Below are 269,849 nucleotides of genomic sequence, written 5' to 3'. Positions count from 1 at the left end.
TCCAGAAATGGAGGGCACACTTGTGATCTAGACCTTGAGGCAAGAAGACAACACAACTCTGACCTGGATCTTGAGGCCAGATGACCCACGCCTTTAATCCAGACCTTGAGGCTGGAAGGCACACTTTTAATCTGGGCCACACCTTCTGCTGGAAGGACAATGGAAGAAGGAAAGGGGTGTGTTCTGTTCTTCACCTGCTCACCTTCACCTTGTCAGCACAACCATTCTTCACTGTCCCTGGAGCCTACTTCTTCAGGATTCCAGCATATACAGAAGAGCAGCTGAGACACTCAGTCTCATGGGACTGAGTAGCTACTGGATTCTTGGGACTTTTATTCACAGCTAGCCATTGATAGCTAGCAGCCTGTAAGCTATTCCAATAAATTCATATATATGTATATATATATATATATATGCATCTACAGATCTATAGATGTATGTATGTATATGAGAGAGAGGAGAGAAATTCATTCTGTAAGTTCTATGACTCTAGAGAACCTTGACTAATACAAGGGGCCTCTTCTCTGAGTGGCCATTCCTTGACCATGTCCCTGTTCACCAGGCCCATCCCTTCCCAGTCTGTGTTCTCCATAGAACTTAGCCAACCTTGTATTTTTATTGTTTTTTTCTTTTTTTTTCTTTTCTTTTTTTTTTTTTTTTCGTTTTTCGAGACAGGGTTTCTCTGTGTAGCTTTGCGCCTTTCCTGGGACTCACTTGGTAGTCCAGGCTGGCCTCAAACTCACAGAGATCCGCCTGGCTCTGCCTCCCGAGTGCTGGGATTAAAGGCGTGCACCACCACCGCCCGGCTGTTATTGTTTTTTTCATTTGTCTTCCTCCACTAGACATTTAACTGTTAGGATAGATTTTTTTCCCCTCCTCGTTTACCTCTTTCTAATACCTAGTACTCAATAAATGTTAAATACATTAGAAGATGAACAAATGTATAAGTGAATATATGAAGGACCTGTGCCCCCATGCACAAAGACTACTGGGAGGGGTCATAAAGTCTTTGATACTGTCAAACTGGTGTCTCCACTTAAGGAAACCTGCTTCTTTATTGTTCGTTAGATTAAAAAGCACAGCCAAGAGCTGGGGGATTCGTCTCACAGCATCCTGTGTTCCAGAACAGCCCATTTCCCCCAGGCATTATGTTCTTTGGCCCAGTGTCTACACAAACTCCATATCTTCCCTTCTGTGTTCTCGTTCTCTATCTCTCTCCTTCCCTTCCTCCTCTCTCTTCCCCCCTCCTCTCCCTTCCCCTCCTTTCTCTACATCCTTTTCTCCCCTTTCTCTCCATCAGGCAATGTTCACTGACCCTTATCTCCCATCTCTAATTATTGGGCAAATTAATGGACAGTATGGGGTTAACCTAACATGAATAAAAGAAGCTGATTGAGACAATACTTATGTAGAAAAACAAGGAAATAAACTTCAGTAACATTTTTGAACATCAAATGTATGGTTGTTTTTATGTGTCCTATTTCAGCTCTTCATGCCAAATCTGTGAGACAATAGTGTTAGTTGCCATACTGTCTGCTTACTCTGTGCCAGCCCTCTGGATTTTGGGTGTGCCATCTAATGAGTCCAGTATGTAACGACCCTATGAGATCTGTACTGATTTATCTCTACTTGGAGATTATAAAAAATGAGACTCAAAGAGATTAAGTAGTGTTCTCAAGGTCATAAAGTATAACCACATATGGAAACAGAATCCAAATGCAGCAACGGGAGGTTTAAAAACATATATGTTACCTCTATTTTATTTTATTTTAATTATTTTTTTTTCTTGGTGGCCAAAGGAACCTTTAATTACAGCCCAGAGGAGGAGAGGCAGTATCCTGATGCCCGGAAGAGATATGGTATTGAAACACCACCCTGGAGTGTGTTCTGCCAATTCCCTGTGACCAGGGTGTCCCTGAGCTTCGAGGCCCCCATACGTGTTAGTAACACAGAAACGGTTGGTTCATGAGCCACATGTCTGCTTACTTCCCAGCTCTCTGGATGCTTATGCAGGCTTTTGCCCTGGCTAAGTCTTTGCTAAGCCTGCCTCCTTAGTGGTCCCGTTCCTTTACTAATGCCCCCTTCACTTGGGCTCCTACCAGAGGAACAGAATGACTGCTGATGGATCAAGTGGCCATTTTTTTTTTTTTTTTTTTTTTGGTTTTTCAAGACAGGGTTTCTCTGTGTAGCTTTGTGCCTTTTCCTGGAACTCACTTGGTAGCCCAGGCTGGCCTTGAACTCACAGAGACCCACCTGGCTCTGCCTCCCGAGTGCTGGGATTAAAGGCGTGCGCCACCACCGCCCTGCTCAAGTGGCCATTTTTAATGTTCCCCACCGAGGCCCCCTGTGAAGGAAGAGAAACCAGTGCACAGGTACAGGCCTATACAGACGCACACACACAGCCTGGCCAGGCACAGGCTCCCCGTGAAGCCGTGCACGTCTTTCCAGCCCAGGACAAAGACCTCACCCGGGTCACTCTGCTGGAGGCTGTAATGCTTCCCCAGAGCAGAGCCCAAGGCCAGCCAGGAGGAAGTGACCTCTTTTGGGAAGCCTGTGGCCACTTGGCTGGCTATGCTGAGTCCTCCTATAAGCTTCCTTCTGTTCTGAACCCTGTCGGGGTTACTATCCCCCTACGGGAACAGGAAGCTTCGGAATCAGTGGGTGCTCAGCGGACATCACCCACACCAGCTCCAGGAAGGAGGCTCTACGGCCCAGAGGGGGCCACCCTATCTTTAGTGGCTCAGGCCAGCATGAGGATGCTGGAAGGATCTTTGATGGCAGAAGCTCCAAGGAGGAGCCACAGTGACCTGAGACCCTTCCTTGGAATGACTTTGCTGAGTAAAGCAGCCCGCCCACAGCTTGGCAGGAGGGGAAACACAGACTGAAGGCTGGTTTTCTGCTTCCCTACTGAAGGTTGACTTGTTCCTTGGTAACCTGAGGCATCCTTCTCCCCTGTGATCCCTACTCCTGCTCTCCCTGAAGGCTACACAGGCAAGAAGGGATTCCCGAAACAAGTTGGCGACTAGAACCCTCTGACCTACAACCATACCACCTGGTCAGGAGGACTGGGGGTGCAGAAGGGTCAAAGTCGGACTTGAAGCCTAGGCTGTGGCCGGCCATTAACCCTGGTGCCCCAGGGCACCCTCAGTCTGGCCCTCTCCCTCCCTTCTCTTTCTCCGAGGTCTGTCTTTTCCTATTCCCCCTAAAATCCCACCGCAGACCTGCTGGGGCCCCTCAGACTGGAACTTTAAGAGAGATGTTCACAGGGTATTTCTGCCTACCTCATACATATAGCTTTTAGGAAATAATTTATATAGCTAAGATATATGGGAAAGTATTTATGTTATTTATATAGCTTCTCTATTTCTTGCGCACCATTATGTGGGGTTCACGTGTTTACCCAGAAGCCTCTGGGGAAACACAGCTGGGTCTGCCAGGGGCACTCGAGGAGCTGGATACCAGGTAGTTGAGGGTGGTCACAGCTCCTGTGTCTCATGGAAGTCTGTTCTGGAGCTCTGGAGCACACGTCCCTCCTGAGGTGACCCCGTGAGACTGAGCAGAATCTTCCTTGTGAAGTCTGCAGATTTTCTGTCTCTGGGCCCCAGGGGCATTTCTGCTCTGTCTGAAGGGTTTTTCTCCTAAAGGACAAAAAGGATGGGCACTTTCCATTTTTAGAAACACTTTTACAGCCACACGATGGTTTGGGCTCTTTCTACATCAGCTCCGTACTCTCTGCTTCCGGTGTACCGCTTTCCCGGCACAGGCTGGACCACCGCTTCCTAGGGATCCAGTTCAAGAGAGGTGGAAGCAGACAGTCAGGGCAAGGGGAGCAAACAGTTCTTTTCTCCCAGCTCAGACCTGCCCTGTCCCAGCTGAAGGCTACATTGTCTCACCTGGGGTCCTCAGGGAGGGAGACAGCCCCGAGGGTACCCATGTTTTCCCCGTATCCCGTTCTAACATGTCGGAGGCCCTCCGCTCTTGGGCATGGATTCTCGCTAGTTCTGAGCAAGTGACAGAAGGCTCCACACACAGCAGCAGGCTTCAGTTTGTGCAAGGCTTTGTCACTTTCTCACTTGAGCCCCCCCTGGTGCCTGGCCTCTTCCCTTTTCACAGCCAGGGGAAGTGAGGCTGGAATGGTTACCTGGTGCACAGAGGTCTGTCCCTTCTGCCAAGAGACAGACTCGGGGCTCTTTGTCGCCTGTGTCCTTTCTGCCCCCACGTTGCGGAGTTGGGGTGCATGATGTGAAATTCCTAAAGAGTCAATAAGGAAATCATGTTAAATATAAAACAAAACAAAACACTTAGTCTTGGCTGGGGAGATGGCTCAGTGAGTAAGAGCATTTGCTGTGCAGGCTTGAGGACCTGGTTACCTCTATTTTATAATCAATGGGGCCAGGAATAAAGAACATGTTTCAGTATCATATGACTACCCAGTCTGAACCATGTCTCAAGACAATTATCTGTGTATCTGCTTGTTTTCAAACATATCTCAAATTCAACAACTTCAGAACTGTACCAAGGCCAACTGCATCAGCGTTCAGAGTCTCTACCTACCCGTACCCTTCAGAGCCTCCATCCACCTAAGTCACCAACTTTCATTGATTTCTGTCCAATGGATCCCAAAGCCCACCTCCAGCTCCATCCAACTTAACCATCCTTCCCTCCTCCTCCACTGTAATAAGTTCTTAAGTGTCTCTCCTGCATCTGGACTAACCCACTGCTCACTATCCACACATCAGCCATGTAGAATGATCTTGAAATGGAAATTTCATTGTTTCACTTTCTTAATTCCCTCCCAGTCTTCCTCCGTGAAACCCGATAAAATTTCCTCTACATATTAAGATCCTTCCCATAGGGCTGGAGAAATGGTTCAGTGATTAAGAGCACAGGCTGCTCTTCCAGGGGACCTGGGTTCAATTCCCAGCATCCACAAGGCAGCTCACAACTGTCTGTAACTCCAGTTCCAGGGGATCTGACACCCTCACACAGACATACATGCAGGCAAAACACCAATGCACATAAAATAAAAATACATTAAAAAAAATACGTTCCTTCCCAACTTGAGGCTATTTATATTCTTTTATTACATTCCTTCTTTTTCTATTTTTTCTGTTACCCAACTCTCCCTTTAAAAAAAGACTTATAGAAATGCATATACCACAAATATACCTGTTTATGATATATGATTGATTGGCTTTAGTATACTCACAAAGAAGTGTGCCATACCACAGTCAATTTTGGACTATTTTTATCACCTCTAGCCAATACTTGGGCTAACTAGCTTTCACTTCCTATCTTCCCCTCCAGTCTTTGGTAGTCACTAATGTACTTCCTGTCTGGATTTGCCTGTGCTGGACTTCCTCTAACTGGAGTTACATCTTAGTGGTCTATTGTCATTGTCTCTTTTCATTTAGGATAATGCTTTCACGGGCCATCCAAATTGTCACGTATGACAGGACATTCCTTTTTCTTATTGCTATATATTATTCACCCAAATGAGTGTGACACGCTTTTGTTCATGCATTCATATGGAGATTTTTAGACTGTTTCCACTTCTTGAGTATTTTTAACAATGCTGTTAGCCTTTCCTCTACATGAAATGCAGGTCTACTTTAGATGATCCAGAAGAGTTGTTCTGACTTGCTTTAAAAGAATCACTCTTTGTGTCATTTTTTGAGAGTAGACTGGGTATAAGCAAAAGTAAAAACAAGGACTCTGGAGATTATTGTACCAATGAAGAGAAAGATCGCTATGAATTGAGCTAAGGAGCGAGGGAAGGTTGGGGAGGTGGTCAGTTTCTGGGTATATTTTGAAAGTAGAACCAACAGGACACATCAAAGGTAATTCCTAGCATTTTATCCCAAGTAACCAGAATGATGAAGGAGTTGCCATCACAAGACAGAGAAGGATTCCTTTGAAGTAAAGCTGGTCTGGGGAGGGGAGAGCTGGAACTGTTTGGACATGCTAAATCTAGAATAATCTCTTAGACAGCTGAGTGACAAGATGCCAAGTAGATAACTAGATCTATGTTACAGATGTCACTTAATTTTTCTTGAGAACATCAAACAGCTAGTTTTACTAGTGTATTTTTTTCTTTAATCCATTCAGTGAGTGATTAGTGAGTGCATGCTATGTATAAGGTGCCATTGTAGGCATCTCATAGAATAGCATGATATCTTTGCCCTGCACTGAGTTCCATGTGTTACCAGTCATCGGTTAAAGCTGTGTAGACTATGGAGGCTTATTTGCTGTGTCATTTGTGAGATAATGTGAGGTTAAGCACTCATCACACACTGCCCACCTCTGCCTCAGGTTCTTCAGCTTTAAAATGGAGGGTCATGCAAGATGGCAGCCGAAATCCTCCCACAGTCTTGAAAAATCCTTCAAATTGCTTATTGCAATGAAAACTGGATTTCCCGGATGATATCATTTCCTTGGCGCTTTGCTAGGTTCAGACAGATTCCTGTCTTCTCTTCATTTACTAAGCAATGAAAACAGAAAGTGTTCCATGTATCCCTGATTCTCTTTAAATAACAATGTTTTACACAAGTAATATTCAAGGCAAACAAAAATTTATATTCTGTGGTCACTGTTTTCCTTCCCTAGTCCTTCATAACCCCAGTAGCTGGAAATACAGTCATAACATGCAGTCTTTAAAATTGTGTTTCATTGATATATTCACTCATTTGTGTAATTGAGCATGTGTTCTGTGTTAAGTCTTAGGAACAAAAACCTGTTCTGAGGCTGGGCGGTGGTGGCGCACGCCTTTAATCCCAGCACTCGGGAGGCAGAGTCAGGCGGATCTCCATGAGTTCGAGGCCAGCCTGGGCTACCAAGTGAGTTCCAGGAGAGGCACAAAGCTACACAGAGAAACCCTGTCTTGAAAAACAAAAACAAAAACAAAAACAAAAAAAAAAAAAAAACCTGTTCTGTGAAAGACTCATTGATATTCATTAGTGCTGAGGTAAAACAGAAAGTCAACTTTAAATATGACAATGTAGAATATAGCAGAAGGGTGTTTAAAATCAAAGAGGAGATAGGCAAAGGGCCATTCTCACCTGGAGGGGAAAGGTAAGAAGGCACATGAGTCAGTTTGTGACTCAAGGGGGTCATCTGACAAGTAGAACATTGAGTCACTATCAAATGTGTTCCATTCCTGCCCTGTGAAGAAGTTGAAAACAAGTCAGACAGTGGTGGTGCACACCTTAACCCCAGCACTCGGGAGGCAGAGGCAGGCGGATCTCTGAATTCGAGGCCAGCCTGGGCTACAGAGTGAGATCCAGGACAACCAGAGATACACAGAGAAACCCTGTTTCAAACAAACAAACAAACAAACAAAAACACAGCAGCAGCAACAACAGAATGAGGAGGAGGAGAAGGAGGAGGAGGAGGAGGAGGAGGAGGAGGAGGAGGAGGAGGAGGAGGAGGAGGTGTGGTGGCTGCAAGGAGAAGACCCTCCTTCTGTCCTCAGGTATAACTGATGACACCAGGGACAGAAGAGGCCAGCAAGAGCACAGAGGCGAGAAGCACACGGACCAACAGCAAAAGGGAGAGCAACTCCATCCAGGACCCCACGGGGAAACTGCACTCGGTGAGCCTGATGACTTCACTGGGAAAGATTCACAGCATTAAAGGCAGCAGTGAAAAAGGAAGTCACACAAGCCAGCCCAGGTGTCCTTCAGACTCCTAGAAGAGTGCAAAGCTGATTTATTCTTTATTAAAAAAAAAGGAAAGGTTCTTTATTACAATATGTAAATTCACCTTCTTCATTTATCGGTTGAGTGTATGTCACTGCAATATGTGACTATTTTATATCTGAACACGGAGAAAATATTTTGTCTAATTCCCCAGCCTGTAGACTGGCATGTAAGTGAAAATACGTATTCTAAAGTTCGTACATAAAAGTTCATTTCTGTCCTGGGCCATTCTTTCTAGATTGTTCTTCAGGAATAAACAGTAATTATTCAGGGTCTAGTATTTGGTCCACTTTCTCTAACTAATGACAGGAATCAGAGGAAAAAATTCCAAGGCCCATGTTGAAGGATACATCTTAGCTTTTAATGGACATGTTTCTGAGTTCTCTTTGGAAGAGAGTACAGGTCCTCAGGTTAACTTAGTCACTGATTTCATTCGCCTTGATATTGCTTCACTTCAGAGATGAAGTCAGATGTTCCCACTAGCTCACTGTTGTAATCCTGGGTAGGTTAAATCAACTCTTGTTTCTACATTTTCTATCTCTTAAATGAGAGGTAGATGTGTCACATGCCTACTAATGGTAAACATTTTTACACTTCAGCATCTCAATGGATCTTGTGTTCTGTAACAGATATAAATTCTTCATGTTTGATAGTTGAAATGCTCAGATTTCTAAGATATAGACAAAAAAAGGAAGGCATGCAATGGTATTTTATTTATTTATTTTTCTTTCTTTCTTTTTAAAGATTTATCTATCTATCTATCTATCTATCTATCATCTACCTATTTATTTATTATGTATACAGCATGTATGACTGCAGGCCCTATGGTGGAGAACAGGAAATGGAATCTGAACTTTGGTAATTTGCAGGCTGTAAAGTGTAGCTAGAGTATTCCTGGTCCTGCCTGGCCCACGGTCAGGACAAATCTCTCTCACCTGCCAGTCCCACAGCCACTCAGACCCAACCAAGTAAACACACAGAGACTTATATTTCTTATAAACTGTATGGCCGTGGCAGGCTTCTTGCTATCTAGTTCTTCTATCTAAAATCAACCCATTTCTATTAATCTATACCTTGCCATATGGCTCATGGCTTACTGGTATCTTACATGTTGCTACTCATGGCGGTGGCTGGCAGCGTCTTCTCACTCTGCCTTCCTGTTCCCAGAATTCTCTTCTCTGCTTGTCCCGCCTATACTTCCTGCATGGTTACTGGCCAATCAGCATTTTATTTATACAGAGCGATATCCACAGCAGCAAAGCTAGCCTGAGTGTTCACCTTTGGCACAGAAGGAAGACACCTCAGCAAAATTATTCCTCTAAAACTTTATTTATTTTATGTATATGAGTATTTTGACTGCATGTATGCATGTGTATCATATGTGTACCTAGTGCCCACCGAGGTCACAAAAGGGCATCGGCTTCCTTGAGACTGGAGTTATAGGTGGTTGTAAGTGGGCCATGTAGGTGCTGGGAATTGAACCAGGGTCCTCTGGAAGAGCAGCTAGTGTTCTTACCTGCTGAGTCATCTCTCTAGTCCCCACACTATTCCTTTAATGAACAAAATCCATCCACTCTTAGAACCGTCAAGACTATGATGGCATCCTGGACCATCTCCTCATTTTATAAGGGAATCTAGTCCAAGCAACTGAGGGGTTTGATTAAAGTAGAAAAAAAAAAATCTCAAATCTCATTCCCAGTCTGTTCCACTTTCCAGCAACACCATGTTTCAGTTTGTTTTCATGGGAAAGACTCTGCTTCAACAAAAATGTGAGGAAAGGGAAACATGGCCTTTATACACCCGCTTCAAGTCCTTCTAATCTTTATATGTGGTTTTCAACCCCCAACATTTGTAAATGTGTACATTGGTTTGTTTGTGTGTGTGTGGTCACTTGCTTGACTGGGGGTTGATTGGAGACAGGAATATCATGTAACACAGTATAATAAACGGTCATGCATTTAGGAAAATAATTGACACACTGACCATGTCGAGACATTGTTTTGCTAAAGGCGTAAATATGTTGCATTCCATTTTATTCTCACAATGAAGACAGGTGTTATAAACTTCCCTCTTCGATTGAGGAGGGTAATTTGTTTCACCAAATGTCTACTAATTCTAATCTTATTTATATCTAAAATGCTTTCACAGCAATATCTGGATTGTGGTTTGATCATATACCCAACAGATCATAGCCAAGTTGGCATGAAGTTAACCATCAAAATATGAATGATGAAAGTCAGATGCTGTTCCAAGAATTTTGAAAGTGTATTGGTATTTGCCTTTCCCATGTGAATGGTCTCTTTGGGAAATACTTGGAAATTTTGAGTGTATTTGTGTAGTATTTCAGGGTCTTTTTTTTTTTTTCCAGAGGAAAGGCTGCTTTTTCCTCCAATCACATGCTAGTAATGGGTTTGTTACCTTTCGGCTCCCAATGTACCCACCAATACTTTCTGCATGATGATGCATGGAATTTCATAACTTATTTCCATAGTGAGAAAATACTGAGCTTTCTCAGCAGAGGATGCTAGAAGAATGATCTAAGAGGAAGGAGCCTTTTTTGCTCCAGGTGACTGTGCTGTTGCTCAGAAGCATATTCAGTTGAGTCTTACCACAGCTCAGCCAGATAACCATTACCCAAAGGCCTTTCAGTGCAAGCCTTGTGTCTTCTGGGCCTCTTGTCCATACCATACCAGTACATTTCTCTTCTCTGACATAAGGTCTGAACCCTGGCCTTCCGGAGATAATGCCTCCTTTACAGATCTATCTTTCCTTGGGAATTCCCTCACTGCTAGGGTAGTCTTGTATTTTATAGTTACTCTTTATGATAGCTTAATTGTTCTTCATATTGCACATCCCATTTTTATGTCTTTGCATGGTTTCTAATGTCCTGATCAGACCTAAACTGATAGAGAATAGGAGTGATCCCAAAAATCCTATGCTGTTGTTGTTTGAACGAGAACTCCACAGGCTTGGTCAAAGTTGGTAGAGCTGTTGGGTTAGAGAATTATGTGCCCTTTAGAAGATACAGTCTTGCTGGAAGAAACATGTCCGTAGGAGCAGTGTTGAGAATTTATAGTCTCTACTCCCTGTTCTTCTATCTGCTTCCTGTGTATGGATGAAATGTAACCAGCCAGCTTCCTGCTCATATTAGCATGCCTTCCTCACAATTAGGGACTCTAGCCTTCTGGAACCACAAACTAAATAAAATCTTTCTTCTTTAAGTTGCTTTTGGTCATGGTATTCTACAGGCTGCAGGAAAAATAGCTACCGTACTTGCCTACAAGTCATGATTTGGGCTTGGTTTGGCCATACCCCTGGACTTGCATGCAGTACTATGTATCTTGCTAGTGGAAAGTGGGATGTTAGTAACTTGTGGCATGTAATGACATCAAAGTAGTCAATTTGTAGTTGATTATGATAAAGTACAAGGTGAAACACATTGCTTGGAAACTCAGTTGTCTGTTGTGTTTGACCAGTATGACAGCAGCATAAATATAGAGACCATAATCAGGAATACAGTACAAAAGTGAAAAATTTTGATTCTTAACTCTCAGATTTCCTCTCTGCAAAAGTAGTTTTCTCCTATATCCTTTGCATACAAAAATACTTAGCTGTGCCTGGCCTGGGTCCCAGATAATTGCTTCCTGCTTACCTAGTAGTTGTGGACCAGCTCTGGCTGGACAGCAGAGAGTCTCACTGATAGTCATCCAGTGGGCTCTGCTGTACTTTCACCAGTGAGAGCTACTGCCCCACTTGCTTATCCTTCAGGAGTGCTCACCCATAGCCCTATGCAATCATCTCTTTCTCTGCTTAGATCACTGCTAATTCTGAACTTTTGTGTTTAAATCACTGTGCACTTTCTTGGGCCTGGTTGGACTTAGGCTGAAATGAAGTCTAGGTCTGACATTTGGCACAAGGAAATGGTTATAAAAACTATATAGCAGTAAGAGATGTGGCATTTAATATGTTAAATGAAAAAAAAGCAGAATATAATGTTTATATACATATTATGAAAGAGTATTAGAAGGGAATGCATAAAATATACAATTGAGCTAATATACAATATTGTAGGAAATTAATAATGACTCTTCTTTTATGTTCCAGATAATTTGTGCTTAAATACTTCTTTTAAAATGGTCTTAAGAAATATGCTAATATTTCAGTACCTTTGTTTCCTACTCTGACAAGGTGATTTGTTATAGCAATGGAATACTCAGATTAACATTCCTCCAGTCTCAGAAACAAACCATAAACTAACATATGTTTCTGAGAAAACTACTGAAAGGTATTATAAATAACAGTTACCGACCATTCAGGTTGTACAAAAACAGGGCACAACAGCTTCTGATCTTTCAAAGGTACCAACAGCCCTACCTTTAAAATGGTTAACTGACAAACCTGTGTGGATGGAACAATGGCCTTTGACATCAGAAAAATTACAGGCCTTAGAAGAGTTGGTACAGAAGTAGCTAAATGCTCAACATATTGAAGAATTGACCAGTCCTTGGAAATCTCCTATATTTGTCATTAAAAAGAAATCTGGAAAATGGAGAATAGTAACAGATGTAAGAGCTATTAATAAGGTGATTCAGCTAATGGGCTCTTTACAGCCTGGACTTCCCTTGCCTTTTCTATTACCTAAAGGATGGTCTATTTTAGTGATTGATTTAAAAGACTGCTTTTTTTACTTTACTTTTGCAAGATGGAGAAAAAATTGCCTTCACAGTCACTACTCATAATAATTCCCAGCTTGTTAAAAGATATCAGTGGGGCCCGGGTGGTGGTGGCACATGCCTTTAATCCCAGCACTTGGGAGGCAGAGCCATGCAGATCTCTGTGAGTTTGAGGCCAGCCTGGTCTACAGAGCGAGATCCAGGAAAGGCGCAAAGCTACACAGAGAAACCCTGTCTCGAAAAAACAAAAAAAAAAAAAAAAACAAAACAAAACACACACACACACACACACACACACACACACACACACACACACACACACACATTGGGCTGGAGAGATGGCTCAGAAGTTAAGAGCACTGACTGTTCTTCCAGAGGTCCTGAGTTTGATTCCCAGCACCCACATGGTGGCTCACAACCATCTATAATGAGATCTGGTGCCCTTTTCTGTATATATAATAAATAAATAAATCTTTAAAAAAAAGATGTTGGTGGAAAGTCCTTCCACATGGGATGTTAAACAGCTCTACCTTGTGTCAATATTTTGTACAATAGCCATTGGAAATAACTAATAATCAGTTTCCTCAATTATAATTTACCATTATGTAGATGATATCTTACTAGCTGATTCAGATGCAGACATCTTAGAGAAAATGTTTGAAGAAATAAAGAAAAATTTGCCTTGTTGGGGATTACAAATTGCTCCTAAAAAAATACAAAGAGGAGATTCTATTAATTACCTGGACATAAAACAGGTTCACAAAAATTCAACCACAGAAAGTACAAATCAGGAATGATCAATTATGAGCTCTTAATGATTTTCAAAAATTGCTGGGAGATATTTACTGACTATGGCCCACAATTGAATTGATAGTGCAAGAACTAAGTAATTTATTTCAAATCCTACAAGGTGATAAGGATTAAATCGTCCAAAAAAATTATCAGCTGAGGCTGAGAGAGAATTGGCTTTGGTAGAAAGAAATTACAGGATGTACATGTAGATTGCTTGGATCTGTAGCCTGATTGTATTCTGGTTATTTTACCTTCTAGATATCCCCCTACAGAAATTCTAATGCAGAGAGAAGATAATATCTTAGAATGGATATTTTTACCACACAAAGTAAAAAATTAAAGGCCTATATAGAAAAGGTTTCTGAATTGATTCTGAAAGGAAAATTAACACTCCATCAATCAGCAGGACTAAACTCAGCAGAAATTGTGGTACCTTTTACTAATGCTGAAATTTACTCATTATGAACAGAAAATGAACATTGGCAAAGAGCTTGCAGTAATTTTTTGGGAGAGATTAGTAACAAATATCTCCAAAGCAAGAGACTTCAATCTATAAAGAGAACTAATTGGATCCTTCCTCACATTGTATGGGGAACACCAGTTTCTGGAGCCCCTACATTCTATACTGATGCAAACAAATTAGGAAAGGCAGGTTATAAATCAGGAAATTTAAGTAAAGTGGCTCAAAGCCCTTATAATTCTGTCCAAAGTCAGAAATATATGCTGTTCTCATGATATTAGGTTTTCTGGAGCCTCTTAATATAGTTACTGACTCTCAATATGCAGATAAAGTTGTTTTACATATTGAAACTGCTGAATTTATTCCAGATGATTCAGAATTGACTTTCTTACTTATGCAATTACAAGAAATAATCAGAAACAGAAGTCATTCTTGTATATAACACATATCATATCCTATCCAGGTCTACCAGGCCCTCTAGCACAAGATAATGATGGAATTGATCAGCTATTGGTAGGAAATGTGCTAGAAGCTCAGAATTTCATAAGAAACACCATGTTAATATAAAGGGCCTGAAAAAATTTTTTCCATCACTTAGCAACAAGCCAAGGAAATTATAAGGAAATGTCCTACTTGTTCTTTGTATAACCAGACTCTACTACCTGCAAGAAGTAACCCAAAGAGTACTCAAAGAAATGAAAATTGGCAAATGGATGTGTTTCATTTTGCAGAGTTTGGAAAATTAAATATGTATACCATATTATAGATACATATTTAGGATTTCAATGGGCAACTGCTTTGAGCACTGAAAAGGCTCGTTCTGTAATTACACATTTATTAGAAGTTATGGCCATCATGGGGATACCTGTACAAACTAATACTGACAATGCTCCAGCATATGTCTCTAGTAAAATGAAACAGGTTTTTTTGCATATTACAGCACAAAACATATTACAGGTATACCACACAATCCTACAGGGAAAGCAATTATAGAAAGATCTAATTGTACTCTAAAAGATATGCTTAATAAGCAGAAAGAGATAATAAAGACCTCTAGAGATAGATTGCACAATGCCTTATTAATGTTACATTTTCTAAACGCTAATGAGAAAGGAATGACGCTGAGGAGAGACATTGGATACTAGAAAAAAATGTTGAATTATGTAAATGTTCTTATTGATAAAAAAAAAAAAGCCCAGAACCAGATATTGGGGTGAAAGCCGAGAGATCAGAGGACTAGGACAAACCACAGCCAACCTCACCTCCCCAACTCCTCAGCTTTCAGAGAGAGCTACTTCCTGTATACCCACACCTATATGCCTTTCCGTCCCTGCCCTTTTACTTACTCTCTCTGCCCAGCTACATCACTTCCTCTTTCTGCCCAGCTCTGTCACTTCCTGTCTGTCTATACAGACCTCCAGACATTTATAGTTAACTAGTGTTGGAATTAAAGGCCTGTGCCACCACCACACTTGGCTCTGTTCCCAGTGTGGCCTTGAACTCACAGAGATCCAGATGGATCTTTGCCTCCCGAAAGCTAGGATTAAAGGCATGTGCTACCATTGCCTGACATCTATGTTTAATATAGTGGCTGGCTTTTTCCTCTGATCCTCAGATAAGCTTTATTAGGAATGCACAAATTTAATTCACCACAGAATTAAATCAGCCTGTATACTTTAAAGATATGTGACCTTGGAATGGAAACTAGGATATGTGTTATATTGGGGAAGAGGTTTTACTTTTGTTTCCACAGGAGAAGAAAAACTACAGATACCGTCAAAATTGTTAAAGATTAGATTTTAACAGTAGAGAACTCTTGATTAGAAGAGGAGATAGTCCATCAAACAGAGTGACCATTCAATCTAAACTAACGTATAAGTCTAACAAATGCTTTTCCCTTGATCAGATATATTTTGCCAAAAAGGAAACTCCTCAAAGTTAGGGTTGCAACAGGGTTTTGTGTGGTGATATATTGTGTATTAAATAAAGCTTGTCTGAGGATTAGAGGACAAAGCCAGCCACTAGATTAAACATAGAGGCCAGGCAGTGGTGGCACACACCTTTAATCCTAGCACTCGGGAGACAGAGATCCTTCTGGATCCTTCTGGATCTCTGTGAGTTCAAAGCCACCCTGGACTACATGAGATTGATTCAGTCTAGGAGAGAAACAGAGCCAGGCAGTGATGCCACACACCTTTAATCCCAGCAGTAGGAAGGAAGTGATATGGCTGGGCGGAGAAAAGTATATAAGGTGTGAGGAGACAGGAACTAGAGCTCTTTTGGCTGAGGACTCAGAGGCTTCAGTCAGAGTGTTTGTGGAGATAGGATCTCACATTTCATTTGGCCTGAGGATTCAATAGTGGTGAGAAGTTTCTCTAGTGGCTTGTTCCTTTGTCTCTCTGATCTTTCAGCATTTACCACAGTATCTGGCTCCAGGTTTATATTATAATACCATTTAAGTTTTGTACAACAGTTTTGTTTTTGTCTTTCCAGGAGAATGAAGGCATCCAACTAAGGAATCTGAAGACCACTGGACAAATGAGACATCTAAAGAAAAAGGATGAATCATCCAGAGACAATATCTTAAGATAGCCAATTAGTATATCACATTTCCAACAGGATAAAATTTCATAAATCTTCCCAAATGTCTGTTTCTGCTGTTCTTTACAGACATATAAGGCAAGTGGTCTTTTTGTAGTCCCAGTTCAATTAAAATTCAAAGATGGCTTTGGAGTTGGAATGTGGCTCTCTCTTTCTCTGAACCCAAGCATGCTTGTTAAAGGAAAATCCAAAGTGTCTGTCTCATGTCCGAAAAGCCACCTGGTATGGGACAGAAGAAAAACCAAAATTAAGGGACTATTCTATTGCCACTAATCTCATAATTCTCTGGTTTTATTTTGACTCTTTAAACTTTTAAGGTATAAATATTATTTCAAAATTTACAAAATTAATATATATATTTTAAACCTTTTTGTCATGATAGTAATGATCATATAGAGTACTAATTAATTCTAGAAAAGTTGAGTGGAAGGGTATACTATGTGACACACTGCAGCTCCCAAGGTCACTACCACAAAAAAATATGTGATGGAGAAGTAGGAAAGATGGAGGAGTGAAATGCTTTTCTTTTCCTTTTTTGGGGGGGGACGGGGTGGAGAGGAGGCTACAAAGTGGAAGGTGGACATGGAATGCCTGGGAAATTAATGGGATTGGGGTTGCATGCTGTGAAATTCCAAAAAAAAAATCAATTAAAAATGATGTTAAAATTTTTATTTATTTATTTTATGTATATTAGTGTTATGTGACAAAACTTTTCCTGGGGAGGAGACACAATACACATGTCTACTCAACCCAGATAGGAATCCCACAACAGTTCAAAGTACGGATATCACCAAAGTCCAGCTTGGTAAACCAATGAGTTTTATTGGGATTACTTACAAGAACAGAAATGACTCAAAGACAGCTGCATCACCAGAGCCCACCCCAGCATGGGTGACAACTCGCAAAGCTGGGAACCTGGAGCACACTGCGCAGCCTACAGGCAGCTCAACAGGTTGGAGGGTGTCCTTTCCCCCGTGTCTCAGTTGTTTAAACCTCTTCCAGGCAGCTCAGCTGGTTTTTGCTTCTTCCAGGCATTGTTCTCTCAGAATCTTGGAAGCTTTTCTCCTCTGACAGTCTTTTTTGCTGCTCAGCTTCCTTCCGTTTGAAAGAGACTCTCAGCTTTTATTATTTACCCTGCAGGGAGGGGCCTAGTGAATCTGGTCAGTTTCAGGGACTTCCTGAAACTATTTTGAGTTGTTTACTTTCCTAGACAAGGAGCTTCCCTTCTGAATAGAATGTTTCAGTCTCAGAGAAAACTGTTACACAGCAATTAGAGTTTTGCCAGTATGTATATATGGGCTTCACATGCACACCTGATGCTTGAATAGGCTAGAAGAGGGCTTTGGAGCTCCTGCAACTGGAGTGACAAATGGTTGTGAGCTGCCATATGGGTGGTAGGAACTGAACCCAGGTTTTCTGCAAGAGCAGCAAATGTTCTAAATGGCTCCCCAACATCTCCTCCTCCTTCTGCTTTATGTTCAACAAAGATACTGTAGCATAGCACGCTCACCTAATCTGCTATTAACGACTTTAGACTCTTGCCAGTCTTTTTCTGTCAGCTTGTTTATTTTAAGGTAGTCTTACATACATAATTGCTAAGTCACACTTGGCAACGTTGGTAGATATACACTGGGTCAGGGACAATGTGTTTCTTTTTAATTTGTCCCCTACCTCTGTGGACATCTGTCTATCCCATCAAACAAGTTAGACACTTAGGGATTTCCTCCAACTCTCTTTTCACTCTCTGCCACCACTGATGCAGACATAAAATTAAAATAACTTTATCTCATAATTGCCTTTATCTCCTAATTATATTTCAAATTGACTTCTGACTTTTAATTCCTAAAATCGCCACATTAAGTCACAACCTTTTGAACCGTTTTTGGATGTGCTTTCTTATACACACTTGTTATCACTATCTTAGTGCACAGGAGAGAATATGAAATCGGAATTTGCTTCTCTTGGAAATTCACGGGAAAAAAAAGTTTTTAAGTTTGTCTCTGAGGGCTGAAGAGACACGAAGTTGACCAAGAATAGTCTACTGGAGAGGCAAAGAGGTCCTGAGGTACTGTTATGTGAATATGTGGGAAGAATGGGAGAAGCCTAAACAAAAGAGCACAAAACAAAAACAAAAACTCAGTGGGCTGAAGGCACACCAAGCCAAAGAAAATGAAGTGCAGAGGCGGTGTTGGGTTGGCTGCAAGACGCCCCCTAATTGGCTCTGTGTTTGAACACTTGGTCCACAGTTTGAGGCGCTGTTTGGGGAGGCTGTGGGGCCTTTCAGAAGTGGAGCCTGGCTGGAGGAAGTGGGTCCTCGTGGAGCTGGACTTAAGGCCCCCAGGTTTGGTTGTGGGTTGTGTGGGTCGACCTCCCTGTTTCCTGACTACAGCCCGCATGACACATCCAGCTGCTTCAGTCCCTGCTGCAAGGGCCATGCAAGCCTTCTGAACCCCGAGCCAGGAAAAATCTAAAATATGCAGGGTTTGAAGGCAAGATTAAGCATGTTTTGTTGTATATTAATACACAGAGTCCCCTGGAAGAATTTAAACAACAAGGAAGTGCAAGCAGATTAGGGGATGGGGAACGTCATGCTGTCTGTAGGGTGAACAAAAGCATATGCAGTCCAAGCAGGACGTATGGATACTGGTGCACCCTGGCAGCAGTGATGTGGCAAAGCAGCCATCCTGAAGACATATCCTCAGATAGATGTAATATTAAATTATGAAATCTGTTTTCCACAATGAAAACAATGCTAAGAAAATTATTGAAAAAATAAATTTAAATGTTGAAAGAATATTTAGAATGGTACTTAAGGAAGGGGTCATTACGGGAGTCTTCCCATGTCTGCTTCTATGATTGATGGGCACTGTTATAGTCACCAGAACAGGAAACACAGAAAGTAACTTAGGTTCAGGAGTGTGGAGGAGTCGAATGGAAACAATGTGCTGATTTGGGGGTCAGGCTAAGACACAGGTATAATTGAAATTCTCAGGTAAGTTAGTACCAGACGGAAAACAAGGGCAGAGAAGGGGTGTCAGCTGACGGTATGCAGTTGTGAGTCACCTCCAAGTGGTCTGATTTGAATTCATGGGCGGACATGAGAATGTCTCACTATGTAACAAGGGGAGGAGAGGTCTAGCTCAGGCCCTGAGGGTTGACAGCCTGCAAAGCCAGAAGAGGAGGAGTGCACCGAACCAGGGAGAAGCAGCCTCTGGGTGGAGCTGAAAGGAGGGCAGGGACGGTAGTGAAGAAAGGCGAGAGCTGTTTCCTTGTGTCTGTTCCTCCTTGAGATTGAGTTGAAAAGAAACCACAACGATGGCTATCGGCCTGTGAGTCTTAATTAGGGCTTCCGCTGCTGTGCTGAAACCCCGTGACCAAAGAGCAAGTTGAGGAGGAAAGGGTTTATTTGGCTTACACTTCCACAGCACGGCTCATCATCAAGGGAAGCCAGAACAGGAACTCAAACAGGGCAGGAACCTAGCTCCAGGAGCTGACACAGAGGCCATGGAGGGGTGCTGCTTGCTGGCCTGCTTTCTTTTTTTTCTTTCTTTTTTTAAAAATTTTTTTAATTTAATTTTTTTCATTTTACATACCAACCCCAGTTTCCCCTCCCTCCCCTTCTGCTCCCTCCCCACCTCCCCTCATCCCACCCCCTCATCCACTCATAAAGGGTAAGGCCTCCCTTGGGGGTAGTCAGCACAGGCTGGCATACCAAGTTGGGGCAGGACCAAGCCCCTCCCTCCTGGATCAAGGCTGAACAAGGCATCCCACTATAGGGCATGGGCTCTGAACCCAGGACCATCAGCCCAGGGATGGAACCACCTACAAAGAGCTGGACCCTCCCATTAAGAAAATGCTGCTGGGCGGTGGTGGCGCATGCCTTTAATCCCAGCACTTGGGAGGCAGAGCCAGGCAGATCTCTGTAAGCTCAAGGCCAGCCTGGGCTACAGAGTGAGTTCTAGGAAAGGCACAAAGCTACACAGAGGAACCCTGTCTTGAAAACCAAAAAAGAAAAAAAAAAAAGCCTTACAACCAGATCTTATAAAGGTATATTCTTAATTAAGGTTCCCTTCTTTCAGACAACTCTGTGTCAAGTTGACATAAGACCAGGCAGCACATTGTGGAACAGTCTTCGATCAGGAAAGATCCAGTGAAGTAGTGGAGGAGGCAAATCCTAAGTATAATGAGTTGAGTGAATAGTAGGGGAGAAAGTTGGGACACACTTCTCAGAGAAGTGTGGCGGGAAAGGAAGTCAGGGGCCAAGAGCTCCCTGGAGGATGGGGGGCAGGCCTTTTAAAGTTGGAAGGCTATTTCACATGCAGACAGGATCACAGTGGAGGGAGAGATTGTACTGGAAGAGAGAGAAAGACAAGGAGCTCAGCCTGAGAGGGCCTGGGAGAGTTAGACCTGTATGGAAAAGTTGGCTGCAATAAAAGCAAGAACACAAAATGTTGGTGTGCCTTTCTCTGCTTCCTGGTTTATTAAAGTAAGATGTGAGAAGTCTCAGCCACAAGCACAGGCCGTGAACTCCACCATTCCTGCCCTGCCATGATAAGCAAAACCCTCTCCGTGCATGGGCTGACAGGCCTGAGCATGAAAGAAAGGCTCTTATTTCCAGAGAGACCGCTGCTGAGCCTCCACACTTCTCTAGGGGAGTTTTGGGTGCCTGGAAACATCTCTCTGCCATGTGCTACCCCGGCTGGCCTTTTGCCCTTGAGCCTGGAGAAGAGTTCAGTGAGATGGCTCAAGCCCCAGTGTCCCTGCTGTGGGACAGCTGCCCCAACTGTCCTGGGAGGAAATCAGCTCTCAAGTTCCCTTAGCACTCAGCTGTGTCTAGTTCCTTGACCCTTAAAGTAGAAACAATGCAACTGTTCCCTGGGATGGCCAAGGGCCAGAGGCATATGAATGTATCCTGGAACACACAGTTCGGCAAGGAGTGACTGGTGGCTGAAATTTCTATTAATAGCAAATGTCCTGGTCATGGCAGTAAATTCCTCCAAGGTACCAGGGACCTTCGTGACACCAGCTCCCTCCCAGGGTAGAGTCCATGTGAAGTAGCAACAAGAAAATAGCTGTTCCTCAGCCCCGTCCTTGCTGCATAGCCTGTGGGACAGTGTGGTGTATGAGTTCAGCCAGTTCTGTAACATGGGAGTGAGTATAACCCCCATAGGGTGCTTTAAGGGATCGACAAGTTGGTGTATGTGAAATACTGACAAGGCCTTCTGCTCCGCATTGGTTAGATACATACCTGTAATTCTCAACTTCAGGGAAGCTGAACCAAGATGATCATGAAATCAAGCCCTTCCTGGAATATGTAGTAAGTTTGAGGCTGGCTAGCAACTTAGTGAGACCCTGTCTCAAAATAAAAGCAATAAGTATTTGAAGGTGTTGTAGCTCAGTGGTGGAATGCTTGCCTAGCATGGCTGAGACTCTGGGTTCCATCCCCAACACCAAGAAAATAAAGGTGCGAAAAGTATGTCACCCCTCAGCAGGTTCCACAGTTCCTGTCTTGCCTGTGATAAGAACAAGGCTCAGAACTCAGTGACTTACACCAGGTCTCTGTACCACCTTAGCAAAGTTGGGGTCCCTGTGCCTCCCAGCTGATCTCATAGCCCCGTCCTTAGAACAAAGTATCTTGTTCCCTCCATCCCCTGTTAGCCCTCAGAACTATTCCTAGGGACTGGCCACATGGACACTGAGAGGAGAGAGTGAGGTCCAAGGACAATGGTTCTAGTCAAGGACAAGCTGAAAGCAAAATACCCCTGCCTTCCTACTGTACGTCTGTAACTGTGACAAGCATAGGCCAGTGCCCGGGCTGGGGAAACCAAGGGCCAGGAGACCCTCATGACTGGGAAAAAGAGTTTGGGGGCTCAGCAGGATCCATACACCCGGGTCCAGGTATCCAGCGTGCACCCCAGCTTGTGTCTTGCCCTCCCTTCCAGAGTCAGCACCAGGCTTGTCCACACTTTGGTCTTCATGCTGAAGGTGCTGCAGGCCACTCAGGTCTGCCTTTAGGTAAGGCTGGGACTTTTCATGGAGCCAAGCGGTACATAAGCCTGACCTCCAGTGGTAAGCTACAACCCAACAGGCAGAGATGACCAGCTCTCCCCAAGCAGAAAGTGCCACATGGCCAAGCCGTCACATGCATGTGCTACACTCCAGTTACAGACTGTGGGGTTATTGGCTCAGACTCTGGGCACCCAGAGGTTTGCTGCAAAGAGCAAAAGGGATTCTGCTCAAAGATGAGCAGCCAGCTGGTCGGGGATCGCCCATGCCTCTTGGGCCTTGTGGTGTTGCTTGGAAACTGGTGTTGCTTCTAGCTTTGGGAATGTATTTCTTGAGTGCCCAGCATGCCTACGGCCTCTTTGTCTTCCTGGATGCTGGTGTTCTTCTTTGCACAGCAGCCAGTTCCCATTGGCAGCTTATGCTATGATGAGAGACAAGAGGCCAGCCGTATCCAAGACCCTGGACTGCTTGCTGCAGCTGCTCAGGCATCCATAGGCAATGGATATGTGCCCTCTTTTGTCAGCTTCAAGCTGACTCTCTTCGTCTCGGTCATGGTCTACTGATGCACGGTAGGAGAACCCAAGGACCAAATTTATCTTCCAGTAAATATCCCTTATCCCTCTCTGGTTTTTCCCAACCTGTCCCCAGCACTCTACTCCAGGCAACATATTCCCAGTGACATTGGAGCAGACAGAACACAATTTCCTGTTCATGTGCTCTGGAGGGTCCCCCACAAAGGCCTGAGTCCCAGGCAGTGGTGCTAATGAAGGGGCTACCCAGAGGCAGTGCAGACCTCCACCAGAGCCTGGGCATCTTACTCCTGGGCTGCTTCCCTGATGTCCAGATACAACAAGTGGACCTGGAGAATATGCTCTTAGATACACTAGTGGCAGCCTGGTACGGCCACCTAAGGTGGAGCTGGAAGCCCTGCCAGCTGCCAGTGTTTTAGATGTCACTGCTTTGGCATCTACGGGGACACGGATTTTATCGTCTTCAAGGACCTGAGGAATCTGACCATTGTACTGAATGTCCTGATATGTTCTCAATAGTGTCTTCCTGGCCTTCGGGCATCAATACCAGGTCACAGCACTGTGCACGTACAACCTCATGGCCCACTCCAGTGGCTCAACTTGGGATCACCACGGCCTACACATGCTCATGCAAGTCTTCAAGAAGCCGGGCTTCTGCTGGCCAGATGGCTCAGCAGGTAAAGAGGAGGGCTGCCAAGCCTGAAGACGGGAGAAAACTGACTGCTACAAGTTGTGCTCTGACCTGCACACAAGCACCACTGTGGCACACATGCCCACATGCATACATACATACACGAAAAATAAATAAAGACATATAATTAAAAAAAAATAAGTGAGTCAGGAGAAGAGCTCAGAGCAGCCTGTGCACTGGGGATAAAGAAGGAGAACAGAGATCCCCAAGCTGGTTGAGGAGTCTCATTCTTCCTCTCTTGGGGTGCCCTACTCCAGTGACGCTCTTGCAGGTTGAGTCATAAAAAGCACTTCAATTTTTAAAATTGTTATTATTTTTTATTTATGTGCATGTCTGTGTGAATGTGTGCTACACATGTGCTTGCCTAAGGAGCCTAGCATTTTAATTTGTAAAGTTATCATTTTTATTTATGTGCATGTCTGTGTGAATGTATGCTACACAGGTGCTTGCCTGAGGAGCCTAGAAGAGGACAAGACCGTCCTGTGGAGCTGTAATCACAAGCAGTTGTTAACCACCTGATGCTGGGAATTGAACATGGATCCTCTAAAAGGGCAGCCAAGGCTCTTCACTGCTGAACTGTCTCTTCAGCCCTGGGTTAGCACTTTCAAGACCACTCCCTGTTATGGAAACTGCAGGCCATCATAAAGTGACTCAGAGAAGTAAATAAATAAGCAAGGACACTCGCCAGAGGAAACAGGAGAAGTCAGGAATTCGGCAGGTGCAGGTACATCTGTTGATCCGGTGGTGAGATTGGAAAGGCCCACCTGCTGGCTTCTCCTTTCTCAATTAACTTTGAAGGGAGGTCATCCTTTGAACATGATAGGGATAGGGGAGAGGACCTGTGAGGAAAGACTCTGAAATCAATAGCTCAGAGGAGAGAAGTGAGCTCCAAGAGGAATGGCAGGTGGCAGTGTGACTGTTTGGAACTTAACATCCTGTTGTAAATCAATCCAGGTTGATCTCTGTGAGAGATAGGACTGAATTAACCACTGGCTTCAGCTCTCCGCTTTCCTTGTACCTTGGGCTGGAGCTCCTGGAGACAGAGCCTTAAGCTGACAGCTTATGCTTTTTTATTAGAGAGTGTACTTCCGGGGAAAAGGGTTAAGGATCAAGGTGATTGAGGAAGAATGGACTGAGACCTAAAGGGAGCTGCTGCAAAGTGATACATTGCTGGAGTCAAAGATGCTGCACCTCAGACTGTTCCCTTAAGTGTGGAGGGGGTAGAGAAGAGTTTATCCATGATCTACAAGATTGTAGAGTGACTGGGCACTGTGGCTCTGGAGACTAAGATAGGAGGATTGTGTGTTGAGAAAGTTCCAGGCCAGCCTGTGTAATGTACTGGGTCCTTGCTTCACAAACAAACCAAACTACAATCTGTTGACCCTCTGTACTTCTGAGCTGCACACGACTTAGTGTCAACACCTAGTAGGGTTCAAAAGGGCTGTGACACAAATGAAGCCCGGGGATTGGAGGAGACGGGTGGAAGGCAGAGGTGGGAGGTGAAATGTAGACGACTTTCTAAATGGTCTTATTAAATAAAAAACATGGAGCCAAATATAGGGATGAAAGCCTTAGAGAGATCAGGGAAATAGGGAAAGCCACCAGCCAACCTTACCTCACCAACTCTGCAGCTTCCAAATGAGAGTTACTTCCTGTCTTACCCATGCCTTTATATGCCTTGCTTTTCTGACCTCTCATTGACTATCTTAGCCCAGCTACCTCACTTCATTGTTACTGCCTGTCTGTACAGACCTCCAGGTCTCTATGGTTGGTACTGGGATTAAAGGCGTGTGTCACCATGCTTGGCTCTGTTCCCTAGTATGGCCTTGAACACACAGAGACCCTGCCTGATAAGTGATCGGATTAAGGGCGTGTTCTTCCTGACTTTTTGTTTACTTAAAATAGCCGGCCTTTCCCCAGATCTCCAGGCAAGCTTTATTAAAGCACAAATAAAATATCACCACATTTCAACACAAATAAAATATCACCCGAGTGAAAGGATTCTAACTCAGAACTACGTGAGCTTTGTCAGGGCAACAGGGAGAAGGAGTAGGTATTGCTCTAGTGTGGGGTGAAAGAGGCTTTATACAGCAAAGTGAGTGAAAGGCTGGAAATGCGCCCTGGAGGAGGACTATGGGACACTGACCATCTGCCTCCCCACCCCAGGCTAACAAGCTACCTTTGCCACACACACCTACAGGCTCAAAGCAATAGTTCAGGCTTATGCATGGAACAAATTTGAAGTTAGAGCAGGGCAAAGGAGTCTTATGGATTCTGAATGCTGTTACTCTATTTTTAAAAAGACGTATCACAAAGTGGCCCTGTCCCAATATCTTGTGTTCCGCGGCTCATTTTGAGAAGGGATGCTTTAGCCGGTTTCTGATAGAACAGTGGGTTTTAGGTGTGGAGACTGGCCCAGGTATTTCAGAGTGCTCTAACCCTTTCGTCTACATTCCTCCTGTACATTTTCATATGCTCCCGTCACCCTGAGCATCCATTAACCACGGCTGCAGGGAGAGCTGACCTCTGTATTCTGCTCATACATGACAAACAGGGTTTAGGGAACTGTTAGTGACAGGTCACGTGATCGAGGAGCAAGCACCTCACAGTCCTTTCTAAAGCCCCCTTTCCTCTCCAGTGTGTCTTTAAGCAACTTTGGAACAGTAAGTGCATTTTTATATGACATTTTGCACAGAATCTATTTCACACAGAAAATACATTTCATAAAATGATCTTCACCTGGAAGCTCATCATTATAGCAAAGACAAATGTGGAAAAAATCATGCAATGTGGGGATCATTAAGAGGACCAGAAAGAGACCAGAGTAGGGAATTTTAAACAAACTAGGAGTCTTCATCTTGGAAATCAGGCTAGAATTTGATGAGATACGTTTGCAGGGTTGCCACACAGAGAATGCTGTGCTTAAGGGACTGGGAGATAACATCAAGATAGTGCATACACAGCTTAAAACCTCCCTGGACACTTTCATATATATTATCTTAGGTAATTTTATAGCATTGAGATGAATTAAAAATGTGAATTAATATGTATCTCATTATGTATACATGTAAAAGAATTCCGTCTTTCTTTTGACACATAGTAGCCTCTTTTTGAGAGGCAGTAGAGCATAGTGGTTAAAATCACAGGTTCAGGGCCAGTGAGGTGATTTAGCAGGTAAAAGTGCTTGTTGCACAAGCCTGATGACATGAGTTTGATCCTTGGAACCTCCGTTTAGGTGGAAGGAGAGAACTGTTGTCCTCTGTCCTTCACACACACAGACACACACACACACACACACACACACACACACACACACACACATACACACACACACACACACACACAATGGGTTTGATTTCTACCTCGTTGCTCACTATTTTCTCTGGCTTCAGCAAACTTATTCAATCATCTATATCCACTGTTTCAACAGTGAAGAGGATAGATATAACTCATGCCTCATAGACTGTTTTGAGGATGAGCTCATGCCTATACAGTCCTCAGTGCTTGGTAGAGATTAAATGTTAGCCATTACCATTCAAAATTTAATTTTCCAGAAGGCAGGGGTAACATTTTTCTATTTCTCTGTATTCTTAATCCCAACTAAGTAGAATGCTACAAAATGTCTCTGACTCAATCTATACTTCTAGGCTCTAGGAAAAGTGAGATATGAGCTAGGGTGGAAGAGAACCAAAGGCCAAGAAGTTTGATATGGATCCTTGTAACGCACTCTATTTATTCTTCCTTGAGATAGAGAGGAGATGTGAACATTGGGTTCACACTCAGAGGGTTTAAGCAACTGGCCCCAGATCACCCAGCTGCGAAGGATGAGTTAAGTCCATGTCTATTGGAGTCTGTATTGGAAACGAACATGAATAAATGGATGAGTGGATTTGAGGAGGATCTGGGTCTGTCTTTGGATCTCCTCTTGTGTCTATTTATTTACCTCTGTACTCCCAGAACTTAGCACAGGGCCGGCTTCACGGGAAGAGCTCAATAAATATTTATCATTAACTGAATAAATAAATAAAGGAACGAAAGGGCAAAGGAATGAACCAAGGCAGGGGTGGATAAAGTGACCTCTCAAAAGGGCATTTTCTGCCTCAATATTCAGCCTCATACATTCAGAATTTGCTGGATTCACGATAATGCCTCTATTCACTGCCTGGAGAGAGTAGAGGAAGCAATTCATTACCTATTTACTTCAAGTGCAAATTCAGACCAACCGCTTCAGCTGCCTGTGCTCTCATTTTTCATAAAGCAACAAAGCAATGAGTCTCCAGCTGCATGAACATCAGTCGCATTTGTTTGGCTGAAGGTTTTCTTGCAACAGGTCAGGGAATTTTTAAAAATCTGTGTAGTGTGTCCCAAACAAAACTCTGTGAAAAATATTTTTATTTGTATTTTAGAGGATTATATCTCCCGGCCCCCAGTATTCAGGCTCAAGCTGGTAAAGACCTACAGGGACTCGTAGGGGCACTATTACAGATGCTCACTTCCTGCGATTGAAATGAATCCCTACTTCCTCTTAAGGGAGCAATGTAGTAAGTTTGACATGAAGTGAGTTTGTTTATAATGAACTGTCAACATAATAAAAACACATTAATACATCTACAGGGTACAATAAGAAACTATTGCAAAAATTAATTATAAAAATGATTTAAACCACAAACATTTAATAGTTCAGGGATGAGCAGAGATGCATTTCTGGGAAGGGAAGTCCATCTCACACTGGTGCTTATAAAGCGTTTCACAACTGACAGCAAATTCTCATGCCTGCATGATTTAGAGAACATAAAAAATGCTCACACAGGAAATGACATCACTGATGTTTGCACGGCTGTATTTTAACCACTCAAACACAAATCTCACATTATAATCAGTTGTAGAACAGAGATATTGCATGGAGAGGGCCAAATATCTATTCCACATCTTGTGTAGTGAGCATAGCAGAGAAATATACAAATGAGGGGATGTCTGGAGAAAACTTCTTTGAGCAGAGGTCTGGAGTTTTAGATCAAGTCAAATCAGGGACACATTTTGAAATCCGAGTAAGGCCGGGCGGCGGTGGTGCATGCGGTGGTGCATGCCTTTAATCCCAGCACTTGGGAGGTAGAGCCAGGCGGATCTCTGTGAGTTCGAGGCCAGCCTAATCTACAGAGCAAGATCCAGGACAGGCACCAAAACTACACACAGAAGCCCTGTCTCGAAAAACCAACCAACCAACCAAACAAACAAACAAACAAAAATCCAAGTAAGATTCCATTCACATTCCACTGGCCAAAGAAAGTCACACGGACAAGCCCTCCTTTAATCCAGTAATGTATTTCTCAAATGGTGAGGGCAAATGGATAGGAGAGTCAAAAGCTGAAAAAATATACAAGCTATTGCAACTACATATCCCAAACCAGCAAGAATAATTAAATAATAAAAATATAAATTTAAGGAAAAATTTAAAATGTCTTTATTAACTTGTAAAGGGAATGACAATTTGGCAATCATACCAGAAATTTAGAGAAAGAAATTGAACACATCAATTTTATACATAACGAAGCATAAAGTGAAAGTTTATTTATCCTTTCGGAGGCTTCTTTCATTGCTTGGGCCAATGCCTATTATTTAATTCGTCATTACTCTTTCTGGTTATTTATTTCTAAAGATTGAGGTATCTTCTCTTACCAGTGTATATTTGGAACCTAGGAAATCTCTGGCACAGACGAGGCACTCAGCGACTGCTTGTTAAAGAGTTTAATAAACTTATGAATAACTAATACAAAACATGGTACTATGTTTCAGCGCTAATTATTAGTATTTTATTTAAATATATTTATTTCCATCCTGTAGCACAGGAAGGCTAACTTATTTCCCATTCTTTTCCCCATCTTTTTCTACCTGAGAGTTTACATTGTTTTGCTTCCCTCGATTATTTATAAATATATTTTAAATTTTATTTTGAGAATTTCGTATATGCATATAATATTGTAATTATATCCATCCCCCACTCCCTACCTCTATTTTTTCCTGGATTCCCCCTGCCAGAACCCCCTTTCAACTTCATGTCTTTTTTATTTCGTGTATAACCTACTGAGTCCACATATACCTGCATGTGAGGCCATCCACTGGGGCATGATCAATCTGTCAGAGACCACATCCCTAAAGAACACTGACTCTCCCTCCACCAGGCAGCTATCAACTGTCAACAGCTCATCAGCTAGGGTATGGACTTTTGTGTCCCTCTCCCCTCCATGACAGAGCCATGAACAGACTGATCTTGCAGAGGTCTTGTGCATGCAACCACAGTGGCTCTGAGTTCATGAGTGTGATAGTCTGGTCACATCCAGAAGATGCTGCCTTACTTCAGTTCTCTCTGTCCTCTGACTCTTACAACTTTGCTGATGTTCTCAGGATCTTAAGAATGTAGGTGTGACACTGATGTTTCACATATGGCTGAGCAGTCCACAGATACTTGTCCTCTGTACCTCATCCGGTTGTGAGTCTTTGTATTAATCATCATGCTTCTCTGATGAAGACTGAGAGTTACTAATCTATGAGGGGAGAGATACATATTTACAAGAGAGTTGGATGTCTGTCTAGTGAAATAATGTCATGAACTTCCAGTCCGTGGGTTCTCGGCCAGATTTACAGCACCAGGCATGAGTTTCCTCCTGCGGAATGGCCTTAAATCTGATCAGAAAGTAGTTGGTTACCTCCATGACATTCGTACCATTATTGCAGTCATGGGCATATCCAGTTGTTATTATAGCACCCAGGGTTTAAAGTTAGGTAAGACTGTTCATGGATTTTTCTTCCCAAGCAGCTTGGTAGGGAAAAGGAAGGAATGAGAAAAGAGATAACTAACATTAAGATGTTTGAAAAAAATCCAGATGGAAGTCCACTGTTTATAAACCCCACCACCACCACCACACACACACATGTTTAAATGGAGTTCCCTTTGTATGTAGGATAATGATCTTTCCAGAAACCATAGGTCAACAAAGAAAAAGCCCAGTGCCAGGTATGGGACACCTACCCTCAAGATGTAGGTCGGGCACAGTAGGGAGAGGAATCCAAGAGAACAATGAAGGCTATTGTCATTATCTTGATTGCCTGTCAGAACTTGATGGCAAGGCCCTGTTGCCGAAGACACCATACACATTGGTCACAGGACTTGAAGAAATCAAGCTGGTACTGAACTGGAAACCTCCTCCCTGCTAAGTTTCTTTACAATATCAGTGAAGTTATTTTATTTTAAATAAATGAAGATGAACACTGTTTGATATACACTATTTTCTTGCAGATAAATGCAGAGACAGAGAGCACAGAATCCATGCAAAGAGTTTTTCTACATTTGGAAATATCTCAGTGATATATTCACTATTCATTTACTACTCTACTGATGAATGTCAGTTTTTGAGTTAGATTCTTCTTACATTTATATCTTTTGTGATTTGTTTATTGTGGAAAGCCTTGGAGATCGACATTATGTATTTATGAACTTGTCAGGAGAACTGTTATCCCAGTAGCACTGTTAAAAAGATTTCAAACAGGCTGTGTAATGCAGTGCCGTCGTGGTAAAGAGCAGATAATAATATAAAGGAATGGGAAAGCTGATATAATTCCAAAAAAATGAAAATGGAAATGGTAGGCTGCAAACTGGTTTCTATTACCATTCAACATATAATAAACATTTCAATATCTATAAAGTGATGGCTGAACTCGCTTGGCTCAATTGGATATTTTCATGATTTAAACTTCACAGTGAAGTAATGAAGTAGTTTATATAAAATTGCATCTTTGCAAGTCATCCAGAAATAATATTGAGGCATCCTCTCTGCAATTCCCCTTGCTCTCCCAGACCACAGCCTTCCAATTCTGCTGCTGGTTTTAGATAGATTACATAGCAAATATTATTTTAATGTAGCTACTCTCAAGGAAAACAGATTTTGCTTATGAATATTACATGCTGTGTTGTCTTAATACAGGAAACTTAATTGTTCATGATAACTTTTGAAGATGTCATCTCTTAGCCAAGGATTTGCTCAAGTGACCTTACTGTTTAGTTTTTGTGATCCATAAAAATGTGATAACAGTGTAGACTAAGTTAATTATCCAAAACCCGCATGACTTGTCTCATGAAGTAACAACTTGTGACGAGTATTTTTGATGTGAATGTGTGTGTGTGTGTGTGTGTGTGTGTGTGTGTGTGTGTGTATGAGTTGCTGTGTGTGCTCTATGTATATTCACGTGCTTGCATATAGAGACATGAAGACAACCTGGGTACCACCCTCAGAAATGCTATCTACCTCTTATTTTAAGACAGGGTCTGTCTTGGCCTAGAGCTCTTCAGTTAGCCTAGGCTGGCTGGTCATCAGTCTTCGGGGATCCTCTTCTCTCTGCCTTCCCAGTGTTGGGATTATAATCACAGACCGCCCCATACTTCTTCCATTTTTCACATAGGTTCTTTGGATTGAGTGAGCCATTCCCTAGCAGTCCAGATGATTTTAATTGAGGACCTTAGCTATATCATCAGGGAAACATAGTAATTCAAATAGTTTACATAGCAGACATGGTGGTATATGTCTATAACCCCGGCAGTCAGAGGGCTAAGGCAGGTGGGCTGCTTCAAACTCAAGTTTAGCCTGGGCTACATAGTGAGCGCTGTGCTAGCCAGACCTATATACCAAGACCCAGTCTCAACCATTCTCCAATAACTAACAGCTGAAATCTTGGAAGTCTTGCCTTAATGCTGAGAAACATTTGCAATACAGTTAGAACAACTTGTTTTGTCTGCAGATTGTCTTTATTAAGAGTATTCTAGCAGATACAAACTCAACTAAGACACGTGACAAAAAGCTGTAACACTGAGCTCTCAGCAGAGTGAGAACATACACATTTTTGTAGGGGATTTATTTTTAATTTATATTTGAAAAAAATGTTAACAGATGGAGAAAAGTAAAGGAGTAGTCATAAAATGCTTTGGCTTAGTTCCACAAAAATGCTTCATTGTTTGAACAGGAAATAAGGTGTAGAATGTGCTTTTAACCAAACTAGGAATTCATTTTCCAATTCATAAAAGCTACTCATTCTTTCTACTGCCAATGGAAACAGCTCCTCATCTGGTACCCCTCAATATTTTCAAGTCTTTAATGCAAACCCACAAATAAACGTTCATGCCACTCTTTTTCATGATGTAGAGGAAAGAACACTCTTTCTTCAATGTTGAGAAATGCTATCAGTGGTTGGAGTTGCCAGAGTGGCATGCACCCTGTTTCTTTGACACTATGGTAACTCTTTGTGTGAAAAGCTTGAAGTTTTCTAGATGAAACTTAGTAAAATCAATTATATACTTGTGAAATGAGCAAGACATTTCTTAGATTTTGGATAGAGATGCAATGGGAAACAGGCAGCCTTCAAAAATGCAGAATGGACTTCAGTGGTTAACTAAGAGGCAAAATAAGAGGCTAGGAAAAGAAAAGAGAGGGAGAGAGAAGCAAATGCGGAGGACCCATGCGGCCAGTACTCACTTAGAGTAGAAGATGAGTTTGAAGAGGGAGAGAGAAGCAAATGCGGAGGACCCATGCGGCCAGTATTCACTTAGAGTAGAAGATGAGTTTGAATTTGAGTAATACTGCCCAATGTTGGGAATTAGTTAGACTGCTGGGAAGCAGTTAGAAATATACCCTTCACTCAAGGCAAGTTTGGGTAGTTCTATTTCAAAAATCCCTCTTTGTCTTACAGGTTGATTCACTGGGCAATTATCCAATTTAGTCTTTGCTCTGTGTGCATCACGAAGTTACTATTAGATTTTAGAAAGGGAAAGTACCCAGCAGAAAGATGTATAATCATTTTTTTGCAAGTCTGTTTATCAAGGGAATTTGTCATATTCAGTGAAACTAGAAGGCAAAAATCAAGAGAGTTCTTTCCTGAACAACTGAAAAAGGTTTGCTGAAAAGGATAGAATTAGTAATTCATTTTAAAATTATGTCTTAGGTACACATCTGTTTCAGGAGAAGCCCTGAGAATGTGGGGTCATGGGATAAGTCTTTTGTACCTGTATCGAAAGTAGACCTAAGTTTCATAAAAGTGAGTATGAATCAGAAAAACAAAATAAGAACATTCCAAATCTATTGTTTTCATTGTTTGTAATCTCAGTACTTGGGAAGTTGAGGCAGGAGCATGGTGAGTTCCAGGCCGTCCTGGGCTACATAGTGAGATAGAGAGATCTTGTTTCAAAAACAAAACAAAACAAAACAAACAAGCAAGTAAAAAAAAAAAAAATCCCCTCCCCACCACCAAAACCCCCAACAACAACACAAAGAAGATATTTAAGAGTGGTCTTTCTGTTCTTCCTGAGGAAATGCTAAAGGTATGTTTTTGAGACTACAATTGAAGATGCTTTTGACCTCTGTTGTTCGGTTTTGGAAAAGCCCAAGCAGTGATGAGTTTCTCATTATGCAGCCATTTTTAGCATTTTTCCTGGTCTCTACCTCTAATCTAGTGTGCCAGAAACTTTATAATCGTTAAGTAATAGCTGTGAATCATCAGGTGGATTCAATAATGAAAAAATACTTTAAAACAAAAACAAAGCAGGACTTTGCAGGGATGGATGCCAACCACATTTCTCAATGAGAACCAAGGCTGAAAGACCAAAATGTCACATTTACATGAGGACCTCCTCCGACCACGCCTCCTTCTTCCTCTACAAGAGGAGACTCTGGGGCACTAGAGTGGTAACACCCATGAAAAGCAGAGGGAGAAGGAAAAGCTCCCGTCCTTAGGGATGTGGAAGATGTTCCCTGGGACAATGTAAGTATGTCCCAGGCCGTAAGACCCACACACTAGACTGGAGCCACTCTGTGGCTTGCAAGGATGACTGCTGAGGCTGCATGTAAATGAGGTCTTGAGCCCGGTTCGACCGGTTGCGTGGAAAATTTGTTTCAGGTTCCTCATTGTAGAGGGCTGTCAAGTAAAGGAACAAAGTGACCTTTTTCATTGCTACAGTTTCAGATACCACCAAGGCGGAGAAAACGCCGCCTCAAGTCCATCAAAGCTCTGGTTGCCAGCAGAGGGCGCCAGATGGACAAGTCGCACTGAGGAACAGCTCATGCTGTTAAGTATGGGTCTCTTGGATTCTGCAGAGAGCAGAGAACGTAGAACTTCATCAAATCTCAGGAAACAGATCCTGCCACATTTCTGTTTGCTGCCAAAGCTAGCATAGGCTTAGGGTAAAAGAATAATTTAAAATATAGAATTTAGTTCATGAAGGACAACATCTTCTCGTCTGTACAAATGAATTATTCCTGGATGTGAACAGTGATAAATTAGATGAGTTAACTAATTTTGCATAAGAGGCACCGCCTTTCACTTGACAGTGAAAATAACACTTTCTTTTATTCATTCATCAAATATTTATTTATTTAATTTTATCAAATATTTAAAGAATGATTATAATACCATCATTCTCAGTAGGACAAGAGGCTGTTATAAATACTAACAATAGTGCAGATGCAATAGTTTATTCATTGTTTAACAGAAAAAAATATATCAAAACATCAGAGTGAAGCTTTTATAGCTTTGTCAGGGAAAGGGTAGAAATGTCTAGAGTGTGGGGATACAATGGAAAGGGTTGCTTTTGTGTGTGTGCCATTAGGCTTTTAAAGTCAGTCTAAATCAAGGACTGCTCTAGAAAGGGATAATGACAACAGTGATACAGATGTTCCTCCACAGAATCAAGGTTAATCTCAGCCAGGAGTAATTAAGAAGTTCACTGTGAGGGTGAGAAATGATGGGCATGATTGCACGCTATATGACTTAAAAAGGTAAAGTCACCCCTTAATTATTAAACAGAGTATTGTTAGAGCATTTATTGAGTAGCTTGATGCTGGGGACATAAAATAACTAGGGTACAAATCATGCCCTTGAATATTTTGGGCAGAGGACACATATACCCAAAATAGTAGAAGGAGGAGGAGGAGGAGGAGAAAAGAAAGAGGAAGAGGAAGAGGAGGAGGAAAAGGAAGAGAAGGAGGAAAAGAAGGAAGAGGAGGAGGAAGAGGAGGAGGAAGATGTGATAGAATTAATATAATGTTATAGCACTATTTATTACTGGAATACCAGATTAAAAGGCAGAAAGGGGGAGGAAAATTAAGATAAAGCTATGTCTGAAGTGAGATTTCATTATTTGCCAATCATTTATTCAACTCCTATGGATGAAGGGCTAACTATGTTTATTGTGCTTGCTCTCAAAAGATTGACAGATGGTGACTGGACATGGAACAGGCAGATTCAATGGTGGGTTTAATTAAAACTATACAAGCAGATGGTGTTGTTAAAGACAGGCTTATTGGCTGTATGTGGGAGTGTCAGAAAAGGATTCACGGGGGAGGTGAGCTTTGAGAGACATGAAGAGATTTGTGAAGCAGGTTGTGACGAGTACAAAAGACTAAAGGAATTCTACAGTGACAGCAAGAGTAGGGAAAGGCGGGCTTCAAGTGACCCACACACAGAACAGAAGCAAGTCTGACATCATTGTTAATTATTAAACAACCCATGGTCAGGACATTAGAGCTACTGCATGGGGGAAAATAAGGCAAGAGTCTAGGTTGGCAGGGACCACATATCATGAGAAACCGTGAACTTAGACTTAAAAGTGAAAATTATTTTGTAGAGTAGTGGTATTTTCAAGCTGGATTCCACTATGGTTTTTTGTTGTGTTTGTTTGTTTGTTGAGTTCTAAGGAAGTATGACACAAAGAAGTAAAGAACACACCCCAAGGGCTGATTTTAGAGGTCCCTAGGCTAGACTATCTAGCTTTAAATGTTAATTGTTAGGTACTGTAAAGTCTTTGAACACTGTTGGGGAGAGAAATGAATGGTAAGCTACAAAATATGCCTCATGTGATCAATCCATCTGCAATATTGTGCCAGAAAGCCATTGTTCTCTTAATTCAGAAGTAGTCGTCAGAGCCAATGTATTCTGAGTATTTCTCAAATCCATTCTTCTCACCGCCTTCCCTAAAAGGACTTGCAGTGGTGCGGGTCCTTACCATCTGATCCCCGATGGAATACAAGTACCTCTAATTTACTGTTCGCCGCGCACTCAGTCCTACCCATGTGCTTGTCATATCACTTAGAGCACAGCTTTTAGATATACTAAATATACATGGTTTTCACTGGAGTGTAACTTTCTGGAAAGCAGATAGATGAAGTCCTGGAAGGCTGTCAAATTGAGATGATTGGTAAATGGTCTCTAGTTACTCATTCTCCTCTGCACCATCAGATTTCCCTTTTCTATGTGGGCAGTCCCATCAGCGTACCAACATGCTATATTTTTCTTCATCCTAAAAAAAAACAAAACAAAGCAAAAACTACCTTTGTGTCCTTCTATTCATTTGCTACAGCTACTACCTTCAAGGCTAAATTCTAACGTGGGGCTGGGGGGATGGCTCACTGGTTAAAAAGTTCAAATCCCCAGACCCTACCTTAAAAAAAAAAAAAAAAAAAAGCCAGATGCAAAGTACAAACATCTGTAATCCCAGCACACCTACAGGGAGATGGAAGGCTGAGATAAGAGAATCCCCAGAAGCTCATGGCCCAGCCAGCCTAGCATAGGTAGTGGGAAGACAACAAAGAGACCTAGCCACCAACCAGTTGTAAGGAGCAGCTTGGCCCAGTGGGCGTGGTCTTCTCCGGAGAGACATGACCCAATAAGAAGCAGAGGGTGGAGAGGAGCTTCCTCTCTTTGGATGGTGCAGAGCTGGCAGCGAGCCACTGAGAAACATGGCTGGCAGTTTGGTCCCCATCTCCCTGGCTAACGAAGAGGCAGCAGCGGCTGGATCAGCTGCGGCATTGCAGCTTCGTTCTCTATCGTGAGTGTACTGTACTGATTTTACCTGTTAATAAAAACTGACTTAACTCCAGACTTCCTTCCTGCTTTACTCAAATACGTTTCTGCCCCCTTTTATAGCAAACTTAATAGATACACTTCTTGACTCTTCTTTTTTCCAGAAACTAATTTCATTTAAGTTTTTATCTTCATCACTCTGCTCAGTCGTTTATCAAAGTCATCAAGTCCGTTAGCAACTCTCCATTCTCATCTTGACCTCTTAGCTGCGTTAGGTGGAGTAGGTAATAGTGTCTTGAGTTAGTTTCCACCTAACTCAGTGAGTATCCCTTTCCTAGAGACTTTGATGGCACCTCTTCTTTTATATGTCTCTAAATCTGGAATAGGTAAGTCCTGCGATCTCGTCCTTTGCTCTCTATAGTCACTTCCTAAGTAAATCCGAACCTGCTCTCTAGTCCTGTGTATAGATGTGGATGATTCTGAAACACTGTGGTGGTTAATATTGTCCACTTGGTAGGATCTAGAGTCACCAAGGAGACCAACATCTGGGCTTATTTGTGAAGAAATTTCTAGATCAAGTTAACCAGAGTGTGAAGACTCACTCTAAATGTGGATAGCACTATTCCATGGACTGCTGTCCTAGACTGAATAAAAAGGGGAAAGTAGGGATGGCATTCATGCCCCTCTGCCTCCTGACAGTGTGCAGTGTGATGAGCTGCTGCACACTTCTGCAGAATGATGGACTATCCTCAACTGTGAGCCAAAACAAACCTAACTTCCTTAAGTTGACATTATCAGGTACCCTTGTCAGAGTATTGAGAAAAGCGGCCCATATGCTTACATTTGAAAGTAGACCTTTTCCCCAAGTTCACACTTTTGTGGCCAACCACCCACTTGGCAGGGCTTGCTGGAATTCTTTAGGCATTGTAAACTCACCAGTCAAACCGGAAGTTTGTTTCTCGTCCAACAATTTCCATCATCCCCTCCTTATTTTTCAGAAAGTGCCCCGCCCCCAAGATGGGCTTTCTCTGTGTAGTCATGGCTGTCCTGGGACTTCCTCTGTAGACCAGGCTGGCCTCAATTCAGAGATCCTGCTGCCTCTGCCTCCGAGTGCTGGGATTAAAGGCCTGCGCCACCACCGCCTGACACATCCATGACTTTCATCATGCCATTCTCCTGTTTGAGAAGTCTCTGGAAGCAACACTTCCGTGAACTCCTCCATTCTCTTTCTTCTAGACGCCACCCTGGGTATGCGTTCTTGCAGGCCCTCTGAGATGTCATGTGTACTGAGCACCTGCTGTTCCTTCTGTCCAAGATGAGTTTATCCTAACATCTCAGAGATACCTTTCTTCACCCAAGTCTTCCTTTACATGATTCTCAAATGCTGCATTCCTGGACTTTCTCTGACAACCTAAATACAAACATCTGTCTAGCCCCTTCCTCTTCTCTCTGTGTTCATTGACTGGGCTTCAGCTTTCCACACAGCACCCACTCCTGGCATTACATTGTTTTATATGTTTGTCTGAGTCTTCAGCTAGAGTGTGATAAAGACTTTTCCTTTTTATGTAATTCTAGTACAGCTAATCAGAGTATAACTGGGCTTCATCTTTGGGCATGTCCTTAAGAGGCCTGTTGTAGCAAGAATTCTCAACCCTGATATCTAATACAAATTCCTTACCCTCCACTCCCTCTCTTCTAGGTAATGTCTGATCACATGCCATGCCTTCAGCAGAAAAATCTTAAGTCAGTGAAACAAGGAATTTCCCTACTTTCTTAGCAATATTCCATCTGACAGTATACTCCACCCACCTGTTTAGACATTGACCCTCCTTTTTTCCTTTCTGAACTTGGACTTGAATCCAATCTCTTTTCTGTTGCTAACCCTCATTGCATCCACCCTGTACCTTCTGCAAGAGTACTAAATTTAGAATGATTTATTGTCTTCAGGAAAGGCCTGGGCTTTCTTCAACAGGTACTACCATCCTGAGTGATAAGAAGGGAAAGTGAAGCATCTGACCTTATTACTATGCCACCAATGTCCAGTGGATACTCTCAGAAGATGTCCAATCAACATCGTTAAAGAATGGATGCATTTAGAATAAAGAAATAGTACACCCAGATAATCTGGGAACTTCAACTTGGTTTGACAAATAGTTTCATATTACTTTAAACATAACAGTGTTTTTAAAATGGCATGTGAAATATTCACTAAGACAACTATTAATACAATTTAATTTTATGAACCCTGAGTCTTAAGAACTAAGAACCTTCAAATACCATAGTGCGATTTTAAAAACCAAGTTCTCTGGCAAAGCTTTAAAGTAGTTTTTTCTTAGATGTAGAAATATTTTGGTCTTTATAAAACATTTGGAATTACCTAATTTATCTTGTTTGCACTAATTAATCATGTCAAAGCTTTGTGTTTAAGGCTAACAGGATCGAGCTAACAGCCGAAGCATTAATACCCGTTTGAGGTCATTAAAAGTGTTCGAAAAAGCTTTAAATAATACATACACTGTTAGTTTTGTCAGGGGTTGTTTTAATTCCAAAGGACAGCTGTAACAGAGATGATAATCACTTCAAGGTGCCAGTGCTATCCACTTACTCAGATCTTAGCAGCTTGAAAGTATTCGCAGAGATAGTCGCAGAATCCATGGAGGGGGTCATGATTTAACTCATCTCAAAAGGGTGTTGGAGCTTTTTTTTCACATGAGCTGTCAACACACACATGAAAGCAAGATTCCCAAAAAGCTGGCAAGATCCATAATGTTTACACAGCAAAGCAAACAACCTTTGTTATTCCAATTAATACATCTGCTTGTGAAGAAAGCCTGATCCAAATTGTTCATGTTTCCTTAGTTACATTCAGTATTATAATGTTGACTCATATTGAGGCAATTTAGAAATGTATGCAGCTACAGAATGAAAATAGATTATGTTGAGTATGACATTTGTTACTAGGGTTCTTGCTAAAAATAACATCTCAAAGTTATTACCTTTTCTTCAAAGAGTTTTAGGTATTGTCACACGCATCTGCTTCTCTTTAAGAGTTTAGGCATAGGAAATATTATTCTTCAGCCTTAAAAATCAGTGATAATAAATGTCAAAGGGTAATATTTTAAATAATATGTCAGGATTAAAGCATTTGTTGAGAAACCTTGAACTATTAATTACTTTATAGTAATCCTATTCTATCTATCTATCTATCTATCTATCTATCTATCTATCTATCTATCTATCTATTTATGATAGATTTGGTAGTTTCTGGCTCATGATTTTCCCCTACCTCCAAAAGTTTGGAATGCTGAGATATGTAAAATTATGCCTTGTATTTAACATATGAATCTTATTACTTTGCATAGCTGCTAGAGAATGCTTAACAGAATGACTGAAAAGGAGGCTTAGTTTCAAGACCACAGTCTATCATCTTGAGGAGGTCACAGTGGGGCACCACAGCTCATATTGTGTCTGTCAGGAAGCAGAGAGAATGCTTATGCCTGCTGGCTCTTTCTTCTTTCGCTGTGCTATTCCACCTGGGCCTCAGCTATGGAATGGTGCTACCACATTCTGATAGGTCACCCCCCCCCCCCCTTGTTTAATTCTCCTGTCAACAGCCAGGTGGTGATAGCACACATTTTTAATTCCAGTACTTGGGAGGTAGAGGCAGGCAGATCTCTGAGTTCAGGCCAGCCTGGCCTACAGAGTAAGTTCCAGGACAGCCAGGGCTACATAGAGAAACCCTCTCTCAACAAAACAAAACAAAATACCAAAAGCCAAACCAAACCAAACCTAACTAACCAACCAACCAAACAAACAAACAAAAAAACAAGAAAGGAAGAAAGAAAGAAAGAAGTATTTTTGTCAACACCTTCACAGACACAATGAAGAACATTTTCCAATCCATTTATGATGAGGATTGTAGGTGGAAGTTTCTGTCCTGCCTGCCAGTTCCCAAATAACCGACACAAAGGCTTAATATTAATTATAAATGCTCAGTTGATAGCTCAGGCTTATTACTAACTAGCATTTATAACTTAAATGAAACTATATCTATTAATCTATGTATTGTCACATGGCTGGTGGCTTTATCTGTCCTCCAGCATGTCTTACTCCCTCTGTGTCTCCTGGTGACTCCTCTGACTCTGCCCTTCTTCATACCAGCACTTTTAGTTTGGATGTCCCACCTAATTCCTGCCTGGCTACCAGCTAATCAGCTTTATATAAAAACCAATCCAAGTGACAAATCTCACAGTGTACAAAAGGATTATTCCACAGTGGAGGATCAAGAATAACTATCACATATTGCCATAAAATAAAACTGTACTTTCCCCTCTATTTTTGAACAAAAATTTCTAGGAGGATATATCAAATTCCACTGGACCCCAGACATAGCAGATAGGCTATCAAAATATCAATCATATATATTAAAAACTATTAATACATTACTGTAGTGGAATAATCTTTTTGTGCACTGTGAAGATTTGTCTTTGCCAAGGCACCTTCTGATTTTTTTAATAGAGAGCTGAATGGCCACTAGCTAGTCAGGAAGAGGTTAGGAAGGACATGCTGGCAGTGAAAAAATAAGAGATGAATCTAGGCATAGGGAGATGCCAGAGGAGATGGAGAGGAAGCAGGACATGCAAGAGGAGAGATAAAAGCCATGGGTCACATGGTAGCATGTAGTTTAATAGAAGTGGGTTAATTTAAGTTATAAGAGCTAGTTAGAAACAAACCTAAGCTAAGTCTGAGCCTTCATAATTAATAAGAAGTCTCTGTGCTGTTATTTGGGAACTGGTGGTACAGAGAAAGCTTGCTACATATGGCACCCAATGTGGTGCTTGAATATCTAAGCATAGGGCCTGAGAAAGCTAAGAAAAATTCTAGATAAGGAGCTGTATGTGACTTCTGAGTCCTGCAGTCTCTCAGGCAGACTAGTGCTCAGCATTCAGAGGCACCACTACTGGCTACTGCCTGCAGGTGGGAGTCAGCTACCCGCACCATGTGCTAAGCCAAGCCCATGCAGTGACTGACATGGCAGTTTAAGATTTGTCTCATACTGGGAGTGGGGGTGCAGTCTTTAATTTCAGCACTTGGGAGGCAGAGGCAGGTGGATCTCTGAGTTTGAGGCCAGCCTGGTCTACAAAGCTAGTTCCAGGACTTCAAATACTTCAAAGACCTACAATTATGGCATTTAAAATGTTTTAATAACATGAGGCTTTTCATGACAGTCAGACATATCTGCTCTTGTCAGCACCAATTTACTTCAAAAGAGGATGACAGGCATCAAAGAACTTGCATATGGAGTTTGCTTTCATTTGTGGCAAAGTTAGTCATTGGGCAAAGAAACAGCCCTTTTCTCATCTACTAACAGTATGCTGTCCAAATTGGACAATCAGGACACGCAAAAAAGACAACTGCCAAACTTTGCCAAGACAAGGTGGGGCAGCCCTTCAAAATTCCTGCTTCACAGGAAAGTCTGTCAGATATTTCAGGCCTGTAGGCTGAAGATAAATGCCTCAGGATTGCAGAGGAACCTTGAGTGAATATACAGGCAGCCAGCTGTTTCCGTCATTTCTATAGTTTTAGAAGTTGTTTACTGTATACTTCCTATTCATTCAGGTAATATTATATCCTTCTTGGGTCTCTGATGGAGTTGAAGACTAGATAGTTATAGCTACAGTTTTCCTTGTTACCAAATTCAGAAAAGAAATTCACAAAAGAGGTGTAAAGTGTATAAGGTTGAGAGACATAAAACCTTAAATTGTTTATCTAAGACAATGTTTTGAAGCCTAAAAAACAATAGTTTTGAGTTGGTAATACAAGTTAGGATAGCAAGTCAATTAGGTACAAAACTTTGGACTCACCAAGATAGGATAGATAATGGAGTATTTTCTCTAAATTTGCCAAATGCAAATGGACTGGGCATTGTGAATGTAATTCTTATTTAATAATTGTCCTTATTGTATATAGTTTTACTGTGTTGGTTAAAACTTTTCTTTTTTATTTAGACAAAAGGGGGAAATGTTGTGGAATAATCTTTTTGTACATTGTAAAGATATGTCTTTGCCAATGTGCCTTCTGATTGGTTTAATAAAGAGCTGAATGCCCAATTGCTAGGCAGGAAGAGGCTAGGTAGGACTTCTGATCAGAGAGAAAATAGGAGGAGATGAATCTAGGCATGGGGGTGGGGGAGAAACCAGAAGAGATGGAGAGGAAGCAGGACATGAAGGAGGAGAGGTAAAAGCCATGAGCCACGTGGCAGCATGTAGATTAATAGAAATGGGTTATTTTAAGTTATAAGAGCTAGTTAGAAACAAGCCTAAGCTAAGATTGAGCTTTCATAATTAGTAAGAAGTCCCCATGCTGTTATTTGGGAGCTGGCAGTACAGAGAAAGTCTGCTACATGTTACTGTACATTTATACAATAATAGGGTTGACAATTACTGGAGTAGCAATATGAAAAATGAGGTGTGAAGTCCACAAAGAGAAACAGAATTTAAAAACTTGATCAAGTTTGGAGAGAAGGTTTGGTTCGCAAAGTGCTTGCTATGCAAGCATGGGGTACTGAGTTCAGATCTCTAGCACCCAAGTAAAACCTGGGTGCTCTAGTGCACCTGTAATCCAGCATTGGAGGAACAAAGACAGAACAGACCCCTGGGGTCTTCTGGTCATCCAGTCTAGCTGAATGGGTGAGCTCCAGGTTCATGGAGAGACCTTGTCTCCCCTCCACAAAAAAAAGGTGCAGAGCGATTGAGGAAGACAGCTAACATTGACTTCTGGCCTTCATAGGCACGAATACACATGTAGGAGGGTCTTTCTTGTCGGACTTTCTTTGGACTACTAGTCACCAAATAATGACACAGAGACTTATTTATTTATTTTTTTTGACTGAAAATCAGTGATTTAATAATACTTCAGTTTTTTTGTTTTTGTTTTGTTTTGTTTTGTTTTTATTTTGCAATACAATTCAGTTCTACATATCAGCCACAGAATCCCTTGTTCTCCCCCCTCCGGCCCCCCTCACCTTCCCCCCACCCCACCCCCCATTCCCACCTCCTCCAGGGCAAAGCCTCCCCAGCGGACTGAGATCAACCTGGTAGACTCAGTCCAGGTTGGTCCAGTCCCCTCCTCCCAGGCTGAGACAAGTGATCCTGCATAGGCCCCAGGTTTCAAACAGCCAACTCATGCAATGAGCACAGGACCCGGTCCCACTGCCTGGATGCCTCCCAAACAGATCAAGCCAACCAACTGTCTCACCCATTCAGAGGGCCTGATCCAGTTGGTGACCCCTCAGCCATTGGTTCATAGTTCATGTGTTTCCATTCGTTTGGCTATTTGTCCCTGTGCTTTATCCAACCTTGGTCTCAACAATTCTTGCTCATATAAACCCTCCTTATTCTCGCTAATTGGACTCCCAGAGATCCACCGGGGCCTAGCCATGGATCTCTGCATCCAGATCCCTCAGTAGTTGGATGGGGTTTCTAGCATGACAATTAGGGTGTTTGGCCATCCCATCACCAGAGTAGGTCAGTTCAGGCTGTATCTCGACTATTGCCAGCAGTCTGTTGTGGGGGTATCTTTGTGGATTTCTGTAGGAGACCATGGTAAATGAAGACCACATGAGAATAGGAAGAAGCAAAGTGCTAGAGACTTATTATTAATTATAAAAACTTGGCCTTTAGCTTAGGCTTGTTCCCAACTACCTTATATAACTTAATTAACCTGTTTATATTAATCTATGTTTTTCTATGTGGCTCATTACTCCCCTCCATACTGTACATCCGACTTCCTCAGTGTCTCCCTTGGGTCTCCCATGCCAGATTCTAACTCAGAGTTCCTTTCTCTCCCCCCAGAAGTCCTACCTATCCTCTCCTGTATAGCTTTTGGCCATTTAGCTCTTTATTAACCTAATCAGAAGGTGTTTTAACAGAGACACATTTTCACAGTGTACAAAAAGATTATCCCACAACATACACACATGCACAAGCACACATATCTGCATGCACACCAACTTGATCAATCATGTTTAAGGGTAGAATTATCCAGTCTCTCTATGAACAAATTACAAAATATGAAGAAGCAAAGAGAATACAGATAAAAATGTAAAATATGAGCGTTATAGATGTATGTTGGATAGTTAATTTATTTTTTAAAATTTCCTGAACTTGGAGATGGCTTGCTGTATCTGATGAAACCAGTGAAATCTAGTGTAGAACCTTAGTGTAGTACAGCAGTTTTCAACTTGTGAGCCACAAGCTCTTTGGGGGTCAAATGGCCCTTTCACAGGGGTCCCCTAAGACCTTTGGAAAACACAGGTATTTATATTACAACTCATAACAGTAGCAAAATTACAGTTATGAAGTAGCAACAAAAATAATTTTATGGCCGGGCGGTGGTGGCGCACCCCTTTAATCCCAGCACTCGGGAGGCAGAGGCAGGCGGATCTCTGTGAGTTCGAGGCCAGCCTGGTCTCCAAAGCGAGTTCCAGGAAAGGCGCAAAGCTACACAGAGAAACCCTGTCTCGAAAAACCAAAAAAAAAAATAAATAAATAAATAAATAAATAAATAAAATAATTTTATGGTTGGGGGTCACCACAGCATGAGGAACTGTATTACAGGGTGGCAGCATTAGGAAGGCTGAGAGCCACTGGTCTAGTAGTATTCCTGTCATCCATTCAGGTCCTGCTTTAGAATATTTAAAGGAAAATAATGGCAAAGGTCCAATTGTAGGGAGTTTAAGCAGAAATAGCTAGACCGGTGGTCAGAACTGAATAGTTTCCTGGGATATGAATCTTAGCTATCGGCTCCAACAATAGTGACACTAAAATATCACTGCATGATAATATGATAAGATATATTACCTTTGCAGTATTCTTGTATGACATCTCCTAGGGGAACAAGGAGGTGTGGACACTTATAGAGCCACCTGTATAGAGAGTTTTGCATTGGTGAGTAGGGTGGAGCAAATATGGAATCATATATAAAGTATAGAGGGTAATACAAGATGGTATTGGCATTAAAGACCTTTCCATTTGTCTCACCCACGTAGCATTCCATTTTCCCACTAATAAAGATCCAACAAGATTGAAAATGGGTCTGCTTTACAAATAAAAATGTGAGAACTGGTCTCTGGCTACAAGTATATTGGCTCTCAGAGTACCACCTGACTTGTGATGGAACGGAAGGAAGAGGAAAAGTTGGGATTTGATCAGAGTCTGCCGCTCTGCCTTTAGCTTTATAGGCTTGCGGGGTCGGGGGAGGGGAAGCTGAGTTTTCATCATCTGTAAAATGGGGGACAATAAGTTTCCCTGATGGCAAATAATTGTGTTTAAATGAACTTCTTAATCAAGAAAGTATTATTTATGTTTAGCATAAAACTCCAAGGTCAGTATAATAACAATGACATTTTAATTGTTGGTGAATAGCTAATGCAACATGCTTTAAGATCTCAGTTTATAGCTTTTCTCCATGTAGCTTCACAATTTAAAGATTATTCAGCATCATTTACTGGGTTATTAGGACAACACAGGCATACATATGTAACTGTAAAGCCCAATAGCTATGTTGTCCTCTTAATCACTCGAGTGACTAGTGAAGGAATGGCCTTTAATTGCTTAAAAGTTCAGCCTTAAAAATAGCTGGGAAGCTTTCTCAAGTTTGCCAGCTAGGTTGAGATCCTTAAGTGAGACTTCTTGTCAGCAGGAAAGGTGATCTGAAGAATGAACAAAAATAGCTTGTGTTCAACAGCTGTGATGTCTATAATTTATAAGCTGAGATCATCTCTCACCAGATTGCCATGGTGTACACACAAGACTGAGTTTGTCAGTTGTATGTTTAGTAGCTATCAGAAAACGAGGTTTTGTTATATGCATCTCTTGGTTCAATATTCACATAAAAATAGTGTGACTTGACACTTCATGTTTGAAGAATGTGACCACAAAATCTTATTGGCGTGCACAATGCCACAAATGTTTGACTAACCTTTAATAATTAGTCCCCAAATAGCAAATAATCCTTTTTCTGTGTGTTTTAATTTTTTTTTTCATGAGCAAAACTGCAAGTATTTGTAATGTTTTGAAATGTGTATATATGTTCAAGCAATGGCTAACTGGAACTAATGTAAGTATGAAGCTTCATGCTTTTTCTCTAATAGGAAGCAAGTAATCTTCAAGTATGGAAAGACAGGTCAACACTAAATAATGGGGGCATTAAATGGAGGGACGGAGGGAAGGAGGGAGGAAGGGAGAGATTGCTTGATCATTAAATTATCGGCCCGGCGCTAATACTCTGGTCCTTATGCTTTGGTTTTCCTTTTACTATTTTTTGACTTCCATCTTCAGTACTCTTATTTAATTTGTGCTTCTACATCATTCTTGCTCCTCATAATACTTTTATCACCTCTGTTTTGCATTTACTGGAACGTGTAACTTATTTTCATATTTCTCTTTACTATTTTCCCCTTGTCCAGTCTCTCATATATGTACACACACACACACACACACACACACACACACACACACACACAGGTGCTGAAATATACTTAGGGCTGTGTCTGTGATTTATTGGGAAATTTTGTTCAAATTAGTTAAAACCGAGAGTGCTGGAGAGGATGTCTTTTGTGGGAGACCTGCTCCCACATTTATGCCCAGGGAACTCTTGAGGAGGGAGAAGTGAGAAATATTTAGATAGAGATACCTAGATAACAATAAGAGGAAAGAGAGAAACACAGGATTGCCCTGGGAGGACCTGGGTCAATACCCAACAGCCCAGAACTTTATTCAAAAGGGCTTTTATAACAGTGCTAAGGGGCAAGGCAAAAGACCTCCCCCTTGCTAGCTTCAACCAAGTGTAGCCCCTTCCAAACACCTGGTACCCAGGCGCATGATCCAATCATGTTCTTATGCAGCCCTGCTGGTAAAGCAAGCTCAGATCTCACTAGGAAACCACTGTGGGCTCCAACAGTCTTTTATCTATGTAACATGACTGTCTATGTAACTGCATGAAGAAAAGAAGTAAAATGGAAGACATGACTGCTCCTAGGTATGGTGGATGTGGGGCTTGTCTTATGTCAACTTGATACACTAGAGTTATCTTAGAGGAGAGAACCTCAATTGAGAAAATTGCCTCCATAAGATCCGGCTGTAAGACATTTTGTTAATTAGTGATTTATAGGGGAGGGGGGGAGGGGGGAGGGCCCAGCCCATTGTGGGTGGTGCCATCCCTGGTCCTGGGTTCTATAAGAGAGCAGGCTGGGCAAGCCAGTAAGCAGCACCCCTCCATGGCCTTTGCATCAGTTCCTGCTTCTAGGATCTTGCCATGTTTGAGTTCATGTCCTGACTTCCTTTGATGATGAACAGTGCTGTGGAAGTGTAAGCCGAATAACCCCTTTCCTCATGGTCACGTTCCCCCACCCCCACCCCCGCCAGAAATAGAAAAACCTAACTAAGAGGGTGGAAAAGGTTTATTGTAGATAAAAATGGGCAATACGGGCAAAAGCAGAGAGAGACATCTGGGGGGAGGGGGAGGTGGGGGAGGTCCAGACTGAACAAGGTCGTACTGAGCAGGGCCATGTGAAGAGAGGGGGAGGGGAGAAAGCGAGAGGAGCCTGGACCAGTGTAGCCAAAATGGCTGAGCTATATAGGGGCCAAAGGAGCTGGGGGAAAGGGGCAGCCCCGTGACTGGGCTGCAGAGTTCAGGGTAGGGGTCGGGGTATGCCAGCCAGGAGGACCCTGTAAGGTGGGGATGGAGGGATGCTGGGACAACCTGGCGGCCAGTATCACCTCCCATTCATCCACAGGCACCCCAGTTAGCCGTTTGTCCCTGGTTTGAGACCTAACAATAACATGATCGGGAACTACAACATACGAGTGAGTTATAAAAGAATGGGGTCGCCATCTGAAGAGGGTACGGACGAGATCGTCCCCAGACAAATAAGCCTTGATCGGTGCAGCATCCTAGGGGGGAATAGGGGGAGGGCCGTCCACCCCAGCGTCCACCTCTGCCTGCCCCCGGGCAAGTCTCCCGGTTGACAGCCCCTCGCCCCCACTTCTCTCGCTTCTCCTTCCGTCTCTGTCGCGCTCAGCTTCATCCCTGCCAGCTTCTCTCCCGTGGGCTTTGCCGGGGGCGCCTGGGTTCTGAGCCCCAGGCGCACGTCCACACGCGCCGGGCTCCGCCAGCCCCACCGCGCCCCGCGCCCCCGGCGTCCCCGTCCCGCCCCCCGGGCCCGCTGCACTGTGGGTAGGCGGCGGCGGCGGCGGCGGCGGCAGCGGCGGTGGTGGTGGCGGCGGCGGCGGCTGCGCTGAGGGCCCGCGGCCGAGGGAGGCCGTGTGCCGACCATGGCTGAGAAGCAGAAGCACGACGGGAGGGTGAAGATCGGACACTACGTGCTGGGGGACACCCTGGGCGTCGGCACCTTCGGCAAAGTGAAGAGTGAGTGCAGGGACGCGGGCTGGGGGGCCGGGCGGCAGGTGGAGCGCCCGCGGGCGAGCCGGGGCCCCGGCACCTCGCGCGGCAGCCGGGGCGTGGGTCTAGGGGACCACCCGCGTTATGGGCCGTGCCTCGGCGGTCCCCTGCGAGCCCCCTGTCCCCTCTCTACCCCCTCAGCGCCCTTGTCTGCAGAACTGGGCGACTGGCCCAGTCCGAAGGGCCCCGGAGCGTGGTTGCGATGGGGGAGTCACCGCGCCGTGGGATCGGGAGCGGGTCTCCCACTCGTGCCAGGTGCCCTGCGTGGAGGGTCCTCTGAGGTCTCAGTTACACCTTAACGTGGCGCGCTCAGGGTGTGGCCTTCACCTTAAAGGTGAGAGGACGCCAGCCCCAGGGCTTCAGCGGCACGCCCAAGGTCACAGAGAATTGGCGGATTCAGGGTCCGAAGTCTAAGATGTCCTCCAATTTTGGCCTTGCTGAGAGGCCCCTGCCTTCCCCAGATTCTGCCCTGTACCAGGCCTTTGATGGTGGAGTTGACTGGGGGGGGGGGGGGGGCATGCCTACAGCCAGGAGGTGGTGGTGGGGTTGTCCCTCTGCTGGGTGTGTGAAACGCTGAATTGCAGTCGGTTGGGCAGCACTTTGGGGACCCCCCCCCCAATCTCTCAGGTTGATTGGTGTTTGTAAAATGTTTCGAGGAAAGCTTCTGGGATTAGGGTCGGAAAACGTTCCTTGGTGATGGAATTTAGGGCCGAAGAGGTCAGAATTGCTTAGGCATGTGTTCTTGAAGTTTTTTTTTTTGGTGAAGGGATTGCAGTTGCAGTTTAGAAAAAAACAAAACCGGCAGCTTTGGAAATTTCACACTGTACTTACTAGTTAAGTATTAAACTTTGCTTTGCTTTCTTATTAGTTGCTAAGAGTCACATGAGGTTTCTTTTGAACAGCTCTTGTTAAAAATACTTGGTTGCAAGTTGAGAATTAAAAGTGAAACATTAGCTTTTTTTGTTGTTGAATAAATGTTGGGTAAGCAGTCTAGAAATGTTATGCTGAGGTTTATTGAAGACTTGAGGTTCAAAGTAGAAGGGAGAGACTCATCGTTTCTGCAAGGATTAACTCCTGTTCTCTTGGTATATCTAATACCCATTTGTACAAGAGAAAACACTTACTGGGCGCTCTTAGCACCTGGGAGGCACCGTTCCAGGCAACAGAGTTCTAGGAAAGAACAAAACCCGAGCTTTCCTGGGGCTCACTTTCTACCAAGACAACCAGAGTACATGTGTGAAGTTTATGCTCCCTACTATTGAGAAATGAGAATACTGGGAAGGAAGGGCAGTTTTGTGAGGTTGGCAGATGATAATGAAGTGGTCACACGTGGCCTTGCCAGGTGGGTATTTTTGTAAAGACCTAAACTGTTCGTAAAATCCTTTGAACTCTTGCTGTGAAGTTGAGAGAAAAAAAAAGTGTCGGGATCTTGGAAGAAAAGTGGATAGTCAGGAGATGGTCCAGAGACTAATGAATGATGACAACATCTTTGCTGAGAAATGCTTTGTTATGACATTACACAGTCCAGCAAAACTCTGCTTTGCCATTTAGGGTAAGTTATATAACTTAGCCCTATATCCTTTCGAGTTCTGTTGCATGCTTTTGTTTGCTCAGCCCATTGTCAAACGATAATTTAAATCTATTTAGGTTATATTCTCTCTGCTTCTAAGCATCAGCTTCCTAAAATATAAACGTAACAGAAGGAATCTTTGATTTATGAGAAAAATCCTTTTCCTGACAAACCCTGGTGGAATGAGCAACTGGTTAGAGTTTTTCTGACATTATTGGATCATCCCTAAAGAGACACTGTGGTGCATAGTTACTTTTAATTGTCAGATTCATGCAAGGTAGAATATTCTAGGAAAGGAATCTTGAATCTTTTTTTTTTTTTTTTTTGGTTTTTCGAGACAGGGTTTCTCTGTGTAGCTTTGGTGCCTGTCCTGGATCTCACTCTGTAGACCAGGCTGGCCTCTAACTCACACTTATCCTCCTGGCTCTGCCTCCCAAGTGCTGGGATTAAAGGCGTGAGCCACTGTTACCGGCTAGGAAAGGAATCTTAATGATCACTTAGATCAGGTTAGCTTGTCAGCATGTCCATGGGGAATTGTCTTGGTTGTCTTAATTGAAGGGAGAAGACCCACCCATTCTGGGCAGCACCGTTCTCTGAGTTTGCATCCTGGACTGAAGTGTGGAGAGAGGACTGAGCATGAGCAAGCATGCATGCATTCTCTCTCTGCTCTTGACTGCGGATGTTCCTGCCTTGACTTCTCTGGAATGGATGGAGCCTGGGATGTTGAGTTAAAATGTCTCCTTTCTCCACTCTCCGCTTTTAGTCAGGGTGTTTTATGACAAATTAAACTGGGCATGTGGATTGTAATCAGTGCAGCTACAGTTCAGTTAATTCAAGGGACTGGTGAAACAAAGCACGTGCATTTAAAAACTACATTTTTACTTAGGATTTGACAAGTTCATACTTACATACGATGCGCCTGAATCAAATCCACCCCACACTCTCTCCCCTCAGACTCCTTTCATCCACCACCACCACTTCTCCATTCCAATTTTATGTCCTTTTAACCCACGGAATCCACATAGTGCTGCCAGTGTGTGCCGACCACTAGAACATGGGCAGCCTACCAGGGGTCACATCTGAAGAAAACCAGCCTCCAACCCCCATCTCACAAGCAGCTGTCAACTGCCAGTAGCTTCTCAGCTAGGAGTGGGTCTTTGTGAGCATCTCCCCTATCCAAGGCGCATGCATATATATATACATACACACAAACACACACATCATATATAATGTATATGTATATATATAGTTATTGAGGTATGTTTTACATATTATAAAAGTCACTGATTGTAAGTGTACAATTCAACAGTTTTTGGTAATTTTGCCAAGTATAACAACCATCATTGTAGCTTAGCTGTGGAACTTCTATTTTGCCCATTTACATTTATCCCAGTCCCACCCAGAACCCTGGATACCACTAATCTATGCCTAATATGTATAAAAAAAAGTCTTTCTGGAAAACTTAGAATTGGGATCATTGAGTATGGAGTCTCTTATATCTAGTTTTTGAGCAGTGTTTTTGAGGTTCATACCTAGCATAACATGTCACTGACTCATTCCTTTTTATTGAGTGATCTTCCTTTGCATGTATATCCCCGCCCCTATACATTCACTAGCTGCTGGACATTGTCTTAAGTTAAAGGCTATTACAATAGTGCCGCCATGAATATTCATGTGCAGATCTGTGTGTGAATGTGTGTTGTTTCCCTGAGAAAATACTTTAGGGAAGGAAGATAAAGTTCAGCCAGGTTTAAGAGGTTTCAGTCTATGGTTGCTTGATTCCATTTGTCCTGGTTGTAATGAGGCAAGAACACCATGGCAGGAAGAACATGAAGCAAGGAAGCTTACCTCATGAAAGATTGGCCCACCTCCTGCTTTCTACTACCCACCCAATAAGGCCCTCATGATATGAACAGAGCAGGAATTAGTCTGTTGTTGAAGGCAGAACCTCGTGGATCATTCGCCTTCGATAGTGCCACCAACTAGAGACTTTTGGGGAACAATTCATATCCAAACCTTAACAATGGGGATACATATCTTTTTTCTTTTTATCTTGGATAGGTACTTAGAATTGCTGGTTCCTATCATAGTTTTATTTTTAACTTTTTGAGAAACTGACAAACTGTTTTCCAAAATGGTTGTACGATTTTATATCCCCACCGGCATTTTCTCCATTTCCTTATCAACGCTTGTTTTGTTTGTCTGCCTTGTTACAGTTATTCCATTGGGTGAGCTCATTGAGGTTTTAACTTTGCATCTTACTGGTGACTAATTGTATTGACCATCTTTTCATTTATTCTTCTATCATCCACATATTTTAAGTGAAATATACATATTACTTGTTCTGTTCTTTAGTGGGTTTTTTTGTTTTTGTTTTTGGAGACAAGGTCTCACTATGCAGATATGGCTGTCCTGGAACTTGCTATGCAGACCAGGCTGGCCTCAAACACCCAGAACTCCTAGCGATCTGCCTGCCTCTGCCTCCTGAGTACTGGGATTAAAGGTGTGCACCCTTTCCCCCATACCTAGCTATTTGCTCCACTTTTGGTTGGGGTGTACTATACATGGCTTGAATAGGGTTTGTCCTGTATAATAACTGATATTGGAATTTGATTCCAACATGCATTGAAAGGTGGTGGGCCCCTTATGAGGTAATCAGGTCTTTAAGAGTAATCAGTGCCTTCTTTGGTAGGTTAAGGAATGGTGGGATAGAGTGTGGTTATAAAGCAACTTTGCCCTTTGTGGTTTGTGGCTTTCCCATGCACTTGCTTGTCCTGCTTTTCTGCTATGAGATCACGTACCGTGAAGTTGTTCCCAGAAGCTGAGTAGATGCTGGCACCATGCTTGTAGACTTCCCAACCTCTGTCACCACTAGCCAAAATAAACTGCCTCGCTTACTAAATTACCTTCTCTCAAATATGCTGTGTACCAGTAGAAGACAGGCTAAGACAAGTTGCTCATCAACTTTTAAGCTGAGTTAAAAGGATTTTTTTTTTTTTTAAAAAAAATCTTTGCTACAAGTCTCTTGCTGAATATATATTGCAAATAAAATTCTCTGTGCTTTGTAGGACTCTCTCCTCCCTCTCCCCTTCCCTCCCTGTCTTTCATTTGATATAGGAACTTATGTATCTCAGACTGGCATCAAACTGTATGTTGCCAAGCCTGGCTTAGTGTTTCTGATCCTCCTGTCTCTACTTCCCAAACGACAGGATTAACGGCGTGCACCAGCATGCCCCATTTATGAGGTTCTCAGGAATGCTAGGCAAGCGCTCTATCAACTGAGCTACGTCTTCGGCCTGAGTTTTCATTTTCTTAGTTGTTTCTTTTGAAATATAAAAATTCCGAAGTTTTGAGTTCAGATTTGTTATTAAAAAAAAAAAAAGGATCATATCTCTTTGCATTCAAGACCAGCCTGGTCTACATAGTGAGTTCCAGGAAAATAAAGGGGGTGGGGAGTGTCAAATATTTGATACCATAGTTGAAAAATTCTTTGCCTAGGAGGTCTGGAAGATTTGTGGCTTATTATATTTTCTTAGAAATATTTGATTGTTCTAGCTTTGACATGTAACTCTGTCCTACGTTTTGAGTTCATTCCTAAGTATGGGATGAGATGAGGCTGAAGGTTGACCTGTACCGTGTGGTTATCCACTTGTCTCAGCATGTTTTGTTGAAAGCTCATACAGTTTTAATTGTTCTAGATTTAGATTTTATAAATTAAGTTCTACTATAAAACCTTAGTAGTGGATTGTTTAATTTTAGGTGGCAATAAAGATGTGAAATAGTGGAGTGAGGAGCATTTTATGTACTTTCCTCTTAACTGTTATGCTATTTAAATTTAATTTCAATTGTTGATATATAAATTTATTGATCAAAGTTAGCTTAATAAGCAAAAATATAAATAGTATAGCTTTCATATAATAGTAGCACAGCTTCAAATTACTTTTAAAAGCATATAAAGTCTTGTTTGCTAATGAGTAATTAAAAACTTATTTAAAGTGAATTAAATTGAATTTTCTCCTTCATTGGGCTATAGTATTGCCGTTTCTAGACAGTATCCTGGAAACAGATTATATGGGTTGACAAAGTTGAAAGTAGTATGTTTTTAATCTCTTAAAAATTTCCTGGTTTAAAGCTACACCCATTCTGGGTAGGAGAGAACTACTGTTTGGAGCTCTTGTAGTTGGAGCTGCTCTGTTCTTCCCTATCTAAAGCTGGTAGAACTAGAACAGATCTTTTGCATATGATTTACAAAGTAGTTGAAGGAGATTAATATTTATAATGGCAGTTATTCATTTAAAAAGAGGCCCTTGCTTTCAAGGTGAAGACCGCTAGGTGTGGCTTATAAGAGAACTGTTCTTTGTATTTGTGCACCAGTAGATGCCTGGCAGTTACATCAATCTTTCTAGTCAGCAAAGTGTCACCAAGAACATTAGTGTTTCTGCTTTTCAAGTAGTTGTCCATGAGACCTGGCTTTTGAGAAATTAAGGAAATATTTCACTAGTTCCCTATTTATTTTTGAGATAAAAAAATTCAAAATGTAAATAACAAGTTCTGAATGGTCACTTGGAAGATTACAAGTTATACCTGTTTTTCTTGAAAGTTATTTATTATTTCTGCCAGTCCAAAGGCCCTCAAGAGTTCAATCTCTGTCCTGGTTATCTTTCTGTTCTAAAAGAACATATACAACTTATAAGGACCTTAACAAAATGGTTGTTAAGCTGATTTGGAAAAGAACTTGATTTGGAATTGCTTATATTTAGTTGCTGACCTTGGTTTAATAGAAGTCGAATTACTTGAGAATAGAGCGGAAATGTAAACCTGTCAGATGTAAGAAAAGAGAACACAGCTAGTTATGATGGCGCATAGGTCTCCATCCCAGCACTCAGGCTAAGATGGGAGGATCATGGGTGCCAGTCCAGCTGTGGCTACACAGTCAGTACCTGCCTTAAAGATAAAGTGTAGCTTGAATTTTCTCCAGTCCTGCCTGGCCCACGGTCAGGAGAAATCTCTCTCACCCGCCAGTCCCACAGCCACTTAGACCCAACCAAGTAAACACAGAGACTTATGTTGCTTACAAACTGTATGGCTGTGGCAGGCTTATTGTTATCTAGTTCTTATATCTTAAATTAACCAATATCTATTAGTCTATAAGTTGCCACATGGCTCATGGCTTATCGGTACCTTACATCTTGCTTTTCATGGCAGCGGCTGGCAGTGTCTCTCTGCCTCAGTCTTCCCCTTCCCAGAATTCTCCTCTCTCCTTGTCCTGCCTGTACTTGCTGCCTGGCTACTGGCCAATCAGCATTTTATTTATACAGAGCAATATCCACAGCAATATAGTAGAAAGCAAAAAATAAAACAGCAAAGGAAAATACATTTATAATTTTCAGTGATGAAAGTCACAATCTTAAGTTTTTTAAAACTGTATTCTAATTACTACGCTATGTACACTGAGTTTATTGTTCTCCAGAGTAGTCTTCTTTACAAGTGGTAGATACATGCTGGACATCAGTGTACAGATGTTGTTTACAGAGACACAGCACTTGCACACCCTCCAGTGTACAGACGTTGGAGTGGTATGACCTAGTGGGGAACTTGGCCTGTCATAAGTCAGGTGTGGCATGTGCCGAACTCATATGTTGCTTACACAGTTGTGAGAAGTACATAGAAATATGTAGTTCAAAAGGTCCTCTCATACACAATTAACTAAACTATGAGCATTACCTGTGATCTGGTTCTGATGAGAGGAATTTATGAATTAATATGTTCGGAAATTCCTAATTGTATAGCTACTGCTCACTTTTCACCCTCTTGCACTCACTACTCCAAGGCAGGAATGAAGGCATATTGTGTACCTCTCATGTAGATAGCTATGTTTCAAATTCCCAGAAGAGATCAGACCTCAGTTCCATGGGCTGTGTCGTGTTCTCATGATGACACAGCACTGCTTTTCCTCATTTTTGTTGCTCACATTGCTTCTATAAAAACGGGCCAAAATGTTCACGAATTTCGTGGTTCATGCCAGCTTTGGTTATGCTCTGTAATGTAATGCCACCGTAGACATCTTGAGAGTCCTGTGGCTCCTTAATGATAGGGAAAATATTTTTGCAGAAAAATTAGTTAATTTTTGAAATCAAGTAGATAATTTAATTTGATCTCGCAGAGAGATCTAATCTCAAATCCTTTATGAGGTAATTGGTAAGTGGGTATCAATGTTGAATGTTCTGTAACAATGAGAGCAAATCTTAGCATATTTAGATCCAAATATGAGAGAAAGTTTGTAAATCAGGTTTTTACTTTTCTATTTAAGCAAATAAGATGAATATATAAAGCAATGTTTATTTTGATATGTGGTAAACCACCTTATTTTTAGCATGGTGCTAGTGAGGAAGGAATTTCAGGCAGTTTTATCTCTGCTAATAATAGAAACTTTCTTCCCCTTTTCAAGGGAGCAGTCTCCTTGCTTAAGCTAAGACTTGTTTGATGGCGCTCGCCTCTGATGGATTTTTGATTGTTTCTTTTGGTGGTGCTTTTGCTTTTGAAGTATTACAAATTCTTCAATGAATCGTTCTTAGATTTTTAAAAACAGCCTTTTGTGTAATTAAAAACACTAACAAGATTTGCATGTCTTATTCCAAATGTTAATGTGCTTAGTTATTAAAAATACTTTGTTCTTTGCATTTTTGTTATTTTATATATTATTAAAACCCAGCCGGGCGGTAGTGGTGCATTCCTTTAATCCCAGCACTCGGGAGGCAGAGCCAGGCGGATCTCTGTGAGTTCGAGGCCATCCTGGTCTACAAAGTGAGTTCCAGGAAAGGCACAAAGCTACACAGAGAAACCCTGTCTCAAAAAAAAACCAAAAAAAAAAAAAAAAACCCAAAAAAAAAATCCTAAAACCCAGTGAGCAGTATGTTTTCGTTCAGTACTGCTGTTTTTTTTTCTAAATTGTAAATTAGCTATAAACCAATTAAATATGGTTGCTGTAGTGGAAAGTAGTGAAATTAAATGTATAGAATATACCCCAATTCTTTTTTTCTAAATTCTTACTTTATTTGTACAATTCTATTAGTATGCATTATTTTTGTTTTCCCTTTTTACTGTGTTTGAGTTGGTGCTGTGTGGGATTCCAGAACTAATTTCAGTTCTCCCAATGTAATTAATGCAATAATGCTACCTGTATATAGTATGTATTTGCTGTGCTTAAATTATATTGAATTTCAAGCACAAATAATATTATTGTTATTAATGTGACTACAGACACTACTACAAACAGCTGACTTACTAATTTAAATGAAATGAGAATGTTAACAGAATTTGCTTAATGACTTCTTGTTTCCTATTTAATGTCTTAAGCTACTGTGCTATGATGAGCCCAGCTTATTTCAGATTCATACCAGGTCCTCTCTTTATAGTCTGTTTCAGTGCTCTGTGAATTGTTAGATAATCTCATAGCTATATTGCATACTATCAGTTGATTTCAGCAAGAAAATTGCCTTTGTTTTTCATAGTGGCATTGTGATTAAGATGAAATGTGCTATGGATGATTTATTGCTGCTGAATAACTGTTCTCAAGGAAGTTAGGTATGATCACGAAGGGGATGCTCTGTCTACACTTGAATTGTCTTAAAGATTTATTTTTATTTTAATTATGTGTATGTGTCTGTGTCTGGGTGTGTTAGTACAGGTGCCTGCAGAAGCCAAAAGTGTTGGCCCCTCCTGCAGCTGGACTTACAGGCAGTTGTGACCTGCCCAACACAGGTGCTGGGAATTGAACTCAGGTCCGCTGGAAGACCAGTAGATGCTCTTAACCACAGAGCCATCTCTCCAGCTCATACAGTTGAGGTTTTATAAGTGATTTTGACATGGACTCAGATCCAAACAGAGTCGCTGTTTAGTATGGCAAAAACCTAGATGAAGTAACTAGTAGACAAACCATAGAATCAGAATTTAGCTGAATAGAATGTTTGGGTTGCTATATAAAAACCAGAAAAGTGAAATTCAATAGGGACAAGTGTCAAATCAGCTCTTAGGTTAAAACCCAAACCAAAACACAGGTGGCGCATAAAGAATTGAACCATTGATAGTAGTTCCAAAGACTTAGAGTTTTAGGTGACCACAAGCTTAAGAACTACATATTATGAATGATTAAATGATAAAATTGTGTCAGGTGGAAAATAGATGTGCAGAGACAATATTAGTTGGTGGTTGTAGAAGTAGTTTTGTTTTATTATACTTTAAGTCAAATTTGGAATAATAGGTTCAGTTATTGGTGTTATAGCTTGGAAAAAATATAGCCAATTGTAATTCATTCTGACAATAAGTTTTATCTTTAGGAGAACTCCACAAGTGTGCTATACAACCCCTTATAGAGGAAATGTGATGTTTTTCACACTGTAAGAAAACAGGTGTGACTGTGCTTTAAGCAGCTAAAGTGCCATCATCTGGAAAAAAAAGTCGCCATAACTGGTGATGCCTTAGAGACTGATGCAAGGAAGTGCATTACGACCAGAATTAGGTTTGTTTCCAGGCACCCATACCATGGCATGCATCAGTGAGATTTCTGTTACTGACCCATTTACTCAGGTGTAGATGGTTGTCCAGCAGGACTATTACTGCAGACTTCCTAGCTTACATGGAAGGTAGGCATAGCTACCCTATGGTGATGCTCTTGTCAACTTTATCATTCTGTTATTGTGCATATATTTCCCCTAGTGTTATTGACATCCATCTGGCTATAACTTGTATGAAACAACTTTCTAGTTAAGATTAACTAGAAAAACTGGAGGAGAAACCCCAAATAACTCCACAACCATCTGCTTGAAGGCAGCCAAAACTATTTTAAGGAGACCTTCTGAGAAGAAAAATCCATTGGGGTGAGCCTAATGTTTTGAGTGGTTTGCTAATTTGTGAGGATGATAAATGTGAGACATCCAGCAGAGAGCGATAGCCCAAAGAGAGAAGAACCAAGCAGTCTGAGTTCTGAGGAGAACATAAAGTCAAGGTTTTCAGAGCCAGTCCTTGGTAAGCACGGGAGTTTATGGTTGCAATACTTGGAAGATTAAAAATTCTGTTTATGGTCAGCTTAATCCCAGACTAAGAATGTCTACTACCTGTCTTTTCAAAGGAAAAGAAAATCAAGTGGGGTCTCTACAGATGTTCATATACAACATTCAGCATTCTAGGAGAGGTCTGTTGTGGGGGACTGTGGGACCTGCTCTGACCTACCCCCACCTTTAGAAAAGTTCTTAGGTGGAGGAGAGAGGAATGAAATGTCAGAAAGAGAGCCCGAGATGATAAGAAAGACAGAAACACAGGATAACTTCAGGAGGGCCTGGGTCAATATCCACCAGCCTCATCCTTTGTTGAAAAGGGCTTTTTATAATATGCCAAGGGGAGAGGCAAAAGACCTCCCCTTTGCAAGATCAAAGCACACCGTACAGCCAAGTGTAGACCCTTCCAAACACCTGATAACCATGCCCGTGGTCAAATCATCTCCTTATGCAGCCCTGCTGGGTAAATCAAGCTCAGATTCTCTGACCCTGAGTAATTTCTCACTAGAAAGCCTCTGTGGGCTTCCAAAGTCTGTGACAACAGGAAAAGATATGAAAGTGATTCAGATTTTAAAGTTATCAGACATTAACTTAACTTACTCATATGTTTAAGATCTAATTTTTTTTCAGTAGTAGATGAAGTTTGTAGAACTGAAAAATGAAGTCATTAAAACAGAACTTTTAGAAAACTGAAAAGATCAGTGCAGTGAATAATAGATCAAAAGAAAATATCCAGATTGGACCAGAGAGAGACAAATTATGGAAAGAATGCATAAGGCACAAATTGGAACACAGTGAAAGTCCATAATATTATTGGAACCACTACAGAATGTCAGTTATAGGGTATGTGTGAATAGAAAGTTGACCTTAGCTTTTCCTTTTCTTAAGTGATATTTTAAAAATATTTTAATGATATGTATGTATAGGGGTTTGTGGCATATGTATGCAGTATCCACAGAGGCTAGAAGAGTATGTCAGATTCCCTGGACCTGGAGTTACAGGCAATTGTGAACCATGCAATGTGAGTGCTAGAAACTGGATCCAGGTTCTTGGCAAGAGCAGTACATGGTCTTGCTGCTGAGGCATTTCTTCATTTCTGTGATTTTCCTTCTTTAAATTTTTTGAATGTATACTAAGATAAGTATGATTATTCAGTTTGTCTACCAAATATTTAAAGTTATCATTTTTATTATATTATTATTATTTGTGTGTGTGTGTGTAGTGTGTGCAAGTGCCTATGTGCCATGGTGGGAGTCTGGAGGTCACAGGACAACTCTTGAGAGTCAGTTGTACCTTGCTACCTTACGAGATGTGGGGAATTTTCAATTCAGGCCATTAGGCCTGTGTACAAGAGTCTATATCCTTGAGCCATCTTGCCAGCCCCTAAACATCATTTTTATGAAAATGACCTGTAATTGGTTAGTTGACTTTGGGCTGGAGGGACTGTGGAAGAAGTGTAAGGTCATTGTTTTTACCAGCACAATCATAAGGAAACAGAAACATACTTCCAGCTTCCATTTAAGATGTCTGCTCATAGTGCATCCACATGGCTCCCACTTGAGTCTTTTTACTAGAGTTAATAGGATCCACTCATTGAGTCTCACAACCTAGTGTGCCCTGTGTGAAGACTGGGCTAGGAAGTAACAGTTCTGTGTCTTAGGACATGTGTGATCAGTTCTATCTTACGGATGTGTGTGATCTTAACAGTTCTGTGTCTTAGGACATGTGTGATCAGTTCTGTGTCTTAAGGATGTGTGTGATCACACAGTATTGACACTCTGTGTCATCTGTGTCCTAAATCCGTCTTTGAAAACTAAACTGAAATAAAGTTAGAACCTTTCCTGTCTTGTCAGTACTACTTTGGATTCAAGACCAGTGATTGTCCCAGTGTGGGCATTGCACAGTCCTGAGGGGAAAGAGAAAGATGGCAGGAGTGACTTTTGAAGAAAAGAGGTGAAAGAAATCAACTCTCAACTGCTGCCATTTGAAGGGAGGAAAAGAAAGCCTAAAAATAAAGCAGCACACTTTTTTTCATCTGTTTTTGAGAGACAAATTGAGTTTGTTACCAGCATAACCACACTAAAGGGGAAACACCAAAGTGAATTATCCAGTAAACAAAGTTATTCCAAATGAAAGCAAGAAGGCTGTCTTAGTTGAGGTTCTATTACTGTGAACAGACATTATGACCATGGCAACTCTTATAAGGAAACATTTCATTGGGGCTGGCTTACAGTTGAGAGGTTCAGTCCATTATCATCATGGTAGGAAGCAGGGCAGTGTACAGGCAGACATCGTGCTGGAGAAGTAGCTAAGAGTTCTACAGCCTGAATGGCAGGTAGCAGGAAGAGAGAGCAGCTGGGCCTGACTTGTGCATCTGAAACCCCAAAGCCCACCCCTAGGGACACAACTAGCCCAAAAGGACATACTTCCCAATACTGCCACTCCCTGTGAACCTATTGGGGCCATTTTCATTCAAACCATCACAAAGCCCAAATGAAATGAAAGACTCTGGAATGGGCTGATAGAGCAGTAACTAGATAACTATTTAGATATAAATAATAAAACTCCATCCTCTAAGATTTAAAATATATGTCAGAATTAAATACAAGGCAAAATGTGAGAGTAGACCAACCCTAAATTATCTGAGAAAAGTAAAACTCCAAATTTGTGTAGACATTAGTGAGTCAAGGATGCATATTACAATCTCAGGGGTAATCATTAAAATGAAACCTAAGGGCTCTTAAGGTGAAAACTAGTTTTGTGCTCATTATTTTGTAGAGAATTATGTAAATCATCCCAAAACTCGCTATAAGAGATTTTATTGAACTTGAAATTATATTTTTTCACTGCATCAAAAGAAAATCCAGTTTGCAGTTAGAGGTGATTCATGGAACTGGAAAAGAAAAGGGAAATAAAGCTGTAGAGTGAGCTGCAGGAGGAAACAGTTGCAGGACTGGAGCTGGAAAAACATGAGAAGGTATGATTAGTAGTGGTGGTCATGCTCCTGGCAGGGTCTGTGGGTCCTCTGGAGTGAGGACAGGCAGAAAATTTTAGATCCTTCATCCATGACTTGAATGTATCTTCTAGTATTTCAAAATAATCTCTTCTATATTGATGAACGGACTTCTTATGATTATGTCTTCCTTTAGGTGATTAAACATTAAGCTAATTTCCTTATGGAATCTTGGATTGATTTAAGTTTTAAAGAAATATTTTAGAGTTACAGTCTAAAGCTAGCATAAAGATTTAAAAAATAAAACAGAAACCAGGTGTGATAGCACACACTTCTAATTCCAGCATGCAGGAGGCAAAGGTAGGTAGATCTCTTGTGAGTGTGAGGCCAGCCTGGTCTACCTAGTGAGTTCCAGGACAGCCAGGGCCGCATAGTAAGACACTGTCTTAACCACCCCCCCCCAAAAAAAATTAGAAATCAACATACCGTGAGGTTAAAGAAGCTGAGTATAGCATTTTTATAAAACAAAACAAAACCAATAACGACAAAAACTTCCTCAGGCCTTTCCTGATTGATTTAAAATAGCCTTTTTTTTTTTCTCTGCCTCTTGTCTGTCTTTATGTGCTTTTTCTTAATTTATTAACATTGAACCAACATTATTTTGTATGCTTTCTTATTATTTATATTCTTCACCAGAATGCAAATTTTACTTATTTTCAGCATTCAAGGCAATTCTTTACATACTTCAGTCAAACAATATTTACTGACTAAAAGAATGGAAAATAAATGCACATATCCACATGGTAAAAACAACCAAGTGAGAAAGCTCTTTTGGGATATGTGAACTCATCTTTTCAGTACTGAATATATGCAATATGTGTTATTATGGGACTATCAGAGTAGTGTTAGCCAGGTTTTATTTCCCCAATTTCAACCTGTGTGTCTGATTCACAGTAAAAGGCGCAGCTCTATCCCTGCCTTGGTCTTTGATGGGACAGTAAGTGTTTTTTTTTGTTTGTTTTTTTGTTTTTTTGTTTTTTTTTTTTTGATTACTCTCATCCAGTGTCCTTCCTTCCATCATGTCTTCATTACGTCACGGTGCAATAAGATGATAAGATGCAAGTGTGATGAGCATGCAGATGGGACAAGGACACTTGATATGTGACAAGAGACACTGGTGACCCAGAGGGAAATGAGGCTGAGTTTTGTGTTTAGGCTTTGGACACACCATCCTGTGTTGGCAAACCTTTTCAAGTTGATGGGACTTAAAATCGTTGTGGAAACAGTTCTCTGGGATTTTTTAAATTGGGTGGAGGTGGAATGACCCACACTAAATGCAGACAGTGCTATTCCATGGGTTGTGGGTTCCTTTTAGATGGAAAGGGAAAAAAGTTGCTGAGTTGAAGTATTCATCTGTGTGTGAATAAAATGTGACGAGCTGCTATAAGCCCCCCCTGTTATGACTCCCCGTTACGATAAACTATAAACCAAAATAAGCCCCTTAAATTGCTTTTGTTGGGAATTTGGTCATAATAATGAGGGAAGTTAACTAATACATGTAATTGGTAACCAGAATCGGGTGGTTTTTAGACCTTTGAAACTGGTTTGCTGAAGGACTATGGATAGTTTGCATCGGTGGGCCACAACGGCCTTAAAGTGCTGTAAGCAGAACTTAATGGAACATTCTGTTGGGATCTTGGAAGACAATGTTGAGAGACATGTGGACAAAGGAGCCTAGCTCATGAGATGTCAGAGGTGCACAAGGACTATCTGGAGCTGGCTTAGGGACCATTCATACAGTATTCTGGCAAAAGATTCTGGCTGTATTCTACCTATTCCCTGAGAACCTGAGAAAAACTGAATGTAATGGACCAATTTATTTGACAGGGGAAGTTTCAAGATGGAATAGTGTTCACACTGTGTTATGGTTTCTGCTCATTGGTATATTCCAAGTCTGCAGTGAGAAAGAAAAAAAGTTGAGCAGAAAGATAAGAAAACGGAAGTTTGAGAAGGAAATGTATGTGAATTAACTGTCAGGTTTCAGACAAGGAGAGTGTTGATGATAAAATAAAACATCTGACTGGGCGGTGGTGGTGCATGCCTTTAATCCCAGCACTCAGGAGGCAGAGGCAGATGAATCTCTGAATTCTGAGTTCAAGGCCAGCCTGGTCTACAGAGCGAGTTCCAAGACAGCTAGGGTTACACAGAGAAACTCTGTCTTGAAAAAACAAAGACAAACAAAGAAAAAACCCCAACAAACAGAACAACACCAAAACAAAAAACCAAAACAAAAACATCTGAAATTGTTAATGAGATTAGTGCCATGAAAGAGAAATCTGGCATTTCCCCAGAGTCAGCATACAGTGGCCGGTACAACTATGGTCCAGGAGGTCAGGCTCTAGTCCAAGCTATTGCAGAACTTGGCAGCATTGTCCACATGATACTGGCTTAACAGGCCTAAAAGATGCAAGACTAAGGAGGTTATGAAGTCTGTACCACAGTTCCAGAGAGCCACTAAGGCCAGGCAATGTGGTCAGAGTTCCTGTTAGGAGGAGGTCCTGAAAGGTCACTGTGTGAGGCTGTGGAGGTGAGACCAAGGTTGTAGTGAAGACCCCAGTATGTTGGCCATGCTAGGACTGTGGAATTTCTGCTGAAGAAAGCTGTAGGCATGAAGTAGAACTGTTAGCTCAAAAGGGGGGCTCTATGTACTCCAGGAGCAGAGCTGAGGGATGGGCCATCCAAGCCCCTTGGAGCCCAAGTGATTCTGCCAGGGTCCCCAAAAGCCAGAGTGGAGCTGTAGGGTTAGGTGTTTTCCCTGTCACATTTTCTGTCTTGCTTTGGTCAAGTCCTTTCTTGCTGTGCCCCAGAGCTCCCTTTTGGAATGCAAATGCTTATTCTGTGCCCTCGTGTATTGTAGGAATGTACCTTATTTTGAGTCTATAGTGGCTCCCAATTAGGAGGTTACCTGGAGTCTTAACAGAAGTTTGGACTCTGGAATTTTAAACAGTGTGGCAATTGGTAAAGATTATAGGGACTTGTGAAATTGGATTGGATACATTTTGTGTTATCAGCTGTCCACGAGTCTATGAGGACAAGAGGTGGAAAGTTATGGCTTAAACTGCTGTGTGTGTCAGGTTGACAACGAGTGGGGTTGTGATGGCTGATCTTGTTGATCCACTTAATAGGATTTAGAGTCACCATGAGAACAAAGTTCTGAATATGTCAGTGTGGGATTTTCTAGACTAGGTGAATTGAGATAAGAAAACCTCACTAAATGTAGGCAGCACCTTGTCAAAGCCTAGGGTCCTGGACTGACTCAACAGGAGAAAGACTGGAGCCGCAGCATCCCTTTCTCTTTGTCACCGCAGATGCAGTCTGGCAGCCACCTTAAGGTCCTGCACTTCTGACTTCCCCAGCGTCCTAGTCTGTATTCGTGAACTGTGAGCTGAAAGAAGCCCCTTGTCCTGGAGTTGTTTTTGGAGGTGTTTGGTCACAGCAGTGATGAAGGGAGTTAATGGGCTGCCATCCTCAGACGTTCTCTTGATTTCTAGTGTGCTCTCTGTAACCTAGATGTAATGCTATCCGCCATCTGAGTTTGGAGAATGAAGTATGCCCATACAGTTCTCAGCATGGTGCTTAGTCATAGCCAAAAATAAGAAGTCCTTTACTTCCACGTTAGAACTATCTTCAGAGAATTTAAGGACTTCGCGAAAAGGAAATTTGGAGAAAATCAGTGAGACTGTTTTGCTTCATCATGGGCAAAGAAGAAAGGAGCCTTGTGTTATTTTGGCAGGAGTCTGGTGATGGTAGGAGTTAGAACATATGCACATCAGATCACTCCTGACTCCAGAGTTAAAGTTCTGAATATGCATGAGCAAAGGCCAACAAACGGGGCCAACTTCTGCACCAAGTTCTGACTTGCTGATAGATTTAGTAACCTTTGGCTTGCCATAGTTTAGGTATTGATTCAGTGTCCTAGTTATTTATTTATTTTTTTAATATGGAATCTTATTACATATCCCGGTTTGGCCTAGAACTACTATGTAGACCAAATTTGGGGTGATCCTCCTACCTCTGTCTTTAGGAAGCCAGGCATTTGTCATCATGTCCAGGGCCTCCAAGAGTTCTCAAAAATTATACACCCCGAGTTAGTTACTTTCTTGTTCCTGTGACAAAAGCAGTGTAAGGGAGAGAAATTAATTTTTGACTTAGTTCCCGAGGTCTACAGTCCATTATGGTGGTCAAGACCTGGCGGCAGGCATGGTGTCAGAAGCAGAAGTCTGACTGGCCACATTGCATCTACATCCAGGAAGCAGAGGCTGTGCAATAAGACCTCAAGGCCCACCCCCAATGACTTACTTCCTCTAGAAAAACTCCAACTCCTAAAGATTCCACAACCTTCTTAAATAGTACCACCAGCTAGGGACCAAGTGTTCAAACATGTGAGTCTATGGGGGACATTTCTCATTCAAACGACAACATCCTCTATCCCACAAAGATTCTCATCAATCGAATCATTCTTTACATGAGTACCGATAGTATAAACTAACCGCCTATGAACACTGCTTACAAAAAAACCACAGAAATGACTGATGTCCCAGGAGCTCCCGATGTCTCCATTCTTTGTTCCCACTGAAGGTTACCCCCATATATAATTACACCTCCTTTTGAACTTTTTAGAAACAGAATCTTTTACATCTTGCTTCTTTTATCTGAGATTATGTCTGTGAGCTTTTTGTTGATAGTTGCATATAATTGTAGTTTGTTCAGTCTCATTGATACACAGTATTACATTCAGTCTGTACTACTTATTTGTTAATAGACATATCAAAGTTTTTGTATTTGATTCTTATGCATAATGCGGGTTTAAGCATTCTGTGTTTTTTCCATTTATGTCATTTTTGTCATGTTAGAAAGACATAAATTTAAAATTCATTTATATCATTATAGAAATAGATTTTTTTCTGCCCTATTTCAGATTTTGTCTTTAAGACCGTCTTACAGGGTTCAGTTTGATACTCTGATACATGTGGATCAAATTCAGTCTCCTGTATCCATCCTTCCCAATCTCTCATAATTAGACGAGATTAGAGGTGCTTTCAGTTTTTTTCTACATTTAGACCATGTTATTTCAGCTTCCACATATGAGGGAGAATATGTGATACTCATCTTTCTTCCCTGGTTTATTTCACATCACTCGGGTCCTTTCATTTTACTATAAATGACAGGATTTTGGTCTTCTTTATGGTTCCATTGTGTTTATATACCATCTTTTCGTTAACTACTCGCCTGTTGGTGGGTATCAGGCTGATTCCACATCTTACTCTATTGTGAATAGTACCTCAATAACTCAGACATCCAGCTGTGTTTTTGGTAGGATGATTTAATTTCCTTTGGATGTGTTCTTAGGTTTGGGATAGCTGGATGTCTTTTAGTTTTTGGTGGAATTACCACTCTTCTTTATAGTAGCTATACTTTATATTTCCAACAAACAGTATAATAGAATTCCTTGCTTTAAAAAAAAAAGACGCAGTTCTAACTAGAGTTTAGTTTGTTTCCCTAGAGGCTGATGATACTGAACATTTTGCACATATTTGTTGCCCATTTGCATTCCTTTTACGAAGTGCCTGTTAAGGTGATGTGTGCTGTGGGATGGTCTGTATGTCAAGTGTGTTGCTGATTGGTCAGTAAATAAATCACTGATTGGCCATTGGCTAGGCAGGAAGTATAGGCGGGACAAGGAAAAGAATTCTGGGAAGTGGAAGGCTGAGTCAGGGGACACTGCCAGCCGCCATCAGGACAAGGAAGATGTAAGGTACCAGTAAGCCATGAGCCATGTGGCAAAGTAAAGATTAATAGAAATGGGCCAAATATAAGAGTAAGAGCTAGATAATAACAGGCCTGAGCTAATGGCCAAGCAGTTTAAATAATGTAAGAGTCTGTGTGTTTATTTTATAAATGGGCTCTGGGACTGGCGGGACTTGGTGGCGGGAGCTGGAGAGAAATTCTCCAGCAACAAATGGCGCCCAACGTGGGGCAAGAGTTTCCACCTAAAAACTGAGAAAAAAGATTCTAAAACGGACCTAAAAACAGCTTCCTAATTGTCTCTCTCAAATAAGCGGCAGCTGCCGGTTTGAGCTACTGGCGGGTTCCTAGTGTGCGCTCTCGACCTGCAATATGGTGGAATGAGGCCTCTGCAAATAGCACATTAAACTATGTGGTGGATTTAGCCTTTGCTAGTACAAAACAAAAAAGGAGATTTCTGGGCTACACGCTGCTTTGATAGAAGCATAGACCCACTATTTCTGAGAGTTGATGGCTCCCAGAGCTGGCGGAAAACGTACTACCGCCATGTTGGGAAACTGAAGTGGGCGGAACCAGCAGCCACAGCGCCAGCACGTTTCAGGCTTAGAAGGCTGCAGTTTAAAGCAATAGGCTCAAGCTAATATAAAAAAATAAGCCACATAAAGATGGCTACCACACAGAGAATCTGGATTATGTTCTCTTTGATATTCGTAACTGAAGAAAAACATTTGATTACAAAAGCTGTTGAGTTATGCCAAAATGTATATTTTAAAGGTACCTTGACTTCAAAATTTGGATGTAAAGATATGTTGCTTTGGAAAGGAGGCTCTGATCTTATTTCCACAGAAAGCCAGAGACTATGGATTTGTTCCAGATTAAGATACATCAGGTTTGACCAGCCAAGACCCCCTGAAAGGTCTCCAATGACACCATGGCCCAGATGACTCAACATCCAGAATGGTTCCAAGGCAACTGGCTCAGACGATACAGCCTCATGGACTACTCCATGATCCTAAAATTTTCTTCGCGTCCCCATAAGATACAGCGCCCCCCTCCAGCAGGAAGTAATAAGAGAAGCTACGCCCAAATTCCCAAATATACCAAGCTGGCTTTAGAGATGGAATTGGCTCACTCCCCCTCTAAACCCAGACATATTGCTCAAAAAAAAAAAAAAAAAAAAAAAAATGGTTAAGAGATTCTTATGTCCCAAATCAGAAGAGCCCTCTGATGTGGGACAGACAAAAACCAATATTTTTATTTAAAACAGGTTGATTATAAATACAATCTCTTTCTAAAGAAAAAAAGGGGATAGTTTAGATATGATAGGATGAAAGGATAGATTAATGAACCTACTTTTAAAGAGTAACAACTTGTTTAAAATGTTTTACATTGCTATAGATTTTAGTTTATTGATACAAATTTAAACTTAATTTTGTTATACTATATATATATTTCTATTCTTGTTTGAGGTATTATGTTTATGTAACTCATTTAAAATTGTAATGGATAATTAAAAAATAGATTAATAGTTAGTCATCTATGATAATATTTATAGCCATGTTAGTTAAGTCTTCTAGGTATACATAGATATATTTCAGATAGATAGGTAGTCTTCAAACACTTCAAAGACCTACAGAATATGGCATTTAAAATGTTTTAAAAATTTAGACTTTCTGGACAATGAGACATGTCTGCTCCTGACAGCACCGATTTACTTCAGAGAGGAGGATGGGCATCGAAGACACTCCATACGGAGTTTATCTTCACCTTGACAAAAATAGCCATTTGGGCAAGAAACTGTTCTTGCCTGGACTGTCTGATCAACTGGACATGCAGGACCCATACAAAGATGACCACTGAACTTTGCTTGACAAAATGGTCCTTCAGGTTCCTGCTTTGCAGAGAAAACTGCCAGACATTCTACAGGACACAGAAAAAAATAAATAAGAGACTCTAGGCCTGTGGGCTAAAGACAGATGCCCCAACTTTACAAGAGAACTTTGAATGATTGTCCAGGCTGCCAGCTGTCTCTGTCTACCCTACAAGACTCCTAAAAGTTGCTTATATCCTTCTCCATTTCTCAGGTAATAGTATATCCTTCTGAGGTCTTTGATGTGGTTAAAGACTAGATACTTACAATTTTCCTTAGTTATAATAAAAGATAAATTAGATATAAAACCTTAAACTTACAAATATAAGATAGATAGGATCTCTTCTTTAATATTATAACTATAATTCTTGCTTGATAATTGTTTTGTTATATGTAATTTTACTATGTTAAAGGTAAAACCTTCCTTTTTAAGAAAAGAAAAGGGGAAGTGCTGTGGGATGGTCTGTATGTCAAGTGTGTTGCTGATTGGTCAGTAAATAAATCACTGATTGGCCATTGGCTAGGCAGGAAGTATAGGCGGGACAAGGAAAAGAATTCTGGGAAGTGGAAGGCTGAGTCAGGGGACACTGCCAGCCGCCATCAGGACAAGGAAGATGTAAGGTACCAGTAAGCCATGAGCCATGTGGCAAAGTAAAGATTAATAGAAATGGGCCAAATATAAGAGTAAGAGCTAGATAATAACAGGCCTGAGCTAATGGCCAAGCAGTTTAAATAATGTAAGAGTCTATGTGTTTATTTTATAAATGGGCTCTGGGACTGGCGGGACTTGGTGGCGGGAGCTGGAGAGAAATTCTCCAGCAACAGATGTGTCCACTTTTAAACTGGACACATGTCATTCCTTATGTACCCTGGGTAGTAATTCCTTTGCCAGATGGATAGTTGGCAAATACCCTCTCTTGATTCTGTAGTTTCTCTCTTCATTCTGCCGAGTAATTTCTTTGCTGCCTTTTGGTTTGATGTTTCATTTGTCAGGTTTTAACTTGTTTCTCACGCTTTGTGGACGTATTCATAAACACATGGACTATGCCATCATCTTCAGAGTTTCAGGTCTTACATTTAGGCCTTTGGTCCATTTGGGGTTGAGTTTTGTAGTTGGTTAGCAATAGGGTCAAGTTCATTCTGCCTGTGGCTGTGCTCTTTCCCCAGAAGCATTGGAGAAGCTGCCCTTCCTCCAGTGTGCTCTTTGGTGCCTTTGCTGAGACTCCGTGGATAGAGTGCTGGTCTGTTGTTGTTTTGTTTCTCTGGCATCTGTTTGTCCCCTTGCTCTATGTGTCCATTTTTAGGTCACTACTGTGCTGTTTGGGCTACTGAGTCTCTTTAGCACTTGAGGTGCTTTCAGTTTTCTCCCTGTTTCTATGAAGAATGTTAAATCTTGGTGGGTTTGTATTGAGTCATAAGAGTCGTGACTCACTGGGATAGCATGGGCATCTAAATACTGTTAAAACTTCTAGTCCTGAACACAGAAATCATCCCGTTTTTGTGTCTTCTCAATATCTTTTGCCAAAGTTTTATAAATTTTCATTGTAAAGTTCTTTCACTTTTTTGGTGAAATTTGTCCCAGTGTATAGATTTTTATAGCTATAATGAATGTGAATGTAACTGCTTTCTTTCTCAGCAAGCTCATCGGTGTGTAACGGTGCTACTGACTTCTGTGTGTTGATTTGGTGACATGCATTATTGAATTGATTAGTTCTTATAGTCTTGTGGTGGAGCCTTTAGTTTTTTTTTTAATTTATGGGATCATATCTGTAAACAGTTACCAGCCTTCCTCTCCTATTGTTTACCTTTTCTTTCTGTCTCATGTCTAATCTAGCTCCAAATCTGCTAGTACTGAATTGAATGAGAGTGTTGAGAGCAGACATCTCATCTTGTTCTAGATCCTAGAGGAAATGCTTGCAACTGTATGTTGGCTATGGTTTTTTTTTTTTTATCATATATAACCTTTATTATGTTGAAGTATGGCCTTCAGTACCTAATTTGTTCATTTTTCAAATCATGAAAGGATGTTGAATTTTATTAAATGCTTTTGCTACATCTTTTGAAATGATCATATCATCCTGCTAGCCCTTATCAAAACTTTAATACACTTATGAACTTATTTACTCACTATGTCCACGTCTATTTGTGCATGCATGTATATGGGGGTGGTGTATGACACTGTACATATATCAGGGGTCAAAGGACAACCGCAGGAGTGTGTTCTTTTATTCCACGGTAGAGCTTTGGGATCAAACTCAGATAGGCTTGGTGGCAAGTGCCCTTACCTGATGAACTGTCTCTTCATGTATTGATTTGAAATGATCGAGCTATTCTTGGATCCTTGAAAAGAACTCAAGTCCATCACTGATTTTGGTGTCAGGGTAATGCTGGACTCATACACTGAGTTTGGATGGTTTTCTTCCCCTTTGGATTCTTTAGAATGGTTTGGGAAGAGTGTTAGTCCTTTATTAAAGGTTGAGTAAAATTGGGACTGGAGAGATGGCTCAAAGGGTAAGAGTACTGACTGCTCTTCCAGAGGTCCTGAGTTCAATTCCCAGCACCCACATAGTGGCTCACAACCACCTAATGAGATCTGGCTCCCTCTTCTGGTCATACATGCTGTATACATAATAAATAAATAAATCTTAAAGAAAAAAAAAAGGTTGAGTAAAATTAAAAAGTGAAGCTACCTAGTCTTGTGGGGTTTTTTTCTTATTTTTAACTAATTCAATATTGTTACTTTTTATTGACTTACTTTGTCTGTTTTTAATATTCTTACAGTTTAATTTTGGCAGATCATATTTGTTCAGAAATTGACCTCTTTATCAAGCTAGATTTTCCAGTTTATTGGCATATACGTTGTTTGTATTAGCCCTGTAGTATTGATTGTAAGGTTTTCTTTTCACCTCTGATTTTATTTGAGTCTTTTCTTGTGTGTGTGTGTGTGTGTGTGTGTGTAACTGAAGGTGTATTGATTTCATTTATCTTTTCATAAAACCAATGTTATTTATTTGTTAGTGTTTTTTAATAATAGTTTATAAAATTAAAAAAATTTAAAAACCAAACCCCCATTTTGTTTACCTTTTGAGTCTGTTTTTCTGTTTTGTTTATTTCTGCTCTGACTTTTGTTCTTTCTCTTTCTCAGTTTGGGTTCTTGCTTTTCTAGGTCCTTGAAATGCCATATGAGGCTGTTTACTTTAAATCTTATTTTATATGAGCACTTACTGCTATAAAATTCTTAGTACTACCTCAGCTGTCAGAAATATGAGGGGTTTTTGTTTATTTGTTTTTGTATATATTTCTTTTTGAATTGTTAACATTTGTTTTGTGGTCCAAGACTACTATTTGGAATCACTATGGTTTTCTGGAGTACCACATTTGCTTCCATTTATTAAGCTTTCTGTGATAATTTTGAGTTAAAGTGTGATACTATGGCACTACTATAACATTTCAGCTGCAGAGTTTTTTACGTCTTACCCGTTTATGCTTATGATATTCCTACTGTGTTAAACTTCATAGTATATTACTTTTAAAGTGATTTTTAAAAGACCCTTTAAAGTTTCAGTTCATTTTAAATCGTGTGTGTGTCTGTCTGTCTGTCTGTCTGTGTCTGTCTGTCTGTTTAGTTATGTGCATGTGAGTGCTAGTACCCATAAAGGCCAGAAGAGAGTGTCAGATCCTCCAACCTGGAATTGCAGTTGTGTGAGTTGTGTGTGGCCTGATGTCATGTCCTGGGAACCAAACCCAGGTCCTCTGGAAGAGCAGTGCCTACTTTTAACTGTTGAGCCAGCTCACTAGTTGCCTTTGGAAGGCTTATTTAGGATGCATTCTATGTACTTAAATGCACATTCACTCTTCAATGGTACCATGTCCTTCATAAACAGGTTTTTGTTGTTGTTTGTTTGTTTTTTGAGACAGGGTTTTTCTGTGTAGTTTTGGTGCCTGTCCTGGATCTCACTCTGTAGACCAGGCTGTCCTCGAACTCACAGAGATCCACCTGGCTCTGCCTCCCGAGTGCTGGGATTAAAGGTGTGCACCACCACTGCCCGGCTCATAAACAGTTTTTAAATTGATTTTATCAGATGTTTTCTCTCAGTTGCTAATGATACATTTCTCAGCAAATGTATTTTAGGTACATAGTCATTTGCTGTTCAAAAAAATTTCCAAAGTACCTTCTTAATAAAGACTTCCAGAATTAAATTTAAAGAAGAATCTTTTTTCTAATGTATTACTTTTGATTTAAAAACAAATCAGGTTTACTTGTGTAGGGTCTATACAAATGAATAAATAAATGTAATAAACCCATCAGATTGTATTTGGGAATATATAGTGTATTTTTTCACAGAGCTTTGAGGGATGAGGAGATGGCTTAATAAAAGACTGTCATACAAGCATGGGGACTTGAGTTTAATCCTTAGCACTTCTTTCTTTTTTCTTTCTGTTTTTTTTTTTAAATCAGTTGTTGTAGCACCTATAGGCCTTGCTCTGGGGAGGTGGAGACAGGAAGATCTTCGGGGCTTGATAACAGCCCCTCTGGCTACTATAGGGTCAGTGAAAGATTCTGTCTTTGTTAGATATAATATTTAAAATCATACCTTAAAATTAAATAAGGAAGTTATGGTATGAATTCATGTGGAAGTGTTCCAAACTATGATTTATTAAATTGTACAGAGTATGTGCTTGAGATTAAAAAAAATTCTGATTTAATCTGGTAGTGATAATTGGAAATTAGAAAAATTACAGCCGGGCGGTGGTGGCGCACGCCTTTAATCCCAGCACTCGGGAGGCAGAGCCAGGCGGATCTCTGTGAGTTCGAGGCCAGCCTGGGCTACCAAGTGAGTTCCAGGAGAGGCGCAAAGCTACACAGAGAAACCCTGTCTCGAAAAACCAATAAAAAAAAAAAAATTACAATATTGTCTTTATATAAAACAGTTGCATATTTACACTTTCTTAATCCAGCTGAGTAAAGTTCTGTACTTTGTGCATTAAGAAAACAGTTTGAGAACTGGAAAGCATTCAGAAAATGGCATACTAAATTGTCAGGAGATGGGGAAAGGCTTAAGAGGTTTATATCCTCCAGGATAGGATGATCCTTGGGGGATATAATTAAAAAGATCTGAAGAGTTGGAAGGAGAATTAGGCTTGATTTAGTGAAACCTTTTGCTTAGTGTAGGGTTTATCTTATTTATGGTAATCCTGACAAATGGCTGCGTTTCCCATTTGAACCCTCGATGATGTAGTTGAGAGTGCTGATTCATAAAATATGTTGCCTGTTTTTCTATCTCTGCCACTTATTACTTACTGATTGAGTGACATAAACAAATTGATAGCCATTCTATGCCCATTTCCAGCCCCTGTGTCCTTGATATTAGACAAAGACTGTAAGGCACCTGACTTGACTCCCTGCTGTCTAATATGGAACAATGACCAAGGACCAAGTAAATGTTAAATAATGAATAACCCATGGGGGCTATATTTAAGGAATGTAGTTACTTAGAAAAATGTTTTTTTTTTTCAGTCTAGGTCAGTGTAGTGAATATGGAGGCTAGGAGAACCTTTGCAGAATGGATGACTCAGGTACTTGAATTTTCTTTTTTCTTTTTTTTTAAATTTTTAAAATTTATTTATTTTTTTAATTTTATAATTAATTTTACATATCAGTCACAGATTCCCCTGTTCTCCCTCCTCCCGTTCCCCTCCCCCCAACAATCCATCCCTCCATTCCCACCTCCTCCAAGGCAAGGACTCCCTTGGGGATTCAGCTCAGCCTGGTAGATTAGGTACTTGAATTTCTATTAAGTAATTCTTAATTCTGTTTTCTAGAACAGTGCAAAGTCATTTCCATTCCTCCTTTGGTGTGATACTCTTCACCTGGTAAAACACAGAGCTGTAAGTCAGATGTGATGGTGCAGGCCTCTCAGACTTGCAGTAACCAAGACACAGGGATTTGAGGCCAGGCCCTCAGAAAAGAACATAGGGCTGGGCGTGGGAGAGACAGGTGGATTGCTACAAGTTTGAGGCCAGCCTGGTCTGCATACATAGTGAGTTTCAGGCTAGTCAGAGCTACAGAGTGAGACTGTCAACAACCCTCCCCCGCCAAGCCCAAAACAAACAGATAAGAAACAGAAATCATAAAAGGCATAGGTCAGGTATAGTTTGGGTGATTGTAGATTTCCCTCCCCAGTGCTTCTTGGTTTTAGAAAGTATTTTGTGAATTTGGCTAGAATTTAAGAAACCGGAAGGGACTATTAATGGATATTCCAGCAAAACTGAATATTTGAAGTTAATTATTGCATGTATATGAATGTGTGTATATAAGATGTGTGTTCATGCCATAGCATGCATGTGGAGGTCAGAAGAGCCCCTAAAGGGAGTTTTAAAGTGTTCTGAATAAGTAGTATTTAAATTCAGTGGTGGCAGAAATCTGCAGAAAATAAAAATACAGCTGTTTGAAAAACTGACCTGGATACATAACTCGTTAAAAGGGCCTATTCTTTTCAACTTGATAAAAAGGGTCTACCCCTCTTCAACTGAATAAAAGGTCCTACCTCTCTTCAACTTGTTGGTCAGTGGGGTCCCATAGACTCCCCCAAACAGTGCAGGCTATTGTGATTGCTCTTGGCTGCCCACCAGGAATTAGAAGGATATTGAGTGTTGAAGTTAGTCACCACATACTTGAGTCATAAGAGGGAAATCAAGCTGGTACTGACCTGACAGCTTCATCTGAATTGGCTAGCTTTTGTATTGCCAGAAGGTGCTATGCAGGTTACTGAGAGAGAAGAGCCATCAATATCTTGTCCAGCTGTGAACCCTGGGAGCTACGTTAATGAAGCCTGGCAAGATATGCCCACTGGTGTATAGTGGCATGCATGTTATGAAAGTAACCAACAACTTTCAGGTTGAATTTAAGGCCTGATCCACAAGATAGAACTCATACCTGGTATTGTTAACTGGGCCAAAAACACATTACTGGGTAGGCCATAGGCTCTAAAGGAGAACCTAATATTATTATGTTGCTAAATTGACATAGTATCAAACTGCCCTCTAAATACTTGCTGTTATACCCATAGATTATTGAAGCTCTTGGCTCTCATCAAAGAAGCTTCTTTTTGCCATAGATGACAGTTAATACAGAAACCCAAAACCAGTCACAGTACAGAGAATAAGAAACTGGAGTGCTCAAGTCTAAATGGGACATCCATATCATACTTCCTTCTCCCAAGACTCAAAGAACATCATGCACAGAAAGGTAAAACTAGAGCTTGTGGAGGACTGCTGCAAAACAGTGTTTTCCAGACACGACAGGGCTGCTGAACATTAAAAACTCACAGTAGCTGTGTCTGTGTGGTTAAGATCCACACAAGATCAATCTAGCAAAAATCCAGCATGAATGGGGAAGCAGTCCACAAAGTCCCACTCATAGCTGAGGAACTATTGACTGCTCAGGAAGGTCAGTCAGTTTTCTTCAGGGATGCAGATCCTGGTAGCTGGCCCTTGCTTCACTGAAATGGCTCTACCCTCACATACTGGCAGCACCAAAGGGACTAGAGAGTTAAACAAACAAACAAAAGCAGCACATGAATTAAAGAAGGAGAAATGGTGTGAGGAATGTGGGTTAGGGTGGGTTTGCTCAAAACACTTTGTATATGTTGTTGGAGAGGTGGATCAGTAGTTAACAATGCAGACCGTTCTTGTAGAGAACCTCAGTTCAATTCCTAGCACCACATCAGGTGGCTCACAACTGCCGAACTTCAGCATTGTATACTTGTATGAAAGTCTCAAAAAAAAAGAGGGACTTAAACAAGATGGTAGTATGTAACTCTCCTGTAAAATTCTGGCAGATGATTCAAACTGTCATCATGTCTGTTAGCCTTCTCTTCCTGTTGCTCCTGGATACATAACTGACCTTGGGCTCAGACCAGAGGCTTTTAAGTTCCAGACTTTGAGATGGAGAAGCTGCTGAGACATTTACATGGCTACACCCAGACACAGAGGTGTAGCTTGCTGTCTCTCCTCTTGCTAGTCATGTCTGTGGGTGTAATTTGGGATTTGTGCCTGGGATAAAAAGGACATAGATATTGCTTGGCAGCTAGCAGTGCAATAAAACCACTCTATCCCAAGTGGACTGCCAGTGTGATTAGTACAATGCTTTAATATAGTGGGCTCTTGTTACAAAGTTGTTAGTGGGTGAGTGTTCTTATTGTACCAGAAAGCAGACATGATCTGAATATTTGCTTTTGTAAAATGGTGCTATGGCAAATTTGCCCATCCTGTTTTCAACTACGCTTTACAAACAAGGCATGTTAAATACCACATAAAATTTATTTCAGTTATTTTATTGCTGTAGTTATTCCCCATTGATTCTATGAGGCCTAATATAAATCTCTCTTTATGTGTGTATGATCAACAAGCCATTGCTCATAAAAAAGATGCCTAGCAAATGTTTTGGATTTATTAAACTTTAAATTGATTAAATGATTGGAAATAAAACTTTGATGAATGCAAACATTTGATTTCCATAAAGAAAAGTTTATGTCTGCTACATACATTAAAGATATTTTTTTGGTCTTGTTTGTGTATTAGTTAAAAAAGATTTCTAGGACTTTCAATTGGCTTCCAGGGGAAAGTATGACAGATTATTTATATGTAAATTATTATAGTTAAGCACCGAGTCACTGAAGGAATTATTAGGGAAAAGGCTAGTGTAATTCATCAAAAAGGGGGAATTCTCAATGCATTTGATTACTTTAACTTCAGACTTTTACTTAATTTATTATCTGTTTACTTAACCATTTCTAGGGAAAATGCCATTTCTTTTTCAGTGTTTCATGCGGGAAATTTTCTTGATGTATAAAGATAAGCGAGTCAGTTTTTCCTCAGATAGAGGCAAAGCAGTCGTATTCTCTTCTGAGTCAGTTCCCTCATGCATTTGTTTGCAGATTAACCCTGTGATGGTAGTAAAACAAAGACCCATCTGCTTGGCCAATAGACTTCATGTTGGATACTTTGCATCACGTGACCAAAATATCTGGGAACCATATGTAGGGAGGAATTATTTATTTTGGCTCCTGGTTTCAGAGGTGCCAGCCCACTATGACTGGAAGGGCAGGTTGGAACAGAGTAGTTCATATTTTATCAACCAGAAAGGAAAAACAGAGACCAGAGCAACTTGCAGCCTTAAAGACACGTCCCCATGACTACCTCCTCCCAGAGACACACCTCTTACCCACATCTTTCACCTGTATTCTTGCAGCCTTAAAGACACGTCCCCATGACTACCTCCTCCCAGAGGCACACCTCTTACCTCCATATTTCACCTATATTGTGGTAGTATGAATCTATCAAGGCATTTATCCATTGATTAGGTCAGTGTCTTCTGTTTTAATTATCTTTGGAATGCCTTCACAGACATTCCCAGAGCTTTACTTTACTAACCTTTCAAATATTTATTCAGTTAGCTTGTTGGACTAACCATCAGAGAGTCAATGGCCTTCTTTGACTTGGAAAAGTTACCTGTTTTCTCATTAGACAGTACTTTTAGTTACTCTGTGGAGAAAGAGAAACTGAATCTTGTCCCATTGTAGTGATAAGGGATGGCAGTCTTTACTTTCCTTGAGGCCATAGTGGATTTGAAGACAAAGTCATACTTCTTGGGCCATGTGGGCTAGTGTTTGGGTGTTATCAAATTTCCAGGGTATGTGATACACTACTCAGGCCATTTCATTGGATAGTCCATGAAAATCCAAAAGTTTTCCTTAAGTCCTGGAAACATTGTGGAATGCTAGTAAACTGATGTTGCTTGAACATTATTTTTACTAATTACTTTGCTTTATATGGGAATTTTCAAACTTTTTAAAATGTTTAAAATGGTTATGAAGTTATAAAAATAAAATAATGTCCCTCAACAATAAATGCAGTTCGTAAATTAATCCATTTTATATTTGCATCACTTTATCACAAATACATAGATGGCATTGTTGAATTATGTGGTTAAAATTTTAGTTCTGAAGTAAGATACCTCTGGGTAACATGTGGTGCCTCCACTCAGCATGTAACTTTAGTTAGACAAACTATTTAGCTTTTCTGTGAATTAGGTTGTATTTATCCCTGGAGAATAGTAATACTTCATAGAGTAAGTGTGGAGGAGAGATCTGTGAGATGACTCAAGGGTTTACCATGGACGTAGGTTAGAAACCTGCAGATAGTAATCCTTAAAGAGCCAGTAGAGAGCAGAAGGGAGACCACCTAAGAGAGAGTGGTGCTAACCAACAGGGAATAAGAGTGCTCCCTTAGCAGAACCACTAACCGCACCGCTCCAGAGATTAGCATGGCCCCTGGACCAAAGGGACTAATGAATGGTATGTGAAGAGCAGAGATAGCTTGAATTTTGAACAGTAATTAAATTGCTTTACATTGATTACAGAAATTATGTATTCTTCTGTAATAAGATGATAAATAAAATGAGAAATAAGGAAAATATAATGAATTCTATTCTGTCTAAAAGATGTTCTATAATATTTTTATGAAGGATTATAGAATTTAGCAATCTTTCTGCAAAGATTGAAGTGACATTTCTTTGCTTTACTGAAGATGCTGAGATGACTAAAGCATGGCTTCTGTGTTGAGGGAATTCTTTAAGGGGAAGAGGCAGAGGCAAAAGAAGAGCACTTCAGGCCTGTGTATCCTGTGATGCTGCAATAGGTCTATGAGTCAACGAGCTTCGGGTACGTTCGGAAAATGCACGATAATTCTGTTCGTACGACTGCCGCATTTCTTTCTCTTTCTCTTTTCTTTAGTTGGAGAACACCAATTGACAGGCCATAAAGTGGCAGTTAAGATCTTAAATAGACAGAAGATTCGCAGTTTAGATGTTGTTGGAAAAATAAAACGAGAGATTCAAAATCTTAAACTCTTTCGTCATCCTCATATTATCAAACTGTAAGTATTTTTGTGTTTGAAAATATAAAAGAAATGTCCTGAAATAGTTACAACAAAATGTTATAAATATCTTGAGTTAACTTTAGAAACACCAGTTTTCATGTTCACACTCAGTGTTAATTCATTTTCCCTCTGTCAGTTCCTCAGCTCACACACTTGGTTTAGAGTTAAAGCCATTGCTTCAGAATGGGTAGGATTCAGTGGTATGCAGAGCCTTGGGAGTTGGGCCGTTAGTACTCCTCAGAAAATCACTTGGGCATTTGCTGTTCTGAGGTTGGTTCTTTTGTTTTGCTTTGTTTCTTCTGTTTTTAATTTAAAAAAGTAATGTCAGACCAGGTGTGGTAGCACATTACTATGATCTCACTTGGAGGGTCATGAGTTTGAGGTCAACCTAGGCTATATGGTAAAATTGGCCCACAAATAAATAAATAAATAGATAGATAGATAAATGGCTATTTAGTAAAATTGAAAGATAATTTAACTAATTTAATTAGATATGTAGAAAATCTGGACATTAAGTATGCAGTAATATTCTGTTATGTTGTTTAAAGTTCGAGTGTTGCCGGGCTGTGGTGGCGCACGCCTTTAATCCCAGCACTCGGGAGGCAGAGCCAGGCGGATCTCTGTGAGTTCGAGGCCAGCCTGGTCTCCAAAGCGAGTTCCAGGAAAGGCGCAAAGCTACACAGAGAAACCCTGTCTCGAAAAAACCACAAAAAAAAAAAAAAAAAGCCGGGCGGTGGTGGCGCACGCCTTTAATCCCAGCACTCGGGAGGCAGAGCCAGGCGGATCTCTGTGAGTTCGAGGCCAGCCTGGACTACCAAGTGAGTCCCAGGAAAGGCGCAAAGCTACACAGAGAAACCCTGTCTCGAAAAACCAAAAAAAAAAAAAAAAAAAAAAAAAAAAAAAAAAATAAAGTTCGAGTGTTGTAGCGAATAATGTAGCGTTCTAGAAACAGAAAATTATCATTCCTTTAAAGCTTGGATACAGTTTTTATGAAATAAATGTTAATTTTACTTACTCAAGGAGTACTTGATAGTAGGCAGGAACTGTGCTGAGCATTCTACATTTACAATTCCATATTATCATTATGGCAAGTCTATAAGGTAGGCTTACTTTATAGATAAGAAGACAGCATTACTAACAGGGATAAACAACTAGGAAAGGAAATTTGTGGATCCATGGTTTTACCCAGTTGAATTTATATATTGTTACTCAGGTATGTAAAACAATAACTAGATATAAACCCAATATGGTGCTTTGTAAAGCCAAATTATTTAGTGAATTTAGTAGTAGAAATAGAGAGTCAGTCTATATCTTAATTCAAATAAGATTGCTACATAAGAAGGTCTATTTAAGAACAGTGTGAAGATATTAGTATCTTTTAGATTTTGTTTGCTAATGTTTTGAGAGCAGAATAAATTTATATTTAACCTAAAATTAGTTAGCAATCTTTGTTTTGCTTTTTTTTTTTTTGTTTGTTTTTTTAAACAGGATTTCTCTGTGTAACCAGAGATGTCATGGAACACTCTCTGTAGACCAGGCTGGCTCCAAACTCAGATATCCACTTGCCTCTTCCTCCCAAGTGCAGAGATTAAAGGTGTGCGCCACCACTGCCCAGCTAGTAAGCAATCTTTTTAAAAATTATTACATTGTTTAAGAATTTTATACATGCATATGTGTTTTGATCAAATCTACCCTATTCTTTTCCCTACAGTCCCCCTTTCCCACTTTCCACTTACAACTTCAAAGCTCTTTTTTAAACCCTCAGTTTGCAATCTTTGAATGTCAGTGTTAACAGGAGCAACTTGCCAATCCTATGGAGTTCTATTGCTTATTTGATTGGAGGATAATGGCCCTCCAAATGTGTGTCCTCACCTCGAGAACCTGTGAATGGTGTCAGTTACATTGCAAAAACAAAGTAAGGTTACAAGTCATCTTATACTAAGAGAGAGAGAGGGGTAGTTCTGGACAGCTTGAGAGTCCATGTGAACACAGTGGTCCTCTGAAGTAGCAGACAAGGATAGAAGGATGAGTCAAAAAGAGTTCTGAGCAAAGTTATCATGGGCAGATATGAGCAGAACTCTGCTGGCTGCTGGAGGCTTAAAAGATGGAGGAAGGAAGCTGGGTGGTGGTGGCGTACACCTTTAATTCCAGCATTCGGGGGGCAGAGCCAGGTGGATCTCTGTGAGTTTGAGGCCAGCCTGGTCTACAGAGCAAATTCCAGGACAGGCACCAAAGCTACACAGAGAAACCCTGTCTCAAAAAAACCAAAAGAAAAACAAAATATGGAGGAAGGGGCTGTTAGACAACACAGGACAGCCTCTAAAAGCCAAAAATTCAAAGAAGTGGACTTTGCTCCTAGAGTCTCCAGAAGACATCTTAATTCATGTCAAGCTTCCAGTCCACAGAACTGTAAGATAGTGCATGGATGGAGGCAATGGAGACCAATGCAACTTAGTTTTTGTCAACTGGATACAAGCTAGAATTACCTGGAAGAGGGAACCTCAAGGAATGACCTTGCCAGTTTGGCCTATAGTATGTCTGTGGGGGCATTTTCTTGATTAATGACTGGTATTCAAGGGTCTAGCCCACTGTGGGCAGTGGCAACCCTGGGAAGACAGTCCTGGGTTGTATGAAAAAGCAAGCTGAACAAGTCACAGAGTGATCCAATAAGCAGTGTTCTCTACAGTCTTTACTTGAGATCCTGCCTCCAGGTACCTACTTGTAAGTTCCTTAAGTGATGGACCATAATCTATAAGATGAAATAAACCTTTTCCTTCCCATGAGAAGCTCTTGGCCAGTGTTTTATCACAGCAACAGAAAAGCAAGCTAGAACAAATAGCTATTTTTGATTTGTTTTCCCTCCAAGACAGGAAAGCCCTGGCTATCCTAGAACTCACTATATGTAGACCAAGCTGGCCTCAAAACTTGCAGAGCTCTTCCTGTCTCAGACTCCCAAGTATTAGAATTAAAGACAGGTGCTATCATGCCCAGCTTGTGAATTCCTAAAATCTCATTTGGAGTAATTCCTAAAATCTCATTGGAATAATTGTAATGATTACAGGCTTTGAAATATTTAGTTTTTAATTGTTGCATTTTTTGTCAATTAACTATTGCAGATTAAAATATTTGGTGATGGAGCCCACACAGTGCCATCTTGCCAATGTCAAGAATGTGCCACTGACTGTTTCTGACTAATACTTGGTTTGGTGCGCCACTGGGTAACACAATTGCCCTGAGACTCTCAGTTTTATAGTATGCTTTAATGCTATATGATACTTACTTCAGGTTCATTCATCATAAACATAGAATCATGTGGCAGTATTTGATTTGAAGACTATGTCCAGTATCAGGTGTTAGATAACCCTAGAGTGTGCATATAAAAGTTTTGGAAGATTAGTGTAAAATATAACCTATCAAGGATAATGCACCTCTCCTTGCATTTGTTTTCTAACTTTTGAATGCTGTGCTTCATAGTGTTATGTAAGAAGTAATGGTTGGCATTGGTGGAATGCCTAGTTTGTGATAAGCATTGGTGCAAAAGTAGGCATTGGCCTCCTATAAGCTGATTCTCCTTAAGTTGACTCCAAGTAGTTCTCAGTTAACCGAAACAGTTTGTGTGTGTGTGTGTGTGTGTGTGTGTGTGTGTGTGTGTGTATACACACTTTTTTTTTTTTTTTTAAAGAAAGTCTTGCTATATAACCTAGGCTGGCCTAGAACTGCTGTGTAACCCAGGCTGACCTTACAATCAAATTCACAATCCTGTGTAACCTAAGCAAACTCACAGTCTTGTGTTCGCCTCCGAATGCCAAGGTTCTAGGCCTGGGACACTGGCCCTTCTCCCATCTGACCTGACTCCATGTTTGTAATGGCGTCAGTGGCATGGAAGCCAAGTCTCTGGTTTTTGCTGCTGCTTGGTAGCTGTTGTGTATGAGAAGAGAAACCTGAAATGGCCAGACCTAAAGCTTCGACCTCACTTTCTGATGCTAACCCTGCAAGCTCCCCTTGGGAAAGAAATGTGACCTAGTTTGCTCTGCTCTTGCTTGACACATAGATTGCATTTGCCATTGTTGTAGTTTAATTTCTGTTGCTGTGATAAAACATCCTGACAGAAAGCAGTTTAGGGGAGAAGAGGGTTACTCCACGTGTAATTACAGGTTGCAGTCTATTATTGAGGGGAAGTCAACTCAGGAACACAGTAGCTAGTCACACATGTCCACAGCCAAGAGCAGAGAGAAATGGGGTGCACCCTGCTGGCTGCCTGCCACATGCCTGTACTAAGCTAGCTAGCCCTTTTCACTCTTAAGCAGTTCAGGGCCCAGCCCATAAAGTGGTGCCATCCCCAGAAGGCTGAGTCTTCCTACACCAATTAACAATATGACAACCCAGTCCCCAACAGACATAGTCCAATCTGATCTAGAGAATTTCTCAAGTGGGTTTTTCTCCTCAGTGACTCTAGGTTGTAGCAATTTGATGATTAAAACTATCAGCACAGTAAACACCTGTGGTTATCATGAAGTTTAAGTCTTGTTTCTGACATAATTTATCAGTGTTGTCTTGTTCTTATTTCTGTAATTTATTAACATTTCTTGCCTCATTCTGGTTTAGAGTTAGTTATTGTTACCTTGTTCTAAAGTAGCTACAGAACAGCCTCAGACTTCACTAGCAAGTAATTAGCAAAGATGAATCCGCTGCTTAAACCTTTGATTTTTCAGCCATGAGCTTAAGTCATTCATTCACATCCTCTTTAATTGTAAATTGGAACTTTAAAAAAAAAAAAAAAAAGAAAAACATTCAGGCCAGGCAGTGGTGGTGCACGCCTTTAATCCCAGCACTCGGGAGGCAGAGCCAGGTGGATCTCTGTGAGTTCGAGGCCAGCCTGGTCTACAGAGTGAGTTCCAGGAAAGGCACCAAAGCTACACAGAGAAACCTTGCCTCAAAAAACCAAAAAACCAAAAAAAAAAAAAAAAAAAAACAAACCAAGACAAACAAAAAACCACTCATGTTTTCTTCACACTGAGGCTTACTGATAGCCTTTAGTAATGTTAGTGTTACACACACACACACACACACACACACACACACACACACACGAGAAAGAGAGAGAGAGAGAGCACGCACACAGGCATGAGGAGCAGTGGGCAGTGGAAAGTAGGCAGTAAACCCATAATAGTTAACTGTGTCATATGCAGTAAAGATGTAAGGAGGAATATTATACACAGAATAACTAACAATACAAAGGATCTGAAGTGGAACACCCTACACTCCAGCAATCAAAAAAACAGAATAGTCTAGAACAATGGTTCTCAACCTGTGGGTCGTGAACCCTTTAGGAGTCACATATCAGATATTTGCATTATGATTCATAACATAATTACAGTTATGAAGTAGTAATAAACAATTTTATGGTTGGGGATCATCACAACATGAGGAACTGTATTAAAGGGGTATAGCATTAGGAAGGGTGAGAACCACTGATTTCTAGGGCTTTGGCATGATAAAATCAGACATAAAGGGGAGCCAGACTATACAGGACATTATCAAATATTGTTAAGGACTTTAACTTCCACTCTTGAGTGAGGTGAAAAGCCACTGAAGTATGTTGACCAGAGGTGAGATGTCATCTGACTTAACATGTAGACTGTATTTGGGCCTGTACTGAAGTAAGGAAAAAAGTTAGGAGTCAATTGCAGTAATCTGGGTGAGAGGTGATGGTGGTATGGGATACAACATCATGTGGTAGATGTTGAGTAGTATGCCTCTTCTGTCTATGCTTTCAATGTGGAGTTAACATTTACTGAGAGAAAACAGATTATGAAAGAATAACTCCAAGTACCTGATATGGGCAAATAAAAGAATATTGTTGCCATTGACTAAATGAGAAAGGTTACATGAAGAGAGACCAGGTTTGAGATGGGGTATTAGGAGTTAGTATCAAACCTTTGACTTTGGTTTTATGAAGCTGAAAGGAAGCATCGTAGTAAAGATGTTCTTGAATAGCTGAGTCTGGAATTCAGGGGAAAGTTATGGATAGATAGTGTTATATAGATAGATAGTTAGGATTTCTGTTACTATGAAGAGAAACCATGACCATGGCAACTCTTGTAAAGAAAACACTTAACTGGGGCTGGCTTACAGTTCAGAGATTTAGTCCATTATTGTCATGGCAGGAAACACGGTGGCATACAGGCAGACGTGGTACTAGAGAGGTAGCTGAGAGTTCTATATCTGAATCCACAGGCAGCAGGAGGAAAAATGAGACACTCCCTGGCTTGAGCATCTGAGAACTCAAAGCCTGCCCCCAGTGACACACTTCTCCTGACAAGGCCATACCTACTCCAACAAGGCCACACTTCCTAATACTGCCACTCCCTATGAGCCTATGGGGGCCGTTTTTATTCTAACCACCACAGATAGCATACCCTGAGACTGGATAAGAATATCAAGAACCTGCAGATAGATGAACTAGTCCAAGAACTGAGCTCCAGGACACTGACTCTGTCTGGACATAAGCAGGAACCAGAAAAGGGGAATGAAATGAATAGTCAGTGGAGGTCGAGGACAGAAGATCTAGTATTCTAAAACAAAACAAAACAAGTGAAATATCCACAAACAGAACTATGTCCTTACCTTGCTATGCCAGGAGCCTAGATGTCAACATTTTTGTGTCTTTTCAGTTGTCAAAATGATTGAATAGCAATAAATTCACAAGATACAGCCCTTTCAGTGATAGCAGTTTGCCAGATAGCCCTGTCTGTTTTGGTAATCTGGCTGAAGCTAGTAAGTTTTTTCCTTTGTTGTTTGTTTTTTTTCTAGGCAAGGTTTCTCTGTTTATCCCTGGCTGTCTTGGAACTTGCTCTTTAGACCAGGCTTGTCTAGAACCCACAGAGATTCTCCTGCCTCTGCTTTCCAAGTGCTGGGATTAAAGGTGTGGGCCACCACCTCTGGCTGTTCTTTTATTCTAATCTTAATTATCCATATTTACTCTCACATCATATTAGTACACAGTAAATCTTAAGCCTCTCTCTCTTTCATACACACACACACACACACACATACACACACACACACACACACACACACACACACATATGTATATATTTACAGAATGAACAAGTTAAGGAGGCTACTATAGAGTTCTGAAGTTTCAAAATTGTACTAATAGAAATGTAAATTGAGTCTGTATTAATAAGACAAAGGAACCCAAACCAACTGCCCAGATGGAGCTGTTGCTAAGGCCATAGGAGAGTTAGGGTTGAAATCTAAGATTTCATCAGCTATACCTAGACTGAGACAAGAAGAGCAAATCCAGGTCCAAATGGGCCACCAGGTAGATCAGTGACTAAGAGCAATTGAGTATGCCTCATCCACAGCAGGAGGCCAGGCTGAGCTGAAGTGCCAGGGACATTCATCCTTGATGTGCATGTTGGGTGTCAGATGACGCGCTTTTGGACTTAAGGCATAGCAGTGCTAGCGAGGCACCTCCCACTTTATGGAGTCCAGGTGAGGGAGTCATACACTTGGATCTGGTGTGTCACCGAAGTTCTTCTTCTTCTCTTTCTCCTTTTTCTTTTAGGAGTTGTTTTATTTTTAACTTTGCGTGCGTGTGCGTGTGCGTGTGTGTGTGTGAGTGTGTGATATTGTAGGTGCTCTTGAAGTACAGAAGAGGGTTGGTTGGATTTCGTGCAGCTGGAGGTACAAGCAATTATGAGCTACCATATGTGGTGCTGGGAATTGAGCTCAGGGCCACTGAGCAGTATATGCCCTTAACTTCTGAGCCATCTCTCCAGCTCCCAAAACACTTTTTTATACAATAATGCAGTAATTTAGGATATAGATATAGCTTGATCTCAACAGATTATCAACTGTTCTTACTGCTAATATTGGGTAAGATAAAAACTGAGAATTGACTCATTTGATTTAGCAAAGTGGAGGTTACTGGTTGTTGAATCTTTTTCTTTTTCTTTCTTTTTCTTTTTCTTTTTTTTCAGAGACAGAGTTTCTCAGAGTAGTTTTGGTGCCTATCCTGGAACTTACTCTGTAGACCAGGCTTGCCTTGAACTCACAGAGATCTACCTGGCTCTGCCTCCCAGAGTGCTGGGATTAAAGGTGTGTGCAACTGCCTCCCGGCTGTTAAATCTTTTATTAGAATGTTAAGGGCAAAAATCTGATAAGAAGAAAGATATGTGATGAAGAGAAACAATAGCTGTAGACAAGAGAAGGAAAAGAGGAGCGGTAACTAAACGGGAATGTACAGTCTAAAGGGGGTGTTTTTAAAGATGGCTAATGTTATAGATGTTTGTGTACTAAAATACAGAATGATTAAATCAAGAAGGAACTATAGATGCGGGAGAAAGAGAGACTAATTGTAGGAGCTAAGTTCCTTAGCAGGTATGGGGACAGAATTCAGTACATAATTGGAGGAGTTAATCTTAGAAAATCTATGACCATGGAGATGTTGACTGTGTGTAGTGGGAGGAAAGATAATTAGAAACAAGGAGGTCTAGGAACCTAGAGGCTATCTGTTAGACAGATATCATAAATAGGTGGCATCTATACCCCAAGTATAAACAATAGCAGTGAGGAAAAAGATGGTTTGGAATAAGAGAGTTAGCAAGGAGATCATTGTGTGGTATTGTGTTACAATAGTGTATGCTACAGGTTTTTGTTTGGTTTCCTTTGCTTGTTTGTTTTGAGGCAGGGTCTTACTATGTATCCTAAGATGGCCTTGAACTTGTTAGGTAGCGATCTTGAACTTATGATTCTGAGGAAGACTGGACTGAAAATTTCCTTTGCACCACAGTTTATTGCTAGATTATTCAAATATTCAATACTTAAGATTTAACTAAAGGGGCTGGAGAGTTGGCTCAGTGGTTAAGAGTACTGGCTGCTCTTCCAGAGGTCCTGGGTTCAATTCTCAGCAAACACATGTTGGCTCACAACCGTCTGTAACTGTAGTGCTGTGGACTCTGATGCCCTCTTCTGGTGTGCAGATATACATGCAGACAAAATATCCACATACATAAAAAAGATATAACTTAATATTCAATTAATGAATTGATGAATCTACCCTCTAAGTAGCAATGGCTACTTGTATTTCAGAAAGAGAGTCATTGTTTCTTTGGCAGGAGGTTCACAGTATGAGGTAGTCTTTAAGATAAACAAATGAGATGGAAATCTGATCAGTTCTCTAACTCTTTTTTTTGTTTGTTTGTTTTGTTTTTTCAAGACAGGGTTTCTCTGTGTATTTTTGGTGCCTGTCCTTGATCTTTCTCTGTAAACCAGGCTGGCCTGGAACTCAGAGATCCACCTGGCTCTGCCTCCTGAGTGCTAGAATTAAAGGCATGTGCCACCACTGCCCGGCTTAGTTCTCCAACTCTTAAGAGTCAGGAGGGGTGGGCAAAATTAAAGGTATCCTCTTGAGGGCAAACCAACTGATTTCCTTTGGAAAAAGCAAACAAACTATGAGCAATCTATAAATTAAAACAGATCAACCAATTGAAATGTATGGATAGTATTTGGATCTAATTCTTAAAAAAAGGAAAAGAAAGAAAGATTGTAATTAGGAAGCCTTATGATTGGATATTTGATGGTACTCCTGGTTTTCTAAATGTGTCTTATGGTGATTTTGCATTTTGTGCATATGCATGCATATACACATGTATAATTACATTAAAAAGTCCATTAGACCAAAAAAAAAAAAAATCTTGGCCGGGCGGTGGTGGCGCACGCCTTTAATCCCAGCACTCGGGAGGCAGAGCCAGGCGGATCTCTGTGAGTTCGAGGCCAGCCTGGACTACCAAGTGAGTTCCAGGAAAGGCGCAAAGCTATGCAGAGAAACCCTGTCTCAAAAAACCAAAAAAAAAAAAAAAAGAGTCCATTAGAGAATATTTAATGTGTTTATAGAGAAAAATGAAAGCAAATTTATTGTGATTTGGTGGTCAATAAGATATGCTTTATAAAGTTAGTAATCAAGACATATTTATTCTATTTTCTAGACTATTATGGAAATAATTGATTTTTTATGTCCATGCATAAATAAGAGCAACACTACCAACACAATAAAAATTTCCAAAAAATGTAAGCATTTCTTGGAGAAGAAATGTATATGTTTTGCAAGTACTAGATATTGTATAATTCACAAGCTTTCTAGTTGTGTTAGCATCACAAATTATCTTTAGAAAACTGGCAGCTGAAACTGAGCATTCACATGTACTGTAACTTGGCAATTCAACTCATCAGTGTTTATCAAGAGAAAAATCTTAGTATGAAAATGTTCAAGTAGCACATAGTAGCAGAACTGTAGAAATAAGCTCAGTACTTTTCTGTGGTAGAGAGGATGAATAAATAGGCTTTGGCAAGAGAAGGATAAATAAATAAATAAATATAGTGGACTATTATATAGCAGTCAAATCATATAGTTGTAACACACAGCAATATCAACTGGTTCTCAAAGAAGTTCTCCAATATTACATAATATATACCATTTAAAATCTAAACCGTTAAGATAGATGGATGAATATGAATCACTGTTAAATAGAAGCATATAATCATGTATGTCTATATTTTGACATATCAAAACTAAAAAGAAAGCAAGAGAAGGCTACACAGTGGCTTTCTTGGGGGAGGGCAAGGGGAGGCAGCGGGGGAGGTCAGCTCTCTGGTTACATGGGAGGGATTGGCAAGGCCCTGCCATACTGTCTGGGTGATGGTTTTTGTATTACTTACTGGAATATTATTAAAAACAGCAATCGACTAAAGAAAAGACCACCCATAGACTAAAGAAAATGAGTGTCAGCAGTCCAGGATAATGTTTACTACATTTTAATACAACTGAGTTAAAATTAAAGAAAAATCTTACTCTGTTTTACTTGTCAATATAAATAATATTTTAAAATCTTAATAGATATGACTACCAAACAGGGGATGTGCAGATGTGTATTAATGTTGATTTTTGGGTCACTTCAGAAAGATTTTTTTCCTTGAGTCATATGTTACTTTGTGTGTTTATTGCTTAAAAGTGCATGTAATCTTACTAGCTGGACATTGCTTAGGGATTGTCTGGATAATTGCTTTTTTTCCCTTAAATAAAAATGTTTCTGAAAAATTTCCTAAAGCACATTATTTTTCATTTCTGTTACATTAAAAGAATGCTGTTATGTGTGAATGATGAGTCATCATTATATTTCTTGTAATATTTCCACATAATTTTTAGAAGTTACCTTTTAATAATCCAGGAATTTGCCTTTCCTACCAACTCCCTAATGTGAAGCTGTTCCTAGGACTCTTCTTTTTCCAAAAATTGTTTCTCTTTGTTAATTGAAATTTTGCCTTCTCCCTTTTTTTTACTTTTAGATTACTTTGGTATTGATCCAAGCATTTTTTTAAAAATTGTAATTTATACATTAATTTAAATAGTTTGTTGTACTTTGCTAGATGCAAATTCATTAATCAAATTATCATCATTATGAAACATGTAATTACAAACTGAGAGGTGTATGTTGTAAAGCCAAGGTAAATATGTCTGTGCAAGCAAATTGCCTCTTTTACACTTGGAAGGTGGCCTTTGGTGTGTAATAGCGTATGCTGTGGAGTTAGAGGCTTCACGATTTAATTCAACCCAGAAGTACGAAGTCTTGTGGTATATTCCAAAGGATCAGCAGCTAAGATTATTTGAGTCTCATCATTTCATTCATGCTTCATCCAAAATGGATAAGCACAAATGTTATTGGTAACAATAACACAGATCAGAAAAATGAGTTGATAGCAGAAGATGTTTCCACCTACTCTATTCAGTTTGTTTGATTACTTGGATGCCTGTCAAAATAGCCTTCATCAAACTATTTCTTTTAGAGTTCCTAAATAAAATGATCTTTCCACAGTTCATGTGAAATAGTCTCAACTTTATTTCTGTTAGTCATTTGCTTTACATGAAATGGAATACCCTCTGTTTGTGTCTTTGAAGACTAAAGATTACCATTAGAAGTACTTTTCCAGGCCAGATATGGTGGTATACACCTGTTATTCCAGAATGTGGGAGCCAAGGTGGGAAGATTATGAGTTTGAGTAACCCTGGATTCTATATGATGAGTATCTATCTCAAGGAGAAAAAAACCTAAGAAAAATATTTCTACAGACAATTTTTCATGTGTTTAATTTACACATGATGCATTTTAGTATAGTTTATGATGATCTCAAAGATAACAGAAATCTGAAGGGAAGTCTGAGACTCAGGAAGTAGGGTACATTTGTAATGTTCTTCCCTGCTATGGTGCTGGGATTAGCTTGCTGACATTGTAAATCTGTTGCCATCCTAGAGTATTATACACTATTGGAATATGAAATTGTAGCAAGAATAGTGGATGAAGTTGATCAGTATGGAAGCACCACTTTGTATTAACTTCCTTTTTTATTTGTGAAACAGTTACCAGGTGATCAGCACTCCAACAGACTTTTTTATGGTCATGGAATATGTGTCTGGAGGTGAATTATTTGACTACATCTGTAAACACGGGCGGGTGAGTGACATACCATCTAGTATGTAGCAGGAATCTTAAAAGTTCTTATTAATAAAATCAAACCTGAGCCAGGTATTGGGGTGAACACTGGAAGATCAGAGAGACAGAACAAGCCACGGCTAACCTCACCTGGCCAACTTCTCAGCTGATCCTGTTTCCTCAGATTGGAAGCCTCTGTGTCCTCATATCCGAATGGCTCTCAGCTGAACTGCTGCTAGAAAGCCTGAAAGCTTAACCAGCCAAATGCTTCTAGTTTCTGGTCCTCATGCCTTATATTATACCTTTCTGCCTTCTACCATCACTCCCTGGGATTAAAGGCTTGCTTTCTGGGATTAAAGGCGTGAGTCACCATGCTTGGCTGTATCCTTGAACAGATGGATTTCTGCCTCTGGAATGCTAGGATTAAAGGTGTGTGCTACCACTGCCTATCCTAAGCATCTAGTGGCTTTTCTGTTCTCTGACCCCAGATAAGTTTATTAGGGTACACAATATCTTGAGGAACACAATACCACCACAAGTATTCAACCCCCACCCCCACGCTAAGAGAGTGGAAAACATTGGAAGTAGCTAACCACAAAGATATTTTCAGTGCTTCCAGTTATTTCTGTAATAATGTCAACTACACATGCAGGACATTCTTTCTTGAGAATCATGCTTTTTGAGACAGATTTGGAAACTATATCCTACTTGATCGCCAAAAGATTCTTATGCTTTTCACAGTCTGTTCTGTATAAAATCATGTTGAAGCTTCAATTATTTTCTTTTCTTGGCATTTTCATATAAGTTCTATTTTAGTTGGTTTTATTGATTCCCCAAAACATTGTGCATATTCAATATTAGTTGAAAATTAAACATCATTACCATTTAGCAAAGCAAAGCCTATCGAATAATATTTTGAGCTTTGATAAAGTTTTGGCTGGTTTGCTTTGTCTGACTTGTTGAATTTCTAATTAGTCAGTTCTAAATTAGACTGCTTAGTTTTATGTAGGCTGGTTATGAAACTAAAATGCATAATAGATGCCCTAGATAGTCTTGATGCGGTTTATTTTTCTGCATTCTAGGTTGAAGAGGTGGAAGCTCGGCGGCTCTTCCAGCAGATTCTGTCTGCTGTGGATTACTGTCACAGGCATATGGTTGTCCATCGGGACCTGAAACCAGAGAATGTGCTGCTGGATGCTCAGATGAACGCTAAGATAGCTGACTTTGGTATGCTACCCCACGGTTGCTCAGTTGTGTGGTACCTTAAAAATGGACCGGTAACTACTAGAGAGCTAAGAACTTCCATTCACCACACAAATCCTATAACATGAAAAGGGATTAATTACAGTCTTCAAACTGGCTTATTCTGTTTATTTAAATCCACACAAAAAAGGCCGAAGTTTCTAGAACATGTTAGAAGGCCACGTCAAGACAGATCCATTCAATATTCCTTTCCTCCTAAGGGAATGATACTTGTTTTGTTTTTTGGGGTTTTGTTTCTTGTTTTTTTCTTGGGGTGGAGGCTAGGGTGAGAAAGGAGTCCTAAACTCCTTTGAAGATTTTGTTGATGCAGTGGATGCTTTCCCTGATTTACGTAAACAAGGGTGTGAAAAGTTGTATTTGTGCTTAAAACTTGGTGCTCCTTCTGAACTGATCATGGAAAGGCCTATAAGTCTTAGGGCAATATCTTATCACTTATGAGAGAACGGACCTGGTCCTGGGTAAAAGACAAGGTGGTAAAATGTACGTTTTTAGACTCTGTACACTAAACCGACCCAGAACGGCTTCCACAGTGGATGTTTGAGGAGAAGATTATGAGGTGAGCCTTAGAGAGGCATGGGAGGTGCAAAGTCAGTGTTGCATGTTGCAGGTTTTTGTGGTTTGCTTGGTACCTGTCTTTAAACTGGCTTTACTGTTTCCGTCTGAACTCTTCTAGTGAGTGGTTCAGCGAAGAGTTTGGTTCAGTGGATTATTTCTACTATGTTGACTTGGAGCTCTCTAGATTATAAATCTTTCCCAGGAAGTTGGAGCAGGCGGCCCTCCTGACTGCTTGAGCTGAGCCCCGCCTGAACCGCAGGGAGACCCTGTTTCCAGGGAAACAGCCTGCTCATCAGCTGGAGCTGCTCTGCTAATTACAGTTAAAACCAAAAAAAATTCGCTCTGTAGCCCTGGCTGTCCTGGAACTCCCTCTGTAGACCAGGCTGGCCTTGAACTCAGAGATCCACCTGCCTCTGCCTCCTGAGTGCTGGGATTAAAGCTGTAATGACCAATTACAACCTTTTAAGAAAGACTTTAAAAAGCACTGTTTTTTGTTTATTTGTTTTAATTAGCAGTCTTTTTATTTCTTCGTGTACAGAAGTAGATATTTGGTGCTTATATTTGTGAAAAAGTAATATAATTTCAGTGAACCTTTTTTTGTGAAGAGTCAAAATTTTCATGGAGTGAGCTTCATTCCACTTACACATGTGCTGCTCTGTTGCTTTCTGTATGACAGCGTGGGTCCCTAAAATAACCACATTCTAATCTAACAGTGCTTCCTGTTACTGGAGAGCTGAGTGTGTGTGTGTGTGTGTGTGTGTGTGTGTGTGTGTGTGTGGCGGGGTGGGCGGGGCAGGACCCAGGAAGTGAACCCAGGTTGTCAACTTTGCTCAAGCATCTTGGCCCACTGAGCTCTCTTGCCACCCACCATTATTCTTTAAAATAAAGAATATGATTTCTGAAGCATGAAACAACTAAGAGTTTTCATCATTGTTTTACCTGTATCTTCAGTATCCAGCATCTGATAAATTGCTTTTATTTTTAGGACTGTCTAATATGATGTCAGATGGTGAATTTCTACGAACTAGCTGTGGATCGCCAAACTATGCAGCACCTGAGGTCATCTCAGGAAGGTAAGAGTTTAGTAGTGATAACTGAGCATTTTGTGACCTTGCATCCATTCTAATAACATTGAATTTCCTTTGGAAGAAGATTTTTAACATAGTAGAAACAAATTGTTCATTTTTTTTTATTATAGGCAGAACAGTACATTTTTTTAAAGCTCCATGTAGGCATTGTAATGTGTTCATGCATTTTGTTCATTGACCATGACTGAGACAGATCTGATGCAGCGTCTATATTCTATTGTAGAAAATGTCAAGTATCAGTAAGGATTTACTAAAGTTTAAGCCAGTGTTTTTATTTAACAGACATAGTTATTTAATAGTAGTATTTTCACACATTTCGCAGAGTCTTCAGGCAGTTGTTTTTATTCTTCCAAAGGCAAAATATAAATTTGGGTGACAATATGATTTCAAGCAATTAAACTAGACGAGTGACTTTGAAGTCCCTCATGTAATTAGCTCATTGGTACATTATAAAATATTTACAGGGGCTGCAGAGATGAAGTCAAGTCATTCCACGGTGGCTAGTGTCTGGTTTTAAAAGTTGACAGGATGCTTGAGAGAAAGTATTGAGAAGGTGCTTGCAAGTAGCAGATTGTGAGAGTCTTAGTTCACTTGAACTGCACCAGAGCACTGTACAGCATGCCTTATAAACAATGGTAGTCTGTCCCATGGCTCGGGAGCTCCACAAAGATTTGATGTGTGTACAGCCTATTCCTCACAGCCCACTGTTTCTAACTTTAAGCATGTGTGCTCAAAGGGAAATGGGATCTCTCTGGGGTAGTCTTTTATAAGGGTACAGATCTTCTCCATGAGAGTTCCACCTCAGATCTCCTTAGAATCTTCACTTCCTCATACCATCAGTTCGAGGTTAGAATTCAGCTGATAAGTTTTAGAGAACACAAGTATTTTGTAAGATGCTTGGGTGATACAGCTAATGATGTAAATTAGGGACAGCACTCCATTGAAGCAGATTGTGTTCTTTCCACTGGAAATATAGAAATTTGTTACCTCAGACCAAAGTTTGATTTTGGTAGTGTGCTACTGGGGAATGGTAGGATAGTAGAAGGGTAAGACAGAAATAGTGAGAGGTGTGTGGTGCAGACAAAGGTTATCTAGAGCCAAACTGTCTTAGTCCATTGAGTTAGCAATTGATTCTGAAAGAAAGCAGTAGGGACTCTGTTATATGGGGGCTGGGCAGATAGATAGCTCAGTGCTTAAGAGCACCTGCTGCTCTTCAGAGGACCTATGCTTGATTTCGAGTACTCAGATTAGGGCTCCCAGCTGCCTGTAACTCCCATTCCACAGAGGGCATTCCCATGCCCTCCTCTGGACTAAGTATCAGACACACAAGTACTACATAGACACACATGCAGTCAACACACTCAGACACATAAAAATAAAATTTAAAAATAAATAAATCTTTTAGGAAAGATAATGTTGAACACTGTCAATATGGTACCAGTTAAGTATTTCAATGTCTCAAATTTTGCTTAAATGTGGGCTAGGAACAAAAATTTTGTTATATATGCATTATATATATATATATAATATCAGAAATATATATATTTATCATATATATTTTATATCAGCAATAGTTCTGAGGGGGAAAACACTGTATGTATTATTGTATTTTTTTCTAGTTTGTGGTTATTTACTTTGATGTTTCCTTAAAGAAATAAAAGAGAAAGTGTAAATTTTGTTTGTTAGCTGGTTTGTTTTTGAGAACGAGTCTTACCCTGGATAGCTTGGGACTCTCTTGACCAGGCTGGCCTCTAACTCAAGGAGATCTGCCTGCCTCTGCCTCTCAGATTCTGAGATTAAAGGCATGTGCCATCATGCCTGGCCTGAAAGTATAATAAATTTTAATTAGCACTTATAATTAATTTTTAACAAATAAAAATAACAGTCTTTTGGCAAGTTTGTGTTGCTAATTAGGCTGATTATTTTCTATGAAGAGTAATTTTTGAGGTTTGGGAATTGCTATGTATTCACTGATGACCTTAAATAGCAATATATACCAAGTTGGTTTTGCTTTATCATGGATGGAAGCAGGATACTAACAATGAGGGGAAATGGTACCTACACTCAGGCTTGTGTTCTCCTTTCTCAGGCTGTATGCAGGTCCCGAGGTTGATATCTGGAGCTGTGGTGTTATCCTGTATGCCCTTCTCTGTGGCACCCTCCCCTTCGATGATGAGCATGTGCCTACACTCTTTAAGAAGATCCGAGGGGGTGTGTTTTATATCCCGGAATATCTCAACCGTTCTGTTGCCACTCTGCTGATGCACATGCTGCAGGTGGACCCCTTGAAGCGAGCAACTATCAAAGACATCCGGTGATTATAGTTTTTGTTATCTTGTACATTTTCTTGTTGTAGTAATAGTAATAGTGAATATTTGCTTCTCCTATGCTTTGTGACACTTTATTTTATGAGAATTTTTAGGCAAAGTGTGTGGTAAGTTCTTGTAATCCCAGCACCTACCCAGGAGGATGAGGCAGGAGGATCTCAAGTTCAAGGCCAGCATAGGCTACAATGTGAGACCCTGTTTCAAAGAAAAAGAATTTTTAATATTTGAACTTATTATGTAGACCTGATTGTCACTTATCCTTCAAATATTTTCCATTGCTTTTATGCTTATTAGCATAAGTAGTAAAGCATCTAAGGCCCTGTATAAGAAGGATACAGTCTCCTAGAGTCTCATTTCTTGCCTTCCCCACCACATCCTTCACATTAGACTTAGGTCCTGAGCCCTTTATTGTATTTCTCTGTATCCTGATTCTTTTCTGCATCTTCTGATCTGCTATCATTCTAGTCTTCTTTCATGTTCTGCTCACATGGCACTAGCTTTGTGAAATCATTTCTAGTTCCCTCGCACTGTATAGGAGCTTCTGATTGTTCAGCACATGCCTTGTTACTGCGTTCTCATACTGTATCTGTTCTTTCTCAGCATATTTCCTCTCCTGCATTATAACTATCAGGGCACAAATTGTCTTAAGAACTTGTCTATTCACCTGCTACTTTACTACTGTTACTGAAAGTGGAAGTTTAGAAGGAACTGAAGATATTTCAATGTGAAAATTGGAGAACTTTGTGTTTTAGATATGGTTGAATATGGTTTTTTTGAATCCTTACCATCACTGTAAAACTGACTTACATTTTTTATTTATAGTGTCTAATACAATGAAAATGCTATATAAATACAGTATTGAGGAAATACGCATGAAACATGTTTGTACATGTTCAATTCAATTTCTAATCCCCAGCCTCTAACCACACTGTCCTTTAGAAGCATGCATTTCCACCTCCCCTTCCCTTTTTCCCCTGTACCCTTCTGCTCCCCGTGTCCCTCCTGTACCCTTCTGCTCCCCGTGTCCCCCCTGTACCCTTCTGCTCCCCGTATCCCCCTATACCCTTCTGCTCCTTGTGTCCCCCCCGTACCCTTCTGCTCCCCGTATCCCCCCGTACCCTTCTGCTCCCTTTTTCTCCTGTACCCTTCTGCTCCCCGTGTCCCCCCTGTACCCTTCTGCTCCCTGTATCCCCCCGTACCCTTCTGCTCCCCATGTCCCCCCGTACCCTTCTGCTCCCTGTGTCCCCCGTACCCTGCTGCTCCCCGACTCCCCCATGCCCCTTTTCTGTTTCCCATGTTTGGTTCCCATTCCTACCTTTCTCCATTGAAGCCTCATATTTCCTATCCGATGGCCCCTTTCTAGTTCCCAGCCTCTAACCACACTGTCCTTTAGAAGCTAGAATCCTAGTAGGAGACAACATGGAGATTTGTCTCTCCAAGCTTCACTTAATGGTTACTTAGCATAGTTAAGAAAATAAGTTTTGTTAAGTTTTTGATCCAGTAGCCACTAGTAGATTTACTGTGGAGAATCCTTTGATTGTTGAGGAATTAAGTAGCATACTGGCAGGAATGATGTAATGCCTTCTACATGTTATGTATGTTTTTAGAGGAATGATGTAATGTTTCTACATGTTATGTGTGTTTTTAGAGGAATGATGTAATGCCTTCTACATGTTATGTATGTTTTTAGAGGAATGATGTAATGCCTTCTACATGTTATGTATGTTTTTAGAGGAATGATGTAATGCTTCTACATGTTATTTATTTTTTTTACAGGGATGATGTAATGCTTCTATATGTTATATATGTTTTTAGAGGGCTTTTGTTTTCATATAAGGTTCCAAAGATTGTTTAGAGGCACATTCTTTTGACATCTTTCAGAGCCTCTTCCTTTCCCCTAAAGCTGGAATAAGTGTTTTGACATATATACCCTGTGGAATATTCCAAGGGTGGATGAGGTTGTGGTTTATGCTGGCTGCTGTGGTCTCTTGTAAGCAATGACTGGATTCTTTTCACATTTAGGTGTCACTTTCCTCCTTGCTGTGACTAAAAACCTGGCAAGAAGCACCTTAGGGAGGAAGGGTTTAATTTGGTTCAGCGCTTGGAGAGATGTTGTCCATTGATGTCATCCATTGTGGGGAGGCACGGCTGCAGGAGCCTGAGGTGGTTGGTCACATTGTGTTTCCAGTCAGGAAGCAGAGTAGACAGAAATGTCTGGGCTGTGAGGCCTACCCCCAGTCCTTTGTCATGTGAAGCTCCGCCTTCTGACGGATTCCACAACCTTCATAAGCAGCAGCACTAGCTGGGAGCCACATGTCCTACCTTAGTCACTTGTGGGGGGCATTCCATGCTCAAACCACAGCCTTGTTCCCTTTCCCTGGCCTGTTCCAGCGTTCCTGGCCTCATGCATAAGAATGTAGAGCTGTAAAATTGCTGCCACATTTAGTTACGGAAATGAACCAACAGGGGAGAAAACCTGTGTTCACAATTCTTTGGAATAAATAGTTCTTCTGATTGAGTTTTTCCCAGAAGAAAAATTAGACATACTAATATACTTGTACTTGCTTATATAAGCACTGGTAAATTTAGAATAGTAACAGAATTAATTCTGTTATTTCAAAATAATTGTTAATATATTTATAGACTTTAGGAGAAAAACATAAATAAATCTACTAAAATGAGTTAATTGACCCATAGGAAGTGCTATAAAATAGTGATATTCTGGGCTGGTTAGATGGGTTAACCATTACAGGCTAAGGCTTACAACCAAAGGACAAAATAATGGCAGCATTTCTTATACTTAAACTAATAACTTGGATTTATAGTTCTCACTATTTTATGTTCAATATTTCAATATGAGAATTCTTAATTTGATAAAGTATACTTCAACAGGCATAAAAATTAAATTTTTTGACAGTTGGTAAACATCAAGCATTATGCTGTATATTTAACCCATTTTGTTGTACTGAGTTTTTCATAGGTAGGTGTTATAATTCTCATTTTACTACAATAAAATTGAAACTTAGGTTATTTCATGGTTTATTTATCTATTTGTTTCTATCTAAGTTACTTTAAATTAGGGACTGCATTTTCATACTGTGTATGGCATATATTTAATGGTGAATTATCCTGTTTGTCAAGGGCAGGAGATACAGCTTAGTTGGTGTACTGCTTGCACTGCATTCACAGAGTCCTGGGTTTGGTCCCTCACACTGTATAAACTTGGTGTAGGGGTGCACATCTGTAATCCAGCACTGGGAGGTGAGGCAGAAGGATTAGAAGTTCAGGGTCATCTTTGGCTACCTAGCAAGTTTGAGGTCTGCCTGGGCTACTTATAAGTGGAAAATTGGAATTCAGAACTTTCCTGAATTAAAAACAAATGCTATCTTTACTATCCTAGATTGTTACATGATTTATGTGACATTTATTTCTCCTTAATTCTCTCATAGTACTTTATATATCTCATATACTATGACAATTAGTGGCTTACTGTTATGGAAATTGAGCATAGTTATCTGACATGCTTGAGACCAGAAATGTTTCAAATTTCAATGTTTTTCAGATTTTGGAATATTTGCATGGATTTTTCCAGTTAAGCATCCTTATCCAAAACCCAGAAATACTTAACAATTCAGAAGTTTTAGAGCATGATGCCTAAAAGATTTGAGATTTGGGTGCATTAAGATTTTGGATTTTCTGGTTAAAGATGCTCAACTTGTCTACAAAATATTCTCTTAAGCAATCTCCTAAGGATCTCAGGAAAAAAATCTCTCTACTTATTTGCTTACTTAATTGTTTTTGCTTTTCTTCCAATATGTGTTTAACATCTGCTCTGTGTGAGGTCTTAAGCTGAGTGCTAGAAATACAGTGGTGAACAGGAAAGATGTGTGCTCTTGGTGTTCTGAAATTTGTGTTCTTTCAGCTTCTCTAAACCTACTACAACATTAGTAGTAGTAATAAAATTACTCTTGTTGAAAACAGTGGATCTGAAGCTTAACTGTCAATGTGAATATTGGTTTCTCTGGTTAATAATAATAATTACTTAACATATTTGTTCTTTAATTACTCTCTATTTATAGTGAAATCATTGAGAAGGTAATCACAAATGGAGCCATGTGAAATTGCTATTTTTGTAGGTCTAAAAACAATTGCATATTAGAAACTTCAAATATTCAACTTAATTTTGCATGTGTATATTTGTGTATGCAGATGTACATTCTCATGTATGGCCATGTGTGTGGAACCTTTCATGTTGTTACTCAGGTGGCATCCACTTTTTTTTTTCCTTTGAGAAAAGGTCTCTCTGGCTTGGAACTCATCAAGTAGGATAGGACTGCCAGCCAGCAAGCCCAAAGGGCCTGTCTTCAGCTCTGGGAATCAATTTAAACTTGGCTAAGTGTGCTGAAGTATATGTGACTTCTAGCAATTGGGAGGCTGGGAGGCAGGGTGATTGTAAGCTTGAGGCTAGCATAAGCAATGTAATAAGACCCTATCTGTAAAACACTGTTCTTATTTCTTTGAGAATTTAATACTTTTTATGTATTTTATTCTATTTATTCCTCTTCCACATCTCTCAGATACAACCCTTATTCCATACCCACTTAACTTTATGCCCTCATTCTTTTTTTTTTTTTTTTTTTTTTAAAGCTTTGGAGTCCAGTTACTGCTGTCTTGGTTGTGTGATCATCCAGTGGGGCCTTTTAGATCTACCAGAGCTCGTAGTCCATAAAGAAAACTCTTTCCCAGGAGCTATCAGATACCAATAGCTTCTTAGACAGGGGTGGGACTTCGTGCCCACCTCTCTTCTCCATGCTGGGCTTTTGTCTGGTTTGAGCTTGCAAAAGCACACAAGACTGTCGTGTGTGTGTGTGTGTGTGTGTGTGTGTGTGTGTGTGTGTTTGTGTGTTGTAATTGAAGCTCTTAAAAATAGTATCTGGCACATGAACTACTAATACCTTTTTATAAGTGAATATATAAAAACTTAGGTGGCACTTTAAAAATTTTAGTTTCTGTCCCCTGTGTCTGGCAGCCAGTAATCTACTTTCTCTTTGCTGAACATTTTATAGCATGTGACTTTTGATCTCTAGGGTCTTTAATTTAGCATAATGCTTTCAAGATACTTGCATGTGTAGTATTTATCAGTACTCCATTGTTTTTATTTATTTACCTTTCCCCCCTCTCCTTTTTTTTAAATGATTTATTTATTTTAATTTTGTGTGCTTTGGTATTTTGCCTGCATGTATGTCTGTGTGAGGGTGTGTGATCCCCTGCAATTGGAATTACAGTTGTGAGCTGTCATGTGTGTGCTAAGAATTGAACCTGGGTCCTCTGAGAGAGCAGCTAGTGTTTAACTGCTGAGCCATTTCTCCAACCCTTTCTGTAGTTTTTTTAAAGACAGGATTTCTCTGTGTAGTTTTGCGTCTTTCCTGGAACTCACTTTGTAGACCAGGCTGGCCTCGAACTCAGAGAGATCCGCCTGCCTCTGCCTCCCAAGTGCTGGGATTAAAGGCTTGCACCACCACCGCCTGGCCAGATTTTTTTTTAAATGCCATGATGTAGTAGGCCCCCAGCCTTTGAAAGTGGTTCTGTGTTTGGTGGAGGGTGTATCTCTAGTTTCTGAACAGGCAGTGATAACTCTGCCTTTGCTTTCATGTCCTTCTTGTGCAGAGCCTTCCAGCCACCCGTTGATAACAAATTAGGATCTTGTCAGTTGTTTTCCTGGGTACACATCTGGCCTTTGTGAGTTTCAGGAATATGGGGAAACTTCTCAGACTCTTTTGCACTCTTATTTCCTAACCTAGCTTAAAGGTTATTTTGAAAGTTTTTGCTACAACTCTCCACAATACCTGATTTCTTTTACCACTCCATCCCATGTCTCACTAGGCTTTTATGGTATTGGACCACAGCAGTTCTTGTAACATGACAAAACCCTTTGTTGTCTCAAGATTTTACAGAGATTGTTTCTTTTGCTGCAATACACGTTTTCTACACATTGTTTAGCTGGCTGCTGATCATTCTGGTGTGTGCCTAAATGTTAACTTGAGTGGCCTCCCTCCCCGCTTTCCCATTCTGAATCATAGGCTCTCATTTGCTGTTTTCCATGCCCAGATTTTATCAGAACAGTTGTGTATTTGGAACCACTTATTTTTAAATATCTGTTTGTATCTATCTAGTGTATCATCTCTGCGACTGTTTGATAGTAGTCATAACATCAGACACAAAGGTCCAGAAGTGAGAGAAAAGGAGATTAGGAGAGCAGTGTGCAAAAATTTTAGTCTTAGTATCTCCTTATACTCTTGTTATTGAGGACCTCAAATAATTTTTTAATGAATTGACATACCAGTAGTTAACATATAACAATTAAAATTAGAATGGAATTTACTTAAAAAATCTGTTCATTTAAGTGTCTTAAACAAACCAACCTAAGGATTTGACCTAGAGCCTTGCACTTCCTAGGCAAACACTCTGTTTATATCTCTGTTATAAAAAAAGCTGAGTTATGTCTCTGTTCCCCTCCCCTATCTCCTTTTACATTTTACTTGAGATAAGGTCTCACTAAATTACCCAAGGTGACTTATACTTTCTTTTGTAGCTGAAGCAAGCCTTGAACTTTAGATTCTCCTGAATCAGCCTTCTTAATAGCTAGGATAATAAGTGAACACCATGAAGCCTAATAATAGTAATGTCTCTATTATGAAGACTTGTGAAAACATTGTAAAAAGCATCATCTTACACTTTTGTAAATGTCCTCAGTGTCTAGTTTAATCAAATTCTCAATCTACTTCATTTAATCTTGCAATTCTATTTCTTTATTTATTTTGCTTTTTGAGACAGGATTTGTCTGTGTAACAGCCCTGGCTGTCCTGAAACTTACTCTGTAGACCAGGCTGGTCTCAAACTCAGAGATCCACCTGCCTCTGCCTCCCAAGTGCTGGGATTAGGGTGTGTGCCACCACCACCCAGCTAATCTTGCAATATTTTATGTTAGTTGAAGTTCCTGAGGAAAATATGAACTCAGGTAAGTGGTTGAAAAATAAAGGAGTATTTAGTAGCCACTCAGATAATAGTGATATACTTTGATAACTAAAACAAAGGTTAACATACTAGCTAACAGTTTACTATATCAAATGAGAAAATCAATTAACATTCGTATTTTACCACACTATAGTGATATAATATGTTTTAAATTTTAAGTGACTCTCTTATGCATGTATAATTTTGTCACATCATTGGGAAATCTTGCATTATTGAAGTATACAGATTTCCCACATTTCATTTACACTATCAAAAATCATATTCATTATTATCAATACTAACTTCACCATCAATCCCCAGGAGGCAGGTACAAATTACCATATACCATCTGGAATTTTGCTTGGGAACTTAGATTTTGTCATTGGCCACAAATATTGCTAGTTGTTTTCCTTGAAGTGACAGCCCCCCTTTGTTCATTTTCAAGGAAATATCCCAAGTCTGAATATCTGTATTTATTTAAGGATAGAGATGAATTAACTGGCACCAGGGTCACATAGCCAATAGCAACAGAGCTGGAACTAGAGACCAGTAGTTTGGAGTCTTTATGTTACATTGCACCATGTCTAAATTATGTGGGACTTACTAAAGCATGTTCTTACAATAGTGTGTTTGGTGTCTTTCCTAGAGAACATGAATGGTTTAAACAGGATCTGCCCAGTTACCTATTTCCTGAAGACCCTTCCTATGATGCTAACGTCATTGATGATGAGGCTGTGAAAGAAGTATGTGAAAAATTTGAGTGTACAGAATCAGAAGTAATGAACAGTTTATATAGTGGTGATCCTCAAGACCAGCTTGCAGTGGCTTATCATCTTATCATTGACAATCGGAGAATAATGAACCAAGCCAGTGAGTTCTACCTCGCCTCTAGTCCTCCAACTGGTTCTTTTATGGATGATAGTGCCATGCATATTCCCCCAGGCCTGAAACCACATCCTGAAAGGATGCCACCTCTTATAGCAGACAGCCCCAAAGCACGGTGCCCATTGGATGCACTGAACACAACTAAGCCCAAATCTTTAGCTGTGAAAAAAGCCAAGTGGCATCTTGGAATCCGAAGCCAGAGCAAACCATATGACATTATGGCTGAAGTGTACCGAGCTATGAAGCAGCTGGATTTTGAATGGAAGGTAGGAAATTACAATGTACTTAGGCTGTTTGTAGAGAAAATTTTTCTTATATAAGTTTTCTAAGCAGTTGAGTATTGAGGTCCACATAAAGTTGTTTTTGATTTAGAAATAATTGTAGTGGGCTTCATATTTTTGGTTGACATGGTTCATTCTTTTAAACTATATAACACACACTGTCAAAACATAATAAATAAAGGATTAAAAAACTGTTGATGCTGGGAACGTATTTTGAGTTACAGAATAGCATTCTTGGCCAAGTAATTGAAGTTATCTGAGAAAGCAGCCCACCTGTTTCATCATGGTTCATAGCAACAACATTTCTGAAATCTGAAATCTTGAAAGTCAATTTCTTTTCACCTTTTTCAGGAAGCTTGTTTTCTTTTCATGCCTTTTTGGCACGAGTGGTTGATGTCTATGGCAGCTAGTGCTCAATTTATATTATGCTGTCAAGCATGTTCATTCTATCAACAAATGCTTTTCTCCAAGCTGAGAAATTCTCTTATTTGGAGTTTTTCATCCTTGGTATGTTACTTTCCTCAGTGCTGTGACAAAATCCCCAAGAAAAAGAACTTGGGGAAGGAAGGAAGGTTTGTTCAGACTCAGTGTGAGGATAGAGTCCATCACAGCAGGAAGTCATGGAGGCAGGAGGGTGAGACAGATGGTCGGTGGGTCACATTGTGTTCACAGTCAGGAAGCAGAAAGCAGTGAATGCTGGTGCACAGCTCACTTTCTCCTTTTCCTCAGTCCAGAACTCCAGCATATGAAGTGCTGCTGCGCATATTTAATGCAGCCTTTCCCCTTCAGTTTTCTCCATCCAGACAGTCTCTCACAGACATGCCCAGAGGGTTGTAGACCTTGTCATGTTGACAGTAGTAACCATCACAACTCTACCTCTGTCAGCTTGACACCTGATCATATCATTTCAAAGCTGTAGTCTTTTGTCTCTTCTCCCCACAGAATCATGGCCATCTCACAGTAGAAAATGCATTTAGCACAACTTCAAAGGTCCCCATAGTCTTTAACAGTGCCAGCCCTGTTCGTGTTAACTGTCACACTTGACTATGGCATATTTTCTTACTATTAGCACACATTTTACGTTTTCAATTTAACATTTTGTTGCAGTTCAACTCTTTGAGTATATATGGGGACATTTTTAAAATTTAAGATTTCCCTTTAACTGTTCTTTTCTTGAGAGTGATGAATGTTTACTTTAATTTTTTATTTATTTATTTGGTTTTTATGAGACAGGACAGGGTCTCACTATGTAGCTGTGGTTGTCTTGGAACTCACTATGTAGCCCAGGCTGGCCTGGAACTCCTAGAAATCCACCTGCCAACCGCTTCCAAGTGCTGGAATTAAAGTCACATGCCACTATAACTGGCCTATTTTAACTTGTTAAAGAATGATCTTAATTTTAACAATTTCATACATGTATAAAATGAATTCTTCTTGTTCTCCCAATTCTCTCTTCTCATATTCCTGTCCCCAGCTCTCTCTTACTTGTCCCTTTCCAGATTCATGACTTACAGTTTTGTTATGTGAGCCATTAAAGGGAAAAACATTTCAAATTTATCATACAAATATTCAGCACATTTTAATAAGTGAATTTTAATTTGCTTTCATTTCATGATTTTTACATGATTAAATAAAATAACATTTCCTTAAACTAAAGCCAATCTCCTTTTTCTGAAGCAAGTTTTTGTAGTTAAGTGGGATTTTGCTGGGCATAGTGGCTCATGCCTATAACACTAGCACTCCAGGGACCTGAGGCAGAATTTCTATGGGCTCAAAACCCAGTGTGGGACCCTGTCTCACTTTATAAGCATATAAACAAAAGACTCTAACATTTTAAACTATCCAATGGAAAGAATCTAGAAACTAATGTGACAGGTTCTGAAAACCCAGAGTTTTCAGAGTTTTCTTTATCTGAGCTACAGTTTGACTTGATCCTCGGGATATCGTGCTGTTGGGGTTTTATGACTCTACCTGATGTGAGTCACTGACATTTAGCTCTGTTATTCCTTCTGCTCCCTATTTATCAAAACCACTGAAGCAAAGGCTACTAAGATTATTATTAATACTCTAGAGTAGATTCATATCTGGGTTAAAGGCTAGACTCTATAGGATCTGAGTTTTTACAAATGGTATTGTTAGTGGGATTAAATATACCAAATTACTTGTGACATAGAAGAGTCAATGATAAATCCTTCTTTCTCACCCATATTTGCTTTTGATTTTCTTTGCTAGGATGGGAGACATTGTAGTTTTAAGTTTTTATTCGTTTCTGGTTTTAGGTAGTGAATGCCTACCATCTTCGAGTAAGAAGAAAAAACCCAGTGACTGGCACTTATGTGAAAATGAGCTTGCAGCTTTACCTGGTTGACAATCGGAGCTATCTTTTAGACTTTAAAAGCATTGATGGTAAGGAGACTAGCAGGGATGAGTTTTGAGAAATAAAACTCGGCACCATTTGACTTACTGTTAGAATCATTTCAAAGACATGGTGGGTGGGTTCTCTACTTTTTAAAGTAGTCTTAACAAAAATGTAAGTGAATTAAATATGTAGTTTTAGCAGAAAATAAATTGCTGAGGATGTAAAGTATTTTCAGATGTAAGCATGTTCACTTTCATTTCAGTGTAAATGCTGCGTCCTATAGAGCAGTAGCTGTGGAAATGTTAGGAGTGATTAGTGACGTGTAATGACTGTGGGAGGAGGAGATTGCACCTCTTCTGCTCCTGACACATGCACATCCCAGTGCTTACCAGGCTCTCTGTGCTCAGGTCTGCCTACTTCCTGTTCTCAGTGCAGCAGCTTCCTGGGAAGACTTGGGCAAGTACACTTGCTATAGTTACTGTTCTTTGGTCTTTCAGATGAGGTGGTGGAGCAGAGGTCTGGTTCTTCAACACCTCAGCGTTCCTGTTCTGCTGCTGGCCTGCACAGACCAAGGTCAAGTTTTGATTCCACCACAGCTGAGAACCACTCACTTTCTGGTTCTCTCACGGGCTCCTTGACTGGAAGCACTTTGTCTTCGGCTCCCCCGCGCCTGGGCAGTCACACCATGGATTTTTTTGAAATGTGTGCCAGTCTGATCACTACCTTAGCTCGCTGATACTCTACCACTGGTTTCTGTCTTTCTGTTACTGCACTGTGAAAATCACATACACTCTTGAAGTTAGTATCTCACTTTTGGGTATTACATACTCTGCAATATCAATTGATGTGAATATTCCCAGGTGACATGCAGTGTATTGAAATTACTGAAAACACAAAAGTCTGGCGTTTTGTTTACTTTTAGAATTCTATTATTCTACTGTGCCTATAATTCAAATAGGTAGTACCTTTAATGGATGAATGTTGATAAAGTTTGCTAGTGTATACTTGTGAGTTCACTATACATGATGAGCACACCTCACTGATAAACCAGCTAATTTAGAAGGTGATACCTCCTTCCTTCATGTTTAGTGCACATAAATCCAGTTTGCTTCCTAAATTTCAAAAGGTGTCAGACTATCCAGGAACCCAGTTTTCTTGCACAAGGAGATTAAGAATAGAACAAGTGTTAGTCAAATATTTAAATGTACAAATCTGAAAATCCTATCCCCCAAACCAAATTCTTTTTAATGGTTTCTGCAAACACAGCTTAGTATTAGCCAGAAAGACTGTGTTTCTGTTAACAGGTGCCCAGTCTCCAGGTTTCTTAACATTTGTGCAAGGCCCCTAGTTAAATACCATCACCACCAACCAAGACAAAACCATGCAAAAATAATACACAGTTAAATGAAACAAGGCAAAATACCAACAGCCCCGTAAAGGAAATTCTACTCTGATGACCTGTTTTGTGTTTATGGGCCTGGGGTGTGTTGGGAGGGCCAGGAGGTTATGGCCCTGACATCTTTGCTGATTCACCTGAGGTTTAAGTTGTTAGTGATGCCACCTCTGTCCTCAGTAGCCATTGTCTTTGTTCATTGTTTTTTAGTCTTGTGTGGTTCCTGGTCTTTAATCTTTCAGTTCAAAGCCCTGTGTTGTCCATGGGGCCTTTGTGTACTTCCAAAGCTTGATTGCTGTGACCTTCACTGTTGAAATTGATTGGACAGGGAAGCCTTAAACATTTCAAAGTATATTCTCCTGGAATAAGTATATGTGTTGTTTACATATATACATGTATGTATTGACACATCAGTGCTTTTAATCAAAAAGAACCAAACTTTTTTGTGCAAGTTTTTTTTAAATTTAAGATAAAACACTATATAGCAGGATAAAATTAATTGATTATATTTTGTTTTAGTAAAAGTATTTTTAAATTATGTATAATTTAATAATGTATTTATTCATTTATTGTATTTATGTTGTGATTAAAAAAATCATTGACCTGATTTACCCTAGAAAATATTAAGCTCTTGAAAATGAAAGCAACATTGCCTTGACAGGTTTCTCTTCACCAAAAATGGTATATTTCTATCTACCAAGAAGAGCAAATGAGACTATTAGACTAAGTTTCTCATGTGTTTATGGAAGACAAGTTTGTCTGTCTGTAAATAGCTTTTTAAATTATGAGTTTGCATCGTATCCCATCAGGTAATAATGTAGTTCTTTTAGAAAATGATGGTCAATACTTATCACTTCAATTCTCAGTATCAGAATCTAAAGGACCTTTGTTCTCCAATTTGAGAAAGAGGGTGGGTGTACAATTAAGGTAGCTTAAGTTTTTAATCTTTGAAAGATTGCCATCTTGTGGCAGTAGACAGTAATTTTTAGTAGTTGTTTTAATAGCAATACTTAGCCCTGTTTTCTCTAATGTGTTTTATGGATGTTTCATAATTTTGGCTTCTCCAAATGTGTACATATCCCTTTGTGTGTGTGTGTAGAGGAGTGTACCACCTCAAAATATTTGCCTAAGTATGAATGGAAAACTTTGAAATAAGGAATTGATAGAGATAAGGAATCCAAATAACAACATCCACAACAGTTTTAAAGGCAGGAAGGATGCCAGAATGCTTTATTAGTCCAGTGAATTTGATGTTAAAAGCTTGCTCATAGCAAAATTACTTTGTTTGAATGATTATGATGCTATTGGAGAGCTAAAAACTTATTTACTATTATTTTCTTGGTTCCAGTGTTTATAGATATCCAGGTTGACAGTTACCTGTTGAATTTCAGGAGAACTGAAGGTCATCACTTTGTTTCTTTTCTTCTCACATTTTAAAACATAATTCTTTTATGACTCTAGGTGATGGAGTAATTTGTTTGCAGAGAGAATTCAGTGAATCCTCTAGCAGAACAGAAGGCAGACCTTTGTCCTAGCACAGGTTTCTGTTACTCTTGGGAACAGAGAAGGAAAGAATTCTTTGCAAATTTAAAATTTCCACATTTCAGTCAACACTGGATGTAGTAGATACTGAGTTAAGATCAGGCCCTCTTGGATCCTAGGGAGAATTACTGTTAGGTTATAGATGTAGGCCTTATTTATATCCTGGAAATAGATTCCATCTGGTTCTAAAATAGTATTTCCTAAAACAAAGAAATCCATGGAATAATTTTGGAAAATCTTGTGTTCTGCTCTGCACCTTACAGAGGACAGTGGATATTAGCACTAAAGACTTGGATGAGTTCTTTCAGAAAAAGCAAGCCACATAACTGTGTGTAACCCTACTTTGCCCAAGCTAGTTTACTGTTTTCAAACATCTGCTGTATGGTTGCTTCCCTGTAATCCTAGTGGGGAGCATGAGGCCAAACTAGACTAGATAGATAGCAAGGCCTGTTTCACAAAGAAAACAATAAAGAAACCTTAACATCCAACAATAAAATATGGAAAACAGTTGGCCCTGAGTGCCACAGCCAGTGTGGTTGTGACACTTAAGACACACTTCTTCCTTTAGGTGCTTTGGACAGCCTGAATCAAGTTCAGAACCCCTCTGGGTACCGGCAGACGTGTCCATCCTGGGTTTGCAGCTGGTATCAGGTGTTGGGTTCTTGATCAGACTGGTGGTTTTGCGGTAGAATTTCTATTCTTTTTTCTCTTAATAGATGACTGAAAAGTCTTAAACAAGATTACTTGTGGAAAACAAAAGAATAAGAGACCAGTGACTTTCTACTATGGCTCCCTGAAGAGCCAATCAGTTTTAATTCATTCTTCAGTGGCCACTGAACATTTCCTAAGTACTTTTTGTTAGGAAACCAAAATTGAAGCTGTCCCAAATTAAATCTGCAGGGAGAGAGAAAAGCAAACCATCCACAAGTTAGGGTTTTGTTTTGATGAAGAAACCATTTTAGAGCCCCTTGTCACATCTGGTCATCTGCAGAGAGAACTCAGGGGCCTAAGCTAAGCAGAAATATATGTCCTTGTGTGCCAGGGAATTGGCTTATGTAGTGCAGTAATTCTCTACTTTATGCAAATAGGTCTTCAAAGATACTTATATAATTCTGGGTATACTTTTTCCTTAGCTAGTTTGTACTCAGGGAATACAAATTTAATACTTGAGGTAAAATGAAATATAATTGGAAAATAATCATAAACAACCAAATCATATTTTTATACTCCTTTATCTGTAGTATCTACTAATATGTAAGCATGCTTAATGTGGGCCCCACATTGATGTTTATAAGATTTAACAGCCTGGAACATACCTACCACAGACACTGCAGCTCTGTTCACTGGTTAATAAGTTAAACTCCCAGGATGAAGTCTCATATCTAAATTCGAGATCTGCTCATAGACCTGTCTGGTTTGTGTTTGGTTTAAAGATCTGAAACTCTTCAGTCTGGCATATCTCTCCCTGTTAGCTTTCCTTCAGTTACCCTGTGGCTTTTAGAGCAGATGTTAGCACTTCAGCAGTCCGCAGCAGCTCTGTTGAAAAGTTGGGGTGAAGGCTACGTGCATCTTAGTAAGTTTCATCTTGGACTTGGCCTCAATTTTGAGACCCTGAAATGTAAGAGATAGAGAAAAAAGCTAATGTCCCTTTGAGCTCAAAAGTTCTGCCTTGTTTACTTCAGAGAATTTGTGTTAGTGTCCACTTTTTATGTATTTGTATTTTTATATTAGTATGAATGTTTTATCTTAGTTTGAGTCATTTCAAAGGTATATATGCCCGTATTCTAAACACAGCTACTTGCACTACTGGAATGCGTATGGCAAAAATCATCAGCAAATCAAAAGCATCCTGTGAACTGAGCATTGGTCAGAAAATGGCGACTATGTAGTGGTGGCAGTGCTAGCACTTTTCCAGTTCTGTTAGGGCATCCTTACAGTAACAGTATCGTGAGCAGGAACAGCAGTCTCTCCATAAGTCATGAGTGCCATGCATGGATTGATTCAGTGGTGGCCAGTCATCCCTTATAATACTTCACCTTTCTTCTGGGCTCAACAGTTTGAATTTGTGAAATATCTGCTAGGCAAGTAATAAAAATAAACACTGGTGTATTGCTTCTAAGTCCTGGAGTGACATACAAATAGTTGTAGCTGAATATATCTAGTATAATTATAAAAACTAGTTGATTGCACTAACTAGATGTAATTATGTGAAATATTTATGATTATATTGATTTTTATAAGTAAGTTATTGAGGGTGCTTAAATCTAGAAAACTCTAGAACAATTTTTTCTTCAATTTTATTTATGTGATTTTTGGGGTGTGGGACTTTTGTACTGGGGATTGAACCAGGGCTTCATATGTGTGAAGCACGTGCTTGATACCGACCTAACCCCCTGCCCACGTCCTGTGACTCTTAAGGTACAGTCTCTCTCTGGAAAGGAGAGCCCCGGTCCCCATCTAAGTGATCATAGTTTGTGACTGTTAGCTGAAATAGGCTTAGCTAAACTTCATATTGGTAATTTTTTATTTTGTGCATAAATGATATGACACTATTTTCATAGAGTATGTCTCTATGAACTACCTAATCACTATTGGCTTGATAGAAATTCAAGCCTTTTCAAACTTGGAAATATAACTTACTGAGCTTTAAATCACTCACACACATATATATGTACATATACATATATATTATTTAAACAAGTAAGAGGCTTCTGTACCAGCCTTACCTTGAATATTTATGATGCAGTTGATGCCACCAAACAGTTATAACATGAGGAACAGTACCCACAGTCTAGACTGGATTAAGTTTTCATTAAACTTCTTCAGCCATAACCTGATAAGAATCAGGGCCCAGTTAGAAGTTATCAGACTGCAGGCCTGTGTTTTGTGAGCCAACATTAATGTTTACTCCCAGCCTTGCGTAGCGATGCTGTTTGTGACTGCATGTGACTTTTGGTAACTTTAGTTTATGTTGAAAAGCAGTTCAAATTTTAGAGATAATTCATGATTATTTGGAAAAGCAGGGTGGGTAAATTCAATTATATTTAAAGTGCAATTAAGGAAATTCTAGGGTATAATATTCTCTACAGTTTAAAAAAAAAGTTAAGGATTTGTAGAATGTTCCAGAATGAAGAAAAATTTGAACATAGACTTTTTAAAATAAGGTTTATGCAATATTTTTTTTAATTCAAGATTTGCTACTTTGTGTTAATTTAAAGTTTCAAAGAGAAACAGAAGCCTCCTAGGAAAGAAGAATTGCATTGTTATTTTTCTCCCGCTAATCTGAATGCTAAAAGTCTCCTGTAAATAAGTTTTGTTACCAAATGAAGCCCATTTTTCTAGATGGAGAACATTTTCCTAGAATGGAAGAGACATAGACCCACTGTCTACACAAAGAAAGAAACAGTACCTGGTGCCTTCTCAAACAATTGCAGAGGAAAAGCAAACACACGTTCAGACTCCATTTCCTTGTGAGTTCTGTTTCCTTGTGACCTGCCCCACAAGCCCTCGTGTGGTTGGCTTCTGCCTTTCAGTTCCACTTGACCAAACCTCACACCATCACCGCCGGAAGTTGTTCACTGAATAGAGTTTCTGTTTCACTTATTTCACTTTTTAAAGCCACCTGGGCAAATATTTGGCTGCCGCCTTCTGCTTTTAAAATGAATGCAATTACTAGCAATCTTTATATTTTAAAGTTTATAAATGAAAGAAATGTAGCGCTAAAGACCGAATCTAATTGAAATCGACTTCCCTGTTTGCTACTGTAGCAGCACAAGTTTGGAACCTTCTGCAGTTTTCTCTTGTACAAAATGTATCGGATAATAACCTACCTCACAGATGTGTGTGAGAAGCCGTTTGGAAACCCGTAAGGAGGAGGGCTTTAGAGCCCCATATTCAATGTCAATCCTTCCTTTTCTACCAGACCCCTTTGATACTGATGGGATGAGTATCTTGTTTTTAGATGTCATATGTAGTAAGAGCATAGTGCTGAGAATGTTTAAGACACAGTTTCACAAACTTCAGTGTTCTTATTGTAAGACACTTAACATTTCTTGGAAACCTCAAATATTTAAATATCAAACCTGTCTTTTGTTTTAATAAATATTGTTATTCAGAATGTTGGCTAAAGCTGCCTTAATGTACCAAAATACAGCTTTCTGTCCAGACTGTTCACAAATACCCATGGTTGTACTGTTTTGAGTGTTGATTGAGAAGTTGTTATGAACTATGACCTTGAAGGATAGTATTTTAAAATTATTTTGTGAGTAGTGGTTGTGTTTTTATCACGTTTAACTATTATACAGTGATTTTTGAGTGTGAACAATAAAATTGAAATTTGGCAGATACCAGGTTATCTGTATGATTATAACAATGCATTACTGGATAGTAATTATTTGATTTGTTTTTCAGGAACACCATGCATTCATTCTTAGCCTGTAAAATAGTCCCATAATATATTCATGTATTAACTCATTGGCGCAGTGCTAGAGTATGTCTTTATTTAAAAACATTGTTAAATCATTGAAATGGGACTACTTTTTACAGTTGGTTTCAGAACAGAAGACAACAAATAACTAGATTCTAATTTCAATTTTATTTGTTATGCATTTTTTGTGAGTTAAATGATCGGTGGGAAGGATTTATCTTTAGTAACCATATAGAAAAGGTTAGTGAATTGCAGAGCTTTTCATATTTGCAGGTTCTGTCTAATTAATGTTTGAACTGTATGGAACTCATTGGCAACAAACACAAGAGAAAAGTGGCCTGTCTGATTGTGTGTCTGCATTTTCCACAGAATCAAATTAAAATCTCGTTAATTTGAAAGTTATTTTTGTTTTTATTCAATCATTACGCTAATATTATGTGTTTCATTTAATAATTCCTAAGAAAGTGTCTTAGAAAGAAATTGCTTACGACTCAATGAGATTTCACACCATTGTTGTATAGTTTTGTCTTTGATACTGTACACTGTATTTTTAATCTGAGCCATATCTAAGTATTCTATTTTTATAACAAATTGGCACAATTTTAAGGACTTAGCATGGATTTATTATTTTACTCTTTAGAAGTGCCATGGGTATACTTGGTTCTTCTCAGGTGACTAAACACAAGTCTTCTACTACTACTACTACAAATTTATTATTATTTATTATTATTACTACTAGTAGTAGTACTACTACTCATAGTATTTCTTCCTTCTCTTTGTCCTCTCCCCTTTCCCCCCTCCCTGTTCTTTTTCATTCCCCTTCTGTTTTTTTTTTTTTTTTTGAGACAGGGTCTCATGTAAACCAGGTTTACCTCACTCACTGTGAAGCTGAGGGTGACCTTGAACTTCTGATCCTCCTGTGTCTTCCTCCCAAGTGTTGGGATTAGAGGCATGCACCGTTCTTCCCATTTTAGGCCATGGTGGGTATTAAACCCAGAGTCTCATGCATGCAAGGCAAGCAGTCTACCACCAACGTGATGCCCTCAGCCCCCCTTCTTTTACTTTTCAAATACAAATACCTCGCTTACATATATTCATTGTACATAGTGATAGATTTTGTAGATTTTCCCATAAGCATAGCATCTGCTTTGACCATTTTTACTCTTACTCTTCCCTTCCTCATTAGTCCTTCAACAGTCTTGCTTCTACTTCCAGGCGTAGGCATTAATATACACACACATATAATTTTGTGTGTCTTTATCAAATCTAGAGTCTACATGAGGAAATGTGACAGTTGTCTGAGTCTGACTTATTTTGCTTAATGTGATGCCTAGTTATAGCCATTTTCCTGAAAATGACAATTTTGTTCTTAGGTTTACATGTATGTGTTTATGCTGTGTGTGTCCAGGGGCCTGTTGAGGCTAGAAGAGGGTCTCAGATCCCCTGAACTGCAGTTACAAATGGTTGTGAGTCACCTAACAGGGGTGCTGGGAACAGAACTTGGGTCCTATGGAAGAGCAGCAAATACTCTTAACCATGGAGCCATCTTTCCAGTCCCCATAATTTAGTTCTTCATGGCTGAATAAAACTGTATTTTCTTTACATTCAAATGTTGTCAAACTGATTCCTTAATTTGGCTGTTGTGAATAGTGCTGCCTAAAAATGGATGGCAAGTACCTCTGTGGGATATTAACTGCTGATCCATCTCTCCAGCCCATATTTTGCTTTTTTTTTTAAACAGTTCTAGTAAATAAAATTATTTCCTAGATTTCTTTCTCAGCACATTTGTCATTGATATAGAGGCAGTTTACTGATGTTTATACGTTGATTTTATAGTCTAATAGTTTTGCCAAGCGTGTTTATCAATTTTAACAGGTTTTGGTGGACTGTTTAGGCTTTTTCATATTTTACACTTACTGTTTATTTACTATGTGTGGGGGCTGCATGCTTGCTGTGATACAATCATGTTCATGGAGGTCAGAAGATAACTTGCTGGTGTGGGTTCTGGAGATTGAACTCAGGGTGTCAGTAAGTATCCTTGCCCTGTGATCCACCTCACTGTTTATGGTCTTCTAAGCATAAGGTCATGTCATCTACAAATTGGGATACTTTAACTCTTCCTTCCCTATTTGTATGACTTTAATTTCTTTCTCTTGCCTTATTGCTCTGGCTAAGATTTTGAGCACTCTTGTTGTTTTGAGCACAAACTTTATCCTTCAAATATGAACCAAAACAAATCCTTCCTTTCTTCTGTTGCTTCTTACCAGGCATTTGATTACAGAAAATGGAAAGAAACTAAGATAGCCCAACATAGGACCCAAAGAATGTTCACAGACATAGACAGAAATACATACTGTATATACATGCACATGGACTCTCAGGGATGGGAGGGAGGGATGAAAACAGGAAGGAAAGGTGAAAGTGGCCCCCTTGTTGTGTTCCTGATTAGAGGAAATGCTCTGTTGTTCTCATCTGGTATAATATTGGCTATAGGTTTGATGTATATGTCCTTTATTATGTTGGGATATGTTCCACTTAGTTTCTTCAGAGCATTGCATATGTAGGGGATATTGAGCTTTGTCAAATACTGCATTCATTGATATGGTCATACGGTTTCTGTCCTTGACTCTTATGTGATGATGTATCATACTTACTGATTTGCATACTTTATTAACTATGCAATTAAATCAATTTCATCATAGTGAATTATCCTTTTTATAAGTATTGAATTTGGTTTGCCAATATTTTATTGAAAAAAAATTGTGTTTATGTTCAGTAAGGAGATTGGCCTATAATTATTTTGTTGTGTCTTTATCTGGTTTTGGTGTCAGGGTAATATTGGCTTCATAAAATGTGTTTGGTAGCATTCTTCTCTTTCTACTTTCTGGAATGGTTTGAAGAGCACAGGTATTCTTAAAAACCTAGTAGAATTCAGGAAGGAATCCTTTTGGGCCTGTATGTTTTGGATTCTAGAGACTCATCACCTTAGCCTCATTATTTGTCATGTGTCTGTTTAAGTTTTTATTCCTCTTGGCAGGCTGTATAGGAATATATCAGTTTTCTTTAGATTTTTCCAAAGTTAGGTAAGTTGTCAAAGTGTTCTAATGATCTGAATTTCTTTGGTATTTGTTGTAATGATTTCTCTTTTTACTTTATTTTAATTAGCATACAAATATTAGTTATCATGCAACATTTTCAAACAAAATTTTATTTGATTCTCTTCCTGCTATGCTCATCTCCCCTATGCTGTGAAATATACTCCCTTTGTACACTGTAAAGATTTGTCACTTGAATTGGTTTAATAAAATGCTGATTGGCCGGTAGCCAGGCAAAAAGTATAGGCAGGACAGCCAAAGTGAGAATGCTGGAGGAAGAAAGGTATAGTCAGAAGAGATACCAGCCAGCCACCCAAGAAGCAGGACATGTAGAAAACGAGGTAACAAGCCATGAGCCATGTGACAAAGCATAGATAAGAAATATGGGTTAATTTAAGTGTAAGAGTTAGCTAGTAACAAGCCTGAGCTATTGGCCAAGTAGTTATAATTTATATTAAGTCTCTGAGTCAGTTATTTGGGAAGCAGCTGCTGGTTATTTGTGAGCAGGTAGTCAGGACAGGAAAACTCCGCCAACTCCCCTACCTCCCTGTCCTCTCTGACCCACCAGCTATCAGTCTTCCTGCACATACGTCCTTTTGTCCATCCTCAGCATTTCTTTTTACCCTACCTTGGTTTCTTCCTGTTTTTGTTTGTCTGCTTTGTTTTAGGTTTTTTTTTGTTTTTTGTTTTTTTTGGCTTCACTCATGTACATTACAAGCTAGGATCTGCATATGAGAGAGAACATGAAGTTTTGTCTTTCTGAGTTTGGGTCACTTCTCTTAATACACTTCTAGACCCATCTATTTTTCTGTAATTTCATTTTTATTTATAGATGACTAAAACTCCATTGTATGTATAGTTTCATTATTCATCAGTTGATGGGCATCTAAGCTGGTTCCTTTACCTTCCTATTGTGGATTATGTAGCAATACGCATGGATGTGCACGTATATCCACATATATCGTGGCCTTTGGGTATATGCCCAGGAGCAGCACATCTGGGTCCTGTTTTATTCTCTAAGCTTTGAACTCTGTGAATACCTTTGATTCATGTGGGTTAGAATGAACATGGCCTTTATTGGTGAGTGCCATCTGGAGCATGTAGAGGAAGACGAAGAACATAAAAACTTGAAAAGTAGCTTTGAAATAGATAGGATGACTCTGTCAAGAAAAAGCTTCCATCATGTCTGCTGCTTAAAGAGCTGAGGAGGATTCTTCATATGCTTTTGTGGGAACAAAAGCCACATGAGTGCAGGTGCCCTGGAGGCCAGAGGAGGATGTTTCATCTCCTAGAGTAACAAGTATTGTGAGCTGCTGCATGTAGGCGCTGGGAACTAAACTTGAAGTGTAACAGTTGAAAGCATATGTTGAATTTATTAACACACAGTGCACATCAGGTAGGACCAGAATGTTATTTACAACTGTGCAATTTCTGTGTATTATCATGTAAATTAAATACACTTGGATATGTTTGGGCATAGACAAACTATTAATTTCCCCTATTTTAGGCAAAGTTTTCACATGATACAACATGTACATATCACATTTTTGTTGTACATATCACATTTTTGTTAAACATTTCTAAATACTTGTGGTTGAATTTAGAAAAGAATTTCCCCCCTCCCTCCCCAGCACACTGTTCCTTTCAGTAGTACTTATCTTCTATTCTTTTACTTTGTTGTTTTTTTAACCAAACTATGGCTCAGGTGTTGTTTTGTTTAAAGTAACATGGTTACATTCTTTACCACTTAGAATTCATATGAAATGTAGATGTGCACCAAGAAATTACATTTGACGTGTACTAACATTAGATGTTCACTAACCATCTGCACAGCTCACTGGTGCCATAAGGCAAGATGTCTAACTTGGGATGTGGCTCATTAGGCAAGTGCTCGCATGCTAACATTCTGTTTCACAATCTCTTGAACCAGCAGTAAAATAGATATTGAAAGACAAACTTTTTTGAAGTCAAACCAACATTGACATGTTGAGGATTTTCTTCTGAGTTTCTGACAGAAGTCTCCACAGCCCATCTCATTTGACACAGGAACTGGAAGGGCTGTGGGGCTGGACTCACAGCTTGGGCACATCCTGACTTACGCAGACCTTCCTAATGGAATCAGCCCTGATGCCTGGGACAGAAAAGAGAACATGCATGCATGTGAAATAGATGGTAAGTGGAACAGTTAGGAGATTTCAGATGATTTTAAAACTTTGCAAATGGGCTCTGCATATTAGATTGGTGAATGTACTCAGGAAGTCCAGGGAGAAGGCCTCCTCTGATGCAGTTCCAGGCAGTGCACTGCCTAGCTAGTTTTCAGTGTTTTGGGGACAGGGTTTCTCTGTGTAGTCCTGGCTGTCCTTGAACTCAGAGACTCTCCTGCTTCCTGAGTGCTGGGATTAAAGACATGCACCACTGCACTGGACTACATAGCTAATTTCCAAACACACTAGGTAGTCCCATAAGACTATTATACATAATATACTACATTAAGTACCCAGAACTCATAGCTGGATATGAAATTAAACAACTTACTTGAAATTTAGATGTTCAATGAGCACATATCCATCTGTAGAAACAAAACTCACATTACTAACCTCAGATTTCTAGAGAAAATTTTTTAATATTGAAAAAAAATTTCACCATGAACTCACATTTGCCTTTGGAATTGCGACATATCACTAGGTTTTCTTCAGTGGTGTCGATAACTTCCAGCTGTTCTCCAGGAGTTATTGGCAGGTCAAATACTCCATTTCGTGAATTGCTAGAGCACGCTACTGCTCTGTTAATGACCACAATCTCTTTACCATACTAAAATGAGAAATTACTATAGTAAGGGCATGCTTGTGTAGTTATTATAACAATTAATGAAAGATACAATATAGTAACCTCAACATACAGGATGCTAGATCCTGACAAAGTAAACAATGGGGTATTACAGTGAAAGTCCCTTAAAATAATAGTAAAATCCAAAACAATTGTCTAATGTGATTCTATTTTAAAACTGTTTTCACATCCACTCATACATATCAGAACAAGTCCTGGTGGATGTGAATATACCACACCTGATATGTTTAAACAGTAACAAAGCTACCTCTTAACTCAGGAGAGGAAACATTTGAACACAGCTGTAGAGTTAATATTCTGTTTTAGGATGATGTTCCGTCCTCACCTTTACTTTAAAATGGCGGCAGTTGGGTATATGTGGGAAATGCCCACTGTCTATGTATGGTGAAAGACAGGCATTTGTGAGAAAGCAATCTCTGGTGGGAAATTCCATTCCTGAGCCCACAGGATTTCTTCCTGATGAGCCAGCCTACAGGTACTTCCCCTTCTCATGCACTGACCATGGAAATGAAAACGAGGATCTAGAGTTTGGTCCCTGGTGTTTACTTCAGCAGATGAGGATGACCTGTAATGGCTCCTCACCTGACCCTCACAAACCCCTGACATCTTTCCCTCTCTCCAGGCCATTTGGTTACTGTGAATCCTCAGTAGTCTCTTAAAAACAAATCTTAGTAGGCCACCTTCCTAGTTACACAGTGCTGAAGTCTCATTGCCTTTAGGATGAGATCCATTCTTTGGCTTGATATTCAGGGTCCTTGGCATACTGTCATTCCTTGTCCCTTTATCTCTGTCCTTGGGCCAAGAAGTGCCAGGGGGCTTTGTTTCCCATCTTTCCAGGCCTTTACTTGTGTGAGCGCGCTCTTCCTACTTGAAATACTCAGCTGCCAACAACTTCTGGTATTGTAACCGCCATGAACAACTTACTGCTGTACTGTACTACATATATTCCTACTGTAGAATTTAGTGAACACACTGCTTTTAAAAAAGAAACTAGAGGTGAGTGTTCTTCACTTTTGTACCCTCAATTCCTGTCAAATACTGTGAGGTACACAGTATTTTTTTGAGCTGGATTGAAATGGCATATTTTTTTTCCTAAAGGTAACTGGAAGCCCATCTCAGGTAATTAGGGATAGACTCATATACATACAGAGGAGACGGGATTTCTGTCCCATTTGGGACTTTCAAGGGCAAAGGAGAAAGCCTTGGTGGATGATAGGGGTCTTTTCAACCAGAGATTACTATGCTATTGTTTTTGATCTAATCAAATAACATCCTAGTATGTGGGGATTTTAGGTAACAACTTCCTGAGCTTTGGCCAAATAGATGATATCAGCAGTTAAGGAATTTATGTATAGTCTTATTTTTAGTTCACTTTCAAAATAGTTTGGGATGTTTTTGAAGTGTGAGGTAGTGTTTATCTTCACATCCATGTGCTCAGCAGAGAAAGATAATCTATGCCGCCTAGAAGTTCACAGTTTAGTATGATGAACTGTACCAGAGTTGTATTTAGGTAAGCAGAAGAGCAATTTCTTAGACGTTTGAGCAGGTCTTTCTGGAATGAGAAGATGTCTCAACTGGATCTTGATAAGTGATCTTGATAAGTGAACACACCAGATAGAGAAAGCAGCAGGGAGATGTCAGATGTGGAGCAGACCAAGTCGGTGCCGGAAGAAGGAGAGGGAAGGTGAGGTAGAGGTGGAAGCTCTTTTAGAAACAGAATTATGAGGAGTTAGTTGCCAAAGGAGAAGAAAGAGCAGAGACAGAATCTGAGGAGAAAAAACAAGGATTAGCTGCAGCCATGACTTGAGGAAACAAACACTTCTTTCTAGTAGAGCTCTGACTTACAGAATTTGCCTATTAGTCTACTGTCTACCACTTGGATGCTGTTGAAAATGTTTCCTGAATTCAGAGGTCCTCACTTTGGCAGAAGATAAAATCGGGAAGGAGCAGTGGAGAACACTCCGTAGCTTCTTAATGAAGGATGTGAGTTTGAGATGTTGCTACACTCATTCACTCAAATACAACACATTGTTTTACACTGGGAACTGACATATGAAAGGGTCTCCTTCTAATCAGTATTGTACAAATGTGCTGAGGGAGTGAGATTTGAAGAGAGCCTTCAACAACATTTTAGAAGCTTTACCAGATGGAATAGTGTGTACAAAGGCATGCCAATATAGGAATGTATCAGATCGTTTATCTCAGAGTAGACGTTTCTATTGTCAGTACTGTTAGTGTTCTGTTAATTATCACTTTCAGAAGAGTGCATACCTGAAATCTTTCTCTGAAAAGTTTTTCTTCTTTTTCCATTCTATTCTTTTCTAAATTGTGCTTCTTAGCTCTGAAGAAATTTCTGGGAGAAAAACTGGCAAGAAATAACATGGGCAAGGTTAAGTGTAGCATAACAAAAGTCCTAAATTTGTGAGCCTCTGAAGTCACCATCTCAGGATAAACTCAGGTATAATTTTACATAGATGAAATATATACTATATATACTATATATATTATATACTATATATATTATCTCTCTATACACATCCCTCTACTAGAGCAGATTTTCATAACTGAAGAAGGTAATACCAATTATTTTTCTGTTTTATACATACATATGTATTTGTGGGTTTTTTGTCCAATGCTGGCTGAAGATCAAATCCAGAGCCTCATATATACTACAGGAGCATTCTACCACTGAGCTATATATCTAAGAATATAAGTATGAAATAAAATCAACTTGATATAGAGAATGTTGAGTGCAGGAGGAGCAGTGAGATAAGAGAAACAACATGTTTTATAGAATAGTAGGCATATTACTACTTTTCTTTTTCTATTGCAATGAGAAAACACCATGACTAAGGCATATTATAGGAGGAAGTGTTTATATGGGCTTACGATTCCTGGGAGATTGGAGTCCATCATGGCAGGGAACTGACAAACAGTGGCTGGAGCAGCAAGCAGAGAACAAACTAGAAATGACATGTCTTTAAACTCTCAAAGCCTGCCCCCAAGTGACATACTTCCTTCAGCAAAACCATATTCTTAAATGTACCCAAACAGTGCCACCAACTGGAACCAGTATTCAAATGCCTGAGACTATGGGGAGCATTTGTTATAAAACTTCACATTAAGTTAACTGGTTTTAACATTTAACTGTAGATTTTTGTATGTTTTCAATATATAGAAACAAGATCTAGGGTGATGGATTGTACCCTTGAACTATGAGCCAAAATAAATCCTTTCTGTCTTAAGTTGCCTTAGGGGGATATTTTATCACAGCAACAGGAAAAGTAAGAAATACATGGACAGCAAGATGCAGCAAACATGGGTGAAATATGAAATACATCAAATGGACTAATCTATCCCCAAAGCTGCCTGAGACACCTCCCTTGTCCTGCCTTCTGCTTTATAAATGGAGTTTGGTTCCCCTTTTTAGCAGTGTCAGCGAGGAGCATCTTCTATATTGGGGTATCTTTCCCATGCTTCTACTCACAGCCCCATTCTTGCTTGCCTGGCATAGTTAATTAGCCTGATACCCTACTTGGTAAGGGCTACAAATGCATGTGACAACTTGAGATGCTTACCCACACACATGTATGTTAAATTGCTCTGATTGGTCAATAAATAAAACACTGATTGGCCAGGCAGGAAGTATAGGCAGGACTAACAGAGAGGAGAATTGGAACAGGAAGGCAGAGACTACCAGCCGCCACCATGACAAGCAGCATGTGAAGATGCGGGTGAGCCACGTGGCAAGGTATTTATGGAAATGGATTAATTTAAGCTATAACAACAGTTAGCAAGAAGCCTGCCATGGCCATACAGTTTGTAAGCAATGTAAGTGTCTGTGTTTACTTGGTTGGGTCTGAGCGGCTGTGGGGTGACAGATTTGTCCTGACTGTGGGCCAGGCAGGAAAACTCTAGCTACACCCATCTCTGACTAAATCTCCATCATACTGTATATGCCTTCCACTGTAAATTATCATCCAACTTAGATTGTATTCAGTTCTACTCTGCTTATGTCTTGCTACAGAAATGGAAAGGTGTGAACGGGCTTAGGGTACATGTGTGATAAAACCATGTTCCCAAGTAAACTTTCAGGGGAGAATACCCTAATTATTTTATATTTACCCATAACTGGGCACATACATGATTAAAATCAGGTGCATTATGGGATTGGACATGCACAGGAGACACATGATCATATAACACAATCTAAGAGAACCACTCTAACTATGCCTGTGAGTAACTGGCCCCTGCTCTCCTGGATCCCATAAGAAGAATCCTCAAACAATAAACTTGGACCCCTGAGATCTGCTGCTCTCTTAGAGTATATTCTGACCTGTTCTAGCTCTTTGAATAAAGTTTCCCCAATACTTTGCACTGTGTGTTGGTTTTTCTTTCTTCAATAAAAAGCCAAAAATCTGGAAATGTCCATCTCAGACCCTGACCACTGGCAACAATAGCATTTCTTTGCCTGTTCTTATAAAAAAAAAATTATCTGTGTCCCTGTCACAGGAATGCCTTTCTGAAACAAGAGTGCAGTGATTAAACATCCTTCAGTGTGTCTGAACTAACCTACAGCAAAATGCACAGATGTTTGACCATTCCCTCAATACAGTGTCCATTTGGGTCATGCATGCTTTTATATTTGAATACTCACCCAACCTTTGTAAGTGATTGGTAAAATAAGCTGTCAGTTAACTAATACAGAAAACACTTTGTATTTACTGGTAGAATAAGCTGTCCCAGAAACCATTATAAAAGGATCCAAGAAATTGATCCACTGTTCTTCATAAATAATGATGCATTATTACATTTTGAAATTGAAAATAAGTTTACTAAGTCAGTTTACGAAAAAAACTACTGGAAATTGTTTCTCAAAAAAAGATGGATTTATATTGATACCACATAAAACTGTTGTCCTGACCTAGAATTTCTCTTTTGCAGGGCTATGCAAACAAGTATGATGTTTAATCTACTCTGAATACCTCTTTCCAAATTCAGAAAAAAATAAACTTGAAGGAGGCGGTGCCTTTGCCACTCTGAGTTGTTTCAATTTTCTGTGGACAAATGTCCAACTTGGAGATACCCTGAGAAAACCACTCACTATTTACTAAGGATTTCCCCAAGAAGTTTTGTCCCCCATCCTACCTCATTCATAGCACCCGGGAAGAGGAGAACATAGCCAAGGAAGCACTGATGAAGCAGAGCACACACTCTCTCTAAGCAGCCAGTCCAGTCATAATCACATAAATGGAGGTCACCTCCCGAGCTTAGAAAATTACCATTACATTCTAACACTGACATTTGAGCAATGACTAATTTGAGTCCTAATTGGGATTCTATCTAAGCTCTATCCTTCTGGAGGAATACTGCTATGGCCTAAAAGATGAGAACTGTGGAAGGCCTTCATTGTTTGCTAAGGGCTACCTCCCAGGCTTTCTTATTTCTCATCAGTGGAAAGGAGGGAGGAGGTTGGGAATGAATGTAAGGAACTGTGTGTTTATACCTTTGTCTCTTTTAATCCTCCCAGTTGTACTATGAGGCAAGTGTTGCTAGCTCTCATTTGTAGACAAGGAACCTGAAAATCAGATTTAAGGTCTTGCCCAAGGTTAGACAGTGGGTCAGAAGTGGAAACTGCCACCGTGAAGTTGCGAGCTTCCTTGTCTTCTTACCTTTTGGATCCTTCACTGCCTTTTTCCCCCTTTTTCCACTTTGATGTCAAAAACTTAAGCTTCCAAGTTTTTAATTTGTCTTCATCTCTGAGGAGAAAAATGGTTTGATCAAGCAAATTAAGATTGAACTAGTAAACATTTATAGGATCACCAATGCTTTCTAGGTCAATAACCAAAATAGTTGAAAACATCACCTGTAAAATTTGCTTCCATATTCACAGCAAGGCTGGACAGTAAATATCTTGGCTTTACAGGCTACATTCTCTATAGCAACTATTAGCTCCACTGTTGACTTCATTTACAAAAACCAATAGCAGGCCGCACTGGCCCACAGGCCTGAAACTGCTGACCTCTCATCTTAGTGGCCCAAATTTGAAACCAAATTAGTCACCTTGTAATCATACCTATCTCCTTTCTGAGCCTCAGATTTTTTTTCTCTAAAGTGTACAGCCTACTAAGTAAACTTACAATTCACCAATGGCTAAGGATACACCTCACCCCACATAGAAATGGCTAAAGATGCCCCTCACTCTGGTAGGAATGGTTAACATCACCAAAAATCAATGCTTATGGGAGGGCAAATTTGCATAGCTATTATAGAAGTAAGTACAGAGGTTTCTAAAAAATTCACAATAAAATGATCACATAACCCAGGTCTAGGACACACACCCAAAGGACTTCCTGTCTACTACAGTGATACTTGCATGTCTACTTTCTTTGCTGCAGTTTCCACAATAACAAGGAATTGGAACCAGCCTAAGTTAATGCAGTGCCCTTCATTGAGATGAGCAAAACTTAAAAAAAAAAGAAAAAAGAAGATCCTCTTCTACCAACCATCCAGATGTCTATAGTGTTGACATGTCTAAATATTTCAGTATCTGAACTGGGAAGACTAAAAGACACATGTCTGAGAAACTTCATATTTTCATAGACATTATATTATGATTCACAGGGTCCATCAGGAAAGGAAGGATTAAGCATGGAAGCTACCAACTGAAAAGGCTCTTACGAGGCCATTGGGACTTTCTGGGAATCTCCCACTCCTCTCCTTTTTCATCATCTCTTATCTTGGAGCCTAGAAAAAGGCTCTAGAGATCACTTCTTTTCTGACTGCTGCATGCTCATTGCCTCTGCTCAGCTCACAGAAGCTGGAACCCTGACAAAGTCCAACTGGATCTGCTACAAGCAATGCATAATACCCAGCACAGAATGGGGCTTAGTATGAGCTGTGTGTGAAACTGTTTAAAAGGAGCTACACCATGAGTACAAAAAGGGAATGGGCTGGGAAAACACCCACTTCAAAGTTATTTTTTATACTACAACAATATATCCCAAGTCTTTGAATGATTTAGAACAAGAGAAAGGAAGAAGAACTAAAAAATGAAGCTACTTTCACACTGTAATTATGATGCAAACAACCACAGAAGAGAATAGAGAGCCTGGAAACAGACTGTCAGGTACTGAGACACTTGTGACAAAATGGCATTGAAAATTGATGGGGAAAATAAGAATATTCAATAAATCATGCAAGGAACATTTATCCATAAAGAGGAAAACAACTGCCTATCACTTCATTGTCAACATAAAATTCAGTCCACAAGATACTTGACACTCCTTGGTGGTCTAGTGGTTAGGATTCAGCACTCTTACTACCAAGGCCTGGGTTCGATTCTGGGTCAGGGAAGCCTCTCTTCTGCATGGCAATGGTGGCACATGCCTTTAATCCCAGCCCTTAAGAGGCAGAGGCAAGGGGATTCAAGTTCAAGGCCTGTGAGTTCAAGGCCAGCCTGTGCTGTGGAATAATCCTCTTGTACACTGTAAAGATTTGTTACTCAAACTGGTTTAATAAAACACTGATTGGCCAGTAGCTAGGCAGGAAGTTTAGGTAGGGCAGCCAAACTGAGAATGCTGGGAAGGAGAAGGTCAGAGTGAGGAGTTGCAGAGGAAGCAAGATGAGAATGTAGTACTGAGAAAAGGTACCAAACAACATGGCTAAACATAGATAAGAATTATGAGTTAATTTAAGTATAAGAGCTAGTTAGTAATAAGCCTGAGCTACCAGCTGAGCATTTATAATTAATATAAACCTCTGAGTGGTTACTAGGAATTGATGGGCAGGACAGAAATATCTGTTTACATGTGGCATTCCAATGTGTGGCTGAAATTTCCACATAAAACCTGACAAAGCTTTAAAAAGGATTCTAAACACAAAAATGGAGTCAAACTCAGCTTCTTAGTAACTGCTTTTTCTTGGGTGGGCTTTATTTGCTAGCAGCAGGCAGAAGTGTGGCTCCTTTAAGAGACAACTTCCTGGCTCAGTGTTATTGGCAAAAACTATGCAGCTCTTTTAAGAGGCCCTGCTACCAAACACTTAAATGGGGTTTATGAGCAGTGGGTAGTGCACTACTTGATGGCAGCATGGACCCAAAAACTCCCCAGAGTTGGTGCATTAAATGTGGCTACCACTGGTACCTCCTAAATGAAGCTAGGCACTCCGAACCAAGGAATGTGGTGGAGCCAGCTGCCAAAACCACTGCTTTAGTCCTAACCACACCTGCTTAGTAGTTTAAAGATTCATGTGGTCAGAAAAAGAGATATGCAGATAAGACAGATTCAGAAAAAAAGAGAAAAAAACCTCTAAATGATTCACAGCACTGAAAAAGAATACATAGGCTTGGGAGAGAAAAGAAGGTATAGACAGTCATAAAAAATAAAATATGTAAAGTTTTAAAATAATAAAGTAAGGTCCTTTAAAAGGGAATAAATATTTTTAAAAAGCCACATAAGGGTGGAAAATATACAGAGTATCTGGATACTGTATGTTATTGTGCTGTCTTTAAAATTTTTAGCAGCTAATAAACAAATGATAACTGCTGAGACACATTTGATTATAGAAACTGCTGGATTAAACCAACCTATAAATTTTAAAAATGTCTTGACTTCAAAATTTAAGTCAAGGGATATGTTGCTTTGGGAAAGAGGTTATGTTTTTGTTTCCACAGAAAATGAGGGGCTATGGGTTCATTCTGGGTTAAGGAAAATCAGGTTTGATCAAGGAAGACCCCCCCCCCCAAATCCTAACTACAGACATGGGAAAATAAACCTAAAGTAACTATAAGACATGTAACATACATTTTACCTGCTCAGACATAAAATAAAAAATTGTCTTTGACTGGCTTATGTACAATGCACAGTTTGTATCTGTATTAATATGTAGATATATGTTACCTTTAAAAGTTTATATATTTTCAGAGCAAGGGGACCAGACACCAATGAAAATGATGGCCCAGATGATCCAGCATCCAAAACAGCTTCATGGCCACTGAATAAGATGATCCAGCTCCACAAAATACTACAGCCAAGACTTAACAATTATGCTAAATTTTCTCAAGGTGCCAAAAAGATTACCAGCCTCCCCAATCAACAGGAAGTAGTCTAGAGAACTATGCCCACATTCCCCCAAAATAAATTATGGATATTTGTCATTGTTTAGGGGGTTGGTTATGAGTTGTTATGGATAATTTTGTCAAATGTAAATGGATTAGATAGTGTTACTGTAATTCTTTTTTTTTTTTTTTTTTTTTTTGGTTTTTTGAGACAGGGTTTCTCTGTGTAGCTTTGTGCCTTTCCTGGGACTCGCTTGGTAGCCCAGGCTGGCCTTGAACTCACAGAGATCCGCCTGGCTCTGCCTCCCAAGTGCTGGGATTAAAGGCGTGCACCACCACCGCCCGGCAGAGACAGTGTTACTGTAATTCTTAATAACTGCTTTTGTTGTATACAATCTTACTATGTTAAAGTTAAAACCTTCCTTTTTAATTAGACAAAAGGGGGAAATGGTGTGGAATAATCCTCTTGTACACTGTAAAGATTTGTCACTCAAATTGGTTTAATAAAATGCAGGTTGGCTAGTAGCCAGGCAGGAAGTATAGGTAGGGCAGCCAAACTGAGAATGCTGGGAAGGAGAAGGTTAGAGTTAGGAGTCGCCAGCCAGACACAGAGGAAGATGATAATGTCACACTGAAAAAAGATATAACACCATGTGACTAAACATAGATAAGAATTATGGGTTAGTTTAACTGTAAGCCTGAGCTACCAGCCAAGCATTTATAATTAATATAGGCCTCTGAGTGGTTATTTGGAAATTGGTGGGAGGGACAGATATAAGCCTGGTCTATAGAGCAACTTCCAGGACAGGCATGGCTACACAGAGAAAAATCTGTCTTGAAAAACAAAAAGGAAAAAAATCAGTTCAGGTGGGCCTAAGGATTAAGTTTAAAAGGCAAAGTTGTAACTTTTAGAAGAGAGTATAGGAGAATGTCATATGAGCTGGGAGAAAGAGTTCTTTAGAAGATATAAAAAGCAATAGTAAAAAAATTGATAATTTAAACTTGAAATTCTATTCTTTGGAAGACTAGAAACAAACTTGAAAAGGCTAGTCAACAGTTGGAGAAGATATTGTAGGAACTGACATGAAAGTGAGAAAAGAGCTGTGTCCAAAAATGAATTGTTTTAAAACCTAAGATGAAGAAAAATACCAGCAACACAACAGAAAAGCAATCAAAAGATATGGACAGACTCTACAGGAGAAAGACATGAGTGTGAGTAACTCTGCACTGAAGCTTGTTAGTAATGCCACTTACTATAATGATGTGATACTATTTACAGACACCTACTTGACAAAAATGACTTCTCTCTGTTCCGTGTGTTAACATTGCAATCAATACAAACCCTTATGTGCTAGGCTGGCACTTGTGAATGTATATTCCATATATGGTTTGTATTTCCCCTTCCAAGTACACACAGGATACATGAATCTATTATCTGTGGAAGTACTGGTCACAAAAGCAAAATCACTCAAAAACTAAGTACCTACTAACAAGAGAATAGATGAATTAATGTGGCACACACATACACTTTCTGGAATATCAATCCAAGAGCAGTAAAAACAAACAAATCATGGTAGCAAAACAGTGGATTTGAGTAAGCTCAGGTACAGAATTATGTATAAAGGATGAAATCACTTTTACAATGAAGCAATATTTTTATCATCTATAATTCAATTAATCTGATTTTGTTTTGAACAGGAAAAGAACAAAAGCAGGGAAGGTACTCGCCCTGGGGGAGGCCAGTGAGCAGGTGAGGGGTGTGCAGTGGTGATGAGGACAGGGCTGGCCATATTTTGATGCTTGGCTACTAGAGATGGGGTGGCTTTATTGTTCTTTATAACCTACGTTTACAAACTATTTTTCAAGGAAAAGGTTTCATTCTTTTAACTTGGTATTACAGGGCTGTTGTCTAAAAATTCCAGAGCCGCCTTCTAATCTCATGTCATGCTATATCTGCTTCTTTTCTGATTATGCCTTTTGCTTCAACAAACTTTCTTTTGATTTTTTTTTTCAGACAGAGTCATACTGTATAGCCCTGACTGGCCTGGAATTCACTGTATGGATCAGGCTGGCCTTAAACTCATAGAGATCCTCCTGCCTCTGCCTCCAGAGTGCTGGGATTAAAAGTGTGTGCCGCGACACTCATCCCAGAAACCTTGCAACACAGTGTTTTCCACATAAACAGAGCTGTGGCCTCTGTTTATCACCTCTCTTCCACTTATAAACATTACTATTGTTTTTCACTGCTTTTAACAGTGCTGACACTCTAACGGACACTAAAGCTACCATCTTGAGATTCTAGATCATTTTGTGCAGTTTGATAACAAGCCCAACTTAACACACTGCATTTTGGAGTCAGGCCACATGACTTAGACCTGAAAGCTAGGGTTGTAGGATCACAGAGTTATGAGACTACATGAAAATGTAATCAAGAAAATAGATTCTTACAACTTTGAGGATAATGTTATAATAAAAGGGTGCCAACCCAAGAAGATAAAGTCATAGAAGTGAATGATCTATTCACTGTAAGTTAATAGCAAACACTTCTCCACACTTACTGTGACTCAGAAAAAAAATCTGATCTTAAAATATAAATTTTGATGTTTTGGTTATAATGAAATCTTGAGTGTAGCTGAGAGAACAGTAAAAAAATATACAGGAGCGAAAACTAGGGGAATCACACCTGTAACTCAAGCTACTTGGGAGTGTGAGGCAGGAAGATCCCAAGTTCAAGGCCAGCTTGGACAACTTAGCAAAACTCTGAAAATGAAATAACATAAAATGAAGGAGGAGGGCTGTGTAGAGTGCTTGCTTAGCATGCATGATGCCTTGCATCAATCCTCAGTCCTGCGAAAAGGAGAAAGAAGGAGTGTATGAAGGAGAATAGAACTGACATGGAGCATCCTAAGAACATACAACACTTAAGGCATGGATGGGCAGCCAGGACTCACACAAAAAGCTTAAGGGAAACCAAGAGGAGGAACGTGAAATTGTTACCTGGAAACATGGGGGTGGGGTGGGGGGAGAACAGGACACTTTTCCCCTTTAAGAATGGCATGACCAAAATTGTAAAACACTGTAAAAAAATCCAAGTATGATCTGATCTTAAGAATGTCTCCTGGGTTTAACAAAGGATTGTTAGTGGCTTTACCAAGACCCCAGCACAAGTCCAAGTAGAGTGAGTAGGGACAGGGAGGTGAAAACGAAAGTCCTCCATTACCAGCTGTGCAGCTGGTGGAGATGGAAAGGAAGAAGCTGTGAGGACCACTGAGGTAAGAATAGCTTCCTTTCTACAGATGGCAGTTATTGAGACCTTGAAAACTATTCTACCAAACAACCCTTGCTATCCCGTGCTTTGTAGTGCACACATGATTACTGTTTAAATGTGTTGACAATTCAAGTCTCTAGACCCAAAGATAAGAAACAAAAGCCCCCCAGAGCTCCAGTGCCTTTGACTTGGTACACTTGTTGGCATGTCTACGGGTGTATTCATTGTTTTCTCTTTGGAAATGTTTGTCTGGTCTCTCAGAATCTGGCTCTCCTGATTAGGTGGAAGCCCCACATCTTTCTTTCCCCAGGCCCCACCCCTAAGATTGCCTCCCTGGGGCTACTCAAAACCTACAGGCTACTCAAGTGCCTACAGGTTACTTCAGACTTGGTTTCCATACTGCCCCTGCCTTCCTGAGAGTCACCTGGGAGTTGCTTTGCTTGGTTTATCAAATCTTGACTTAATAATTTGGCTTAATTGGCTTATTACATCAGCAGCAGAGGATACCCAATAACCAGAGCTTCAAAGCTTATCATCGGTGACTGTATTTATCAAAGTATCATGCAGTGGCTAGTGCCAGCAGAGATGACCAGTGAAATAAAGTGACTTACTTTGATTCTTTCTCACTTGTGTCCACATCATCATAGATGGTAATGTCCTCAGACCCGAGTCCTAGGGCAGAGACAAGACCAAAAAAATTATTAGGTATTCTTTATATACACCCAGCTTTCCAAATTATACACAATAACCTAAGTATACAGATGCGTCATCAAGCCTTTTTCCTGATTACATAGACAGACTGAAACAAAATGAGTCTCTTTGGGGAAGAAATTCAATTGAGGGAATAAAAAGTAGTGAGCTCCCTGAATATCTGACCTACATGTGCATTTACATCCATTTGATTTTGTTAAGATGTAAGTTGTCCCCATTTTCTGGAACTAAAATACAATTTATATTACTAGCATATTGAGAAGGCTTTTCAGAATATCCAGTGGGGGGAAAATGGTAATGTCTTTGCTGATCCCTCCCCTTCCAACATATACAAAGTTGTATTGGTTTGAAGTAATTGTTCCTTTGCAATACTATTGTATTCATTGAATCCGAGTTAGTACATAATAATAATTAGACATTTCCAGCTTGTAATGTTCATACTACCATGTGATATAGAATTCCATGATTTTTTAGATGATTCGCCATTTGAACAAATTTGGGACATTTTGATATGTTTCACAATTCATGTTCAATTATTCATAATTACTCTTAGCTTTACTAATTTTCCTCAATACCTCTAAGCTTTGTGTGGGGGGTATAGTTTTAACAACACTTATTTTGAGTGCTTTGGAACAGAAAATTTCAGATGCCAAATCTTTTTGGATTTTAGAGTATTTGCATATACACATCTAGAAGATATATATAGAGATGGTATCTTGGACATAGGAGTCAAATATAAACTCAAATTAGTAATTGTTTCATATACACTTAATACACATATCCTAATGGTAATATCATACAGTTGTTTACTGTGCCTTCTGTGTGACATGCCTGTCACATGAATTCAGGTACAGAATTTTTCAACTATGGTAGTAATAAAAAGTTTCAGATTTTGGAGCAATTTGGTTTGTGGATTTGAGGATTAGGAGTAATCTATTTGCAAGATGAATTCCTATTCTAAGTTGCTTTAAAATTTTTTATGATAATATTTGGTAGATCTGCATTCATCAGATCTATAATAACCTTGGTTATTCAGTGTGGCAGTTATTATTTCTGAAATATATATTTGAATCACTGAGTCATAGTTATAAATGAAAGTATATTTTGTGCCCATGAACAAAAACCAATGAACAAAAACCACACAGTCCTCATTTATCAACAAATTCCATGGACTGCACATGTATTGAGATATGTATGTGTATCTTATGCGTCAGGCATTATGATAACTTACACAGTGCTGTTTTATTATCAAATTAAAAGTGTCCCAGTAATCCATTTTTATTCAGTTAGTGTGTGGACTGCAGCATGTTCATACTCAATTTATCCTGTTTTAATCTGGCTATAAAATCCATCAGAGGTATGTGTATCAATGCAGAATGCCTAAGCTTCATAGTCAGAGAGTCTTGGGTACAAATCCCAATCCAAAGTATAGTATGTGGGTTCTAAAGATGTTACTAAAGACAGTAACATCTATTTATGGAAGTGCCAGAAAAATGTTTCTCATCTGTCCAAAGCAGGAAGTACCATTGTTTAAGTTATCTTCTTTCATTCTGATGGGTCCAGTTTTCACTGGGAAAGCAGAAAAGATTACCAGTGTTCTTCCCCTGCCCCTAAACACACCAGTCCTAAAGACAAAATATCAGTGGACAACATCAAGTAAACATTACTTACCTAAGTCAGGAAGTGACATGGAAAATCCATTGCTAATGAAGAAAAGACAAAAAAAAAAAAAAAAGGTCAAAGAACAAAGTCATGCTCATTAACAGATATATCCAAAACACCATCCTAATGGTGGTGTCCTGGTCCAGAAAGCACTGAATTGAGACTCTTGCAGCTCTTTTCGGACTGGCTCTACCCTATTCCAAATGAGCTCGTTCATCCCTGCGGACTGCCGGTAACTCACTTCCTAACTAGACCACTCAGGCTGCCTCACAGCCTTCTAAGATACAGTCAGATCTACTCAATGAGTTTGAGGATTGATGAGAAAGAACAGTGTACAGATGAATTTATCGAGACTCTCTGCAGACATTGCAGCCTGTGTTTTTTAAGCCAAAGGAAGACTTCTCCAGAGAAATGCTGGTCTGGTGGAAATGTAAGATGGCAAATTGCTAAGTGGGAGAGGACATGCTGTCCAGCTAGGTTTGGTTCTCTTCTCTCATTGCTAAAGAGGTCACATGGAAAGAGATGTGTGATAGGAAAAGGGAAAGGAAAAAAAAGTAGAAAAGAAAGAAAAAAAGCCTATTTATTTGATGCTTTCAATTTAAACTCAGTACTACAGGTATTTTTGTAGTAACCATGAGCCAAGCCCTGATGCTAGGTGAGTGAGATGATTGGATACAGTTTCTGTCCTGAAGGGAGACAGAAAATCAAGTAACAAAATCTCTTCTGCTGTGATCCAGACTGCAGTACCCACCTCCTGTCCATTGGCTCTCCTGGGAGATCTAGCCCCAGCGGACAACTGGACTTAAAAATCACAAAATTTCAAGGCAATGTAATTGGGAAGAGATTTCAAGGAGAGTAGCTTCATTCTATCTCAATGCAGGTGATGATTTTAGCAAATTATTTTCCAGTGCCCCCACAAAGGACAGATCTAGACCTGTCTTATCTGTATTGATATTGTACAGAAAGACCGTCCCCAGAGACCATATAGTCCCCCTCTCACTGCATCCATGAGGGAACCATGGTCCTGTAAACAAAAATGGAAGAAACTCCTGTCTCTTTCACTGCTGGTGAATTTGGAATCACCCCTCAAAACTAATAGTGGAGGTTACATGGGGAGGGGGCCTTTCTAAGTCCAAGACCTTGAGATTCACAGGCAGATCAGCAGAGCAGATTACCCATGACCACATGAGACACACATTGCTGCTTTCAAAGTAGACAAAGTAAGCATGGATGTGTATACAAGGAAGACCACTGGTGAGTGTGCAGCCAAGAGAACATGAAGACCACTGGAGAGTGTGGGTCCAAGAGACCATGAGGACCACTGGAGGGTGTGGGTACAAGAGAACATGAAAACCACTGGAGTATGTGTGGACAAGAGAACATGAAGACCACTGGAGTATGTGTGGACAAGAGAACATGAAGACCACTGGAGGGTGTGGGTCCAAGAGAACATGAAGACCACTGGAGTATGTGTGGACAAGAGAACATGAAGACCACTGGAGGGTGTGGGTACAAGAGACCATGAAGACCACTGGAGGGTGTGGGTACAAGAGAACATGAGGACCACTGGAGGGTGTGTGGACAAGAGAACATGAAGACCACTGGAGTATGTGTGGACAAGGGAACATGAAGACCACTGGAGGGTGTGGGTATAAGAGAACATGAAGACCACTGGAGAGTGTGGACAAGAGAACATGAAGACCACTGGAGGGTGTGGGTCCAAGAGACCATGAAGACTACTGTAGAGTGTGGACAAGAGAACATGAAGACCACTGGAGGGTGTGGACAAGAGAACATGAAGACCACTGAAGTATGTGGGTCCAAGAGACCATGAAGACCACTGGAGTATGTGTGGACAAGAGAACATGAAGACCACTGAAGGGTGTGGGTACAAGAGAACATGAAGACCACTGGAGTATGTGTGGACAAGAGAACATGAAGACTACTAGAGTATGTGTGGACAAGAGAACATGAAGACTACTGGAGAGTGTGAGTCCAAGAGAACATAAAAGGATATAACTACTAACATAGTATTTAGTGATAATGACATGAGGAGCCAAGGAAGACTACAAATTTTCCATTCTGGATCTTGCTTGCCTATACTGGTAATTATTTTTCTCACTGGTTTTTTAGGGTGTCATGTACTGGGGCTTTATAGTTATAGTTCTGACACTCTTGTCACCGGTGCTGAGAATTGGAAGGAAAACAGCAAGCATGTGTGTAAAAGACAGTGTTGCTGATAAACTCCAGGAAGAAAAGCTAACGGGGCCCGTTTACCTGACATTTGACTTGGCTTTCTTCATTCTGAATATGCCCTTCTCATTCCTGAAGAGCTGCTGCAGTCTTCTCAGGGCTGCTCTTCCATCTACACTAAGAGGAATGAGGAGATAAAACAACATGGTGTTTGAGACAGTCCTAGAATTGGGATAGAATGCTATTGGCTTATCAAGGACCAGAGACTTCAGCCTCACATCCGAAAGAGACTCCCTTGAGGAAGTGCAAGGAAAGGCCTCAGCAATTAGGAGTGAAGTTTTCTGGGACCCTAATACAAAGCATATCTGAGGCAGCCATGGAAAGAGGAATTATAGTGTGTCCAAACATTCATCTACCACAAATAGTGTTCATTTTTGTAGAGATTATGAAGCAAAGTCTTCCTTTATGAGGAGAAAATAACTTGGGGAAACACTCACTCCTAAATGATGCTAGAGACACATCAGAGGAATTACTGGTTCCTGGAATTGCCATCACTGATTTTTAACATACTCTTCAGTAACTGAGTGTACAGTAGTGGTGACATATTGATGGGCCAGCTGATGATGAAATTCTAATATCCTATTGGTTTAGGAGGATGTAGTCAAAAGAGAGTTCACCTACATAACCAGCCAAGTATCACAGTGCCCCTTATACACAGACTCTTCACTGTTGACTGTGCTCTTTTCTTTTCCTTGCTCTTCATAATTAAACTTGACCAGTGTGAATCATTTGAGCAAACATCATCTGCAATACCTGTGAGGAAATCCCAAATCCCGGAGTCTGTCTGACTAACTCACAAAGACAAAAGCTAAGTTATATTTACTGCTTTGATCCTGGAAAAGCAACTATAAAGCCAAGACAAATTCAGTTGTTATTTACTTTCCCTGTCTCAACTACTTCTTAACACATAATATAAAAGTTCTCTACTCTAGAAAATGAACATTTTTCTCCAAGGAGAGAGCAACGAATCTTCAATCTTATGATGTATGATTGCACACGCTAGGAAATATGCTGCCAATGACAATGCAGTTATTTCAGTAACGTGTCATCACTCGGAGCAACCTTCCCCAACAATGGGGGTAGGGGATGGCGCCATGTTTTCAACCCTGGCTTACTAGGTGAATAAACACTATCAGCATACAATCCAAATCCAAGAAAGAAACTCACTTTGTTTTTTTGTCATTATTCTTTGCTTTGTAGATATCTTCATACATGTCTTCACTATTTTCCTCTGAAATTAAGAAGCACACACACACACACACACAAACATGAGCTGCCAAGTACTTTCAACTTTGTTTTTTAGCTAAGTGAGTTTTGTTGAAGTATATGCATGTTTTCATAAGCACATAATAAAAATTCATAAACATCTATAATGAGAATTAGGCATGTCTTCTGCGTCTGATTCCATGTGGGATCTGGTTCAGCCAAAGGCAGCTTGTTTCTCAACAGATACATGCCCTTCACCCTCCTTCCTTCCCACAGTTAGCGCAGAACAGCTGTGGTCATCCATGCATGAGACAGCATGCTAAACATTGGGGAAACAAAGGAAAACCCAGGTTTACTAAAGAACGTCTCCCTTTGCACCAGCCTAACACACAAGCTTAATATACACAGATGGACACAGATGGTAGCCTGGAAACAGAGTCTACAGGAAACAGTATTGGAGTCAATGCATAAATGTTAGAGTTTCAAACTTGCTGGAATATAGTGAGCATGCAGAGTTCTTTAACTTCTCTCTGTACCTCTGTTCTCTTATTAAAGAGTGAATATTGGATACGTGTCAAATTTCTGGACTCTGAGGAGCCAGCCCAGAATAGTATTTGATTAGCCCGTTTTTTTTTTTGTTTTGTTTTGTGTGTGTGTGTGTGTGTGTGTGTGTGTGTGTGAAATATATATTACAAAGAGAGAGACTGTCTCACTCTTTAGCCCAGGCTATCCTGAAACTCACTACGTAGGTCTAAGCAGGAAATGGGAAAGAAGATAGGAGAGAAGGGTAAAAGGAGGGAGGGTAAACATAACTATGGATCTCTACAAAAATAAAAGATATGAAAACCTGCTATTTTACAAGTTATTGGAAAATACTACCTGAAAAATAGGTACCCTCTGTAGAAATTTGAGAGTAGCCCCAGAGGCTCATATCTTTGAATGCTTAGTCACAAAGTATTACTTTAAATGGGGATGGACACCTGCAGACATCTTCTGGTTGGCATTGCAGAGGCAGAGTTGACAGGAAAGCCTCTTAAAGGGGAAAACTGAGTATAGTGTGAGATGAAGCTACACAGATGTTGGAAAGAGGGGCAAGCTAGCCAAAGCCTTTAGGCCAGAGATTCTCAACCTGTGGGTCATGACCCTTTGAGGTCTAACAACCCTTCCACCAGGGTCACATATTAAATATCCTGCATATTAGATATTTACATTATGATTCATAACAGTAGCAAAATTACCATTATGAAGTAGCAATGGAAACAATTTTATGGTGTGGGGGGGTGGTCACCACAACATGAGGAACTGTATTAAAGGGTTGCAGCATTAGGAAGGTTGAGAACCACTGCTTTAGGCTCTGTTGATATTGGTATTAAAATCGCTAGGAAGATGGGGCCAAAGTCCTTTGCAATCGAAGTATGTGGCCCCAACTTCAGTTCCCACACCCACATCAGGTAGATTTAAAAAATGGCAAAACCTCCAGCTCCATGGAACCTAACACAATTGGCCTCCACAGGCACTTGTACATACATGCACACCTGCCCCCACTCACACCCACATCCACATAATCAAAAATTAATAAGCACTAGGAAGCCCTGATGGTGTTTTAAATAAAAACACACACCACTTATCAGGCTTGCTCTGTTAAGGCGGGGCAAAAAGAACAGTTTCATGTGGAGAGGCTTTCTGCCACAAGAACGCCCTTCCCTCCTCTAAACACATGCCTCTGCACCACTGCTCTTCATCTCCACAGCCAGTTCCTAATCACCGAAAATGTGTCCAAAGAAAAGTCCACCATCACGGCTCAGCCTCAGCACCACTCTGTGATTCCAACCAGCAGCACTTACCGCTGTCTGAGGTGAATGAGCTGGAGAAGTCCCACTTGGGTCTGTGGAGAAAGATATACAGACCATTAACCCGGCGCACCTTCACAGTCTTGCCACATCCCTCCTTCTGGAAGGTGAGAGGACACTTACAGATCTTCTCTGGAGCACCCCACATCGTCATAAGTCTCCTCTGAAGAGGAGTTTGACCTAATGGTACTTGGACTTGGGGTTTCTTTGGTCACCTCCAAAGCCTCCACATACCCACCTGTAAGGGAAATAGGAAAAGCCCTGAGACACCATCATAAACTATTAGGGACACCTCTGTACTCATCCCTGGCGATGCTGCACCCGCAGGAAAAGGCAGACTACAGGTGAAGAAAGTGGAATGCCTTCTGGGCATGCGCTCATTTGAGCAGGGGATGTCCCCCAAGGCTCATGTGTCTGATGTTCTATTTTCCATGGAAAGATTGTTTTGTAAGGTTCTGGAAACTTCAGGAGGTAGAGTCTGCTTAGAGGAAGCAGGTCAGTAGAGAGTAACCCTTTAAAGGCTATCCCTATGCCATCTTTGCTCTCGGCTTCCTGTCCACCATGACCTACCTCGTCCCCACATGCTTTCACCACTCCGATGCTCTGATGCTCTGCCCTACTACAACCCTAGAAGTAGCAGAGCCAAGGACTATGGAGCAAAACTCTGAGACCAAATCAAACTTTCCTCTGTTCTGTCCTTTAGTCACTGTGCTAATGAAACATGGTCTGCATGGTCTGGGATAAGCCACCGTCGTCTTGCAGAGTCTGTTACAAATCCTTGAAGTTGGGGTAACTTGTTGTGGAATATTATTTTAAGATGTGTTACATTTGTTTATGCTGTGGAACATTTGTTTTAATGATGCAAAGATGTGTTGCATTCTTTTATGTTGCATTTGTTTAACTCTGTGAAGCTGTGTTACTTGCCTGTCTAAAACACCCAATTGGTTTGATAAAGAGCTGAATGGCCAATAGCGAAGCCGGAGAAAGGATAGGCAGGGCTGGCAGACAGAGAGAATAAACAGAAGAAGAAGAAGCAAGAAAGATCAGGGAGCAAGAGAGATGAAGGAATGAGAGAAGAAGGGGCCAGCCACCCAGCTACACAGCCAGATACGGAATAAGAAGGAAAGAAAGATATAAAGAAATAGAGAAAGGTAAAAGCCCAGAGGGAAAAGATAGATGGGATAGTTTAAGTTAAGAATAGCTGGGTAGAAATAAGCCAAGCTAAGGCATTTATAAGTAAGAATAAGCCTCCTTTATTTGGGAGCTGGGTGGTGGGCCACCCAAAAGAGTAAAAACAACCAATAACAGTAACTAACAGCCCCTTCCATGTGACTGTGCAAGGATCAAGCACATATTCATAAAGTGTGCTAATTCCCCAGCAAACCAAAGCTCTTCCCCAGATTAATGACTCTTCCCATTGCTTCTGACCCTCTGTGCTGAAGTCCTTCAGCCTCAGAGATTTTCTCCACCATCTAAATGGCCTGTGTGTAGTCTTTTGGTAGGTTTTTTTTGTTTGTTTGTTTGTTTTGTTTTTTGAGACAGGGTTTCTCTGTGTAGCTTTGTGCCTTTCCTGGAACTTGCTTTGTAGACCAGGCTGGCCTTGAACTCACAGAGATCCGCTTGCTTCTGCCTCCCAAGTGCTGGGATTAAAGGCATGCACCACCACCGCCCAGCCTTTTGGTAGTTTTTATCTTTCTTAAAGTTTCTTAAGTTAATTGAACAGATATCAACATGTATTATTAATCATAAAATTAACTAGAAGATAACGTGCCAATGTGAAAAGTCCGTAAGGATTGTTTGCATGGGTAGCCAACCCGATAAATAGTTCTTAGCTGTAAACTTGTCATAACCATAAAGCTGTCACCTCTTCGTCAGTTGGTGTAGCTTCTTATTCAGTCTATGGGTGCTTCAGAGCTATTTTCATTTCAGACATGAACTACTTATCCTAAGAAGTGTATCTAAAAATATGCAATAAGGAGAGTGACCGGTATCTACTAATTAAATGAGCCAAATGAGAAGATTTTATCCTATTGCAAGAAGTATGTGACCCTCAAACTACTTCAAAAGAGGGTCAGTTCCCAGAGGAAGGTGGCTCACTTTTTCTAGAGAAGTTAGCAGGATAGTTTTAGCAAAAATAAGATGCTAAGCACATAGTTGGGTACTTTTTCTTTCTTTTTAAAAATGTTTTTATTCTACCTTATAGGTTTTGAGTGTTTCACCTGCATGTATGTGTGTACATCACATGTGGACCTAGTGCCTGCGGAGGCCAGAAGAGGATGTTGGATCCGCTGGAACTGGAGTTATGGATGACTGTGAACTACCATGTTGGGTGCTGGGAACCAAACCCAGATCCTCTGTATGACCAAGTGCTCTTAACCACTGAGCCATCTCTCCAGTCCCTCACTTCTTAATCTTCCTTATTAGTTCATGAAAAGCACTATGGAATCATCTTAGAAACATAATTCACAAATGTATATCTTCAACAGACAATTCCAGATCCACCATAATCCTTCATGCCATTTCCATTTGGCATATTGGATTTCATACCAATCTCATGATTTCCTTTTTAAAATTTTCTAGTCTCTGAATCTACTGTCCTCTAAAAAAGTCGATAATACCTTTCCCATTGCTCGGGTATCTCAGGCCCCAAGTGTTGGAGACACCCTTCTTTTCTTCCATATCTCACATCCTGTCAACATTCACCTGTTATCTCTAAGGAGGTGTTATGGTAAATCCAGGCACACGTCCACAGTTCTATCACAGAGCCCTCCACCAGCCTCTCACCTAAATCACTACAATAACAACAAATTCTCCGACTTAGCTTATAACTGATCTATTCTCAGCCAGGTTGTTCTTTAAAACACAACTCTGATCACGACTTTTTTGTGTGCTGGAAGTTCTTGATGGCTTGAAAAAAAGTCTCACTGAGAGCAAAGGCCAAAGCTCTCGAAGGGATTTCGAAAAGCCTGTGCTGGCCTTCTTCCCTCACTGCTCTCTCTCTGCAGCTTCTCTGGTCCAGCCACAGGGACCAACACCTATGACCAACTCTGGCCTGAAGTATTTCCTCCTTTTTCCTTTCTCCCTAGAATATTGTTATATCAGATACAATATGCCTCTGATATTTTTATTGCCATGATGTGACCTCTGAGAAAAGCAATTTATGGAAGGGGGGTTGAATTTGGCTCACACTCCATCATGGTAGGGTGGTCATGGCAGTAGGGGCCTGGGGTGGCTGGTTATGCTGCATCCACAGTCAGGTAGGGAAGAGAGCTGAATGTTGTTACTTAGCTTGCCTTTTCTTCTTTCCTGTTCTTTATTCAGTCCAGAACTCTAGAATGTGGGATGATGAGACCCACGGGCAGCTTGGGCCTAGCCTTCCCAGCTAAATCTCTCAGGAAGTTCCCTCACAGACACGTCAAGAGGCGTGTCTCCTGTATGACTCTAAATGCAGTTGACAAGCAGGATTAACTATCCTTTCTGGATCTATTTGAGGCCGTTGAGGTCATCCACAGACACATTCAAGTTCCAACGTCCATGGCCTCCTTAATGTCCTTTCCTGTTTTATATCATTTACCTCCATTTCATATAAGAATGTTTTATTATTTTTGTCTGTCTTCATTTGATCAGAAAGTAACCCCTATGCGGACTGGGATTCTTTATTACTATATATTAATTGTACAAAAGAATGCAGTTCATTGTGGCATTCTTTTATATTCAATGTATGCATTTTGATCTTATTCACCACATCTATTATCTTGTCTTACCTACCCCCTCCCTCCACATGGACCCCTTTCTCTTCCTTGTCAGTGTCTTTCCACATGAGAGAGAAAACATGATTACTTCCTTTTGAGTTTTCAGTTCCTCTCCAATTTTACCCACTTCTCTGCGAATGATAATTTCATTCTTCCAGGTGTTAGTGTGTATGTGTCTACGGAAGCCAGCAGTCCAACTTGGGTGTTGTTCCTCAGGCTCTGTCTCCCTTGTTTTTCGAGACAGACTTTCTCTTTGGCCTGGAACTCACTGGGCTGGCCAGTGAGTCTCAGGGATCTTGTCTATCTTTGTCTCTCAAGTGATGGAATTACAAAGCATAGCATCATGCCTGTTTTTGTTGTTGCTGTTTATTTGTTTAAACACAGGTTACGATGACCAAATTCGAGTTCTCATGCACACATACCAAGGCAAGATATTTACTAACGGAGCCATCTCCCCATCCTCCTAATAACATAAAGTGTGTGTGTGTGTGTGTGTGTGTGTGTGTGTGTGTGTGTGTGTGTCCCATTTTCTTTAGCGAGTCCTCTGTTGAAGGTGACTCTATAACTTGGCTGTTTTGAGCAGTGCTCTGATAAACTCGAGTGGGCTGACTTAGTTCTCTATGTTCATACGCCCATCTCTGTATAGCCGTGTCATGTGGCTGTCCCATTTTTAGCTTTGTCAAAGACTGTCATATCAATTTCCATAGCAGCGGCCCTAATTCACATTCCCACCAGCAGTGTTTAAGGGTCCCCTCCACATTCTCTCTAGAGTTTGTTTTCTTTTGTTGTGATAGCCATTCTGATTGGGGAAGATGGAATCTCAGGATAGTTTTGATTTACATCCTTGGACAGCTGAGGAAGCTGAATGCTTTTCCATGTAATTTATTTATTTGTACTTCTTTTGAGAAGTATCTGTTGTATTCACGTGCCCAGTTAGTGAATGGCTTATTTGATTTTCAGTGGTGAACTCTATACATTCTCAAAATAGCTGGCAAAGAGCTGTCCTCATTCTGTAGGCTGACTGTGTGCTCTGCTGTTTTCTTTGTGGCCAGAAGCATTTGTATTCGTACATCTCATCTGTCAGTTCTCACCACTGTCTTGTGTAAACTGGTGCTTATACCTACATTTCTAAGGTTTTCCTGGTGTGTCCCTTCTCATGATGTCAGGTTTCAGTTGTTACACTAAGGCCCTTGATCCATTTTGAGTTGATGTGTGTGTGTGTGTGTGTGTGTGTGTGTGTGTGTGTGTGTGCAGAATGGGAGGTAGGGTCTTCAGTCCTACATGCATGAGAGGAGGAGAATTCTCTGGCTTTTTTTTTTTTTCACTAAACCCCCATACCTTGAGGTGTACAGGGCATGCAAAGAACACTAAAATACTTTGAATTTTGAAAAACTTGAACTCATCTTCTAGCTAGTAAGTTTAACATGTACAGAATTTACTGCTATTGAAATGTTTATATCTATTTTCTTACAACATACTTTTAAACTTTTCTCTGCTTTTTAAATCTCCTTCCTGATAACTAAGGCTTCTGCTCTTCAAAATTTAAAATTTTCTCATTTTAGAAGGTATAGTGTTATGTTTGTGTTTAATAGTTACCTCCTCTTTAAAACCTTTTTATAGCCGGGCGGTGGTGGTGCACGCCTTTAATCCCAGCACTCGGGAGGCAGAGCCAGGCGGATCTCTGTGAGTTCGAGGCCAGCCTGGGCTACCAAGTGAGTCCCAGGAAAGGCACAAAGCTACATAGAGAAACCCTGTCTTGAAAAACCAAAAAAAAAAAAAAAAAAAAAAAAAAACCTTTTTATATTTTTTACTTTCATGATTTTTTTTTTTTTTTTTTTTTTTTTTTTTTTTTTTTTTTTTTTTTACTTCTGCAGTGCTGTGAATTGAAAACCTGGAGTCTTGTCCATGCTAGGCAAGCACTCACAACTGAACTGCATCCCTAGTCCTGTTTTAAGATTTAATCACAACATACTACACAGGGGAACGCATCACAAAACTACAGACCAAGGACTGGCTCCAGCTGAACATCTTCACACACACAGATCAAAGCAAGCGACTCAGGTGTTGGGGCTCTCAGCTCCACACTCTTCCTTACCACAGGTAACGGCTGTTCTGACTCCCAGTGTTGATGCATCCTATCCACTTTTGACCTTTGCACTAATGCAGCAATGCAGTTTGCACTCCTTGGTGCTGCACACTTGCATTCAGCACTATGTTGAGAGATTCTTTCAGGTGGTTGCAGATAGTTAGCTGCAACTTCTCCTTTACTATGACTGAACTTTCTCTTGTAGTGTGTGGACAGGATGTGATGTATTTATCCACTCTGTGTTTTTGTTGTTGCAGCATTCCCCCTAGAAGACACAGTCCTCACTAGGTAGTCAAGGCTGCCTTAAACACTCTCTCATTCTACCTCCGTCTCCCAAGTGCTGGACTTTCAGGCTCCTGTCATGCCCAGACCTGCATTCTCCTCTTCATTTAAACAGTTTATAGTCTGAGACTGTTATAAAAATGTTCTGGCACAATCAATTTGTATATTTTTGTTAATTAAATACATGTTTCCGCCAGGGATATATGCATCCTGGTGTGTCTAGGCCATTAAATGTGCATGTGTTTGATTTTAATATTCACAGTTTTCCAAGGTGATGGTCCTAGTTTATAATCTCCTCAGAATATAAATATTCTACCTGGTCCATATCTTCACCAACACTGAATATTTCTAGTTTTTTCCATTGCACGTGTTTTGATGGCAGGTAGTCTTCACTTGCAGTTCAGGGAGAGTCAATGAACTTGGGCTCTCATGGCGTATTTACCTTTTGGATACCCTCTTTCCTCTATGATGAAATGCTGGTTCAAGTATCTTCCCAATTTCAATATCTATCATTCTTTTTAATGATTAATTTCTGTTTTTGTGTTTTGTGACTATAAAGATGCTTACATAAAAGATGTATATATTCCCTATATGAGTTCTTGGTCAAATCGGTAATCATGTATGGTGGCTTAGATGAGAAATGGCCCCTGCAGGCTCATGTACTTGAACACTAGGTTCCCAGTTAGTAGCACTGTTTGGGGAAGTTTAGGTGGTACAGCCTTGCTAGAGGAAGTCTGTTACTGGGGGTGGGCTTTGAGATTAAACAGCCTTGCCCTACATATAGTTTGCTCTCTCTCTGCTTGCCACTGAAGACTGAGTTCTCAGCTTCCTGATCCTGCCACCATGCCCACCACTTGCTGCCATGCCTCCTAGCCATGAGGGACTATAATCCCAAATAAACTTCTTCAAGTTGCCTTGGTCATGGTATTTTATCACAACAACAATGAAGTAACTAATACAATATGTATATGGAAAACATCTTCATCTTGTCTGTGATTTGCCTGCTAACTCTTTTATTTGTATCTTTTAAGAAGTACATCCTAGTTTGCCTGAGTCTTTTCAGGATAAAATAATTAGTATTTTGGAAAGCAGAAATGAGCTGAAGATAAGACAACTTCAGAAGTGACGTTAAGGATGAATTTGGAGAGGTGATGGGACACAATAAGCTAAGAGAGGGGGTACAGGAGCATCCCAGGTAGAGGAAAGACATGAAGTAAAAATTTAAGACCATTTAATGCTCTGAAACCATTTGACCATAGCAGATAATCGGGACAGTGTTGGGTGTGTGTGTGTGTGCGCACGCGCGTGTGTGGGGGGGGGGGCAGGCAGGCGGGCAAGTGGGTGGCACAGGGGAAGCCTATGAGGCTGGAGTAGATTTTAAAGGATGCTGATTCCACATTTTGATCACTGAATTCATCCTATTCTGGCTGTAATACATCACATCCATGGCTTTCAGTGGACTAATGTGCTGCAATGGACCTTCCTTTTTGGGTTTTCGAGACAGGGTTTTTCTGTGAAGCCCTGGCTGTCCTGAACTCACTGTGTAGACCAGGCTGACCTTGAACTCAGATATCAGTCTGCCTCTGCCTCATGAGCACTGGGACTAAAGGTGTACACCAGTACCACCTGGTGCAATGGGCATTTCTTTCCTTCATCTATGCAACATCTACTCTGCTTCTCTTTATAACAGCTGTCTTGTTTTTCTTCCAAGGGACAGTGTCTTGGTTTGGGTGAGAATGGCCCACATAAGTTCATATATTTGAATACGTGGTCCCCAGTTGGTAGAGCTATTTGGGAAGGATTAGGAGGTGTAGCTTTGTTAGAGGCGGTATGCCACTGGGGTGGGCTTTGAGGGTTTCAAAGCTCATACCATTCCTATTAGCTCACCCTCACATGCCTTGTACTTATAGATAAGACATGAGCTCTCAGCTGCTCCAGTACCATGCCTGTCTGACTGCTGCCGTGTTTCCAGCCATGATGGCCATGAATTCTAACCCTTTGGAACTGTAAACCCTCTATAACTCTTTCTTCTATATGTTGCCTTGGTCATGGTGTCTCTTCACAATAGAAAAGTAACTAAGACAGATGGTGTGTTGTTTGGTAGAAATGACTGTACCCACTCCTAGCTCAATGGGAACGTGACACAGCCTGGTCCAATCAGATCATCATAGGTTTTTAATTGGCAACGGCATGTGACTCAATCAGACACAATATAAGACTCATGTCTTTTATCTTTGGAAAGATAAAAATTACAAGTTGTCCTTTGGGGCTTATCAGAGAATAGTTTGTAACTCTATCAATGCTTGCTGCCAGCTAGACTTTATAGGACTTGACTCTGCCTGAAAAACAGAGTTACATTAGAGGAGACTCGGGATACTTTGTCCTTGTGATATTATCTGTGTCCCTGGATTCAGGCATGTCTTGAGTTTCTGCCACGTGAGCCTACTTTAAGCATGTGGTTTAACCAAGTATGATTTAATTTTCGTTTATAATCAAGGGTTCTGACTAATGTGAAGGAAGAAAATGCAGTTGAAATAGTCACTTCGTGATGCTGCATGACATATCAGTTTGATAATGATGAGAGCAGAGTCAATAGGCAGACAAGAAAAGAACAAGACTGTCACATGACATACTGTTGGATCTGGTCCTCATAACTCCTGTGAGGTCCTTGCTCAGATCCCCTTTTTGATGGAGAAATTGAACTACTGGAATACAAACTCACCACACAACTGTTAAGTTCACACTTGTGTAGTCTTGAACTCAAGCCATTTGCCTCTAAATGTAGTGTTCTTTCCATTACTCTGGGGACAACAGCCCTCACAGTCAAGTTACTAACATAATAAATGTCACTATATATCTATAAATAAATTATGATCTTGGCCATGCTCTCCTTTAAAACTATTTGGTAGTAAAGAAATTCCAGGTGAAATACAACTTACCCTTATCTTGGTAGGGCCTGGTCAGCATCACATCCTCGGGGAAGAGCCTGTTCAGAGTGATGTCAGTCATGTCAAGGAGAGCTGGAGCACTTCTTCTGTCCTCATGGCCTTCTTCTGGTGTCCCTTCATAGACACCTGCCTAAACACAGATAACAGGGAGAGCAGTGCTGGGGCTGATTGTCAAATCAGTTCATTGCTCATGCACTCTGGGCTTCAGAATGTGTTTCTTCGTGAGAACAACTCTTAATTATTACAGGTTGCTGAGTGCTGTCTTACTAGAGCCTACATCCTCCCAGAGTCCATGCCATGTCCTTCACTTATTTCTGAAGAGCCAATGGATGCCTGGCAGAGTCAGGCCTATGGGAAGGCCGACTCCAAGTCAGGCTCTTTTTTCCATCTCAACCATCATGGCATCCCGTGAGAAGAAATACCACTAGTCCTCCTGATAAAGAACTAGGCAGCTCAAATAACTGATGATGGGTTTCATGATTAGTAATCTACTGAGAGAGGGCTTAGCCCTACATCCCTGTTCTCACCACCTGTAAGGGGGCTTCTGGGTAGCCCTCCTTCCCTCCAGTTTACCTGACATTTGCCTTCTATCTACTTCTCCCGTACTCCTTCTCAAGTCTGTGTTTCCTTATCTATGAGATCTATATTGAATGTAAGACAACGTGAAAAGCTCTGGAAGTAGGCCAGGCAATGGACTGAGCATCCCAGACATTGGTCATGGTGAACACTCACAGGAAATTAGGGTGTAATAGGATATTACTTATGGAAGTGTTCACAGCCATAGCAACAGAGGATGGAGAGAGAGATTTCTCCTTTCCATTGGGAGGCTGAATGTGGGAAATCTTCCTAAAGCAGAACTCATCAAGCTCTATCTTTTAAAAGGTAGAGCTTTTAAACATACCTTTTAACATAGGTAGGAGACTGATAGAAGGGGACAGGAATATCTGGCAGATTAATCAGAATGAGCAAAGATATGGGCTATTTGGAGAAGTGTTAATGACCTAATATTAACGGAAGGGGTAGTGTGGAAGCTGTGACAAGAATTAAGCTAAGGGAAAATGGAGAAGAAATAGGAGAGGGAAGGCTGAAGATGAGGCTCAAAAGACACATGGGGGCGGGCTGAATTATGAATGTTCTTACATACACCACAAGGGGTTGGGGTTTTATTCCTTAGCTTTGTAAGAGAGGCAGTGGCTGACACTGATCAGATTTGTATTTGAGAAAGACCATGTTCTGAATTACATCATGAGTCCTAGGACACCGATACCTCGGAAGGGTGGTCAGGATATGAGTCCTCTCGCTTTTGAGGTTCTAATTCCCATGGCTGTTTTTCCTTCACATTGTTTTCTTCGTCCTTAGGTCTAGGGCTGAAATAGGAAGATGCCAAGGAAAAGTAAGGACTTACATGTAGATGGTAGCTTGGCCTAATCCTAATGAGATGACTGAGAAAAGTGAATCTTTCTTTAAGATGAGAAATCAGGATCAGATCAACCAGACAGATAGCTTATATGAGCTTCTGCCTGTTCCAACCACTGGAAGTATCATTTTTTGCTTAAACCCTTTTAGTTCTCTAGTACCCGTAGGGTGCACTCTAAGTCCTCCTGTGGTCTGCCACTTTTCTTCCTTCCCAATTCTGTCTCTCTTCGTTCCTTCCCTCCACGTCTGTTTGGGTGTGGATTCTCACAGTTTCCCCCAACCCACCAGCTTATTTGATCATCTTGCTCTTTTTATTAGCTAGTAATGTTTCCAAACATGCCATTCGCATCCTACATTGCTAACAAATCTAAGTTCTCTTCTGTCTAAGTCACAATACTTGCGAGTCCTCCATGGATACCCTGGAGTACCATGTTGACTTCCTATCCCCTCCATTTTGCCCGTCTGTTTTAGATTACCGCAAGTTGTCTATGGCTCTATCTTCAATTGCCCCTCTTTGGTTTGTCCACTAGAGTTGGCTGCATGAATATAGCATGGGCTACGATGACAAGAACAAGGACAGTCAGACAGGGTCACTGAGAACCTGCTTTGCACTGGGTGTCTTACAAGGCCCTGGGGAAACAGGACCAGTCCATGCACTGGGAATATAGCCAACCCGCAGCGGGAAAACGAATTCAATCATGAGTCATAGGTGGATAGACTATGCTTTCATTTTAGAGATAAAACTTACCTCAGCTCTGGATGGAGAAAACTCCTCCAAGGCTGAAAACAAAGAGGAAAACGGTCATTTCTGTGAGGTTACCCAAAGCAGGCTCTGCTGTTGGTTATAGATCATCAGGTGACGTGATCAAGCGGGAGGTGAAGTCTCAGGATGTGGCCAGAGCAGGCCATGACCACAGAGCATTCTATGGACTCCTGCGTGTAGGGCTGAAGCTCACACAGAAAAGAAAGCAGTGTTTCTGAAGGTGCAGTGCTTGTAAGTTACAGCACATAACATGACTTGGACAGTTTTCTCTGCCTCCCTTTCCAGGCATGCCCCTGAAGGAGAAGAACTTCGGGATGTACAGCTCATGGCATCCGGGCAGTTTCTGTTGCCAAAGGTCAGTGTGTGAGTCTTGCTTGGATGGCGCCCTAACTACATGCTCTCTGATCAACATTCCACCCTTAAATGGCAGAGATTTAGTTTTTGTTAAGATTACATCCCAGTGGTCACAACGTAACAAAAACCCCCTTCCCCTTAATCACTGGTCCCACATCTGTTGTCATTAATTGTTTGGAATCTAGCCAAGAACCCTGAAGAAAACAGAAAATAAGAATCTGAAAGTAGTCTCCACAGCCTAGATAGCCCTTAGAGGGGTGCCCTGCAGGCCTCAGTTCAGTGACTAGTGGTTCTTCCAAGAATTCTAGCAAATCAGTACCAGTAAACAAGTCGCATGGAACCTTTTTAAAATACTTTGAATGTTAATTACTGGCTGCTTAATAGCTCTGAGCCCTCGAGTCATCGTTTATAGTTGGAGGCAGGGGTACTGACACCCAGGGTAATCTCGGGGACTGAATGTTGTTGTATAATTCTTGATCAAATAAAGGGCTCCCTGCTAGACACCAACATGCCAGCAGGAGGCAGACTGGGTAATTGCCAGAAAGGAGGACAACCACAGAAAATAGTCTGATGTGAGGCAACCAGGCCTTCTGCAAGGATCCAGGAGTATCTCGTCAGATCATGAACTGTGCTCACACAGCCCCGCAGCCAAGTCATCAAAAAAGATGACATCGGACTCTGCTTGCCCAGCTTGAAAACAAAATGTGCCCACTGAGGGTGGACTAGACCATTAACTGACCCCACAAAAGTGCTCAGGAAGTGCCTACTGTATGTGTCAGACACTGTACTAAGAGCTCAGACACTTCAGTGCTCTCTGTGATTTGAAGAAGTACTGGTCCCCCCATTTACTGAACATCTGCTGTGGCAGACACAGTGATAAAACAAGCTTCCTGTCCCCACGGGGAACATTCCATTTACAGAGGAGTGGTGATTCAGAGAGCTGAATGCCAAGTTCCAGGTCCTCCTCAACACACCATTCTATCAGTGCTTGCCTATGCTCCCTCACAAGGGCTCCAGATGTAGGTATTCTATTCTTCCCATTGTACAGGTGTCCCATACAATGTCCTTGTTGACCAACATTCAAGGTCATAGCCAGGAGCTATGACTAAGGCCAGTAGCAATTCTACTTGGGACCCCAACTGAATTGCTACATCACTTCCAAGGTGGCATTTAGTACCAAACTGGCAAGAGCCCAGGAAGTATGCTTCTGGGCTCTGTTTTCTTGAAAGCATAAGATATATAAATTTGATTGTCCTCAAGGACATTTCTCTCTGAAAGAGATGATTATTAAAGGTCATTTGCCACAGACCACAAGAGATAAGGGTCCAGGAATCAATTCAGACCATGTCTGCCCATCTCAGTACACACCTTCTAATTCTGTATTAAAGGCCTGGGGTTCAGAACCCTGACCACTAGAACCTAGAAAAAGCCTGCTTCAAATAAGGAGCTTTCATCTGGCTGGAAAGGACCCTAGACTCACATCTGTTGGGAATGTGCTACTCTGAATCACACAGCATCAGTAAGGACAGGAGAAGCAATACCTTTTGGAGTTCTTCAATTTCAATTTCATAAGTGGCTAAAATAAACAAAAGATATTTCAAGTCAGTTTATACACTAATTTCGTACAATAGTCAGGATTAACATCATTTATATGATTGCAGAGTCCAGTTTTCTCACCCTTCAGAGCATCAAGGTTTGAGTTCTGTGGGGATTTCCAGAGTGGAATTTATAGCCTATTTTGAACACATAAGAAACCACATCTTAAGCTTCCTGATTTAGTAAATAGATACCTACATCCTGCTTAAAAGATATTATCAAAAATCAGTGGTAGCACTTAGGAGAGAAATGCGAAAGGTAGGTAGGTAGGGGTGTGTGTGTGTGTGTGTGTGTGTGTGTGTGTGTGTGTGTGTGTGTGCAGACTACTAGGAACCCGAGTCTAACTTAAGAGATAATTGCCAGGTCCTGCCCCAAGTACTTTGTTTCCTAAACACAGCTTGAAAGAGGACATAAATATCTCCTGACTTTCCTGATGGTTCTGGGAGTGCGACTTAATGAAATCATGACTTCCTTAATTATTAACAAATATAAGTAGTGGCGAGAATTGGCACCAAATTTGAGTCCTGCCACTTTATTCCTGGGGGATTCAGATGAATTCCCATGAGCCTCGGGTTGTTCATCTGAGAAACTGGCTCATCAGTACCTCCTCCCAGATAGCGATTAAAATGATGTCTATAGGACACTGGGCATTGCATGAAAAGGGTCACATTTTCCAGAAAATTGCTTCTCATATGCTTGTTGCTTGGCAAACATTTATGAAATTCTGAAAGTGCAGAGCAGGCAGGGTTTCTGCTCTGCTTCTTCTGCTATTGTCTTGAAATGGATCAAAAAATGCCCCATTGCTCAGCTCTTAATGTAAACATATCATTCACTGACAAAATAAGTGTAACCCTAGTTTCCCCTAAAATTCAAGTTTTCTTAGATCTAAAATTCTATGTGCATCATTACTAATATAGTTCCACATAAGTAAATGCAGATGTTCATCTTTAGTGACTTTTAGAGGAAGCTACTTTATGCCCCTTGTTTTAATTTTTTGTTTAACACACACCCTTTTAAAAACATCAATCTGTTTATGGGGCTAGAGAGATGACTTAGCCATTAAGAGCACTTGTTGCTCTTGCAGAGGACCTGGGTTCGAGTCCCAGCACCCACATGATAGCTCAGAACCACCAGCAACTCCAGTTCCAGGGGATCTGACAGCCTCTTCTGACCTCCATGGGCACCAGGCACACACATAATGCCCAGACATACATGGAGGCAAAACACTCATATCCACAAAGTAAAATAAATCTGAAAAATTTAAATCTACTTATGATTCAGTTTTCCCCATATCAATTTTAAGTATTGCCTCATCTCGACTCTTTAAAAAGATAATCTTCTCTTTGATGTATCTGTCTGTGCTCTCCATAGAATTAACAAATTATGATCTCACTTGCTTTCCCTTAACCGCCATGTAGAATATCAGTGCATGTTATGCCTTAGAAATCACAAAACCAGGGCTTGCAGATTTCCTGGGGATGCTTGCTCCAACAAGCAGGAAAAGATCACACACATTCAACTGAGGATGCCCGTGCGGCGTCAAAGCCAAGGCTCTCTATTACTCCAAGGTAAGAACACAAGGCTTATGTTTTGTTGATACTCATGGGAGACCTGCCCTTTCCTAAACAGAAATGGAGGTGATGTGGATTGGGGGTGGGGGTAGGAACAGAAGAGTAGGGGAAGGGACTGGGAAGAGAGGAGGGAGGGGAAACTGAGGCAGGAATATAAAATAAATAAATTCATTAAGAAAAAGAACACAAGGCTTGAAAAAAAAAACAGCAAAAAGGTGCAGATGTGAGGGTTCCAAGGAAGGAAAGGGGAGGGGAAAATGATATAATTGCAATCTCAAAAATAAAAGAAAGGGAGGGTGGGCTGTACTCCAAAACAATCAGCAGGGACTAGGAATTGTAACAAGTTTTGACCGACAGCTTTGGAGTCCTTGCTCACTTTCTGTGCAGGGGCCTTTAACTTGCCGGCTCTGACATGGCTTTACCAGGGTGGCAGAAAAAGAGAAAACTCCAGAACAGTTTCCTCGGCCACTTTCCAACTGCAGAGATTCATGGTCTGGAGACCTTTCACTTCTCCATGTACGACATCCCATGTCATCTTAGACAAGTCTGTCTTTTACATTAGGAGGTGAGATGACTCCAATTAATGTTAAGTAATTCAGTAATATAAATCAGCAAGCATCTTTATAGTCTAGGCATTATGCTTCCTTTTGATACTCAAACTTTACCGATATGGAAACCCACACTCAGGATAGTGAAGATGCTTGCTGAAGGCCACTGAAGAGAAGCAGCTTCCCAGCTTAGAACTTCATGGTCTGAAGGTGTCCCCAAGGCTCTCCAAGACCCCTCAAGAATTCCCTGGCACCAGGAGGCATAAGGGCACTGATGGTCTTGATGACATCCGCGGATAATTATGTAATTTCCAGAACAGCCTGAACCCTGTGATCCAAGACTGAGCTCTGTAATGGTGGGCACTGTGTGAGCTATGATTCTAAGCTATTGGGTTTGTTTCAAGGGACAGAATCACTGATGGGAAAACAGACACCAATTACTATATCCTCCCCTTCCCGTCTGCTCCCTAACCCCACCCCCACCACTCCTTTCAAAAAGAAATTAGATTCCTCACTTTTGAGAGAAACATTAAATTAAATTTTATAAAAGGTGTGAGAATTAGGCTCCTGTTTGACGTTATTTTTTTAACCTATGGATACTTAAGTACTCTACCACTATTTGTTAGAAGGTAGCTTCATTGGGTTGCTTCTCCATCTTTGTAAAAGGGGAAACAGGAAAAGAATGGTTTTGTGCATTTACGCCTGCCTGTCTCTGGTTTCTCAACTTCTTTCCTCTACACCAAGGCCACATGATCTTTGTCACTGAAGTTATCGGTCTTGCAATCAGGTGGCTGGTCCTGGCCACATTTTCTTTCTCAAAACTGTCTGCAGCTATTTTAAGTCCCTCAGCATTTCCATGTAAATTTTAGAATAATCCTGTCTATAGCTACAAAACACCTTGCTGAGATATTTATAGGAACTGCCTTAAGCCTATGAGCCACTTGGGGAGAAGTGATGTGTGTGTGTGTGTGTGTGTGTGTGTGTGTGTGTGTGTGTGTGTGTGTGTTTACTGTCAGTTTTACTCTATTGGGTCTTCTAATCCACAAACACAATATGTCTTTTCACTCATTTGGATTAGATTTGATTTATTTAATCCAAATTTTATACTCTTTAACACTTAACTCTTATGCATGCTGTGACAAATTTAAGTCTACACATTTATCTCTTGGAAAGAAAACTTAAAATGTATTGTACTTTTCCAATTTTAGCACCCATGTGCACATTGGTAGTACATAAAAACACAATTGTGTTTATTAGTTCTTGGCGGTGGGGAGCGGGGGTTGTTGCTCTGATAGGTTCTTATAAACCCTTAGGAGTTCCTATAGATGAAGATGTTATCTTTCTTACCTTTCATTTCCTTATTTCCCTCTCTCTGGCTAGAAATCTTAGCTCTACATTGAGTGAGAGTAGTAGGTGAGGGCATTCTTGCCTTGTTTCGAGTTTTGAAGAGAGAGCAGTCCCTTCTTTACCACCAAGTAACATGCTCTGCAGCCTCCCTGTGAACATCCTTTATCAAAGCGAGGGAGTGCCTCTTCCCTTATTTTTCCAAGAATCATTATGTTATGAACAGGGTAGAATTTTGTCCAGTGTCCTTTCTGAATCTATTGTGTGATTTTACTGTTTCACTCTGTCACTGTGGTGGGTGACACTGATTGGTTTGTGGATACTGAGCTTTGTATCTCTGAAACAAACTGCACTTGATGATGCTTGCTGAATACTATTGCTAATATCCTGTTTTACTGGTCTTTATGGCTACTCTCGGAAGATCAAGGCTTGCCGTGCTAGCCTTTAGTTTTATTATCAGGCTTATGCTAACTTCATGAGACATGCCAGGAACTGGTTGCCTCTATTTTTCTCGAAGATATTGCAAAGCACTGGTGTTAGCTCTTAAGAGTTTGCAAGCATGTTTCACTGAAATCAGACTCTGGATGCAGACTCTCTTTGGGGAACTTGTATGAGGTGTGGGTGCATGTACGTATGTATGTATGTATGTATGTATGTATGTATGTATGTATGTATGTTCTCATGTATGCAATGTGTGTTGGAGGTGTGCATGTGTGTATGTGTGTTTTCCTGTATGTGGACACACAAGTGTGTTGGAGGTGTGCATGTGCACTTGGAGGCCAGAGACTGCTATTGGGTATCCTCCTTAACAGCTCTTCATTTTACTTTCTGAGGCACATTCTCTCAATGAACCCAGAGCTCACCATTCTTGGAGATCCCTGCCTCTGCCTCCCAAATGCTGCAATTATAGGTAGAAGCCACATCTCCCAGCTTTCATCTGTTCCTGGGAATTCAAACTTCAGTCTTCATACTTACATCGCAAGCTCTCTACCCTCAGAACCAGGTCCTTAGTCCCTATTTTGGGGAACTTTTCAAATTCTAAGTTCAGATTTTTCCTAAGGGTTACAGGACAATTCAAATTATTTTGGGTGATCTGTGGTAGTCTGAACTTTTAAAGGGATTATTTCATTTTTGACTAAGTTGCCAAATTCATGTATGTACAGTGCTTCCTTAATCCTTAGTGCCCATGGGTCTGTGAGGCTATCCCTGCTTTATTCCTGAGATTGTTAATTTTCATCATTAGTCTTGCTACAGATTTGTCAATTCCATTGATCTTAGTAAGGGGATGGGACATGTCACAGAAATCCTCCTGACTGCTGCCTATAGTTCCCTAGTTTCTCAAGTCTTATCTGGTCTATCCTCTATCCTAGTCTACCACAAAGATGTCCTACTGGCAGGGATAGCCTTGGCCACTTCCATCCCCTCCCACCTGACTCTCTGCTGTTCCACAGTCATTTCTTAGTTGGACCAGGTCTCATTTTCTGAGACCTTTCTGACTCTTTAGTCATCAGCCCTGGCCTACTTGGTGGCATTACTCCTCAAGTGCAGCAAAGGACTCTTCAGAAAGGCCTAAAGAGAGGCTTGGATTAATAATTTCTCCTTTAGGTTCCTCAAGTGATGCCCCTGGAAGGCCCACCTTTGGAATTTGTGTCCAGGAGTTAAGAAATGGAAATCTCCTGCCCAGCTTTCCGTAGTCAATCCTCAGCTTTACCCACTAGAACAAGTAGCCCTGCATGTGTGAAACATCCATACACCCTCCTGTGAAGCCCAGCTTGTCAAGAGGAAGACAGATCAAGGGAGAATCCCTGACCAGGACCTTGGTGAGGCATTTCCGTAATGGTAGGTTCTGGGTAAGGGAGTCTCAGGGGTTCAGAGAAAAAAGGTGTAGGCTCAGACTCAAGCTTCCCCTCAGCCCTGTGAGCCTTTAGTCTTGTAGAAAGTCATTCAGTGGGATCCTGCCCACATGGGGTCCCAGCCTCTCTAGTCAAAGTGTGGTGGACAGGCCAGCAGCACCACCTGAGTGGTGAACTTGTTAGAAATTCAGGCTCCAAGGCCACATACCAGAGCTGTAGAACCAGAATCTGTATTTTAAGAAGATCCCAAGGATCAATACAGATGTTAGAAAGTGAAAAGCCCTGCTCTATTCCTATGGCTAATATTCCACAAACCACATGGGCACATTGGGTTTTTTCACAAGTGATCTGATTTATTCCATTTCAAATGTTATCAGGGCACAAGGGCAACTGTCTGACTTCTTAGACTTTTAGAACCTCTCTGTAGCAGGGTGGGCAATGAATGAAAAACAAAACAAAAAGCAAGCAACAACAAAAATCCTATGTCAGACATTAATAATCAATTGCAAAACTTCCATCTCATGCCTGAATCTACCCTCTAAATTGTAAGTGTTCAAGGCAGCCTTTGCTGATAATAGACTTTGCCCAGTAGAATTTTCCAGTAGTTATTCAATTTCTCACTCTTGGAGAGTGAAATGTGTTGTGGAATATTATTTTAACCGTGTAAAGTTTGTTATATTTGTTTGTGCTGCATTTGTTTAATTATGTAAAGATGTGCTGCATTTGTTTTACCTTGTCTGCCTAAGGCACCTGATTGGTCTAATAAAGAGCTGAACAATCAATAGCTAGGCAGAGAAAGGAAAGGTGGGGCTGGCAGGCAGAGAGAATAAACAGGAGAAGAAATCTAGGCCTGGGAGAAGAACAAGAGAAGGAGAAGAGGAGAGAATGAGGGAGATGCCCAGGGCCAGCCAGGCAGCCATCAGTCAGCGAATATGAGAAGCAGTGAAAGTAAGATACACAGAAAGAAAGTAAAAAGGCCTTGAGGCAAACGGTAAAGAGAAACCAGTTAAATTTAAGTTAAAAGAGCTAGCCAGAAACAAGCCTAAGCTAGGCTGAGCATTCACAACTAGTAAGTCTCCATGTCATGATTTGGGAGCTGGTTGGTGGACCAAAAGAAAAAAGCCTGCCACAGAAATGACAATATATCTTCATGTTTTATGTTACAAACTTTCTAAGTATATATTCCAGAACAATGGCTTCTTTCCTGGAACCTAAGTCTTCTTGTCTGTACAGCAATAATTGAGCAAGAAGACCTTCTGGAGCCTCCTTGAAGGAAGATAAGCTCTCCTGTGTAAGATGCAGCTTAGATTTATGGAAAGGGCATGGTGTGTCCAGACAGGCTTTGCCTGTTCTGCACTGTTGCTTGGCCACACAGTACTTGGGTCACTAAGTACAGCTCAGCTTCTCTAATCTTCAGTCTCCTGTCTCTTGCAGTGAGGGATGGAAGCATTCAATCTGCAGGTATCTGCACAGAAGAACTAGCAGAGAAATACAATCCATAGTGCTGGGTCTGTAAGTCCTGCTATGTATTGTAGCACTAATATTTACAGCTTCTATAGAGAATTGAATAAGGCTGTTTGTAGAACAAAGACATTGAACCTTGCAGTAATGTTGTGTCTCAGCTTCTCATTCCTTTTCTCTGGGCATCTCCTTTGCACAAAACGTTCTGAGCATCACCAGAGGCTGGAGGATTTAGCTCTGGACTCAAGAGCTACTATATAAATCCCCTTTCTTAATTAGATTGAACACAAAGTCTAATTCTCATGGTGTGTCATCTCGTTTTCTACACACTAAGTAACTGTGGGAATGCTATGATAAGCGAGGTGAGATTTCCTTAAGAGAAGTGAGAAAAAATTGAATCACACTGTCTTGACTTTTCTTCCTACACACCTACAAAGGGCAAAGCAGTTAAGATGATTAGAGATGAGAAGAAATGGCAGAAAGGAAGAGGCACTCAGTAGGAGTCACTTATTAGGAGTCCAGATCAGTGCTGATGCCCAGCTGGACTGATACATATTGTTAAGAGACAAGAGATGGGAGAGATTTAAAAAAGGAAATAAGATGGCAGAGCAGAATGAATATGAAATCTTAACATATCATTAGTTATAGGGAGAATACCATCCTGACACGTTTTTATTCTGTGTAGGGTTATAATATTAATTGGCTTAGCATACTTACCATCAGCCGTTTCTCCTGCAGCACATGGGTTAATGGAGTTGCAAGAGTGACTCAAATATGAAATTGTTATGTCATAATTATGTGATTCTTCCAACTCAGCCCTGAAAAGAATGGAGGAAGAAAAGGTTACTTGAACTAACACATTCCTTGACTCTGACCAGGGAAGCAGGTAGGCTAACTGCAAATCTTCACCTCTCCTCTGCTGCTCCAAGTCCAATCCCCCAGTCTCATCTCCAGCTGTGTAGCAGACCACCTGCTGCAGCCTCCCTTCCCTCCTTGCCTGCATTCTCAGGGGACTAAGCAGATTGTGATGGAACATCTACTTCCCTCCTTCCTCAGCACCCCTTTCTAGAGTCATCCTCATTCCTAAGTGTCAGCTCCCAATACCTAAAACACATTTTATCTGGAACTCCCCTCCCCGGTGGCCACATCTAGCAGGATATCAGAAGAATTTCCTATCAGGGATCACAGCCACCACACCCTCCTAAGAACCAGAGAAGGCAATAGGAACAAAATACCCACCCAACAAACACAAGACCAGTGTATCAACACCTACAATTGCAGTCTTCCCAAACCTGAATGCCTAGAAGCCAGCATAAAAAACAAACAAACGAAACAAAACAAACAAACAATAACAGCCAGGACAATATGTCTCCACTAGAGGCCAACAACCCTACCACAGCAGGCCTTGAGTACCACACAACATAGCTGAAGCACAAGACAAAGACATTAAAATAGCCTTTATGAATATGATAGAGGTCCTTAAAGAAGAAACGAATATATCTCTTAAGGAAATCTGTGAAAAGACAAAGAGTAGAAAGAAATGAATAAAACAGTTCAAGACCTGAAAGTGGAAACAGAATCAACAAAGAAAACTGAGGGAAATCTGGAAATGAAAAATTCAGGACCTCAAATAGAAACCTCAGATGCAAGCCTCAGCAACAGAACACAAGAGACAGAAGAGAAAATCTCAGGCATTGAAGACACAATAAAAGAAATTAATACCTCCGTCAAAGAAAATGTTAAATCTAAAAAAAATCCTGTACAAAACATCCAGGAAATCTGGGACACTATGAAGAGACAAAACCTAAGAATAATAGGAATAGAGGAAGGAGAAAAAACACAGGTCAAAGGCCCAGAAAATATTTTCAACAAAACTGTAGAAGAAAACTTCCCTAACTGAAAGGAAGAGATGCCTGTCAAGGCACAAAAAGCTTACAGAATACCAAACAGATTGGGTCAGAAAAGAAACTCTCCTTGGAGCATAATAATCAAAACACTAAATGTACAGAACAAAAAAAGAATATTAAAAGCTGCAAGAGAAAAAGATCAAGTAACCTATAAAGGCAGACCTATTAAAATTACACCTGACTTCTCAATGGGGACTTTAAAAGCCAAAAGGGCCTGGACAAATGTGCTGCAGACTCTAAGATGCTGCAGCAGCCAGATCAGACTACTATACCCAGCCAAACTTTCAAACACAATTGGTGGAAAAAATAAGACATTCCATGATGAAAACCAAATTTAAGCAATATCTATCTACAAATCCAGTGCTATGGAAGGTGCTAGAAGGAAAACTCCAACTTAAAGAGGTTAACCACAGTCAAGAACACACAAGGAATAAATAATCCCAGACCTATAGCTGAAGTTTTTTTGTGTCCCACCTGGTCCATGGTCAGGACAAATCTCTCTCACCTGCTAGTCCTGCAGCCACTTGGACCCAAGTAAACACACAGAGGCTTATATTAATTAAAACTGCTCAGCCATTAGCTCAGGCCTACCACTGACTAGCTCTTACATTTAAACTAACCCATAATTCTTATTTATGTTTAGCCACATAGCTTGATATCTTTTCTCAATTCTGCCTTCACATCTTGCTTCCTCTGTGTCTGGCTGGCAACTCCTGACTCAGCCTTCCTGTTCTCAGAACTCTCCTCTCTGCTTATGCCACCTATACTATACTTCCTGCTTGACTACTGGCCAATCAGCATTTTATTTATCAACCAAATCAGAGTAACACATTCACATTATACAGAACAATATCCACAGCACAGAGCAGCAAATCAAAAGAAGGGAAACACACACACACACACACACACACACACACGAAACACACACACACACACATGCATGCATGCACACACCAGCAAAATAACAGGAATCAATAAACACTGTTCACTGATACCTCACTATCAATGGCCTCAATTTTTCCAATAAAAAAAGATGCAAACTAACAGTGTGGATGGGAAAACAAGATCCATCCTCTGTTGTATCCAAAAAACATACCTTAACATCAAGACTAGACATCACCTTGGGGTAAAAGGATAGAAAAAGATATTCTAAGCCTAAAAAGCAAGCTGATGTAGCCATTTTAATTAACAAAATAGACTTCAAACCAAAATTAATCAGAAGAGATAGGGATGTGCACTACATACTCATCAAAGGAAAAATTCACCAAGAGGACATTGCAATTCTTAACATCTATGCACCAAACACAAGGGCACCCAAGTTCATAAAGAAAAACCACTAATTAAATCACAAATTGACTCTCACACACTAATAGTGTGAGACTTTAATACTCCACTCTAACCAATAGACAGGACATCTAGAAGTCTGAAAACCACACAGAGAAATGCTGGAGCTAACTGGCATTATAAACCAAGTGGACCTAACAGATATTTACAGAATATTTCATCCAAACACAAAAGAAAACACTTTTTTCTCTGCACCTTATGGAACATTCTCCAAAATTGACCACATACTTGGATACAAAGCAAGTCTTGGTAGATACAAGGAAATTGAAATGACACCCTGCATTCTATCTGACCACAGTGGGTTAAAGCTGGATATCAACAATAAAAATAACAGAAAGCTTGTACACTCATGAAAATTTCACAACTCACTACTGAATAAAAACCTGGGTCAAGATAGAAATTAAGAAAGAAATTAAAGACTTTCTAGAATTTAATGGAAATGAATACACAACATTCCCAAACTCAATGGACACAATGAAAGTGATTCTAAAAGGCAACTTCACAGCACTAAGTGCCTACATAAAAAACTGAAGAGATCTCATAAATTCTCCCATCTCTAACCCAGAAGCTACTTCCAATTGATAACTACTTGCAAATGAAAATTTCATTTTATCCGTGGGAGTCTCACTGGGGAAACAAACTACTCTTAAGGGTAGGCCCCATGTTCAGCAGTAGATGGTCAATAGAAAACATGGCATCTTTAGAGGTTCCTTCTTTCACAATGTCGTGTCAGAGCTTTTTTTTTCAATTTTTTTATGTTATGTTATTATTTTTATTATATATATATATTTCTCTTTTTACACTACAGGTCCTCTGTATATATATTATAGCTTCTAGTTTAGTGTTTTTATGGGATTCCGGCATGTGTGAACGAATGGGTCTCTGTTTCTTGTGCCTTCTCTTTGGCTTTTTTCTGGTTCTTCTGTCCTATTCTGATATATTAGTTTCTGTTTTCTCTTATTTTATTTTATTATATTATTATCCCTTAGATGCATGTTTGTTTTCCAAGGAGAGCAGGAAGGAGGTGGATCTGGATGGGAGTGAGTGGAGAAGAAGTGGGAGGAGTAGAGGGAAGGAAACTGAAATCAGGATATATCATGTGAGAAAAAATATTTTCAATTCAAGGAAAAATTAAAAAACGCCATGTCTTCAAACACATTTAAAAGCTCTTTCTATGTTTTTCCTCATTAGAGAAATCATACTGGGGTGTCTATGGACTTACACAGATGTGGAAAGAATGCACCCTCCCCAAAGTACAGGGACTCTCAATGAAATACCATCACGCAAAGCATTACAGAGAGCTCACAAAGTTCACACAGGAATCAGTAAGGCAGAATCCCGGTGCCAGGTGGAGTGAAGAAACCCACAATAAGAAACTCAGTGAGAGCTGCTGAGACTCCCAGGAATCCTGAGGCCAGATAAAGAAAGTCTTCAGGTTAATGTCTAAGTCAGAAGGTCAAGCTTAGACACTTCTCACTGGGAAGCCAGAGCTGTACAGCCAGCATGAAGTCTATAGTGACAGATGCTGCCTGACCTATGGTTGGTTCTAGAAATACCTGCACATTCTCCACAGGAAATGAGCAAGAAAGCTTTCTCTCTGTGGCCACAGAGCTGGAATACTTGGCCAGAAGAAACCAGTAGCTCAAAACCCAGCACCAAGGACAGGTGTAGGGCCAGAATTCATTCATCCTCTGTGTTGCAGAGATCAACACTGACCCTGGACTTGAACTCCCGACTCTCCTTATATGAATAAGAGGTTTCCTGAAAAGGCTGCATCTGTATTGAAGTACTGCAGATGAACTGGATGGTTAGAGCTGTGCTTATGGAGAGTTGGGCTGTTACAGACTGAAATCCAAAGTTATCTTTCTTGGATATCTATTAATTTTTTTTTCCCCAGACTGGGTTTCTCTACATAGCCCTGGCTGTCCTAGAACTTGCTCTGTAGACCAGGCTGGCCTCAAACTTGAGAGATCCACCTGCCTTTGCCCCTCAGGTGCTGGGATTAAAGGTGTGGGCCACCACTGCCCAGCTATTTTTGTTTTAATTTTAAAGTTATATTTCTTTGTGTCTGTGTGTGAGAGAGAACACACATGTTACATCGCATGGGTGGCCATGAAAAGATAAGTTACAGGAGCTGGTTCTCTCCTTCCACCACGTGGGACTCAGGGATCAGACTCTGGCCATCAGGTTTATAGGTGAGAATCCTTCCACCATGTGGGACTCAGGGATCAAACTCTGGCCATCAGGTTTATAGGTGAGGACCTTTACCTGTAGAGTCAGCTCACCAGCCCCATAGTTCTCTCAAGAGCCATCTAGAACCCTCTTTTGTATTTGATCTAACATCACTTTGATTTATCAGGTAGGGATATTAGAAAGCATTAACTTAGCAAACCACCAGTGTCTACCACCCCAAAGTGAATACTGCTGCCATGCAGCATCCAAACCCTAGAGCACAGACTTCCTTGCTTCGCTTTTACCCACAGTGTCCCCCTCAATGTACGTGGCAAGTGTATTGATTTGTGGCTTTCCTTTGTTCTGTGTCTATAAAAGTTTCATGTAACTGATTCCTTAGGGAAGAATGCCATTTTGGGGTAACTCACACCCACATTCCTAGGCCACGCTCATTCATATGAGACTCATAGTAAACTATCTCTTACTCACTTAGGAGTGAGAGATGAGTTTGCATTACATTGTAAAGCAAATCTGGCATACCTGGATACAAATGTTCCATGTCCACAACATCTAAGATTCCAAAGGAAGTAATCCTCACTTAAAAGACGTTTATTGTCAAAACCCGAAAACCACAGAATAATGCGAGCCATCACAGAACAGTCAGAAGAGGTGAGCAAAGGACAGGTAAATTTACAAAAGTGTGCTTGAAGTATTCGAAGACATTCTGTGAATAATGGCAACTATTAGGTGAAAACAAGAGATCCCCAAAAAGAAGACTCTACATACTTACAGACAAGAGAAAGGAGTTATAGAAATCATAAAGACAATTCATTTGTATGTGTGCACATGTGTTCATGTGTATGTGGGTACACCTCTGTGTGCCTGAATGTGGAAGCCAGTGGTCAACCTTGGGCATCATTCCTCAGGTGTCATCTATGTTGCTCTTTGAGACAGGGACTCTCACTTGGCCATGAACATAATGGCTAGGTTGGCAGGCAAGAGATTTGCCTGTCATGAGATTACAAGTGTACCATCATGGCTGGTTATTTTATGTGGTTTGGGGGTGGGAGGGTTGAATTGGTCTCCGTGCTTACAAGGCAAAGCACTTTGCTGGACTGAGTCATTTCCCCAGCCCATAAATATAATTCCTGAGATTAATAAAGAAAATTAATGTGGGGGTACAATGGTGGGCTAGAAGCTGCCTTCATGTGACTCGGTTAAGGACAAGAGTGAGTTTAAGAAAGAATAGACCCTATTTCGAACAAAGTGTTGGAAAAAATAAAAAAAAAACATGTCCTCAAACACATTCAAAAGGGTATCAGATCCCTTGGAGCTGAAGTTCCAGGCAGTTGTTAGCTGACTGACAAGTGTGCTGTTTACAGAACTCAGTCCTCTGGGAGAGTGGCAAGTGCTCTTAACCTCGGGCCATCTCTTTCTTTTTGAGTCTTTATTTGCATATTCTCTACAATGTCTTTAAAGAAACAGGACTAGTTCCATTTTGCCAAAAAAGGAAAATTATCAATTCTAATGCTTTGGCAACTTTTCCTTTCCTACTTTTCTTCATCCCTCCTGTAGGAGATAATTGAGAGGAACTTTGCTAAATTAGAGTCTGTGCTGTGTATCTCATGCTCTGATGCCTTAATGATCTCATCAGATACACAGGAAATTAACCTTATTAATAAGAAACAGTTTGTGGAGGAATTGAAAGAGGTTATCTAATCAATTCCTGGCACAAATTTTGTCAGAAATGAGTAAGTATCTGAATTTAGATGATTATAAAGGAATTTAACCTCTTCTTCTAAGAAGAGGAGGATGGGGAGGAGAAAGAGGAAGAGAAGGAGGGAGAAGAGAAAGAGCAGGAAGAGGAGAAGGAAGAAGAAAAGGAGGAAGAGGAGGAGGAGGGAGAAGAGAAAGAACAAGAGGAGGAGGAAGAAGCAGAGAAAGAGGAGGAGGAGAAGGAGGAGGAAGAGGAGGAGCAGCAGCGGCAGCATCTTTCAGATCAATTTACAAGGACTATTTACAAGTCTACCCTTGGGAAAGAGATATTGTGGATGATTCTTAAATTCCCTTTCTTGCTAAGAATGTCTTTTCTTTCTTTTTCTAGAACATTGGAATTAGATCTAAGATCCACCTCAATTTTATACAGTATGGATCAATATAAATAACTTGAATAAGTAAGAACTAACTATAATTCAATTTATTTATCTCCACATTTATGAAAAATGCTTCCAGAATGGTAGAAACACAGAGAGGCTGCGCAGTGGCCGGGCCAGGAGTATGGCTGCAGATGGAGGGAACTGAACCCTAGCTCTCATCAAATGCCAGTTCGAAAGCACTAGACAAACCTCTCAAACTTCCATTTTCCACTCTGTAAAATACCAATGATGGAATATACTTTAAAGTTATAGAGTGGTTATTGAATGAAATATTTTCCCTCTGCGTAAGGGTGCCACAAAAGCATGCTAGTAATATTATATTGGTAACATTATATTTTAAAAGCTGTTTGGAGGTGTCTTGCAAAGTTCTTTTATTACAGACATAACATTCAATTTCACACTTTCTTATGGTGAAGCTCTAATAATTTAAATTCAGCATCATAAAACTTTAATATTTATTAATGATGCCTTTATCATGATTAACTTTTCTCCAAGAAGCAACAATAGCTTCTTACCTGCAATGTGAATGTTAAAGATGGCTTAAGAAATTAGAATTTTCTGGATTTTGTTTGGAGCCCTGGAATCTTATCTTTGAAATGGGCTCTGGATCTGAACAGAGATCTCAAAACAAAAAAAATAAAACTGATAAAGAGCTATCCTGGCAGAGCACTCTGGCCAGGGAAGCAGGTAGGCTGTCTCTAGAGCATCACCTCTCTCTGCTCTCTTTCACATCTAATCCCACAAGTCTCATAAACAGCTCTGTAGCAGACCATCTGCTGTGGCCTCACCTCCCTCTCTACCCTTGCCCCCAGTCTCCAGTGGATCACACAGATCTTCTTCTCCAAGCTTCCTCTCTACTGATCTTGTTATCCTAGCCCCCAACTCCAGATGGCGTTCTGTGGTAACCTGCCTGCCAATCCTGATGGAGAAACAAGTTGGTCAGTGAAGCAGGTGGGTGAGCTTCATATCTTTACTCTCCCTCTACATCTCCAAATCCAGTCCCCAAGTGTCATCCCAAGCTTTGTAGCAGACTACCTACGTGGCCACTCCTCATTCTCTGCTTCCTTTACCAGGGGACTAAACAGAGCCTGGTGGAATACCCTGCTCTCTTCCCTCCTGTGGACCCTAACAGCCACCCCCTTCCTAGTCCATCCCTATTCCTAAATGTCAGCTGCCAATACCTAGAAACACATTTTGCCTGGAATCCCCAGTGGCCACACCTAGACCAATCTCAAACGATTTCCCTACCAGGCAACATACACTATCCTAACAAGAAGAGAGTAACAGAAACCAATAGAAAAACACCCAACCAACAAAGACAAGCTCAAATATCAGCACCTAGATTACAATCATCCCTAACCCAGATGTCTAGATGCCAGCCTTAAAAAAAATAAATTAACAGCCAGGACACTATGTCTCCACTAGAGCCCAGCAACCCTACCACAGCAGGCCCTGAGATTACAACACAGCTGAAGTACAAGACAAAGCCAGCCTTTATGACTGTAATAGAAGTACTTAGAGAGGAAATGAGTCCCTTAAAGAAATCTATGAAAACACAGTGGAAGGAAGTGAATAAAACAGTTCAAGACCTAAAAGTAGAAATAGAATCAACAAGGAAAACTGGGAGAAATCTGGAAATGAAAAATTTAGGACCTCAAATAGGAACTTCAGAGGCAAGCCTTACCAACAGAATACAAGAGACAGAGAAGAAAATCTCAGTCATTGAAGACATGACAGAAGAAATGGATACCTCCAACAAAGAGAATGTTAAATCTGAAAAAAAATCCTGGCACAAAACATCCAGGCAATCTGGGACACTATGAAGAGACCAAACCTAAGAATAATAGGAATAGAGGAAGGAGAAGAAGCATGGGTCGAAGGCCCAGAAAATATTTTCAACAATATCATAGAAGAAAATTTCCCCAGCCTAAAGAAGGAGATAGTTATCAGGGTATGAGAAACATACCGAACATCAAATAGATTGGACCAGAAAAGACAGTCTCCTTGCCACATAATCAAAACACTAAACATATAGAACAAAGAAAGAATATTAAAAACTGCAAAGGCAAAGATCAAGTGACATATAAAGGCAGACCTATTAGAATCATAGATCTAATATAGACTTATTAGACTTCTCAGTGGAGACTCTAAAAGCCAGAAGGTCCTCAATAGATGTTCTACAAACAAAGAGACCACAGATGCCAGCCTAGACTTCTATACCCAGGAAAACTCTCAATCACAATAGATTGAGAAAATAAGATATTCCATGTTAAGAACCAAATTTAAGCAACATCTATCTATAAATCCAGTCCTATGGAAGGTTCTAGGAGGAAAGCTCCAACCTAAAGAGGTTAACCACAGTCAAGAACACACAAGGAATAAATAAATAATCCCAGCAAACCAAGAGGGAAAGCATAGCACCAGCAGCACCAGCAGCACCAGCAGCACCAGCACCACCACATAACAGGAATTAAAAAAAAAAACATTGATCATTGATAACTGTCAACATCAATGATCTCAATTCCCCAGTTTAAAAAAAAACACAGACTTAACAGTATGGATAGGAAAACAGGATCCATCCTTTGGTCACATCTAAGAAATACACCTTAACATCAAGGATAGACATCACCTAGGAATAAAAGAATGGAAAAAGGTATTCCAAGCAAATAGACCTAAGAAACAAGCTGGTGTAGCCATTTTAATATTTAAGGAAATAGACTTCAAACCAAAACGAATCAGAAGAGATATGGAAGGACACTACATATCAAAGGAAAAACTCACCAGGAGACATTGCAGTTCTAAACATCTATGCATTAAACACAAGGACATTCAAGTTTATAAAAGAAACACTACTACAGTCTAGATCACAGGTTGAGTCTCACACACTGATGTTGGGAGACCTCAAAACCCTATTCTCACCAATAAACAGGCCATCCAGATAAAACTACACAGAGAAATGCTGGAGCTGATGCTATAAGCCAAAGGACCTAACAGATATCTACGCTACATTTCACCCAAACAGAGAAAAGTACACCTTAGCAACTTCAAAATTGACCACAGGCTTGGACATAAAGCACGTCTCAACTGATAATCAATAAAATAGAAAAAAATCAATTCAAAGAGTCAATGAAACAGAGTTGGTTCTTCAAGAAAAATCAATACAATTGACAAATCCCTAGGCAAATTAACTAAAAGGCAAAGTGAGAAGATCCAAATTAACAAAATTAGAAATGAAAAAGGGTGGGCATAACAATAGACACCAAGGAAATCCAGAGAATCATAAGGACATTCTTTAAAAACCTGTGCTCCAACGAATTGGAAATCTAAAGGGAATGCATATTTTCCCCAATATATACCACTTAACAAAGTTAAATCAAGATCAGATAAGCAATTTAAGTAGACCTATAATCCCCAGTGAAATAGAAGCAGTCATTAAAATTCTCCCAACCAAAACAAAACAAACAAACAAAACACAAAAAAAGGTCAGATAGTTTTAGTGCAGAATTCTACCAGACTTTCAAAGAAGAGTTAATGCCAATACTCCTCAAGTTATTTCACAAAATAGAAACAGAAGGAACATTACCTAGTTCATTTTATGAGGCCAGTTACCCCGATACCCAAGGCCCATAAAGATCCAACAAAGAAAGAGAATTACAGACCAATTTCCCTTATGAACATAGATGCAAAAATTCTCAATAAAATACTTATGAACTGAATCCAAGAACACATCAGAAAGATTATCCACCATGATCAAGTTGGCTTCATCCCAGAGATACAGGGATGATTCAACATATGTAAAATAATAAATATAATCCACCAAATAAACCAACTGAAAGACAAAAACCATATGACCATCTCATTAGACGCAGGAAAGGCCTTTGGCAAAATCTAACACCCCTTCCTGGTAAAGGGATACAAGGGATGTACCTAAACATAATAACAGCAGTTTATAGCAAACCAACCGGCAACATCAACTTCAATGGAGAGAAATTCAAAGCAATTCCACTAAAATCTGGAATAAGACAAGGTTGTCCACTCTCTCCATACCTATTCAATATAGTGTTTAAAGCCTGAACTAGAGCAATAAGACACCTAGAAGAGATCGAGGGGATGCAAATTGGAAAGGAAGAAGTCAGAGTATTTTTATTTGCAGATGATATGATAGTCTACATAAGTGACCCTAAAAATTCCACCAGGAAACTCCTACAGCTGATAAACACTTTCAGCAAAGTAGCTAGATACAAAATTAACTCACAAAAATCAATAGCCATCCTATATACAAATGACAAATGGACTGAGAAAGAAATCAGGAAATCAACACTTTTCTCAGTAGCCTTAAACATTATAAAATATCCTGGGGTAACTCTAACTAAGCACAGGGAAGACTGGTATGGTAAAAAAAATTCAAGATATTGAAGAAGATATCAAAAGATGAAAAGATCTCCTATGACCATGGATCAGTAGGGGTAACATAGTAAAAATGGTCATCCTATCAAAAGCAATCCACAGATTCAATGCAATCCCCATCAAAATTCCAACACAATTCTTCACAGATCTTGAAAATGGTCAGCTTCATATAGACACAGAAAACCCAGGAGAGCTAAAACAATCCTGAATAATAAAAGACCTGCTGGAAGTATCACCACCCCCAACCTCGAATTGTACTGCAAACACTATAGTAATAAAAACAGCATGCATGGTATTGGCAAAAAACCAGACAAGTTGATCAATGGAATCGAATTGAAGACCCAGACATAAATCCATACAACTATGGACACATGATTTTTAATAGAGAAGCCAGAAGTAGCCACTGGAAAAAGCCAGTATCTTCAATGAATGGTGCTAGTCAAGCTGGATGGCTGCATGAACAAGAAGGCAAACCAATCCATACTTGTTACTCTATACAAAACTCAACTCCAAATGGATCAAAGACCTCAATATACAACCAGATACACTGAACCTGATAGAAGAGAAAGTGGGAAATAACCTTGAACTCATTGACACAGGAAGACTTTCTGAAAAGAACACCAATAGTTCAGGCACTAAGATCAACAATTAATAAATGCAACCTCATGACACTGAAAAGCTTCTGCACAGCAAAGGACACTATCATTCAGACAGAGTGACATCTTACAAGTGGAAAAAGATTTTTTTATTTTACCAACTATACATTTTATAGCGGGCTAATATCCAAAATATCTAAAGAACTCAACAAACTAGATATAAAACAAACAAATAACCCACCTTTGAGATTCCTTTTTACCCTAGTCAGAAGTGGAAAAAAAAATCAACAAAACAATCAACAGGGAATGTGGGAGAAGGCAAACCCTTATTTGGTGTTGTTGGGATTGAAAACTGGTGTAGTCATATGTGTGGAGAATTCTCAGAAAGCTATAAATAAATCTACCATAAGACCCCACTCTGCCACTCCTTGGCATATGTCCAAAGGACTGGACATCCTACTCCATAGATACTTGCTCAGTCATGTTCAATGACTGCTCTATTGACAATAGCTAGAGAATGGAAACAACCTAAATGTCCTTCAACTGACAAACTGATAATGAAAATGTGATACATATACACAATGGAATACTATTCAGCTGTAAATAAAAAAGAAAGCATGAAGTGTGCAGGTAAATAAGCAGGAGTAGAAAAGATCATACCGAGTTAGGTAACCCAGACCCACAAAGAGAAACACAGCATGTTCTCTCTCATCTGTATTTCCTAGCTCAAAAAGTTCAGGTATAAATATAGCAGTCACCCCTCATCAAAGAAGCTGCTCTTCACAATGGAGATCATTACACAACTTGTCAAAACATAGAGACCAACTGATGGAGTGCTCAGCCCCAGCAGCTGCATCTACAACACAGCTCCTGCACCTAAGACTCAGGGAACACCATGGAAGATGGAGGAAAGATTTTTAAGAGCCATTGAACCAGGACATCTGCTGTGAGATTGTATCTCTCGGAAATGACAATGAAGTTATACCCCTGACACCTGAACATTATGGCTGCCTAAACCAGACCTGAACAGGATACTGCCAATAGACATGGTAAAGTGGAAGGGAAATACCTTACAGATCCTTCCTCTAGACAAAGAATTGCAACTAATAAATGCTGAGAGAGGGAGAACTACTCTCTCCCATGGATGAGCTCCCAACTGATTATGCAATATGAACGGTCAGCCTTGAAATCTTAAACATACAAGCAAAATTAAATAGATTCAGTGGTTATATTTACATATTTACACATATATGTAACAATAACGATGAAAGAAAGCGGTCATGAATTTGAGAGGGAGTGCAGGGGGAGGACCTGGGAGGATTTGGAGGGAGGAAAAAGGTGGGGAGGGGAAAAAGGATGTTATAAGATATAGAGCAAAGAGGACCCCAGGGGACTGATCAAATAGTTATCTAAAGCCATAGGAGAGAATGGTATGTCTGCTGCAGATACAAGAGTTGAGAACCTCTGCAATTCTCATTCGGTTAAGATGTACACTTTTATTCATGTTCTGTTTAAGACAAGGTGTTTCCTGGGCTGCTGTCAAATTCCCAGACTCAAATGATCCACCTGCTTCAGTGTCCAGAGCAGCCAAGATCACAGGCACAGGCACAACACCTGACTCTTTTGGCACAAACTGTATTCGTTAAGTTTTGTACCTAATTTAACTCTGTCAGTAGCACCATGAGGTATTCCCCAGATGACAATAATGAGGCTTAGACTGCTGTGACACAGAGGACCTGGATCTGGAAGCCAGACTGCCCGATGGGTTCATCTGATTTTCCTCTCTACCACAAGCCACTCTAGAAGCAAAGGAAACTAGACATTGAAAACAATAAAGCACTGGCTAGTGACAAAGAGTTTATGGAGAGAATTTAGCTTATGAGGGGCTTTTGAAAGATAGTTTTCAAAAAGTTTGAGGCTGATCCAAGGCCAGACAAGTTGAGCCATCTGCGTGGGAGATACATGACCGGCAAGCCATTCTCACGTATGACATTCTCACCCATGAAGTGTGACTTGACATCTCATTATAGGGATCCAGTAGATTCAGTGATGGTCTGCAAACGACCTTCTGAAAGCTCTTGTGCAATATCAAAGCAGATGCTCAGTAAAGCAAGGGCAGCTTCAGCGGAGTAAACAGAATGAAGGGCTGTGAGCCCTAGGTGATCAATCACTCAGACAAACTACCTGCGGTCCACATTTCAGGATGTCTGCTCTGGGATGTGCCATGATATCTAACCCCACATGTCTTAGAGGCAGAGGATCGAGGCCACACTCTGAGCTAGTGGCAGGCTATAATGAGGAGTCAGGTTCTAGACTGCCCATTGCCTGTAGTATGAGACCTTAATGGAGACAAACTCCGCTGTTTCAGGGGATTACAGACTGCTAATGTTTATGATTCTACTTGTCAGAATTATAGATTTTTATCCCACTGATACAACAACCCTATAAGGTAGAATGGGATCTCACTAAACCCTATGTGAAGAAGAAATGGAAGTTTCAGGGATAGGACATTTTCCTAACATCACATAGCTAGTATGTAGAGTTCAAGAACTCTACAATTTGTGCTTTTATTCCCTTTAGGTCTCTTGTTGGCCACTGTGCATGCCAGACTACCCAGCCCACAAGCTTCTGGGGATTCTCCTGTCTCCACATCCCATCTTGCTGAAGGAGCGGCAGGACTGTAGGACACACACTCTTGCAGCTGGCCTCTGTGTGGGTTCCGGGAACCCACACTCTGGTCCTCACTCGTGTGTTGCAAATGCTTTATTGAAAAGCCATCTCTCCAGTATAGGAAAGAAGTTTTTAACCAGGGCATGGTGGCCCAGGCCTGCAATCTCAGCACTTGGGAAGGGTCTCAATGCAAACCAGTTGATGCTAAAATGTCTCAGTAAAGAAAATTTAGGCTGACTCCCCCTCCTTATTTATAGTGAACTTATAAGGTGAGATGAACATGGGGGGGGGGGTTGGGAGCAGGATGGCAAACACAGCCTGGATGCAGTTGAGTCTCCGCTGAAGAACATGAGTTTACTATTCAGCTGATACTCATTGAACAGCTATTATATGAAGCAGCCCCATCCCAAGTGCACCCTACTACTACCCACTCTAGTCCTGTCAGATTGCCTACCATTCCTGCAGCCTATTTACTGCCTCTGTGTGCTGGAGACATGGGACTCTTCTACCTACAGTATCACCAATGGCTTCCTCTCAAACTCCATTTTCTTAAAAAACAAAACAAAACAAAACAAAAAAACCTATGAAGTACCATTTTCTTTTACCATTCCATAGGCTACTCTTCACATAACAACTAGAGTGATCTAGAAATATAATCTAGGCATGGTCCTATGATTCTTTATAAAGGCCTCCTAGGTTCTAAACACAGATAGTGATAAAACAGCCTTAGTGGACGAGGAGGCCAGTTCATTTGGTAAAGGGCTGGAAGCACAAAGATGAGGACCTGACTTCGGATCACCAGCACTCACATGAAAAGCCAGGCATGGTGGGAAATGCCTGTCACCTCAATACTACGGAGGTTGTAGTTGATGCCTGGGAGTATGGAGGAGTACTGGGAGTATTGGGGCTTGCTGGCCAGCCAATCTAGCTGACTAGTAAGCTGCAGGTTCAGTGAGACACCCTGTCTCAAAAAGGAAGGTGGAGAGCAATTGAAGAACACACGTGTCACAGACATCTGGCCCCCATACACGTGTGCATGCACACATGTACACACATATACAACGTTAATCTCCCCACCTCATTGCATTCCTGGGCACATCTCCAGGGTGCTGTCCCCTGCTACTTGCCAAGCTTTAACCATGTGGGTCTCCCTCCTACTTTGCAAGGATGCCATGTTTGCTGCTAACTTCAAGGTTCTGAAGGGCAGGGCCTGAACCTGGGAGGGTTTCTGTGCGGCCAGCTCCTCTCTACACCAGATCCCACCTTTGTGCTTCTCCAGCTATCTTTTCAAGTAGTCCCCCATTCCCATCTGTGCCTACATACCATTATGTCTCACTTTCTGCCTATAAATCACAGGCATAATCAATAAATTATTTTCTGACTTTTAAACCTAGCTAAATTTGATCTCTGTTGCTATGGGGTCATGTGACACCTTGTGTCACTCTGGGTATCCAGTACCTGAGATAGTATTGGCATGCTGACGACTGCCAGTTGACAAGTGCATCACCTTCTGGTGTTCGCAGCAACAAAGACTTAGCCCGTCTTCTCAGAAGACCACGGGAACAGAACTGTTTCAGATTTCAATGTTTCTCAGATGTTTTGAATATTTGCATACATTTTACCATTTGGGTATCCTTAGTCTGATAATTCAAAATCAGAAATGCTCTAAAACCTGAACATTTTGGGGCACCATATATAAATGCTCAAAAAACACATGGCATCATTTCAGACATTCCCAGGTAGGGGAAGATAATATCGCATCATCACATTCTCCCAGTCAGCTCCTCCTGTCACATACTGTTCTAGAGTATTGCAAGGTGTCTGCACTCAGGCATCCCTGATCTGAACAGTAAAGAGTTAAATACAAAGCAATAATAACTTCTTAGGGACAGGAGGACTCCTTTCTTTCCATCTATGAACTTAGTACCTTGGATGAGGAACTGAGCTAGAAACTAGAAGTTTGATGTTGACGCATTTGAGACTGCCTCGGAGTATGTCATCATTGACTTACTTGTCTTTCTTCCAACGGAAAAAAAATATTCTGCTTGAGGACAGAGCCTAAACTATGGCTGCCACATACTTGTGTCTGATAATTACGGAATTACCTAATTCATAAAAATGAATCATGTGTGACAAGTAGGATTCAGAAGGACATGACGTGGAAGACGACGCTTCCACACAAAGCAGGAGGCTAGGATTTCTGCATCATTGCCGCAAGCCTGCTTGAGTAGCTGCCAACAGGCTCCTCCATAGGTGGAAAGGCAGCAGTCATGCGAGACAGGAACTAGGAGACAAGCCTGGAGAAGCAATGGCCAGAACATACAAAGGACCTCCTGGACTCTGGCAAAAAGCATGGTTTTAGCTTTTATTCTAAATTCAAAATGGATGACAAATTGTTTGAGGACTAATTTCATGGTGTAGCCACAGAGCTAGGAGTTCATAAAAAAAGAGGGGGGAGAGGAACATGTCTTCAGTGCAAGCTAAAAGAACAAGGACAATGTCTTGGCAATCCACTGGGAGCTGGCCTCCAGACTGAGAGGAGGACGGAATGCTTCACATGAACCTCATCTTCACACGGCTCCCAGGTAAAAGTGAAGAGCTCAACCAGCCACTCACCAAGCTCAAACAGTAGATGGCTATGACACCAGATATGCAAATCAGAGCACGATACAGAAATGTTTATCATTTGCCTAAGCGTTAGTGGAAGGTGTATCATTTAGTTCATTCATCCATCTTCCTTTCATTCAGTTTATTTGATGTTCCCGTGGTCCATCGTTTAGCCATTCAGTAATTATTCTTTACAAACCCTTGCGTGATAGGTACTGGGAAATAGAGATGAAAACCACAGACGACCCCTTTATTCGTGGATTTTAGTATAATAGATTCCTCCAAAATTCTTTCTATTGGAAAGTCTGAGAGGATACAGTGTAGTTGAAAATCCTTAATAAAGTCCTGAGTTCATATCCTGAGTAACCTCTGTATACATCACACTTTGGATCAAGTTAAGGAACATCACCATCCCTGAATTCTCATCTATGAAACAAGACCGTAAATAACGCCTTCCTCACACGAGTCTAGCAGCTATAAAAAAGTCTAAGCAATGCCAGGCATGTGGCCATATCTTAAGATTAGCTTTTAATCAACCTTACTGAAGAGACCTGTGTACAAAAATAGAGTGCAGTCTGCAAATGGTCAATTTTCCTCAAATCTGTCATTTCCTAACTTTTCATCTGAATGCCATTGGTGAAGAGTGTGTGGCTCCAAACCATTGTGTATCTTAGTTCTGCCCTGGGTTGCTCTTAAGTGAAACCTAAAGAGAATTTTTGGAGTGGGCCCTGAGCACTCCTCTTAGGCTCCCTTCATCCTGAGGAAGAGCCACACCGACCAGGACAGACCTGGGTATTCCTGACCTGACTGCATCATCAGAAACTCTTTGACATGACTCTCCGGGCCAGACATCTAGGAGCCACTAGAAGCTGCTTCTTTTCCAGGGTGACTGTGGCTGGGAGCCTTAAAATGAGGGACACAAGTCTGAGGTATAGGACTTTGTGATTGGAAAGTAATAATAGAAGCTCTGGGTGAAGTTTTTCCAAAGAGGAATTCTTAAAACATGAAATAGGAGAAGTGTTCTAGTGTGTCTATTGCTCCTGACACCATAGCCCTTGTAAAGAGGAGGACACACGGTAGCTGTGGTATGCCCCTGAAGTCTAAAAATGGTGAGAAGGTTTGGAGTGATTTAAACTGAAGCCATCAGAATGTTCTAGATCTAAAACTCTATAGGATATAAATTTAAAAAAATTCCTTCTCTGCATTTGGTCCCCCCAAGCACTCCAACTGAGCAGACTGGGGTTTCTGGGGGCCCTGCATCCCCAGTGATCAGGACAGGACAAGAGGAGCTTCCTTGGCTGTTGGTCACACAGACGGGTGCCTCATCTTGATTTCCTGCCCTGCAACTTCTCAGGGAAGAAAACCAAGTAATTAAAAAACTGGCCTTGAGAGGTCTGCTACACTGACAGAGACACATTGGCATGCTTTGTGTTATTCTGGCTACAAAGTAGAAACAGTCCAAGCAGCTTCCGGAAGAATCATTCTTGTCTTGTGTTAGGCATGGGTTTAGTGCCAAGCCCCTCACCTGTGTTGACAGCAACCAAGAAGGAAACAGAAAATAACTAGAAGTCATCCTAGAATCCCACCTGCCCTGACCCCACTCACCACACCTGAGCCAGCGATTGCTGGGGGGTTTCCAGTATAGACCACATAATTCCTTCTACCTCATTTCTATCCCTTAGTCCAGGTCTGGTTACTTAACCTCTTAACCTCTCTGTAACTCTGTAACTCACCTATGAAAAGGGATATGGACTACCTGGTATAGGAATGGACCCAGAAGTGAAGTACTTGAAACACTATGAAAGTTGCTACTTTTGATGTTTTAATGACTTCCTGGGCTATCTTCCTACTCCCCCAATTAATTATTTATACAAATTTATACAACATTAATGTTGATCTGTATAAAATAAATGTCACTCACATCACTCCTAAGTTTGAAACTTTCCCTTGGCTTGTCAGAACATTTAGGGCAAATGCCAAATTTATCCCCCGACTGTTGAATTTTCCATGTACCATCCCTTTGCTCATTGGGCTGTAACCACGGTCACCCCCTGTCTGGTTCTTTAAATACATGGAGGGTGGGTCTCCTTTGAGACTCTGAGTCCTCTCCTGGAGTGTTTCTATGATGGACAGGGCTCTCATTCAGGTGTCAAGCAAAAGGTCATCACCTACAAGAGGCCTTTGTTAGTTATTCTAAACTTCCTTTGGTCCTCTCAAGTCCCATTTAATGCTGTATTCTCTAAAAGCTTTTGCTGTGGCTGTTTTGGATAAAGGCTGTGGATGCATTTGTCTGTTCTCAGTGCTGCTATTATCGTTATTTTTTATCTCTTTACTCTATGTGAGGCACCTGCTCCCCCCCCCCCCCCCCCCGCTTCCACGGGACGCACCACTCCCTGCTCCTAGTGCAGAGTGACCTTGACACTGTCAAATGGCTTCCAGCCCTTGAAAGCTTTGTGTTCCACTCTGCATGGGGTAGGCACACCAAAGCATAGATACAAAAGTGTGTTCCAAAACACCAGGGATGAAAGAGACCAGCCCCGTGACTCAAAATACTTTTGTGAAATGGAGACATAAAAAACATTCTCTTAGAGTCTCAATGGTTAAGAGCATATACCAAGCCTGGTTCCTAGCACCCAGATCAGCAGCTGGCTCCAACTCCAGGGTGATCTGACCCATACCTGCACACAGTGGCACATACCCATACACTGAAACATACATATACATAATTAGAAGTAATAAAAATAAATCTTAACATCGTTTTTTAAAGTTCTCTTGCAAGGTAGAGGCAAAGTGGCCATGTATTCAAGGCTAGCTTGGACTAGATAGTGGGACTCTGTCTCCAGCACACACACACACATACACACACACACACACACACACACACACACACACACACACGTGATGAGAAAGTGGTAGACTCCTATGAACCCATCTGCAGGCTCTTCAGAGGTCCCATATATCTATAGGCATTTTCTTTACTCCTGAAATAAATGGCCTCTCACTCTCTTTCATGGAAGTCAGCCATTTCCTGAATCAGGATTACCCTCTGCTACTATTTAAAGGGAGAAAGCCGTATTTATAGCTCATGAATGAAACATTAGCCAACCATGCTAAGTCCTGACAGTGGCCTAAAGCTAGCTGTTGCCCAGGGACCAACCTGCTTTGTTCACACAAGCTCTGACTGCTGATGCAAGAGGATGGCAGCCAGCTTGGTTTGCATGAAAGAATGATGAGAAGAACATCCTCTAAAGAGCTGTTGTGAGCTAACAAGACATTAATATTTCAGATACAAACAAGAATGGTGAGGTGGTGTTGAAGAAGTAGCTAAGATGCACTGGGCGTCATCTGTGTACTGCTTGGTGGTATTGGTCCCCACAACACATTCAAGGAAATCCTATCATATGCCCATTTGCAGATGCACACATCAAAGCTCTGGCATGTTCCTACTTCTCTCAAGTGTAGAAGAGGAGCTTGATCTTATTATTGTTCTCACTCTGGGAGTATCTGCTTCTCAGATTGAACAGTGCAGGAAGAGGTACAGAAATGAAAGATGGCCATCTTTGATGCCACTGAGTTCTTATTGAGATGATTATAACGTGTGCCTCCTTCCCCAATACAGCAAAAATATAAGGACTTCATCAACAAAGATCAAAGACAAGTGTTTTCACTTATAGAAAGGTGACATTCTATGCTTTAAGTACCGTCCTGAGAAGGAGGGTTAAAGGTCCTGTCTGTTTTAAGTTCAGATGGGACAAATGGTTGAAACTTTGGGGTATGGAGGCCAATTTTTCTCCTAACTTAGTTTGAAAGAGTGCTCAGTATACAGAATGTACTGGAGAAATATGTGTTAATTGAATTAAAATTTGATCTAACAGAGAAAGATAGGTACTGCGTATTCTAGCTACCGAGTTCCCCATCAATAGGTGTTTGAGAAGTAGAGGTCTCGAATTATTCTTATTCTTTGGGATGTTACATAATAGCTAAGTGAGCCACTCTCTGGATGCCAGACACTGTAATGAACACTTTACAATCCTCATCTCATTTCACTATTGCATAAGAACAGAAACAGGATTGCAGAGGTTAAGGCAGGCTCAATATTACAAACGTTATGTGCTAGTGTTGGCATTCAAAACTGAGGCTTCCATTATCTTCATGCTCATGGCCTGGCTGTATCAGAAAACTGCCGAGTTCTTTTCCAGTTATGATAATCTATGCCTAAATCTAATATCTGCATTGAAGGTTAATACATGAACAAGGAAGATTTTTCTTTTCCAGCAAGCCCCAGTTTCCATGGAAATTGTATCTAAGGCTACTGGGCATTATGACAGTTACATGTTCAAGTTAACATCTGTCCTGTCATTGACAAGACAGAGTCCAAACTTCTTAGCAAGGTTTTAATATACAGTTGCCTGCCCCTCAGTATCTATGGGCAATTGCTTCTGGAATCCCTTGCAAACACCAAGGCTACAGATGCCCATTTTGCTTTATACAACACTTAGTATGTATGTAGAACCTACACACCTTCTCCCGCACACTTCCCTCCAGCTTATTAGCACTCCGAGTATGGTACCAATGCGCGGAGATAGCAGCTACACCATGTGCTCAGAAAATAAGGATGTGAAGATGTTTTTACATGCTCAGCAGACAGAATCTATTCCAAACTTTTTTCACCTAAGGTTTATTTGAATCTATAGATCAGAACCCACAGGTATAGATGGTTGACTGTATTCTTCTATAATCTGAACGTATCAATTATTTTTCCACATCAGGATACTTTTTGTCTGTGTATCCCTCTTTATTACATATATTCAACACATTTTCCCCATCTTTCTTTTCTTTTTTTTTTTTTCTTTTTTTTTTTTTTTTTAGTTTTTGTTCCTTCATTTTTTGAGCCAGGATCTCACTATGTAGCCCAGGCTGTCCCTGAACTTATGTCAATTTTTCTGCTTCAACCTCCTTAGTGTTTGGATTATAAACATGTGCTATTGTATCTAATTGTATTTCCGTCTTGACTGCCCATCAAGTCATCCATCCATCAACCAGCTACCTGTCAGGTGTGTGTGTGTGTTACCAGGAGGAATGCCCTGCTTATATCTCATTTTTATATTACAGTATCATGAAAGAGACTGGTTGACCTATCTAACCCCTGCTTATTGTGTAGGCTAGACCTCAAAGTAGTTCCTCTTTCATGACTCCACCTCTGAGTACTGTGGGCCCTCCTTATCTCCTGTGCCTTTCATTCTTATCATATGTGCCTACGTCACAATTCACATATAACAAGAAGTTCAGATGGGAGTTGTGTTCTAAAGCCAGTGTGACAGGGGAGAAGAGTCAAAATTGCCTTCATAAATCCTGTAGGAAGACAGTGCCACACAGGAAACTGTCTCCCAAAGGCCCCTCACAGCTCTCAGTATAAAATGACTTGCTGTTGCTGTGGTTAAAATGCCAGAGAAATCTTCATTTAGTGCCAATATGCCAAGCATAGTTACACTCATTCTGAGATGTTTTCAGAACGGCAGCCGTGAGGCCAGACCGACTCAGAGCACGGCAGCACTGTGCTGCTACTTCAGGCCACTCTGGGCCTGTGACCATGGAGTGGCTAGTGTGAACCACTGCTAGAACCTTCTATATTATTGTCTCTTTCACAGAACTGCAGCTTCACCCACCCACCTGGCAATCAACTCTTTCAAATGGACATTACACTAGGAATTTCCTGAGCACCTGAATTATGTCTAGCACAACACAACCATTGCCTGGTAGAACAGGGCCACCCCAACAATCCACGGGTGCACAAGGTGCTTCACAATGCTCCTGTCTGCTCTTCAATCCCATGTCTATACTGTCCACATTCTGATTCCACTCAACTCTCTCGTTCCACAAAGACAGGTTACCTCCACACACCTCCTGTCTCTTCCTTTGGCATCTCTTCACTAGAATTATACTGAGTAAACGTTCATCCTCACCACTGGTCTCGAGTTCCCTCTTCACTGACGGGTTGAGTGGATTAACATCCCCACTTACCACCCTCCCTTCATCCCTCATCTTTTGGCATGTGAGTCTTCAGCGTCTCTCTAGCCTGACTCTGGACTTGGCCAGTGAGGTGCTTTGAGCAATAGATTGTGAGTGAAAGCGACCTGGGAAAGGCTGGGAAAGTGCTTGTTTATGCTACTGTCCTGTCTGCTGCCCCAGAGCGGAGAACCTTTCTGTCTCATGATGACGGTCTGTGCCAAGTCTACGCATCCGGTCCTAGGGCGATTCTCAATCAGCCAGCTTCCAGCTGAGCTGCAGAAATGTGAGCAACTCCAGCCAGCACCACTACTAGTCTGGTAACACAAGCACTGCTCTGGAGTCCCCATCAGCTGTCCCCAAGGACTCAGAGTATTAAAGGTCTGCTTTCACTAAGGATTACTAATGTTGCAATGGAGGAATACCTCTCTAAAGACTTCCTGGTCCCTCCTGAGGACACATGGCTGCTCTCTCACTGATGCAACCTCTGAACCGTGTGCTTCCTCTATTGTAGATAGCATGCTTGACTACTATGAACATCTGAGGGCAGCATTGGAATAGGCTTGTTTGTCAGCTTGCCTCTCCTCCTACGACTGTCCTTGCCAAGAACATCTCTGTGAGGGAGTGAGGCTGAGTCAAAACAGTTTGGGCACATCAGGATTGGAATCACGGCTTGGTGAGTGGAGCATTTCTGAAGCTGGGCATCTGGGCCCATAAAATGAGGGCTGCAGCAGCAGCTTTGCAGCCCCCAAGAGACATGCAAAAGAGCGAACCCACAAAAACCAGGTGGCCCAAGGCAGACCACTTCAAAAGCTCAAGAGACATTATTTGGCTAAGTGAATTAATGAATTGACTCTCCCCTAACAAAATTCTCAGGAGGGGGCACCAAAAATAGAACATCTTTTATCCCATTTCCAACTCCTAACACCACAGCTGCCCAGAGCATTTTCAGCCTCTTCTTTGATTTATAACTAAGAAGGCCAATGTTAATATACTAAACCCACCTGGACAATTAAGAAGTACCAAGTACCTCAGAGGATGACGTGTGCAACTTAACATCAGTGCAGCAGTGAAATGCATCTTATTTCATCTTTTATTTAAAACCAAGAATTGCTGTTTGCTTTGTACGTCTGTTCTTCCTGCAGCCTTTCTGGGGGATATGCATACTGGCTCTGAGGTTCTTGCCTGCGTTTGACAAGGCCCATGAGTCTCCCCAGTGGGCTGCCCTCCCCGACAGGAGAGGAACAGGTACTCACCCATCTGGAATCAGGGGGCCCTCCTTCACAGTCACTGCAAGAGCAAGAGGCAGAAGGAAAAGGGGGTGTTGGTTGCAGGCTGGTTAAAGTGAATGACGCTCCCACCCTGGTACGCAGAGGTATGTGCACAGCCGCACATACCTACACTTGATGGTGTTATTTATGGGCAATTTGGCCTCCTTAAGGACCAGAACCCCTGTGTAGGTTTAACTTCTTAATTGCTTGTTTTTTGTTTTTGTTTTTTTTTTACCACATAGCCTGGCAGAGAGAACTACTCAACGTGTGTTCTAAATGACACTTAGATTTACTGAGCATGTGCTGTGTGCCACTCATGTTCAGAATACTTTCTCACAATAATTCCACAAGATTAGAGGTACCACAGTGCCCCAGTACACAAGACAGGAAAATGAGGCTCAGTGAGTACCATGCTCAAACGGAAATGGCTCCTGGGAAGGAGCTGAGATCCACAAAGCCTGTTTTATTATAATAGACTTTGCGTTTTGTTCTAGTCAGCCATCTTCCCTTTGGGGACAATTGTTTGAAGCCTGAGTTCTTTAATGTTAATAAAAATCACTGCTGGGCTTGGTGGTTCATGCCTTTACTTCCACCACTCAGGAAGCAGAGGCAGGCAGATTTCAGAGTTTGGGCACAGCCTGGACTACATAGCAAGTTCCAGGACAGCCAGGGCTACACAGAAAAACCCTGTCTCAAAAAAACAAAATGATAAATTAAAAAAAAAATCACACTTAGTCTTCTCTGATGAGAAGCTGGCCACATTACCACTATACACCTATGAAAGTTCTGTCCCTGCGTGGGAACTTTCTCAAAGGGTAAGGGTGGAGGTGACCTGTAGTGCAGATTCTCCATGTGTGGTTCCCAGGGCCAGCATGCCACTACCCACTTAAAAGGCAAATGCTCAGGCTCCCCCAAGATGAGAAGCTCTGAGGATGAGTTTTAAAAAGTCCTCAGGTGATTCTGATGCTGGTTCCCATATGAAAGCCACTGAGTTAGGGAGATTCAACTGTGAGGTTGCCCAAAGCACACAAATGAACAACCAAAGCTTGTATTAGCTCTGCTACCCCACCTTCTGCTGCACTGATGGCCACAGTAAAACCAACACCCCTGCACGGCACCCACTGCACAGTGCCCAAAGTGTGCGTTCCCCGCATGTTCACTGAGGGAGCAAGAAAAGGTGTTTAAGAAGTCAGGAAGATGATGTCGAAGCAGGAACAGAAAGGACCAGAGGTGTTCCCTTAAATAGCAGAGGGAGAGACAAAAAGAACACGGAAAATGGCTTCCAGGGATGCATCACATCCTACGGAAGGTGCAGGGTACAGGGACCCAAGGGGATCCTAGTAAATATGTCAGGTCAAGCTTACACTGACTTTTCCCCTGTCCTTCCTTCCTCTTCCTCCTTCACTGACTGTTTACAGCACAGGTTGTACAGCACACACAAAGGCTTGATGCTTCCTTGCTTGAAGACTTTTCATTTTCTTCCTCTTGGACAGATTCCCAGTGATGCAATGCAGTATTCTCAGGGGGAAGTGAACTGGCTCCGGAGTGATAAGGGGCCAATTCCTACACATGTGTCATTTTAAGGGCAAACTGCCATAGCTGTGATGCAAACAGCCGTAATAACGTTCAGCCCCTTGGAAGAACAGCTTGTTACATGGAAGTGGGGTGGAGAGGGAAGGGCATGTGGTCCAGGCACTGGACTATGACTCTGGCTGGTGTGGGTAGGCTCTGTGCATCCTCTTACCTTCTTTCAGGGTCTTAGAGACAGCAGTTGGCTGCCTATGGAAGGCCTGGAGGTCCACAAATGGGGGTTTTGAAGGCTTCTTGGGAGGTGGGCCGAGGGTCTCAATGGAAGGCAGTGGCTTTATTTTGGGAAGCTGTTGATGCCTGCTCTCTGGCTCATCTGAGTATGGATAGGAAAACATGTAGGGTGTTATTTACATTTGTTTGGTAAACCTGACCACTTTGCTGGCTGCTGGCTTCAGCCTTCCTCCCGTCTGACTAGTCTCCATCCAGCAGTGAGAACCCACTGACCCAAACACACACCTGCTTACATCACTGTCTTGCTGATCATCTCTGTTCTGCTACTTCAGCACAACCTGGATTCATGTCTAGATTCTTTTCTCAGCAAACAGCACTGTCCTACTTCTCAGCCTTTAGTACACACATCTTCCACTCACACCACTGGCTTCTCAGCACTCCAGCATTGGCTATCAAAGCCTTCGGTGACCCTCTCATATCCAAGACTGTGCCTACCCCTCCTGACTGTGGGATGCTGACTCCTTTCTTACAGTTAAAGCCTAATGCCACATCTCCAGAAGCTCAGGGCCAAAGTACTCTCTTCTTAGGCTTTAACTGTAAGTTTGTTGGGAATTTTAGTCTTAATAAAACCAAGAAGAAGACATAGGGAAAATTAAATACCAATTATTAACTGGTTACTCACTCCCCCACTCCCACAAGCACTGTGCTAAGCTGATCTATGTAGTTATCTCATTAAATTCTTTCCATAGTTTCACCTGGGAGATGACCCACCCTTCTTTTCTTTTTCCCATATAGCTTTCTTTTCATTCATCTTGTTTCTCATCCTTCATTGATACCTATTAGTTTACTGTATTCCAGGCATTATTGTGGGAGATGGAGCTAGAACCAAGAACAGAAACAAATATAGTCCTGGCTTCAGGAATGTTCATCATAATAAGAGGAGATTAATGACACAGCAGGGACAAACAAAGAAGAGAGTCCTGGAGGTCTACCTGACACGTGGACCATAAGCTGGTGAGTTAGGGGAAGAGAAGTCAGAGATGCAAGGACTAACATGCAAGGCCATTAAGGTTATTGCTTTGGAATAATCCTTTGGTACATTGTGAATATGTATTCCTCTCATTGGCTAATAAAAAAGCTGACAGGCCAGCTTAACAACCACTTGTTAAGGCTGAACTCCAGTGACAGTTCCCTAAAAAAGCCTTCTTGCATTGCCTGGAATCAAAGCTAGGACTTACACTCTCTAATCTGCACGTTCTGGGATATTGCTAATGCTGCTGCATCTGTGCTGTGGTTGGTGGGCTTCTGTGGGGACGGCTTAGAGGGGAGGGACTGTGATCACTCATGGAAAAGACTCCTCAAGTATGGGCTGAGCAAATAGCATGGGACTAGAAAGCAGAGTAGGAATTGATCTCTGAATTTCCAGGGCTCTGGCTTCAAGATTCTTAGAATCTATGAGTTCAGTGTCTTAAGATTTTCTAAATAGTCCCAATAGTGTGTATTTCTGCTTCCATTATTCACAAATACAACCCCAACAGGAATTCCATGATTATACATGAAAATCATATGTGACATTTCTCCTGACAGAGAAAGACAAAGTTTTTTGTTTGGGTTTCTTGTTTGTTTGTTTGTTTGTTTGTTTTTTCAAGACAGGGTTTCTCTGTGTAGTTTTGGAGCCTGTCCTGGATCTCGCTCTGTAGACCAGGCTGGCCTTGAACTCATAGAGATCCACCTGGCTCTGCCTCCCGAGTGCTAGGATTAAAGGCGTGAGCCACCACTGCCCGGCATAAAGTGTTTAATAAATGGGGCATCCTCATTCTTGCTCTACACAATGCAGTAGTTGTCTACACAGGCCCAAGCTAAACAAGTAGACTGAGTTTCACATGTGCCTCTGGGAAGTTCGTGTCCTTTGCAAGCTGAGATGGGAGGGCAAGCTTTCTTCTTGCCCTTCCATTAGATGCCACATCTCCAGAAGCTCAGGGCCAAAGTACTCTCTTCTTAGGCTTTAACTGTAAGTTTGTTGGGAATTTTAGTCTTAATAAAACCAAGAAGAAGACATAGGGAAAATTAAATACCAATTATTAACTGGTTACTCACTCCCCCACTCCCACAAGCACTGTGCTAAGCTGATCTATGTAGTTATCTCATTAAATTCTTTCCATAGTTTCACCTGGGAGATGACCCACCCTTCTTTTCTTTTTCCCATATAGCTTTCTTTTCATTCATCTTGTTTCTCATCCTTCATTGATACCTATTAGTTTACTGTATTCCAGGCATTATTGTGGGAGATGGAGCTAGAACCAAGAACAGAAACAAATATAGTCCTGGCTTCAGGAATGTTCATCATAATAAGAGGAGATTAATGACACAGCAGGGACAAACAAAGAAGAGAGTCCTGGAGGTCTACCTGACACGTGGACCATAAGCTGGTGAGTTAGGGGAAGAGAAGTCAGAGATGCAAGGACTAACATGCAAGGCCATTAAGGTTATTGCTTTGGAATAATCCTTTGGTACATTGTGAATATGTATTCCTCTCATTGGCTAATAAAAAAGCTGACAGGCCAGTAGCTGGGCGGGAAATTAGGTGGGAAATCCAAAGAGAATGATGGGAAGGAGGGCAGAGTCAGGGGAGACACAAGCCAGACAGCTGCTGAGGAAGCAGGACATGTAGAAAATGAGGTAACAAGCCATGAGCCACGTGGCAAAGCAAAGATAGGAAATATGAGTTAATTTAAGTGTAAGAGTTAGCTAGTAACAAGCCTGAGCTATCAACTGAACATTTATAACTCATATTCAGCTTCTGAGTCGATTATTTGGGAGTGGGCAGTCAGGACAGAAAATGTCTGATTACAGGTTATAGTACTTTAGTTTCCATTCTAAGTACAAGGAGAAGCCATAGGATTGTGAGTGATCCATTCATACATCAAGACATCCGTCCATCCATCTGTGTATCCCATCAACCAATCAATCAATCACCAATCACTAAATAAACATCTTTTTGGAGACTTAACTTGATCTTGTTCTTTGTGATAAGGTGGTGAGGAAGATAGATTTTATCCTCTGAAAACTCCATCTTCCAGAGGCAAACAAGTGTATGGCAACTTAACTAGGAAGAGGCAAGGGCCCGAGAAAATAAAAACACTGCAAGAAGTCCAAGGGCAGCAGGAACAGCGGAGACACTATAAAGAGTCCACTCAGGGCAGGGGACACTGCTGCAGAGACTATGGAGGAGGAAGGGATCAGGGCCACCAGGGACTTGGCGGAAGAGTTTTCCAGGCAGATGGATTGACCTGTGCTAAGACCTGGGGCAGAACCGCCATCTTACATCTAAAGACTGAGAGGCCAATGAATCAGGAGACAAGGGGGATGGAGAAGCAGGCAAGCGCCAAACAGTGTGAGGCATGTTAGAAGGTCAGGCAGGTTTTGAGCAGCAGTGATGTGATCTGACTCATGCTACCTTACAGGCTCACCATGAAAACAGAACACCAGGGGGCGAGAGCGTGGGAGCAGGGAGAGCAGCTGGTAACGGCCCAGTGAGAGAAAAGTGTGGTAGAGGCCGGGGCAGAGACAGAAGCTGAGGGATTCCGAACACACTTTCAGAGTAGAGCCAAAGAGGTAGTTGATGGATTCAAAGCAAGGAATAGAAGGTCTGGAGATTGGAGCAGCCCTCTTAGGTTCCTACGCTGAGACATGGCACATTTTGTGCTTTTTTCCTACACAGAGAAGGCTGCTGATGAATTTGATTCATAGTAGAACATACTAAGGTTTAAGAAGCTTATAAATCACCCACGCTCATGTAGCTTGTGGTAGATAGAGCTGGGATTCAAGTCCAAGTGGAGCCAAACTGTGCCACAACGTAATTCTGGATTAGGCACTTGCTCAAACCTGAGACTACAATTTAACAGGCCGACCACAGCCATGCTCTATCGCTATTACAAAGGCTGCATACACTTCAACTTGCAGGCTTGGGATGAGAAAAGCACAATGGTCTTGCCTCCAGTCCCACGGGGACTCCATTTCTTACCTGGAACTGGGCTGGTAAGCTCGCACTCATAAACAGGCTGGCACAGGCTGCTCCTGGGGCTCTCCTCAGCACCCGGGCTGTGTGTACCTTTCCTGCCATGCCGAGGAAGTGGCAAAGGGGAGGCTTCAGAGGCCACAGGTGATTTTCTCCGGACCATCAGATGGCTCTGGGGAGGAAGGGTCTGGACTTCTGTTGTCTCCGGGCTCGTCTCTGGTTTTATCTGAGCAAGCCCTGTGGTTTTCTGACTTTCCACATGGAAGGTCTTATTCCCACAGTTGGTAAGAGGCGGAGCTGAGGACATCTTACTGTTCTGAGATAAAAATTTCTCCCAGTTCCAAAGCTTAAATCTGAAGCTGCTGAGGACCAGTCCTTTCTCCTCATTGGATGTCTCAGCTTTTGATCGACTTCCATCCCGTGGCATGGCAGCTTCCTGGGAATTTCTTGCAGGACACACAGCAGACTTTTCCAGAGGTCCCGAGGAACGTGAATTCTTCTGAATTTCACCTCTCTGTGCCGACTTAATTTCCTGGCTTTTAAGAGGCTGGCACACTTCAGTGGAAGAAGAAGACAGGGGCGGATGGTGATTGGATGAGAGGCCCTTCCCACTAGCCAGACTCTGGGCTGACTGTGTGTGTCCCCTGTCATCCTTTCGAGAAACACCAGCTGGCAACTTAAGCGGTCCTGGGAAAGGTGGGGCATCAAACTTTTGAAATTTGGCTCGAAGTTCCTTGAAGTTTCTTACCCCTTCCTGAAGCACAAAGAGGAAGAAAAGTGTCTGGTTACCCTGGGAAAATGGGCAGCATGATCAAGCGGCTTCATTGTCCTTGTTAAAGGTCTCTGAGGGCCAACGTGAGGGAATGCTTCCCCAGGTGAGCAGTCTTAGCCTGTGCAGCTGCTAATGGTTTCTCCCATCTATGTAGACAGCAGCAGTACAGGCTGAGTCTACATAGATGGGGGAAACCATTTTCTCCCTCTTAAATTTGGCTATGTTGGATGTTCTCACAGCATGGAAGGACTAACTAGAGACCGTACTAGCAATTGATCATAAACATTTTTGGTGTTTTTGGTGAGACTCAGGGTCTCATTTTATGCAGCCCTGCCTGGCCTGGAATTCTATGTAGACCAGGATCACAGACATCCACCTGCCTCTGCCTCCAGAGTGCTGGGATTAAAGGCACACACCACCACATCTGATGTCTGATAAGCCTTTTGATGGCTTCCCTCTTAAAAAAATAGTTAAAATATGCTTTGGCATAGAAAAATGTTCTTTATAATACAGTCTCTGTTTGCTCAGAAGATAACGGAATTTTATCTCCACACAAAACAATTCAAACATGACTAGTCTTATACCAAATGGGTTGTTTACAATTGCCTTGGAGACCTTGCCCTGCCCACCATCCTGGCCTGCTCGAGTCACAAAGCATACTCCGATTTGCTTGTCAAATGTTTCTTTGCACTTCCCGATTGATTTCAAGCTCACCTTCCATCCAGACTGCCTCTAGGAAGAACAGTAGAACCAGCAGGTTCACTGTTCCCTTGATGCTCTTCTGTCTCTTCATAACCTGGCTGTCGAATTTCACACTGTGTAAAAGCAAACTTTAGAAGGCTTACATCCAAGTTCTGACTCTGCCCTTTCTCATTCAGGCAAATCCTATGTGCGACCATGTCTTAACGTTACATTCAGCTGTATAATATTATGAACACTAGAAGGATTGGGGTTACTACACAGAAAGTGTCCAGTAGAGGGCCTGTCACACAGTAGGACTATGGTAAATAAAAGCTACGAGAGGCCAGATAATATTCTTGTTTGTGGTTCCCTTTGGAGAACAGCTTAAATCCAGCATATGAAAAGGGTTTTGGTTGTGGTAGCCTAGGCCTAGGGCAGAAGGTAGAAGTTAGGAGTGTCCAGGACTACATCGGGAGCTGTCTGCTAGTCCAGCCAAATAGGCTTGGTACTTTTTCTACTGGTCCACCTTCTCCTATTAGAGCTCATTGGTTTTGGTGAATGCATGGGAAGTAGGAAGGCATTTAATGGAATCACTTCAAACACTAAGAGCCATTATCCCCTCCTGATCACATTCCAGGGTTTTGTTTGGTTTTGTTTTTTCCTTTCTTATTTCACGTATACAGACCATTGCCATGGTAGTGACTTTGGGTTTTGCCAGCTGAGGGACTGCCGTGTGACCTTCCTTCACCATGTTTACAGTTGACTCACACCTGCTCTCTGAGGGTTTCAGGAGGGAGGGAAGTTGACAAGCTTTGGAAGGCAGGTGGCTGCAAGCTGGTTTGTGAGCAGTCCACTGCTATTTTCCTACAGCTCACTCCCACTACACACCTCCACCTCAGCACACGCTTACGGTTCTCTCTCCAAATTGCCAACGGTTCATTTCTTATACTTTAGTCGACAGATGAGCTAGACCGTCTGTATTTCCTCTCTCCTGATGTGGCACAAGCCTGTGCTAGGAATGGCGTCAGGGGTCCTGAATGTGGAGTCTCAGCTTAGTCCTTCTCCAGCCAGATGCCTTATGAAATCCTTTTTTATGACTCTAAGCCTATTTTCCCTTACTCTAAATTAGGACTTACTCAGGTGGCTGAGATATAAGGGTTAGGAGTTCAAGGCCAGTCTGCGCTACTCGAGGAACCTGTTTTCATAAAGAGTACAGGTTGGTTGTGGTGGGGAAAGACATGTGCTTCTCATAACAATTCAGGACCAAATAAGATAACAGATATACATACTTCATGGTGAATAGTTTTAACATAAAGTACATGATCTTAGCTATTGAAAGATTTCAGTTTGGTACCATAAAAAAGATTGACACTGTTGTGGAACCAGTCTCCAGTATCCTTCATCTCTCCACCCTAAAAACAATAGCTCTGTATTCCTCTCCTACTTCACTTTCTGACTCTTGGACTCTTCTGGGTATTCAAACAAATGAAAAAAAAATACAGCATTTGTCTCAATGTGACTGGTTATTTAACTTAGTACAATACCCTCAAGGTTTAGCCGTGATATAGTAAGTGTTAGATTTCCTGTCTTCTAGCCAGGCAAGCCAGCAAACATGTGTAGTCCCACCACTTGGTGGGTGGAAGCAGGAGGATCCTCTGCCAAAGCCAGCCTGGGTTATTTACTTAGGTTCTTTGCACATTACTGGAGTTAGACTGCTATATAATTCTGTGTTCAAACACCACTTTGATGTCCTCCTTGCGGTCCTCTTGTGTATGTTCCCAGATGCTGAATTGCTGGACATAGGGCAATTCTACTTTTAAGTTGTTAGAAACGTCCATACTGTTGTCCATGGCAACCACATCATTTTACATTCCCACCAATGGCAAACTCAAGGATTCTTATTTATTAACATACTCACCAACTCTTATTTTTCTCTATCAGCCATCCAAACAGGTTTGAGCTGGCTAGTAGTTACTGGTTTTGAAGTAATGTAATCATTTTTTTTCTTTACTGTCTGAAGCCAACTATAAAGGCATTACTTGGTAGAATTTAATCTTTGTTGGAGTGTTTATGCAAAGCAGAATTGTGCATTTGATAACCTTCAAACCAAGGCCCTCTGCAAAGACCACTGGTTCAGTGTGAGGCAAACCTGACTATGTTCAGTTCATTTCCCCTTTCAGTAAATGTTTGTTAAGTGCCTACTACATAGACAGGACACAGGTTTCACCATCAAAAGCCTCTTAGATATTTTAGTGTACCACTAGGGAGATGTAGACTGTAAGTAAACACACAAGAAAATCTTAGAGGCAGGAACTAGATGAGGAATTAGGTAGGTGCTCCAATGGTGTGTGGTACAACTCCTGATCTTCAAAGGTACCACAGGAAAATCATTGTTTTGCTCAGTCATATACCAGAGTGGGTGCTGGCCTCGGTGATCTTCAAAGTCTCTTCAGTACTACACGGTTTCCTTCTTCCTGGTATGTGTGGGGAACAGATATGATTTGGGCTTTTCTGCTTATCACCTCCTGAGATTTCAGAGTTGAGGGCATGATTTTGAAATGACTTCGTTATGGTCTCTTTGCTTTGACTCAGCTCTTCTAATCCTTCATTTACCCAGCTGTTAGACAAATCTGTTTAACAACACAAACCTGATCATATAGGTCTCTTACATGCTGAAAATCCTTCAAATTGGCTTCCTTGAGCTCTCAAATCAGCTCAAATACAGTTGCTGAGCATTGAGATGCATCCTAACGCCTCTCCTGGACTTTCTGACATCACCGGGGCCCCTTCTGCAGCAGACTGCCCATTTCTCCCCTCACTGCATTGTGTACATTGCCCCCTCACATCTCTCTACTTTCAAATGTACTATTTCCTCTGCCTGGAAGGCCCATCTTTCTCCTAATTCCTGGAATTAGCAAAGCTGATTCATGGCAGTTGAAAAGATGTGTTGTCTTCTAGGAGCGAGACACTGAAGTGATGATGAACCCTAGACCAGTCCCTTTCTGATTTATGAAGCGAGGGAAACAGACATCCATGGATCGCTGCAGTATGATACAGGGAATTACTTCACACACAGCACAGTAGAGGCTTGGAGATGCAATGGAGATACAAAGAAACCTTCCTGGAGATGACAGCAGCCATCAGTGGGACAACAGTGGGAGGGGGTCCAGAAAACAAGAACCACATGCCTAGAGGTGTGGCGCAGCCTGCTGCAGAGGGAAGGGCGAACAGTTCCACTCACTATCGCTCCCAGGGTCAGAGGGTGAGGCTGCAGAGTCAGTCTTCTAAGAGTACTTGAGGCCATCTTTAGAGCAGGAGGCATGACTGATGGTTCTACCACTGAAGAGCCAAACGCAGTCTACAACAGATAACCAAACCGGCAACACCACCTCCACTCGGCCGGCTTTCCCCTGCATGCAGCCTGACTCATCCAGCTCAGTGCAGTGAACCTGTCCTTCACGCAGAGGCAGAAAAGGTCAGAGTTACATCTCCAGGAAGTCTCTCTGCTACAATTTTCCAAGCACAGGCGTGCATCTTTCCAAGCACAGGTGAGGGAAATGAGCACAAGAGGCTACCTTTTGGGAGCCAAGTGTGACAGAGGTTGCCATGCTGTGCAGTGGATGGCAGCATTCGTGAGCTCCCTTATGTGGCATACAACATCTTTCCCAGTGCACTTGGTGATTCTCTATGTAATCTATGATAAACTCCTTGCTGTTTAGACCAGTAACAGCAGATTTGGTCATCTGCAATGAAAGACACCGACATATCCATCCTGTCACGCTTTTCTCCACAGCACCTCTGAGCACTCAGCATATTATCCATCTCCCTCAGTCAGGGTAGAGACTCCACAAGGATGGGCCCTGTTGTCTTTTTTTTGTTGTTGTTGTTGTTGTTTTTGTTTTTGTTTTTGTTTTTCGAGACAGGGTTTCTCTGTGTAGCTTTGCGCCTTTCCTGGATCTCGCTCTGTAGACCAGGCTGGCCTCGAACTCACAAAGATCCGCCTGGCTCTGCCTCCCGAGTGCTGGGATTAAAGGCATACGCCACCACCGCCCGGCTGTTGTCTTTTAGGTTTTGATTACTGCTGCCACGTCAGAAACTGGAAGAATAGTAGTCTTACAACAGCTGCTTGATAAAAATTTGGTGAATCTATGAAGATTTACAAGTCTTTCAGAATCTAGATGATGCAAACACAATATGTTACTTATGTCTAGTCCTGTGGTTCACAACATCTCTGGTGAGTAAATGAACCAGTGACAGCACACTTGGAAAAGTTGGCAGGTTCATGGGATAAGTGAGTGGGAACTGTAGCATTGTAAACTATCCTCGCACATCTTTGTGAGGTCAGCTTCAAATGTCCACAGAAACAAACCCCTACAAAGTCAGACTGTAGCACTGAGAACAGCTTTGGAAGACATCCTGGGCACTTCAGATCTGGATGGATCAGGTGAGCTGCAAATGCTTCATTTGGGAAGCACATGACAAACCCATGTCAGAGATATTGTGGGAACAAAGATAAAAGATGCAGTGTCCTCTAAACAGAAGAGGCTTATCTCTGATATGGAAAGGAGGGGGCAACCAGCCACCATCAACAAAGAAAGCACTACTTCAGAAGGAGGAGGTAGCCACGATCAAACACTTCTAAGTCCGGTTCCCTGGATGTGATGTTATGACATCTCAATTTATCCAAACTTGGAGAACAATATTCAGAGGTCTCTCGTTCACTTTTCATTTTCTAGAACCATAGTTAATGGCAGTGACAACACACAGACCTGAGCAGTTCACACACAGTCACCTGGTCACATCTGTTGGACTCCCAGGTGCAGACAAATACCCAGCACAGAAAGCCTAAGTGACTCCCTCAAGGTCACAGAAGTTCATGTAGCCTGGCTTTGGAGCTCATGTTCACCCCCAACTCTATGAGCACAAGTGCTCCTGTGCCCCTCTACACACCTTGGACACATTCCATAGTTGTGTTTTCTGTCCTCTTCAGCCTCATTGTGAACTCTTTGTAATTGCATGGAGTCTTGATTAATCTCTTCAATAGCCCCACAATGCAGGTATGCTTACTACACCATTTTACAGATAGTTAATGTATACAAAGAGGTTAAATAACTCCTCAAGCTTAGATAGGGCAGTGGTTCTCAACCTTCCTAATGCTGCGACCCTTTAATACAGTTCCTCATGTTTTGAATCCCAACCATAAAATTATTTTATTGCTACTTCACGATTACACAAACTGTAATTTTGGTACTGTTATGAATTGTAATGTAAATATCTATGTTTTCTCATGGTCTGAGGCAACCCCTGTGAAAGGGCCATGGTTCTTTGACCCCGAAGGGTCTTTGACCCACAGGTTGAGAATCACTGACATAGAAAATCAAAAAGGAATTTAAACCATGTAATCCCAGCTTCCAACCATTCTGCTAATGAACTTATAAATTTAGAACCAGATTATAAACTTTTGCTGTCTCACAGAAGTTCTATAACTAATTGTATGTATGTCACAATTCCATTAGAAATTGTAGAATAACCACAGCCAGCCAGATGGTCCAGTGAGTCAAAAGGCTTCCTGAGCACACCTCAAGACCAGAGTAGGGTTCCCAGAACCCAATGCAGAAGGAGAGAGCTCGAACCCTGAAAACCACCGTCTAACAACAGGCATGCTGTGACACACACGTACCTGCACTCACATACATCACACACAAACCGCACAAGCAGTGACAATAAACAAAACAAATTAAAACACAATTCCCTAATAATTATTTTATGGAAGCAAATTCAAATTCCAGGAAACTTACCTCTTAAAAAACTTTTTAAATTTATATTTCAAGTATGTGAGTGTTTTGCCTGAATATCTGTATGTGCACTATGTGCATGCTTGGGCCCGAAGAGGTCAGAAGACACTGCTGTAGCCCCTGGAACTGGAGTTATGGTTATAAACTGCCACATGGCTGCTGGGAACTGAACTCAGGTCCTTTGCAAAAGCAGCCAGGGCTCTTAACCACTGAGCCATGTCTCCGGCCCTCAGGAACCTAACCTTCATTTACTTTTTGTTGTTTATGTTGACAGAAACACAGCATTTTCCTAATAAAATTGAATTTTTTAAAAAAAAAACTATAATAAATGATATAGCAAATATGCTCATGTAGTCTTGGGATTTTAAGGTAGCTCTGATTTGATGTAATTAAAAAATATAAATATGCAAAATAAGTAACAAAATATAATTTGGTGATGTAATTTTTTAAAATAAACTTGCAATTGAAAAAAGTCTGGTGTCAAATCACATGTCTCTATCTGAAGTTTACAAAATGTGGGATGGAGGCTACTTGGCCACATTTCTTTTCTGGGCAGAGTGTCATGGTACTCTAGATGTCCATCCATGATGCCTGCATCACATCACACCTCAGCTCAACATGAGAAAATAGATTTCCAATGAATTAGCAGTGACTCTTATGTGTGAAAGCTGACATGGAAACCCCGTGCCAGTGAGGCCCCTCAAACTCCACTAATTTCTGAGTTCCTGGAGATTGCTGAGTGTGACTATTCCCCACAGGGAAAAACAAGGGCAACATCAATGCCAACAGTTTATCACGAGCCTGAAACTCTCCCTCCTGGAAAACAAATGCAGGTACCCTAAGGAACAGGCAAGCTAAAAATCCAAGGCACAGGGAAGCTGCCGAAGCCAAGAAAGTATGCTCTAGTAGAAGTCATAGCTGCCAAGTGCTAGCTAACACGGAAAGGAGGAAAAGTCTCACAAACAGCTTGTGATCACCTTTCAGGACTACAGGCTTCACCACTCTGAGAGCTGGATGGTGGGGAGACTGCCTATGCTCCTGGTAGCAGGGATTAACACCTAAAACCCCTAAAAAAAGGGTGAAAACAGACTGATGTCCTCTCACTTGCCCTGGGAACAGAATCAGAGTGAAACTTCACGCTCCCATGACACAGGTATAAGGACTGATAATTACTCCAGTCCTCCTCACTAGGTGTCTGGGCCCTAAGGAGGGCTCCCCATGTGATCCAAGGAAGGAATCTAGAACTTCTGGGGTCTACAGCTCAAACTCCTCTCTTGTTGTGTCCCACCCATGCAGACAGGAAGGCAGTTCCCAGTGTCCAGTGCGGTCATGTGTCTCTGGGCACTCCTCTGGGTCAGTTCTGCTTGCTTATCACCTTCTAACTTATCTCGGCTGCCCACTGGCCTTTCTCAGTCCTCCATTCTTTACAATGCAGGGACTCTATTCATCTCTGTTATCTTCAGCTGATAGCTGGGCCAGCTGAGCATGCAGCCCCCAATATTCAATGCCTGTTCAGTGAAGGCAGTTATGGAGAACAGCCAGCCACCTAACCACAGGGCTGAATGTTTTGTCAATAAATACGCAGTGGCATCATGGATCAGTTTGGGGCCCTCAAGATGGCTCAGTGGGTAAAAGGACTTGCCTCATAAGTCTGATGGCCTGAGTTCAATCTGCTGAATTCATAAACATCACAAAGATGTGGTGGCTTGAACCTGTAATCATGGCACTCCTACAGAGAGACGGGAAGCAGAGAGAGGAGAGATCTCCCAGAACTAGCTAGCCTGGAGTTTGCTGAGGGGCAGAAATTACAAGGTAGGGAGAACCTGTGAGTTCTCTCTCTCTCTCTCTCTCTCTCTCTCTCTCTCTCTCTCTCTCTCTCTCTCTCTCTCACACACACACACACACACACACACACACACACACACACACACACACTAAATATGTTTGGTGAAGCCCACTAGAAGTGAGATCGAATGGTTTTCACTGGAGGGGAGGCTCTGAAACCACTCAGAGCTGATGGAACAGCATAAACAATAACAGTGAGGCATGCAGGTTCTTTGCATTTGATAGGGCAGCCAGAACACTGAAGAAGTAGTGGAAGAAGAAAACTATGCTCATGGAGGGTCTTCAGAGTTTTTACTCAAGGAAGAGATAATCTTGGCTGCTTTTCTAGAGCAATAAGAAAGAAAAGGTACCTTGGTGTTGAGAGCCTTTCAGGGAACACAGACAATGTTTAGTCTACATCTAAGAACACTTTTTAAGAAGGCCTTCCTGTTCATCAGCAGCCAGAGAAACTGGAACTGGAACTCAAGGTCCAAGTAGTATTTGGTACTGATATAAATAACCATTTCTCCAGTCTCAGAAATGAATACGTATGAGCCAACTTTCCCTCATCAAACCCTGTCTATCCAGGCTTTTCACAGAACCCATGCTTCATTTCACTGTCTTTGGGAAGTTGCTTGGAATCCTGTCTTAGGGTTTCTACTGCTGTGATGAAACACCATGACCAACGCACCTTGAAGAGGAAAGGGTTTATTTGGCTTACACTTCCATATCACTGTTCATTATCAAAGGAAGTCAGGACAGGAACTCAAACATGGCAGGAACCTGGAGGCAGGAGCTCACGTAGAGGCCTTGGAGGAGTACTGGTTATTGACTTACTATTCATGGCTTGCTCAGCCTGCTTTCTTATAGAACCCACGACCACCTGCTCAAGGGATAGCACCATCCACCATGGGCTGGACCCACCCCCATCAATCACTAATTAAGAAGATACTTACAGGCTTGTCTACAACCTGTTCTTATGGAGGCATTTTCTTAATTGAGATTCCCTCTTCTCAGATGACTTCAGCTTGTGTCAAGTTGACATAAAACTATCTAGCACAGTTCCTGAGATTCAGATGTTTATATATAGATGTATGGTGTGTTGTGGAGTGTGCATGTGATTTGCATGCCATTGCACACATGTGGAGGTCAGAGGTCAATCTTGGGTATCAGTTCTTGCTTTCCATTGGTTGAGGTCTGGTTTTTTTGCTGCTTGCCACTCCCTACCCCAGGTTATTTGGCCCACTATCTTTCAGGCTGTGGTTTCCACAGATTACAGATGCATACTACCATGTCTGGGTTTATGTGAGTTCCAGGGAATCAAATTCAGATCCTCATGCTTACATGACAAGCCCTTTCTTTACCCATGGAGCTATCTCTCCAGCTTAAGATTTATTCTTAGTAAAAAAAAAAAAAAATGCCTATAATCTTTATACAAAATGCTGGCATATACTTTGGGACTCAGAAATTCTCTAATTTTAGAAAAGTAGCTTATTACAAATTCTACCTAAGCCCTGGTCCAGTTTGCAGCAGTATGCTATGTTCGGACCAGCTACTATTTCCATAGGAAAACATGTGAGTGCTCATCTAAGGTACGATAAGTACTGACCAGAAACTGTCTTGGGTTGACTCAGGTAGAGTTCTGATATCAAGACAGTTATGACAAATTAGTCGTCTTAAAAGCTGCACTTGGGCCAGGCGGCAGTGGCTCACGCCTTTAATCCCAGCATTCGGGAGGCAGAACCAGGTGGATCTCTGTGAGTTCGAGGCCAGCCTGTTATAGCATGAATCTTAAAAGGACTTATTAATAAAATCAAACCTGAAGCCAGGTATTGGAATGAATGCTGGAAGATCAGAGAAGCAGAACAAGTCACAGCCACCTCACCTTGCCAATTCCTCAGCTGATCCTGTTTCCTCAGACTGGAAGCCTCTCAGTCTTCATCTGGAATGAATCTCAGCTGAACTGCTAAAAGCCTAAAAGCTTAACCAGGCTCTTGTTCCTGGTCCTCATGCCTTATATACCTTTCTGCTTCCTGCTATCACTTCCTGGGACTAAAGGCATATGTCACCATGCCTGGCTGTTTCCAGTGTGGCTTTGAACTCACAGAGATGCAAATGGATCTCTGCCTCCAGAATACTAGGATTAAAGGTGTGAGTGCCACCATTTTCTGGCCTCTATGTCTATCTAGTGGCTGTTCTGTCCTCTGACCCCAGATAAGTTTATTAGGATGCACAATATATTGGGGGACAAAATATATCACCACAGCCTGGTCTACAAAGCGAAATCCAGGACAGGCACCAAAACTACACAGAGAAACCCTGTCTCAAAAAGCCAAAACAAAACAAAAAACTGCACTTGGGAACTGGGTGTGGCATTGCGGATGAGTTCTCCATTTCCTAGGAGATCCTTCAAGGCTAGAGGAGGAAGAATAAAGCAGTCAGTCTGTCTGTACCAGGCACACCAGATGATAGCTGTGGCTGCAGACAACCCCTAGCAGATAGTCCATGGGTCATCTGCTTCTGCTTATATCTTTACCGTTATTTTTCCACTGGCAATCAGCTTCATGCAAGCAATTCTTCAATGACCCAGTGGCTCTAAAATACAGTTCCATTAAAATTTCTCACTGTTTTTTTAAAATTAGCATTTAATTTTTTTAAAATTAGCATTTCCCCGTAACTATTTACCCGATAAGATGGTATCCTAGCTAGGGTTTCTATTGCTGTGATGAAACACCATGACCAAAGCAACCCAGAGAGGAGAGGGTTTATTTCTTTTCTGCATTACTGTCCATTATCAAAGGAAGTCAGGCAGGGGCTTAACAGTGCAGGATCCTGGAGGCAGGAGCTGAAGCAGAACCCATGGAAAGTTCTGCAAGCTTACTGGCTTGCTCCTCATGGCTCGATCAGCCTGCCCTGCTTGCTTATGACACCCAGGACCACCAGCCCAGGGGTGGCACCACCCACAATGGGCTGGGCCCTCCCACATCAATCACTAAGAACAGGCTCAATGGGCTTGCCTACAGCCAAATCTGATAGAGGCTTTTTTTTTTTTTCTTCAGTCTAGGCTTCCTCCTCTCAGATGACTATAGCTTATGTCAAGTTGACATAAGCTAGCTGGCCCAAATGCTAACTAACTCCTTCAGCTCCTGGATCTGGTCTCAAGCCACTGTAACATGTCCTCCTCCTGCCACTCTCCCTCCCGCTCTCCCTAGTGCTGGGTAAGCCAGGACTTGACATAATACTAGACAAGTGCTCTCACACTGAGTCCCTACCATTGGTCTCTTTAATCTGTGATCACATAGACCTGCTGGGCTTCCTGGACAAGGACCATGTTCTCCTGCATCCCCATAGCCTGTGCTTCACCTATCTGGACTGTCTTTGCCAGACACCCACCATTCGAATTATGCTTACTTCTTTTACATCTAGCTCAGAAACTCCCATGAGGCTGTTATCACTGCCCCTCAAAACCTCTCCTCAGACCTCTCTGGCAACCGTTCTCAGTCTTGGATGTGTCCTGGAATGCTCTGGGGACCCCTGAACATGCCCCCACTGAACAGAATCTCTGTGTCCACAGTGCTTTTGTATGGCCATCTCTCAGGCTCTCATCCAACAACACATCTGGATGCAGAGTTCTCCAGCTGCCATTCTCTTCCGGTCTTACTCTTTATCACTTCCTGTGCCCTACCGTAATTACTCAAGTGGATCCCTTGAGCTCATTCATAGCAGGGAGAGGAATACACTCATTTCAGAGCCCACAGGTTCTCTGATGAGTGACTCCAAGTGCTCAATAAATATTTACCAAAGCAACTTTGAACAAAATGAATGAGCAGATTTCGGATAGTGGCCCAGAGGGGATTCTCATTTCAAAAAGGGCTTTCTCAGAGAACTACCAATTAATTTCCTGCCAACAATGCATCTAAATTGCTCTTCTAATCATGGCACTCCCCTTATTAAAATCCTTCAGTAGTCCCCCATGGCCTGATGCTAATGCCTACATTTCTTAGCTACACATACAAGGTCCCATCTGCTGGTTTCTTGACGTCCTCCCCATCTTCTTTCCCGGGGAACGTCCTACTCCATTAGACTCAGCCCCCCAGGAAAACCGAGTTGCCTCTGTGCATTTGTTCATGCTGTTCCCTCTGCCTGGAATGCCTTCTCCTGTTTATTTCCTGAGCTCATGTTCATCATTTGAGACAGAGCTGAGGTGACAGTCCCAGAAGTGTCTTCCAGCTCTGACCCCCACTGGTAGAGCGGCCTCTACTCGCCCCTATGTTTCCAGTTTCCTAACTTTATCACTGTCACCTGTACAGGGGTCTGCTCTAACCCCACCCCTCCTCCAACTGAGGTCTCTAGAGGTGAGGATTGCTCTGTTTTTCCAAGTCACGTTCCTGTCTGTGCTTAGGCATACAGAGAATACATAGACAATACAGGCCCTTTTAATTATGCGTTTATGGATGTGGAGACTGAGAACAATTAGGCTTCATTCTAGATAGAAGTAAAGGGTGCTCTAGATTCCTAGTACATTACATGTGTTTATGTTACCGCCTTTCCAGGTGTGTACAGCAACATGTCTCCACTGCCATTTCTGTAGCTCCACCAACAGGCTTCTACAGGCTTCTAAGATTACCCCTGAAGACGACTGAACCAAGGATCAGAGCTTCCTGAAGTTCCCTCAGCTCATCAATGAACCCTGGAGCCAGGGCCTAAACCCGGCAACAACCTGAAGCCTGTGGTGTTTGCAAAGAACTCTGCTATGCACACCTTTTCCTTAATGGTATGGTCACCCATTTTCCCTGAGCATCCAACACTTCATGGAATTGAGATCCACCCACACCCCCCAACCCCCCAACCCTCCAACTCCCCAACCCCCCACCCCACCGAGCTATTTTCTTGTGGAAGATGTCACATAATGTGTGACAGCTACCACACCACCCCAAGGACACTGCCAGGACAGAGCAGTAGGAGGACAGGCAGGTCAGGACAATCCTGACTGGGTTTGAGTAACAAGTGACTTCTCAGAGAAAAGGAAACATGAAGAACAAATAGGAGTTTGACTGCCCTTGGGAAATGGAAATGTATAACAAGAAATCCACGGAGTCTGTTTAACGGGCAAAGGAATTTATCAGGGGGAAAAACTCACTCTACAGAACAGCATAGTCGCAGGTTCTGGAACTCTCTTCCGGCCGCCTGACTCAGTCCAGTCTCCAAATCCACAAGAGAGAGCAGAGCAGAGAACTGCCTACGTGCATCTCAGGTCTTAAGGGTCGCTGTGAAGCCACGCCCCAGGGGCATGGACTTCAGGGTCATAGGCAGGTGGAACAGTTACCTGCTACATCTCTAGGGGCAGTGCTTCAAGGTCATAGACAGAACAGCTACCCACTACAGAAATTACACGTTGTGGAGCATGGATGTATCGTTTTAAAAGGCCTGAGGCTTAGAGAGCCCAGCAGGCAGAGATTCCTGACATTAGAGGATTATTGTACTTATGGCTGGAGTGTGAGGTGAGAAATGAGGCTAGCCCATTCCCAGTCTTTAAACAGGCAGCACGTTTTCATTTTCAGGGTTGGAGACACACCTTCAGAGATGATCCCGAGATATGTAACAAGAGAGTGATATTTTCTGTGTGTGTAGGCCCAAAGTTGACATTGGTCGTCTTCCTCAATCTCTCTCTACTTTATTTATTACCCCAGGCATACCTTCCTTATCTCTGCCTGCTGGTTTTTGGCCTGCCTGCTTTTCTGTGGGTTCTGGGTAATCTAAATTCCAGACTTTACAGCCATGCAGCAAGCATTTTATCCACTGAGCCATCTCCCAAGATCAAGAAAATGATTATTTTAGAGCCAGCGGACCCCGCCTTGACAAGGCACAGGCCTATAGCGCAACCAGAGCACAATGACCAGCAAAGCAAAGCACCGCTCACTGAAGACACAAGATTTACGGTGCCTGTTAGGAAATAGCTGAGCACCAGCGGCTCGGCATAGCTTCCAGACATCAAAAGGTTGCTGAGCAGAGGCTCTGTGTTGGTGTTGAGGGTCTCTGAGGAAAAATTCGACCATGTGCCTCTGAGGCCAGTTTCAAATCGAAGCCCCCAGCAAAGCAGTCCAGGCTTTAATTATATCAGCAGATAGGAGACTCAGGGCTTGAAGTCAGAATTTACAATCTGCAAATGCACCAACCTGTCAACTGCCCCACTACTGGCCGTTCTTCATTACCTGCCCCACACTTGTTTGGTACTGGAGCCCGGGGCAAGAATGGAGTTTCTGGACCAGTGGGATGCCTTGGGTAAAAGATGTTGCTAGATCCTCAGGATCCATAGTGGAAGGAAACAATCCAACCCTTCCTGAGAATTGCCCTCTGACATGTGTGGCCTGCTGCCCCCAATCTGACCCTTCTCTAAGATGGCTGCAACCCTGTCATCCTCTCGTGTACCTCCATACACAGACACACAGTTCAGGAGGAGGAAGAGGAGGAAGAGGAGGGAGAAAGAGTGGGAGGAACAGCAGCTGCTGGCTGGGAAGCTGGGGAATGGAGCCTTTTTATTTGAGAGGGCTCCCTGAGCACCCTGCTGTCGTGGGGTCTCTCCCCGCCCCCTAACAGAACAGCCAGTCACTGTCCATCTGGGTTATGACAACTTTACACAAAGTGCAGTTTAGCAACCACCTAAAGGAGAAGGTTGAATATTTTCTCTGAGTCTCTTGATTGCTTTTACCCTCCACGCTATGATGTAAATGCCTCAGCCAGTAGGGCCGTTTACATTTCTTAGATTTGCTTTGTATATTGGAATCCCAGCCAAGTGAAGAAACTTGGAAAGAAATCAAAGCCCATTTTAGCTTAGGGATGTTAGGTGTGTTTTAAAGAAGGAACAAGTTCCTCCCAGGTTTTCTGTCTATTCCACATCTCCTTTCTGCAACAGTTTCAGAAAATTTGTTTTTAAGATATGAAGTACCGATCACCTGTGTCCTGATCATCATTTCCTCCATCATCTCTCCTTCCTCTTCCCCCTCTTCTCTCTCCTCCCCCTCCTCTCCTCCCCCATCCTCTTCCACCCCCTCTGTTGACACTGGTGTGTATAAACTGCTGCTGTTTAGACACAACCTTTGAGCCCCTTAGAAATCTGGCATGGTATGTGTCATTACCTTGATTTTACAGCTTTAGGAACCGGCTTGGAGAGAGAACAGTTTGGTCAAGGGTGAAAAACCCTTGCTGTGGACTTGGGAGGTGGAAGGGTGGTGTTTGGGTGACCTTCAGCTGAACCTCTGTCACCGCAGTTCCCACCAATAAAGTGGTATCAATAGTAGTATTCAATAGCCAAGTAACTAAGATAATCCGTGGTAAGTGTTCATCCCCGTGCCAGGCACTGACTATGAAGCCGGAGAGGATGAGCTGATCCTCACTGGTTCTGTCAGTTTGCACTGTTATTTTTTTTTTTTCCTTTTTTTTCTTTTTTGGTTTTTCGAGACAGGGTTTCTCTGTGTAGCTTTGCGCCTTTCCTGGAACTCACTTGGTAGTCCAGGCTGGCCTCGAACTCACAGAGATCCGCCTGGCTCTGCCTCCCGAGTGCTGGGATTAAAGGCGTGCGCCACCACCGCCCGGCAGTTTGCACTGTTATTAAGGGGCAGTTTCTATTTAACAATAAAGTCTTCTCGAGTTTGAATGTGTGCCCCAAACTTCACGTGTCAGAAACGTAATTACTAAATGTATAAGTTAATGGAATTTCAAGGTGGGCCTTGAGGAAGTTACTTGGATAAGATTGGGTTGGATAAAACCATGAGGGTGTGGCCTCCTGGATCACATCAGTAGCTTTGAAAAATGAGGATGAGAGACCCAAGCACTCATGTGTAACACGAATTCAAAAATGGTCTTCTAATAAAAAACCTAGAGATATTGGGGTAATTGCTGAAAGATCAGAGAGACAAAGGAACAAGCCACAGCCACCTCTTACCTCTAGGACTCCTCAGCCTGAAAAAGCTCTCTAGCCGAAAGACCTCTAGCTAAAAGGGCTTTAGTTCCTGTCTCCTCATGCCTTATATATCTTTCTCCGCCCAGCCATATCACTTCCTTCTTAGTGCAGGGATTAAAAGCGTGTGATTCTCAAGTACTGGGATTAAAGGTGTGTGCCACCACTGCCTGGCTCTGTTTCTCTCCTAAACTGAGTCAATATTATAGTAGTAGTAGTACTACTATATAGTAGTAGTAGTCCATGGTGGCTTTGAACTCACAGAAATCCAGACTGATCTCTGCCTCCTGAGTGCTAGGATTAAAGGTGTGTGCCACCTCTACCTGGCCTCTATGTTTAATCTAGTGGTTTGTTCTGTCCTCTGATCTGCAGGCAAGTTTTGTTAGGGTACACAAGCTCTAACTTGCTATGTTGTGATGCAATTAAAAAGATCCTTTACCAATGTTGAGATGAGACCGGTGCCGTGATCTTAGATTCCATGCTTCCAGAACTTGAGAAATAATGTTCTCTTCTTAATAAATTACTCAGTTCCAGGTAGTTTGTTATAGCTACATCACAATGATCAACAGAGATCTGAGCCCCAAATTTCAGATCTTTTCCCTATCCCATGGGCCCCTTCTCAACATTGCTTTGTTTACACTGACTCCAAGCTGTCACGGAGAAATAATCAACTCCATTTTACAAAAGAGGAAACTAGAGCTGCAGGGGTTATGACCCTTTGCCTAAGATGGAAGAGCTAATAAGTGGCAGACCTCCTGAAGACCATCTCCCAGTTTCTCACTACTCTTAACACAGTCTCAAGTTTGGCTTTGAACAGACAAGGAATGCAACTGAAGGGTATTTGAAAGCCCTTCATCTGGGGCAAGATTTTTTCAGCCAATAAGAACCGGTGCTTGACAGTCTGTGCTGAGTCCATGTTCATTCTGCTAAGTCACCCAGTCAGCCTCAGGACCTTTTTTACTGGATGAACAGCCAAGCCAGAGTCCTATGAGAGAGGCTCACAGCAGCATCAGTGTGGTGGTTTGACTAGGAAGCCCCCCCCCCATAGGCTCATAGATTTGAATGCTTAGTCATCAGGGAGTAGCACTATTAAGAGGTGTGGCCTTGTTAGAAGAAGTGTGTCACAAGGGTGGGCTTTGACACAGCTGGGACCAGTGTCACTCTCTTCCTGCTGTCTGCTGATCTAGATGTTTAACTCTTGGCACCTTCTCCAGCACCACATCTGCCTGCACACCATGCTTCCTGCCATGATGATAATGGACTAACACTCTGAATCTGTAATCCAACTCCAATTAAATGTTTTCCTTTATAAGAGTTGCTGTGGTCATGGTGTCTCTTCACAGCAATAGAAACCCTAATTGAGACAATCAGTGACACACCAGTCCCTGATGAACACTCCTAGCAGCAGCTCACAAGGTCCTTCACCTTTGGAGGTGGACAACTATGTGGGACCAATACCATCTTCCGTCCAAACGTTTCCCAGGAAAGATGCATCCTTGGCCCTTTGGAAAGATGTATCCTTGGCCCTTTGGAAAGATGCATCCTTGGTCCTTTGGAGGATACCATGCACTGATGGCTTTCAAGAGAAACCCCATGCTGTGGCAGAGCACTGGCCTCCACCGCGGCCTTCCCCTCACTGAATGTGTGCGTTTCAATAGTTACTATACATCTCACTTACCCGTTAAGCCTCTCAAAGTGAGAGATGGTGAATGCCCTGTGCTTTTGAGAGCCCAACACCTCCTTCAGCTGTGTGTTTACTGTGCTGTGACTGTGGTCCAGTTTTCACCTTCCCGACTAAACAGAATCACTTTCGATAGTAGAAGCAAGGCTAAGAGCAGGAATGCGAGGGTTGAAAAGCCTTAGGTTGGCATGTTGACCCATGTCACCTTAATGAAGCTGTTTCAGTTCTTTTTTTCTTCTTCTATTTCCTGACACATGGAATGGGGAAGCAACTGTGTCACCTTAACAAAGCTGTTTCAGTTCTTTTTTTCTTCTATTTTCTGACACATGGTATGGGGAAGCAACCACTCCCATCATGGGCAATCATGCGGCCTGGTGCCTGGCATAAAGGAGGCTCCTAAGCAATGGTGTTGGGATAAGTCAGTTGCAATGTTGAAAAAGGGTGCTGATGCTGATGCTGATGGTGATGATAATAATGGTGATATTGATAGCTCATGGTTATGATGGTTATGCTGGCAGAGTGGTCATCTGTGGCAAACAACACATGCCGACGTTAATCAGCCTGGTACGTGCGGGTGGGAAGATCATTTATCAACCCTGAGAGGTGGCATTTTACTTCCCAGTGACAATGATGCTTCAGTCTTGGCCCTTCTTCTTCCACACTCACCACAGCCACTCTCCTCCTCAATTTTAAGTGTCATATTTATTTACTTATTTTATTAACATTGAACAATATAAAGTAAGCTTTCTTTTGTCTCTAAAATGACTGTTACTCTAGGAGTGAGAACTCACATGACCATGGAAGTAACAAAATAGAAAATGAAGACAACTTTTTAAAACATGCTAACAATCACCACAGAACAAAACACAACATCCAGCATGTATGCTTCCTCTTAGTTTCCCTAGTGTGAGGAGCGCATGCCCTTCTGGATTCTTACCACTTTGCTAATAAATTGCTGTACAGTATTAAAGTACCATGATATATGAATCAAAAATCTATTTTGAAATCAAATTTTAGTACAACGATTCTCAAGGGCAATGCAACAATCCATACAACCTAGATTTTAAAGGTAATAACACTTAGCCTCTTATGAGATGTGCTTAAAAATAAATGTACTAACAATTAAAACTGAATTATGACCTATAGGGAAAAGGAGAGTGAGGTTTATTGATGGCTAATTGGAAATATATAGGAATTACATTGTAAGAGTTTTCATAAGTATTATTTTAATTTTTATTTTATTTTTATGAGTGGGGTGTGTGTGTGTGTGTATGTATATACACACATGCATGAAGATGTTCATGGAGACTAGAAGAGGGTTGTAGATCTCTTGGGACTAGAGTTATAGGCTGTTGTGAGCTACCATGTCTGTGCTGGGACCTGAACTCCAGTCCTCTACAAGGGTAACAATGGTCTTAGCTGTTGAACTACCTCTCCAGCCCCTTTGACGTGCCTGTATTCTAGATCAGAATTTTTTCTTTTATTTTTTTGAGATCATAATTATATCAGTTTTCCCTGTCCCTTTCCTCCCTCCAAACTCTCCCATATATCCTTCCTTACTCTCTTTCAAATTCATGGCCTCTTTTCTCATTAGTTGTTGTTACATATATACACATATATGCATATACATATTCCTAAATACATAAATACAACCTGTTCAGCCTGTATGTTACTTGTATGTATGTTTTCAAAGATGACCAGTTGGTATTGGATGATGTGTGCTCTTGTGTACAATTCATGTGCTCTTCCCTGGGGAAGACTAATTCTCCTCTTTCAGCATTCCTTAGTTACCTATAGTTTGTTATGCAGGGTTGAGGGCTCATGGGCTCCCTGCACCCAGTCCATGTTAGCATGTCCATTGTTGTCCTTGTTCAGCGCATGTTTAGGCAGTCATGTTGCTGATCCACATATCTTAACACTTTACCTCAAGTCCGGAAAATTACCCTATGACCTTATTCTCTTCTCCTGTTCTCCCTGCCCCCTTACACTCCGGCCTGCTAATGGTGCTCACTCAGAATAATGGCACCAGACCCCCACTGAAGACCTGTATTCTGTCCATTTCTACCTTACCCTGGGGGTCCCTCTTCAAGTGCAGTCAGTGGAAGGTGGGAAGAACAAAGGGAGTCCTGATGAAGAGAGACTCTGACCAAGCCACCAGCTGGAGGTAGCCTTGAATTTTCTCATAGATGCTGGGACAGACCTGGGACTTAGCTCAGAGACCCGCTTGAGGTAAATGGTCAGAAAAATGAGAGGGTGGAATGACACAGGCAATCTGCGTAGCCTGTATGGCTTCAAGAGTGACAGCAGGGATTTTCTGTGTGTTAAGAGACAGAAAGAATGAATAAGACCTTTAAAGTCACAGGATACCGCACAAATGAAAATAACAGGCAATCATTTAGCTTTGGGAGAGTAAAAGGTGTGAAGTGATGACTTTCTGGTTCTGTGGTGTATGTAAGCTTTGGTTCCTCAAGAGGATCTGACTCCCCAGAGGCTGAACTGAAGGAGAAATAATACTGGAGTAGGATCTCAGAGCCTCCGTCTGTTCCTCCACAACATGAGCTCTCTTCTAGTGTAGGAAGGTAGTGCTGGGGATTAGAAACCCCAGGTCTACCATGACACTTGAGTAAAAGCCAACAGGTCCATGTTAATTAGCTCTCATAGAATATGTCACAGCTTGAGGAAGAAAGCTAAAACATTTGTTGGCTAATTAAACATCTAAAAATCTGCCTTTGTTTTGGTAATATCTAAAATGGAAATCTTTTTCCTTACTAAAGTTCTTATAAATATCAAATCAAGTGACATAAGAAGATTCTTTGGCTAGAACAGAAGGCCACACAGGTTCAAGGCATTCTCTTTAAAGGTGTACAATGATGTATCTCACACAAGAGAATGGTCTGGGTAGAAAGAGCAGAGTGTGTGGACCTAGCTTAGCAGAGACAGAGTACAGCTAGCTAAGGCCGTCAGTGTCCAGAGCAGCGCACTACCTGTGGAAACTCAAAAATAACTGTGAACTGAAAAGCAGGGCCCATAATAATTCTGTGAAAACTGTTTTAAATCTGAAAACCAGTCTCTAACCACCCACTTCCTGGCTTGTGAACAGTCCAAAGAGGACAAAGAGAAGGAGAAAGACCATAAATTCAGGATCTGCTATGAAGACAACAGTGAATTCAGGATCTGCTATGAAGACGACAGTGAATTCAGGATCTGCTATGAAGAACATCTGCCCCTTTCACTCTTCACCCAAGAGTCTTATTCAGACTTTAGGTGGGTCACAGCCCTCAAAAAAAAATCCCCATGTTTCTGTTCTGCACCACCCCACACTGTACAATGCGGTAGTACACACAGCCTGTGGCTCCTCAGGGCACCCTCTTTTCTGCCACAGGTCCATGGGACACACTGTCCTCTATGGCTAGGACATATTTCTCATTCATGCCCTCCATTGCTTTCCTTCTAGCATAGGGGCTATCATTTTTATCAGAACAGCTATGGCTACTAACTCAAGGTTGGGCTTGTAGACTTGACATTCTTTCATAGAAGCAGGGGGTGGGAAAGGGAAGAACTGGATCCTCACTTATAATTCAGTTACTTTCTCTCACACTCTTCTAACTATTGTATGTAATTCTGCCTTAATTACATAAGGTGCTAGACTTAATTATCAGAAGGTGCTAGACTAGTCAGTGTGTGGAAGGTTAACTGAAGGGCGGACTCCATCAATGCAGCTACTGGGAAGACGTCATTCATGCTGGGTCAGACTTTCCAATAGTGTGGCTGCTTTGGGTCACCTATGTGGGTGAGAGCCTTTCACCCATGCTCTGTAAGTGAGCCCAATGATGTCACTGGTTCCCCAAGTTAGACTTTGGTGGAATTATACTTTGGCTTATTGGTGTCCCAGAAGGAGAGTATTGGTAGACATATGTTTACTCCTCACTGGGAAAAGCCTTCCTGTAATGGTGTGTCATCCTTTAAAGCCTGAATCAGAAATAATCTCTCCTCTGACTCACTCAAGTGAGTCCAGTCACTTGAATGTGGTGTCATTGTCCCACTGCGAAGACGTGATATTGCTTTTGTATATCTTCCTTATTAAACTCTAGACTGTTTGAGAAAGGCCTACATTGTTTCATTTTATGAGCTCTTGGCACCTTGCCTATTAAATGAAGGATCTCTGGGATCATCCCTGGACTGTGTGGTCTCAGGATATAACTATTCAAACTCAAGAGGGGTCTGTTTTCTACTTGAGAAGGACATAGTGGTTACTGATTCCTGTCAGATTGCCAGGGGATACAGTTACATTCTTCACAGAAAAGGAACAGTTCCCAGGCCTCCAAACATGATACTATTGTAGCTATCATCATTCTTATTGATCATATAAACTAGCAAACAAGGTAATAGTAAGAAAGTAACCCTGCTTTTACAGAATGGAATTCACAATATGAGAAATATATAGTGTACTGGCTGGTTTTGTGTGTCAACTTGACACAAGCTAGAGTCATCAGAGAGGAAGGAGCCTCAGTTGAGGAAAAGCCTCCATGAGATCCAGCTGTAAGGTATTACCTCAATTAGTGATCAGTAAGAGAGGGACCAGCCCATTGTGGGTGGTGCCATCTCTAGGCTTGTAGTCCTGGGTTCAATAAGAAAGCAGACTGAGCAAGCCATGAGGGGCAAGCCAGTAAGTGGCACCCTTCCATGGCCTCTGCATCAGTTCCTGCTTCTAGGATCCTGCACTGTCTGAGTTCCTGTCCTGACTTCCTTCAATAATGAACAGCAATATGGAAATGTAAGCCAGATAAACCTCTTTCTCCCCAACTTGCTTTTTGATTATGTTGTTTTGTTGTAGCAATAGAAACCCAAACTAAGACATATAGGAAATGAATAGCTATTTACTCACTTAAAAAAAATTAGCCTGGTGGTGGTAGCACATGTCCTTAATCTCAGTACTTGGGAGGTAGCATCAGGGAGATGTGTGAGTTCAAGGCCATCCTGGTCTACAGAGCAAATTCCATGACAGCCAAGGCTACACAGAGAAACTCTGTCTTGAAAACAAAACAAAAGACTATTCCAAACACAACTGGTCAGGATGGGCTAGGAAAGAAGTAGGCTAAGTAGAACCCTCCTTAGCTCCTATAGGTGTTCATGCCCTAACTCTGGGGACCTATGGATATGTCTTATATGGTGTCTTACATGGTGAAGGGACTTTGGAAAGTGCAGCCCTGTGGTCCCACTTGTTACAACATCACTAGGAAACTAATACTCATGCTCTGACAAAAATGGGGTGATCAGTGGTTAGGATAGGAGAGGTTTTATTGTACTCAAGCAGACTCCAAATCTACTGGATTAACCCAAGGTCTTTCCTCCTCCAGTCCAGCCCTCTCTTTTATATGCCCAGCCTGATTTAGAAGAGTACTCTCCTCTTCACAGTCACTTAGAGATCCACCATGCAGCATGTCACATCTTAACACCTAGGGCAGGTTCAGAAGGGCAAAGAGACTCATACCCACTTGCAGGTGCCTAGAGCATCACTTCCACTCACAGCCCATTGGCCAGTACTTGTCACATGACTCCAATATAATTTGAAAAGAGGCTAGGAATTGTTAAGAGAGCAAAGGGATGTCTGGTCATCCCTAAGCATTGTTGGCCGTAGCTGGTCAGCCCTAAGCATTGTTGGCTGTAGTTGGTCAGAACTAAGCATTATTGGCCGTAGCACTAAAAGGCTGACTTAGCAAGAGTTTTCCAAGAGAGGGTTTTTTAAATTGGCAACTAGAGAACAAGAGAGGTATGCTAGGTAAAGAGAAAATGAACACAGGAAGCCTTTGCACAAACTTGTGGAGCGAGGTAAAAAGTGGAGAGAAGAAGATAGTATGTTTAATTGCTGTAAGGCCAGATAGACATGAACATTCACACTGCATTTAACATGTGCTTGCCCAAATAAGACAAGCCACAAAGGCACTAAAACTTTACATTTTCATCAGATTTCTATTGCATAAAATCTCATCTAGTTGTTTTGTGGAAAGACTATTGATATATTTTTCCATTTTTTTCACCAAAAGGATTCCTATGAGGTCTTGAGATTAATGGACACTTATATTTATCTTCTTCCTTGAAAAGTCTTCCTAGCAGGAGACCAGGTTGGATGATAGTTCCTGCATAGACATTTCCCCAGTGGAAGCCTATGACCCTTTGGGTTCCTTCTTAACTTATACTTGGGTTTACTAACTTAAAACTCCACCTTTATGAGCCTAGATGCTACACCATAAATGAGGGCTAATCTCAACTGTCAGAGTCACTGAGGAAGCAGAACTCAGGGCAGGTCTGTGAGGGATTATCTAGATTTAGAGAATTAAGGTAGGAAGACACACCCCAGTCTAGTTTTATCTCTGTTACTGTGCTAAAGCGCTCTGACCAAAGCTACATACACAGGCAAGGAAAGGGTTTATTTCAGCTTACAGGTTATATATCACTGAGGGAAGTTGGGACAGGAATTCAAGCAGGAACATGAAGTAGAAAACATGGAAGAACACTGTTTTCTGGCTCATTAGCAAGTCCACACTTAATTAGCTTTTTTACAAAGCCCATAACTAACTATTCCAACCATGCACAGTGCCATCCACAATGGGCTGGGTCATCCTACGTTGATTAACAATCCAGACAACTCCCCATAGACTTGTCCAGAGGCCAATCTGATCGAGGCAATTCCTCAAGGGGCTTCCTTCTCAGAAAACTCTAGACTGTGTCAAGTTGACAGTCAAAGCTAACCAGGATACACACTAAAAGTGAGGGGCACCAGTCGGTGAAATGTGGTCCTGAACTGAATACAGGGGGGACAGAAAACTGAATACACGTTTTGATTACTGTGTTTGGTGGCCTTCTATCCCTGCTGTCATACATCCCTGCCATCATGGATTGCCTTCCCTGGAACTGTAAGCCCAAAGAAACCCTTTCCTCTTGAAGTTACTTTTGTCATATATTTTTGTTAAAGCAATGAGATAAATAACTAATATATCAGGTAACAAATTTAAGAGAAATGATTCAATTTGAAGATGTAACAGAGTAGGAGAGAGCTGTGGCTATGTCCCGCCCTCACCCTACCCCAGGAATTTCGTCTATGCATCTCTTCTCTGTCATTATTTTCTTCTGTTTGTATCTTGTATCATAATTCACAAAATCCTTTCCTCACTGATGCCATCTGATCTTCATAATCATCTCAATGATGAGTTATCAATTCCATTCAACACAAGAGAAACCTAACTTCAAAAGCCTTCAGTAACTTGGCCTTGTGGCTATGCCTTATGGCTATAGTTTATGCGCTCTCCTGTAATATATTTCCTTTGTATCCCTTCCCTAGTCCACCATAGTCAAGTACGCCATTGCCATGCCTTCTTCTCTGATGGGTCACACCTACCAGTTATACCACACCATACTCCAGAAAATGTAGGCCATACAAGAATTTTATTACTCACAGCCAATATTAAATGAATAGTATGTGTTAGGCAATATACTAAAAGCTTTCTATCAAGAACTTAGTTTTCTTTCATAAAAATACCCATGAGACCAGCTCCATTATTATGATATATCATTTTGTAGACGAAGCAACTAAAGCACAACGCAGTGGAGCAGGGTTCAGGGACATGCAGCAAGGGTGGGGTTTGCACTCAACCAGTCCAGCCCTGGAGTCTGCACTTTTTCAAAGTCATTTTCCCATCTCTTCCCTTCCCCTCTCCCAACTCCGGGCCTTGTACACGTTAGGTAACTGTTTGGCCCCTGAGGTCCTCCCCACCCCTTTTTAGCTATTCTCAGTGACATCTACTACATCCACCATACTGTAACACTTTTTGGCCCTGTCTCACACATTTGTTCTTTAGCTTTCAGCTTGAATTCTTCTATAGTCAACCCTTCTCCATCTCTTGACCCTGGTTGATCATGTCTTTAATATCATGTGCATTTATTACTTTGTTTGGCATGTCTGCTTTTCTGTTTCCCTGTAGACTGTGAGTTCTTTCACGGTATGCCATCATCAGCACCAGCTAACCCTGCCTGCGCATTCATGGCATCAGGCACAGTTCTAAGTGTTCTGTAGAAATCCACAAGTTCAAGAAAGTCTAGGCATTGTCAATGAGTGGGTCGGGCCCTCCACTGAGGGGCTCAGAGAAGTAGAATAACAGGCTGACGGTCACACAGCCAGTGGGGGGGCAGTTCTAGGGTTTAGACTTTAGGTTGTTTGCTTTGTGGGGCTGGGGATGGAAAACAGGGCCTCATACATGCTTCACAAATGCTGTGCTACTGGGCTACTACCCCATCCTGGAGGAAAGGTATTCAGGGAACATTCTACAAGACTTCCTCTCTCCCATAGTCCCTGGAACAATGCAGGAAGGACAGTCAGAGCTGGAACACAAGAGTCAACACATCAACATCATGAAACACAAGGGCACAACTTGCCTATGAGTCCCTGTGGAAAAACAAAAGCAGTTTTGACTATACACCAGCAGTGAAATGACATGGCCAGAATAGTCTCATTGTTCCTCAAATTTCTTTCAGAAAAGATGCTTCTTCATAGTAATAAGACAATAAATCTCACAGAATGATGGCCCCTTTAACAGTTTCCATCTAGAAGAGTTATTCTAAAGTATGGCTGTTTGAGCACTTTCCAACTAAGCCCTTGAACCGTCAATGGACATTTGCCAGGAAACTCCATGTTTTATCACAACCCAGGAATGCTATGAACAATGGGGGCTGTGAGGCACAAGGAGGAACCCTACTTGCTGCCTCTCCTTGCTGCCAGCATGAAGTAAGACCCAGAGCCACCCAGAAGATGCTACAGTGCAGGTTGGGAGCATGGGCAAGAGCCCCAGAGCTTCAGGTTGAAGCTCCATGCCTCAGGATGTCCCTTAGTTCTCAGAGCCTGTTTTCCTGTGAAAAGTTGGGGGTAGTGCTACCTGGACAGATAGAACATCTTCAAGATCTATAGGCCTTTAGTCTTGTTCCAGCACTCCCATCTAGAAAGAGATGGGAAGCTTTAAAAGACAAGCTTGGTCCTGGTGGTTTTCAGAATCTTCTCTCTGAAAGGATAGATAGAGCCAGTCTCTATTTCTACTGTGATGATTGATTGGCACTCAGAGATTGTACACCTGACTGCAAGGAAGAATTTCTGGCTCATAGAGAAATTAAGACAATGGGTAATGGCTATTTTATTTTATTTCATGTACTAGCCAATGTTCTCTAGAGGAACAGAACTCATAGAATAAATATATATTTAAAGGGCCACACACAGGAGTACCCAGTCAGTTGATTCGGGCTTCAGTCAACTTGACGACCAAGACCATGACTGTAAACATACTATTCTGCTCCAAATGGAAATTTAAAGTCACAGCTCACAAGCTAATGTCCCTATGTTTGTGCTTTTCTAGATAATAAACTCAAAAAATGGTATCCTGGTCAATGCTTAGTATCTAGGGGTTCCAAGTAAAGCATCTAGTTCAAAGGTTGGCTCCCTGGCTCTTGGTCCACGAGACTTTGAACAAAACCAGGCAACCCAGAAAACTGTTTCCTTGTCTGTAAAATGGATATAGACTCATTCCCATGGGATGGGTGAGGCTTGAATGAAATTGTGCCTGAAAGGACTTGATGGTGTTCCGTAAATACCTTCCATCCTTCCCAGGACATTAAGTTCATTAAATTAGTCACTAAACAAGGAACTGTGGTGAGTGCCAAGGAGAAGTAAGAACACAGAACACATATCTACTGGTATAATTTGTTTATGAGAGATACAGGGCCAGACCTTGAGGTCCTTCATCTATGACCTGAAGATCAAACAAGGCAGAAGACACCTATAGTTAAACATCCCCTATTCAAAATGTGTGGGTCCAGTAGTGTATTGTATCCTAGATTTCTTGAGAAATTGAAATATTGTATATATGTAACATGATTTCAAATCTAATACACAATTCATGTATGTTTCATATGTACCTTATATGCACGGCCTGAAGGTGATCTAAATAACTCTGTGCATGAATCAAAATGTGGTGGTGTGAAAATCTCTACTTGTGATACCATGTCAGTGCTCAGGCCAGTTCAGATGTGCGAACAGTTCTGACTTGGAGTTTTCAGATCAGGGCCACTCTGCCTGTACCATACTCTTCAGCAGCATGTCACATCACTCAGACTATCCAGACAGTTCTGCTGCTAGGTGCTATTTGCTGTCTCCTCTCCGAATTTAAATCCCCTTTACAAGCAATGAAGCCCAAGGCCACAGAGATGAAATAATTCACCTGCAGGCACCCAGGCAGGAGAGGTGGACAGCACATACACAAGAGTCCTGAGACACTCTGTCTCATGCTCTTTGTGGACATCACAGAAGACAGAGGAAGTGGAGCACACACATTCCTCACACTCCAAATAGCATTCTCCCAGGCCAGAGTCGGCACAGGCCTGTGATACCAGCTGCTCGGGAGGCTGAGGCAGGAGAGTTGACAGCTCAAGGCTTTCCTGGGCTGCAGAGTGAGTTCAAGGCAGCCTCAGGCAACCAAATGTTAATGAAACCCTGCCTAGAAGGAAAAAAAGACAAGACAAGGAGAGGAGAAAAGAAAATGAAGGTTTGGTGGAGTAGCACACACAAAGTGCTGGGTTCGATCCCTATCGCTCAAAACAAAACACACAAAAACAGTTTTCAAAAAGCAGCAACAGCAGCAACCAGTCATAACAATAAGCAAAGACAGCCCCCAGCTCTATTGAGAAAGAGCACAACAGCCTTGAGTACTTTGTTTTTAAGGGGCACTTGAAGTTGGCATGTCCCCATTCATCCTTTAAAACTTTAAATGACACCGCCTTGAAAACAATTTAACCCTCAGAACTATTAGAAACCAGCCTCCCCCATCTCTTTCTTTTCTCTTGCCTCCAGCCATGACTTATCTTCTTGACAAGCTATAGTCTAGTTCACCAAAGGTGTGTATGGGGAGATGGGGGTTGTAGGGCTTAGAACATGGTTTAATACCAATGGTGGCTCGGCTATAATTCTGTGGATGGGGGAGCTTGACAACATCAACAACTGTAAGTATAGCATTTTGGTTTTTCAGTGTATCCAAATATACTATTCAAAATGTAATCCTTACTGACAAAATTGACAGGTGTTACTATTCACATATACAGATAAGAAAAATTAAAGTCAAAGAAGACAACTGACCTGTCTGGGGACAAATAGCAAGTGCATGGCAGATGGTGGCTCATATGCAGGTCTCCTGGCTTAACGTCTTAGCCCTCTGTCCCATACAACATCCACTACCATCATGATGAAAGGGGAAAAGCCAATCATCCAGAATGGTACCTAGAGGGCCAGCAAGATGGCTTTGTGGGTAAAGGCACTTTCTGCCAAGCCTGATCACCTGAGTTTGATTCCCAGGATCCCCACAGTGGAAGAGAACCAATGCTCCCTAGTTAATTGTCCTCTGACCTCCACACTTGTGCACCATGAACACACACACACACACACACACACACACACACACACACACACACACACACACAGAGTAAACAAGATGCAAAAAGCACAAAAGAATGACACTTGGAGTCTTAGTTTGCACTAGGATCCTGCCCTACCTGTAAAATGGTAAGATAACAGGAAACATAGTCAAGAGACAAGAGAAATGAAAACTGTGAAGTCTTTCCATGGTCAGGGTGCAAAGTCTGATGTTCTGAAGCACAGTCTATACAACTTATCTGTACTTAACGAGCCCCAGCAAATGGGGCATTATTTTGATTAATCTTTGAAAATCTTCCCAGGGATTTGCTGACTGGGGAGGAATACCAACTTGAATGCCACACCCACTTTTGTCTTGTCCCCATGTGGCACTTTCCCAAGCACCTTCTCTGAAGAGCTAAGCATAGCTGCTGTTTGGGGGTAGGTTCAAACCGCAACACAAAGTATCACCCTGAATATTAACAAAATACCACTCTAAATACTAACATCAACTTTCTTCGTTAATTTGTAGAGATGGGTTCTTGCAGAGTTTTGCTGGGGCCTCCATGATTAAGTGCCACCAAGTGTGACTTGAACAAGAGAAATTTGTTGTCTGATGGTTCTGGAAGGTAAATGTTCACGTTCAAATTTCAGGCATGGTTGGTTCCCTCCTGAGGACTATAGGTCTCCCACTCAGCTTGGAGCTTGATGGCAGTCTTGATGTTTCATAGGGTGTTCTTACAGTATGGTCACACTGTCTATCCTCTGCATAGTTCCCTGTTTAAATTCCTCTCTTCTGAGGATACCACTTATGCTGGATTAAAATTCACTCTTATGGCCTCACTTCAATTTGACTATTCTATAAAGACCCTCTAAGATGTGTGTTCTTCAAGCATTGTCCTGGGCTTTGGAGTAACACTTTGGGAGAATAACACAATCAGACTATAACAGCCACTCCATTCCTCCTGTGAGTTACTGTTATGTCAAGCATAGCATTATCCTTTGAGCCCAGGGGGCGAGTCCAAGTTCTTTATACCTATGAACATATTTAAGCCTCTGTGGAATGCTAAGAGGCAGATATTATTTTCTCTCCTTTACAAGTGGAGCACCAAGAAATTAAATATCTTGCTCAAAACCACACAGTTGGTATTTGTCACAGCTGGGGACAAACCAGTCAGGCACCTCAAAGGCTGTGCCTTTAAGAGTCAAGCTTTCCTGTCCCTTACAGCAGGACAATGCCTTCCTCCCTGGGACCTCATAGTCCACACATGGATCTACTCAAAGGGCCTGGAGTCTTGCAAGGAAGGAGAACCCAATTGTGGCCAAGGAGCTGGAGAGGGATTCTTGGGAACGTAAGGCCTGATTTGAGAGGTCATGCCTCTGGTGAGGATTCTTACAGAAATGCCAGGCTGGAGCAGGTATAGCCCAAGGGCAGGGCACCATGCTAAAGTGGGAGGATACTGTGTGAGTACCAAGACCACCAGCCTTGTGTGTGTGTTGGGGGGTGACATGCATGGGCTCTACCTCACAGGCATGGAGAATGGCTGGCAAGATGCAGCAGCAGAATGGCAGGACCAGCATTGCCCACTTTGGAGCATTTCTCGCAGGAGAAATGTCAGTGAATGATTTGGAAAAGGGAGATTTGACTCTTCCCTTTGAAACAATGGGATAAGGGCAGGGCTCGCTATGAGGGATGACTGGCCATGGCACAGGTAAATTCCTATCTCATCAGCAAGGACCAAACAACGCAGTCCAAGAGGATGCTGCCCACAGCCTCCCAGCCAAGAAAGCTGTGAGCCGTCCAGCCTTTTATTTGGTGACTTATAGGGTGATTTCTTTTCCCTCAGAATACATCTGAGAAGTTTTGGAGCTTTTAAAAAATTTGTTTGTTTGTTTTTAAAGACAGGGTCTTACACCATAACCCAGTCTAGCCTGGAACTCACAGCAGTCCTCCTGCCTCAGCCTTCTGTCTACTGGGATTGCAGGTTTACACCACCACCCTCTGCTTTGATGAAAGCCTCTTCATCACAGCTGTTTCTACTGTCCACAGACAAACTCCCCAGCAAGAGGCTCTCATTGCAGGTGAATCCCCCGGGATTGGTCCTTGTGGACCAGAGATGTACATAGAGAAGAAACAGCGGCACCTCCATTATTTAATAATAGGTGCCTCAGGACCTTTTCCTTAAATGTCAGATTATTTAGGTAAAAAACCCAAACATTTCTCTTGAAGCAATGCTAAGTGATGTCTCATAGGCATGCAGAACTAGATTCTACCCAAATTAATCAAATGCGATCTTGGTAATATCTTACTGCCTCAGGACCACCTCAGGGTGTGCAGCTCAACCTTGAGTTTTAGAAGAAAAGTCCCTCTACCCCAAGTGGCTCCTTCAGCTCTCAGAATAAACCACATGCAGCACCAAGGGCCTTTTAACCCCTGTCCTTTCTAAATATTAGGATTCCATTCTGGCAACTTATTTTCATTTAGAAAATTTCTACCCAGTAACCCTTCGCTTCAAGAGTGTCCCCTGACTCACCCTACCACACTGTGTACCTCTCTGAGCCTTTGTCTGCTGCCCTCCACCCCACCCCCACTCTTCTTCCTCTCCTGCATAGCTACTCCTCTGACATTCAGCTGGGACAGCATCTCCCCGAAAGAGTCCCAACACTGGGGCTAGGCACCCAGCCACACTGCCGTCATTGAGGCTGGACTTCCTCATTTTCCTTTACATCCTTTGTTTTCTTTAACACTCTTCTGCAAAGATGAGCAACTAGATGGCATGTAAGACAGGTCCCTCTCAGATGCTAATGTGGGGTCTGGCACATGGAAGATGCTTGTTCAGCGTCCATAAGATGATGAGGGCTGGGCCTAAGGAGCAGGTCTTCAACTCAACATGAACAATTCCAGGGTATCCAAGGAGTAGGCACTGGATGGGTAGCTACAAAACTGCTGCCAACTTTCTGCCCCTGGGGCTCAGATTTCCTTGTAAAATGGGGAGTTGTTAAACTGGTTGGACTTTGAGAAATCAACGCCGGCACTTGCTCAAATCACTTGGCTGCCAATGGGCAGAGGTGAATTTAAATGGGGGTTTGATTCTAAATGTGGTCCAAGCTCATCCATCAAATATTCAGTCCCCATTTGGTGACACCGTGATGGTAAGCCCTAACTCAAAAATGCTACAATTCTCTCTTGCCAAGACTGGACCCAAGTGAAAACACACTTGGCCGAAGGCACAGGTGGGTTACCACTTAACTCTGAGTTTCAAAAAGGATTTACCAACCTCTCAGTATGAAGGTCTAAAAGTACTCCCCCATGAGTGTGTGTGTATAAAATGTATGGATGTGTGCATATTTGTGTGGATATCTATATGCATTCATATGCACGTGGAAACCAGCAGTCAAACACAAGTGTGGCTCTTGAGGAGCTGCCCACCTTGTTTTTTTGAGGCAGGCTCTCTCACTGAACCTGGAGCTCACTGATTCTGCCAGACTACTGTGTATCAAGCCCCAGGAACCCTCTAGTCTCTGCCTCTCTTGTTTGGGGATTGTAAGTGTACACCACAATACCTAACATTCTTGACATGGGTGCTGTGGATTGAACTTGGGTTCTCATGCTTGTATGACAAGCATTTTACAATTGAGCCAGCTCAAAACATGTTCTTACAGAATTCTTTTGAATCACATATCTATACGAAAGAATAATTTTTTGCTGTTGTTTGTTTAGGACAGAGTCTCGCTATGTAACCTTGAATGGTCTAAAACTGCTATATAGATGAGGCTGGCCTTTAAGCTCAGACATCTATGAGTTCTGCCTCCAGGGTGCTGGGATTAAAGGTGTGTGGCACAAGTTCAGCCCTAGCTTTTATTTAAGACAGAATCTCACTGTGTAGTACTGGCTGGTCTTGAATTTACAGTCCTCCTGCCTCAGCTTTTCAAATGTTGGGGTTACAGGTGTGTACCACCATGCCCAGACAAAAATAATTTTTATTTGTTCTGATATCTGCTAATGCAGAACCAAACAACTGAAAATTAAGTGGCCTAAAACAAACAGAAGCCCCACCTTCCTCTGCATCTCCCAATTGTGTAGGAGGGGAATAGTGACATAGTCCAGCTGGGTGAGATTTCCACCCACAGATGAACGCCATTCTGTGGTGTCTGCCTCGTGCTGCTGTGGTCTGTGGGGCTTTCAGAGTAGGGGCTTTTCTTGTGGACAGGCTGGCAAGCTGGGCTCAGCCAGAACTGTCAGTGTCTACATGAGATTATCTTCAGCTGTGCAGAGGCTATTGCCCTGGCTGAGGGCTGCAAGAATTAGTTCTCAGAACAAGGTGTGAACAGCACAGTCTCATAGGAGTCCGTGAAGTCCCACAGCACCAAGTGTGGCAGCCCGCAGTGTTCACAGCAGCCTGCAATTTTTCCCAGATTCAGTATAGGGAGCATGCTTTCCCCTCTTGAGAAGAATGTCGGAGAATGTGAGGTCAGCTTTAACTCTGTGCAATCTTAAACACATACTGGTTGTCAGCACTATTCTAGTAGATATTGATCTGATTATTGTCCTGCCTCAGCCTCCCCCTTGAGCTCTGAGTCTGAGTATTCCTCTGTATAATTAGCCCTTCAGTCATTCCATGTCTAAAACTGACTCAGAAAGCTCAGCCTTCATGCTGTTTCCTTCCTCCCTCCCTCTCTAATAAGTATATCATGTTGACTCTACCTTTAATATACAGATGCATCTTGACTTATCGCAGCATAATGGCATGATCCCATGCTAAGTTGAAAATACCATAAATATCATAAAATGCAGGTATGTTAAAAATGCATTTAATACATCCAACCTACCAAACCTACCAAATTTCAGTGCTTAGCAACAGAGAGCACATATTCATTTACCTGTATAGCATCACACATGGCTAGCCCAGGAAAAGATCAAATTTGCCGCTCAGTTTTTTTTTTTTTTTTTAACCAAATGTGTGCCAGGTCTGTACATCATAAAGCCAAAACACCATTACTTCGATCATCCAAAGTCAGGGGCGCAGATCCATCACTTCTATAACCACCATCCCTGCTAAGTCTGGCCTGAGCCACTTCTCCTGTTTCCATCCCAGCACCTCCTCTCTACCGGGCCACGCAGTTACCGATCTCACCCTTCTGGCCATCTAGTTTCCAAACCACAGCCACACGATTCTGAGGAAATGTAAGCCAGGTGGTGCCATCCAGCTACCTGCTATCCTTGGGGAAAGCTGGTTTCTACTGAGGGTTCCACGCCTTCACGATGTGAACATTCACCCCTCCTTCCTCTGCTCCATTTAGTCTACACTTGGCTGCTGTTCACCAAAGCAGCTTTTGTCTTAGCATCGGCTAGTACCTCTCGATAGACTCGTTCCCCCTAAAGCATCCACACAACCAGCTCTCTCACTTCCTTAAGTTTCTGTTCAATTCCCTCCTCACAGTGACCTTTGACACAGTCTCCCTGCTGCCTCAGGACCTTAGACCCTTCTTCTCCGCTTTGAATGTCCATTGCACCAGCTGCCATTTAATCCTTATATTTTTGTTTCTTTCTCCTTTCTTATTAGCATATAAACTTTATGAAGGCATTCTGTACCCCTTTGCAGCCTAGTCTGGCCTTAAACTTTTGATCCTGCCTCAACCTTCCAGGTGCTGGAATTACACACATGTACCACCATGACAGGCTAAAGCAGGTATTTTTGAATGTTTGGCTCCTAGCTGTATCTATGCACCCAACATGGAAGTTGGCCATACAAAGGAGGTTTTCCAAATGTATGTATTATATAAGGAATGTTTTGTTGGTTTTCTAAAACAATAGAAGAATAATCCTTTCAAGATGAGGAACTATCCATATTTTTTTTTCTTTTGTTTTGGAGACAGGGTTTCTCTGTGTCTACCTGGCTATCCCTGGCTCTATAGGCCAGGCTGGCCTTAAACTCACAGAGATCTGCCTGTCTCTGCCTCCAGAGTGCTAGAATTAAAGACATGTACCACTACCACCCAGTTCCCATATTTCTTTTTGGGTCCTTTCCACTAGTCTTTCTGAGTGGAGGAAAATGTGTGCTCACTTCTCTTGTCCTGTAAAACGTTACTAGGTGACAAATATGCCCTCTTGTACTTTTTTTCTCTAAGCTGCCAAACCTTCTCTCTGTTCTCCTGGAGTAATTAATCCCTGCTGGTGCTGCCTGGTTTACAGCTGGTACCCAGTCACTGTCGTTAAAGAACCAGAGCCTAGGCCCCAGCCCTGCTTCTGACCGGTGGTGTCCTAACTGTGCAGCAGTAATATTCTGTCCTTCAGCTTCCTCACCTAAAATCCCCAGGGCCAATGACCTCCAGTCTCTGCCCCATCAGACTGATAAGCAGAACTAGTCGACAGCGCAGATCCTGGCTAGGGAGAGGGCAGCATGTCAGTCCCTTTCCTTTGCCTGAAGCCACGTGGATCAGTTCATCTTGGCAAGTTGCCGTCACGGAGGAGGCTCCCAAAAGTTGATGAATAGAGTCCAATACAGTGGCACATGCCTGTCATCCAAGCATGTGAGAGGCTGAGGCCAGCCTGGGCTGTAAAGTAAGACTTTTTTACAAAATAAAAACAACTCCCTGACCCCCACGCCCCCACCCAAAGAATAAGTTTCTAAACATCGTGGCACCACACGTAGGACAGCAGAAGGAATTCACAAGGAGAACGAACTGGCTGGCATCCTTGGTTCACTCTTTTCTAAAACTCAGCCACCTGGGTGGAGTGAGAAGCCAGAGACACAGGTGTCCCTTTAAACACAGAAGCGGTCCACCGTCCTGATTGTAAACCAAACATCTGGATGGGAAGTAACACAGTGATTTCTTAGGCATGGTACATGTGCTTATGCATCTATGGAAAGAAAGCCACTAACAGAACAGCAGAGCAAGAACTCCACAAGGAAAGGGGAGGATGGGGTTAGCCGGGCAAAATCTGTGAATATGTGAACAGCATTCCTTCAGCCATTCAAAACTTTCTGTTGCTTTTGTCAAAAACAAAAACAAAAACGATCAAGGTCTCCCCGTGTGGCTCAGACTGGCTTTAGCCTTTCAATGCTCCTGCCTCCGCTTCTGAACTGCCACCACCCCAAGCCTGGGCTCTATTTCTTCATGTACCTCCCTTCTCACACAGCGTCCACTGTGGTACAATTCTGTTTTAGGAGAGCCCTAGGGCTCAAGAGCACAAGCACTCTTGCCCCAGTCCACAGAGTCAACAGGGAGCAGTGACGTAAAGTCACAAGCCACAGGGGACATCGCAAGGCCACCTTTTCCCAGAGTCACGCTCTGTCCTTGGACCGAGACACCCACCTGCCATCGCAAAGGCAGAACTGAGGGGGAAAGTCAACCCTAAAGTGACAAGCACTCGAACTGTGACCCTCAGAGCTGGCTAGATGCCCGGGTCCTGGGTTAGAGAGAGCGTCGCAGAAACACAGGACACCGGCTGCCTGAGCAAGGCCAGCATGACAGGTTCATAGCAGGACACATGACACGTTTGGTCAGGTCCAGGAGCCGGGTCACACAGGCAGCTCTTTTCCCAGGGATCCTTCCTTTGGAAAGAACTAAAGTCCACAAGGTGGCACGCAGACAGCCCATACCCAAGTGGGTGCCTTACCTCTTCCATTGTGTTCCTCGGAGCCAGCGTCTGGGAAAGAATCCCAGCTTCCCAGAGCTGGATCCTGGGGCCAACAGTGCTCTCGCCTTCGCCTGCCAGCTTGCAGTCACTTCCCCACGTCTGGGGCACGCTGGAGCCCAGGCTCTTAGCCAGATCCACCTGGCCTGTGGCTCCTCCCTCCCCGGGGCTGGGCACGGGCGGTCTCCATCCTCCCAGCTGGATCAGCTGTGGTGGGGGCAGGAGGCAGAGTGTGGGCAGAAGGCTCTGTCTGTGGCTCCCCAGGCTCCGTGCCAACACTCCCTCTGTACGGGTTTCACTTTGTGCCCGCGTCCGGTCCTCTCCCACCACATCCCACCCGGGGGAGTTGCTGAGAGTCAAGTGCATCTTGTTCCTAAAGTTAGAATGAAAGGCTCAGGACACTGGTCTCCATTAGTGACACCCTCGCCCAACTCCGCCTCTGCTGATGGCTACTTAATTTCACAAAAGCTGCTCAGGGCCAGAGAAAAGAAAGCTCACAGTGTAGCTAAGCAGGCAGGTGCGTTTAATGGGGGTGAGAGAGGAAGCTAAAACAACTACACCTGTTTGAAGACAGGTACGGTCACTGTATTTGAATGCATGCCCCCCTTTAACCCTTACACGTAGTTCCCCGGGAAGTGCTGCTGTCTTCATTTTAGCCAGGCAGGAACTGGGGCTCAGAGAGATGGCCTTAACTAGCCCAGAGTGATGCTGGTAGGAAGCTGAAGCCAAGAGGCTCTGGCTGACTGATTCATTTGCTCTTTTTCTAGCAGAGCTGGTCCTGGTGGGAAACCCAAACCCCATTCCTAGATTTGGGGGGTTGGGGACTCAGCCAGGGTATGTCATGCGAATTGGAGGTGGGCAGGATGAATGACTTGTGCCCTGATTTATATGCAGCCTGCTGGGTTTTCTTGCTTTTTTGGAACTAAAAATCTGTTCATTGTTTGATGCAGGGTCTCACACTCAAACTGGCTTCCAACTCACTATATAACTTGGAATGACCTCCAACCTAACTATTTTTATTATTGTTATTATTACTACTACTATTATCAGGGTTTTGTTGTTATTTTGAGATAGGGTCTCTATACAAAGCCCTGGCTGTCCTGGAACTCACTCTGTAGACCAGGCTGGTCTGGAAATCACAGAGATCCACCTGTCCCTGCCTCCCTAGTGATAGGATTAAAGGCAGGCATTACCATGCCCAGCTACCAAGTTCTTAAAATAAGATTCCCCTGTCCTGACAGGAGCAAGATAGAGGGCAGGTGAGGAAGCCACGTGCTTGCTTATCCCCAAACAGGTGACAAACTGCAGGATTTTCGTTTTCCTTAGCCTTGCTCACAGTCACTTTTGCTCCCATTCCTCAAGACCAAGGGTTCTCTGTAACCTTCCCTTAGCACTCTAGTAGTCCTGTCTATCCAGGTATATATTCATAGAGAGAGCTCTGGACCCCAGAAACCTTTGGGCCTCTCATTTCCCCATGCTCCCAACACAAGGGCTCCCTCTAGTGGCGTCAGGGCAGCCCACAATGGCAGAGGGGTAAGCGGGGCAGCAGAGTCTCTTACCAACCCACCTAGATCTAGAGAGGCTTCGAGATCTGCTTTGGTTTGGCCCTCGACAAGTTAGAGTGGTAAGTCTAGTGTATCCTGGGCACCTCTCATTGGTAGCTGTCGAGGGAGGGGGACTATTTTGCTAGGAGGCATAAGAATTAGGCTTGGCCTCCTTCTCCATCCCTTGGGCCCTTTTCTACTTTGGTTTCAATAAACAAAAATATTGTATAATTTTACAAAAACTTATTAAAAACACATAAACATTTTATGCGTGTTTCCCATCCATGTATTTAGGTGCAGTACATGTATGAAGTACCTGCAGAGCAAGAAGAGGTTTTTCTTATCCTCTGGGACTGGAGTTATAGACCATTGTGAGCCACCCACGTGGGTGCTGGGAACCAAACCCCGGTCCTCTGCAAAAGTAAGTGCTTTTAACTACCAAGGCATCTCCCTAGCCCCACTCATTTTTTTCTTGATGATAAATATTCTAACTGCAGTGAGGTCAACAGAGCATACGGGAGATGATAGGAGAAGGGGAAATCATAGTGGCAGAGGGTACCATGGGAAGGGAGTCAGGGGAGTGGAGAGGAACGGGATTACATCTAAACTAAACGTGTCTGAATGCTTTTCTTGGCATTACTTCAACACTGCATTTATCCATCATTTATATTGTATTAGGTATTCTAAATAATAAAAACATCGCAAGGTAAACAGACAAAAAGAGAATTAAGCTTGGAACCATCTATCATCCTGTTAATTATCATATGGTGCAGACGCCAAACACAGTTTGCCCACTAACACTTGGCCTTGAGAAGGTCCACAAGTCTGAGGTGTTCTTTGTCTTTAAAAGGAAGGCTGACAGGGTTAGCTCCAGGACTAATGGCCATTTGAAACCCTGATATGGTACTTAACACTTTGCAAGACCCTACACGCCATTCCTCTCTTCCTTTCTCCATTTCCCCTAAACCACGGTATCAGCTACGTGTGGCACAGGCCACACCTAGTTGTGGGAATGAGGTAGCACTACTTCATCCCCACCCCCACCTGCAGGGATCTCAGATTGCTCCTGAGCCTCTATCCTGTGAGCAGGCGGATCCCTGCACCCAGCTTGATAGAAAGAAAATCGCACATGCTGACATGGGAGGGTAAAGGTAGTGAATACAGGCATTGTGAGGAATCGGGATGTGAAATTTCAGTTTTGACCCGAGTCAAACTAGATCTCACTGTGCCTTAGAAATGAACACATTTTAGTCAAAGATGAGATCTGTCCAAGTATCTGGCACTCGGAAGATCTGCTTTAGCCCCGGGCCAGGAGGAATTTCCCCATGAGCTCCAGTTAATCAGAGACAAGGAAGTAGCCTGCTGCATGCCTCTGTCTATTGCCTGCCAAGAACAGGACTACAGACCTTGCAGACCTTTTCCTGCTTATCTTTATTATGAGCCCTACTTTCTAGCTGAGAACGGAGGCACAGGCAAGTTAAGCAACTTCCTCTGGGCAACAGTTAGCAAATGGAAGGACAGAAATTCCAAGCCAGGCAGCCTGGCTCCAGACCCCACCCTCACAGCCAGTCTGTTTGACTTTCTTTCAATTTTCAAGAAACGCCAAATAATAAACTCATGGGATCTGAAAGCTGGAAGGCTTAGAGTTTCCTCCATCCCAGTTAGGTTCTGAAAGTGGGCTGTTGGAAATCTTAACGGATAGGCTGAAGTTAGGCTCAGAATCTTCTAGATATTTCTTTTAAGCCTCTTGCTTTGGTTTGCCTTTCCTATAGGGGAGATAATATGCACCCCCATTAAGGTCACATCCATTCTTTGGGCCAGTGCCTTTTAAGCATAACAGTCATTACCATCTTATTCAGAGAGCCTATGACTATCTACAAAAGACAAGACCAGGCTTGTTGACCTGCCTTCATAGAAGGAGGGCTTGGGGAGGGTCTAGATCCTCACCTAAGAGTCTAGCTTTTCTCTCCCTACCTCCTACCTATAATTCTGCCCTAACTGCCTATGGTTTAGGAGGTCTATGAGAGGTGGAAAGGTAATTGAAGCGGGGACTCCACCTTTGCAGTTTGGGGGACTCCATTTTTGCAGTTTGGGGGAAGTCACCACTCATGCTGGGGTGGGACTTTCCAGTGGCAAAACTGTTTGGGGGCCACCCACTGCCTTCAAACATCTCCTACTTATGTGCCTGTGAGTAAGCTCAGCAAATGCATTGGTTCCTGGAGCTAGACTTGGGAGCAGTCGTTACTTTGGTCCCTGGTTGCAGCCTATCTGGAGTGAACAAACACTCATTCATGAATTCCCAGGAAAAGATAATGTAACAGGCACTGAGCAGCAGCCATCAGTATTCCAGCACATACTCGATTGTTCCAAACCTTTCAACCTCAGATATTACTTGAAACTTCTTAGTGTTTTCTTATCACGTCACTGTTTTTCATTTCTTGGTAAATACATTACTTACACTTTGTGCCGTAAGTAATGGCTTATCCACAATACCCTAACGTGAAGAAGGAATATTTTTTAAAATGAGAAAATGGGAAAGCTTGTGCATTCCCCAGTTCCCTGGGTAAACCTTGAGCGCTATCTGTCATGTGGCGACAAGGCTGGGGTGTGCAGATTGATTGTCAGAGTCAGGATGCTGCTGCTGGAGTAACCCGCTATTAATATTAACGCTATTATTGGTTACATTAATCATGTCTGAAGACTTTCAGCGGAACATGTAATTTGTTTATGTATAATTTATATCCCGAGTACTTTCAAAAGGGAAAGAAGGAAAGAGGAAAGGAAGTTAAATTTATTGGAAGTCTATTGTGTAACAAGTGACACAACATCTATTTTATTCTATTTTTCATGATCGTGTTTTCAGTATTATTTTAAATTTTTCCACTGAAGACAGCGAGGCTCAGAAAGATCAGGGTAGATCTCTAGATGTGCAAACACACAGGTTTGATTCTCCCTTTTCATTTTCTTTATCTCATACCCCCGTGGTGTGTGGGTGTGTGTGTGTGTGTGTGTGTGTGTGTGTGTGTGTTGTACTTTTATATATGTGTGCAGGTGCACGTGGAGGCCAGAGGTTGATATCAGGAGCTGTTTTTTTTTTTTTTTATCATTCTCCACATTATTTTTTTTAAGATTTATTTATTTTTTTGAGGTGCAGGAGCGTTCTATCTGCATATACACCTCAATGCCAGAAGAAGGCATCAGATCCCCTATAGATGGTTGTAAGCCACCATGTGGTTACTGGGAATTGAACTCAGGACCTCTGAAAGAGTAGCTAGTGCTCTTAACTGCTGAACCAACTCTCCAGGCCCTCTCCACCTTATTTTTGAGACAGGGGCTCACATTGAACTTGGAGCACATGAACTGGCTAGACTGTCTGGCCTGCCAGACCCTGGCAGGCTCCTGTCTCTGCCTCCCAGAACTGGATTGCAGACATGCATTTGACCATTTGGCTTTTTACATAAGCATGAAGGATCCAAACTCAAATCCTCATGCTCCACTGAGCCAGCTCCTCCCAAACATCAGTTCTTCCTTTGAATTGCTTTTTCCTTCCCTTCATGATGGCCTCAACAGACTTGAGTGATAAGATATCAAGTAAAATAAGATGGCTAAAAATGAAGATTAGAGTTCTAGAGAGGACAGGCAGGTGGGCAGGTAGGAAGGGATGGACAACCAATCAGAAATATGGAATGGATTACTATATGGTGTACACTATTTACAGATTATATAAAAGGGTGAAATGCTTAGAACTATCTTGGAGGTCTGTGGACTGGTAAAGGTCTTGCTTGTTCTTTATCTGTTTGAGAAAGGTGTATCAGCTGGTATTTGGTTTCTTTTTGTCTGGAAGGACACTCATATTTCCATTTTGCTAACATCTTGCTAACATGTACTTTAGCAAGATGAATTTTTTCCTTTAGTTTTGAGAATTTCTTACTGTGTACAATGAAGTATGATCATATCTAGTCTCCCATTAAAATGATTCCTAATGACTTATTGCTACATTCATAGATTGGTGCATCTGTCAAACCCTCCTAAGAGAAATTTCTTCTTGCAGTAAATGGCAATGAAGAGAACACAACCAGGCAACGAGCAGAGAAGAAGAAACTATGCAGGGCTCAGTCCTAAATGGGACATCTGTAGCACACCCTCCTCCCACGGCTCGGGGATCCTTGAGGAGGGAGCAGAGAGACTGTAAGCACCAGAGATGGTGAAGGACTTTTAGGAACCTGTTGTCCTGACACAGCAGGACAGTTGCACACAGGAACTCACAGTGACCATGATAGAATGTACAAGGCCCATAGAAGCTCAAGTCAGTCCCAGCATGGGGTCAGGACCACTGAGTCCCATTCATAGATGAGGGGCTATTGGCATTGCATAGCTTCTGGGGAAAGAAGTCTGTTTTCTTTAAGGATGTGAGCCCTGGTAAATTCACCTCATTCCAGGCAGGCCCCTTACCCCAGAGTATATGAGCAACCAAACTGGACTTGAACTGGTTAGTTTTATGTCAACTTGACACAGGCTAGAGTCATCTGAAAGAAGGAACTTCAGCTGAGAAAATGATCTGGCTGTAAAGCATTTTCTTAATTAGTGATCAATGGGGGGAGGTCTCAGCCCACTTTGGGTGGTGCCAACCCTAGGCTGGCTGTCCTGGGTTCTATAAGAAAGCAGGCTGAGCAAGCCATGAGGAGCAAGCCAGTAGGCAGCATCAGCTGCATCAGCCCCTGCCTCCAGGTTGCTGCCCAGTTTCAGTTTCTGTCCTGTTTGAGTTCCTGTCCTGACTTCCTTCGCTGATGGATTGTGATGTAGAAGTGTGAGTCAAATAAACCCTTTCCTCTCCAAGTTATTTTTGGTCATGGTTTTTCATTACAGCAATAGAAACCCTAACTAAGAGAGGACTCAATGTGGTTTTCAAAAGGAGGACATAGGTTGGGTGGGTAGTAGGGTGGTGGGAGTGGATCTTGGAGGAGTCATGCGAGGAACAATGAATATAGTTAAAGTGCATTGCATGTGATTCTCAAAGTATCAATAAAAATACTTTTTCTTTAGTTTTGAGAATTTCATACTGTCTTAGGGTTTCTATTCTTGTGAAGAGACACCATGACCACAGCAACTCTTATAAAGGAAACACTTAACTGGGGCTGACTTGCAGTTCAGAGGTTTAGTCCATTATTGTCATGATGGGAAGCATGGCAGCATGCAGACAGACATGGTGCTGGAGAGGTATCTAGAGTTCTACACCTGGATCGACAGGCCGCAGGAAGAGACAGTGACACTGGGTCTGGCTTGAGCATCTGAAATCTCAAAGCCCACCCCCCATGACACATTTCCTTCAACAAGGCCACAGCTCCTCATAGTGCCACTCCCTATGGGCCTTTGGGGGCCATTTTCATTCAAACCACCACACATACTATATACAATGAAATAATCATATCTACTACCCCATTTCCCTCTCCAGCTTCTCTCATGGTCCTCCTAACATCTCCCACCAACTTTATACCTTTTAAAATTTTATTTTGAAGACTATTAAGGAAACATGACCAAGTCATGTTGTTTTCCTTTTAATAATAATTTTAAGAAGATGTATTTATTTGCATGTTATGTGTCTGAGTATTTTGCCTGCATGTATGGATATGCACCACGTGTGAGCATGGTACCTTTAGAAACAAGAAGAGGGTGTTGGATCCCCAGAACTGGAGTTACAGATGGTGTGAACTGATATGTGGGTACTGGGAACCAAACCTAGGTCCTCTGCAAGAGCAACGAGTGCTCTCAACTGCCCCGATACCTCTCTAGCCACCGCTTTCCTTTTCATGACCATTTAAGGAGAATTTTAGCAGCTAGCTGGTTTGCACCAGGTGTCCTGCTTGGAGCTGGGGATGTAGTAGCCCTTTGGGTTCTTGTACAGAAACTGCCTTCCTCCACTAATGCCAGTTACATTATGTATGCACCATTCAGATGAATTATTAAGATGTTTTCTGATATGCTTGTCTTGTTGAGATCAAAGGAAGAGTATTCCCCTGTGGCAAGGAGATGGGGAAATACTTGACTTCTAGGCAAGTAGGAAATCATTACTGATATCAATCGCTCCCATGTTCCATCACCCAGAAAAGTGGGTCCTTAGTTAGAAAACTCAAGCAGGGAATTCCCATCTCTCTTTGGGTCTTGTTTACTCGGATTGGGACTTCAAGGCATAGTCATACCACATGACTGCAATGCATAAAGGCTAGGCGTTATTAGGATGTAGGCATGGTAGGTCTAGCCACAGAATCCAGAGGTCAATTGATATCTCCACCCATTTGTGCTGTTAAAACAAAATCCTTAGACTGTCTGATCTATGAATAGAATAACTTTAATGATCACAGCCACGGAGACTGGGATTCTGAAATCAAGACACTAGCAGGTGTCTGCTCAGAGTCCAGTCTTCACTTTTGGGAAGATGCTTTTAGCACTGCAGGCTCTACATAGGATGAAGGCCACTGGATCCTCCTATGGTGGAAGACAGAAGGGCAAAAAGGCCTACCTGCACTCCCTGCCAGACCTTTCATAAGGCCCTCTGAAAACCTCCACATGGGATATGAAGCTTCAATGTGAACTTTGGGAAGGACACAGACCTTCAAACCATAACAATTGGGATGTTTCTCATGCATCACTGTTTTAAAAGCTGACTTCATATGCACCAGAAAGTTCTGCTGATGTCTGAGAGGTGACATCGCTTTTCCCTGTGAGGACATGGTGGGCATGATCTTCTCCAGCACTCATGTGCATATCCCCTTTCCTCTGCTTACTTCAATGCCATGCTTACATTTTACGGGTAGAAGGTATGTGCAGGCATTGCTAGAAAGCAGGAACAAGATGGCCTCCGCACGGTAGCTTCAGGGAAGGGGTTTAAGAGCATCCAAGTTAAAGATCTACAAAATTTATTTTGAAAAAAAAAGGAGCATTCTTTATTTGTTCTTCATGCATCACCTGCAACCATGTTATAAAACTCGTTACTGTTAGATATTTTATTTTAACTTCAACTCTGCAATCATGGAAAAGCAAACGCTTTGGATTGTGTTTGGGATGGAGTGTTAAATAAAAGGGGAGTCATGTCCTTTGAGGTTGGCAGGGCTTGAGATACTGATTAGTGAGCGATTCCCAGGGCTGAGGAGTCTGGATGATGGGGTACTAAATACAGCCAGCTTTCCTCACACATCAGGGCTATGTGAGCCATTCTATCAATATAGGTAAGGAGGGGAGACAAAACACTTTGTTCTCACCATATCTTACTTTTATCTCCTGGTCTTAAGCACATGTGAAGAATGTATTTCTAACTGTCCTTGCAAGCAGATTGGAGAACGTGACCAGGAATAGTATGTGATAAAAAGAAATGACTTTGACTCATGGGACTGTGAAATTGTCCACCTTCCTTTCTTTTTGCTGCAATCTTGTGATACATCTGGTTAAGGTAGAAGTGTCACAGAATCAGGGGGGCTGCATCCCTGAGCATCACATCGGCTTCCCTGAGCATCAGAGAGAACCATGATACAGAATCTGTTAATGAAGCACCAGCCTGGACTATAAGGCACATTTCGTTGTTTTAAGTTTCTAAGAACTTGGGGATAATTTGTTACTGTGGCACAGCCTCTCTTATCCTGACTGGTACAGTTGTCTTACATTCATTATTGAATCACAGTAACTTTGAAATGGATTGGCAGGAAAAGCAAAAGGCAAAGGGAAGAATTGGGATGGGAGATAAGGAAAACTGCCCTGGTATGGGTGGGGTTAGCCAACTCTATGGGGCATGAACTGAAGATCAGATTGTAACGCTAACTGACACGATCTGGGCTCCTGGGAATCACAGTGGCTATTACATGTATCATGTTAATGCATCGGGTTAGTCCACATATTGTGGTATTGAGTTCCTCAACAGTCTCACAGTGTCAGTGTTATTAATCTTATATACATGAATAAACTGAAGTACAAAGCCATCTCTAGGTCACACAGCCCACAAGAAGCAGAGCCAGGTTTCAAACTCAGACCTGGTTGCTGAGGTAACATCAGATGGTAGCCATAGCCTAGCTGCTGACCCTGCAGAAGCTCACAGGCCTGGGATTGCTGTGATTTAAGGGAGAGACGACGCTGGCAACCACTGAGAGAATGGCTGGCATTTAGAGATGGATTTCAACATCCAGAGAGAGAGCCTGCTGTGCCCAGGAAAGACACCAGGGCGTCAGACAAGGAGACAGGTGTTAAGGCCCCTCACAGAAGGCATGTGAACATCAAGATAGAAGCAGATGCCCGGCCGGAAGGACCGGGAACATTCAATGGAGGCTGGGGACCAGTCAAGACATAATGACACTCTAGTGACAGAAGACTGAGTTTAGTGTGCACCAGACTACAGGAACAGTGACACCAGGTCTCCCTGCCAGGGGGATGTCCCCACCATCCCATCTCCTTGGTTAATGGTTTCTGAGCCTAAGAATATCCGGCCTTGTGACCAAGGTCTCTAGACCTGTCTAGGGAGTGGCTAAGAAAGGCACCAAGATGGAATAGGAGAGATCCTTGGCCCAGACAAGACAGAATAAGAGCTACACAGTCTGTGCCCTGTGGGTAACAGGGAGGAAGTATGAATATTATGGATTTGATTTTTGGCCAATCCTGATTCAACTGCTTAGCAGCTCTGTCTTTGACCAAGTGATCTTATATGTTCCTCAGCTTTCTGATCTGTGAAATGGAGTCTGATTCTACTCCCACGTGGCTGTAACTGTGACATTTTAGACAGCACAGAAAGAAGCATGCATAGGAGGTGACTGCTGATGGAAACTCAGTGTTTCTCCTTCCTCTCTTTTCATAGAGGGAGGCCACACATCTCTGCCCAGAGAGTCGAGACAGGCTTCACAGAGCCAACAAGGCCTGACTCTTAGTCCTAACATGACCGAGGATGGGACAGTCTAGAGAGAGAAGAGCTTGGACAAAGACCTGAGTTTGACAAGCAATTCTCCTGAACAGACCTTAAGAAGGCTAAAAGGATGGGAGGCGTGGTGTTTGCTTTTTTCAGGAGTTGTGGTCTTGCCACCTGTCACCCCGACAGCAACCTTCCCATGATGTCCACATCCCCCACTTACTAGTTGTGTTACCAGCACGGTCAGCTCAGACCCAAGCTGCCAAGGGTCAGTGCAACAGCTTGGAGGAAGGTAGGGTGCGGGCAGACCCCTGTGAGAGATCTCAGTCTGAATGGAAAGGCTGGAGGAGACAGATTGGCTGGCCTTTATTTGGGTTGCAAGATAAAAGTCTTTTGTCATTGAAATGAAGGGCTTCCCTGGGAAGGGAGGTGTGCTTCTGTCAATGAAATGTGTTTCCCACTGTCTTTGGAGCAGAGGATGCTACTTCAAGCCACAGTGGCACAATCTGTGTGTACATTAGCCAGGTGGAACTGAGTGTGGAGGTCAGCGATTTATTCAAAGGCATTTTATCACTGTGGCATTTAATCACCTATATAAACAGTTGTTGAATTGAATCACCCCATATAATGCTTGCAAGCACCTAGGCAGGATATGTACTAAATCCCGGTTTTCCGGATGAAAGAACAGCAGGATTTGATTAGGGCCTGGTTTGGAGGCGTGGTTTGGAGGTGTGGCATGTGGGGGAGGAGGAGGAAGTTGGGAGGGTTAGAGAAGCTTGGCAAACTTTGAACTTGAAAGTTCTACAATGAACATGACCGCCCTGCTTTGCTGAGTACCTCCCTGCTCTGGGCTCCTACTTGCTGTGTTGCTCTGATTGGTTAATAAATAAAACACTGATTGGCCAGTAGCCAGGCAGGAAGTATAGGCGGGACAAGGAGAGAAGAGAATTCTGGGAAGTGGAAGGCTGAGGCAGAGAGACACTACCAGCTGTCACCATGGAAAGTGAGATGTAAGGTACCGGTAAGCCATGAGCCACATGGCAACTTATAGATTAATAGAAATGGGTTAATTTAAGATATAAGAACAGCTAGCAAGAAGCCTGAGCCATTAGGCCAAACAGTTTAACTGATATAAGTCTCTGTGTGTTTACTTGGTTGGGTCTGAGCGACTGTGGGACTGGAGGGTGAGAGAGATTTGTCCTGACTGTGGGCCAGGCAGGAAAACTCTAGCTACACCTACTTACATCCTGTTCATGCCCACATCCACGTCCCTAGGCCCTCATTCATTCCAAAATTGCTTAATTTTCTTTGTGGGCTAGAGTAGGCCAAGTCACACAGAAGGGAACAGAACTACAATGTCTTCACCCCAAAGAGCCGATTTAGGTCACAGGTGAATCTTTATGTGGATGCTCACATGTTGTAAGATATTTTGTTTGTGTTCTAACAAATAAAGCTTGCCTGGAGATCAGAGTGTGGAGCTAGCCACTAGTTAACCATAGAGGCCAGGCAGTGGCGGCACACACCTTTAATCCCAGCACTTGGAAGGAGGACACAGGAAGATCAGGAGTTCAAGGCCACCTTGGGCTACAAGAGCTTGATCTAGTTTAAAAGGGAAACAGAGTCAGGCAGTGGAGGCTCACGTCTTTAATCCCAGGACTAGGGAAGTGGAGACAGGAATATAAGGCAGGAGGAGACAGGAGCTCGGCCCCCACTTCAGTCTGAGAATTCGGTAGAGGTAAGAAGTCTCTCTAGTGGCTAGCTCCTTTGCTTCTCTGATCTTTCAGCATTTACCCCGATATCTGACTCTGGGTTTTTATTATTAAAACCGATTAGAATTCGCGCTACACTCACATCCTTAAGTACTATAAAAGAGAATAATTGGGGGACACAGAAGATGGTCAAGAAGTCCAGGACTCATTTTTCCAACACATATTTTAGAGTACCTACTCATGGTATTGAGTTAGGTGGGCACTGCTCTATGTATTGAAGACAGAGTGACCCATATCCAGCTGCCCATGAGAGTTCTCATTCGGGTCCTCCACACACATTGCAAGCCCACCAAGGCCATAACTTAACCCAAGATCTATCCCCTTGACCCTGCTCCAGAGAGCACTAAGTTTATCCTCCTTTCTTGAAGATACTTTGGACCTTCCTAAGCCCCATTCTCTGTGCCCCATTTGGCAGCCATTGGCAAAGGCGCTTTGTACACGCCCACTCCTGTATTTGGTACTTGATATTTACCCACCGAAAGTCAGAACAGTTCTTGTTATCCAGTTTAGTTTCACCTCAGAAGACGCCTAGACCTCTAGACTATCTCAATAGCCAATCTCTTCAGTGAATCTCCTCTATGACTTGTGTGTTTAGACCCAAGACGCCCCTGCCTCTAATTTACCATGACACATCAGACAAATTAACTGGGGCTTTCCAGACTGATCTTCCCATAGGCAAATTTGATAGTGATACTGGACACTGAAAATGCACAGTATTTGTGCTAAAAATGTATGTGACCCTGCATACAAGAGGTGAAGTCCCAAGTTTTCCCACATGCAAAGGGTTCTTCAGACCTGGGCCCTGGAGCTATTCCAGTCTTGGCTACTGATGTCCCCACAGTTGATTTCTTCATTCTTGGGCTTACAACGATTCATGATATCCCCAGATATTTACCTGCTTTTCTTTTCTCTACCTAGAATGCTGGTCCTGATGCAACCACCATCCACCTGGGCCCTCTCCATTATCCCAAGAGCTAGTGAAATGCTGTCTCTGCATTGACGGACCACAGCATGAGGCCTCTGCTCCCACAGGTCCCTCCTTACCATCTCATGATCCAGCTGCCCTGTGGAACTGAGTCCGTTTGTAACCGGGAGACAGCCATCCACCTGTGCTAGTACTCCCGAGGTCTTCAGAGGTTGCTTCCCAGGTGTCCCCAATCCAGACTATCAAGCATGACGTCATGCCATCTGCCACAGTCTTCCCTGTCTAGTACAGCTCCTCTTTGCAATGACCAGAACCCACAGGGTCGTGGAGCGAGCTTCATTACGGCTGCTGCTGAAGGGACCATGGTGACCACACCCATGTTCTGGCACTAAGTACGAAGAACTTTACACACACGAATTCACTGTGTGCTTGAACAAGTGGGAGGCAGGCACTAACTCCCCCTACAGACGAGAAAGAATGTGAAAGTTTCACCGAGGGGGTGCCTGCCTGGAATTTTTATCCCAGCTATTCTCACATAGAACACCTGTTTTTCACTGTTGTGATAGGATACATAGGAACATCTGGATGCCATTCCATCCACCAACCTGCCTTTGTTCCTTTGCCCCTGTCTGTCTAACCCCTCACCCGCCCCCCCCCCCACACACATAGGCAATGGGGCCTTCAAAAACAGGACCTGCTTCTTTTTTTTGTCAGGGAGAGGTTTCGAGAGAGGGTTTCTCTGTGTAGCCTTGGCTGTCCTGGAACTGGCTCTGTAGATCAGGCTGGCCTCGAACTCACAGAGATCCTCCTGCCTATACCTCCTGAGTGCTGGGTATTAAAGGCGTGCACCATCACCACCTGGCAGGACCTGCGTCTCATTCACTCCCTTCCCCTGTGTTCAGCTCAGGGCTGAGCCTTACAAATGCTTACAAGTGTGTTCCTCTCAGGTGAGACTTCATTAAGATGTATGAGTCATCTTTTCTTTTTTTAGGGCTATGTGTCTTCTCATTACTCAGTCAGTATCCTTGACAGCCAAGCCCAGGAGAGGCAGTATAGGTTGAAGGCTGTAGAAAGGTGGGTTGTATAATCCTGTTCAAGTAGCTGGAATGCAAACTGCCAGCTATTTCCAGATCCTTTCAAATGCTTGGCTTCTACTCAGTCCAGACCATGGAAATATAATAATATTTTGGGCAGCTTCAAGGCAGCCATCCGGCTATGAGCCTGCCTCAAGCACAGGGGGACATTTTAGCATCCAGTCCAATGTCCAAATCTGTCTATTTGGCCACAAATGTGCATCTTTCCTTCATGTGCAAATTGCACTGTGCTCTGGGAGTAACAGTAAATTGGCCTCATTCTGGCTAAAGTCACAAAGCAGACCTGGAGAGTGGAAGGGTACTCAGTCCTTCCCCACTGTGCAGCAAGCCCAGCCAGCAGCCTCGGTTCCATGGATCTGAAGCATTTCTGATCTGATGATCTCGCTCTGTACTCAGTGTCTTGACCATCTGTTAGGGATGCAAATGCCACGCAGGGCTGGTGAACTGAACAAGGAATTTGGGAATAGGGCACTGAGCTAGGAAAAGTGGAACTTTTTCTAAAAGTGAGTTAGAAAGGCTGTTTTTGGTGGACCCATAAAGGTCTTAGAAGTGGAAATAACAAAATTCATCTGTTATAGGTAAACATGGTGGTGCTTTATCCTTTCATTGGTTTTATGATTGAGCCAGCCTTCCCCGGGTACTGTATATCTATCTGTCAGTGTGCAATTACAGGAACAGAGATTTCCCTCAATATTGGACAGAGGGAATTTCATAAGGAGCACCAGTCCTACCCTGAGAGCTATTAGAAAACCAGAGGCAAACTAAAAGCTGGAAGCCACTAGCATGGAGGTGTCAACACAGGATGAGGTGGCATCAGTCTGAGATCTGGAAACACCCAGGCAAAACCTGAACCACGTGGCTGTTAGCATGCATACCTCCCCAGGCTTCATTGAGAAGAAGATATGCCCTGACTTCTCCCTCTTCTCCTCCTTCAGCCTCCTGGCACCGCCTCCTACTCACCAAGCAGAGGCAGGGCTCACCTGATGAAGGCGCCTGGGACTGCAGCCTGGAGTGACTGACGAGGAGGTATTCTGCGGGACTGAAGGGAGCAGGTCAGGGGTGAAGAACTGTTCAGAGGCCTATGGGTTAGAGTGTGGGCACAAGGATGAAAGCATTGCAAGGGAAAAGAGCCCTACATAAAATTCAAACAAACAAACAAAGAAACAAACAAACAATATTACATAGTCAAAGAGCAACAAGGTCTTTTGTGAATGAGGAGGGTCAGGACAGAGGGTTGGAGAGGAGTTCGTGGGAATCTGAGGGAGGCAAGATCCTTTGAGTGAAGCCAGGGAAAGCAGAGAAATCACAGGGAGACTCTGGTAGGAGCTTGGCCTCCTGGGGGCAGAGAGAACTTCAGTCTGGCAGGAGGGGGAGGTGTGTGTGTGTGTGTGTTTGTGTGTGTGTGTGTGTGTGTGTGTGTGTGTGTGTGTAGATGCATGTGGTGTGTATATGTGTAAGAATGTATGTACGTATAGGGTTTTCAAGGATACTCAGAGTCCAGACAAAGCCTGAAGTTTGGGGGAATTCTGCTGCAAGGGATGGAAAGGGGTGATATAAGACACCCTGACACCATCCTGCCTCCTTCTATTCTATTAAACAAAGGAAATGTACACTTCATGCTGAGTATTCACACTTTAACATCTACCCTGAATACCAGGATCCAAGATATTCTTATACTTCTCCACAGACAACTACCTAAGTTACATTATCTGTGGGGACAACCCTTTGTTTGGAGTTAGATTATGTCTGGAAACCTTTACAGGAGATGGGAATCCCCAATCAGATGCACAGTGTGGTCTATCAAGGGACTGTACTTTGGGGTTGAAACTAAGGTAATAAAGTCTGAGCTGTGGTTCAAAGACTCTCAGGTGGCATATGAAGATCACCTCTCTAGGGGACTGCTCACAAGGGTCACTCTCGGGAGCATCTAAATAATCTGCTTAAAATTGGTCTGGTAACGTTATGATTGAACACCATGTGAGTTAGCCTAGCTGTGAAGAACATACCAGCCCTTCATGTCTACACAGTACCTTGTATTTTCTAAAACACAAAAATCAAAAGACACACAAATCAAGGGGGAAGGAGAGCAGAAAAGAAGAGTCATTTATTCTTATGAGAATTTTTTTTCAAAAGCCTTGCACTGTCAAGAGAGACAGGGAGTCAATATCTGAGCATACTTCAAGAAGTCAACATCTGAGGGTATTTTAAGAAACTCACTGTCAGAGGTTAGGGGGTTGTAAATCGCATCACCCAGTTAACTAAAAGATTTCCAAGAGATTATTTGGAGTGATTGCAAAATAACATTCACCATTCACTCCTACAACCTGTTTCCTATTTGAAGCATGGTCCTAATTAGTCTTATCACTTAAAAACCCAGAGTCAGATACTGAGGGTGAAAGCTGAAAGATCAGAGAAGCCGAGCAGCAGCCACTAGAAACTTCTTAAATTTACAAATCCCCAGACCAAATTAGGGGGAGATCCTGTCTCCACCCACCTTATATTCTTGTCTCCTCCTCCCTAAGTGCTGGGATTAAAGGCATGCACCACCACTGCCCAGCTCTGTTTCTCTTTTAAACTGGTTCAATCTTGTGTAGCCCAGGGTGGTCTTGAACTCCTGATCTTCCTGTGTCCTCCTCCCAAGTGCTGGGATTCAAGGTGTATGCCACCACTGCCGGGCCTCTATGATTAACTAGTGGCTGGCTCCACCCTCTGATCTCCTGGCAAGCTTTATTTGTCAGAACACAAACAAAATATCATACACCACCCATTGTAAGAAAAGGAAACTTTCCACATTCCAACTGCAACTGACCTTTTTGGGAGCCTACTTAGTATCCTCGTTTTCCTGCTTACCTGGGGTGGTCTGAGTAGGAATGCCCCCAATAGGCTCATTAGTCACCAGGGAGTGGCACTATTTGAAAGGATTAGAATTATTAGAAGGTATAGCTTTGTTGGAGGAAGTGTTTCACTGGGGATGGACTTTGAGGTTTCAAAAGTCCATGCCAAGCCCAGTCTCTCTCTCTCTCTCTCTCTCTCTCTCTCTCTCTCTCTCTCTCTCTCTCTCTCTCTGTGTGTGTGTGTGTGTGTGTGTGTGTGCGTGTGTGTGTCTCCCTATGGATCAGGATGAAGAACTCTCAGCTACTTCTCCAGCACCATGTCTGCCTGCTTGCTGCCTTGATCCCCACCGTGATGATAATGGACTAAACCTCTGAAACTGTAAGTCAGCCACCAATTAAATGTTTTCTTTTATAAGAGATGCCTTGGCCAATGATATAACAGTGACTAAGACATTATCATTTCTTCTGTCAAGAAGGCATCCTAAAAAATAATTCCTTCTTTCTAAAATGTGTGATCTCATTCTTCTTGCTCTATGTGATTTAAGTGAACCTGATCCCACCCCTGGCTTCAGATTTGAGTCTTCATTGGTTCAGGGGTGAGTGGGTCATCTAAGTCAGTCTAATTGGAGGAAGCACAGGATTCAAGGCACCTGGGAGGGGCTTCTCCTGCTCTCAAAACAGGTTAGGACTATGTAACAGCTACTGGTAATAGCTTCTAGGGTGTCAAATTAGGAAGATGCTTACCCCTTGAAAGGCAGGGCAGTCCTTAACGTTTGGTGTGGATTAAACTGCTCCAAACTTAATCTACACTTGGACTACCAGGCTTTGAGAAGCAGATTTTGTTTACTTACTAAGGCAAGGCATTCCTTTTCTGGCAAATAAAACCCTGGTTGAAAACAAAAACAAGGTTTCAGAATTCAGTATTGCCAACATGAGACACAATAGAATCTACATTTGCATTTCCTGAGCTTGGATACATCCTAAATGTTTCACATACATTGTTTCATTGAGTGTGCTACAGTAACGCAAGTTTCAGGTGAGAAAGACAGGGCTCTCAGAAGGCTTGACTGACTTTGATAGTGGGGACAGCTGACCCTCTCCGCTGTCACTCACAGTTCTCCTCCTCCTTGGAGCTTTAGCAATTTTGAGTGTGTTCTTCCTTAGGTCAGTTCTGAGAATCAGGTAGCTCTTCTGGGTAAATGCTCTTTAAGAGATGAACTCACTATCCTGGAGTAACTGCAGAAACCAGTAAAATAAAAAGGGACCATTGTTGAGATGGGGGAGCAAACAGAGGGAATATCAGGGTATAAGTGATCTGATGAGGAAAATAGGGAAGGGGGGCCTCTAATTAGGGAAGGGGAGGAAGATACACATAAAAGAGGGTAAAACGACGGGAAGTAAGGATGTCTGAAAAAGTCATAGGGAATCATGTTATCAACTATCTACATAAAAATACCTATAATACACAGAAGTCTGTGTATAAATACACATATATAGTTAAAGGGAAATTTTCTCAGCTCTGCTGACAATTCTTCTTCAAAGACCACCTAACAAAACCCCACACCAGGAATGAGAAGCCCTTCTTCTGAGTTGTTAATCAGGTTGTCTAAGAGACTTCCAAAACATTACAGGCTATTGCTGTTGCCCTTGCTTGCATCCCCCAGAGGTGGGAGGTAAGTCTCTATTGCTGAAACACCATGCACTTCAGACCTAGTGCTGAGAGAGTTGGAGCTGGAATTGACATGAAAGCATTTTCCCTGAGGACTGGCTCTCCTGGTACCAGAAGCTGCCATAAAAGCTTCTAAAGGAGGGAAGTAACCAACAGTCTTACCTAGCTATGACACCAATGAACCACAACAAACACTGGGACATGATAACCCTAAGGGTGCAGCAGTGGTACACACACCTAGGTGGTAACCACCAGCTCTCTAATTGGACTTAGGACCCACTCAATAAGATGCAAATCATGTCTAATACTGGAAACCTAGCCAGCTACCCAGGACTAGTGAAGTCATGGATCTTGGAGGAGAACCTCTAACTGCTACTTTTCTAAACCAGTGTAATTTTAACTACATCATAAATATTGGTCCTTATATTCACCGATAAGTGTAGTTATCATCCCTCACCAAGGAAACTTCTCCTTGCAACAAATGGAGAACATTACAGAAAATTACAACCGATCAAAATGCACAGTTGTGGAGCCTGGTCCCAACAGATACATCTACAACTCCCACGCATAAGGCTCAGAGATCGCTGAGGAAGAGGGGACCAAAAGATTGCAAGAGCCAGAGGAACAGGGAGTGTGCTGTGACATCGTGTCTCCTAGGAATGTCAGAAGCTACAACCAAGAAGTCTCACCAGCATGACTGCCTAAACATAAGCTGGACAAGGGCAACAGCAATAGGCGTGCCAAAGCAGGCAGGAGAAAGCCCAGGAGTCCTCAACCTACAGAAAGAACTACGGGCAGCTAAGGATTGCTGAGAGCAGGAGAAATAATCTTCTCCAGGGAAGGGCATGTCAATTGGTTAGCCAATCCCAAACGGTCAGCACTGAAAACATATATACAAGAAACATTATACAGAACGAGCAGGTTGATTTATGTATTTAGGAGTGTGTGTGTGTGTGTGTGTGTGTGTGTGTGTGTGATACACACACATTTTTACTTACTTATATGTGTGTGTTTGTAAAATGACAATTAAAAGAAGAGGCCATGCATTTGAGAGAGCAAGGAGGGATGTATGGGAGGGCTTGGAGGGAGGCAAGAGAAGAGGGAATGATATAGTTATATCATAATCTCAAAAAAGAAAATAAATGCCTCTAATAGAAGAGATGAACTCAATTTCCTTCTGTGATCCCTGTCTCTTGAAATATTCCATTGGCATTGGTGTGGATACAGACAGAGTGGGAGCCATCAGTGGGTTCTTGAGGGTTAAGCCAGTGCAACTCTTCTGCCCACTGTCTGGAACTGTCTCTTAGGTCTCCAGCTACCTGCAAGGAAATAGTCTCTCCAGGGAGGGGAAGAGTACCTATCTGCTACATCCAAGGAGGGCCATCCCAGGATCCTGCCCCCGACCTGCTGCCCGTGGATGCAGGATTCTAAGCTGAACATCCCATCTCATGGCCTGCTCCAGTTCTCCATCTCCCCACTGGCACACACATTTACATTAAGTCATCCCCTCAATACCTTTCACCCTGCTTCTCTGACAGCTGATTTGCATTCCTTTCCTCTGTATCTTCTAAAGCAAAGAAGAAACTCCCAGCTTCCCTGACATTTGATAGAACCAGGGAAGCTGTTCCTACCTCAGAGAGATGTTCACTGCCTGATAATGTATATGAGGAATAGATCATTTACTTACGCTCAAAGCAGATGGACTTTATAAGGAGAAGTACTCTGTAACGCAGACATGGCTGGGAAGAATAAATCAAATCTTTCTGTGTACTTAGGGGAAAAGGAATTATTTAAATGTGGTCTCCAGCTTCAGGCCCATTTATGGAACATGCAATCCTACAACCTGACCACCAGGGGGAGTGCTAGGCCTATCTCTACACTAATTCTATTTTTAGAGACTGATACTTGTCTCAAGGAAAAAACCGAAGAAATAAGACTATAATACTTTTTTTTTTAATCAGACCAACTTATAAATTATTTGTGAGTCCAATAAAAGGCAATTATCAACATTTCCTACTATTTCAAGAGTAATATATTCTATGTTGGAAAAAGATTCAATTTATTCCTTGGCTATGATTCAGATGACAGAAAACTGGAGGCAACCACAACCCAAAGACGACTGTTCTCCTGTGTAAAGCTGGATACTTGGGAGAGTGCTTGCTGCAACAGAAGAAACCATTGTCTTCAAAGTTTCCCTCTTTTCTTCCCATCCACGAGGGCAAGCCATGCTTTTCTAAGTAGAGAGGTATGGTGTAATAGGACATGTGTGAACAAAACCCAGTCTGTGGCATTCTGGGACCACAGCAATCCAAACAGACTAAACAAGCTGAGATCTGAAGTACTCAGAGGTGAGAAGCATTAGGCACAATTTGCAGACATGTTGCAAACTTCTGAAACTCTCGGCAGTCAAGGGAGAGGTCCAGAGTCAAGAATGGTTCTACAAGTCAAGGTGGTTCTACAAGGAAGGACCTGACACAAAGTCTGCTGTGAAGCTGAGAGGTGGGGCCTCATCAAATGCCCTGAAGCTGAGAGGTGGGGCAGCATCAGCCTCACCGAATGGGTTTGGTCATTCAGCTTTGCATGACCTTAGTTCTGTGTGTGTGATCACTGCGTGTTGATCTGACCATGTTCAACCTGCAGGCCTCATATTCATCTCTGAAGCTCATTCTCAACTTCGTCCCCTACCTTTCTACCTTCCTCAGCCTTTCTCTATGCCCACGGAGGCTGAGTCATAGAGAACCATGGCCCAGATGGTGCTGTCAGGTTCCAGTTGGGAAGCTCCAGTGTGAGGTCCACGGTGAGGTAAGACGGTCAGAGTACCTCTCCTGCCCTCTTCCCATTGCGCTGTGGGTCACAGATAGTCCCTGTGTCCCCTTGCACCTTTTCATGCCTTGGCTTTGGAGTGTACCAGAAACTCCTCTGGTGGGAATGACTCCTGCTCTCCCTGGTCATGACTGCATCTCACTGGTTTCCTCAACCCTGTCCACACATCCCCACTCTCCTTTTGAATCCTGTGGGTCAACTATTTTCCGCCAATGTCCAACTTTTATATCACTTCATTGTAAATATTTATTGTCTTGTTTTAAAAAGGAACTTACAATTTGTTAATGCTATATTAAGTGGAAATCTTGTGAGTTATAATGAGAAAACACACAGAAAGGCACAACCTGGAAACGATAGGAAAACTGAGACAGTTGCCTGGCTGCACAACCTCTCCACTGACCATCAGCGAGACACAAACAGAGCCCCTTGTTTTTCACAATGCCCAGATAAGGCAGAGCATCAATTCAGTGCAGAGTCTATAAAACACAACTAACCTGATTACCATGTGCACATTCAGCCGTGTGGAGCTGGGAGATTCGGTCGAGTCTCTTTTGTTATAATGAAGGGTCTTATGTAGCTAGCACAGGAAGAAGAGGCACACTGGAGGGAGTGGCTGTGCAGATGCTCCTGGCCAAGGGGACAGAAGGTGCCCCTGGGAATCCTAGAAGAGTATCCCATGCAGCCAGACCTCCCATCAAGGCAGCTGCATGCAGCGAGTCTAGAGGTTTCAGCTGCAGTGGTTGCTGGGCCTGCACCCCGTACCTGTGATTGACATGGCCCACCAGCAGCTTATTATTGACATCTCTCTGCCTCTCTTCCTGCCAACAATCAACTTCCTTCCACGTCTTTAGTCTTCCTCAGTGCTCTAGTTGTTCGGGTTTGCCCTTTGTCGTGATTTTGTTTGCATACAACACCACGTTATTGGGAGTCTCCGTTCTACCTAAGCGCCGTTTTCTGAATAGCCAACTCCCCTTCTGCAACTAATAACTGGATTCTCCTTGTGTCCTCAGAGGGCGCTATGACTAGCTGCCTGTCTTTGGGCAGAACTGACCATGTGTGCCTACATGATAACAGCCTTTGGTAGGGTTGTCTATACTCATATGACTGAAAGGCTAATAGGACAGAAGAGTTACCTGCTACTTATGGTGGCCCAGGGGCTGTGGTGTAGGCAGGGATTTGCCTCTGGTGAAGGAACACCGACCCACGTGGACCCACTGTCCACTTGGATTCCAGAAACATGGTGTTCTTCTTTTCACTGAAAGCACATACTGATTTTGCTTTACGGCGGTTCCCTGGACATCTCTCCATGGCTCAGTTCTCTGTAAAGGCTTGTCTACTCCAGTCTTGATAGCAGGACCCAGAAGTAGGGGAAATACGGCACAGGCCCAGAGAGTAGGAGTTGGAGTTTGGTGAAGCTGTACATCAGAAGTACACCGGAAATGGCCCCGGGGTCTGCGAAGCAAATGCTGGGAGAAAGAAGAGTTACCTCTGCGGTTGAGCATAGCCCCTGGTAATAAGCAAGGGCCACCAACTCAGGACCTGGATGAGGTGAGCTACAGACAGAGTCCTAAAAGGGTACAAGCTGAATGCAGGCGGCAGTCTGGAGAGTGAACTTCTCCTCTGGGTAAGACTTCCCTGGAGAGTTCAGCAAAGGTTCACAATGGCTGAACTAAAGTTCTAATTCTACCACACAGCCATGTATGCCCTAGGACAAATCTGACGACTGAGCCTGTTTCTGTAGGTATGAAATGTGGACAGTAAGATCCTCCTTAAGGAGCTTTGACATGAAATCATGATTGGGTGGTTTTTAAGTCCCAGCCCTGAGGAACTGACACAGTTTTATGAGGACAACTGTTGGAGGGGGCGTGGCTGCTAACCTGGACAACTTGAGAGAAAAGCGATCCTTCAAAGCAATCCTGGGAACCCACATCACCCCTGATGAGGCATCCAGGGCACCTCAGGAGGACGGGGCTGTGTGAGGCAAGCAGAGGCCAGGGTTATGTATGCGTGCTTCCTGCAGCATAGTTGGCTATGGGTTGAATAATCTATAGCCAGGCTCAGATTTGAAAATAAATTTTTTAAAAAGGCGGCCATACAAGAACAGATAACAGCTCTCCCCAGGGGCACAGCAGGCTGGAAAGTGTTTTCTTGCGTGAAGGCAGGAGGATGGCTCAGTCCATCATAGCATAAGCCTGCCTCTGAAATCCTGGAGGGGTGAGGGGAAGCCCAGGCAACCTTGACCTCCTAGTCCAGTGCACCAGCTCTAACAACACCCGCCCTTGCTTCTCTGAGAGCTTTTGTTCAGGTGAGGACGGAATTTTACCTGTACTGTCCTGTCAGGGGCAGCTACAGAAGGCAGCTTAAGCCTGGTCATCTTTGCCTGCTGGGGGAGGACGCAGTTCCCCTTCAGCCTAAGGGGCCATCTCTCTGGCAGGAAGGAGGGAGCCCTACTGCCAGGCAAGGCTGAGGCTGAATTATCTCGCAGGAGCAATTGAAGCCTACCTTGGCTGGAGTCAGCGAGGCTGTAAAGCACTTCCCTGAGGCACTCCAGCACCCAATTTGGAGATGAGTGGGGATTTACATGATTCAACTGGAATGTTTCTTTCCTGTGTCGGGGCTCAGTCAGTCGTGAAGGGGGAATGTGTGAGCAAAGCATAGCAGCTGTGTTAGAGCCTCGTTCTCATCTGGAGGGGCTAGCTGAGCCGAGGCCAAAAGGGCTGAGTCTTTTGGGGACCGTGCCCCAAGGTGGGGTGCAGCTGCTCCACTGTGACCTTGGAACACTCTCCCCATTGGGGTCAGGTGGATGTGTGAAGAAAACTTCTTAGTCTAAATCCACCATGCAAAGGATACCCAATTTACTGAGGACTTATTATGGGCTGTGCACTATGTTGTCACTTCCCTAACAATTCCTTCCCAGATCTCTACAAGACCTCCAAGAAGTAAGCCCTGTTACCCTCATGTACAGAGGAGGAAACTGAGGCTCGGAGGAGTGGTGAGTCTAAGGAGGCAGAGTTGGAGGGAAGGTCACTCTGATGACTCAGGTGGTGCCACCCCACTCCCTAGAGCAGTCTGGGATTTATATCAGATGTGTTTATTTCTACACACCTATGACTGAATTGGAGAAGAAAATGAGCCCGTATTTTCTAGAGACTCAGGGTCTCTAGAGGACCTCACTAGACTCAGGCTCATCGGGAGCTGAGGGCTGGAGAGAGGTAGAGTCCACTACAATGCCTGTAGTGTAGAGGGCAGAGCTAGGAGCTGATGTTCCTAGACAGACTGGATTCAGATCTTTGCTGATCCACATGCTAGGTGCAGAATTTACCCTTTCTGAGACTCAGTTTCTTCACGTGTTCAAGGGATTGTCATAGTAACGTAGGGATAGTTGCTTGCCAGTATCATGACCTTGCCATGCAGTACAGGCTCCTGAAATTCCAAGATGGCCACTGCTTTCATTATTACAGCGTAGCTAAACAAGCCACATCATTGTGGTCTAAGACCAGACGCACCAATTATTTTGCTCATGAAGCTTCGATTTGGTCAGGATCAGCAGGATTGTCCCATCCCTGCTCTAAGCAGGACTAGCTGGTGGTTCCTCTGGGGATCCACTCAAATGGCTAACAAAAGCAGCTTGTCAGTTCCTTTCCATAGGGGACTACTGTGGCTCCCACATGATAATCGTGGCTGGGATGGAAGACCAAATATCCCGAAGTCAGAAGATAAAAGAAGCCAGTTTATTAAACCATGAGCCTCCTAGACTAAGGGAGGGGGCACTTCAGGGAGGAATATAAATGGGTTCAGCAATCACGTTTTAAAAGTGCCACAGTGGTCTGCCCTCTAACCACAATTTATTTTCATTTATTCCACATGCCTGCCATACTCACCACGTCCCAGGAACCACAAAGCCTCATCCCAGTGTGATGGTAGGCTCAGGTTCAAGGTGCAGGATCTTGCCATTCATCAGGCCAGGCTGTCAATAAGGCTCCTTGAGTGCAGTGTCTGAGACAAAGCTCTTTCTGGATCAGTAGTCCTGTGAACTAGAAAGACAGGCCATTTGCATTCACAGCCAACGACAGGAGTCACACTCATAGGACAGCAAGGGAGTCCGGCTTATCTGTGAGCATCTGGAGCAGGGGGTACACAAGACGTTCTTGTAGGAGCCTAGCTTGGACTATGGACTAAGGAGGAGTTTGACCCTAGAAAATGGTTCCCATTCAAACCTCAACTCTGTCCTTAAGTGTAGGGGACAGTGGGTATGTCACTCAGGACTCTGTTCCCTTCTCCTTAGGATAAAATAATACTTTTTCCTTTGTCGGACTTGGGATAGTTAAATGAAGTATTGTATTTGAAACTGCCCAACAAAGTGCTGGGTATAAATGACATGTCTAGTTTATGAATAAATTGAGCATAATGATGTTTATCTCGTGGAGTGAACACAAGACTCAAAATACATGAAAGCGATCTGTGGGTTGTAAAGTTGGGGGAAGGAATAATGCATATGTTCATATCTTTTGCTAGCACTGGCTGCCTCCTAATCATGCCCCGGCACCGGCAAGGTTGGGCCACCCTGCCCCGGGTGTTTGTATCTGTGGCATAACCTATGGAAGAGAGCCACCAGCAGGACTTCAACTCGGGGGCACCAGACTGTACCTCTGTTATTCCATTTGCTTTGCTCTTATGTCACCAGATTTCATCCTCAAACGTGGTGGGGAAACTTCCAGTGTGTGTGTGTGAATGCAGGCTTACACGTACCACACCACGTGTGTGTGGGTCAGAGGACAACCTTAGGTCTCTCCGTGTTGTGGAGACAGGGTCTCTTGTCATTGTTCTGTTGAATATGCCAAGCTAGCTAGCACACAGGATTCTGGGATTCTCCTGTCTCCTCGTTCCATCTCCCTGCAGGAGAACTGGGGTTACAGATGTTGCTGCAAACACGTCCAGCTCTTATGTCGGTTCTGGTGACTCCACCTCATGTCCTCATGCTTGCAAGACAAGCATTTTTACCTGCCGAGCCTTTGCCCACCGAGGCAAGATTTCCAAGAAGACTGTCAAAGGAAATGAAAGGTCAGGAAACAGGGTGGTGTGTCATTTCTCTTGCTGAGAATGGATGGAGCAAGAATGAACATGCTCAGTAGTGGGCAGACCAGAGTTCAAATCCAGATGCTGGCCCTTCTCAGCTCTCGATGTGAGAACATCTTCTTACACGAGAAATGGGGTAAATAGTCACCCAGCTGCTACAGAATGCTCTCTTCAATGAGCACAGAGAGGTGGTGACAGACAGGCATTGCCTTATGGTCATTGGGAGCAGAGCACAATGTTCTCATCAGCCTGTTGTGAGGACTGGGTGAGCTGTATGCAGAGGCCCTCTACAGAGGTAGGCTTGGAGAAAGTGTTCAGAAAATCCCAGTTACTGCTGCTGCAATCTACGATTTTAATTCCGGTAATAATACTGCTGATTCCACTTGACTGACAATCTCTGAACATGTCTGTAAGCTCAGAGACTCATAGGCTTCAGTGATGTACACTGATAAGGCTGGGAGCTTGTCTGCCGAAAGAACCAGGTACACACACAATCCACTGGCACCAAGCAAGGAGGTCAAACTGAAACAGAAAGGGAGCCATATGGAGGCCTGCATGGCTGATTGTGATTCTGTCAGTGGTCCAGGTAAGAATGTGTGGTAAAGTCTCAACAACGAGGATAGCAGCGACGTTTTTAGGCTCAAACTGGGGCTACAAACCAGCCATGGTTTCATTTCTTTCCTGGACAGGGCTTCCAGCTAGGCTCTGCCTTTAAATCCACTTTCCCACATCGGATTAGTAATGCCATGGATCTTTGGTCCCACTGAATAGTGAGGGTAGACTCGATCTTGGATTTTAACTCTTTGTCTTAGCTGTATGACTCCATGGTCCCCACCTAATATTGCTTGCTTGGCTACTTCAGCAGGACGCCTGCCTTTAGAAACCAAGAAGCCTTTCTGTTTTCTTAAGTTCCTAAACTCTCAGGCACTCCCTTAAGAACTTCCTCACTGGATTTCTTCTCTTCATATAGGGGTGGTGCCGCGTGGCCATCTCAAATTCTGAAGCTCATCATTTGACAGTGGCCCAGGATGTCAGGCGATGTATTGGCTAGCTATTACCACAGTAGTGCTGTGTAATAGCTATCCCCAATTTGGATCCACATTCTTTCCCACTGATCTGTGATCCACTAGGCGGCTCAGCTTCAAGCCAAGGCAGTGGAAGGGCTAGCTGGTGAGATCCAGATTTCCAAGAACAACTTTACTTCAAGCTGAACGTGTATGGGCTTGCTGGGCTACACGGCCTTGCTGGGCTACCAGTTCTGTCTCTTATCTAGGACTAGAGAACTATCTAGATAAGTGTGACAGCACTTCTGCATGTCATGCCCTCATCCAACTGTCCAAAGGCATGAAAGGAAATGTAGACTCTCCTTGAATGTTTCTTCTGTTTCATCAAAGTGATCTTTCTCAGAAGTTACTACTAGCAAAATTTCCTTTGCTTCTCACCAGTGAGGGCTGGGTCTTGTGTCCCTTTCCTAATGAGTCCCAGGGGTTGGGGGTGGGAGGGGGGAGATTAAAACAGTGGCTTTGGAAAAAATCTTGTTCAATACAATATTTCTTATAAAAATGAGTAATCCTTCAGGTTTGAACATCACTCCTAGGAATGAGCAATAACTACACTCAGGTTAAGAGTAATCCAACAAAAAGAAATGAGTTGGGGGAGAGGGGAAAAAAGGACCCATCTTTGGATTTTCTGCCTAACTCAGCTCCTCAAACACAATTGCACATTTTCCATAGTGTAGTGTGTGCAGGGCTTGAGGGCTGCATCAGAACTGCAGTCAGGAAATTAAAAGCATTTGCAGTGAGAAATTTCCCAATGTTGACAACAGCATGCTATAATTACTGTTGGTAATTAGCTATTACTAATACTTAGGCAGAGCCCACTAAGTGCCATGCACCTTTCTGAGGGCCTCAAACACATTACATCATCATCATCTGCTACTCGAGAAGGTGGATGTAGACAACTTTTTGATATTCATGCCTTTGTCATGATTTATTTATTTTTATTTCATGTGTATGGGTGTTTTGTCTGCATGGATGTCTTGGTACCACAATTCCCTCAGAAGCCAGAATCCCCAGGAACTGGAGTTACAGATAGTTGTGAGCCCTTGTATACGTGCTGGGACTTAAACCCTAGTACTTTGGAAGAGCAGCCAGTACTCTTAATGGCTAAGCCATCTCTGCAGCACCATTATATTCTTCCCACACTGACCCTGGGCTTGGCCACTGTGATGGAAGAACTCTCTTTGGTGGTGAGCTGTTATGTAGGTAAGAAGCCCTGGCTAAATGCCTGAGTGAAGTGAGTCCACACACATAAAGACCAAGGAAGGCAGCGGGTGGGGGATGGTTTAGTCTCAGTTGAGCTTTCTGCTAGATGAAGTCTGCTGATAACCTTTGTCAAATCCTGATAATAAATCAGCATCCCCAGCTGCTGGACGCGAGTGGTTTGTTACACAGCAGTGAAACAGGAATAGTTGTTTCAGAAAACGTGTGCAAATTCCTTGGACAGTTTTTGTGAGGGACTTTATTGTTTGTGAACAGTGAGCAAAGCTTGAGTGTTCATGATGAACCTGTGAGTTTCCTTCATTTGTTTGACAGCTAGAATATTGACTGGCCGCTTTGTTCCGGGCTGTGTTCTTGGTGCTGGGACACTGCGAGGAGCGAACACAATGCTTTCTAATTTATAACCAAAGTTCACCCTCTCTGATGCTGCACTAACAAGATCAGTAGTAACCCCTAAATGTATCATTTATTGTTTTATAGCTTACTGTGTATTTTCCTCATCTAAACCCGCTATACTGTTTCTGCAATGCCCCAAACAGGGACCATACACACGCTTTGAAATCAGACTAACCTGGTCTCAAATCCTCTCTTCACTTCTTCTTTGGACCTCAGTTTCTTTGTATCTGGGTTGTGTTTTCCACCTAAAGCTACCACAAAGGTTACAGGAAGACCACCAGTGCTTGATAATGCCTGTGTCTTTCTTTCTTCCCTCATACACTGGATATCTACAACCAAATCAAGACAATTTTCATCAGAGAGCATGTCATGGATGGTCAAGTATTTTTCTGTTGCTGTGATAAAACATTCTGACCAAAAGCAACTTTGGAAAGGACAGGTTTGTTTGGCTTACACTTCCACATCACAGTCCATCACTGTAGGAAATCAGGGCAGGAACTTGAGCCAGAAACAATGAAGAAATACTTCCTGCTGGCTCACCCAGGGTCATGCCCGGATAGCTTTCTTATACAACTCTGGACTACCTGCCCAGGGAATGGTGCTCCCCGACAGTGGTCTGGGACTTTCTGCATCAATTAATAATCAAGGCAATCCCGCACAAACATGCCCACAGGCCAGCATGTTCTGGACAGTCCCTCAACTCCCTTCTCAGGCTGTGTCAAGTTAACCATTAAAACTATGTAGGACAACGCACATCTGGTCTAAACTCTTTCCTATGTTCTAGGACTCAGACGTGGATCTGCCTATACTGAGTTCTCTGCACGTGTCCTGATTGCTTGATCCTTTGCTTTGGAAGGCTGAGTAATGACCCTCACCCACAGAGCTTTGCCAAAGGTTGTCATGTATATTGCCTCAGTGATACTTCCCAGTTGGCCTGTGAGGCAGGTGGCCTTAGTCTCATTTTACAGTCAATATACCCAAGACTCAAAGAGGGACTTAGGCAAGGTTAGTAAGGTTACAAAAAATCAGTAGCCTAGTATGCTTTGCTTTGCAACCTTGGTCCTACACCTGCTGTCTTTTGCTCCTTGTAGGTTCTGTGCACTGCTTTCCTGCTGTATTGCCCCCCCCACCTCCACCCTGGGCATCATACTGTCTTATAAAGGAGCTGCTGATGTGAAATCCAGAGTATTACCAAAAAAAAGGGGGCCTGCACATTGTTGGTTTTTCTTGCAATTGTGTTCATAGATGGAATTAACACTCACCCAGGAGCTGCTGAAATCCACTCAGCCAGAACCATGAGTGGTGAGAAGGGGACTGACCAAATTTGTTTGCAGTGCGTTAATCCGGTGCTGTCTCTCACTCCACACAGCCTGGTTTATGAGCGAGGAGAAGGTCTAATTATAGACTGACAGCCCAGAGTGCCTCATGGGAAGACAAATGTTGAAGAAAAGTATTCAGAGAGACTTGAATGGCTTAGGGATGTATGTCTCTGTGTGTGTGTGTGTGTGTGTGTGTGTGTGTGTGTGTGTGTGTGTGTGTGTGTATTATGTGTGTGATGTGATGTAGACATATATTTACACCCTCTGCCAATTTTACAGTTCTAAAAGGGATTTCCTAGATCAGGATGTATAGAATCCTGGAAATTCAGACAAAGAAAGTATAGAGATGAGCCACCCCCAGGTACGGACACTGAGGTTCAGAGAAGTCAAATCACTTAATGCGCCCCTGGCTCAGGCTGGCATAAGAATGAGGCACCTGACTCCAGAGCATCCGAGTCCTTCTGGTTCTTCTCCCCAGAGGGACTTCTCACTGTGTGGCAGATGCGCAGCCTTGGGGTCTGCTAGTCTGTCCCTAAGCTGGTCTCAGTCCCTCCCAGTCCATCCTCTTGTGGCCCTTGGAGGGCAAAGTGCAAGTCTGATGGCAGAGCTCTCGGCTTCAGTTTCTTAAGGCTGTCCTCACGTCCTCAGGAACAGCATTCATCTCAGCCCTAACACAAAGACAAGTGCGCCAAACCACCGTCCCTTTGATGTGAATCTTGTCTGTCCTGCCAGCTCTGCTTGGGTATGATCTGTTTCTACCCACAGTGGGGAGAGTCCCACCTTGGCTGGGCTCCTGGATTCACCAATGTGGCTTCCTTTGTCTAGAATGTTTTACTTTTCTTCTTTGTCTAGGAAACAAAGCTGCATCAAACAATTTCCTAGTCCTCTCCCTATATCCTCCCTAAAGTCCAGCCATACATATTCCCCAGATCACAGATAGCCCAATCTTGGCACTTGCTCTCAATACCAGCCACGGGACACTGTGATAGGCAGGGGCTGTACTTTTCATCTCTAGTGCCCACCTGTGTTTAACTCCAGCCCTGGATGGAGTTAGTGCAGTAGCTGACCCATTGCCATGTGATAAGGTAGTGAAGGGAACCGGCTTGGTCAGGCCCCTCAGGACTCTTATTACGAGTGATCAGTCCATTTAGTCACTATTGGCCTGGACGTAAAGCTTATGATATATATTTTTGCACATGCCAACTATGTGTGCTGTGCATGGGGAGACATGCATATTTGTCTGTGTGGACACACATGCACGTGAGTGCTGGTGCACACGTCTATGCCTATATAGGGGTCAGAGCTTGACATGGAATGTCTTCCTTGATTGCTCTCTACCTTATTGAGGCAAAGCCTCTCACTTAAGCCCTGTGCTCACTGATTTGACAAGTCTAGTGAGCTAGCTTGCTTCAGGCACCCCTGCCTTGGTCTCCTGAGCACTAGGATTACAGTCAGGCCACCAGACAGCCCGACATTTACATGGGTGCTGGGGATTTGAACTATGGTCCTCACACTTGTGCAGTCAGTGGCCTTAGGGAGCCATCTCTACAGCCTCAAGCCTATGGTGTTTTTAAGAGCATGATTAGCTATATGCTGACAGCACATGGATGCTGGAAATAAATACAGGAATGGTGCACACACTTTGGTACACTGTCAGATTCTCAGCAACCCTCACATTGTCTCTTGTCACCCTGGGTGCTGACTGAGAGCATGGCCCCACCTGAATGAAAGGCCCCCAGATGGGGTTTCTGAAGCAGCACAACCTACAGAGGAAGGGGAAGGGAAGGGAACACAGAGGGGAAGGGGCTCCCGTCATAATTTTGCCTGTGATTATGTGTTCATTGTATTTACAAACTAATAACCATATTGCCCAAAGTTTTGCAGCTGGGTAATGGTGGTACTGAGACCAGGTGTGTTGGACTTAAAAGCCCAAACAAGTGCACCTACTATGTGTCCATCAGCACGAGAAATACACAAGTAATTTTAATCATGTCCTATACCTTCATATTCCATGTCACATAGGGACAACAGGCAACAGACAACTCATTGTGGGAGGGAACGGAGGGCAGGGAGCTAAGGACACTGCTGAGAATTCCCTGCACTTGGTGACACACAGCTCACTCTTTTCTAGTCTGTAAGGATTTTGAAGCTGGTCTGGCTTTGGAGAGTTAGTTTGTCCACCGAGATTCCCATACCGAGTCAGGAACAGCCCTGCCTCTTAGGAGGACACAGATATCACAAGCAGGCTAAGTGAAAAGCCACCACGTTGGTGGTCTTTGAGTGAGGAAATATGGCCTGGCTCTGTGAAAACAGGGGAGGGGCCATGCTGCACCAATCTGTGAGTGAAAACCTCATGCAGGAGACAACTGACCCGTGGATGAAGAATTAGCTCTGGTTCAAAGTTAACTTCGCTTTTTCCTGTTGCCCATTTCCAATGAGGATTTCCCAAAGGATCACCCAGATTTGGCCAGAGTCTCTTAGAGTGCTGAATCCCTTCCTGGAGAACAGGTCTTTAATTCTACTGTAATGAGCCAGACATTGACTCCTCATTCCACATCCTTAAATGCAAATACCAAGCTCACTTGGAGGTAGATAGCAGCAGGCATGAATTAGCCCATCCTAATGTCTTTTGGCTGCAGCCAGGAACTGGTGAGGCGATCCAGCAGAAAACAGATATAATAGACAGATCTACAAACAGTAGAGAGAGGAAGTAGGGAAGGCAATGAGCAGGACATGTTCATTTACTACCTCCAAACTGTGCCATGTACTGTGTTGGGCAGTCTGTAGGCTTATGCACCGAGAACTTATAATATTGTGGTATACACGCATATGCACACACACACACACTCCTCAGCAGCAGCACCAGTGAACCCTCACATAAAGGGTGTGTGCCTGGTGATCCATATTGATACCAAGTAGTAAGCTCCTGGGAAGAAGCATACTTGTGGTCATTGTGAGATTGAAGTTGTCATTCTGAGTCCTTCCCAGTTATAAACCCTTGAGGTACTATTGGAACCTAGGCAGAGATGGGGGTGGGACCCACTCTCCCTGGCCTCCTTGTATTTGGAATTATTATTGCAGCTCTTGCTGGTAGCACCTGCCTTCTAGGGGGACTCAGACTCAGTCCAAGGTGCCTAGGTGTGGGCTGCCCACACTCTACCCTCCTTTGACCGTTTCTTCGGCAGCCCTGGGCTTTCTGCCCTCCTCCCTAGCCTCTGTGCTTGAAGGAAATCTCCCATGCATATAAATGAAGAAAAATAGATACAGAGACTGGGAGTTACTGTTTCAACAAGGCAGAAACAGCTGTTCAAAGTGCCCGCCTGTGAACAGATTCCCTCATTTGGTGTTTAATCTTGTCCTATTAGGAAAACATTATTTTATCTGTTTTACGGATGATGAAGCCAAGGCTAGGAGATAGGAGCTGGTTAGCAGCACTTTCTGACCTAATGCTGTGTTCTTTGTACCCCAGGGAATAGCTTCCTTTCGAATTAGGTTTGCAGATTCAGATCTCCTATGTGATTGTGCTACTACAGGCCCAGCACGGGATTGGGGAGAACTTTTCAAAGCTTACCAGAGAGAGCACAAGCCCAGATGTCATGGTTGCAGCCGCACGAGCCAGCACGGACATGCTCTGTTCCGAGGCCATAACTCACAGGCTGATTTCAACAGTGAAGAGTGTTTTTACAAGACAGGCAATGCATTTCCAAAATGAATTACCATCTTACTGTTGATTCTGCACAGTAGTTCACAACTGTCACTGACAGCAGGATGCTACAATTAAGGTGAAATTCGAATATGCAAACCCAACCATTTTTTTTGGCATTTCCCATTCATCTTAGAAAATTTTGGCTGAAGCAGATGGGTGTCCCCACCCCAGTGCTCTATACACGCTCTCTCATAGAGCGGCATAGCACAATTCCATCGACCTCCCCACCTCTCTTCTTTGAGATATGGTCTCTTCATGTATCCAAGGCTTGCTTTGGACTTTTTGTCCCCCTGCCTCAGTTTCCTGGGTGCTGGGATTATGGAAGTGTGCTACTATATATAGTCCAGAATCTCTCCTTTAATTTCATTTGTGATTCATTTTATTTTGGCTCCTTTGTTTTTGGAAATAATATTCATGTCTGCTAATACATAGTAAATGGGGGTCCAGACTTGGTACTGGAAGATCTAGCCTCAGCCTGGCATGGCACTTTGTAGTTGTAAAACTAGATCCAAACAATCTCAGGTTCATTGATTGAAAGACTATACATCCATGATTCAGACTCATTCTGTGAGGGATTGGAGCTGATCTGTTTACCCACTCTAAACCTCGGTGTCTTCATCTCCAAAACTATAGTAGTGTTCCTGGCATTGCAAGACTTCCTGTGAGGACTGGAGTTCTGGGAGGTGGCAGGCACAGGGCCTGGTACCCCATGGTTCTTAGTTATTCTGACTTCCAGAGATCCCACAAGATCATTTTGAGGGGGTTAGCAAGATGGCTCAGTGAGTAAAGGAGCTTGTTGTAAAAGGCCTGAATTGAATCTCTAGGACCTATGGTGGAAGGAGAGAAACTAACTTCTGAAAGCTGTTCTCTGATCCCCACATGTGTGCTGTGACATGTGCCCATGTACACACATACACACACACACACACACACACACACACACACACACACACACACACACAATAAAAGAGTAAAAAGATAATTTTGAAGATAAAATGATAAAATGCAAGTATTATAAAAACTATCTATTTTAATGGATCATTTGATAGCCATGCATCAATAGCTCTTGTTGAAGATCCAGTACTGATGGCATGAGAGATTATAAGGAAAAATCAGGTATAGAACTTACCACATCTTAGGCTCACTTTCCAGAGAGCTTCCACACTCTAGGAAGCAATAGGAGAAAAAGTAAAAGTCCTTTTGTGTGGTTCTGTTTCTTCCGTGGGATCACGGGTGCATTGGTCCATGAGTATGGAGGAAGCAGAAGTGGAAAACGGGGTTCAGACGGCTATAGGTACAATGGAGAAAGCCCTCCAGGAGATGACTTTGGTGACTCAGCTCAGCTTTATTCCAGTGTATAGGAAATATATAGGATTGGGGAGCCTGGGGACAAACCCTAATTTGCATTAAGTGACATGCTCCTATCATAAGGCTTTGTATGGTATGTGGCAGCAGGGTCCTGTAGCAGAGCTCCTTAGTACAAGTCTTAGTTATCATATGTGCAGCAGGGGAAAGGGTCCTAGCAGGAAACTGTGCCAAGGGCTACCCTAGAGATAAATCAGGCATCCAGGCTTAGAGACAGCTTTCAGATAAGGTCAGTCCTCTGGGCCCAGAGACATTCTCTAGATAAGGGCAGGTAGAGAGCGGGAAGTCTCACTGGGGCAGAAGCGGGGAGTCCTCATGTTGTGGAGCTTTGGAGAAAGCTGCTAGGCCACGATGGACTGCAACCCCTGACCAGCAAGAACTTCCAGCACTCTTGCCATGTTTATGAGGCTTAGACAACAAGGCAACAACTTCTAACTGAAGCCATCTGTCAGATAGCCATGATGAACCTGACTTTGAGAAGACACTTGACAGAAAGATGGGGTGATGGCTAAAGATGGTTCTGGCGGAAGAGACAAGATGAACAAAGTCAGCAAACCGGAGGAAGGCAGGAGGCACCTAGATCGTACCAGAGGGACAGTAAGACGGTGCTTCAGGTGGGCTGAGGAAGCAAAGTTGGGTGAGATCCTGTTTGGGGAGGAGTTGAGACTTTCGATTTGTAGACAGTGGGGAGCCACAGAAGACACTGGAGCAGGAAAGTGATGACAGATTCCATTTTCTTGAAGATGAGCTCAGCCCAGATGTGGAGGCAGGAGACATGAGGCCCAACAGGAGTCAGTTTAGAGTTCTGGGGAGGGGGAGGGGGCCAGGAATGGTTTATGGTAGTGAGGATAAAGCAAGGAGGAGGGAACTTTACAGAGCAAAGCAATGTAATTTAAATGGCAATATTGGAGGGTGTGGGGGAGGGGTGACTAAGGCCTGGCAGGAATTCTAAATGTCACTGAGGTTTGGGGTAAGGAGAACAGTCACCAGGTAAACTTCAAGAGAAAGGTGGTCTAAAAAGAATAAGCCGTTATACACTAAAAAGAAGAGGGACCCAGGAGTCCACGGAAGAAGGCAGGCTGGACTCTTGTACACAGGGTCTCCCACATATTGACACTTGAGGTCAGATATCTTTCTCTGTAGTGAGGACCACTGTGCATTATGGGATGTTTGGCTACATCCCTTGCCTCTATCCACTGGATGCCAGTAGCACTCCCTCTCTCCCATAGGAGCAATCACAAGTGTCCTGAGTACTGCCCCATGGTCTTTGGAGGGCCATGATACCCCTACTTGAAAAGACAGTGCTATGGGAGGTCTGTTTCCCGTGAGGAAATTTATGGAAGTGATTGGAGACCCTGAGTTCCAGTCCCAGGGAAATCTGCATGTCTGGGACAAGAACTTTGTCATACATTGGATGTTGGGGCTTAGGAGAAAGGTGGGGTCCAGATACAACACTCTGAGCTGCCCAAGAGTGCCCAGACATAGCACCCCTAGGGAATCAAAACTGAAGAGAAGTGGGAAGCGGAAAGACACAGTCTCAGTGTCCTTCTAGCGTTCAGAACTGGGGCTCACATCTGCCTCTGAGGAAAGGAAAGGAGCCACTACTGACTGCCTTTCTCAAGTTTCCACGTATGAGTCAGATAATGTGTTTCTCAGGCATTCAAGCTACTCATTGTGTTGCCCCATTGAGGTCAGTAATGATAAAACTGGTTAATCCTACTAAGACAAACTTATACCTCTCCAAGCATAGCAAGACAACTGTACATCCTTGAACCAGTTAGTTAACTGACCTGAGCTCCCACTTCTTCAGTGGCAGTATGGACTTAGTCCTTTTTGTGGGGCAAACTTCTTGATCAAAGATTAAATACAAGACATATGAAGTGCCTGTCATATAGTAGTATTTAATGGCTTTTGACTATTTGCTCATTTATCTTCTGTCCATCTCCATTTACTTGATTTAATTTATGT

At 42.1% G+C, this 269,849-nt stretch overlaps 2 protein-coding genes and 1 long non-coding RNA gene across 3 annotated transcripts; 2 read left to right on the top strand and 1 right to left on the bottom strand.

Moving 5' to 3' along the window:
- Positions 1–49,562: 49,562 nt before the first annotated feature.
- Positions 49,563–112,760, top strand: Prkaa2 (protein kinase AMP-activated catalytic subunit alpha 2). Its single transcript, XM_059254606.1, has 9 exons — positions 49,563–49,718; positions 81,799–81,940; positions 94,365–94,458; positions 95,520–95,664; positions 97,241–97,328; positions 99,433–99,657; positions 107,331–107,835; positions 110,130–110,256; positions 110,707–112,760. The coding sequence occupies exons 1-9, from the start codon at positions 49,625–49,627 to the stop codon at positions 110,943–110,945; spliced, it is 1,659 nt and encodes a 552-aa protein (XP_059110589.1). The 5' UTR covers positions 49,563–49,624; the 3' UTR covers positions 110,946–112,760.
- A 9,600-nt stretch (positions 112,761–122,360) lies between these two features.
- On the bottom strand, positions 122,361–232,347 carry Fyb2 (FYN binding protein 2). Its single transcript, XM_059255847.1, has 20 exons — positions 232,184–232,347; positions 194,416–195,163; positions 190,375–190,533; positions 188,616–188,649; positions 164,212–164,312; positions 156,663–156,697; positions 154,753–154,784; positions 153,856–153,955; positions 152,580–152,718; positions 143,644–143,758; positions 143,515–143,555; positions 141,632–141,695; positions 140,489–140,581; positions 138,221–138,252; positions 136,450–136,510; positions 129,185–129,271; positions 125,784–125,877; positions 123,320–123,476; positions 123,201–123,234; positions 122,361–122,796 (listed from the first exon to the last, which is right to left on the bottom strand). The coding sequence occupies exons 1-20, from the start codon at positions 232,190–232,192 to the stop codon at positions 122,784–122,786; spliced, it is 2,148 nt and encodes a 715-aa protein (XP_059111830.1). The 5' UTR covers positions 232,193–232,347; the 3' UTR covers positions 122,361–122,783.
- An 11,229-nt stretch (positions 232,348–243,576) lies between these two features.
- Positions 243,577–246,182, top strand: LOC131905062 (uncharacterized). The gene is made up of 2 exons (XR_009377843.1): positions 243,577–243,641; positions 245,314–246,182. It is a non-coding gene; the product is annotated as an uncharacterized LOC131905062 (long non-coding RNA).
- Positions 246,183–269,849: the final 23,667 nt, after the last annotated feature.

This window comes from Peromyscus eremicus, chromosome 2, assembly GCF_949786415.1.
Source record: "Peromyscus eremicus chromosome 2, PerEre_H2_v1, whole genome shotgun sequence".
In the NCBI taxonomy this organism is placed as follows: domain Eukaryota; kingdom Metazoa; phylum Chordata; class Mammalia; order Rodentia; family Cricetidae; genus Peromyscus; species Peromyscus eremicus.
Note: the sequence above shows the minus strand (reverse complement) of the source record. Positions and strands in the feature narration are given on the sequence as shown.

What these genes read in the sequence shown, in the direction of transcription:
- Prkaa2 (XM_059254606.1), top strand. Translation starts at nt 49,625, where the DNA reads ATGGCTGAGAAGCAGAAGCACGACGGGAGGGTGAAGATCGGACACTAC. An exon ending in CACCTTCGGCAAAGTGAAGA is followed by an intron (nt 49,719 to 81,798) that starts GTGAGTGCAGGG and finishes TCTTTTCTTTAG; the next exon opens with TTGGAGAACACCAATTGACA. An exon ending in AGCTGGATTTTGAATGGAAG is followed by an intron (nt 107,836 to 110,129) that starts GTAGGAAATTAC and finishes TTCTGGTTTTAG; the next exon opens with GTAGTGAATGCCTACCATCT.
- Fyb2 (XM_059255847.1), bottom strand. An exon ending in TTTCTCCATCCAGAGCTGAG is followed by an intron (nt 153,956 to 154,752) that starts GTAAGTTTTATC and finishes TTCCTATTTCAG; the next exon opens with CCCTAGACCTAAGGACGAAG. An exon ending in GGGTGCTCCAGAGAAGATCT is followed by an intron (nt 143,556 to 143,643) that starts GTAAGTGTCCTC and finishes CTTTCTCCACAG; the next exon opens with ACCCAAGTGGGACTTCTCCA.